This window comes from Mesoplodon densirostris, chromosome 3 (assembly GCF_025265405.1).
Source record: "Mesoplodon densirostris isolate mMesDen1 chromosome 3, mMesDen1 primary haplotype, whole genome shotgun sequence".
Classification (NCBI taxonomy): Eukaryota; Metazoa; Chordata; class Mammalia; order Artiodactyla; family Ziphiidae; genus Mesoplodon; species Mesoplodon densirostris.
In genome coordinates this window covers 148729302-149009827 of record NC_082663.1, presented here as the reverse complement: position 1 = coordinate 149009827, position 280526 = coordinate 148729302, and the positions used below count along the sequence as shown (strand labels likewise).

Sequence of the window (280526 nt, the reverse complement as noted above, 5' to 3'; positions counted from 1 at the left end):
CGTTGTCCTAACCACGTGATCAAGGTTAACATCACTGACGATGAGATAGAGCAACTTCCTGAGTCTCTTGACATCCTACACCAAGAAGGATGCAACATCACCCTCATGGGATTCTAGGCAAAAACGCACGAGCCCAGTCCAACCCTGAGCAGACATTGGACAGATCGGAACTGAGGGACCTTCTGCAAAATCCCTGGCCAGTGCTCTTCATAAATGTCAAGGTCATGGAAGACACGGAAAGACTGAGGAAGCGTTCCAGAGTGAAGGACGCCAGGGTGATATGACAATGAGATTCACTGAGTGATCCTGGGTGTGATCCTGGACACTCACGGTAAAACTTCAATAAGGTCTGTAAGTTCATTAGTAATATTGTACCCGTATTACTTTGCTGGTTTTCATCATCTTACTGGATTATATAGGATGTTAACATTAGGGGAAGCTGGGTGGAGGGTATGCAGGAATGCCACTTATATTTCTGCTGCTTTTCTGTAAATCTAAAATTATTCCGAAAGAAAACATTTTTTACATAAACAACCAAAGAGGCTTAAGGCACTAAAATGAAGGACAATGGGGAGGAAGAGGGAGAGGAAGCGGGGGGAGGAGCGGAGCCTGGCCTATATGGGCTCCCTGCAAGCAGCCCTGAGACAGGTTTCGGGTGCAAGCAGTTTATGTGGGAGGTGATCCCAGGAAACCCCAGGAGGGAGTGAGGGAGTGTGGGACGGATGGGAAGAAGCCCATCCAGGGTGCATTCGTGAGTAGGTGACTGTGGTGGGCAGATGGGGCTCAGTCCCACTGGGGACTTCTGCAGAGCATGAACTTCAGAGTTGCCTGGCTCTGGGAATGAGGGAGCTGGGGTACTTACACTCCTGTTCCTGCCGGCCATTGTTTGGGGGCTGCTGGAGGGAATGGCACGAACTCTGAGATACTTCTCACCTGCCATGGGTGTGAGCAGAGCAGGATCAGGCAGAGAGTCAGAGCTGGGATGCCTGCCAGCAGTGCAGGGAAATGGTGAGGGCCCAGGGGATCTGGACAGGCCAACAGCATTAGCTGAAGAGACTTTACAGCTGCACTGACCAATATGGCAGCCACCATCTACCTGGGCTTATTTCAGTTCATTAAAATGAAATAAAATTAAACATTCAGTTCCTCACTCACACGTGCCACCTGTGCTCCATAGGTGCTCCATAGCCACCTGTGGGTGACTGTGTTTGGTGGCACAGGTCTAGAACGTTCTATTGGACAGCACTGCATTGGAGGATTTTAAGCGAGAGAGTGGCATAATCCAACTGAGGCTCTAGGAAAATCCCTCTAGCTGCTGAAGGAAAACAGTCAGTTGGGGGTAAGGGTGGAAGCCAGCAGCCCAGGAAGGAGGCAGGGGCAAGCATGCAAGCTGGAGGTGACGGAGGCTCGGGCTGGTGCAGTAGCAGTAGGGGAAGTAGCTGTTTGGAAATGGCATCACCAGTGAGTCCTGACCATTTGGACCTAAGAGGTGAAGGGAGAGGAAGAAGAGGAGCTGAGATCTGGACTCTGCTGTGAGCAGCAGGGGGCGGTGGGAGGCCTGTCCCTCAGATGGGGACCCAGGAGGGAAAGCCAATTCTGGTGCAAATGCTGAGCTTTGTCTGGGCCCTCCAGGGCCTGAAGGGTCAGGGAGAAGTCCAGGGCAACATCCAGTTGGCAGCTGGACTCTAATGGTGGAGGCCTGGGTAAACACAGAAATCTGGGCCTTTGGGCCATTCTGGTCACAGGCCCAGCTGGCAACCACTGGGCCATGATCTAACTTGGCAGGCGGAAGCCAAGCCCCGTCCCCAGGCTCGAAGGCACAGCTTGCCTAAATGCTAACAAGTTTTGCCTCCAAATGGTGGCAGGGTATGCGTGTGTGTATGTGTGTGTTTAATTCTGGAATGAATTTAATTCTAATTCCGCCGACTTTGGGGATGGGAAACAGCTGTCTTAATGAGTTAAACAGTGGGTTTAAAATAGCAAGCATCTGTTCGCAGTCTGAGCTAGCACCTGCTGAAGCTGCTCGGAGGCTCTGGGGCTCACAGTTTGGGGGTCCTGTGGGGATGGTGCAGGACATGGGGTTAGCAGGTCCAAGAAGCAGGTTCAAAGCTGGCCCTGCCACCAGGCAAGTTACCTCCCCCTGGAACTTCTGCTGCTTCATCTGTAAAAACAGGTTCTGTTTACCCACCACACTGAGCCGTACTCTGTGCTAGAACCAGGTGCACAGCTGAGGATGGCTCAGGCTGGTCCTGCGGGGGTGACAGACCCTGAGCACATACCCCCAGAGCTCACACGCCTCCTGGCTGGGTGGACTGAATCTCTCCTTGTCTGTTTCCTCATCTGTAAATGGAGATAATAATACTACCCAACGCACAGAGTTGTTTAAAAGTTTAGATGAGGGACTTCCCTGGTGGGAAGTGGTTAAGAATCCGCCTGCCAATGCAGGGGACACAAGTTCGAGCCCTGGTCCGGGAAGATCCCACATGCCGTGGAGCAACTAAGCCTGTGCGCCACAACTACTGAGCTTGCGCTCTAGAGCCCACGAGCCACAACTACTGAGCCCGCGTGCTGCAACTACTGAAGCCTGCGCGCCTGGAGCCTGTGCTCTGCAACAAGAGAAGCCACCGCAATGAGAAGCCCGCACACCACAGAGAAGAGTAGCCCCCCACTCGCCGCAGCTAGAGAAACACTGCGCACAGCAACAAAGACCCAACATAGCCAAAAATAAATAAATAAATAAATAAATAGATTAATTTAAAAAAAGTTTAGATTAGTTAAGACACGTGAAGTCCATGCTTAGAACCAGGTCGGGCAGACAGTGAGGGCTATGTAAATATTTAATGAGTTTTTTAAGTAAATAAATGTATCATAGAATTCCAGAGAGGAATAAGAGCTAGGGAGAGGAAATCACAGGGTGATGGATGCCACAGAGGGGACTGGGTGGAGCTTATTTAGACAGGGAAGTCAGGGAGGGCTTCCCTGAGGAGATGACTCTTGAGCTGAGACCTGAAGGCTTCCCACATGTAAGTCAAGAGTGGAGCGTTCCAGGCAGAGGGAATGGCAGGTGCAAAGGCCCTGTGGCAGGACCATGTTTGGGTATTCTGCAAATAGCAAGGAGGCTGGCATGGGTGGAAGAGGAATAGGGCCAGAATTTGAACAAACCTGTAGGTTGCATTATGGAATTTAAGCTTTACCCTAAAGGCACTGGGGAGCCACTGTGGGTTTCAGCTCAGGAAAGAGTGAGATCTGATTTGCAGCCAGATTTATGGCTCTCATCTTGGTTTCTGCTTGCATTTTTTAAGCATCTATTGGACTCCTGGCCCTCATGCAGAATCAGAGTTGCTCATGGCCAAGCTGGGAAAGAGAAACACGTTGAAATGCCACACGCTTCTATCCCAGTTCGGCAGAGTGTGGCCCACGGGTGACTTTCTGGGCACAGACAGCCCAGGGTTCGAGTCCCAGCTCTGCCACTTCTCAGCCACATGGCCTGTCCTCAATCTCTCCTTCTTGTGACTGAGTTGTCTTCTGGATGGAACAAGACGATCCACGCCCGGCGCTTCGCATGTGCTGTCATCGTGTTTCCAAAGCTTAAACTAACTTCTTAAAAAGCGAAACGCACACCTACTATATGACCCAGCAATTCCACTCTTAGGGATCTGCTCAAGAAAAAGAGATCACACATCCATACAAAGACATGTACCTGCAAGTCCAGAGCAGCCCCAAACTGGAAACCACCAAAGTGTCCATCAACAGGTAAATGGATAAGCAAACCATGGTCCATAGGAACCATGGAATATTCCTCAGCTGTGGGGAGGAACGAAGCACTGAGAGAAACGACACGGAAGCCAGATGGAAGAATGCACACCACGTGATACCCAGAAAGTGCAAACGAATGTATAGTGACTGAAAGCAGATCAGCGGTTGCCTGAAAAGGATGGTGGGGCGGGGCGGTGAGGGGGAGTAGGGAGGAGTTACAAAGGGACCCAAGGGACATGGCGGGGGGGTGCTGTGCCTGCACGAAAACACATCCAACTCACACTTCAAATATTTGCATTTTACTGTATGCAAACTATACCTCAATAAAGCTATAAAAACAAATGAATGAAATAACCCCTCCCCCCAAAATGCCAAGCACTTAGCCCAGTGCCCAGGGTGCAGGAGGTACCAGCTGGGTTGGAAAGTTCGTGGGTGACCATAATGGGGGTGGGGGACAGGCATGGGGTTGGGGGAATTTAGGAAATCTTCCTGAGGCTGCAGTCTGGGGCCACAAGCTTGCCCCAGATACACTTCCTCCCCACCCTTGCCCTCCACACGCCTCCATCCGGGGAAAGGAGCCTCGCCAGCCTGCACTTCACCCAGGCCCAGAAAAGTAATTTCTTAACGTTCTGTTCTCCGCCAACAAGACACAAGATTAATTACGGCCATAAACACATTGGGCGCCGCCTAAATATTTCATAGGTCTGTGCGTGCGCGCACACACACACGCAGCTCTCTCGTTTTTTTAATATTTTGTTTTTAAAGGAGGCTGCGGGTGGACACATGGGGAGATTGCCCCCCTCCCCTCCCGTCCCTTCGCTTTCCTTCCCCTCCTGTTCTCTCCTGTCTTTTCTTCATTCCTTCCCCTGCCAGAAGGGTCTCAAGGAGATGGGGAGCTTTTGCCCTGGCTTCAATGGAGGAATGAGTTTCCTTGTCTGCCTCTTTGCAAGGTGGCAGATGTGCCAAGAGGATGTAAGGGGTGGCAGGGGGTCTGGGCATGACCTTACTCTCAGGGGAAAAACTGGAGGCCCCTATGTCATTATGGAAAGTGGCCAAGAGCCCCCTCCTCTTTCCCAAGGATCAACACTCGTTTATTCATTCGACAGATGTTTCCTGGGGCTGTGGAGTATGACGGTTTAAAACACAGACTTGTGACCAGAAGACCCGGTCCAATTCAGCCTCGACAATTTCTTGGCTGTGTGACCTTAGGTGACTGTCTTTACCTCTCTGAGCCTCAGTATCCCTGTTTGCAAGATGGGGATAATAATTGTACCCTATATCACAGGGCTGCTTCAAAGCTTAAATTAGACCTAAAATACTTATAATGTTCTCAATGTGGGGCTGCGTATACAGTAGGTGCTCAATAAGGTTAGCTATCATAAGGAGGGTATATTACTGTTTGTTGAGCTCTGGGCCCTGTCCTGGGAGCTGGAAATGGAGCAGCAAAGGAGACCAATGGTTACCACCCCCCATGTTCAGACCTTATTTCTTTTTTTTTTAGCCCTGCACTTTACATATGGAGGCTCAAAGCCATGAAAGGGTTTGGTCAGAGACTCAGTGTAGGATATGGCTGAAGGAACTCAGAGATGCCTCAATAATCTCAAGGTCTCTTCTTTTTGCTGATGCAGAAATTGAGACCCAGAGAGGGACAGGGAAGTCTCCCATTCCTCCAACTCTGTGCCCAGCCCCAGGTCTCAAGAGGGAGCCCAGAAAATTTCCTGTCACGTCCCTGCCTGTCTTTGGTGCTGCAGTGTTGGGAGCCGCCTGCCTGCAATTTACCAAATATGACAGTGTCTTGGCCCCAGTGGTCCAGCCTGAGCCAGTGGCATCTGCAGGGCTGTCACCTCCCACGCTGGGTCTGAGTGATGGAATGAGAGCGAGAAACTCAGGCTCTTACCGTGTGCCAGAGCCCAGCTGGCCAAGAACTTCTGCAGAATTGGGGGATGGCCGGAGACTCTCAACAACCCTACGGAAGGACGGATCATAACCCCATTAGACAGATATGGAAACTGAGGCTCCAGGATGGAAAGTAAGTCAACCTGTGTTACATAGAAGATACTTATCTGAGTCTCTCCTATTGCTGACCCTGGGTTTCAGGTTGCAGACAAGCAGTGGCCAAGACAGACTCAGGAGCAGCCCTCTCAGGGCTCAAGTCCAGAGGGGAGGATGGGCAATGAGCAATAAACACTATAAATAATTGTATGGTGTGTTGGATAATCAATGCTGTGGGGAAAACAACGAAGCAGGGAGAAGGTATAGTATGTTAGAGACGGAGGAGAGTGAAATGGTAAGAGGGGCTCACTGGGGAGATGACATCTGAGTAGACACCTGAGGGAGGTGAGGGAGGGAGCCATGCGGGGGGGATCTGAGCAACGGTATTCCAGGCCGAGGGCACAGCCCATGCAAAGGCCCTGGGGCAGGACTGTGCCCGGCGTGTTGGAGGAACAGCAAAGAAGCCCTTGTGGCTGCAGCACAGTGAGTGAGGGAGAGAGGGAGGAGGGGAGGGCAGGGAGGGGACGGGGCAGGTCGTGCAGGGCCTTGTGGGCTGCAAGGGAGGACTTGAGGTTTTACCCACGGGGAGGTGGGAGCCCTGGAGGGCTGTGGGCAGAGGAGGGGCGGGGCCTGACTCAGGTGCTCACAGGTGCCCTCTGGCTGCTGTGGGGAGGACAGACCATGAGAGGTGAGGATGGGAACTGGAGGACCCAGGCAGTTATAGTTATCAATAGTAAAAGGCCATGGGAGGAGAGGGGGGAGGTGAGATTTAGCCCAGGTGGTCTGGGAACGTATCTCTTCAGTGGTAAGCTTTGAGTTCTAACTGAGTGAGAAGATCTAGGTAAGAAAGGGCATTCCAGGCAGAGGCCACAGCCAGTGCAAAGGACCTGAGGCAAGAACAAACTTGGCCTGTGTGAAGAGCATAATGGAGACCGAGTGAGATGGGGAGAGGGACATGGGAGGAGAACACAGATTCTAGACAAGGCAGAGCCCTGTGGGCCCCAGTGAGGTGTTTCCGTTTTATTCTAAGGCAATGAGGATCCGTGCCTTTGAGCAGGGAAGGGACACAATAGGATAGATGATGTGGGAGGCCAAATAATATGCCCCCAAAGATGTCCTCATCCTAATGCAACCTGTGACTATGGTTCCTTACATAGTGTGGTAGGATGAATAGTGTCCCCACAAAATTCATGATCACCTGGAACCCCAGAATGTTACCTTATTTGGAAATCAGCTCCTTGCAGATGTCATTAGTTCAGGATCTGGAAATGAAATCATCCTGCGTCTAGGGTGAGCCCTAAATCCAATGACTGGTACCCATATAAAAAGAAGAGAGACTCAGCCACTAAAAAGAATGAAGTAATGCCATTTGCAACAACATGGATGGACCCAGAAATTATTATGCTAAGTGAAGTAAGTCAGACAGAGAAAGACAAATACCATATGATACTGCTTAAATGCAGAATCTTAAAAACAAAAATACAAATGAACTTATTTACAAAACAGAAACAGGCTCACAGACTTAGAGAAGGAACTTATGGTTACCAGGGGGAGGGTGGGCAGGAGAGATAGATTGGGAGTTTGGGATTGACATGTACACACTGCTATATTTAAAATAGATAACTGGGCTTCCCTGGTGGCACAGTGGTTGGGAGTCCGCCTGCCGATGCAGGGGACATGGGTTCGTGACCCGGTCCGGCTAAGTGGTTCCTGACCAAGGACTGGGTAAGCCAGGGGGCATCTCCTTTCCTCCCCCCCCCAACCCAGGGAAAGGTGCAACCTCTAGAAAGGCAGCAGGAAGTTGGCTCTGGTGTCCTGGAGCCCCAGCTGTCGCCTGTTCCCGTGGTGAGGGATTGACTTTTCTAGAACGTTGCCCCTCCTCCCAGTTTCCATCCGGAGCCAGCAGTGCTGCATAAATTCTGCTTTACGGCTGTTATTGACGAGGAACGGGGTGGCGGCGGGGGAACAACCCTAGCAAGGCCCAATTAATTTTCCTGTCTGGCATCTGTGCACCGGGCGAATTTCTGAGCTCCTGGAGGGAGGGGGGCAGAGCCAGCTGGGGACAGGCCAGGCTGAGGACAAGGTCATGGGCAGGTCAGGGCATTCTAGACCCTCATCCTAGGAGCACTGTTCAGAGAGTTCCAGATTCTGAGCCCCAGGCTCTTGTCTGGAAGGTAGGATAGGAGCTATCTCTAAATTCTGAGTAAACTCTGCAATTTTTAATTAGGATGAAAATGAGGGTTTCACCCAGGAGACCCTTGAGCAAAAACCCAAAGGAGGTGAGAGGGAGCCATGTAGGTTTCTGAAGGAACAGCTTGCCAGCAGAGAGAACAGCCCGTGCAAAGGTCCTGGGGCAGGACCATGCCTGGTGTGTTGGAGGAACAGTGAAGAGCCTGTGTGTCTGGAGCAGAGTGAGCGAGGGGGAGAGAGGGAGGAGGGGAGGGCAGGGAGGGGTCGTGGCAGGTCGTGGCAGGTCGTGCAGGGCCTTGTGGGCTGCAGGGGAGGACTTGAGGTTTTATCCCAGGGAGGTGGGAGCCCTGGAGGGCTGTGGGCAGAGGAGGGGCGGGGCCTGACTCAGGTGCTCACTGGGGCCCTCTGGCTCTCTGCGGAGAACAGTTGGGGATCCGCAGTGAAAAACAAAGCCCACTTATTAAATTCTCCCTGTCCTGGGCCCCAAGCTGTGATCACGAGGCCTCCTTGCTCTTTAAAAGGAAAATTAGTGCATGTGAGGAGGCATTAAAGCAAGTTCTCGATGAACTTCCTGTGAAGATAGAAATGGTCTATATCTGTCCTGTCCGATATGGGAGTCACCAACGGCATGTGGTTTCTGTGTCCAGTGCAACTGTGGGACTGCATTTTAAATTTATTTAATTAGTTTATTTTAAACAGTGTGGTAAAATACACATCACATAAAATTTACCATTTTAGCCATTTTTAAGTGCACAGCTTCAGTGGCATTAAGTACATTTATATCGTCATGTGACCACCCCCATTGTCCATCTCCAGAACTTTCTCATCTTCCCAAACTGAAACTCTGTCCCCATTAACTGACTTCCCCTCCCCTCCCCCAGCCCCTGGCCCCCACCATCTACTTCCTGTCTCTATGGATGTGACTCCTCTAGGACCTCCTGTGAGTGGAATCAGACAGTATTTGTCCTCTTGTCACTAGCTTATTTCTCTGAGCATCATGTTCTCAAGGATCATCCACGTTGTAGCAGGTGTCAGAACGTCCTTTCTTTTTAAGGTTGAATAATAATCCAGTGTATGGATGGACCACATTTTGTTTATCCATTTATCTGTTGATGGACACTGGGACTGCATCCACCTCTCAGCTATTGTGAATAATGCTGCTATCAAGATGGATGTACAAATATCTCTTTGAGACCCTGCTTTCAATTGAATTTTATTTTATTTTGATTAATTTAAATTTAAGTAGCCACAGGTAACTAGTGGCTACTGTATGGGACAGTGTGGTGCTAAAAAGATTCCAAAAGACTTTGAGAGAATGAATTTTCTCTTTATTTAGTGTCATTTAATGCCCTGTCTGAGCCAACAAATGACATCGTATAAGTCACCCCCACTTATTAGCATCCCATACTATAGCCTCTTGTTCAGAGTGGGACACAGCCCAACAGCTTTGGAACTAACAGAAGAGCCCATACCCAGTATGAGGTAGCCTAGGCCCACCGCCTCCTCCTCCCCAGGGGCAGGTGGCCTGGACCCCATACGCCTAGGAATGATGGGCACCATGTCCTTAGTTACCCCCCTCTGGCTTTTGCTACCCATCCAGCCGTGCCTGCAAGAGCCCCAATGCAGCCACATCCCACCCCATGGCCCTGGGCCTCATTAGAGTGGTGCCATGGAGGCTGGATGGGGAATATGGAGCTCACTGTATGTTACCTGAGCTGTAGAAGAGCCCTGAAGGAAATGTCTAAGTGGAAATGTATCAGTCAGCTATTGCTGTGTAACAAAGTACCCACAAACATAGCAGCTTCAAAGAACACATTTACTATCTCAGTTTCTGTGGGTCAGGAATCCAGGCATGACTTAGCTGGGTGGCCCACTTCAGGGTCTCTCACGAGGCTGTAGTTTTGGTGTCTCTGGGACAATAGTCTCATCAGAGGCTCAACTGGGGAAGGATCTGCTTCTAAGCTCCTGCAGGTCATTGGCAGGACTCATTTCCTTGTGGCTATAAGCCTGAGGTCCCCAGCTTCTTGCTGACTGTCAGTTGGATGTTGCTCTCAGCTTCTAGAGGCCACCCACAGTTCCTTGCCCCATGATCCCCTCCAGGGACTATTCTCAAAATGTCTGCTTGCCAGTAAAAGAAAAATGAGTGGCAAGGCTGCTAGCAAGAAAGAGTCTTAAATAAGGCAGCATAATCACAGAAGTGGCTTCCTATCACCTCTGCCATACCCTGTTGCTTAGAATCAGGTCACGAGCCCCACCCACATGCAAGGGGAGGGGGCCACACAAAGGTGTGGGCCTCAGGAAGCAGGAATCATGAGAACCACCTTAGGGTCTGTCTGCCACAGGAAGCAAAGGGAGGGAGACATTGCAATGGCTCTGGGCCCCGAGGGGTTTCTGAGAGAGAAAGAAGGAAAGGAGGAAGAGGAAGAAGCTGAGGGTAAGAGAGTTTGGGAATCAGGAGAAAGACATTAAATCCAAACATATGTTTGGTATCCCTTTTTTGTCCAGGCTTGTGTGCAGAAAAGACACAGCCCTGAGACCTCTTGGAGCAGCACTGATACTCCCAGCCTGGTGTCATATCTGCTATGATGGTCGAGAGGGATGCACAGGACACTGGGGGAGCCCTGATCCACTCTGTGTGTCACAAAAGTCTTCCTGGATGAGGCAGCCTCTGTGATGACCCCCAGGGATGAGACAGAGGCAATGGGTGAGTTGGGGGAGTTTATTCTGGGAGGAGGGACCAGCAAGAGCAAAGGTCTGGAAGCCTCAAAAAGAGCAGAGCACCATGGTCATGGGAGGGGGTGGATGGTGAGTCATCACTTTGCCTCTGAGGGAGGTAATGCCATACCCATTGTACAGATGGGGAGACTGAGGCTCAGAGAGGTGAAACCTCTCCAGGTCACATGGCTCGGAAGAGGAGCAGCCTCATTTGTCAAATGGACGTTTGAGGTCCTTCCGTGCTCTCACACCCTGACTTTGAGATCCTCTTTATAACCTTCAGATTGAAAACAACAACAACAAACAATAACAATAGTAGTAGCATTTGTTGAGCACTTTCTATTCACTAAGTATTGATACTCTTGTAAATGCTCTATATACATAAGGAGTCAGCCAGGGGTCAAATATGACCCAACACCTGTTTTGTAGATTTTTAAATGATTGGGGAAAAAAACCAAAGAATAATATTTTGAGACACATGAAAATGATGTGAAATTCAAATTTCAGTGTCCATAAATAAAGTTTTTTTTGGCACACGGCCATGCTCATTCATTTACGTATCATCTATGGGTGGGTTTTGCACAACAATGGTGGAGTGGATTATATGGTCCACAAAGCTGAAAACGTTGACTTTCTGGCCCTTTACAATAAAAGTTCGCTGGTTCCTTCTGTTGGTGTATTAACTCCCTGGAACAGCTCTATGAGTTAGATGCTATTGCCTTCCTCAGTTTATACAGATGGGGCAACTGAGGCACACAAAGTTAAGGGGCTTGGCTAAGGTCACAGTGGATAAGTGGCCAAGCAGGGATTTGAACCCAAGTCTGTTGGACTCCACGTACAGTGCTGTCAACTCCGCACCAGACCTGGTCATGCCCTCTGACCCCACCCTCAGCACTTGGGGTTGGGAGTGTCTGGATCCAGCTTTTCCTGCTCCCAGCCTGGGGAGGGGGTGGCAGTCAGCAAGTGCCCAGGGCAAGCTTCCTGATTCCATCCTGCCTTCTCCAGTTGGGACTATCCAGAAAGATGGCCATTTCGGAGCAAATCAATTAAACAAACTCCATGCTGGCTGCTGCCCTGTTTTTCTGACCTCAGCCAAGAGGCTCGTGTTCTGAGCCGGCCGACTTGGGTTCAAGCAAATACACTTGTGGGCAGAGCTGAGAAGGACCCGCAGCATCAGGGATCCTCACAAAGAACTCTAGCCCGGCCCCCTGGGGGCCTGTGATATTGGATTGTGTAATCCGATACCCCCGGGGGAGGTGCGGAGGCAGGGACTATATGAGCAAACACTGGGAGAGTGGGACCCTGGGAAAGGAGAGCCTGTTCTGTAAAAGATGAGCTTCTCAGTGTGACCGGGAGTACAGGGGGAGCAGTGGGAAGAGAAGGCTATAATTTGCTCATTTGACCTGTCAATCAAGTGATGAAGGTTGCTGTTTCTTTGTCGCATGCTATTTGAGAGATCTGATACCTGAAAAAAGTAGTGTCTTTTTTTATAATGCAGGCTCTTCCTGCTGGGCTCAAACCTGGAAGGATATGAGGTTAGACATCTTGCTGCAGACCTCTTGTTAGGCTCTCTATGCAGAGTCTGAGAACAGAGCAATGCAGAGAAAGCAGAGCACAGAGACAGAGAGAAATGAGCTCCTGGATTCAGCCACGCCTGAAGCTCATATCCACCTGGTCTTTCCACTTACGAACTGGGCATTTATGTATATGGCTAATGCATGGTAACTAATAATGCTCTCACCAAATATTTCCTGACCACACCTTCTGGATTATGGAAGATTAGGTTATTACTCAGCAAATTCCAACAGATCCCCAAACTCCGCAGGAGAAACATATTTCCCTGACCCACTGATGTCAGTCCCAACCATGAGACTTGCTTAGGCCAAAGCAATATGAGCAAAAGTGATAGCGTGTCAAATCTGAGCTGAGACCCTAAGAGGGACTGCATTTTTCTGCATGCCCTCTTGTGCTACTGCCTTTAGCCATGAGACAAATATATCTTGAGTTGCCACTAATCCAAGGACGATGAGAAACACATGGACCAGATCTGGACACTGAGTACTGAGCCCAGCTGACCTACAGATGTGCAATGAGAAATAAATGCTTGCTGCTGTATGCCAAAGAGATTCAGTGAATGTTTGTCACACAGCAATAGCTGGCTGTTACATGAGCACATCCATGAATGGTTGGACTGGGTGGGCCTATATGACTAGTTCTGGCATACAGACCAGGAAATGACCTGTGTCACTTTCAGGCCAGAGCATTTATTGCTAGTAAGAGAACCTCCAGAGTTCTCTTTCTCTCTGACACAGAGACCAACAATACTCTACACAGTGGCTGCTCCATCAGCCAGCATCTTTGAGTCAGGTGACATGAGGCAGGCCCCCAGCCCAAAAAACCACAGTGACTATACAATGTGAGTGAAAAATAAATCTTGTTTTTGGCCACACCACGCAGCATGTGGGATCTTAGTTCCCAGAACAGGGATCAAACCCACGCCCCCTGCATTAGAAGTGTGGAGTCTTAACCACTGGACTGCCAGAGAAGTGCCTAAAAATAAACCTTTGATGTCATTAACCTCTGAGACCTAGGAGCTGTTTGTTACTGCAGCAAAACCAAGCCTGATCTAATAAATAAGAATGGAAGTTTTTTGACAGTTTGGGCAGAAAGAGGTGATGCAGGTTCTGGATGAAAATGAAGACTGCTGACTCTAATAGGTAATGTTGATCAAGCCCTTCCTATGGTCCAGGTGCTATGCTCAGTACTTTTCCTGAGTGATTTCATTTAACCCACATCCCCACACTACCAGGTAAGAATTGATACTGACTCTGTTTTACAGACCAAGACACTAGGCTCAGGAGGGAACAACACTTGTTCAAGGTCGCTTACCAGGAAGTGGTGGAGCCAGAATTGGCCCCTAAACCTATCTGACTCAAGAGCCTGCCTGTTTCCAGGATCTGGCTTCCTCCGGGGTATGATGCTTCGAGCCTCTGCAGCTGTGTGGTTTATCATCCCATCAAGGAGACTTGAGGCCACAATAGAAACCACGTGTCCACAGGCCAGGAAGTTGCTCCAACTTCCACAAATCAACAAAACCCAGTACCTTTGCCAGGGCAACCCCTGGAGCCACTGCCCAATGCTTCCAGCTCCTTCCAAGATCTCACCACGGTCCTACCCCAAATACCTGGGACTCCCTCTCTGGTGAGACGCTAAATATGGCTGGTCCTCTTCTAACTGCATTGTAACCACGTGATACGTGACCAGCTGCAGAAGACTTGGATGCTTCCATGGCCCCGACCCTTAGGTGTGACGTGAGCAGCAGAGTTTCTCGGCTGGGGTCAAGGACTTTGGAAAACACCATCTTTCATTTCTTCCCTCCATAGCTTTCCTCACCTTCAAACACCCCCTGCCACATACTTACTTATTACTGTATCCCATGGACTCTGAGATGCCATCAAAAAGAAAACCCACCCTTGTTTTATATCCTGCTAAGGATGAAAACATCCCTGCCAATTAAATCATGGCACAGGGGAAGAAGACACATCCCAATGTCAGAGATGTTAAAACGGGAAAACTGAACATCTTAGAATCAGTGAAATGTGATGTGTTCGTTGTTTGGTGACTGTCTCTTCTGCTAGACCCAAGAGGCAGGATGTCATTTGTCATGGTTGTTGCTGAGTTTCCGGTGCCTAAAACAGGGCCTGGCACACAGGAGGTACTCGGTAAATATTGGTTGAGTGAACAAATGAATGAATGAATGATGAATGACCTGTTCGATCGGATGCTAAGAAGTTTTCAAGCACGCTCTCATTTTATCCTCAACATGAAGCCATCACCAACCCCCGCATTTAATGGAGAAAGGAAACCAAGGCCCCCAAAGGGATGATGACTTGCCAAAGCCATACAGTCAAGCCTGAGACTGACCTTCCCGCCCTGAGGCCTGGCTCTGGCCCACAGGCCCCTGCCCACTGATTCCCCATTGGGCCATCCAGGGCAGCTCGGGTCCAACTTCACCCTAACTTCCTTCACATCTTCCCTGCAACCTCTTTTATGAAAACCTAATCACGCCCCCCCGAAAGTCGACATGGAAATTACTGCCGAGCCCTTGACTTGAGGTAATTAAGAGCATTTTGGGATGCCTTGCTTGATTAAAAGCAGATCATCCATTCAGAATGAAAATTCAGGAGGCAAATTGCTTTTGTTGCTGCCACGATGCTATTTTAAACCCACACGCTCTGGAGCTAATAACGGCCCATCACTCGTCACTCGGGCTGTCGGCCTGCTCTAGACCCATTTGCATGGCTCTCCACTGCTGTTTACAGCCGTCACTCCACCCCCTCACCCCACCAATCCTGGCACCCAAGCCTGGAGGGACCCCTGTCAAGGCATCAAACCCAGTGGGATCTGGACAGCTCTGGATGTTGCCCCCAAACCTGCCCCCATCTCAGGGGCACCCCTCGGTTGGCCTGGTCCCTCCCTGTCCCCACTGCCCATCACAGGCCTTACCCTGTCTGCCTGAATCCCAGCCTCTGCCCCTCCCTGGTCTCCCCGCCTCCAATCCTAAGCCTTCCCATCCATCCTCCCCAAAAAGGCTCCTAAAATCTGATCTGGCTACTCACTCTCCATCTTCACCTGACTAAACTCCCTGGACCCTTCCAGACTCAGCTTAGAAGTCACCCTGACCTCCAGGCTGGCTCAGGGGCTTCCTCGGGCTCTTTCAGCTGCCTGCATGCCCCCCATCAGAGGTCTCATCACCCAGTGGTCACTACCCAGTCACGCGTCCATCTCTGGACTGTGAGCTCTAGGAGGACAGGGCAGGGTCTGTCTTGGTCACTGCTGTGTCCCCAGCACTCAGAACAGGTCAGGGCACTGAGGAGGGGGAGGTAGATACTGAATGAATGAATGCATGCATGCATTGGGGCAAGAGGTGCTAGGGACCCCGTGGACCTCGAGACATCAGGCCCTCAAACAGCCCCTGTCTCTGCCCTGAAGCTCACCATCCCGCAAACCTGGAGCCCTCACTCTCCTTGCTTTGTCCCTCCTTCCCCAACCAGGGACCAGACTGGATCCCCCCCTCAGAGTCTCAGCTGGAAGCCGATTGCTTCCCTGTTATTCCTCCATCAAAGGAAGGGCCAGCCCCTCAGTCCAGGTCACAGCGGTGGGAATTCCATCCACCCCCAGGGTAAGGGGAGGGGGGGTCCCCTTCTGCAGAGGCTAGTGGCAGGGGTGGGGAGTGAAGTTCCAGCCAAGGAGGGGTCAGAGATCCAATGGGACGTCCCTCCTGCAGTCTCATCTTGGGCCGGGAAGTGTTTGGTCTCATAGGTCATGATGTGTCCAGCTACCGGGAGGGTCATAGATACAACTTGACAATACTGCCATAAAATGCCGAGGACCAGCGGACAACATCTGTCAATGTTTTCAAACCATGGGCATGTGCTTTGGCCTAACCAAGTCACTTCTAAGAATTAATGATAATGGAAAGCAGGGACTTCCCTGGTGGTCCAGTAGTTAGGACTCCGTGCTTCCATCGCAGGGGGCACGGGTTTGATCCCTGGTCGGGGAACTAAGATCCTGCAAGCCGCACAGCCAAACAAAAAAAAAAATTAAAAAAATAATAATAGTACTGATGAACCTAGTGGCAGGGCAGGAATAAAGACGTCAACGAAGAGAACAGACCAGAGGGTGCAGGGGAAAGGGGAAGCTGGGATGAAGTGAGAGATTAGCACTGACATATATACACCACCAAATGCAAAATGAACGGCTAGTGGGAAGCAGCCGCATAGCACAGGGAGATCAGCTCGGTGCTTTGTGACCACCTAGACGGGTGGGATAGGGAGGGTGGGAGGGAGACGCGAGAGGGAGGGGATATGGGGATATATGTATACATATAGCTGATTCATTTTGTTATACAGCAGAAACTAACACACCATTGTAAAGCACTTATTCTCCTATAAAGATGTGAAAAAAAAAAATAATGGAAAGCAGTGGTTTTCATCTGGGGGCGATCCTGCACCCAGGGGACACTGTAATGCAGGAGACAGATGGGCCCCCAGGGCAAATGGTTTGAGTTCGTTCCTTGTGGACTGATACTCAGACGGGAATAACAGGACAACTGAGAGAGGAGGTTGGGCCCTGCCCAGATAGAAGATAAGAGACCACATATTCCTCATTCTTGGAGTCAGGAGACATCCCGACTACACGTGCACAGAAAGGCCCCTTGGAGGTCAAAAGGGGAGTGATGCTAAGTGACGGTAACTAATGCTCACTACCCATAGGCCTCTTTGGTAGAATCCATCTTGGCTAAGAGATGCACGCTCACACGTGGGAAAATCCTGAGATATACCAAATATGGACTTTGAACCAGGCAAATCAAAATGATTGGCCAAAGGAAACCTGGAAGAAATGCCCCATAAAAGTGATTCAAACTACCAAGAGGGTGCGACTCTCTCTCTGAGCCCGCCCATGTGTCTATCCACACGTACTATACATTTTTTCCTTTAATAAATACTCTACTTGTTTCACGACTTTCCGTCTTTGTGGGAATTCTTCTTCTGCAAAGCCATAGCGCCAGGGCCTTGTCACGGACCACTGGTCTAGTGGCTAGGATTCGGTGCTCTCACCGCCGTGACCTGATCTCAGTCACCGGCCAGAAACCAAAACCCTGCTTCAAGCTGCTGTAGGCCGAGGCTGCCCGAGATCAACTGGGCATTATCTGGATACATCTGTGGTTGTCACAACTGCGGGTGCTCCTGGCACCAAGTGGGTGGGGGCCAGGGAGCCGCCGAGAGACCCCTCTGCTGTCCTCCTCATGTCCCTGCAGCTCCCAGGGCAGCTGAGCCTCACGGGCTAGGTCCCTTCAGGATCCAGGAGGCCGTGGCTGAAGCTTAACTTCCCTATTGTGGCGCTGAAAAGGGAGCAGGTGTTGGCAGCTTTGCCGAGGAGGCCCTGATCGGCCGCCTTTGTGATCTGAGCTGGTAGAATCCTCGCTCGAACCGGCCTCCATTCAACCCGCTGAATTCCACAATCCGCCTGAAAATCTCCCATTCTGCCCGGCCGGCCTGGAACGCAGCGTCTTTGTTCATCTTTTCTTGGCCTCCTCTGCCCTTAATCACTTCTTCCCTGAGCTGAGAGGAGGGAAAAGGGAGGGTGAGAATAAATAGAGGGAAAAATAAAAGAGATTTGCCAAGTGTTCGTCGGAGGTTTGCATTGAAGGAGATTCTCGCCTGGCACTTTGAGATGTTGACAAAGACGGGCAGGGCCCTGGGCGGGCTTGCTTGGCCAGGGCAGCCGCATTGAGATATTCACAAAAACAAATTCATCGGGACTGTCTTTGTGATGGTCTGGCTGCCAGACGTCCATTAACCGGTGCCAGGGTGACTGCCTTCAGCCCTCCCTCCTCAGGCCCAGAGAAAGAAGGGAGGCTGGGGAAGGGGTTGGTATGATCCCAAAGTTGAAGTGGGGATTGGGAAGCAGAGACCACCTGGTAGCCAGGGGCCCCTCTCTCTTTGCCTTGCTGTGTGACCTTGAGGAATCCACTTGCTGTCTCTGTGCCTTGTCAGTAATCAGACCTTTAGGTTCCCTCCGTGGTGGAATGTAGGGTCTGGGAGTTGCTCAGAGGGTGGAAGGTGCTTGCCAAAAGTCACCCAGCCGTCAGGAGGCGAGCTCCTAGTACAGGGGTCCTCTTCAGAAGCTGAGAGGAGAGGAGAGCCCCAGAGGCTGGTCAGGGTATCCAGAGGGAGGACCCTAGCCACCATTCCAACATCATCCCAAGGCTAATCCCCAGATGGCCTCGGGAGCCTCCCCTCCCCATTCTGGGTCTTTTCTGTAATAATAATCCATCTTAGGTATGTTGTTTAATTCAGTTATTCAGATCAAAATATTGACTGAGCTCCTACTATGTGCTGGTTTGCGCGTGGGGCGCTGGGGACACAGCAGGTGCACTCAGCCCTCCCAGGGCTCACTGATGGTCACACGACCAGGCAGCTCCAGTCCCAGGGTGATGAGGGCTTTGATGGGGGACACAGAGGTGCTGTTGGATGCACCCAGAGTAACCTGAGTAATCAGAGACCGTTTCTTGGAGCAGGAGGTATCTGTCCTGCCAGGTCTTCTGAAGGCTGTAGGTGGCTGGACTCAAAGCCCACATTAGCCGCATCACAGGACACGTAGCCAAGCCTGGCTGAGGTTGTTTCTGTCTCTGAGGCTCTCCACCATCCCAGAGGGATGGGCGATCGCATTTATTCCCATTTCTCAGATGAGAAAACGGAGGCTGCTCAGTGGCGAGCATGGTCGGGCCAAGGTCACAGGCCGAGTAGGGCAGCGTTGGGATCAGAGCAGATCAGGTGACCAGCACCCACTGCCCCTCCACGCACACGACTTTTACACTGAGACGTGTCAAAATAAAAGAAGCGAGCCTTCAGTGATGTTACCAAGCAAAAGGGCTTGTATCCATGGAAAGGCTGTTTGGAGCTGCCTGATGTTTGAGTCTCCTTGGCTGGTGTAACCGATGACCACAAACTTAGTGAAACACTTAGTAAGGCCGCACAAATTTATTGCCTGACAGTTCTGGAAGTCAGATGTCCCGCATGGGTCTCACTGGGCTAAAATCAAGGCATGGGCAGAGCTGATCCTTCCGGAGGCTCCAGGGGAGAAGCTCTTTCCTGTCTTTTCCAGCTTCTAGAGGCGCTCGCATTTTTTGGTTCGTGGCCCCGTCCTCCATCTTCAAAATGCTTCACTCCAGCCTCTGCTTCTGTTGTCACGTCTCCTTCTCTGGCTCTAACACTCTGCCTCCCTTTTATAAAGACCCTTGGGATGATGCTGGGTCACTCAGATAATCCAGAATCATCCCCCATCTCAGGGTCCTTAACTTAATCCCATCTGCAGAGTCCCTTTTGCCACAGAAGGTATCATAGTCACAGGTTCCAGGGGTTAGGACGGGGATATGTTTGGGGAACCAGGATTCTGCCTACCACACCCACCCTCTGGGGGTCATGGCCCAGAGGGGTCAGAATAGAGGATCTGGGCAAAGTCTTGGCGTCAGGGGGATCTCAGTTCCCCCATCTGTCAACTAGGGATCAATCATAGGCCTTGAGGGACTTCCCTGGTGGTCTAGTGGGTAGGACTCTGCACTCCCAATGCAGGGGGCCTGGGTTCGATCCCTGGTTGGGGAACTGGATCCCAAATGCATGCCGCAACTAAGAGTCTGCATGATGCCACTAAGAAGTCCACATGCTGCAACTAAGAAGGCCGCATGCCACAACTAAGACCTGGCACAGACAAAATAAATTAAAAAAATTTTTTCCTTATTTAAAAAAAAAAATCACAGGCCTTGATTCTGAGGGTTGGAAAGTTTGGCTCAGGCATTTAACACCAAATATTCAGCAGCGGTCAAGACTAAGCATGGCCCCTGGACCCATGGGCATGATGGTGGATATTAAACATGGGGGAAAATCGGCAAAATATTGATGGAATGGAGCATGGTGGGGGGCTAAGGAAGGCTTCTCTATATAGAGAAGTAGGGGAGGGTGTTTCAGGAAGTGGAAATAGCAGCTGCAAAAGCCCTGAGGCAGGTTGGTGCCTGGTATCTGTGAGAATCAAAGAGGAGACAGGAGAGACTGGAGTGGGTTTCCTGGAAGATGTGGGGCTGCAGCATGGGCAAAAATCAGGAGTCTGACAAGCCTAGAGGGAGGGAATGGAGAAGGCCAAGGGCAGCTGGTGAACAGAATGGGAGGTACAGAGGTAGGCTCAGAAAGCTCCAGCATTCAGAGCCTTGACTTTGCCCTGGGAGCCCAAGGGAAACCCCAGGAGGGTTGTGAGAGGGAAGGGAACTGCCAGGGCCTGGCACCCAGCCTGGTGCTTAAGAGCCAGCCAGTACAGGAAAAAAAAAAAAAAATTAAAGAAAAAGAGCCAGCCACCCTGCCTGTGTTCGAATCCCAGCTCTGCCAGTCTCATGCTGTGTGACCTTGGGCACGTCACCTTCCCTCACTGGGCCTTGTCTCCCCATCTGTCAAATGGGGATAATGGTAATGCCAACATCACAGACCTGTGTGAGGATGAAACGAATAAATCGATGATAAGCTCTGGGCTTGGAGCACAAGAAGGCAGAGGCCAAAGACTCATTTACTTCGAGGAAAAACTCACCCCTAAAGATCCTGCAGCTGCTTTTGTCCCAGCCTCAGGTTTTTATTTTCTTTGATGACACATGTGCCCATGTCCCTGGGCAGGGAACCCCCGACCCCGCCCCCGCCCAGGATCCACTCACAATGGGGGCAGTCGGGGGGTGGGATGCAGAAGCCCCAAAGAGGGGGCAGAATTAATCACGGCACCGTTCGTGGGAGGCACCTCGGTCATTGCAAACGACTTAATAACAGGAAAAAAAAAATGTACTGCTGCCCTGGGAATTAGAGAGAGGCAATTCACATCAGACTTTTGTTTCTTACTTTGTTTAAGAAAAAGGGCACAATATAATCCTGTTGTTCTTGGGCCCTGGTCCTGGGTTCGAACCAGACAGAAGCACTCTAAGGAAAGGATGTCTCTTTAGGTGGGGTCCTCAAATCCACCCACCCACCCTCCAAGTCACAGAGGTTTTCTCTCTTTAAGGTACTTCCCAGGTCTTGTGTTCTGCCATCACGCACGGGTCGTCCCTCTAGTTTCCCCTCGGAGTCTGCCTTGTGCGCAGTAGGGACACAGAAATGCTGGTTCAATGGAACTGAGTTGCTGCAAGGGGCCAGGGAGAGGCTTGAGGTGGGGAGTCTGACTCCATGCTGTCACTTGGGTACTTCTTCCTTCAGTAAATATTTACTGAGCACCTATTGTGTGTCTGAGCCAGTGCGGGGCGCTGGGGACACAGAGGAGCCCAAAATAGATTTTTTTTTTAAGTTTACCCTTGTGGAAGGATTTGGGCAGGCTGAAAAACAGGGTGATGGGAGTTATTTGGGAGGTGCTCAAGGTGAGGGGACCTGACCCAGGGAGGGAGGGGGCATCCTGGAAGACTTCCTGGAGGAGGTGACTCTGAGCAAAAATCCTGAAGGATGAGATGGGAGGAGCTAAAAGAAGGGATATTGGGTGCAGCAAAGGCATGTGGGGTGGGGAAACTATGGCTCCTTCAGGCAATTGGAGGGTTCATGAGGGGTGCTGGGGGACCAGGGAGTAGGTGGGAGTGGGGGGCTACAGTCAAGGCACAGCCGTGGGGCAGAAAGGAGAGGACAGATGGAAGAGAGGCTTTGGAGGGAGAGCAGGCAGAACCTAGGGACTCACAGGCTGTGGTGGGAGTGAAAGTGAGGCAGGCAGGAGGCTGACATCTGGGTCTCCAACTTGGGGATGGGCGCATGGTGGGGCTACCTCAGAGGTAAGGACCCAAGAGGAGGGGCAGGTTTGCAGGGAAGACGCTGAGGCCAAATTGGCCCCTGAGGAGGGAGGCACTGGGGGACATCCAGGGAGAAGCCCAGGGTGGCAGCTGGTCCTGCAGGGAGGGGGCTGGACTAGTCTGAACGTCTGGCACCCATGCAGTGCTGCTGTTCCCCTTGCCTAGAACACGCTTCCCTGCAGCCTCCATCCAACTACTGCCTGGAAGCTACCTCCACCTGGAAGCCCTTCTGGGTTCCCACAATGCCCGTGCCTCCCCCTTAACAGCTGGGAGCGTGCTTTGCTGTCACTGCCTGGTCACAGTGAGCCCTGTAAAGGTGGAGCTGGGTCCATCTTAGTCCCGCTCTGTCCCCAGCACCCAGTCAGAACCCTCAACCTGTCTGTTACAGGAACAAGTGGGTCTGTCATTTTCGCCATTACGTGCCTGGCACCCAACGGTGCTTCTGGCACGTGGTCGGGCCCTTCGGGTAACTCCCCTGCCAATCATCCAATCCCATGAGGTTCTTTGAGGCCCAACACTCAAGGCATCTCAGAGGCAAATGAGACCCAGGCCACTTCTAGCTGCCAAGGCCGCAGAAGAAAGCAAAAACTAAAGAAATACCCAAAGCACTGGTTTATTTTAACAGAGAATATTAATCATGAGTAGATGCTTCTGCTGCATGCCACACACAATCCGGTGCATGTAATTACGCTCTTCACGAGGTCATGACATGATGTATTTTGAATGAATAATTCAAGGCACACCAGAGGCGGGACTTGCCTATCCACTGACAGGTATGAACTGAGCACCCACTACGTACCAGGTAGTATTCTAGGCACGGTGACAGGATGACCAAGACAGTCCCACTCCCAACCCTCACACAGTTCAGCGAGAGAGACAGATAAGAAATGCATTGGCAAATAGACAAACAAGAAAATTTCAGACTCTGATAAGGTCAGAGCCAAAATAAATAGAATGGTGGGGTCGAGAAACCCAGGGGTGCTATTTAAGCCAGGGAAATCAGGGAGGGCCTCTGGGAGGAGGTGATATTTGAGCCAAAAGAGTTGAAAGTTGAGATGGAGCCAGCCATGTGGATATCTGGGCAGAGGGCACAGCATATGCAAAGGCCCTGAGGCAGGCCCAGGCCTGACATGTTGGAGGAATATTCCATCCCTCCTGAGCATTTTTTACTGTCACACCCACAACCCCATATGGAAAGAATCTGAAAAGAAGACCTTTGAGGCGCTCTAGGAAGATCAAATGATCCTCACCTCCTACATGGCCCTGGCCACACACTGGCACCCCCTTCTTGACCAAACCCCTACCCTGAGCCCAAGGATGGCGCCCCTCCCATCTTCCAAGCATCTCCTGGCTGCACCCCCAAGCTGTCCCACCCTTGTCCTGGCTTCTGCTCCACACATCAAAGGCTCCAGCCAGAGCTACCTAGTGTTCCCTCCCAACACCCACAGCTGTCTCCACCATCTCCCACCTGCCGGGACTGGGGTGGGGGGTCTGGGAGAGAAGCCACATATCCGTGGTGTCCCCACTGAGTTTCTGGACACCTAGGGGGAGAAAGGTCATGACCACATCCACTAAATATGCAAGGAGAACTACGGAGATTGTCACCGTGTCTGGATTCCACCCCTGCTGGCCCTGTAGATGTCCCTGGGGATTCCTTTATTCACTCAACAAACACTGGCTTGGTGCCCCCTTTAAGATTAGTCTAGGACTTCCCTGGTGGCACAGTGGTTAAGAATCCACCTGCCAATGCAGGGGACACAGGTTTGAGCCCTGGTCTGGGAAGATCCCACATGCTGCAGAGCAACTAAGCCCGTGGGCCACAACTACTGAGCCCACGTGCTTCAACTACTGAAGTCCATGCGCCTAGAGCCCGTGCTCCTCAACAAGACAAGCCACTGCAATGAGAAGCCTGCGCACCGCAAGGAAGAGTAGCCCCCACTCACCACAACCAGAGAAAGCCCCCATGCAGCAACAAAAGTCCCAACGCAGCCAAAAAAAAAAAAAAAAAAAAAAAAGATTAGTCTAAACCAGGCTGAGCCCCAATCCAGCCTGGGATGCTAGATTCTACCCCACTCTGAGCCTCAATTTCCGTATCCATCCTTGGAAGAGGCTAGACTCCTCGCAGTCCTGACACTAAATCCTAAACCCAACCCTAATGTCCCACTGCAGGGCCTGGCCGACCCACACTGGTCTGGCTGGATCCATAGAGCAGGGCTCCTGACGCACCCTCACCCCTCAGAGCCCCCAGGACTGGAAGTTTCCTGGGGCCCAGGGCAGCGAGTGAGCAGGTGAGGGTTAAGGCCCTGGTAGTGGATGGGCCTCAAACCTCTCTGCTCTTGGAGGCCCTGCCGGGCGCTCCATCTTCTGCCCAGTGGGGGCCGCATTAGCTGCTCAAAACCTATTTGGGGGAAATTAGAGCAGAGGCCTCTGCGACAATCATGGGTCATTCTCGTCTCCGGTTCCCAGGCTCTCCTGCAGTGATGATAGCCCAGCAGCAGGTCTGGGCAGGGGGACACAGGAGGATTGGGGGGTCCCAGCCGGCCGGCTCCAGCCCAAGGCCTTCTCCAAGCCAGCCAGGGAAAGAAGAGTGCAACCACTGGGAGTTTTAAGGGAGTCACTTCTCTGCTCCACCACCTTTGATGGCTCCCAGCTGCCAACATTTCAGTCCAGACAGTCCAACTTGATAAATAACAAGTCTTGGCAGCACCAGGGGAGAAGCCCACTCTCCCAGCTCTCCCTATTACTTCCCACCAAGTTTGAGGGTTCCCTGAATATCCTCCAGCCTCTGTGGCTCAAGAGGCAAAGTGGGGCTTGGTTTGCATTTTATTCAGAAGTAGGGTGGACTTCAGGAATGGTTTGATCCAGCATTTGAACTTGTCATCAAGAATCGAAGTGGACTCTGTCTTCTGACATCTAGTCCCAATCTCTTCCCCAAATTCCTCAAGCTCTTCCACCCCCAGGTTTTTGCTCACACCTGGCTGGCCTGTTTCACCCCTCCTAACCAACCCCCCACCCATTCCACAGCCCAAATGTCATGCCCACAGGCAGCACAGCAGTGCAGTCCCTGGAAATGAAGGTCAGGAAGTCGGCTGCTACCCAAGCCAAGAATTCTCTGCCCTTCTCAAGGCCTCAGTTCCCCACCTGGGATAAGAGAGGCTTGAATTCAAGGATCCTTAGAATCTTTTTCAGCTCTGAGGTTCCGTGAGTCTGGGGCCCCCATAGGAGGTGCTCAACAGGGATTAGTCCTCTCAGTGGCTATTTTAGTCATGGTAATAAAAGCCAACATTAGTACATGCTTCCTATGGGTAAGGACCATGCTAGGTCCTTTGGTCTGTGATGAGGTGAGTTTGTTTGTTTGGTATTTTTTAAGGATTTTTTGATGTGGACCATTTTTAAAGTCTTTATTGAATTTGTTACAATATTACTTCTGTTTTATGTTTTCATTTTTTGGCCACGAGGCATGTGGGATCTTAGCTCCCCGACCAGAGATCAAACTCGCACCCCTGCATTGGAAGGCGAAGTCTTAACCACTGGACCACTAGGGAAGTCCCTGAGGTGAGGTTTTAATCCTCACCTCCTGTATGAAGTATGTGTTAGTGTTAGCTCCATTTTACAGGTAAGAAAATTGAGGCCCAGAGAGATCCAGCATCTTGCCAAAGGTCACACAGCTGGTAGGTGGTAGAACCAAAATTTGGTACCTGTGAATCTCATTCCAGACTCTACAAGCTTAGCTTCCATGCTACAGCACTGGATCTCCTGGCCAAGATTTCTGGGTTCAAATCTTCAATTCAGGCAACAAGAAGGTGGGTAGAAGGAGACCTTTTCACCCATGAATGCATCTCCAGGTTTGTAAGAGAGTCAATGGACTCGGTTTACCTCTTAGGAAGTCCCCCTTTCCACATTGCTGACAAAAGAAACTCCCTCTTTCTGAACCTGTGGAAAACTCAGGTTCAGAAAGGAGAAGCAATTCTCCTAGGGTCTCCCAGCCAGGCAGTGCTATGGTGTCTCATATCAGGCAGGATGGGCTTGTTGTGCGGTTACAGCAACCTTATGGAGCCAGCCTCCAAGATAGCCCCCCGAGCCTCACCTCCTGGTACTCGTGCCCTTGTGGAGTTTCTCACCCCCTGAGTCAGGGCTGACCCATGTGGTCAATGGAAGTTCTGAGGGCCAAGTCAATAAAGACTCTCCAACTTCCACTTTGCTCTCTCTGGGATCACTCACTATGGGAGAAGCCAGCTACCATGTTGTGAGGAGGCTCAAGCAGTGCTGTGGAGGGGAACTGAGGCCTCCCACCAACAGCCCCAAGAGGGGGCCAGCTTGGTAGTGGCTCCTCCAGCTCCAGTCGAGCTTTCAGATGATGCAGCCCCAGCCGACAGCTAGACTGCAACCTTGTGAGAGATTCTGAACCAGAACAGCCTGGCTAAGCTGTTCCCAAATTCCTGACCCACAAAACCATGAGCAGTAACAAATCATTATTTTTGAGCCACTAAATTTTCAAGGAATCTATACAACCATAGCAACTGGAGCAAATCCCAAAATCGTACTGGCCTTAAGACAACTAAGGCTTGGGGCTTCCCTGGTGGTCCAGTGGCTAAGACTCCATGCTCCCAATGCAGGGGACACAGGTCTGATCCCTGGTCAGGGAAATAGATCCTGCATGCCACAAGTAGGAGCCTGCATGATGCAAATAAAAAGAACCTGCATGCCTTGACTAAGACCTGGCACAGCCAAATAAATAAATAAATAAATAAATTTTTTTAATGTTAAAAAAAAAAAGACAGCTAAGGCTTATTTATCACTCACACTGTATTCCCAACACAGGTTAGCAGGGAGCCTGTGAGTCTACTGTATGCAGGCATCAAGGCGATGGGTGGAACAAGGTGGTCTCCAAGGTGGGGAGAGGACAGGGAATTGCACACTTGCTTTTAAAAGGATTCTACCTGGAAGTGATGCATATCAATTCTGTTCATGTTTTCTTGGCCGTAGCAACCTATGGAGCCACGGCTCACTTCAAAAGTCATGTGTAGGGCCTCCCTGGTGGCGCAAGTGGTTAAGAGTCCGCCTGCCGATGCAGGGGATACGGGTTCGTGCCCCGGTCTGGGAGGATCCCATATGCCGCGGAGCGACTGGGCCCGTGAGCCATGGCCGCTGGGCCTGCGCATCCGGAGCCTGTGCTCCGCAACGGGAGAGGCCACAACAGTGAGAGGCCCACATACCGCAAAAAGAAAAAAAAAAAAGTCATGTGTATTAGGTTGCTAGGGCTGCCACAATGAAGTACCACCAACAAAGTGACACAAACAACAGAAATTTATTATCTCACAGTTCTGGAGGCCAGAAGTTTGAGATCAAGGTGCTGGCAGGGCCATGCTCCCTCTGAAGGCTCTAGGGAAAGATCTGTTCCAGGCCTCCCTCCTGGCTTTTGGTGGTTTCTTGGCTTTTGGCTGCATAGCCCCCATCTTCACGTGGCATTTTCCCTGTGTGCGTGTGTCTCTGTATCTGAATGTACCCTTTTTATAAGGACATAATTTATAGGGAATTAAGGACCCACCCTACTCCGGGATGACCTCATCTTAATTAATTACATCTGCAGTGACCTTATTTCCAAATAAAATCACCTGCTGTGGTACTGGGGGTTAGGACTTCAACACATGAATTTGAGGGGACAGAATCCAATCTGTAACAGCAGGGAAGTGCAACTGTATCATGTCCCTGGCAGGAGAAGTGGAATCCGGCAAACAGTCTAGTAACCATGACACATCCATTTACTGAGCACCTACTGTGTGCTAAATCCTTTACCAGGCTCCCCACATATGCTTTCTTATCCATCTCTCAACAACCCTCCCAAAGAGATAGTCTCATCTCACTTTATCGTTGAGGAAACTGGTCTCAGAGATCACAAGACACTTGCCTAATGTCACACAGCAAATCAGAGGCAGTACCAGAGAGAAGTCTGTTCCACCAGCTCACCATCTTTCTTCCCACAGAGTTTGTGGGTTTCCTGGATTTCCTCCAGCCTCAGTAGCCTACAAGGTAAAGTGGGGCCATGCTTGGATTTAATGCGGAAGTAGAGTGGACTTCAGGGAGGGTTTGATCCAACATTTCAACAGGTCAGCCAGAATACAGGTTTATTCTCTCTTTCCTCTGCCACATCCATCTTAAATCTGGTTCCATTGGGGTTGAATGGAGGCTGTTGACAGTGACAGGTAGGGTTGGGGTGGGGAGCGGTAAGGGAGAGAGAGAGGGAGAAAGAGGGAGAGAGAGCAGATTCACGAACTAGGCTGCATTTGAAGCTACGCTGCTCTACTTGTTTTTGTCATACTTATCATCTATGCCCAATGTTAATTTATCATGCTCATGGTTTTACGTCTCTTACTCCCCCCGCCCACTGGACAGTCAGCTCATGAGGACAGAGATATTTGACTGTTTGGCTCTGTATTGTATCCTAAGTGCTCAGAACAGTGCCTGGCACATAACAGGTACTCAGTAAATATCCAGTGAATGAATTAAAAATGCAGGATCATGCTTAGACAAATCACACTTCTCTCCTGGGACTGAAGTTTGGGTCAGCCTCCCTGGAGGCATGAAGCCTATGGACAAGCAAACTGGGGGTTCTGTTAGGTAGGGTAACAGAGGGCTGGGTATATATTTCCCTGGCTTTCTCTCTGCAGGGTTGCTGTGTCCCGTTCCCAAAGGCTCAAGTCTGGGTAGGTGGCCCTTCCCATACAGCTCTCTCCAGGGTCCTCCCATTGCTCCCTCAGATCTGGGGGTGGTAGGGGCCCCTCACTGTCACTAGCCTAGGTGCTGCATCTTCCCTTAGGAATATCCCTTAACCTCACCACATTTCCAAAAATAGTACCTTTGGGCTTCCCTGGTCGGGCAGTGGTTGAAAGTCCGCTTGCCGATGCAGGGGACACGGGTTCATGCCCCGGTCCGGGAAGATCCCACATGCCGCGGAGCAGCTGGGCCCGTGAGCCATGGCCGCTGAGCCTGTGCGTCCTGAGCCTGTGCTCCGCAACGGGAGAGGCCACAACAGTGAGAGGACCGCGTACCGCAAAAAAAAAAAAAAAAAAAAAAAATACTACCTTTATTCAACTTGCTACAAATTACCCAAATTTGGGTGGGCCAGCTATGTCCTTCTGGGACCCTATATCTCTCCATCTTTCCACTTGCTGCCCCTACGCTCACCAAACTCCACCCTCCTCCACCCTGTCCAAGTCACAAAAGAGCCTAGTGAATGCAAGCAGAGATAAAAGGGAGTGTCTACACCAGCAGAAGCCCCACGTGCTCAGAATATACTCTGCCAGGTTTCATCCTATCTGCTTTTCCCATGTGGTGTCATTGAAGCCTCATGGACGTTATCAATCTCTTTTTACAGATGAGGAAACTGAGGCTCAGAGCGGTCAAAGTATGCTGCCCATGGAGGTGGTAAGTCCCAAAGCCAAGTTATGTGTAGAATTGTGTGTCCCACAGAAGATACCTTGGGATCCTAACACCTGGTACCTGGGAATGTGACCTATTTGGAAATAGGGTCTTTGCAAATATAATTGCATTAAGATGAGGTCATCAGATGACCCAGCAATCCCACTACTGGGCATAAACCCAGAGAAAACCATAACTCAAAATGAGACATGTGGGCTTCCCTGGTGGCACAGTGGTTAAGAACCTGTCTGCCAACACAGGGCACACGGGTTCGAGCCCTGGTTCAGGAAGATCCCAAATGCCGCAGAGCAATGAAGCCCATGCACCACAGCTACTGAGCCTGTGCTCTAGAGCCTGTGAGCCACAACTACTGAAGTCCATGCACCTAGAGCCCGTGTTCCACAACAACAGAAGCCACCACAATGAGAAGCCCGCACACCACAACGAAGAGTAGCCCCCACTCACCGCAGCTAGAGAAAGCCCGTGCACAGGAACAAAGACCCAATGCAGCCAAAAATAAATAAATAAATAAATAAATGTATGAAAAATAAAGAGAGAAATGTACCGCAAGTTTCATTGCAGCAGTATTTACAATAGCCAGGACATGGAAGCAACCTAAATGTCCACCAACAGAGGAATGGATAAAGAAGATATGGTACACATATACAATGGAATATTACTCAGTCATAAAAAGGAACAAAATTGCATCATTTGTAGAGACATGGATGGACCTAGAGACTGTCATACAGAGTGAAGTAAGTCAGAAAGAGAAAAACAAATATCATATATTAACACATATATGTAGAATCTGGAAAATTTGGTATAGACGATCTTATTTACAAAGCAGAAGTAGAGACAGATGTAGAGAACAAATGGATGTAAACCAACGGCAAAAGTGGGGGGTGGGATGAAGTGGGAGATTGGGATTGACATACATACACTGTTGATACTATGTATAAAATAGATAACTAATGAGAACCTACTGTATAGCACAGGGAACTCTACTCAATGCTCTGTGGTGGCTAAATGAGAAAGAAATCCAGATATATGTATACATATAGCTGATTCACTTTTCTGTACAGTATAAACTAACACAATATTGTAAAGCAACTATATTCTGATAAAAAATTTTTTTTAAACTTAAAAGTAAAAAAATAATTTAAAAAAGAAGAGACAGGAGACAAACAACAAAAAATAATGGAAAATTGTTCACTTTATTTGGGATTGAGGAAAGCCTTACTAAATATGAGGTAAAATCCGGAAACCATAAAAAAAAATACTGATGTTTCACTGTATAAATTCTAAAAAAATCTATATAGCAAAAACACCTTAAAGTCAAAATCCAAAAAAAAAAAAGATGAGGTCATTAGAGTGGTCAAATCCAAATATGACTAGTGTCCTTATAAGAAGAGGGAAATTTAGACCCAGATCCACACACAGAGTGGACAGCACCATGTGAGGACACAGACCCAGGGGGAAGGTGGCCATGTGAAGACAGATAGAGATGGGGAGATTTGCCAGCCCAGGCCAAAGAATGCCTGGGGCCACCAGAGGCTGGAAGAAGCAAGAAAGGATCCTCCTCAAAAAGATTCAGAGGGAGCATGGCCCTGCCGACACCTAGATTCTGGACTTCTAGCCTCCAGAAGTGCGAGAGAATAAATTTCTGCTTTTTCGTAATACTTTGCTACAACAGTCCCAGGAAACAAATACACCAGGCTTCTGCCTTTCACTTCTCTTCCTGACTGCCTGTTACTTAAGATTCTCCCAACTCCAACCCTCCCCATAGATGCCCAGAGCCAAGAAAATCAAATTTGTCTGTTCCTTATGTAAGGAACTTCCAGATTTCACCTTTTTCTCCTCTTGGCTTTATCTTGGCATGGTGTCTAATAGAGCAAGGTTGCAATGTCACCTTTCACCAGTAGAGGTCTCTCTCTCTTTCTCTCTCACACACGTACATGCACACACTTCTATCCTCCAGCTACACATGCATCCTTGCCCTGGTTTGCAGTGGGGTGAAACTGTGAAACTTGAACTGTGTATGTGATCCTCTAGAAGTGAGGGAGGGACTTCCCAGATGGTCCAGTGGTTAGGACTTGGTGTTTCCACTGCAGGGGGTGTGGGTTCGATCCTGGGGAACTAAGATCCCATGTGCGGTGTGGCCAAAAATTGAAAATGAGAAAAAGAAAAAGAAAAAAAAAACCCACAGATGTCAGGGAGACCTCAGCATTGAGATTTACAAGGGCATGGGCTCATGGAGCTGGGTCCTTCATGGTTGTTGAGTCTAAATGTGTGAGACACGGCAAAGGAAACTGTAAACAAAATGAAAAGACAACTTACAGACTGGGAGAAAATATTTGCAAATGATGTGACTGACAAGGGATTAATTTCCAAAATATACAAATAGCACATACAGCTCAATAACAAAAAAAAACCAACCCAATCAAAAAATGGGCAGAAGACCTAAATAGACATTTCTCCAAAGAAGACATACTGATGGCCAAGAGGCACATGAAGAGATGCTCAACATCACTAATTACTAGAGAAATGCAAATCAAAACTACAATGAGGTACCACCTCACACCGGTCAGAATGGCCATCGTTAAAAAGTCTACAAATAATAAATGCTGGAAGAGGTGTGGAGGAAATGGAACCCACTTACACTGTTGGTGGGAATGTAAACTGGTGCAGCCACTATGGAGAACAGTGTGGAGGTTCCTTAAACAACTAAAAATAGAGTTGCCATATGATCCAGCAATCCCACTCCTGGGCATATACCCAGATAAAACTCTAATTCGAAAAGATACAGGCACCACTATGTTCACAGCAGCACTGTTTACAATAGTGAAGACACGGAAGCAATCTAAATGTCCATTAACAGAAGAATGAATAAGAAGATGTATACATATACAATGGAACACTACTCAGCCATAAAAAGTAAATAATTAATGCCATTTGCAGCAAAATAGATGGACCTAGAGATTATCATACTAAGCGAAGTAAGTCAGAAAGAGAAAGACAAATACCATATCGTATCGCTTATATGTGGAATCTAAAATATGACACAAATCAACTTACCTACAAAACAAAAACAGACTCACAGACATAGAGAACAGACTTGTGTTTGCCAAGGAGGAGGGGAGGTGGGGGAGGGAAGGATTAGGAGTTTGGGATTAGCAGATGCAAACTATTATATATTGAAAGGATAAACAACAAGGTCCTACTATATAGCACAGGGAACTATATTCAATATCCTGGGATAAACCATAATGGGAAAGAATAAAACAAATTTGTGAGACAGGTTATATCAGCCTGATTTTAGAAATTGGAAGGCTGAGGGCCTGAGAGGGGCACTGCCACAGGCCTCCTGGCTTCCATATGTGATCTCACCTTATATCCTTAAGATCTTCTTTTTTTTGGGTCTAACATCTAGTCTTTCAGTAAATCCTGTCCCCTCTGCCTTCAAAACCCATGCAGAACCTCTCTCCTCCTCTGCCTCCACCTGGTTCACCCCATGATCAGCTGCCTGGACCAGGGTAGTTGCCTCCTCCCTGGTTCCTGGGCTCCCACCCTCGCCCCCCACTGTCTGTCCTTCCTGAAGCAGCCACCAGAGGGCGCCTACTCCAATGTCACCTCCTCACTGAAGCCCCCTATGGTTAATTTTAGGTATCAGTTTGACTGGGGTGGGGTGGGGGGGAGGCGGTGCCCAGACCTTTGGTTAAACGTTATTTCTGGGTGTGTCCGTGAGGATGTTTTCGGAAGAGAGAAGCATTTGAATCGGTAGACTGCGTCAGCAGATGGTCCTCCCCAGTGTGTGTGGGTGGACCTCATCCAATCCGTGGAGGGCCTGAATAGAACAAAAAGGTGGAAGAAGGGGGAATCCACTCTCTCTGCCTGACTGCATGAGCTGGACATCCATCTTCTCCTGCCCTCGGACTGGGTCTCCAGCTTATGGACAGCCAATCATATGACTTCTAGTTTCCAGAATCACGTGAGCCAAATCCTCATAGTAAATCTCTTTCTAGATGTATATACATCCTATTGGTTCTGTTTCTCTGGAGAAACCAACCTCTGAAACTGCCTTCTTTATTTATTAACTCACCAACTAATTCTTCCTCTTCCCCAACTAGAATTTAAATCACCCGGGGGCAGGCGTTTTCTCCATCTTGGTGGCTGGATGCCCAATACCTACAATGGTGCTTGGTATACAGTAAGTGCTCAATATATGCTGGCTGGATCGAATCACTGGCTCCAGGATCTGTACAGCCCTGCAGGGAGGCAGGTGAGGGACCCAGAGGCCCATGTGATGGTGGCAGAAACTAAACGGAGCGACTTTTCCCTGGACTATTACACTGTCAGCCACAGACCCAGAACTTGAACCCGGGTCTCTCTGCTGCCACAGCAGGCCTGGTCCCTCCGAGCTTTGGAATAACAAGGACACAGAGCTCAGAAGTGAAGATGGGGAAGAAGGCGGGTCCTGGTCATTCTCTGTAGAGGGCCATCCTGCACACTATGGGGTGTGGAGCAGCCTCCCTGGCCCCCACCCACTCAATGCCAGGAGCAGCCCCCAGTGTGACCGCCACCAATGTCCCCAGACACTGCCCAGTGTCCTCTGGGTGGGCAGAATCATCTCTGGTTGGAACCACTGCCTTGCAGAACTGGCTCCTTGCCCGCCTCCCCCACTGCTCTATATATGTTCCCGCAGCGCTTACAGGCGGGGTGGGAGACCACACATTCCAGGCTGGGCTCTGCCTGGCAGGCGGGAGGCCTTGCCCAGCTCGCCCAGTCCCATCCAGACCCAGGGAAATTGGATTAACTCGGAGAAGCTCGCCAAGACGATCCGTCATGCCATCTGAAGGACAGCGTATTGATCTCCAGGTGGCAAAAATATTACTTGATATCCCTTTTTGTTATTTAAAATGCTGCTTAAGCAATTCCGTAATGGAACGGCCCGGACTGGGTCCAGGAACTCCCTGGCCAGCCGGCAGCCTCTCCGGATTGGGTGGAGGATGAAAGAATGTGAACGCGGGCCCGTGCTCCCCCGGGGTAATTGATAACCCCCGGAGAACAGCTCCATTTTGCTGGCGACTTGTGCAGCTTTGATTTATTAAAGACATAACAATTATGAATATAGCTGATTTATAATCAACTTGTCCAGGGCCCTAATTGATTTCTGGGGTGAAATTTAGAATGGGAGATATTGACACTTTGAGTGGAGGGCCACCGGCCTTGGGGATGGGCCGTGATAGGGTGGCTGGCGGGTCCAGTAGGAGGATGGAACGGGGAGACGGTGGCCTGAGTCTGACTGCATTCTTTGCCACCTCTTGAAGTTTGGGGCTTCTGCTCAGCTTTGCCTGAGATATTCAAGCCCCGATGGACGCCACCATTTCCAAATGACCGAGGCGGGCCCTGGCTCCAGCAGAGGGACGTGTGCCATATTGCCCACAAATCTCTCAGCATGTTCTGTTTTTGGAGATTTCCTTAGTAGTATATATGGTGGCCATGAGAGCCTGGCACTGTGTATGTAAATGAATCTGCCCCACAATGTCCAGAACCTTCTCTTCCTCCAGAGCCCTATGCTAAGACTGCCACATTTGGCCAGTAAAAAGACAAGAGGCCCAGTGAAATCTGAGTTTCAGACCAACAGCAAGTGAATTTTAGCATAAGTATATCCCATGCCAGAGTTGGGATATATTTATACTAGAGAACTATTCGTGGTTCATCTGCAATTCCAGTTTAACTGGGAGTTTTGTATTTTATCTGACAAACCTATGGTGACATTCAAGACCCCAACTCTCAAGATCCCCACAGGGTCGAAAAGATACGCACACCCCAGTGTTCACAGCAGCTCTATTCGCAACAGCCAAGAAGTGGAAACAATCTAAATGTCCACCGACAGATGAATGGATAAAGAAGATGGGGTACATATATACAATGGAATATTACTCAGCCATAGAAAAGAATGAAATAATGCCATTTGCAGCAACATGGATGGATCTAGAGATTATCATACTAAGTGAAGTAAGCCAGAGAAAGACAAATACCATATGATGTCACTTCCATCATGTGGAATCTAAAAAAATGATATAAATGAACTTCTTTACCAAACAGAAATAGACTCACAGACATAGAAAACAAACTTATGGTTACCAAAGGGGAAAGGGTGGGGAAGGGATAAATTAGGAGCATGGGATTAACATATACACACTACTATATATAAAGTAGATAAACAACAAGGTCCTCCTGTATAGCACAGCAAACTATATTCAATATCCTATAATAAACAATAATGGAAAAGAATATGAAAAAGAATATATATATATATATAAATAAATCACTTTTTTGTACACCAGAAACTAACACAACATTGTAAATCAACTATACTTCAATTTAAAAAAAGGAAAAAAATATCCCCCAGGGGTCCATTCACCTGATGAGGAGATTGAGGTAAGAGGATATTCAGTGTCTGCCCAAGATTATGTGGTGGCTGACTTAAGAGTCAAACCCAACCCTGAGGTCTGAGCCTTGTAAAGCTTCCAAGATCCCACATTGCTTTCAGAGGGAAAGGACAACAGATTTTCTTTCTATGCAGTGATAGATTATCCTTGTAGCAGGTCTGCCTTGTTATTGCTGTGTGACCTTGAAAAGAGCTTGGTCTCTCTGGGCATCAGTCTCCAGCACAGGAAAATGGGCATGATCATGGGGTCTCCATCATAGGGTGCTGTGAAGGAGAAAGTGATTTGTGGGTGACCACACTGGATGAGCACCCGATACACAGGAGGGGTAACTTGGGTCTCACCATGTACTAATAAAGACAGAAAGAGACAGAGAGAGACAGAGAGACAAAGAGAGAGATAGCAATAGAGGGAGTCAGAGACAGAAAGTCAGAAAGAGTCAAGGCAGAGAGACAAAGAAAGACAGTGATAGAGAGAGGGGTCCACCCCATTTGGAGATGGGGTGGACCCAGAGGGTGGGAATTAATTCTGCAAATCAACAGGTTCTAGCAGTTTCTGTAAGGGGAGGAGAGAGCAAAGCAGGAGCCGGAGGGATGCAGGATCCAGAGCTCAGGGGCCAGCAGCTGCCTGTGCCCAGTCTCCGTGACAGCCCTGTTGAGCAGTTTTAAGTATCATTAAAGATAAAATAATTTTTCCCCCTCTGAGCTGTGTGACTGACACGGTGATGGCCGCACCGACAGGGAGAAGGTCAGGCTGGAATGTAATCGTTTTTTTCCAGAGGGATGCATAAACATGATGGCACAGCAGCTGGAAAAGGGACCTGAGACTGTCCCCAAACCCTCTAAGCTCTCAGCTGCAGGGCATGATGGGGCCACAGGGACAGTGAGGGCCAGGGGGACTTCCTGGAGGAGGTGTGCCTGCTGCTGGGATTGGAAAGAGGAAGCATCCCAGGGAGGGGAGACTGTAGAAGCAAAGGTGTGGAGGTTGGATATGTCTCTTCATACATCTTCCTACTCCCACCTGATCTCAGTGCATTAATCCCACCTTCAGACCTTCCAGGGCTCCCAGCTACCCACCCCACCTCAGGGTTCAAATCCTGGCTCTCCCTCTTATTTGCCATGTGATCTTGGGTGTATCACCTCCCCCTCCCAGCCTCAATCTCCTAATCTGTAAAACAGGATCATCATAGGACTTTCCCACCCCGCGGATACAGTGAGAACTCAAAGAAAGGAACAATGGTGTCAATGCTTTTGGCTGCAAGTAACAGGAAAAGCCATCTTAACTTAGTCCAACATTAGGAAACATTTTTCATCTTATACAATGAACCATTAAGGTATTTACTCAAAAGGTACCTCTTCCAAGAGCCTTCACTGATCAATCCCTGTGCTCGCTTTTCATACCCTCCTTTATTTTTCTCCCTAGTACTAATCATTTCCTGAGAATATGTATTTGTCCATTTTCTGCTCCCTCTTCCTCTAAATGTCAGCTCCCCATGTACAGGAATTTTTATCTGTTTTGTTCACACGTTCCCCATGGCACACAGAGGGTGCTCATTAAACGCTTGTTAAATAAATGGATGACTTCTTCATCCAAGGATGATTCAGTTATTCAAGAACAGAGTCCTGTGTCTTCCTCAGGATATCTACCATGTTGCTCCTCATGGTCCAAAATGCTTGCCAAAGCACCAACCATCACACCCTTGTTCTAGCAGCAGGAAGGAAGAAGGGTGGAAGGACAAAGGAGGCTTTCTCCAGTGGACTGTCTCCTATACAGAGCCTTCCAAGAAGCCCCTCTCCAAGTCTTATTGGCCAGGACTCAGTCACATGGCCACACCTAGATAGCTAGCTGCGAGGGAGTCTGGGAAATGGAGTCTTTAACAGAGTGCCATTCCACCTCTCCCAAAATCTAGCAACCTATGTGAGGAAGGACAGGAGGATGGATGTTAGGAGGCAGGGAACAATGGACATACCCCTGACCCTCTACCTCTGCCAATGCCAGTGACCACCTGTATTAGTTTTCTCTGGCTGTTGTAATTTAACCAGTTACCACAAACTTAATGAAACAGTGAAAGAACACAAATGTATTATCTTACGGTTCTGTAGGTCAGAAGTCCCACGTGGGTCTCACTGGGCTAAAATCAAGGTGTCGGCAGGGCTGGTTCCTGCTAGAAGGGAGAACCCATATCTTGCCTTTTCCAGCTTCAAGAGGCTGCCTGCATTCCTGGGCTCCTGGCCCCTTACTCCACCTTCACAGCCAGCAATGGCAGGTCAAGTCCTCCTCACACTGCCTCTCTCTGCTTCTCCCTTTCCTGCCTCCCTCTTCCATATTTAAGGATTACGTTGGGCCCACCTGGACCCTCTCTCGCTCTTAAAGTCTCTTAAAGAAAGACTAGCAACCTTCATGCCATCGACAACCTTAATTCCTCTTTGCCATGTAACAGGGATTTGCTGAGTTGTGGGAATTACGAATTTCACCCTCCTGGGCCTCCCCACTCCTCTTCACAGCCTCCACGAAGGAGAAAACACCACGGTACCCGTTGCCCAGATCAGAACATTGAGGCCCCCGGAGATTGAACAGCTTGCCCACGGTCCCCTTAAGGCTCCTAAATTCCAAAAACTGGAATTTGAACCCAGGCGTGTGTGATTGCAAAGCCCATGCCTCCTTCAACGATGCTGTTTGTAACCACAGCTGTGGTCTGTCATTGCTGTTATTATGGTTATCATTCGGTCAGTGCCTGCTATGCCTGCACCAGCCTACAGGGTTCACCCTGACCCTCTAGAGAAGGGAGTTACAAAGGTGAGCACAGAGGCACAGGGAGATTGAAGGGCACTCCAAGGTCACCCAGTGGGTGGCAAAGCCAGAACGTGAGCCCAAGTCCTCCTGGCTACAGACCACTGTCCTCCCCACCTCTGGGGAGAAAGCTACTGCCTAACAGAGGCCACAGAGGACCCAGCTAGGGTTTTCTGGCAGCACCAGGGGCTCACTAAGCCCTTTTTCTTTCTGGCAGAGGCTGGGGCAGCAGCCGTCAGTGGGGAAGCAAGCCAAGTGCTGAGTCTGCAATGTGACATGTCTCCGCAAAAGCCACCAGCCACGTGGCCACGGAGGCCCACAGCTCTGGGGATGATCAATCTCCCCCCATCCCTCTCGCTGGCTGCCACCCTCCTACCTCCACCCTGGCGTCCTCTGTCTCTCCCTCTCCCGGTCTCTGCCCAGCTTCCTGCATCCTGGGGGAGGCATCGTTCCAAGACCACCCAGGGAAGGAAGGGCAGCCCCCCATCATGGAAACGCTCAGAGGCAAGATTCACCAGTCGGAGAGAGAGCAGAGGGTAGGAGCACAAGTCATGGGGTCCGCGGACCAGGTCCCCACTTCAGCTCCTCCTCTAATGCTGGGCCAGCTAATTCATCTTGCTAGCCTCAGTTTCCTTGTCTGCAAAATGGGTTTGAGAAAAAGAATCTACACTGTAGGACTGACGTGAGGGTTATGTGAACTATGACAAGTACTCTGGATATTGACAGTAGATAAATCCTGTGTGAGGCCAGAGGAGATTTCAAGGTAGTCTGGGAAGGCTTCCTGGAAGGGGCAACATTTGATCTGGGCCTTAAAATATGAGGAGAATTTGGAGGGACTGGCAGAAGGGAGAGGGAAGATCTGGTGGGTGGAAGAAAGAGTTGGGACTTGGTAAGAGGGAGCCATAGAAAGTTCTCCAGCAGGATGGTGAGAGCATCGGTGCAGCTGTGATTTTTAGGGCGATGAGCCCAGCAGCAGGTCAGGGTGGGTCTAAAGACCTAACCTCCAAAGCAGAGCCCATCAGGCTTCCCTTACCCCCCCACTGGGGTGCCTGGGACTGGGCAGCGATTCAAGGACCTGAGGTGGAGGAAGGAGATAAACACGTGGGTGCTCATAAGGGGAAACCAAGGCACAGAGAGGGTTACTAACTTGCCCAGAGCCACAGGACAGGCAAGTTCCAGGGCTGGGATTTGAACCCAGTCAGTCTAGCTCCAGCCAAAGCAGTTCTGCAGTTGCTCCCAGGACCTCAGAATGTGACTGTATTTGGAGAAAGGGTCTTTAAACAGGTAATTAAGTTAAAATGAGGTCATTAGGGCAGCCCCTAATCCAATATGACTGGTGTCCTTATAAGAAGAGATTAGGACACAGACACACACAGAGGGAGAGCAGGTAAGGACACAGGGAGAAGACAGCCGTCTGCAAGCCAAGGAGAAGAAACCAATCCTGCCAACACCTTGTCTCAGACTTTTCTCCAGCCTCCAGAAGTGTGAGAAAATAAATTTCTGTTGTTGAAGTCCCCCAGTCTGTGGTACTTTGTTATGGCGGCCCCAGAAAACTCATACACTGCCCATGTCTCAATAGTTAGGGCTCTTTGGTCTGAAAATGACAAAACAAAACAAACACTTGATTTGGATTGGCTTAAGCAAAAAGCCAATATATATCAAAATATATAGCTTCAGGCACAATTTGATCCAGGTGCTCAAATCATGACAAGATCATCTGCTTTCCTCTCTATTAGTTCCATTCACACGGAGGTGCTTCCCACATGGTGACCAGATAGCTCCTAAGAAGACCACGTTCCTATAAGCTCAGCAACCCCTGAGGAAAAGAGCATCATTTGTCCCCCTAAATCCAGCTAATTGTTCAGGAGTTCACTCTGTTTTTGGGTTTTTTTGTTTTTCTTTTTTGTGATACGCGCGGGCCTCTCACTGTTGTGGCCTCTCCCGTTGCGGAGCACAGGCTCTGGACGCACAGGCTCAGTGGCCATGGCTCACCGGCCCAGCCGCTCCGCGGCATGTGGGATCTTCCCGGACCGGGGCACGAACTCGTGTCCCCTGCATCGGCAGGCAGACTCTCAACCACTGCACCACCAGGGAAGCCATAGGAGTTCACTCTGATTGAGCTAACTTGGGTCACAGTGGGTGGCCCTGAGCCAATCACTGAAGCCATAGGTTCAGAATCCTGATTGGCCAGCCCTGGGTGTTTTTTGATTGGGCTCCCCCAGAAAGAGACCCTGAGGCAAGGATGGGGGGATTACTGTGTAGGCCACTGTGACCCACTGGAGGCCTCTAGGACACTGTGTAGAGCATGCCTTGGAGTTTTCTCAACAGAAGCAAAAGGGAGCTGCAGTATTTATCCACCAACTTCCCATCTGTAAAGGCTGAGGGCTGCAATAACTCTCCTGTCTTCTGGCTTGGCCTGCCTGTGGCTAAGTGAGCTCCAACAGTCTTAAAAAAGTACTTTCAGAGAAATGGTTTCAGGTGTTCACAGGAAGTAGGCTTTGCATGAAGTGAGCCCAAGAGGATATCCATGGGGCTGCTGCACTGGGTGGCAGCCTCCCTCCATGGAGCCCTGCCTGAACTTCATGAATCAAAAGCAAGACGGGGGAGGGCCCCCCAGGAAAATCCAAGGTACTGTTCCAGAAGAAGAAAGGATGCAGAAGAGGCTAAAAAGCCAAAAATGGTCTAACTGAAGCCAGTTTTCCTTCATTCTTCCCATGAATCTCTATGTTCCCACTGACTGCACCTTTACATTTTCCTCAAATTTTCCAAGACCCTCGATCCCCTTGTCAGTCCAAAGGGACTCTCTCTCTCAAACATTAGAGGAGCAGGGGGCAGGATGGATGGGGCCATTCCCGCTGTTACTTCTGTGACTGCCACAAGGTGTCACTGTTGAACAACGGTCTTGCACAGCCTTGTCTGTTTTTCCCTTGCGTGTCCTAAGCCAGACAGATCCTTGCACGGACCCCAGTGGAACCCCAACTTGGGTCCCCAAGGTTAGAGCCGAATGGTTTACACTCATGAATCCGTTCAGGTCTCAATCACCAAGCTAGACACTTGGACAGGGGAAATGACACACCAGACACACCAGGACAGGGGAAATGAATGAAGCAGGACTTCCAGCCCCCATCACACTCTGTATTAGAACCAACCAGCTTCTTCCTCCAACCCCCCTCCCACTTCCTTTATAACTAAGTCCCCACTGGGACACCACTGAGTATCCTTTTATGCCTTTACATCTCCCTCGGGGCCACCTCAACTCATCAGAGTGAACCACAGAAGGGAAGGAAAAGGAACATCAATCCTGTCGCTCCCAAGAATTCCACCTCAGGAATTCCCTCGTGGTCCAGTGGTTAGGACTCAGTGCTTTCACTGCCATGCACCTGGGTTCGATCTCTGTTTGGGGAACTAAAATACTGCAAGCCAAGCTGCATGGCCAAAGTAAAAAAAAAAAAAAAAAGAGTTCCACCTCACTGCCACTGGCCCACTCTGCACATCGAGGAGTTTGGGGAGAGTTGTATCAGTCAGCTATTGCTGCATAACAAGTTGCCACAAATGCAGCAGATTAAACCAAAACTCCTTTATTATTTCACAGTTTCTGAGGATCAAGAGTCCAGGCACAGCTTAGCTGGTCCTGTACTCCAGGGTTTTCTGCAAGGCTTCAATCAAGGTGTCAGCTGAGGCCACAGTCATCTCCAGGTTTGACTGGAACCTGGAGCAGGGTCTGTTTCCAAGTTCAAGAGGCCTTGCACGCTTCTGCTCACTCTCCTAGAGCCCAGTTGCCATGCAAATAACCCCAGGCTGGTCTGCCAGAAGAGCATCCCTGCTCTTCATGGAAGAAGTCCATGGAAGAAAGCCCAGTTGTCCCATCCAACAGCCAGCTGACCCCCAAACGAGGGAACCCAGCCAAGATTTGCAGAGCTGCCTGCAACCCCAAGTTGAGTGCAGAGGCAGTGATGAGCCTGGTTGAGATTAGAAGAATCACCTGGCTAATCTGCAGACTCGTGAACCAAAATAAATACTTAGTGCTTTCAGCTATTAGATTGGGGGCTGGTTTCACAGATCCAATCTGCTACAGCATCATCATCACCATTCCCCCATGACGATGGGCATCCACTTAAATACGAATGAAACTAGGAGGAACCATTCAACTGACTCTCCCTAAATAAAGAAGTTCTACTTCACAGAGTTTAGCTGTCTTGACTCTACAAAGGAAATGTGGCTGGCAGCTTCTCCTGATTAAAAAATGTGAAGTTCCACCTCACCAGGCATCACAATACCCTCCTTTTCCGTCCACCTTCCCAGGAAGGCTCAGGAGGGAGGGGATGCTCTTCCAGGCTTGCAGGCTGGACCAGGGGCTCTCAGGACCCTTTGGCTGCCCTAAATGGGACCGCTCCCTGCCATCCTAGTCCTGGACGCTTGCTACAGAGATTCCCTAAGGATCTGTTGGTCTTTTCTTTCCAACACCCCAGACCCTCTCAAGACGAAGGAAGAGGGACTTCCTGGTGGTCCAGTAGTTGAGACTCCGTGCTTCCACTGCAGGGGGCACGGGTTCGATTCCTGGTCAGGGAACTGAGATTCTGCATGCCATGTGGTGCAGCCAAAAAAAATAAAGTCTATTATGTTAAAGAAGAAGAAAGAGAAGGAGAAGAAGAATCCACGCGAGGTGGAGGATGACAGAACTGGCTTCGGGAAGCCTCAGACCCCAGCACTGGCAGACAGGGAGCAACACAAGCAGTGTTCCAAACTTAGCTGTGACCTTGAACTTGTCACTGTCCAGGAACACCTGGTAAATAGTTGATATATCCTGACCACGCCCCTGACCCATCCCTAAGTCCCCTGGACCTCCTCCAAGATCTGGCCACTGACAGCACTGCTGAGACCTGGCCCCAGCATGTCCATTCTCATTGGTCAATGCCACAGCCATACCTGTAGTTAAATATAGTTAATATCACCCCAGAAAGCAAGAGTTCTCAGCTGAATAGCTCGGTGATCAAGAGCAGAAACTCTAGAATTAGACCCATGTATAAAGCTTAGAAAAAGTGAAAGAAGTAAATAAAGGATAGAATGATGGGGCTTCCCTGGTGGCACAGTGGTTGAGAATCTGCCTGCTAATGCAGGGGACACGGGTTCAAGCCCTGGCTTGGGAGGATCCCACATGCCGCGGAGCATCTAGGCCCGTGAGCCACAAATACTGAGCCTGCGCGTCTGGAGCCTGTGCTCCGCAACAAGAGAGGCCGCGATAGTGAGAGGCCCGCCCACCGCGATGAAGAGTGGCCCCCGCTTGCCACAACTAGAGAAAGCCCTCGCACAGAAACGAAGACCCAACACAGCAAAAATAAATTAATTAATTAATAAACGCCTACCCCCAACATCTAAAAAAAAAAAAAAAAAGAAGTGGGGAGTTAAGCCCCCCATAAAAAAAAAAAAAAAAAAAAAAAAGGATAGAATGATGATCCTTCCACACCACGAAGTCTTACGCAACTGTATAAAAGAATGAGGACTCCCATGGAAGGATCACCAAGATACCTTAAGATTAAAAAGCAAGAGTAGGGCTTCCCTGGTGGCGCAGTGGTTGAGAGTCTGCCTGCTGATGCAGGGGACACGGGTTCGTGCCCCGGTCCGGGAAGATCCCACAGGCTGCGGAGCGGCTGGGCCCGTGAGTCATGGCCACTGGGCCTGCGTGTCCGGAGCCTGTGCTCCGCAACGGGAGAGGCCACAACAGTGAGAGGCCCGCATACCACAAAAAAAAAAAAAAAAAAAAAAGCAAGAGTAATGGATACAGAGTTTCTGTTTGGGGTGATCAAAACAAAAACACATTTCGGTGGATGGATGGTGGTGGTGACTGCACAGCAATGTGAAGTATGTAAAGCCACTCAGCTGTGCACTTCACCATGGTTCAGATGGTCAATTTTACGTCAGGGATGTTTGGCCACAATTGAAAATCAGGCTGGGAGGGGCAGAGGTAAAGGTTTTGTCTCTCAAAACCTTTGTGACCCCATCCTGTGTCTGTCACCCTGCAGCCCCTCACGGTAGGTTTAGAAGCAGTGTGAGGAGCCAGGTTAGAGAAACTGAGACCCAGAGAGGGTGGGGAGTTGCCCAGAACCACACAGTAAGGAGGACGCATGGCCAGAACATAAGAAACTCCAACGGAACCCGAATGCATAAGACGGTCCCACACAATCTCTCTCCAGGGACTGGGTGATTTTGCTTAAGCTTCTAGGGGGGCGGCGGGGAGGCCAAATGAGAAGAAAGTTTTTTTTTTCCTTGTGGGAGCCGTGGGAATCCCTCCCTGGGGAGAGGTGCTGGCTGGTGAGGACGTCCCTGGTAAATCTCCGATCACAAGATTAGGTGATTTCATTATTGTCTGCGAAGCTCTCGGGAGGGTTGGCGCTTACAGATAATTACCCGTGATACAGGGCGCTGGAGTCATCAAGGAAGGCTGAGCCTGCTCGGAAGATGGGGCCAAGGTGTTGGGGCCAGGAAGGTGCTTGAAAACGGCCCCATCCGTCACCTTCGTGCAGAGGAAGGGGCTCAGGAGACAGAGAAGTGGGAGCCCGTCCAAGGTCACACAGCCAGACAGGGGCAACATACTCTGTCATAGCCACCCAAACCTGAGTCAGCTCCTATCCCCCCTCTGCCCACAGCCCTCCAGGGCTCCCACCTCCCTCGGGTTAAAGCCCAAGTCCTCCCCGTGGGCCACAAGGCCCTGCATGACCTGCCCTCACCTCCTCCCTCTGTACCCCGGCTCCCTCCAGCCCAGCCCCCCCGGCACCTAGCAAATGCTCAGAAAAAATGAAAGGACCCAATAAAGAATAAATGGGCAACTTGAGCACATCTGGGCTCTGAAAAGCACTTCTAGTCCACAGCCTCTGCTTGGACTCCTCTCTGGATGAGGAGCTCACTACGTCCCAAGGCTCCCACTTCATCTCTGAGCTGTTCTGGTCATTAGCAAGGTCCTCTGCAAAATCTGGGCTGAGTTTTGTGCCCTAGAGTGTGTGTGTGTGTGTGTGTGTGTGTGTGTGTGTGTGTTTTGAGGGATGGGGGAGTGACATGAGGTCATGAGCAGAAATTCTGGAATCTTTGCAGGATGGTCACTGTTTTGAATACTTGGAAAGCCTCCCCTAAAGCCCTGGGGGTGAGGTTGGTCCAGACTGACTCTCTCTCTCACACACACAGAATTTGTCTGTCTCTATTTCTCTCTCTCCTTTTCTCTTTTTTGTCTCTGTGTTTCCATCTCTGGGTCCCCATGCTGCTCAAAATCACACAGATACCGAAGCAGCTTCTCAGCCCCGAAAGAAAATTGCCAGCCACCCCAGCGGCAGAATAATTGAACCGGTGGGCGGCCAGGATTGAATCAAGTGTGAGGGGGTGAAGGGGGGAAGCTGGGGCAGGGGTGTGGCAGACGAGCTTAGCTCTGGGCAGTGGGAGTGCAGCCATGTGGGCTGGAGAGGGGCCATGAAATCTCACGAGCAAGCCTGGTCCCCACCAAAACCACTTCCCCCGCCCCAGACAATCTGAGCCCTGCAGACAGCACTAGGTCTGTGTCTAGGTACCCCCTCAACACACAGTCTGCTGAATCCTCAGAGCCACTTGGCAGGGCTGGGGTGGGGGGTTTCACCCAGGTCCACTGCCAGGGGCAGTCCACACCCATCAAGGCCAGGTTCATTACCGTTCATTCATTCATCCACATATTTTCTCATCCCCACCCAAGCACCTATCCTTCTATCCACCCACCCACCCACCCAGCCATCCTCCCATCCCCCAACCTAAATGCCCCACTCACCCACCCACCCATGCATCCATCCATTCCCCCACCCAACACCCAACGCACAGGTCAACCATTCAACAAGCACTTATTAAGCTCCTGTAGAGCTCCCCTTTCTGTGCTAGGTCCTGGAGACACCGGGATAAAAATGACAGCCAAGGCCCTTGCTCAACTGGGGAGATTAGCGTCTAGCTGGGAAGAGAAATGTGAACAGACAGTTGAACAAACCACTCCATCACGGAAATGGTGACAGTTCCTGAAGCCATGCCCAGGCTGCCCTGGGATATAGGATAGGGGTGTGGGGCTGGCGATGAGACTAATTAGGTTGGAGGGCCATGGAAAGGCTTCCAGGGGGAAGAATGTGACAGGCAGAGGGAACAGCATAAACAATGGAGAGGCCGATGTCCAGTGTCTGGTTCAAGGGCAGGGCACGTGAAGTTGACCCTGGACAGGAAGTAGGGACACTGGATGAGAAGTACGTTGGAGAGAAGTTGCTAACCGCAGATGAAGTGCTCTTGGGGCTTGTCCAGGGCAGATGGACAGGACTCAAAAATAGGGGACAGGAGGGACTCCCCTGGTGGCGCAGTGGTTAAGAATCCACCTGCCAGTGCAGGGGACACAGGTTTGAGCCCTGGTCCGGGAAGATCCCACATGCCATGGAGCAACGAAGCAGGTGCATCACAACTACTGAGCCTGCGCTCTAGAGCCCACGAGCCACAACTACTCAGCCCGAGTGCCACAACTACTGAAGCCCGTGCGCCTAGAGCCTGTGCTCAGCAACAAGAGAAGCCATCGCAATGAGAAGCCCGCGCACCGCAATGAAGAGTAGCCACCGCTCGCTGCAACTAGAGAAAGCCCGCATGCGGCAACAAAGACCCAACGCAGCCAAAAATAAATTAATTAATTAAAAAAAATAGGGGCGAGGAGGGACTCCCCTGGTGGTGCAGTGGTTAAGAATCCGCCTGCCAATGCAGGGGACATGGGTTTGAGCCCTGGTCCGGGAAGATCCCACATGCCATGGAGCAACTAAGCAGGTGCGCCACAACTACTGAGTCTATGCTCTAGAGCCTGTGAGCCACAACTACTGAAGTCCGCGTGCCTAGAACCTAGGCTCTGCAACAAGAGAAGCAACCGCAATGAGAAGCCCGCGCATTGCAACGAAGAGTAGCCCCCCGCTTGCTGCAACTAGGGAAAGCCTGCGTGCAGCCAGACCCAACACAGCCAAAAATAAATAAATATTTTTTTTTTTTTTTTAAAGAAAGAAACTTATAAAAAAAAATAGGGGACAGGAATGGGACTTCCCTGGCGGCCCAGTGGTTAAGACTCCGCGCTTCCACTGCAAGAGGTGCTGCTTCCATCCCTGGTCGGGGAACTAAGTAAGATCCCACATGCTGAGCGCTGTGGCCAAAACATTTTTTTTAATTAAAAAATAATAAAGATAAAAATAGGGGACGGGGACTTCCCTGGTGGCGCAGTGGTTAAGAATCCACCTGCCAATGCAGGGGACATGGGTTCGAGCCTGGTCTGGGAAGATCCCACATGCCGCAGAGCAACTAAGCCCGTGCGCCACAACTCCTGAGCCTGCGCTCTAGAGCCCACGAGCCACAACTACTGAAGCTCGCGCACCTAGAGCCCATGCTCCACAACAAGAAACCACTGCAGGCTTCCCTGGTGGCGCAGTGGTTGAGAGTCTGCCTGCCGATGCAGGGGACACGGGTTCGTGCCCCGGTCCGGGAAGATCCCACATGCCGCGGAGCGGCTGGGCCCATGAGCCATGGCTGCTGGGCCTGCGCGTCCGGAGCCTGTGCTCCGCAACGGGAGAGGCTGCAGCAGTGAGAGGCCTGCGTAACGCAAAAAAAAAAAAAAAAAAAAAAAGAAGCCACTGCAATGAGAAGCCCGCGCACCGCAATGAAGAGTAGCCCCCACTTGCCGCAACTAGAGAAAGCCTGTGTGCAGCAACCAAGACCCAATGCAGCCAAAAATAAATTTAAAAAAAAATAGGGGACAGGAAGCCAAAGGAGATGAGAAGGCACAGACAGAGAGGTGAGAGAGAAGCCAGGGGTGGTGGAATCCCAAAGTCACTTTTCCCAGATTGAGAACTTAAGGTCCAGGGAGTGGATCGTGGAGTCCCACCTCCCGCCCAGGCTCTACCAAAACCTTCTATGTCCCTTCCTGGTGTTGGACAGTCACAGAGGCCCTGAGGAACGTTGAGGGAGACCTTCAATAGCTGCTTTCTGATCCCAGCCCCACCAGTCCTCACTGGCCAAGCCACACGCCTAATCTAGCAACCTCCATGGTCTCATCTGTGAAATGGGTACATTTCAGCCACTGCACCAGGCCATGGGAAAGTGCTGAGGTCAAGATGACCCCAGCTAGAAGTTATTGTGTCCTCTACACCATGACTAGCATGGCCTCCTGGCTCCTGCATCATTCATTCATTCATTTATTCATTCAACAAATATATATATTTTTGAGTACCCAAACACTGTTCTGGGTGCTGAGGATACAGCTGTGAACAAAATAGACACGGTTCCTCTGTCCTCAAGGTGCTGATATTAAAGTAAAGTAAGACTTGGACTTCCCTGGTGGTCCAGTGGTTAAGACTCGTGCTTCCACTGCAGGGGGCACAGGTTTGATCCTTGGTCAGGGAATTAAGATCTCTCATGCCATGCAGCGCAGCCAAAAAAAAAAAAAAGAGTAAGACAGAGAATAACATACCAATGCCTAATTTAATTTCAGGAAGCAGTAAGAATTCTAAAGCAGGGAAAGGGGACAGAAATGGTCGTGGGGAGATGCCTTATCTCTGGAGTAGGGAGGGAAGGCTTCCCTGAGGAAGTGACATGTGAGCTGAAACTGTGTGGGGAAGTGTCAGTCTGGCCAAGAGTTTTGGCAAAAGCATTCCAGACAGCAGAAATAGCAAGTGCAAGGGCCCTGAGGAAGGACCAGGTTTGGCATTTTAAGAATCAGCTCCGTTTTTGTGGCTGGAGTGAAGGGAGGGAGAGAGAATGGGATCCATGAACCCTGATCAACCATCTCTGGCACTGCTTGCTTCTCCTCCATTGTGATCCATACTGTGTGCCATGCTATACATTTTTTATATTTATCTTGCCTGTTTTCTCTCTCTCCAACTGTTAGCTTTATAAAGATGGGGACTTCTTTCCTTCTGGGCTCCCTGTTCCCTGCTCTGCTTCCAGAGCCTAGAACAGTCCCAGACACTCAATGTGAGATTGTGGAAGAATGAATGAATGAAGAGGCATCATCCCCATTGGAAGGGCCAGATGGGAAGGCAATTAGAGGCTCCGTCCACTTCAAGAGGCCCCTTTAGGAGGTCAGAGCTGAGAGATGTGGGGTCAGAGCCTCCCTCGATTACTGAGATTCTAATTAACTCCGGGGCCGAGAGGGTCGCCCTGCTCAGAGGAATTATAGATAAGTTTGCATCCAAGTGTTTGAGCAGCGGCTCTAACGGGGCGGACAGCAGCTCTTCCTCTCCCCGGACCAGCCAGCTGGCCAAGGAGGCAGGCGCCGAAAGAGGTCATTTGCATAGTCAGGTAATTGGTTTTGCAAATAAATCTGGTTCTTGAAATTTGTAGATTAGCAATAATATGTCTCCAGATGAGAGAGAAAGGTCACGGATGAATAAAACAACAATTAAACTTTCAGGAGATTATTAAACTAAACAGAAACCTGGCACAGGGCGGCCAAGGGAATAGGGAGAAAGGCAGGGAAGGTGGAAGGGGTCTGGGGTGGGCAGCCTGCAGCCCGGGGCGGCTAACTGATGCCCTTGACTTCCTGCCTCGTGGGAGCACATTCTGTATGTCAGGCTCTGGGCACAGTGGGATATACCCAGGATAGTTATCAGGATCCCATGTCCCAGTAGAGAAAACTGAGGTCCAAGGCTGCACAAGGCAGGATTCGATCCCAAGACCAGCTTTGCACTGTCCCAGGTGGCAGTGAGCCTCATCTCACAGTGGAAAGAAAGAGAGAGGGTGGACCCCTCCTCTGCTGCCTCTTGGCTGTGTGACGAGGACCATCCCTTCCCCCCACCTGTGCTTCAGTCTTTCCACACCTCTAAAATTGGGGCTGAGAGCATTTTATGTGTGATTTTTAATTTGCAAATATTTTTGTACTTGTGTGGGCAATTAAATGTGGTACAGCAGCTAATGGACCGGGCACTGTGCCTGGAATGATGGGGGTGCCCCTCTGGTCATCCTGGGATCCTGGCTGCAAGCAACAGTAATGTGCTCCAGGAAACATAAGCAGAACTGAAATTTATAGATAACTCTCTGGGTGGAAGGGAAAGTTGGAGAAAGAGGGTCAGTCAGAGAGGAAACAGAAACTCGGCAGGTAACACAACCATATTTTGCCACCCACTAGCTTGTGACCTTGGGTGAATCACCTTTCCTCCTCGAGACCTCAGTTTCCAGAGCTCTAAAAGAGGGAATCATTGTGCCTGCTTTATTTATTCAATGTAGTCATTCAAAATATTTCCTGAGCCCTGAATGAGCACCAGGCACTGTCCTAGGCACCAGGAATGCAGCTGCAAGCAAAACAGGCAGAAATCTCTGCCTTGGTTGAGCTCAAAGACTAATGAGGGAGACAGGCAATAAGCAAATAAATCAGTAAAGTCTATAGGGCTTTATAGAGTGCTAAGTGCTAGAAAGGAAATTAGGGCAGGGAAGGCATTGGGAAGGAACAAGAATTGACGAGGGAGGGCAGGTTGCAATTTTAAACAGGATGTTCAAGGAAAGCCTCTGAGAAGGTGAGATCTAAGCAGAAATCTGAATGGGGGGCGAGGGAGGGAGAGACCTGAGGGAAGAACATTCCAAGCAGAGGGAACAGCACATGCAAAGGCCCTGGGGCAGGACTGTGCCTGGCATGTTGGAGGAACAGCGAGATCTGTGTGTCTGGAGCACAGTAAGCGAGGGGGACAGAGGGAGGAGGTGAGGGCAGGGAGGGAAAGGGGGCAGGTCCTGAAGGTCTCCTTGTCCAAAGGGCATCTCCCTGCTAGGGTTGCCTCAACAGTGACAAATGTTCACTCCTGCTTCCCAACCCATTTGGTGGCAGAGGTTATGGGCTGGTCCCCAAATTTCATGCTCTACTTTCTCCTTTAGAAACAGAACCTGCCCAGGTAAAGACTACATTTCCCAGCTGCCCTTGAAGCTCAATGTGACCATCTGATTATGTGATGGACAATAGGATGTGCACATAAATGATGCATGTAACTTCCAGGTCGTAACCTCAGAAGACAAGGATAGGCCCTCCTCTACCCCTTCTCCCCTTCCCCCTCTGCCCTCATCTAGAAGGTGGCTGTGATGGCAGGGGCTAGAGCAGCCATTATGTTCCAAAAGATGGAAGTTTGGCTGAGGAGGTAGAACATCAATAGAAGCCCGGATCCCTAGTGATTGTGGAGCCACCACTGCAACCTGGGCTGATGCCCAGACTGTGAGGACAGGCATCGTTTAAGCCATGGCTTCCTCTTTTAAGTCCTAGTCATGGTTCCATAGATCTCAAATAATCAAAAGCTTTGAGCACTGTCACTACCCACATTGCATTCCCCAGACTTCCTCTCTTCTCTGCTAACACTCCTCTGCTGCAAAATGCCCTTCACTCCCCCTCCTCCTCCCGATTTCCCTCTGACTCTGCTCTTGGCCTCCCTGCTCTTGCTACAACCAAGCTGTGCCATAACAAATGAGCCACCTTGTGGCCAGCCTGAAAACTGTCTTTCTTGGCTCTGGAAATCCTGCCCATCTGAGGCTGTCCACTGGCTCTCCAATAGACTTAGTTTTATTCCAAGATATTTTCATGGATGTCCATCTTCCCCCACATCCGCCTCACCTTCTATCTCCCTCTCTCTTCCAAATTATGGCAACTCCACCAGAGCTTTTGACCTCTAAGTCCCATGTGTATGGCAATTTTGTAAGGCAAAAGGAGACCAGAGAGGGTGAGTGACCTGGCTGGGTCACACAGCCTGGATATCCTGTCCAAAGGAAACAGAAGAGTGAACCTGGTTGAGAGAGGATGGACCACTGACCTTCTGGCCTGGGAAGAGAGGACAGTGGGAACCCACTGAGTTGTTCACCTAGGAAACGCCTGTATCAGAGCTGGCTAATCTCATTCCCCTATTTATTCCACAAACACTTATCGGGCAACTGCTGTGTGCCAGGTCCTATTTCAGATACCGGGACCAAAACACACTCATCCTCTCCCTCTCAGCACTCAGGTTAGTGTCAGAGCTGTGATGGAGGAGTCCAGAAGAGGCCCCTGAGCTGGGCTGGAGCCTCAGGCTTCCTGGAGGAGGTGATGTGTAAGCTGAGATCTGAAAGATGAAGAGGGGAAGGCAGGGTGACCCACATGAAGGAAACAGCGGAAACAAAGGCTCAGAGTCGGGGTGTGGTGGGTTTGAGTCCCTGGGAGCATCCAGGGCAGGGGGAGATGAAGTCAGGGAGGCAATGGGGGTGAAAGGCTGGGGACTTCAGGCCAAGGGCAATGGGGAGCCAAAGGATTTAGAACAGGGGAGGAGTGAAATCAGATTTGCCTTTGACGAAGGTCCCAGGAAGGAGGGCCAGGAGGGGCCAAGCACGGTGGCCGGTCCAGGCCGGAAGGGATGCAGGACCGGCTGCCCTTGCCCCACCACATCCCCCCCGCAGACTCGCTACGCCCGGACTCGAGTAGGAAGGAGAGCCGGGAGGGGGTACCTGGCAGCCAAAAGCCCAGCGGCTAATGAAACCCGTGCTGCGTGGGCTATTTTTAGCAGCGGCTCCTCTGGACGCCTAATCGCTCTGGCCGGCTCCAGCCAGGCTGCCATGGAAACGCACAGCGCCGCAGCGGGGATCTCGGTCCCAGATCCGGGACTGCGCTGCCCGCCCCCAGCCGCGGCCCAGGACGCTGTCGCTGCCACCGCCGGGAGGGGCGCTGCCTGCCCTCCCGCGCCGCCGCTGTGTGACCCGGGGACACCTCTGCCCGTCTCTGGGCCTTAGAGGGTGAGGGGGGTCAGCACGGGCTCTGGAGGCTGAGCCCCAGGTTCAAATCCCCGCTGAGCCAGCGGTGCGAGGCGCGACTTCAGACTTATCTTGGAACCTTGGCTTCTCATCTTTAAAACGGGTCCCCCCTCATATGACTACAGGGACTGGGATGCCTGGAGCTTGAAGCTCAGTGCCTGGCCCCAGTGCCTTCAGCAACGCATTGAGCACCTACAGTATGCCAAGCATTGCCCTAAGCTTTCCATGCATTCATTTTATGTATTTAATCCAGAGGCATTTTGTAGATTGCCTTTTGCAGATGGGGCCAGTTGCTACAGAGAGGTTAAGTGGTCTGCCTAAGGTTACACAGCATGCACAGGGTGGAGCCAGGATTTGAACCCAGGCCAGTTGGCTCTGGAATTCCAGTGCTAAACCACTCGTTGAAATGCACATATATTTAAACTGGAATGTGGAGGGGGTCGTGCTTATCCCCCAAGGAAGGCTTCATGAATGGTGGCTTCTCAAGCAGTGGGGGGACCTGGTTTTCACCACCAACCTTGCTGGATGGGAAGCCAGGGGTGAGAGGCTTCACTCCCCCAGGGGACAAATGGGGACACTGTGGCACAGGCGGGGGCAGCAGGTGGTTGGATGCTGAGCCCTGGAGCCCAGGTGTCTCCCACCCACCGGGAAGAGATTTTTTGGAGGATTGTGGGCATGTGGCCCAGGGCAGCCTGCCAGCGACTGACACCCAAAGCTATTTCGGGCCATGTAGCTCAGACAAGTTGTTGGGGACTGGCTGGGTGTCAGGAAGGAGGTGTCCAAGCTGGGGAGGGGAGAACAAAGCCCCGACCTGGGCCAGGACAGGGAGGCGAAGTGGGGGAGCAGGAGAGTGGACAAGAGCATGCCGCCTGGCCTCTCCATGCTTCAGTGTCCCCATCTGTAAAATAGGTGTTGCCCATCACAGTCCCCACCTCCTAGGGGTTGTCAGGATGATCAGAACATACAGTGCAGGGTCCCATCCATCTGTATTTAATATTTGGATGTCTTGTTCCATGTGGATCTTTTTTTACATTGGTTTAAATTCTTTTTTTTTTAAAGATTTATTTATTATTTATTTAATTTATTTTTGGCTGCATTGGGTCTTAGTTGCAGTACGCAGGACCTTCATTGAGGCATGTGGGATCTTTTGTTGTGGCGCACGGCCTTCTCTCTAACTGTGGCTTGTGGGTTTTCTCTTCTCTAGTTGTGGCGCACAGGCTCCAGGGCACGTGGGCTCTGTAGTTGTGGTACATGGGCCTAGGTGCTCCACAGCATGTGGGATCTTAGTTCCCTGACCAGGGATCGAACCCACGTCCCCTGCATTGTAAGGCGGATCCTTTACCACTGGACCACAGGGAAGTCCCAGTTTGGATTCTTTAAAATATGACTTAACCTTAAAAATGCATTCCAAGGGCTTCCCTGGTGGCACAGTGGTTGAGAGTCCGCCTGCCGATGCAGGGGACACGGGTTCGTGCCCCGGTCCGGGAAGATCCCACGTGCCGCAGAGCAGCTGGGCCTGTCAGCCATGGCTGCTGAGCCTGCGCATCTGGAGCCTGTGCTCCACAACGGGAGAGGCCACAGCAGTGACAGGCCCGCGTACCACACACACAAAAAAAAGCATTCCAATATACAGTAGGTGCAGACAAATACTATTTGACTCCACTTATACAAGGTACCTAGAATAGTCAAATTCACAGAGTCAGAAAGTACATTGGTAGGGCTTCCCTGGTGGCACAGTGGTTAAGAATCTGCCTGCCAATGCAGGGTACATGGGTTCAAGCCCTGGTCCGGGAAGATCCCACATGCCGCGGAACTACTGAACCCACGCACTACAACTACTGAGACTGCACTCTAGAGCCCATGAGCCACAACTACTGAAGCCCAAGTGCCTAGAGCCCATGCACCACAACGAAGAGTAGCCCCCACTCTCCGCAACTAGAGAAAGCCCGCACGCAGCAACGAAGACCCAACACAGCCAAAAATAAAAATAAATTAATTAGTTTTTTTAAAAAAATAAGATACATTGGTAGGTGTTGGGGAGAGGAGAATGGGAAGAGTTGAATGGGGACAGAGTTTCAGTTTAGAAAAGTGAAAAACTCGGGAGATGGATGATGGTGAGAGTTGCAGAGCAATGTGAATGTACTCAGTGCCACTGAACTGTACGGTTAAATATGGTTAAAATAATATGTTTTATATTATGTGATTTTTACCACAATAAAAAAACATTTTTAGGGCCTCCCTGGTGGCGCAGTGGTTGAGAGTCCGCCTGCCGATGCAGGGGATACGGGTTCGTGCCCCGATCTGGGAGGATTCCATATGCCGCGGAGCGGCTGGGCCCGTGGGCCGTGGCCGCTGGGCCTGCGCGTCCGGAGCCTGTGCTCCGCAGCGGGAGAGGCCACAACAGTGAGAGGCCCGCATACCGCAAAAAAAAAAAAAAAAAAAAAACATTTTTAAAAATATGACTTAAAATGGTATTTACCTCTTTGGCTGCATCTGTGGGCACCCCCTCAAGTTTTGCATCTGAGGTGAGTGAGGCGTTAATCTCCGTCCGGTGTTAATCTCCGTCCGGTGACAATCATGCACGTTGCTCAGAACTGTTCCGGGCATATGGTAAGCACCCAAGGACACTGGCGAAGAATGTGGCTAAAATTTACGGAGGGCCGAATGCTACAAATAGTGCGGAATGTCACATGATCCCAGTGTGGGTTATTAGTATTCACTATCGTTAGGTACCAGCCGGCTCTGTCCTTGGACCTTAGGCTTTGGTGGGCCCACCTGGAAGGTGATGTAACAGCCTGTATCAACCCAGATAGTAGTATCAGTCCTGATCCATGGGACTGAAGGAGGACAGAGGGAAGGAACCATCCTGATGCTTGCACACAGCTGCCCTGAGCTGGAATCCCCATGCTTCCCACCGCCCTGCCAGGCCCCGTGCCCGCCTTTCCGCCATGAGCGCCGCCTCCGTCCTCCTCCGAGCATGCATGCACCCTAGCAGGACGTTCAGGAGGGCTGGCTCAGCTGCCTAGAGCTGGGGCCAACAGCGGGTCACAAGCCCCCGTCCCCCGACCCTTCCCCGGTCACCCTGGCTGGCAGGAAGGGCTGGCGAGGGTAGGCCAAGGTTACCACGCCCCTCCCCCAGCCTGGCTATAATTAGCCCCAAGATGAATTAAACATGAGGCCGGCCCATCTTGGGCCACAGCATCGCTCTGACTCTCTAATTGTTCCCAGGGAGCAGGCAGAGGCCTGGGCTGCTGTGTGAGGCTGGGGGGTGGGGGGAGACACGTACCACCCACAAGCACCGGCTGTGGTCCACGGGGTGTGCGGCGTCAGCCGCAGTTGCGTGAGTGTGTCCTGAGTGCTCATCAGCCTGAGGGCAGCGGTGGCCCTTGGGTCTCAAGAAGGCTGGAGGCTCAGGAGACCCAGCTGAAGGGGTGAAGCTGTCAGGCCTGGATCATTAAAGCTGCCGCCTGGCATTGTTGCCTTCCTGGGGAGTCATTACTCCAGTTTCCTGCTAACACACCTGAGTTTCCAGCATTAAGACTTCTATCAACCACTCACGTCTTCATGAGCATGAAAAGCTCCCCAGGGCAGAGCTCTGGAAGGAGGGGAGGAGAGGCACCTGGATGCGAGCCTTATGAGATCGAGAGAACTCAGGCCCGCTCCTTCCTCTCTGGACCTCAGTCTTCCCATCTGCATAATGGACCTATGGTGGCCAGAGGACGCCTTGGGGTAGGGGAATGGGTGTCAGGCCCTCACTCTGGGGTTCGCCTCTCCTAGCCTCAGCCTTGCACCGGTTAAATTAATTCCCTAGACCCTGGACCCCAGGAAATAGTGAAATGTCCCCAAAGGCCAGCCAAAAAGCCATGGGCTCCTTTAAGTATTTCTACAGCAGGAAGGGAAGTGGGTGATGGGGACAAGACAGAAGGGGCAGGAGCCTCGGTGTCCCCAGTCTGAGGACACACACTCCCTCTCCCCCACTGTGCCCCATCTCTCTCTCTCTCTTTTTTTTTTTTTGTCCTCACCGCATGGCATGCCAGATCTTAGTTCCCCGACCAGGGATCGAACCCATGCCCCCTGCAGTGGAAGTGCAGAGTCTTAACCACTAGACTGCCAGGGAAGTCCCACTGTGCCCCCATCTCTCTGCCCCCCTCGCCTCCATCCTCTCATTGCAGCCTGCCCACCTGTGCCTGGGCCATGGCAACAGCTGTGAGCACTGAGTACGTACTGAGTGTTTACAAACCCTTCTTAGCTCGTCTTCTCCTCACAATAGCTCTTGGGGGGTGGGGTGTGAGCTATCAGCACCCCCATTTTTCAAGAGCTTTCTGACACTAGAATCTGTGCTCTGGGGCCCCACGGAATACCCCAGAATGGGTTCCCCCACCAGCACTGCCATGATCTTGCCCTTCCCACCTTCCATCCAGATTCATCTTCCATTTTGATGAGGGGCCCATCCCCAGCTCCACCACCAGGACCAGCCATATGACCTCAGCAAGGCCAGTTTGCCCCTTGGTGACTCCGTTTCCCGTCTGCACAGCGTGGGGCAGTGGACACAGGAAGCTGTTCATGACAGAGCATTGGAGTTTGTCCCCTCCCTGCTGTGTGACTCAGGTCACTGGCTCTCTCCCAGCCTCAGTTTCCTCCCCTGTAAAATGGGAGGATAATACTAGTGCTTGGAGGTGAGAGGAGAAACCAAAGAGCCCATGAGTGTCCCCCCGTGACGGATATCCTACCTGAGCTGGGCTATGCAGGATCCAAAGAGCCAGCTCTGGAGAGGCCCCCAAGCTGGGAGACACAGAGACCTTCCAGCCTGAGCAATCAGGCTGGGGAGGAGACTGTGGGGGGAGCCTGTGGTGGGGTGGGTGGGTGAAGCCTCAAGTTAGGGGTTCACAAAGAAAACCTCCTGCAGACATGTGCCCCTGAGTTTTGAAAACTGAGGCGGATTCACACATACGAAGGAGGGACATGAAGGAGGGGCGTTTCTGGTGGGAGGGAGAAGCCAAGGTAAATGTTTGGAGGCAGAAAGCAAAAAGTAACAAGATCTGGGCTCAACTGGAACCCAAAGTGGCTCACAGAACAGCCTGTCGGGCTTTGCAGGACAAGATCTCAAGTCAGAACCCACTCTGGGTTCTTCTGTGGGGTCCCAGAGCACAGATCCTAGTGTCAGAAAGCTCTTGAAAAATGGGGGTGCTGATAGCTTGCACCCCCCCAGAGATGTAGTGAGATGAGCTAAGAAGAGTGTGTAAACACTCAGCACATACTCATTGCTCACAGCTGTTGCCATGGTTCCAAACAGAACCACGTAGATCATTTTTTAAGTTATATATTTACTTCAGTGTATAGCTCCCCAAATTTATATACCATCTACTCTGCGCAGAAAATATGTATCTGGGTTTTCATGGTAGGATATAAAGTTGCATTTTTTTAAATAAATATATTTTGTTGGAAAAGAATGAGGAGGAGGTTTAGAGGAAAATGATGGAGAGAATGAGGGAAGCCTGGAGCCGGGAGCCACTCGGGTAATAGATTTCTCAGCCTGTTCCTGGGCCTAGTAATTAATCCTGAGGGGCTGATTAAGTTCGGGCTTCCGCTCCAGTCACTCAGTGACCTCCCTCCCTGCCTTCCCTCTCCCCGGGGGGAGGCCCAGCTTGGCCCACCCCCACCAGGGCCTCCCTCCTGCATCACTGCTAGGCCCCCAGATCCCTGAGCTTAATTATCTGGAATGAAGGTTTAATCAGAGGCCTTTACTGCAGGGAGGGGAGGCTGGGCAGGAGGAACGGCCTCCCAGGTGCAGCAGCGCCTGGAATAGGGTGAGGCGAGGGTGGCAGGGTGGAGCCAGTGCAGAGGTCAGAGCCTGTCAATATTTAACACTTTGTTCATTGCAGATATTTTTGCATTCATTGTGAGTTTTTTCAAATGTTGCATTAAAATAGTATTTATCCGAATGACTGAATTTGGCAGCGCCTCCAAAGGTTTTTTCTCCCCCAGTTTTACTGAGAAATAATTGACATACATCCATGTATAAGTTTAAGGCCATGATGGTTTGATTTACACATACTGTGAAAGGATTATTGCAATAGGTTCAGCTCACATCCATCTTCTCATATAGATACAATCAAAAGAAGAGAATAAAGGGGAAACATTTTTTCTCCTTGTGATGAGAACTCTTCTAGCATTTACTCTTTTTTAGGATTTACTCTTTTTTAGGATTTTAGGATTTACTTTTTTTTTTTTCCAACCGTGCCACACAGCTTATGGGATCTTAGTTCCCTGACCAGGAATCGAACCCAGGCTCCCTCCAGTGGAAGCACAGAGTCTTAAGCACTGGTCCTCTAGGGAAGTTCTAGCTTTTACTCTCTTTTATTTATTTATTTATTTATTTGCTGTACGCGGGCCTCTCACTGCTGTGGCCTCTCCCATTGCGGAGCACAGGCTCCGGACACACAGGCTCCGCGGCCATGGCTCGCGGGCCCAGCCGCTCCGCGGCATGTGGGATCCTCCCAGACCGGGGCACGAACCCGTGTCCCCTGCATCGGCAGGCGGACTCCCAACCACTGCGCCACCAGGGAGGCCCTAGCTTTTACTCTCTTAACAGCTTTCCTATATATCCTACAGCAGTGTTAGCTGCAGTCATCATGTACGTTACATCCCTGGTACTTATTTTTCTTATAACCGGAAGTTTGTATCTTCTGACCACCTTCCTCCAAGCCTCCTATATTTTGTGCGAAGGCCAGCGCCTTGCTCTCTTCACCCTAATCCCAATCGTGACTGTTGCATGGAGCCAGCAGCTCCTACCCATCCTGAGCTCAGGTGAGGCTCACTGCTGTGACAGAGTGGTCTACTAGTGCACCGATTTTACAGATGAGAAACTGAGGCCCAGAAGGGCAAGTCATTAGCCTCAGTTCACTCAGCTAAGGGTAGGCAGAGACATGATTCAAACCCCTGACTCCTGGGTGGGGTCATCGCCTGTCTGGGATCCAGAGACAGTGCGAGCAGCCTTCCCCTCAGAGCTTTCGCTCTTGCACAAACCCACCACGTTCCATCCGTCTAGGAGGAAAAGCCCATGTCCTCCCCACAAGGTCTTGCACAACCTGCCCCTATCCCCTCCCTGGCCTCCCCTCCTCCCTCTCCCCACCCCCTCACTCTGCTCCAGACACATGGGCCTCCTCACTGTTCCTCCAACACGCCAGGCACGACCCTGCCTCAGGGCCTTTGCACTGGATGTTCCCTCTGCCTGGAACTCTCTTCCCCCATCATCACTCACCTGGACCAGCGCAGTCGCCTCCACCTTTGGTCCCCTGGCTCCCAAACACACACCCCCCACAGCCTGCCCTCCAAGAAGAGGCCACCAGAGAGCGCCCGTGAGCGCCTGAGTCAGGCCCCGCCCCTCCTCTGCCCACAGCCCTCCCGGGCTCCCACATACCTCGTGGTAAAAGCCCAAGTTCTCCCCTCCGCCCACAAGGTCCTGCGCGACCTGCCCCCGAGGGCAATGAGATCCATGGAAGGCTGTGGCCTTCCAAAGTGGCCCAGCAGAGCCAGGCTTTGAACTCAGCTCCATCTGGCTCCAGTGCCTTCTGGGCTTCTCCCCTCAGCCAGCTGCCTCCCAACCTCTAATAAACTCCTGAGAAGTGCTGGGCAGACGTGGCGGTGAGGACACTCTTTATCTGTCCAGATCAGGCCAGCTCGGCGCAGCAGTCAATAATTAATTCTGAATTTCCCCCATTTATCAAAGCGGCAGGAGCCAGAGTGCCTGGAATCCCAATCCCGAGGCTCTGTGCCCCGTGGCCACCTGGAGCTGGACACAGTGGTGACAAAAACTGGGGCGGGGGACCCTGAGGGAGTCTGGGAGGGAGGGAGTCCTTGGCTCCCGCTCCCTTACTCTGGGTTATTAAATGCTGTGCGATCCATCAGTGATCAGACCAGACCTCACCCCAGCCTTCACGGTGCCCAGAGGCTAGTGGGGAAAATAATACATTGAATGAATAATAATATAAATAATTAATGCTACAAAGGAATAAAACAGGATACTGTGTGAATGCAAGACCGAGGGAACGTGGTTGTTTAGAGCCTCCCCAAGGAAGTGACACTGAACCTGCAAATCGGAGGATGAAAGATAAGGGGTGGGGAGAGCGTCCTCCAAATTTAGACACAGCACATGCAAAGGCCCTATGGCTGGAAAAAGTTTCTCCCACTTGGGGCCCGGCAAGGGGTTAAGTGGGTCTGGAGCTCAGAGCACAAGTGTGAGGTCAGTGCCAGGCCTAGAGCCATCATGGTGAGGCCAGCAGCCTTCAGTGGATAGCCAGGGGCCATCAGGGGAAGAGGCAGGAAGTTTCTCTGATGAGCTGGGGGATGGCAGTGAGGCTGCTTCCACCCAAGGTGAGTCAGACAGCCGCCTGGGCAGGCGACTCCAATTTTTTTTTTTTTTTTTTTTTTTTTTTTTGGCTGCATTGGGTCTTCGTTGCTGCACGTGTGCTTTCTCTAATTGCGGCGAGTGGGGGCTACTCTTCGTTGCGGTGTGCGGGCTTCTCATTGCGGTGGCTTCTCTTGTTGCAGAGCATGGGCTCTAGGCGCACAGGCTTCAGTAGTTGTGGCACGTGGGCTCCAGAGCGCAGGCTCAGTAGTTGTGGCGCACGGGTTTCGTTGCTCCGCGGCATGTGGGATCTTCCCAGACCAGGGCTCGAACCTGTGTGCCCTGAATTGGCAGGCAGATTCTTAACCACTGCACCACCAGGGAAGCTCGACTCTGATTTTTTTTCTTTTTTCTTAACAACAGTTTTCCCCTCGGAGGATTCTTTCAAACCCATTTGGGTGTGGGGATGAGCCAGGATTTCTCTACCAACAAACAGCCTAGGCCTTGCAAGCAGCTTCTGGCCCAGCCACCTTAAACACCTCCCTCCTTGGGTAGGTGGGGAAACTGAGGCCCAGAGAGGGACAAGGACCACCCAAGGTCGTTCAGAAGAGTGTGGGCCGAGCCCAGAGGAGGGGTTTCCAGGATCCAAGGAGCAGCGCCCCACCCTGCAGCTTCTGTCTCTTCTGCTGGACCTCAAGCTCCATGAGGGCCAACAGCTGGGTGTCCTCAGTGCCCTGCAAATTGGAGGTGCTTCATCAGTGATTATAGAATGCATGGACCCAGCAACTGTTGGAAACACCCAGAGGTCATGCTCAGAGCATCAGGGGGAAAGGACGTCCCTTTTGAGAGGGGATATGAGAGACAGATACAGGAGTATGGAGAGAGAGAGACAGAAATAAACTGCCAGAGACATGGAAGGAGACAGAGACAGAGATGGAGACAGACAGAGAGGCTCAGATAGAGAGAGTGGAGAGCAGAGATGAAGAGACACAGAGAGAAAGAGTGACAAGTGGGGGCAGATACATAGAGAAGAGATTGAATGAGACACAGAGACAGATGGAGACACAGGGGGTGGGGGAGGCATCAGGGTCAAGACCACCACTAACCTGTATAGGAGACTGTGTGAATTATGAAAAGATTTCCCTTCCTGAGGCCCTCTCACCCCAGCTGGATGTTTTTGTGCAGTGAACAACCTGCCCCACTGTCTACAGCAGCCGAAGCAAAGTCTGTCTTGGTATCTCCAGCAGCCAGCACAGGGCTGGGCACACAGAGCTCACTTGATAAATGCCCGTTGAACTAATGGGCAGAGTTAGAGAATGCCAGAATCTGGCCTGGAGTCACACAGAGAGAGAAAGAGAGAGGAGGGGGTGGTGGGCACAACAGAACTAAAGCAGAAAGTCCAGGTGCTTGCAGTTTCTGGCTGAGCTACAGATGCCTCCTCTGGGAACCACCTGGATTTACTTGCCACCCAGGAAAATTCCCCTTGAACTTCTGGGAGCACAAAGTGAGTGGGCAGCCAAGGCAGGAGGTGGCCCCTCCCCGGGACACCACGGGCCCCAGGGAGAGATGGTGGCTGCCAGGTCTCACCCGAAACTCCTTGCAGCCCGGACTTGCTCCTGGGGTGGAGCCAGGAGCCTGAGAGGCCCTGAGGGGACTGGACTTCCCCATTTTCACGGCGCAGAGATGGGAGGGGCCTAGCTTGGGGTCACCCAGAATAGGAGTCAAGGGAAAACCATTCCTGGCAGAGGGAATGGCTTGTGCAGAGTTCTGGAGGTGAACGAGAGGGAAGGGCGAAGGATGTGCTTAGGACTGAACTGTCTATGGAGAGTGAAGCCCAAGGCTAAGTGAGGGAGTTTGAACTTGGCGTTGTTTCCAAACACTTAGTCTTTTATTCCGTATCTACTCAAAGTCAGTCCCTCTGTACCGAATTTGTACGATACTACAGGATCACCCTGTAATCCCAGCCTAGGTGATCCTGGGGCCCCAGAGGCAACTCCTAAGACTGGGAGGACACACAGACCTCCCCGTCCTGTGGGTCAGGGATGAAGGGATGGAGGCTGCAGGACCCAGAGGCCGACGGGGAGAGAGCTGTTGAGCCCGCATAGAGGTGGGGTATTAGTGCCAGGATCTTGAAAATGTAGGGCTATTCCAGGTGAAAAGGCCCAAAAGGACATTCTGGGCAGAGAATACGAAAGTCTGGAGGTGTGTGATAATCAGACAAGTGCTGGAAGCAAGCCAGAGTGGCTAGTAATGCTGCTCTCTCCAAAAGGTTCAGGGTTGGACCAGAGAGAGAGAGAGAGAGATCTGGGGCAACAGAAGCCCAGAGGGAAATGGAAGCTCTTCTGGAGGATCAGAAATGACTGCATGAAGGGGGCACTGGAGCTGGGGCTTGGAAGGATGAATAGGAGTTTGCAAACAGAAAAGGTAGGGCCATGCAAACTGAGCAGAGGCTGTGGCCCAAATTCAAGGAACATGATGATGGAGTAGCAAGACAAAGAAGGACTTCAGGAGTAAGGTCACTCAGTGTCAGATTTCTCCAGATCCAAGCCTGGCAGCCTGCCATTCTAGGCCAAGAAACCCAAGGACAGTTCCGCTTGGCTCCTCCAAGCCCTGTTAGGCCTGCTCCAGCCACTATCATCTCTCCTCCTTGGGTCACAGGTACTGTCCACTTTGGTCCATGATGACACTTGGTGGTGGATGCCTTCCACAATGTGGCTCTGGGATCTCAGTCCAGGCTTGTGCCTCTCAGTGCCTCAGTTTCCCCATCTGGAAAATGGGAACGCTGGAAGCCACTTTTGCTGTTTGTATTCATCTTGGGACTGGGAGGCCTCCAAAAAACAATGTGAAGGGAGCAAAGAGATAACAGGAAGAAAGGAAGGGAGGAGGAAAGAAAGGGAGGGAGGAAGGAAAGAAAACAGAAGGGAAGGGGAAGGAAGGGAGGAAGGGAAAAACTTTGCACCCCTCCTCCAAGCCAATACCAAGGGACAGGTCCAACATTATTATTTCAGAACACACCGAAGCTGTTGAAGCTTAAGAAATGGGTGATGATTTGCGTGCGATTTGCATGTGATTTGCATACTGTTTGTTAAATGTCAAAAAGGCCTGAAAATGCTTTCTCCCACCCTCACCTCAGCCAAGATGCGGGAAACCCTCCCCCTTCCTCTATCAGGGACCTGCTCATGGGTTGGGGACCCCTCAGTTCAAGGGTTGCCAGGGCAGCAGACTAGAGGGGGCAGGGTGACCTTGGATGCCCCATCTGTAAAATGGGCCATAATCATCACCACCACCACTGAGCCTCACACTTCACAGACTATAGAGTAAGTGGAGGCCAGACAAGGACGTGGCACAGACCCTGGCATGTAGTGGGAGCCAAGGAATGGAGCTGGGGTGGCTATTAAAAGCCCCACTTTCCTGCTGGGCCCGGGGGGGCAGGTCCCCCAGTGTTTGCGTGACCCACCGAGGCCAAAACCAGGCAGGAGCAGGGGCCTGGGCTGCCTGGTCCCAGGAGGAGTGATGCCGGCCCCGGAGAGGCTCTTCCAAGGGGAAGTGAGAAAAGCCCCGCAGGCCTGGGGCCGTCCCCATCCCCTGATGGACAAACGCACATCTAAGCACTACTATCCCCATGGCCACGATTTATTATCCACCCGTCCCTGCTCTGGGCCCTGCGGGCAACACGACTCTTAATTAAAACATTATGTCTTCCCAGGCTCCCGAGCCTCTGCCCTGTGATGCCAGCACCCAGAGCGTGAATGAGGCCCTCGAGGGCCCGCGTGCCAGCATCCCCCCAACCCGAGGGGGTCTGCACGGCGGACCGGACGCCTCATGGCCGCAGATCAGAGATCCAACTGAGTCCCAACATTCTACTTTTTTTTTTGCCTGCGCCACGCAGAATCTTAATTCCCCAACCAAGGATCGAACTCCAGCAGTGGAAGTGCAGGGTCCTAACCTCCGGACCGCCATGGAATTCCCTACTCAGAGGGTCTTATACCCAGAAGTCCTACAACACACTGCCTGGAATAGCCCTGAGCACCCCCATGATTACCGTCCATGTCTCAGTGCTCTGCCAGGCACAGCCACCGCCCCCCACAAATCCCTGCCCACTTAACCAGAGCCCTTCAGACACAACCAGGAGACCCCGTACAGGGGGCAAAGCAGTGGGATTGAACAGGAAGGACACCGCCACGGGGGTGGACACGGGTGCAACGTGGGGAGGGGTTTGGGTTTTGGGGAGGGGTGCAGTGTGACACTGGAGCGCTGGGAGAGGGCTGGGGTCGTCCAGTCTCTACCTTTAGTCATTTGAGATTTCATGAGTGTCTGGCCACACACCCCCTGCCCCCATCCAAAGCTGTTCACAGTAGAGGAGGCTTGAGGGGGCCCAAAAGAGGACAAGGTGCTCACTGGCTGGGGAGGAGGGAATCTGAGAAGACTTCCTGGAGGAGGCTGGAATGCTGGGTGGACTGGAGCTGCAGAGAGGGGTGTGAAAGGTGCTTCAGGCTGGGGGCACAGCTTGGGTAGAGGCGTGGCAGAGAGAATGTATCAGGCAGGTGGGGGTGATGCCCCCCCCAAGCTCCTCTCCCCTCTGTGCTTTTCTTCATGTGACCTCCTCTGGCTGCCTCCCAAGATGGCATGTGGTTCCCACTGCAGACTGGGCACTTGAAGCCCCAAGGCGGGAGCCACCTCCTCAGGATCACACAGCACAGCTGGAAGGCTGGCTGGCCCAGAGTAGCAACATCCTAGGTCAGTGTCAGGGACTGGGGCTCCATCAGGAATGTCCCAGGCAGTGGGCAGCAGCTGGGCAGGCCAGTGTTTCACCATCTATGCTGGAAGCCCAGAACCTTGGAACAGCAGGAGGGAGGGGATAAGACAATTTCAATCCAGGACCCCTCGCAGGGTGAAACACCAGCTCTCTGGCCACTTTTCCTTCTTCCCTTTTCCCTAACAGCCCCATGGACAGAAAACACCTGCAGCCAGCTCCTCCTTTGAGATGGCCCTGGTGCCCTCCAGGAGGGGCAGGGATAGCCCTTAGCCTGTGGGGAGCTTGGCACTTGAAGCCACCTGGTGGCAGTCGCAGGAATTGCAGGCAAAGAGTGAAATTAAACCAAACCTGCCAACAAAAGCCCACTCTTTGATTGTTAAGGAAGAGGAGTAACAGAGCCCAGAGAGGAGGAGCAATCTGCCCAAGGGCACACAGCAATTCAGGGCAGCATTACTCAGGCCCCTGTGTTAGTTCAAAGGTGAGAAGGTAAGGCCAGTGACCCTGCCCCAGGGGCCAGAAGCATATGGGTGTAGAGAAGGGTGATGGTCATCAGAGATGACTCTCTTCTCCTCTCTGAGCCTCAGTTTACCCGTCTGTGGCCTCCACAATCTCTAAGGTCCCTTCTGTGTCCCAAATACTGGAGTGACTTACCCAGAGTGAGGTCAAGGCTCCTGGGAGATGTCCCCTGCCACCCCCAGCCTGCTTCTTCAGCCAGCACCTCTGGTTCCCTTGGTCATGACTCCACGTCCTCCAACACAGATTACCTGCAGGAGGGGGACAGAAAGATACAGGTTGCAGGCCCGTGCAGCCCTCACCTTGGCACTTAAGGCCTCCTGGTCCACTCGGTGTCCAGCCAATGCATCTTGCTGCGTCTGCCCAGACTCGCCTCCACCCACGAGACCCTCTCTCTTGCTTCCAGGAAACACTAGAGCCCCAAGAAAATGTTCTGAGCATCCCCTTCTTCACCTCCAGAGATCATACATTCAATGAACATTTATTGAGCACCTACTATGTGCCAGGCACTGAACTGGGAAACAGCAGTGAATAGGATGGACAACAATGCCCTCACAGAGCTTACAGTCTAGTGGGGGAGATGGGGCAAAAAAAAATGAGTAAAATATTAGTAAAAATAATCAAGGAAGTATAGGGAAAGATAAAGCAGGGGTAGGGTATGGTGTTGGTGGGATGCCATTTTAAACAGGTGGTCAGGGAAGATTACACTGAGGAGGTAGAATCTGAACAAAAGCCTGAAGGAGCTGAGGAAGGGAGGTGGAAAGCATTGCAGGAGGAGGGAACAGCAGTGCAAAGGCCCTGAGGTAGGACCATGCCTAGAGAGTAGGAGGAACAGCGAGCTGACTCTATCCTAGTTCAGCCTCCACCATCACTCACCATCACTAGACCTCCACCCTGGTTCCCCGATCCCCACCCCTAGCCCTCCCCACCCCCTCCACAGTCTGTCTTCCCTGTATCAGCCAGAGGGCACCTGTGAGTACCTGAGTCAGGTCCTGCCCCTCCTCTGCCCACAGCACTCCAGGGCTCTCACCTCCCTGAGGGTAAAAGCCCAAGTCTTCCCCACGGCCCACAAGGCCCTGCACGACCTTCCCTGTCCCCTCCCTGCCCTCCCCTCCTCCCTCCCTCCCCCTCGCTCACTCTGCTCCAGACACACAGGCCTCTTCACTGTTCCTCCAACACGCCAGGCATGGTTCTGCCCCAGGGCCTTTGCACACTTTGTTTCCTCTTCCTGGAATACCCTCCTGCCCACTCTTGTTCTCTTTGTTTAATCAGCTCCTTCACATTGTACTGTGAAATGTCACCTTCTCCGACAGACCTCCCTCCCCTGGCCACTGTTGATAGGGTAGCAACACCTCCATCACTCTCAACCTTCCTGCATCTTTCCACAGCACTTATTACAACCTGACATTCAAACATATGTTTATTTGGTTCCTTGTCTGTCTCTCTCACTGGACTGACTGTGGGCTCCGTGAAGGCAGGCCTGGTCTCTCTGGGTCCCTGCTGGGTTCCAGTGCTGCCCAGCACATGACCCGGCACACAGTAGGCATCCAATAAATGCATATTGTATATTGAATATTGACTGTGTAGACGTCTGTGGATCGTCCAGCTGCTAGGCTTTGTTTGGCCACTGCCAGGAACACCCTCTCCCAGCCCCAAGTGAGACCCTCCCTCGAGAGGGCCTGGAGAGGCAGGCCCTCCCACCACATCTTGAGCCTCCAGGACTGGCATCTGAGGCTCCTGCTCTCAAAATGTCACCCAGACTTGGTGGACCAAGCCTCTAGGGGCCCAGCAAGCATGACCCCCATAAACTCCAGGGTTACAGAGACAGCTCCAGTCCCTTCCCCACCCAGCACCTCCATCCCAGGCTCTGGGACCAGCCCCTGCCCATCTCCACCATCTCACTGCCAATCTCGCCAAGCACCAGCCTCCACCATTTCCCAAAGCTGCCCCAGGGCTCTACCTGTGCTGTTCCCACAGCCCAGCTGCCCTTCTCTGCAGACCCCTCCTTGGGTTGGGAGACCCACTCCTCTCGGGTCACCTTGGCCAGGGGACCTCTTTGGATACCCCAGACGGCCAGGTCAGAGTGTGGACAGCAAGGGTCAGGATGGGATTGTGTGGAAGGCAGGGGTAGTGGGGGAGATGGATGAACAGAAAAGGAAGAGAGAGACACACACAGAGAAAAACAGCAGAGACAGAAATGGACAGAGATGCAGAGAGAGAGCTATAGAGAGACAGAGACAGAAAGAAGGAAAGGAAAGGAGATAAACAGGGACAGTGTCACAGAGAGAGGGAGAGACAGGAGACAAAGAGAGATCGTGAGAAAGACCGGCGAGGCTGGAGAGAGGCAGACACAGCGAGAGAAAGGAAGAAAGCCTGCAGGGGGAATCGAGCCAGGCTCCTGGCCTTTCTCAGTGCCGGGCTCTCTCCAGTGAGTCCACAAGGACGAGAAGGATCCCCCGTCCACCCTTCCGCAACCATCCCACGCACTCCACCCTGACCCCAGCTAGGCCCTCCTGGCCTCCCCCCAGCCCTGACCCACTTCCCACCCCACCAGGGACGCCAGCCAGGCACTCCTGTGCCCTGCCGTCTTCCCCCCTGCCCCCGCATTCCCTATCCAGGACCCCAGCCAGGCCCTCCTGTGACCTCCAGGCCCCGCCCATCCTGACCCACCTCCCACCCCACCGGGGACGCCAGCCAAGCCCTCCTGTGCCCCGCCGTCTCCCCTCAGCCCTGACTCACCCCTCACCGGGGACCCCAGCCAGGGCTCCCTATCCCCCCGCCACCCAGGCCCCCGATCCCAGGTCGCCCCCCAGTCCCCGCCCCCGGCCACCTGGGGTCGCTGACGAGCAGCAGCACCGAGCCGTCCTGCAGGTGCACGTCGCGCACCGTCTGGTGGTCGTCCAGCCGCCGCGCGTTGTAGTAGAAGGTGCGCTTCCAGGAGCTCACGCCCTGGCCCACGAGCTGGGCGCGCAGGTCGCTGAGCGTGTCCCGCGGCCGCACCGTGAGCGGCAGCAGCAACGCCTCGTCCGCTAGGTGCACCTGGATGTGGTAGCGCTTCCAGCGCGACAGGCCCCGCCGCAGCCCCTCCATGGCCCCCGCCGGACACTCGGACCCGGCCCGGGCCCTCGGACCCGGCCCGGGCCCCGCGCGCCCTCCGCACCCGCCCAACCGGCCCGGCCGCCCGCTCCCGCCGCGCCCGCGCCCGCGCCCGCGCCCAGCCTGCCCGGGCACGCCCAGCTCGCAGACTGGAGGCTCCACGAGGGCGGGGCGCGGCGGGTGGACCCGCGGGCCCCTAGCCCCCACCCGCAGACGCCCCTTAGTTTACGTCGACCTGTATTAAGTGCCTACTTTGAGCCAGGCGGATGGAGGCGCCCCGGGTGACCCGGGACGAAACGCACGAAAAGGAGCTGCATCATAAAGATAAATATGTAAATGCACAGTGCATCCGATCATGGGAAGTGCCAGGGAGGGACCAGAAGAGGAAGAGAGCTCGAGACTGGCCGGCTATTTTAGGGATCAAGGTCAAGGGAGGCCTCTCTGCGGAGGTGGCATTTGAATGGAGATCTGAAGGAGGAATGAGCCAACCACGCAAAGAGTCATGATCAAGAGTACTTACTGCAGGCTGAGATGGGAACAGCCTGTGCAAAGGTCCTGGGGCAGGACGGAGCCTGCCTGTTGGAGGAACAGCGAGGAGGCCTGTGTAGCTGGAGCAGAGTGAGCGAGGGGGAAACAGGGAGGAGGGGGTTCAGGGAGGGGATGGGGCAGGTCATGCAGGACCTTGTGGGCCACGGGGAGGACCTGGGCTTTTATCCCGAGGGAGGTGGGATCCCTGGAAGGAAGTGTCTGAGGTTTGTATTTGTCACTCACATATTTGACTCTCATTTACTCCCTTATTTCCTTCAAGACATATTCAACCAGTACTTATTCTGTGTCCAGGCTGGGCTGGGCGATGCTGGACACCAGAGAAATCCCAGCCTAGGGCTCTGCCCTAAAGGATCACTCAGTTGAGGGTGAAGCACACAGAGCTGGACACAGACACTCCCAGTCCCATGTGGTCAGGGTTTGAGTAGTAGGAGAGACCCCAGGCTGGGAAAGGCCAGTAGGGGGGAGATGGCTTTCCAGATGAGTAGGCATTGGAGCCCTGGGGCTTTGACAGATGAGTAGGAGTTCAACACTCCCACCAAGGAGGTACCTGCCCATGATCACCAACTATATAGTTCACTGTGTGCCCAGTGGGGAGAAGCAAGAGTCAAGGCTTGTGGCCAGTGACAGTCAGGGGAGGCTTCCATGCTGTCCTCCCCTCCCCCTTGCAACCACTTTCTCAGGCCCCGCCAGCCTCTCCAGTCTTACTTATCTAAGCACCCTCTTCCTGAAAGCCTTCCTTGACTGCTGCCTGCCCCTCTCCACAGCCATACCTACCAGGACAGGACTGACCAGTTCTGGGTATCCAGAATGTTGACTTGACCTTAGAGACTCAGTCTGTACTTAGAAGCTAGTTACGATGGAGCCCAGTGGGAACTCCTCCTCCAGCAGTGGCCAAGAGTGGGGGAGGGAGGCTGAGGCCAGAACAGGGCAGTGGGCAGATCAAGGGCTATAATCCCGACCCTGACCCTTGGAAGTTCCTCAGGAAGGAACTTAACCTCCCTGGGCCTCGATATCACCATCTGTCCAATGGGGTTGTTATGAGGAGTAAGTTACTGCACATAAGTGCTTAGAAATGTTCCTGAAGCATAGTCGCTGGCTAATTGGCTACACTGAGAGTCAAGTGCAATTGAAAAGCAAATAAAAACAAAAATAGCAAACAGAAAAAAAAAAAAAAAACAAGGGCTAAGTGACAGATGGCCTTCTAGGTACATGATTTAAAAAAAATAATAAAAGCTTTCCTTAATTCTCACATGACACTATTATCTCCCATTTTACAGATGAGTAAAGTGAGGCTCAGAGAGAGTGACTTCCCTGAGGATACACAGTGAAAAATGGCAGAGCCAGGATTTGAAGCCTAGCCACCTGGTTTCAGTCATCATGCTATTGTCCACTTACTACACAGCTTCTTAGACAACCATCAGATTTCAGATGGAGATTTTAAAGGTAGCTAAGAGCAAAATTAATTTCAGACGGATCACCCACCAACCAAGCAAAAAAAAAAGAGAGAGAGAGAGAGAGAGAAAAGAAAGAGAGAGAGAAGAAAATGTGGAAGTTAAAAATAATAATAATCCCAGTGTGTTGAAGCATGACATGACACCTTTAATGATTTAAAAGATTAATAACTGACTACAGGACTTTCCTGGTGGCGCAGTAGTTAAGAATCCGCCTGCTAATGCAGAGGAGACGGGTTCGAGCCCTGGTCCGGGAAGATCCCACATGCCGTGGAGCAACTAAGCCTGTGCGCCACAACTACTGAGCCTGAGCTCTAGAGCTTGCAAGCCACAACTACTGAAGCCCGTGCGCCTACAGCCCGTGCTCTGCAACAAGAGAAGCCATGGCAATGAGAAGCCCGCACACCACAACAAAGAGTAGCCCCCGCTCACCACAACTAGAGAAAGCACACGCACAGCAACAAAGACCCAACACAGCCAAAAATAAATAAATAAAATAAATAATTTTTAAAAAAAGATTAATAACTGACTACAGGACATCCTTGGTGGCACAGTAGTTAAGAATCCGCCTGCCAATGCAGAGGAGACGGGTTCGAGCCCTGGTCCGGGAAGATCCCACATGCTACGGAGCCACAAAGCCCGTGCACCACAGCTACTGAGCCCGTGTGCCACAACTACTGAGTCTGTGTGCCTAGAGCCCATGCTCTGCAACAAGAGAAGCCACCACAATGAGAAGCCTGTGCACCGCAATGAAGAGTAGCCCCCGCTCGCCACAACCAGAGAAAGCCCGCACACAGCAACGAAGACCCAACGCAGCCAAAAATAAATAAATAAATAATTTTATTTTTAAAAAAAGATTAATAACTGACATACAAATGTAAAATTCCTATACACACACAAACACACACAAATACTAGAAGGTCAATCAACAAAGGAAAACTTTTCCAAGACATGATAGACAAAAGACTGATTTCCTTAATATGTAAAAATCTTCCAGGTATCAATAAGGGCCAACAATTCAATAGAAAAAGAGGCAAAGGACATGAACAGTTTCTGAAAAGGAAGTACAAATGTCTTCCAAGCATATGAAAGGGAGTTCATTCTCACGCATGGTAAGGTCAATATAAAATAAAACTACCATGAAGTACTTTTAAAAAATCTATCAGGTTGCTAAGGATGAAAAAGTTTGATAATTCACCATGTTGCTGGGGTTTGGGGAAAAGAGCAATATTATGCATTGGGGTTTAGAGTGTGAAATGGCGTAATCTCTCTGATAATAGCTATTGAAATGAGAAGTCGCTATATCCCTTCTGGGACTCTGCTCAGGTGCCCAAGGATGGATTACAGTACAACACACATGCTGAGCAATTTACATGTAATCCACAAGGAAACCTGAGGCTGATCTCACTGAACAAAGGAGGGAAACTGAGGCCCAGAGGAGGGACAGAATGAAGGCCCAGGCTGGTGTACGCTGTGTCAGGGAGAGTGGGCCAGCTGGCCCTACCTGTGGCACTGGGTCACCACGGTCCCAGCCACCTCCCTTGTCAGGCTAAGCTCCAGGTTTCAGGCAACACACCTGCTGGTGTTTAGAACAGGTCAGAGCAAGACCCAGAGACGCTCGGCTTTAACATATGGAGGCCAAGCCAGCCACGCTGAGCTCTGTGAGTGCTGGGTGCCAGTTCCAATTAATTCTGACTTTCTCATTAAGCCGTTAGGAAAAGCCAGGTGGCTCCAGGCAGTAGGCCCTCTGCCTGGGCCGCTGGATTAGAGGGATCATGGTTTCTGCCTCGAGACACTGTATTATCTGTCACGGGCGATTATGGAAGACCCAAGCGGGCAGTGACAAGCTCGGTGAATCCCTGAGTTCTGGAACCTGGGAAGCTCAGAATCATGGGATCTCCAAAATCATGGACTCCCAGAATCTTGGAGTGCCCGGCATTCTAGATCCTCAAAAGAGTCTCCCCTCCTCCCGAACATTTTAGAATCCTAGAGGGAATTCCCTGGTGGCCCAGTGGTTAGGACTCAGCACCTTTACTGTCGGAGCCCAGGTTCAATCCCTGATCAGGGAACTAAGATCCCCCAAGCCATACAGCGTGGCCAAAAAAAAAAAAAGAATCCTAGAGCAGGGGTCCTGAATGGCATTCAACACATCACTTCTGGCTGTCTTGCAGGGAAAAGAATGCATGGATGGTCAGAGGCAGAAGGCATATGTGTGGATGGGGGCCTGCACTCCACCAATACTGCAGGCAGATAGGAAGGGAGGGTTGGCGCTGTGCTAACTTGCCCCTATCTGTGACATACCCACTGAATTTGGCATTGCCAAATTCTCGAATCACAAATAGCCTCTTGTGACACAGGCTTCTTACCTAGACTTGTCCCCTTGGATCAGAGGTCTCTCAAACTGGAAGCCCAGGGGCTGAATGTGTTTTTGGTTTTTGTTCTTTTTTTCTGGGGCTGGAGGCCCACATAAATGTTTACAAGAAGAACTTGTGAATGAGTTTTTCCATATAAGGAGCTCCATTGGATACAGTGCAATATTACTCAGCCATTAAAAAAAAAAAGAATGAAATAATGACATTTGCAGCAACATGGATGCAACTAGAAATTATCATACTAAGTGAAGTCAGACAGAGAAAGACAAATATCATATGACATCACTTGTATGTGGAATCTAAAACATGCCACAAATGAACCTGTCTACGAAACAGAAACTGACTCACAGACATAGGGAACAGACTTGTGGTAGGCAAGCGGGTGGGGGGATGGGGGAGGGATGGATTGGGAGTTTGGGGTTAGCAGATGCAAACTATTATGTATAGAATGGATAGACACAAGGTCCTACTGTATAGCACAGGAAACTATGTTCAATATCCTGGGATAAACCATAATGGAAAAGAATATAAAGAAGAATGTATATATGCGTATAAGTGAGTCACTTTGCTGTACAGCAGAAATTAACACAACATTGTAAATCAACTATACATCAATTTTTAAAAAGACGCTCCATTGGGCCCCCAATCCAAGTGGCATCTGTGGACCCTCCCTGATAGGGATGTGAATTTCCTATAACCCTAAGTCCAACTCACTCCTTGAGTGAGTTTGCTCTCCCTAGACAGTGATAGTACTAACTTTATATCCTCCTTTTAAGATCAAGAAAGTGAGTCCCAGGAGCATCTGTTTGCCAAGTTCCCCCACCTCCCAGGGAGAAGCTGAAAAGGCTTTGGAAAAAGCGAATGGACATCCCATCAAGCTTTACAAATAGTTATCCCATGGGGTCCCTGCCACCAATCCTATGAGGTCTGTACTTTTTATCCCATTTCTCAGATGACAACACTGAGTCTTGGAGAGGGAAATCACTTTCCCAAAGCCACACCTGAAGGTAGAGCCCATGGAACATGGCAGGAGTGAGTTAATGGAAAGGCTCAGGGTGCCTCTCTATCTGGAGGTGGTGCAAAAAGGAAAATGTGGTGCTTGGGGGTGGCTTTGGGAAGGGTGTGGAGAGGAGATTGGATTTCCGTCTAAAGGCAATGAGGAGCCATGGGAGTGTTTGAAGCAAGGGAGTGGCATAATCTAATTTATATGTTAGAAATGTCCCTAACAGGACTTCCCTGGTGGTCCAGTGGTTAAGACTCCATGCTTCCAGTGCAGGGGGCACGGGTTTGATCCCTGGTCAGGGAAGTTCCACATGCTGTGCTGTGCGGCCAAAAAAAAGAAAAAAAAGAAAAAGAAATGTCCCTGACAGTGCTGAATCCAGTTCAGAAGATGGATACATTTTCTCAGCTAAGGATCTGAGAAGGGCTTTGTCGCAGGTCAAAATGCTCTCTTCCTAGCTACTGTTTCTTGGACCCATCTGTCCCCCTCCACTGGGTTTTCATAAGGAATTCATTGCTAGGATGTCTGACAAATGAGGATTCATGGTGGTCCCTGTTGATAAATTGTGTTATTCCAGTTTAGCTCTACTAGAAACAAAGGCTATTTGCCACTAACATTTTTAAAGTGGCATCCTTCATATATAAAGAGTTGTGAGAAATAAATAAGAATAGAGACATGCAAAGAACATGGATGCCACTTTGAACACACAAAAGACATAGATGGGAAATTGTAAAAAAACCAAAGCGAAACAAAAAAAAAGATGAAGACTTTTACATGAAAATGTGTTTAACCACTCTAGAATTCTCACTATAATAGTCAAAAAAGATATCTGATCATATTAGATTCTGTGAGGCTACAAGGCAATTGACATTCACCTCTGTTACTGTGTAAGTTAGTACTATCTTTCTGGAAGGTAAGATGGCAAAATTATCGAAAGCAAATTGATGGATAGTAACTAATTATCATGACTCACCATTGTTGGGTGACAAATGAACTTCATTTATTATGTTTTCCCCACTAGAACAGAAAGTCTGCTAAGGCAGGCATCCTTGTCCGTTTTGTTCACTGCTGAGTCCCTGGTGTTTGGGACAGCAACTGGCTTTGATTTATATACCCAGCATGATCTAATCTTCTCATTTTTCTGTACAGTGAAGTTTGAGAACCAGTGGACTAGACCAAAAGGGAAGTTTGTGTGGAGGCAGATATCTGAGTATCCACTTATTTGGGTCTTTAAGACAACCCCCAGATCCCTAGTGGTGAGTGGAGAGTTCTCAGGGGCTCCCACTGACCCATGGGTTAATGGATGTGTTTGTAGTTAAAAGGATCAAAAGAGATGATTTCTGATACTTACTAAGTCCTTAGGCTGTGTGCCAGGCAGTGTTTGAAGAGCTTTACAAACCTCAACTCACTTAATCACTTCACAGCAATGCTATGAGGCTGGTATTAACTTCAGGCCCATTTCACAGATGAGGAAACTGAGTCCACAGCATGAAAGCAGCACAAAGTAGGTGCTTGGGTTTAGCAGAACCTAAATCTTGTTCAGTCAGCTCCATGAACACCCATACTTGTTGCTCCAGGGAGCACTTCCTCTGGCATCCCAGTAGAGACTCTGGACACCAGTAAGTCTCCAAAAATGTTTTGGTTCTCAAATTTCTTGGGTGACTCCGTGCAGAGCTGCCAGGGAAGGTGAGAGGAGAAGAGAGTGTCAGGTTTCTGGGGGCATGGAGATACCAGACACACAGAGACTCCCACAGCCCCTCACACACACACACAAACACCACACACACCTTGAGACAAAACAAGACACACACAGAGACTGGCTAGATACATACCCCAAGACACACACACACACACACACACACAAGACCAATGCAAACACACTCCAAGACAAACACAGATACACACAGGAGACATGCACAGAGCCTTGGCGGGGGATGGCCAGGTTATGGGGGCTGTGGACACCCTCGATCCCTGCGGAAGCCCCTATTCCAGCCTCCACCTCCGTCTCCACTCTGGGGTCCAGGGTCTCCCGCTAAGGCGGCAGTGGAGCAATAGAGGAACTGCAGGCAGAGAGAAAGAGACTCGGGCTGCCGGAAGCGCCAGGCAGGGACGGCTGCGGTGCAGCGTGTGGCTCTCTGGCGTCACCCGGTGGGCACAGGGGGCATAGCAGTCCCCGCGGCTCAACACCTCTGCGGGTCTCTGGGTCCCAGGGTATCCATCGGCGTCAGCTTTCTCTCTCTCTGCGTCTGTGTGTCTCTATTTCTCTGTGTTTCAGTCTCTGTCTCTCTTCTGTGTGCGTTGCTGCCTCTTTCTCCTGTGTCTGTCTCTTTCTGTCTCTCTACAGCTCTGTTTCTTTTGTATCTCTCCATCTCTTTGTCTCCCTCTCTCTCCCACCCTTCCCCCCACCTCTTCGTCTATAACTGAGCTACCCCCCCATTAGCCACATCCCCTGTCCCCCCGTGGCATCTTGGCACTTCCTGCCATCCATGACTCAGTCCAGGTGGAGAGTGATGACTAGTGATGACTGACTGCTCCTACTTCCTATATTCTGGTCCTTGCGGCAGGGACCCCATGCCTGCAGGCTGCACGGGGTTCCCCTGTTGTTATCTTTGTCCAGATAACCTGGCCATGAGCTCACCTTCCACAGGGCTGGCGGCTGCTGGCTCCCCAGAGGCAGAAAGTGCTGGTTGCATGGGGGGTGGGGGGCAGGGACAGTGAATATTTGGACCCCCAAGCAAGGAAGGGCACAGGGAGAGACAGTGATGGACACCCTTGAACCCTGGGGAAACATGCCATGGCCTGTGGGCTGGTGGCCTGATCCCTCACCTGCCCAGGACTTGGGAGACCACTCTGACCCCAAGTCACCCACATTCCTGCTTGCTGAGTTCCTCCAAGGTGCTGCACCTGTTCTTTCCTGGGGGCTCCTGCACATTCTGTTCCCTCTCCTGGAATGCCCTTCCAGTCACTTCCTTCAGGAAGCCAGGCTCACTCCACCTCCTGCTTGAAACCCTCCCCTGGGCTCCAAAGAGCAGATCTGTCTCAGTCATGGTCACTGCTGTGTCCCTGGCACAGAACCTGACACACAGGAAATGCCTTTGGCTCTAAACGGCTAAGCTCTCTTGAGCCCAGCTCTCCCATCTTGCCTTGCTGGGGGTGTGGGCCTTGGCCTAATGGGCTGCTTGTCACTCTGCGCCCTGTTTTCCCAAGGACAGAGGGTGAGGGGACTTTTTCTGGGCCACCTGTGAAACCTGCCCTGCTGGGTCTCATTTCAGCCGAGTCTGTAAATATTTGATCCACCATGGCTGGCAGCATCCAGGCAGAGGAAGCTTCAGTGCGTTTTACGAGCCTCCCCACGGGGGGGCCAATGTGAGGTTTCTGTGGCTGAGTATGTGGGGCACCCGGCAGTCTCACGGCTGGTTGGCACGAGGTGGGTCTGACTGCAGGATTGGAAGCAGCTGCAAGGCACCATCAGTGGCTGCTGGCACTTAACCCCACAGCGTGCAGCTTTGCAGGGGCCCAAACAGCCCCTCGTATGAAAAACTGTTAATGCAACATTATAGATCACACCTGTGGTGGGAATGGGGGCCGGTCCGACCCCTTCCCCAAGTCTGCAAGGAGGCGGAAGGCCCCAGTTTAGACCTGGCTCTTCTAGGAGAATGAACTGCAACCACAATCATTGGCTAAGCACCCACTAGATGCTGGGTACCGTGCAAAGCACTTTAAATTTTATTTATTTATTTATTTGCTGGCCACGTCCTGCTGCGTGTGGGGTCTTAGTTCCCTGACCAGGGATCGAACCTGTGCCCCCTGCAGTGAAGTGAGGAGTCTTAGGCAGTGGACCACGAGGGAAGTCCCGCAAAGCACTTTAAATGCATCATCTCCTTGTGTCCTCAGAAATCCCCCTGACCATTTTACAATGAGAAAACTCAGGTGTTCAAAGTAACTGGCTCAAAGTCATCCAGGTGGCGAAGGTCTGAGCTGGGATTATTTACTCTCCAGCCTGGCTTGATCTCACATAAATCACCTGGCCCGCATGGGGGCCTCCCCGACAGGGCCGCGGTGAAGATCCCCTGGAAACCTCTTCTCAACAGTCAGCATCCCAGGAGTGACTGGAGGGAGGGCCTGAATCAGATCAGTAGATCAGAGTTGGGGACTGGGAACCTGCATTTTAAACAAGGACCTCCTGAGGAATTCCCTGGTGGTCCAGTGGTTAGAACTCAGCCCTTTCACTGCCAGGGCCCGGGTTCAATCCCTGGTCACGGAACTAAGATCCTGCAAGCCGTGTGGCACGGCCAAAAAAATTTTTTTTTTTTTGCAGTACGCGGGCCTCTCACTGCTGTGGCCTCTCCCGTTGCGGACACAGGCTCCAGACGTGCAGGCTCAGCGGCCATGGCTCACGGGCCCAGCCGCTCCACGGCATGTGGGATCTTCCCGGACTGGGGCACGAACCCGTGTCCCCTGCATCAGCAGGCGGACTCTCAACCACTGCGCCACCAGGGAAGCCCCCCCAAAATTTTTTTAATTAAAAATAAATAAGCAAGCACCTCCCTCCACCCCCAGGTAACTCTTGCTAGACGTGTTCCTTGGTCCTTCCTCAGGAACAGCAGCCTTACTACTGCACATGTCCCAACTTTTGCAGTGTTCCCTCTCAATCTCAGCACGGATCGTCTGCCACCTGGTGTTTACTGAAGACACTACAAGATTTGGTGTCCCCGTCAGACATTCTAAACTAGGGGAATTTTCTGCCAGGCCCCATAAGACCCAATAGGCCAGAGAAGGAATAAAGTGTTCTGAAAACTTGAAGATACAGAATTTTTGTGTTCTTTCTCTCTTTCTCCTTTCCGTAGATTCGATAAGCATTTACTATGTGTCTACCACATTCCAGGTGTATTAACCATGTCTTGATTTTCTGGTTTTTGATGCTTTGACATCTGGGGCCTCACTCACCCTGGAGGGACAGCCCCCCCAGGGCCAGCTAATTCCCAGAGACAGCAAACAAGTCCCCCTAGAGTACCTTTCACATGCAAACCAGCCAATCCAGAGCTCACACCCCAACTCCCTGCCTCCCACACTTGGGGGTGTCCCAATCCCAAGCTTGCTTATCCCCACGTCACCTGTTCCTTCCCATGGAAACCACAACAAAGGCCCTGGTCCAGGGACTTCCCTGGTGGTCCAGTGGTTAAGGCTCTGCTCTCCCAATGCAGGGGGACTGGGTTTGATCCCTGGTCGGGGAACTAGATCCTGCATGCTACAAGTAAGAGCTGGTGCAGCCAAATAAATGAATATATTTTTAAAAAGGTTCTGGTCTACATTTTCCCCTCCCTCTGACTCACCCTGGTGCTTCTCTGCGTGGCCCTGCCTGGCATGGATTGCTCTCCCCCTCCTCTTGGGGAATGTAACAAAAAAAAAAGTTTTCGGTAGTAGTCATCTCTTGATCTATTGTCCTCACTACCCCTGTGTAACAATAAAATCTGTTTTGAAACTCCAGGCACTGGAGAGACAGCTGAGAAGGAGGGAGAATGAATGCCTGCCCCAGTGACGCATACATTCCAGGGGAGGGTGAGGACAATATGTTATGAGGACAGGCTGGTGTGACAATGATGAGGTAGGAGGGGAGTGGTCAGGGGGACCTCCTGGAGGAGGAGGTAGGATCTGAGCCCCAACCTGCAAGATGAGAAAGAGCCATCAGCCATGGCCACACCCACACCACCCTGTGCTTAACTCACTGGACCCTGGTTCACTCATCGTCCTGGAAGTTCTGTGAAAGGGGAAGCAGCTTAGGTCCCCAAGTGCTTTGTGCAGTAGTACAATGTGGTCTCTGCTTTGTCTATATTTGCCCTCAGAGGCAAACACGGGGCGGCTGCGTCTGATGTGGATTTGAGGACATGCAGTAACAACCCAGCAACCTCCTGGGTGCCCACATTTCTGGGAGTGATTTGGGGGCCTTGGCACTGCTTTAACCTTCCCTGGGGCCGTTACCCAGCCTGGTTATGGGTCTGACAGTATCAGCGACATATTATGTCACCCTGGGGGTCCACTCTAAAGGTCAGGCGCAAGGGAACCCAGGAGAACTGCTCTGCCAAACGGCTCCCAGTCTCAGGTTTTATGGTAATGAAGTTAGTTCCCGTTTTGTCTCTGGCCAATCATCTTGCTTGGCCCATATTTGGTCCGACTCATGGCCCTTCCTGGTGGTGCTTGCATCTCTTAGCCAAGATGGATTCCAGCGAGAAGGATTCTGGGTGGTTGGCAGGGTATATTATGGGCTGGTGTCTCCTCCCTCCTTTTGGTCCCTCCCGAATACTCCCAGTTAGTTTTCAGAGGTGGCACCATGTTCCTTAGCTGGACCCCCTGTTGTGAGACAGTTCGGGCGAGTGGGTCTAGCCAAGGTAGGTGGTTTCGGCCAACAGCTCCCTAACAGTCAGAGGGAGATGTGACTCTGGAAAAGGGATCAGAAAGATGCGTTCTTCGGCCTGAAGATGGAGGAAGGGGCCAGGAGGCAAGGAATGTGGGTGGCTTCGAGAAGCTGGAAAAGGCAGGGAATCGGATTGCTCTCCTACAGCCTCCGTAAGGAACCAGCCCTGCAGACACCTTTAATTGGAGGACTTCTGGCCTCCAGAACCGTGAGATAAGAAGTTTGTGTGAATTTGTTATGGCAGCCAGAGGAAACACACACCCAATTCTCTTGCAGGTATTGTGAGAAACTCTCAAACCCTAAAATCAGTGCAGTACTCTGGGGAGAGGAGATCACTGTTCCTGAGAAACTGGCATCCCACTGACCCAATGAGGCCTCCAGCTCACAAGGCTGGACCTGACATGGTCACCCATCACATCTGCCTGGGGCGGAGGCATCATGCCCAGTTGAGAAATGAGAACTCTGCGGGCTCAGAGGGGGGTAAGTCACTTTCCCAAGGTCCCACAGCTGAAGGAAGAAGAGCTAGGATGCGAACCCACTGTTCACATCCTGTGAACCGTGTGACCGAAGTAGGGATGGTCTAACCTCTGGAGAATGGGGGTGGGGCAGCACTGGGAGAACTCAGCAGGGACCCCACCCCTCAACCTGCAAACCAGTTAAAAAGCACCACATCCCCACGAACTGACAACTTTGTGGCTGTACTTTAAAAAACTCGAAAGCCCTTTTTAGACCCTTGCATTTGAAATTATTTAACTAAGAGTTAACGCGTGCAATTTGAGACTGGCAATCACCATGCAGGCTTGGGAATTCCTGCATAGTGAGAAATTTTAACCTAGGAGCTGTTTTGAAATGTAATGAAATCTTTATGAATACAAAATTTAGCAGTTGATGAAGCTGACACATTTTTTGTAAATGTGGAGACATTTGATAAGGTGTTCATTCTGATGTTGCAGTTTTCTCTTTGTATTTTTGGAGCCAATCGTTTCTTAGCTCTTCCTCCCCAGGCCTCAAAACATCTTACAGGTCTCCGGGAAAGCACCAGCACCCTAGGCCCTCTTCCTGCAGGCCTCCCAGGGCCTGTCAACACGTATTGAGCACTTACTGTATGCCAGGAGCAATTCTGAGCTTTTTAATATATATCAGCTAATTTAATCTTTGCAAAGACCCTCTGTGGTAAATACTATCATATTTCCAGTTAAGGAAGCCAAAGCAGGGAGGAACTATTTTAACTCCCCATGGGCAGACAGGTAGGTTGGATTCCAAGCCATCTCCCGAGGCTACTCCAGTGGCTCTCACTCCTATGACACTGAACAGCCCCCACCTCAACCTTTAAAACATTTTAAAAAATTGTGGCAGGGCTTCCCTGGTGGCGCAGTGGTTGAGAGTCCACCTGCCGATGCAGGGGACACGGGTTTGCGCCCCGGTCCGGGAAGATCCCACATGCCGCGGAGCGGCTGGGCCCGTGAGCCATGGCCGCTGAGCCTGCGCGTCCGGAGCCTGTGCTCCACAACGGGAGAGGCCACAGCAGTGAGAGGCCCGCGTACCGCAAAAAAAAAAATAATAAAATAAAAATATACCCCCCCCAAAATTGTGCCAAAATACACGTAACATAAAAATTTGCCATCTTATACATGCACCCCTATGTTCGTTCACAGCAGCACAAGTCACAATAGCCAAGACATGGAAACTACCTAAATGCCCATCGACAGATGAATGGATAAAGAAGATGTGGTACATATATACAGAAAGGAGTATTACTCAGCCATAAAAAAGAATGAAATAATGCCATCTGCAGCAACAACATGGATGGCCCTAGAGACTATCACACTAAGTGAAGTAAGTCAGAAAAAGAAAGACAAATATATGATATTGCTTATATGTGGAATCTAAAATACGTCACACCTGAACCTATCTGCGAAACAGAAACAGACTCACAGACATAGAGAACAGACTTGTGGCTGCCAAGGGGAGGAGGGGTGGGTTGGGAGTTGGGGTTAGCAGATGGAAACTATTGTATATAGGATGGATAAACAAGGTCCTACTGTATAGTACAGGGACTATACTCAATATCCTGTGACAAACCATAATGGGAAAGAATATGAAAAGGAATATATATAACTGAGTCACTTTGCTGTACAGCAGAAATTAACACAGTATTGTAAGTCAACTATACTTCAATAACATTTTTTAGAAAATTTATCATCTTAACCATTTTTTTTTTTTTTTCTTTTTGCGGTATGCGGGCCTCTCACTGTTGTGGCCTCTCCCGTTGCGGAGCACAGGCTCCGGATGCGCAGGCCCAGCGGCCATGGCTCACGGGCCCAGCCACTCCGCGGCATATGGGATCCTCCCAGACCGGGGCACGAACCCGTATCCCCTGCATCGGCAGGCGGACTCTCAACCACTGCGCCACCAGGGAGGCCCCATCTTAACCATTTTTAAGTGCACTTCAGTGGCATTAAGCACATTCACATTGTCCTGCAACCATCTCCACCATCATCTCCAGAACTTCCTCTCCCCAAACTGAAACTGTCCCCATTGAACACTGACTCCCCATCCCCTCCCCCAGCCCCCACCATCAACCTGCTGTCTCTATGGATGTGACTCCTCTAGGGACCTCCTATGAATGGCATCAGTATTTGTCCTTGTGTCTGGCTTCTCTCACTGAGCACCATGTCAAGGTTCATCCCTGTTGTAGCAGGTGTCAGAATCTCCTTCCTTTTGAAGGCTAACATACCACTGTATGGTTGGACCACAATTTGTTTATCCATACTACTACACACCCATTAGGATGGCTATTATTTAAGAAAACAAACACACCCAGAAAACAAGTGTTGGTGAAGATGTAGAGACACTTGGAACCCTCGTGTACGGCTGGTGGGAATGTAAGATGGGGCAGCCGCTGTGGAAAACAGCCTGGTGGTTCCTCAAAAGTTAAACATAGAATTACCATATAAGCCAGGAATTTCACTCCCAGGTATACACCCAGGAGAACAGAAAACAGCTGTACAAAGACCTACAGGCACACTTGTCTTTATAGCAGCATGATTCATAGGAGCCAAAAGGTGGAAACCACCCAAGTATCCATTAGCAGATACTTTTTATAACAAGTCTTTTCTTCCACCTCCCTTTTCTCTCCTGAAATAAAAATCTGAACTAATATAACCTAATGACACACAGTTAAAAAAAAAAACAAAAAACAACCAGCAACCCAACCATATGATGCTCTATCAGATACAAGAAGAAATAAAAAGAAAATGATGTCTGGTAAGTGCTGTCTAATTTAGCCTGTCAACGTTGGGGCACAAGCCCTGGTTATATCACGTACAAGATGAAGTGCTCAGACGCATGGGTCTATTCAGACATTTCATCTCAGACAGAAGCAGCAGGGGAGGTGTTTAGACCCCGCAGGTCTGTTCACAGAAATGGTGAACAACTCTTGGTAAGGTTCTGGACTAACTGACAAGCCATTTTCCCTCAATTTATCCAGAAATTGCACTCCTGAAAAATCTGTATGTATGAAAACTGTAAACTGTGTCCCCCTCCAAATTCACATGTTGAGGTCCTGGCCCCCAGGACCTTGGAATGTGACTGTATTTGAAGACAAGGCCTGTACAGAGGTAATCAAGTTCAAATGAGGTCAGTAGGGTGGGCCCTAAATCCAGTCTGAAATTCAGACGCAGACACACACACAGGGAGAAGGCTGGGTGAAGGAGGTAGAGACAGGGTGATGGATTTACAAGTCAAGGGATGCCAAAGACTGCCAGCTGCCACCAGAGTTTGGGAGAGGACCTAAAACAGATCCTCCTCCCCTCCCCCCGCCCCCCAGCCTCAGAAGGAACCAGCCCTGCTGACACCTGACCTGGCCTCCAGAACTGGGAGAGGATAAATTTCCCTTGTTTATATCACCCAGTCTGTAGTGCCGAGTTACGGCAGCCTTGGCCAATCAATGTTGTCCTATGTATCCATGTAAAAGAGAGACCGGTGTTAGGCCCAGCTAATGAGGAAAGGGCTTGTCTCTCCCCACAGGCTGTCCGGTGGGACTGGCCCGCACTCTCCACGCTTCCCGGGGTCCCCTCAGGCCAGCTGGGCAGCAGTGCCCTGGTCAAGCCCTGGCTCTGCACTTCAGGACTTGCTCCTATCTTGTGACAAGATCTGACAACCGGTCTCACCCTCAACCCCAAGTCAAATCTGGCTTCTCTTGGCCGACTTGGAACACCTGGACCCCAATTTCTAGACTAGCTTGCGGGGTGGGGAGATGAAGCTCTCCATGCAGGAGAAAACATGCCACACTGGCCCCGACTGCACCATGGAGACGTCATCCTGTCAACCTGTCATTGGAAAATGACTCTAAAAGCCCCTGCGGTGAAGGAAGAGCATGAGGTGTTTATTTGGGCAATTCAAGCAGACAGGACTCGAGGGCCAGCGCCGGCCTGCCTTTGATGCTTGGGCTTCCTCAGCAAGCTGGGCAGGGTTTTCAGATTGCTCTTTTCAAACTAAACACCCCAGCAGGAACAGGGGACTCCGGGAGAACTGGCAATTGTTCTGGGGCCTGTGGGGTGGCTGTCCTAGTTGCGGAGGGGAGGGAGGGAATCAGGTTGCCAGCAGGCGGCACACGGGTTAACTCTTCACACGCCGATCCAGACCACGCAGGTCTAGGGCTGAGATTTGCGGGAAACCAGCATCCCTCTTGCCCCCAGGCCCTGCGCAGGTCCCAGGTCAGTCTTGTGGCCACCAGGCCACCTCATTCATGAGATGGGCTGGACCCCTCTTCTGCCCCAACAAGCCTGCAGTCACCCATTCCGTGTCCTGACATCAGCTCTGCGTGGGCAGCAATGATCCTTCCAGAGGAACAGAGATGGCCCCTCTGGCCAGACAGGGGTCTTTAATGAATATTGCTGCTGCTTATGATCACAAATGAGATTTCACCTATGAACCTGCATTTCCAGAAAAACGGGTGGATGGGATATAGCTGGGCTCACGCCAGGCAGCGGCTGCCCCATCCCCAGCCCTCAGCCAGGCCCCCAAACCGCACTCCAACACTGGCTAGACATCCCCAGGCACCCCGGCAGAAGAGGTGAAGTGCTGGTCCCAGGGGCCCCCGATGCACACACCCCTCCCCTCAGGGAGGAATTCCTAATTCCCATCCCAGCTCTGCCACCTACGAGCTCTCGGACTCTGGACAAATGATCTGACCCCGCAGCCATTTCCTCACCTGTAAGACGGGGAGGTGCACGGCCCCACTTCATTGGGAGCTGTGAGAATTCAGGAACACGAGCCGGCCTCTGCTACCCAAACAAAAGCGGTGCCGCCGAGGGCTGACACTGCTCTCTGCTCTATCATCACTGAGACACACACACGGCTGCGAACCATAAACTTTTATTAACGGAAAATGGAATGCCTCGTTAACAGAAACCTTGTTTTACAAATGGCAGAACAAGAACACATTTATTAAAAAAAAAGAAAAAAAAAGTGGGTTCACATTGTATTAAGCTACAACACGGTGGCAGGATTTGTTTCTGTTTCTTAAAAGACTCCACAAGTTCAAGGTAACTCTGGCTAAGAGACTCGACAGTACGTCTGCCTGCCTACCAGGACACGCGGGGTGGGTGGGCTCTAGTAGCGGCGGGTGAAGTGGGGGTATGGGTGGGGGGCGGGGGGCGGGCCTCTGCTGCCCCGGTCCTGGCCGGCCACTCCTCCACCCTCGAGGCCTCCGGAGGGCACCACGTGAGCATGGGCGTGCCCGCCATGTGCAAAGCCGCCTCGCCTAGGAACAAAGGCACACGTTTGGCCCCAGAAGCACCTGTGTTCTCACTGTGTCACGTTGCAGCATAGGGCTCTGTGGCCTTTAGAGCCCCTTGGCTTTTTCCAGGTGAGGAAAATCATAACCACGGGTTGCATTCCGGGGAAGAGCATTAGCTGCATAAGTTGCCAAGAGCTGCTTTGGGGGTTTGTTCTCAAAGCATTCGACCCCGAAAGTGGATCAAGCATGCAAAAAGGGAGAGGAAGTGAGAACTGGGAACAAATCAATTTTATCCGCGGACAGTACTTCTTACCCCGATATTCCACCCCGACTTGCCACATGCCCTGGCCCCGAGGGCCCAGACAGGCCCCTCTCACCACCTGGAAGAGAAGAAAGAGTCTGCAAACACTCCCTTCTTGGAAGCCCTGGAAAAGCTGGCCCTCTGGAGCATGCTGGGACTGTGGCTGTCCCTCCACAGGAGGCCCTCCCGACCCGCAGGCATGAGTGAACCCATACCTTGCCACCGCAAGTGCTCCCGGCCCGCCGTGCCCGCGTCCACTGTGCCCGGCCAGGCGCGCTCCTGATGCTCCTCCAGCCTCTGGCTGTGCTCCGCCCAGTCACGGCCACCCCTTTGCCAAAACGAAAGGCAGATACACAATGGTCCCACTGTGCCTCTAATGTGAGGCTGTGACATGGGGGCTCTGGGGGCTCATGCCCCACTGTCAAGGGTTTCTGAGAGAAGTGGGCAAAGAAGGGCAACAGACACTTCCCCAAAGATACACACTCGGCCAGTAAGCACACGAGTAGGTGTTCAGCACAGCTACCGTCACAACCACCTCACCCTCATTAGGACGGCTATTATCTAAAAGACAAGGATGAGTGTTGGTGAAGGTGTGCAGAAACAGGGATTCTCACACTGGGCTGGTGGGAATGTAAAAGGGTGCAGCCTCGTTGGAGAACAGTGTAGTGGCTCCTTAAAAGCTTAAACACAGAGCGACCTTATGACCCAGAGATTCCACTCCGAGGTGTCTAACCAAGAGACCGGTAAACATGCGTTTACACGAAAACTCGTACACCAATGTTCGTAGCAGCATGATTCCGTAACAGCCCCGAAGTGGAAACCACCAAGTGTCCATCAACTAATGAATGGATAAACAAAACGTGGTCCATCCACATACTGGAATATTAATCAGCCTTGAAAAGGAATGAAGCCCTGACACTACAACAAGGATGCACCTTGAGAACACAATGCTCAGTGAGCGAAGCCAGACATAAAAGGCAACACAACACACTGTGTGATTCCAACTCATGTGAAACATCCAGAACAGGCAAATCCACAGGGAAAGAAAGTGGGTTAGTGGTTGCCAGGGGGATGGGGAGTGACTGCTAATGGGGGTTTCTTTTGGGGGTGATGGAAATGCTCTGAAATGGATTGTGGTGATGGATGCACAACTCCATGAGTTAACTGAAAGCCATCAAATTGCACACTTTAAATGAGTGAACTGCACAGCATGTGAATTGTATCTCAAAAAAGCTGTTTAAAAACGGTTTCAGACAGAAACCCTGGGAGATGAAAATCCAAACACGGTACCCACGTGCAGGTGCCAACAGCCCCTGGAGGCCTACAGGAAAGCCTCCCGGCCCCAGGCTGGGTGTGGAAGGACGAGGGCACTGCCCGCCGGTGACCACCACTCGAGGCCCAGGACCAGGAAGCCAGCAGACCCCCCACACCTGTCTGCAAGGGTGAGTGCACCTCGCTGCGTGCAACGCCTGTCTCAGGTGACAGCCCCCCAGTCACATGGTGACGCTGCACAGCGCAGCCTGTTGTCAGTGCAGGAGCTCGCCCGTTTAAATTTAACGCAAATAGGACTAAACGACATGAAAGGACCCAGTGCTAAGTAGGTCGCTCAGGAAAGAACACTCTCATCTGTCACACTGGCACTCCAGTCTTTGATCAACACCCGAAAACCCACCCAGAGGTGCAGTAGAAACTTGTGGTAGCCGTGACACCGGTCTTACAAACACCTGAAGACAACTTCGGGGCTGGGGTGGGGTAAAGCTTCTCTACTACTGATGGGGACAAGCCTTAGACGGCTTCAGGGCTGCTGCCTTCAGCAGGCAGGGCTCACACAGGGCCAGGAGGGGCTGTTCCAGGCGACCTGGCAGGTACACACGCCCGGTTCACTTTCAGAGAAGCCAACCCGTCACCCGGCGAGGACAGTGATGCCCAGCCCCTCTGTGGCCTGCCCGCTAACCTGGGGGGAGGAGGCAGCCCCCGGCCCTCGCTCATCCTCTTGTCGGAACCGTAGCCACCCCAGCCATCTCGGGAATCGCGGCCATGGCGCTCTGGTGGTCCTCCGTGGCCGTGGCGGTCGTCTGAGTAGTGCTGGAAGGCACAAGAGGGACAGGGCGACTCCAGTCACATGGCTCCCAGACAAGCTCGCGGCAGGCCTACCTTCTGGGTCTCGGCAACCTGCAGACCCTGCCTCAGCGTGTTGGGGTGTGGCTCAGCACCCCAGCCACCCACGAGGACCTGCCCAGGCCCCTTCGGACACTTCCTGACCCCCTCCTTGAGAACCCAGAGCGCCGCTAAAGCTCCATCACTGGTGCCACATGAAGGGCCAGCAGCGGGCCCTCCCACCTAGGAGCATGGAGAGCCCCATGCTTCAGGGTCCACTGAGAAGAGTCACTCAGACCCGCCTTCCCTGAAGAGTCAGGGCACCTGCTCCTTGCTGGAGACAGGAGGGCCCTCCCCACACCCCTAGGGCAGGCCAGTGCCCTCAGAGCCCTCTCTGCTCATAGTACTGTGGAGGCCTGGAGGCAAGTACTGAAGGCAGGAACGGCTTAGTACCCCTGGCCAACAAAGTCAGTGCTCAGGAAGCCAGCACAGCTGGGGAGCAAGAGAGAATACAGCACTCTCTCAAAACCCACACCCCTGTTTTAAAAAGCCATGATTCTGATGCCATCCCCCACCTTTCTCGTGGAGGCCTCCTCTCTTCTCTGAGCTGACACCCTAGGCAGCTCTCACAGGGAACCTGCAGACTATCAGACACGGGGACCCATCCCAGTACCCGACACAGAGGAATGCCCCAAAACATGACCTAAATGACCCCCTACCAGGCCGCTAACCCCCCGCTGGGGCATCCCACAGTGCCTAGACGCGAAGGCACTCCAAACACATAGGCAACCAAGTATCTCTTCAATTAGTTTCTACTGAATAAAACGAAAAACAAGCCCTACCTATTTAAAAAACACAGACTCCAGACTCAAGACTTCCCTAGTGGCGGAGTGGTTAAGAATCTGCCTAACGCATGGGACACGGGTTCGGGCCCTGGTCCGGGAAGATCCCACATGCCGCGGAGCAACTAAGCCTGTGTGCCACAACTACTGAGCCTGCGTTCTAGAGCCTGCGAGCCACAGCTACTGAGCCCATGCACCATAACTACTGAAGCCCACACGCCTAGAGCCCATGCTCCACAACAAGAGAAGCCACCACAATGAGAAGCCTGTGCACCGCAATGAAGAGTAGCCCCCGCTACTTTGCAGCAATAAAAACGCAATGCAGACAAAAAATAAAATTAATTAATTAAATAAATAAATACAAAACGCAGACTCACTAATCATTTCTGTGCACATCTACTCACCGGCCAGAACTGACATCTCCACGCCCCGCCCACCCCACAGAAGCAGGCACGCCCCTGGCCTGCTATCTGGCTTTTACTCACCTGCCCATCTCGCTCTCCCATCACTGACCTTGAACCTTCCCTCCTGCAAAAAAGAAACGTCTCATTCCAAAGGCAGCTGATGGCTCTACACAACACTGCTGCAGACCACACAGAAGAGGTCCACAATTGGAGTATTTATCCCCTTTTACCACATGAGAACTGTAATTTACTGGCCTGAAAAAAAACTGCCTCGCAGCTTTCTCTGGGAGTAGGAGTGAAGTGGGATCCTAAGAAGGTGGGAACGAAGGTTTTACTGAACTAAAATCCCTTAGAGGGGTCTCAGAAGTAGAGACCCACACCATGAAGCTAATGCCTATAATTTTATCTGTGGCCTGATGACAAGTCAGATAATAAGAAAGCCTCGGCAGGTCCCTAACCTCTAGTCTGACCCAACACACGACTCACGCCACATCTGAAACCAATTCCAGCCATAATTAATTAAACGAGCGGCTTCTCAGCCTGTCTTTCCCTGCTTTTCCTTCCCAGAGCTGATTAGCGGAGAAACTGGCTCAAGGATATGCAGCTCAGGGAAGCATGATGAGAAACCTAAAGAGAGAATTCTTAAACTGGAAAAATCAAGGGCTGCTTTTCTAAAAAACGAAATACAGTCTTCATTAAAAAGGCACTGGCAAAAAAAATAACCCACCCAGACCCTCGAAACACAAAGCAGGCCTAACAGGACCTCTGCCACGTTCTGCAGTCAGCTCTCTTCATGTGGGCTGGCACGACCCCATGCCAGTCAGTGACCCCTGCAGATGGCTCAGGCGAGTCACAGCCTTTCTCTAAACTGCTTTCTCATCTGTGTGAACAAGGAGGCAGGGCCACACCCTCCTCAAAGCCCCGTGCTCCAGAGCAGCTTGTGCCGGTGGGAGGGACAGGGAGGAAGTGTGGCCGTGGAGACACCCCAGGGAGCTGTGAAACCCAGAGCCCGAGGCCACCCCCAAGAGAGCTGAGCACAGGGGAAGCCAAGGTTCAGGTCCTGCCCAGGGCCCGTCTGTCCTAAGAGGACAGTGCATGAAACGTGCTCCGAGGTGCCTTCCCCCTAGACAAAGCCAGGATGCCGTACATGACCACCGATCCCAACGTCCTGCTCAAGGTCTGTTTCTAAATGCCATGTGTGACGGGGTCAGAGGCACCCACTAAGAACCTCACGAGTGCACCAGACATTAAGAGAACAGATGGAGACGGATCCCTGCTGTAGAAGTGGGGCGGGGCACTGACCTGTCGGCCACGTGCTCCTGGTACTGGCCCCGGTCACGGTGGTCAAAGTCATGGAAACGGTGATCGGGCCGAGGGAAGTCTGGGCGGTATCTGTCCTCCATGGCCATGCGCTTTCCCTCTGGCCAATAGGCATCATCTCGCCTGTTTTTTTATTTTAAAAAGAATGCAAATTTCATTTATGAAAGAGAATGAGGGTAAAAAGAAAGAGGGCAGAAGTGGGGAGGGGAGCTCTCGCTCCAGACCCAGTATCATTTAAAATGTCCCGCAGGGCTAATCTCTAAACATTCAATCATTATCGCTTTGATTTGATAAATTAAAATCCCCCAAACTGCCAAAAGGCATACTGGCATTCTCATCTGACAATCCTGAAAAAAGAACTGCTGTGAGCTAATTGTGTCACAAGGCTGTTAATACCTTGATCCCCACATGAGCTCAGATGCAAGTGCAATGAAATCTTTGATTCTCCTGGAATGAGGTTCCGAGTCACCACGTTCTCACCTCCTCGTCTGCTATGCTAACCTGAACCTCCCTCTGAGCTTCTGCAGAAACGAAGGGAATTAGATCGGGTGATGGCAAACTACATACAACTCGGGATGGTAGCCAATTATCTTCTTCCTGATTTTTACCAGAAAATTAGGCTCACGGGTGGTGGGGTGATGGGTGACCGTCAATTAAGCCGCTCAGAGAAGCTGGAGAGCAATAAACCTACTTTCTGAGTAGGAAGGCAATCTCCTTTTCCACAGCACCCAACTCTGTGCCTCTCCCTCTAGGAGGACACAAGAGCCTGGCGGAGATGGCAGTGAATGTGGCATAACGCATGCTTGGTTGTCTCCTACCCACTAGACAGTGGTCATGCTCTACCAGGAACCACAGTGCGAATAACGGGACGGCCTAGGTGAAAGCATCACAAACCCTTCGGCAAGTGGCAACAATCAAGATTCTCTGGAGAATAACTCGGGTGGGGAAAAAACGCTGCACTGGCCACAGAGGTGGCAGCAAGGAGCCCTGCCCAAGCGTCCAGAGGCCCAGATTCTGTCTGAAACACCTCCGACTCCCTACGCTGAGGTGGACAGGAGCGGGGTGGCTCTCTCAATGTCAAGGTAAGCGCCCCGTCCCCCTGCCCCGGGCCAGGGGCCGTACCGCCCGACGTCGTAGGGCCTCCTGAGCACCGACCGCCGCTCCTGCTCGTAGCGCAGCTGCTCCTGCTGGTGCCGCAGCTCCTCGCGCTCCCGCTGGATGCGCTCCTGCTCCTTCCGGCGCTCCCGCTCCACGCGCTCGCGCTCCCGTTCCAGCCGCTCCCGTTCCAGCCGCTCCCGCTCTAATCGCTGCCGCTGGCGCTCGAGCTGCAGGCGCTCGCGCTGCAGCCGAGCCTTCTCCTTCCCCTCGTGGAGGGCGTCGAGGCGCTGCTCCCTCTCACGCTGCTCACGCTCTCTGGGGGAACACAGGAAGGCCGCCCTGACGTCCCGACGTGGTGGCACCCGGTCATCAAGACGTCGTCCTCCGAAGGAGCCTGGAACCTTCCAGCTCCCGATAGGAATTGGCTCACCCCGGGCCTGGCTGCCCCCCGCCAGCTACTAGGCGGCAGGCACTACCCGGCTCCCTAAGCTGCTCGATCGGCCAGAAACCCCAATCTCCACACTTCCCCTTTCTCCAAACAGCAAAGCTGGGGTGAGCTGGGAGGGAGGGGGTGATGACGAGCAGACACAGAGCCTCAGGTCCAGACCAGGAGGACTTGGCTCAAAGAGCACCAAAACAAAGCCATAGCTAAATAAAGGTCAGGAAAGTAAGAAAAGCAAAGGATAATTGCTACTCTGAAACTGCTGGGCACAGAGAAAACCCTGGAGTCACGGATGATAGTAGCTTTCCCTGAAGAGGGACAATCAACACTGTTTTTTTGTTACCCCTCCCCTCTACAAGGCTGTATTTTTAATGAGCACGTCATTTTGAAGAGACCTAAGAAGGTGTGGGGACAGGAGAAGGCCAGTCACCAGCGAAGGGGACAAGGTCTCATTTATCAGCCACTGCACACCGGGAGCTGAGCGGGGACTGAGGAACCCTGTCCTGCTCTCTTCACACCCTCCCATGGTGCCTGGGAAGGGTCCAAACCAAGGGCAAGCCAGCTGGAAGCAAAACATCTCCAAATAGATCAAGAAACTTTTACTTGCTAAACCCCATATGCAGAGGCTGAAATCACACTGTTTTGGAAAAGCAAACTGGAGAAGTTTCTACATGATGTGCTTCAGCTCAAGAAAGTTTCTCAAACACTGCAGCATCACAACTTCACTGGGTAATGTTTGAGGGAAAATGACGAGGGAGCTCTAGACAACCTGGTGTGAAATGGCAGAAAGCGAGAATGGAAATGACAGGCCTGCTTCAACAAACCATCTCCTCGGCAAAGGGGCACAGAATTGCTGTGGGACCGCTGCTGCCTGAAAACGCCACGAAACGCAGCCGTCTCAGGAGCGAAGATGTGAATCACAGCTCTAACAGGCCAGCCTTCCTGGGCTGCCATGTTGATCTAATTCACGTGGAAGGGTTTGGCAGCGAAAACTGAGGCCTCAACCCTGGAGAGCCTTCTACCTAAAGCCACACGCAGCGTGGGCCTGCTTGCTACCTGGTCCAGGGTGCAACTTCAGCCAGAGGAGATGCTGCTGAGCAGAAACGGGCTCTGATGAAATGTCACGGGACTACCATGGGCCAGTGTGAATGCCCCCGCCTTTCGGTCTCAGAGGAAACACACTAGGAGGCCAGTGAGCCACAGCCACACAGGCGACTCGCTTGGGAGGAAGAGCAATCCTCCCAAGAGGAGACCACGGACCCGCCGGCCTCACTCGGCCCCCACTCACCGCCGCCTCTCTGTCTCTCGGATTTCCCGTTCCCGCTGCCTCTGGCGCTCTCGTTCCCTTTGCTCTTTGATTTTGTCAAAGGACAAGATGTCTCTCTTCTCTTTGCTTTCCGATTTGCGATCCTGACTCTTTGAGCTCTGTTTACCAAAATTGGTTTATTAATGTTAGGAAAATGCTGACAACAGATGCACGACGCAAGTGGAGTATGCACATCTGGACTAGACTAAGATCCTTCAATCCCATGTGGTTTACAGGGAGGCCCCAGCACAGGCTGCCTCACACCGCCATCTGAGTTATGCTGCTAGAGTCTTGCTTTCAAAGGGCATTAATGGAAGAGAAGAGGTGGGGTGAAACCTCAGCAGTTTTTCTGCAGCAGCAGAGCCAAGGCTCTGCATTATCTAAAGCAAAACGAGGCTCCCCAGAGGCACGGGGCACGTGCACTCGATGCCCGCAGCAACCCCTTCGTTCACTGGGAAAGCTGTGGAAGCAGCTGTCTAGACAGACAGCTGGAGGAGGGGCTGCGTTTTTCACTTCTCAGCTATTGGCTCAGGCCTCAGGCAGGTGGCCTCAAAACAGAGCAAGCCAAAGGCAGTTGAATGTAAAACAGCACTGCCAGTAAGGTAGAAAGTACCAGTGGGCAACTTCTATGCTCTTCCATTTCTGGGAGGAGGCAGGAAACACTGACAGCCAATACCCATTTCTGAGGCTGTCAAAGGCTGGGACTCCCAAACGGGCCACAAGCAGACTCTCCCAGTAGCTCAGAACCCAGGGCCTCCTGCAGACCCGCCAACTCAGAATCTCCAGGGAAGGGGGGCCTGGGAGATATTATTAAAAAGCTCCTCAGCTTATTTTCTTAATTTGCTCACTAAGGGGCAAAAACATCAATGAAAGACAAAGCAATCCAAAAGAAAGATAGGCAAAGGAGGGGGACACAGAGGACACCCTCATTACAGGGACAGATCTGCAACCCGAAACATCGCCATTACCCTCAAGATGGGCAGAGTTGAGAGTATGATCACATACACTGCAGGCTGGAGTGAGGAAGGGCAAATGCCCTATGTTCCGAGGTACGGATGTGATCTTCTGGGGAGGCCAGCATGGCAATGGAGGTGCCGAATCCGACTCCAAGTTCACAGCCTAGCCTCGGCCACTTCCTAGCGGCCCAGCACACGCTACACACTCAGTGAACCTAAGTATCCTCCATAACCTTGCTGAAGGGCACTCTGATCGTATCTACCACAACGAACAACGTCCTGGCGGCTTTGGACCAGCACTGCCAAGAGGCGTGCACGCAAATGTTGCACTGCAGCCATTTTCAATAGGGGATGTGGAAACAGCCAAGTGTCCGTCACCAGGGGACTGGTTAAAAATGATCAAGGTGCATCCATAAGCTGAATGATACAAGCTTTACAAAGAAAAGTACACACACCACCACCTGGATGGATTTCAGGGACATCACGCTGAGGGAAAAGGCCCATCTCAAGGTCACGGTTGCATGATTCCATTTATACACTTCCTCACAACGACAACATGCTGGTGATGTAAGACAGGTTAGAGGTTTCCCAGCACTGGGGATGGGCTGGTGGGCTGGGTGTGACAATAAAGGGATACCAAGGAGGAGGTCTTTGTGCTGATGGACTAGTTCTGCATCTGGATTGTGGTGAAGGGACACAAATCTACACGGGTGACAAAATGTCCTAGCACTGTTCACACCCCCTATGCCACCCTCCTGGCTCTGCGACTGTGCTACACAGTTACACGAGATGGAACCACTGGATGAAACCAGGTGACGGGTTCCTGGGCCTCAATTTCCTGTGAATCTGTAATTATTTCACATTAAAAAAAAATTTTTTTTAAGTAGAAAAAGCAGAACTGTATGTCTCAATACACAAAGCTCTCCAAGACATCACATACAAAGAGGTGTACAGCGGCAAGTTATGGGAAGACGCTTTCCCCATGGTGTTTGAGTGCAGACACGTGTGCCACATGTGTAATGCCCTTTGAGAGGAGCCCATGCAGAGCACAGGCTTCTGCTTCGCTTATCTTGTATCTTTCTATACTACGTGTATGTTCTAATCAGGCCTGCGCTATTACTTACTTTTTTAACATCAGAGTTATTTGGGTGGTAAAATTATAGGCCTTTTTGGGTTTTCTTCTCTAGATTTCTCTGTATTTTATGATTTTCCTATAGCCCAGAGGAAAAACAGCATTAGGAACTGCTACTTTATGGAACCCAAATGTTCATTTCAAAATTAAGTCTCAAGACCACAAGTGTTCTTGGATGAATACTGTTAGCTCTGCACTCACTAACACAGCACTACTCTCCTCATTAGCCTTTTAGTTAGAACCTTCAGCTGGATGCAGAGGGTTTTGTTTTCCAGAGTAGAAGAAGCAAAATGGACAAGCAACTAGCTTGTCCAGCAGCATGGACCACAGAAGCAATGGAGCTCATTCTCTGATAACATGGGAGACAGTTTTAGGGTGGACTCTACTTTTCTTTTTGGTTAATTTAATAGGAGACTAGAAAAACTAAAGAAAATAAATAAAGTACTATTAGATTAACCAAAGAGTAGAACCTGCCTTCCAACTTGACAAGCCCTGGGTCTTGCCCATTCCATCCAATTTGTGAATCAATTCTCCTTCTAGAAAACAGTATAACCTATAACCTAACAGGACTGGCAAAGGGTCAACACATTTATGGGGAGCAAACACAGTTAAGTATTGTTTTGAAGTAAGTTTCAGAACCTAGTTCGTGCCTGTACGTATACTCTAAATAGTTAATACACCTTTTGAGTTCTTTTTCTTTTCCTTTTTTTTTTTTTTTTTTTTTGCGGTATGCAGGCCTCTCACTGCTGTGGCCTCCCCCACTGCGGAGCACAGGCTCCGGACGCGCAGGCCCAGCGGCCATGGCTCACGGGCCCAGCCGTTCCGCGGCATATGGGATCCTCCCAGACCGGGGCACGAACCCGTATCCCCTGCATCGGCAGGTGGACTCTCAACCACTGCGCCACCAGGGAGGCCCTTGAGTTCTTTTTCTTAACATTTCAAAGGTGAAACAACGTTGTTCTCATACCGCAAATCAGAGTGGTTGTTAAACCACCATCAGAACCAGCCCGACTTGAGGGCAGAAGCTATACTTACTCTCTCCTTTGACCTGCTTGTGGTTTTCACACTAATGACAGGCTCCCCTTTTGATTTATCCATCACGACTGTTCGTTCCATGCCTCTGCTTCCTTCAGGAGAAAACACAGCCACTTATGAAATCATGCTGACCGCCCCCCCTCCTGACCGCAGGCAGCAGCCCCGCCAACCGGGGGCTCTGGACGTGCCCTCCAATGACTACTGGTAAGCTCTGGAGCCTCGGCGCCCCATCTCTCTCCCCTCTGTGACGTGAAGTCAGTGACGCCCACATGGCAACAGCGGGTCTGAGGTGGACAGGGCACCCCAACAGGCCTTTGCTCGTCTGGAATGAAGTGGCGTGATCTGTTCACACCTTACAGCGTAAACGGGAATTAAACTGCATTCTGCAACGAGGGCACAAACACGTCCCACACTCGGGCCTCCTTCACCCCCATGCTAAACCCCAGTGCTGCAGGGATCATGCACTTCGACGTGCATTCCTCCCACACGTTCTGGAGAGCTCTGCAGAACCCAGGCCCCTGTGCTGAGTCAGACACGGCCTGCCAACTCAGAGGGCCCCGCCAGACAGGTGGGCTCCCCTCATTCATCTACCGCAGTAAAGGCTTCCAAACTGATTTTCCCCTCAATGAAACAATAAGCAGGCTCTAACCACCGGAACAATTACTGATTTAGGGAGATTTACAATACTGAAGAACATTTTAAAAATACAGTGCTCTTGAGACTGCTGGTAAATTACTCCAAACACTTGAGATGTAACTTATAATGTGCCGTACCAAATTCCAAGGTTCCAGATGGTTGGGTTGTTTCTGTTTTAAGGGGGGTGGAGGGCGTGTGTGTGTGGGGGATTGCACTGGTTTCACTTTTCCCCACAAAACTTTCTGTGGAGTCTCATGCAAACCTGAAGGTGCATTGCACAATAAACTTTTATAATGGGTATAGATGCTCTGAGGTTTTAGTTTTCTCTACATTTTTTTCTTCTTCTTCTTTTTTTTTTTTTTTTTTACTATATCTGGTTTTAACATAAATGCAAGAAAAACTCGATGACATACTTGCAGAACTGCATGGAATCAGTCACAGGAACCAGGACACCTCGCTCTTGCAAATCCCACCTTCTATTCTACCGGAGACTCAGGAAAAGCCAACACCCAGGTCACTGAGCCACCAATAAACACAGATCCCGACCAGAAAAACTACAGATTTCTGATGTTGCGGAGAAACCCCTTTTGGCCGTTTCATCACCGGAGGCTCTGTCCTCTAAGAGCTTCCTGCACACAGCACAGCAAAAGGCACTGAGCCTGCTGGGCCCTCACTCCATGCAACCCACCTGCCGCCCTCGCCACCTCTTCCCTTCTCGTGAACACTCCACAGACTCTCATCACCTGATCTGGTGACTCGGGACCGATTGGCTGCTCCTGGTTTCAGCTCATCTTCATCTTTTTCTTCCTTTTTAATGTTTTCAGGTTTTCTTTCCTCCTTCTTCTCCATCTTCTCTTCCTTCTTAATTACAGTTCTGTTTAGAAACATGGTGATCACACTTGAGGTCCTGAGATTCTCACAGGAGTAGCTCACACTCAGACTTCCACACAAAACAAACCCGCCCGCTGCCAGTTGAAGGGAAAAAATTATTCGAAAACTGTGGTAATGATAATACCCCCTTTAGATACAGCCCCTTCCCACTTAAGTTACCTACCACATCTAAAAACATGCCGGATGAAACTACAGGCTCGTGGGGTGTCTTCCCAAAATGCCAGATGTACCAGTGCGTAAACAGGCCCAGAAGCAGACATGAGAAACACTCCAATTATACAGGAAAGCTTGTTAAAAACTAACTTCAAATGTTTCATCTTGTATGTGTGGAATATTACTTTTAAATTTTATAGGGAAAAACACTTTTTCCAAAAAGCAGAGTATAAAACAGAATGGAGGTACAGTACAAGGAGGGGCAGTGCCTGCTGCAGGAAGCCCTGGACACCCCACCCGGACCACCCCCCCACCACACCTGGTAATTTCTGCACGCTTTGGGGGAGGCAAAATGGCATGTGAAGTGCCAGCAAATATGGAAACTGCTGGTGCCATTTCAACTGAAGGCAGTTTCATGCTAAGCAGTCAAACAAATCGTCGCTGCCATTCAAACGTGTCCCCACATTCCCTACTGCTGTTTGTCCCCGGCAGTTAAACTCCACACTTAAAAAATGCCCATTGCGTGCCAGGGTCCAGGATGGAAAAGCCAGGCCCTATGGGGTCCGCTAACAAGCACCACCTGCCCTCTCCTCCCACCACCCAGGCAGAGCTCGGGATGCCCAAGGAAACCTCTCCCAGATGCCCCTCAGCTCACACTTCCTCCCTCCTAAACTTCCACAGCATGAAGCTTTAAAACTGTATTTAGGGCTTCCCTGGTGGCGCAGTAGTTGACAGAGTCCGCCTGCCGATGCAGGGGACAGGGGTTCGTGCCCCGGTCTGGGAGGATCCCACATGCCGCGGAGCGGCTGGGCCCGTGAGCCATGGTCACTGAGCCTGCGCTCCACAACGGGAGAGGCCACAGCGGTGAGAGGCCCGCGTACCACAAAAAAAAAAAAAAAAAAAAAAAAAACAACTTTATTTTGAGAAATATTCAATTTCAAAATGAAATAAAATAATAACTGATGGTGTCTATCAGAACTGAAAACTGTAAATGTTTGTAACATACTGCTTTCCCTTTACAACAGAAGACACTCTAGATACAGCCACCCCTGTGACAGTCTCCATCCCTGTGACAGCCACCACCAGTGCCTTTACTGTCAATCATGTGGATCCACCTCTCCTGGCTTCACTTGCATATTCCCGTAACCATGACGCCCTACAGTGATGCTCTAGGTTTCTGAAGACTGACACAGCGGGATGGTCCTCGTGTGCTGCTCTACAATGCCTTTCACTGCATGCCCTGCCGGTTGGGCTGTGTGGACACAGGCACAGATCTGGGTCCTTTCGACTGCTGCACCACAGCCCACTGTTATTTCCCGGTTCTCTTCTGACAGATTAGAGACTGCTTCTGCTCACTACCTGACTGCAAATAAACCCTAGGAACCATCTCTGACGTGCCTTTTCCACTGTTCCGGGGCAGCACCCTCTCCCTCCCAGTAGCCTTACAAAATGTCTTGAAGGGAGACCCTTCCTACTTGTTCTGGACTCACACGGCACCTCCTAGACACAAATGGACTTCTTGATAACACTAATTAAGTTAAAAACCAATTTCTTTCTTTTTTTTTTTTTTGCTGTGCCACGCAGCTTATGGGATCTTAATTCCCCAACCAGGGTTTCAGCCTGGGCCCTCGGCAGTGAAAGCACAGAGTCCTAACCACTAGACTGCCAGGGAATTCCCTAAAAAGCAATTTCTAAAAAATATATATGTAGGAAAAAAAGACCAGAGGGATAGATACCAGAAGTGTCAGCCCTGGGTAGTGAGATCATGCTTGACATCTGTGTGTGCTTTCCAAATGGCAATTACATAAAAACTCATCCAAGACAAGCAACCTCTTTAGGAAAAGCTTCTCTATGTCACTTAGGCTGACTACCAAACCTAGAAATTCTTAAAAACGAAAGGTCAGGGACATCCCCAGTGGCGCAGTGGTTAAGAATCCCCCTGCCAATGCAGGGGACACAGGTTCGAGCCCTGGTCCAAGAAGATCCCACATGCCGGGAAACAAGTAAGCCCGTGCGCCACAACTACTGAGCCTTGAGCTCTAGAGCCTGTGAGCCATAACTACTGAGCCCACGTGCGACAACTACTGAAGCCCGCGCGCCTAGAGCCTGTGCTCCGCAATAAGAGAAGCCACCACGATGAGAAGCCCACGCACCACAACGAAGGGTAGCCCCCACTCGCCGCAACTGGAGAAAGCCACGCAGCAAGGAAGACCCAATGCAGCCAAAAAAAAAAAAACCACAAAAGGTCAAATGAGGGTGTTCACTGAAGAGAGTAAGATTAAAAACAAACTTTAAAATGCTCAGCCTCCTACACAAATCACTTGAAAGCAGTTTGGTTTCATTTTAAGCTCATCACCCAGTTAAGCAGCCCTGCGCTGGGGGTAGCCACCCCTTGCTCGCCTCAGGCCCGGCGCTGCTCCTTTCTGAGCTGTCTCTCCTTCCACACAGAGCACAGACCTCACAGCATCGTTCCAGGGCTGCGGAAACCACACACGCTAACTAGTTATTACATCCCCTCCCTTTCCCCATAAACATGTCTCACTTTTGTGATCAGAAAATCAACATATGAAATGCATCTCAAGGTGCTAACAATACCAAGAACTCCCAATAGCTCCCCATGTTCCCCCAGTACAGGTTTTTAGCACTACCAACAAGATGTGTCTCTTTGGAGAAGTTGCCGATAAAATTACGATCTCACCCCTAAATACAAAAAAGCTAATCTGACATGCATTTCTCCTGGGTTTACAAATTCCAATTTGGCTACAATGAAGATGGATAAGTACATCTTTAAAAACCAAGTTTAACTTATGAATGTAATGCCCATAGTCATGTTTATTTAACTATAAATTTTCTTACATTAAAAAAAAAAACCCAGAAAAATGGAATTACTGTGAGACTGACATTCTCAGCAAGATTCAATTTTTAGGGAGTGGACCTAGAAATGAAAACAACCTGTGCCGACAATACAAACTCAACATAAACTGTGCATTCTGAGAATAGCACCCTGTTAAGTCCGTCAACAAAGTCTACCTTCTCAAAAAAGATAAACCTACAATTTTGGTAAAAGTATCAATAAGGAATGCTTGCTTTGAAAGATCTGTCCCCGTTTTCATCTTGATTAAAGATGCAAATCACCTCCTTTATAACGATAGTCTCTCAGATCTGTGGTTTCCAAACTACGGTGCCAAGGTACACCAGGATGGGTGAACTCACAACTGTCCTGGGATATTTTAAATTTCTGAGGGAAACAAAGAAATACTATCTGCCAGACAACACGTGAACTACTAGCTTGTGGTCACTCGTTTCATTAGATCAGGCTACATTCCTTTGGATGAAACTGTCTTTGCAAAGCTGGGCTTCTGCAGTTGCTGTGATAAAATACAAGAAGTGCACAAAGATCAATGTGGACCAGGAAATGATTCCAAGGTTTGAGAGGTCATGCAAGGGCTCAGAATGTCAAGAATGAAGTAAAAACACAGCTGACCCTTGAAATGCATGGGGATAGGTGTGCCGACCCCCCCCAGTCGAAAATCCACATGTAACTTCATAATCGGCTCTCCCTATCCACGGTTCCACACCTGCAGGTTCAACCAACTCTGCACCTGTAGTACTGTAGTATTTACTCCTGAAAAAACTGCCTGTGTGAGCGGACCTGAGCAGTTCAAACCCGTGTTGTTCAAACGTCTTTCAGTCTGTGTTATTTTTTCAACAGATTACTAACTTGCTTGGACATAAATACTAAGTGGCAGCAAGATGCCAAAAACCACCCAAGATTTAAATAAGGAGCTGGTGACCCTGTGGCTGCCACCTGCCCTCCTCTGAAGAGAAAGGTTTTAATAAAGCACTTTACTTTTCAACTTTGATCTCCACAGAATGATGTCTGTCAACATTAGACAATTTTTCCTTCTTCACTTCACATTCTTTTCTGTCAGACAGCTTTTTCCCAGCAGGTTCGTTTTTGGCCTAAAATACAACACAGACAGAAACAGGTTAGGGACCAGGTCTTCTGGCCTGTGAGCTTTGTGAGTTACAGCAGCAAAAACAGCCTTACCTTCTCAACAGAGATCATTCTTCCATGAAGCTCAGTTCTGTGGAGATGGCTGATACACTTTGTGGCCTCATCGGACGTTGACATGGTGACAAACCCGTAGCACCGGGCCCCGGGACTGCGGGCATTGGTCACCACTTTGGCTCCAACAACCTTTGTGAGAAAAGGGTACTCTTATTTTCTCATGCAAATAACCACACTACGTATCAAGCACTGCTAGCAGTTAACTGATCATCAGAATCATTTCCACTTGTTTTTACTGCTCTGGAAATTGTTGTTCTTCGTAACAAGTTATTAAAGTGGTTCTAATAAATCCTGACCTATCAAAATACAATTGCTTCTAAGATTAGCTCTCACAGTGACAAAATACAAACAAGAAAAGCTAAAGACAGTTAGACTTCATTAACCACAACCTGTTAATTAATCAAAAGACCTTCCCACTCAGACCTTTTTCTCCAATTCCACTGTTCCCATGGAAAGCTACGAGGATGCTGACTCAGAAATGCACCCCAATTCATGCAGGCCCGGGCTGAGAACAGCTCTGACGTGATGCAGAGAGGGCTTCCGCTTCCAGCCAGGACAGAATACCAAGCAGTAACCCTCCTGCTGCCTGAAACTAAAAACCCGGAGGAAATGTGGGCAACAAGTGTTTTCAGACACCAGACAGCAGGCCGCATAGGATGGTGACCCCTGCAAGGGGGGAACACCTGAGGGGTGTCTCCTATGACTGCCCTGGCACACCACCTAGAAGTTCTAGCCGGCAACAGGGAGGGAGTGAGGGGCAGCATCCCTGAACAGACAGAGCTCAGAGTCAGAGGAGATGAAGGCAGCAAGCAATCAGAATACCACAGAGGAGAGGGCTGCCCACAACAGTGCACTTGTGTGAGGTGACCACCCAGGCTAGACAGACACCCACCAGTAACGGGCAGAGGGAACAATCCCCTGGGCTCACTCAGGACCATAAACGGTTCACTGTTACCGAAGTGACCCCACCAGCCAGAGTGGAAGAGCCTGTAATTCCCGGGGACGTGAGGCTGAGTACTCAGAAGGGTCCAGCCTCAGGAGTGGACAAAGCTGGCCAGAGCTAAAGGCCCTAGCCTGACTGGTGAAGCTTAACAAGCCTCAGAAGGAGCAAGTGACTGAACTGTGACCCAGCAAACGTGCAAAGACATTTATGGGGACACAGGAAGGACCAGCACCCAACAAGGTGAAAGTTATCACGTGGCAACAAAGACAACAAGGCTAGCTAGCCAAGGAGCAGGAAAACAGGGCTCTAGCACAGAAGAGGACAAAGTCAATAGAAATGACACAATGACAGAACTAGTGAACAAGGAGGGCCGTATCCTGTACGTTCCAGAAGGCAGAGCAACAACTGAGCATGTCAGGTAAGCACATGGAAGATGTTTAAAAATACCCAAACAGAGGCTTCCCTGGTGGCGCAGTGGTTGAGAGTCCACCTGCCGATGCAGGGGACACGGGTTCGTGCCCCGGTCCGGGAAGATACCACATGCCGCGGAGCGGCTGGGCCCGTGAGCCATGGCCGCTGAGCCTGCGCGTCCAGAGCCTGTGCTCCGCAATGGGAGAGGCCACAGCAGTGGGAGGCCCATGTACCGCAAATAAATAAATAAATAAATAAATAATAAAAAAATAAAAATACCCAAACCGAATTTCTGGAAAAGACTACACCAGATGGGCCTGAGAACAGACATGACAAAAGAAAAAATTAGGGAACTTGAAGATGTAGTAAGAAAAACCATTTGAAATGAAACCGAGAAAAAAGACAGAAAAAACAAAACGAACCAGAGCAACAACAATATGTCCTCATAGACACGCAGCACAGGAAAAAAACTTCGCCAACGAAACCAAAGCACAGCAGCAGCAAACTTAACCGGTGGTAAAGAGAAATCGGGAAGGCAGCCAGAGGAAGACAAGACGCACGGACACTAAGGAGCAAAGGTGAGAATGACAGCCGGCTGGTTGGAGAGGACGCAAGCAAGAAGGAGCAGAGTGGCTGTGCCACCTGGAGGAAGGCAGCCAACCCTGAATTCTATACCCAGCAAGACAAAGGCAAAACAACAGCTTTCTCAGGCATGCATATGCTGTTGAGAATTCACCGTCCACAATGCTGCACTACAAGACATGTTTAAGGAGGAAGGAAAATGATACCCAGGGGGAGCGTGGACAAACAAAAAGGAAAAAAAGAGCACCCCAAAATGGTAAATACACATGAGTAACTAAAAACCCACTTTTCTTTAAAAACAAAACAACTCACCAAAAAAAAGCCAATAATGCACTGTGTGCTTTATTAAATAGAAGTAAAACGTATGATAACGTCACAAAGGCTGGAGGAGAAAATGGCAGTGCACTGCTGTAAGGCTCTCATACTACTTAGGAACTGGTATAAAGTAACTGGGAGATAGACTGTGATGAACCAAATAACACCTCGAGACAAATGAACCTGGAAATACAACATACCAAAATTTATGAGATGCAGCAAAAGCAATCTAAGGGGAAAGTTCACAGAAATAAATGCCTACATCAAGAAACAAGAAAAATCTCCAATAAACAACCCAACTTTACACCTCAAGGAACTAAAATAGAAACTAGTTACATAGACTAGATATAGCTAATAAGGCACAAATCATAAAAAAAACTATGCAATGCAAAATCAAGCAGATAAACAGGGACTTCCCTGGCAGTCCAGTGGTTAAGACTTCCCCTTCCAGGGACTCCCCTGCTGGCTCGGTGGTTAAGAATTCACCTGCCAACGCCGGGGACACAGATTCGATTGCTGGTCTGAGAAGATTCCACAAGCCGCGGAGCAACTAAGCCCGCATGCCGCAACTACTGAAGCCTGCGCACCTAGAGCCTGTGCTCTGCAACAAGAGAAGCCACCACAGTAAGCCCACACACCACAATGAAGACTAGCCCCCACTTGCCACAACTAGAGAAAAGCCCACGCACAGCAACAAAGACCCAACACAGCCAAAAATAAATTAAAAAACATTAAAAAAATTTTAAATGTCTTAAAAAAAAGACTTCACCTTCCAATTCAGGGTGTGTGTGTTCGATCCCTGGTCAGGGAGCTAAGATCCCACACGCCTTGCAGCCAAAAAACCAAAACATAAAACAGAAACAATACAGTAACAAATTCAGGGAAGACTAAAAATGGTCCTTATCAAAAAAAAAAAAAAAAAAAAAAAGAACAGCAAACAGGTACAAGGAATCTAAGAAGAAACAGGACAGATACAAAACACAGAGCAAGAGCACAGGTTTATACTCTACCATACCAATGCTTCCGTTAAGTGTAAACGTTCCCGGAGGACATTCAAAGATGTGAGGGTTGGGATATACAAAAAGCCTGAGACACAGGAGCCATGGCTTCTGGCTGTGACCTCCTCTGAATTCAGTGGGTCAACGTGAACAAGTGCTCTCCTCTCTCTGGACCTCAGTGTACCCGACTGTGAGATGGTGAGGGGGATACATGCTCCCTAGGATCCCTGCAGACCTTGACATTTGCACTTCTGCCTGAAGAAAGCCCCGATCTGTCCAAAGCACCCCATACAGGGCCAGAGCCTCTGCTGAGATGGATACAGATGTCAGTTCGCATATCAGAGATGAAGCTTTGCCTTCTTCCCTCTCCTCAACGAGAGGGCTGAGCTAATCATGGGGCCATTTGACTTTTCCATCAAACATTATCCTTATAAGGGCATCACTTCCGATGACAGATAAAACCTAAGTGAGAGCAGATACCACAAAAAGCTCCCATGTTCCTGTCTGTGCCCTTTCCCTGCTTCCTGTCCTCTGCTATCAAGCTCCTCACAGAAGCCTTTGTCTGCTCATCCACTTCCGGAGCCTTGTCCCGCTGCGGGGCCTTCCTAGGTCCTGTTGCTCTGGTCCAGCTCCGAGGGCCAGGCAAACTAATCACGCAGCCCTTGGCCTAAATGTCACTTCCTCAGTGACGACTGCTGAACCTACTTCCCAAATCTAAATTAGGCCTTCCTACCACACACTGATGGCACACTGTAATCTTCAATATACTTATAATAACACATTGTTATGTATTTATTTCTTAAACCATCTTCCACCAATGTAAGATCTATGATGTCAATGCCCTTGTATCTGTTTGCTTTGGCTTTACAATCAGTGCCTGATTCTAAATAAGTGAGCGAATAGGTTTGGGCTTAATAGCGTTCTACACCCTTTGGAATGCTTCTTCTGGGTCCTGTCTGCTTCATTCCCTAACCCCTTCACTAACACTTATTTGGGGAACAAGGACCTGAGCAAAGGAATGACCTGGGCAGCCAGGATGACAAAGATGCCAAACCTCTGCCTGGAATCCCTGCAACTTGCTGCCGCTGAGCGGTACCTCGCCTACTTCTCTCCCAAGGGTCACTCCCCACAGGCCCCCAGCAGACCAGGGCAGTCATTAAGGCTTCTGATAAGACTATTTCACTACCTAATTCCAAGACAACAGAATCATTCTTAAATGTTCCTTGGAAGGCTTCTGAACTGTATTACTTTCCTCCTGCTCCCGTGACCAATATATCAGTAGATATATTAGTAAAAAAATTTTTTTTAATTAACTTTATTTTTGGCCACGCGGCTTGTGGGATCTTAGTTTCCCAACCAGGGATCAAACCCACGCCCCCAGCAGTGAAAGCCGTGGAGTCCTAACCACTGGACCACCAGAGAAGTCCCCAGTTGATTTATTTTTAAGCCACTGTCCTGTTCCAATTCTCAAACTATATACTTTAGATGATAGAAGATACATGGAGACCAACTCTTCACTTACCGTTAAGGGAAAACACCTCATCATGCCAGCTTCAAGTTTTCTATTGGCTAAAAGATAGTTTGTTCAAGAAAACTTGGAAGCACAGCAGGGACATGTAGACTGTAGCTTTTACATACCTTCTCTGAGCAGCATTCTATAAGCTGTCTACTCTGCCTGTCATCCACTCTCAACCAGGAAACAAGGCTTACTACCCACCACTGGCTGGGTCCCCCACCTTGGAGTTTTTGTTCTTATTTGTTTTCCCCCCACCCAGAAATAAGAACCAATACAATTAACAGCAGCAAGTATGAAGTTTCTAAACTCTTAGATTTATTATATTTTAATGCCAAATCAAGGCACGGTGACAGGAGGTCAAGGGGAGTGTACCTTTCCATATTTGCTGAAAAGGTTCTTCAGATCTGTCGCTCGAGTTGTGGAAGACAGTCCACTGACCCACAGATTCCTTCCAGAACTACTGCTGATTCGACCTAAAGCATGAGGGAGATGATTATGCTTTACCTCAAGGCATAACAGTAAGCTCGACCACTCCTCCTAAGATGTAGCCCTCTCTTAAACCCTAAATAATTCCAGTCTCAACTCCTCTGAGTCAAGAATTTAATTACCGCCAACAAACTGGACAGAAAACGAAAAATGTGGATCACAGAAACTGAGTTTTCTTACTCAAGGAATAATCACGTCTCGTCAGTTACAAACTGAAATGGTTTCAATGATCAGCTCTCAACCAAGATAGCACTTTCTAAAATTCTATTATTCCACAGGTGAACCTGTCCTGTAATAGAACTTTCACTATTCCATAAGCAATAATCACAACAAAGACATAAAATACAGAAGCTCATCAACCTTTAAAACTAGTCTCTCAAGATACCATTAGATGATTAATTCCAGTAATCCAAAATAAAACCAACTACTGTAACCAAATTGTGGATACTTGCAGGCCCCTCCCTCCCAAAACAAGGGATCCGTAGATGGCTCCCTGCCATGTAAATTAAATCATACCTTTTTCATCTTTAATGATTGGCTTTATATCTTTTTCTTCCTTAAAAGAGCTAGAGACAAAAGTTAATGTTACTCGTACAGGAATAAAATAAAAGACAACTAAATCAAAGTATGATATGTGCTAAAACTGAATACCTACCAGAAAATTAGTCTGAAATAAAATTTTAACAGCACCTTTACAAGCTTATACTGGAAATCTGACCCCCCAAATACAATGGCAGATTCTTAAAAGTCAATTCGATTTAGCTGAAGATAACACTTAACGATTTAAGAGCACAACCAGAGTAGGTTGAGAAAAACAAAAGGAATTGAAATCACCCATTAAAAATACACAAAGAGAAATAAAACTTTAGAAGTAAACTACAATTGCATCAGTCTGGCTGGCCAATTGCAGAAACAACAGCTTATGTGTGTCATTAAATGACCAATGAAAAGGAGATAGCGTCTGGTCTAAAACTGAGAAAAAACAAACCTCATTTTCTGATCAGCGCCCTCACTGGCTGAGGACTCTTTAGGAGCCGGAGGGACTTCATTACAAGCTTCAAAAGCAAACTTCTTCACGTCTTCTTTGCTATCCCTGGGGTCTGGGCTTGAGGCTTCCGGGGGCGCTTCCGAGGCCTCCTCGCTACAGGCTTCCGTGTGCTCTGAGGCTTTACTACTCTGCTCAACTGGCTTCTCTAGCCCTACAGGCTCACAGTCCGTCCTCTCGCCATCGCCTGTCTGCTCCACGGGCTCCCTTTTCACTACCGCTAACAGGGTGTCTGCCTTGCTCGACTGAGCTTGTGCTGTTGACTCGCTGGCCAAATCTAAATCACCCTCTTCCGGATGGGCGCTGTCAAAAAGGTCCTCTTCCTCCGCAAGCTTTCTGTCTGGCCCCACGCTACTTGTTTCCTGTGCAAATGGCTGCTCCAGCTCGGAACCTTCTTCTTTTACTGGCTCAGATTTACAAGTTTCCCCCAAAATGTCGAGTATTTTCTCATTTTCTACGGATTTAACAGGAATAGAATGGCACAAGGTTTAATTACCAGGGAAATAAAGCAATCACAAATGTGGAACTGGCACGGCTGCCACACTAACACGAAGAGAACTGCTAGCTACACAGAGATTGGAAAACCCGCGGGTACACAAAGTTACACTGGTTACACTACCTGCGCTCCAACCGCCTGCGAGAGCAAGCCTCTACGCTACATGGAAGAGAAAAGGCCCCACAGGTTTAAACACCTACAACCGTGTGGCTGCTTCTCGACAGTCTTCATGCTTCTGTTCAAGTCTGGGTCTTCGACTTATTTTTCCAATGTCCAAGGTGCTCAATCAAACGCTATCACCATTCAAGGACAGCTCAATTTCCAAATTTCTTTGAAATTCTTTGAACGGAACAGTCCAACAGGAAAACCAGAAACTTCCGCCGGCAGGAGATAAACGCAGTCCAGAAGGGGAACATGTTGGAAATTTTCATGAAGAAACTGTTTCCTCTTCTGGAATCCAGTCACTTCTCAGGCTATAAGTGCCCTGACCACCGCTTTATCCTGCCTTAACTGCATTAATCAAAATGACTGCAGCAAATATCACAAGATCTGTTTCATGTGTAGAAACACATGGAAGAATCATGGGGTTGAGGGGAATTACTTAAATGCCACTGTACGTGGTTAGAGAGATGAAAGTAATCACTACATCTCACCAAATGTATTTGACCTCCAGAAACCAGAACGGTACTTCCACAGATCTGGTGATATGAATGGGTTTCCAATCTCTGATCCTTGTACGATCTGGATTGTCCACCATTAAAATAATTTACAACACCATAAACAACTTAAAATATATAGACAGCTTAAAAAATACAGTGGGAAAACTTTCAAACCATAACTGTTGTGTCTCTCTTATCAGTACCTGGCTCCAATAGAGGTTCTTCAATATCCTATTGAAAAGGAAAGACAAAGAAAATCCACAAAGCACTTTAAAAATTGGACAGATTCCCCTAGCAGATACAACTTTCAATCAAGTATGAATAAATGCTTGTTCCAAACAAGTTTCTCCACTCAAAACAAAGTATGCCATTCTACAATAATTCAATGACAAGCTCACTGTGTTGGTTTCTCCCCAGCAAAAGCAGACAGGTAGCAGTAATATTAGCCCGTCCCATTCCCCCCTTGGAGTTGGGCTCTGCAGCTGGCAACGACTCCCACGGTCCAGGCAGAGGTCACACACATGGCCGCTGCTTTACACATCACACCGGATTTGAAAAAAAAAAATATTTCTCCCAAAGCAGAACTGTTCTTTATAACTGAAATGTGTCAACAAAAGACCTTCTCCACGCTGCTGAAAACCTCTCCCTAACTCCCCCAGGACGGAAGACAAAGGCTCCTGGACTCTGGCAGCCAGACCCACCTGTCTCTGCATCCCCACCCCCACCCTGTGCTCTCCATCCCTACAACGCACCACCCCCTCCTGCCCCAGAGTCTTCTTCCCCTTCACCTGGCTACCTCGACTGGCCTGTCAGACCTCAACTGGAACACATAGGACTTCCTCTGGGAAGCCCTCTCACGGTTTTGTAACTCAATCACCCAAACTTCTACTTTCTAGTTACACTCACTGGTCATCAACACCACGCCCACTAGGCTGCAAACCCTGACACTGACAATTTGGCTCAACCTCTTATCCCCAGCACCCAGCTCAGGACTGATGCTCAATGAATTGTTCACACACCCACACTCTTTTCCACTATGGAAAATTAACCACTCGCGTCAGCTTTCCAGCCACAGAACCAGGTAGTAACCTACCGGAGGCACTTTGAAGTCCAACGATGAAGCATCCAAAGTGTTCTCGAAGCCCTCTCCATCTACCTGAAAGACAAAATGCAAAACTGCTTTGTGGAGACAGAATTATGAATGCCAGGGCCTACACCTCACCAGTTTCCAGGCCACCTACACGTCTATTTCCTGCACAATGCCTACCGCCATCTGCAAGCCCACTGCTGAATCACAGCGGCCCCCCTTACCCACAAGGGATATGCTCCCAAAGCCCCAATGGATGTCTAAAACTTCAGCCAGCACCAGACCCCATATACACTGTGCTTTTTCCTACACTGGCAGGCAGGTAACATATATAGCGTGGATAACTGGACAAAGGGATAATTTCCGTCCCGGCAGGATGGCGCAAGGTTTCATCACGCTACTCAGAACAGTATGCGACTGAAAACTTAGGAATTGTTTACTTCATTTAATATTTTTAGACCCGGTTGACTGTGGGTAACTAAAACCTCAGAAAGCAAATCCATGGGTAAGGGTTGGGGGGGGGCTACAGTATTCAGTTTATCACCTGCCTCCTGGCCCCCAGGCCCACTCCAGGACTAGGTGGCACCAGCAACTCTGACAGAGGCTCACAGAGGGCTGGCGCTCTGTCCACACTGGCCAAATGAATGAACGAGCAAATTCATTTCCCAGGCAGTTTCCACACACTGGTGGTCAGCATACACCACCCAGCCGCAGAATTTCCAAAGCTGAACTCAAAAGGAAAATGAACTTTGTACTCCTCCGATTTCACTTGGTAGCAATGCTTTTCAAATAACAATAGGGGGGGCTTCCCTGGTGGCACAGTTGTTGAGAGTCCGCCTGCCAATGCAGGGGACACAGGTTCGTGCCCCAGTCTGGGAAGATCCCACATGCCGTGGAGCAGCTGGGCCCGTGAGCCATGGCCGCTGAGCCTGCGCGTCCAGAGCCTGTGCTCCGCAACATGAGAGGCCACAGCGGTGAGGCCCGTGTACCGCAAAAAAAATAAAATAAAATAAAATAACAATAGGGAATTCCTTGGCAGTCCAGTGGTTAGGACTCCACACTTTCAGTGCCAAGGGAATGGGTTTGATCCCTGGTCAGGGAACTAAGATCCTGCAAACCACGCAGCTTGGCCAAAAAAAAAAAAAAAGATAAAATAATAATAACTGGGCACTTTCTTCTAGGGTACTTTGTATAAAACATTTAACTTGACTGTCTTCTCTTTTTATTATCTACTATACCAAAAAAACTGGTATCTTAGAGGTTATTAAGTTAGAAAACCTTTTAACTTTTTAAATGAAATATAAAAATACTCCTCCCCTGGGCTTCCCTGGTGGCGCAGCGGTTGAGAGTCCGCCTGCCAATCCAGGGGACACAGGTTTGTGCCCCGGTCCGGGAAGATCCCACATGCCGCGGAGCGGCTGGGCCCGTGAGCCATGGCCCCTGAGCCTGTGCGTCCAGAGCCTGTGCTCTGCAACGGGAGAGGCCACAGCAGTGAGAGGCCCGCGTACCGCAAAAAAAAAAAAAATACTCCTCCCCACATACTTTTTTCTTTTTCTAGGTTTGGATGTTTCCATTAACCAAGAAGTTAGAAGCCAAGTCCATGCTATGGAAATAATTCACACACAACAGAATCTCACTGAGAGGACAAATCAAAGCTCACTGCCTAGCCTAGGCCAAGCTGTGGTGGTAATGTGAAATTTGTGACTTTTGACCTTTAAGGTTTAAAGTTCAGTCCTACAAGGGCACTTTTTCTTCCAATTTAAAGCTAGAATGCCTTAAATAAAACCAAACTAAGATGGCTGGGCACGCCAAGGTGGTGAGATTAAACTGGCAATCAGTTCTAGGAGGGCTACCAGAGAGCTCTATGGCAACAGATGACAAGTGAGAAGCTGGGAACGCGACACCGGCAACAGAATTAAAGCCCTCCCTTATACACAAGAAGTTAATAGTGGATTCCTTTAATTGGAGGGGTTCTTCTGGGGGGACAAATACTTTTCTTCACTGTATTTCACATCTTTTAATATAACTGTCTAAATTTATACACGGAAAACATCTTTAAAGTATCAACAGGATTATCTGGATGGCGAGATTATGAACTGTTTTTTTCTTACCTTTCTATAGTTTTTAAACCTTTTGTCTTTTTAAGAAAAATACTTTTTATCAACAGTGTCAACCTTTCATTTTATAACTTATGCTAAGAAAAGTGTCTCCTACCCAATTATAAAAATATCCTCCAACAATACAGAAAAGTTATCCGCTAATTAACATCTGACCTATGTGGAGTTTAAATGGATATAATTTACCCCAAGGTTTAGACACCGAGTTAAGTGTTTGTTTATGGTGACTGGTGATTTAGCTGCGTGCTCTGGCTCTGACAAAGAGCACATAAGCAGCGAGGAGCCCCAGGGCTGCAGCACGCTGTACTGCATCTGCGTTACCTACAGAGTGTCCTGTGAACTGAGCTGGGAGCTCCCTCAGCTGCACGGCCACGTAGTCTTTGCTCTCGCACAGGGACTCGAGAATGCTGTCAGCGCCATCCTCCCCGAAGTCTGGAGCACTGCTATTCTCGACTTCGGTTTCTTCTAACACATTAACGTCCATCATGTCAATATTCTGCAAACTCTCCAAACTTGCTTCCATGTCCTCCTGTAATGAGGAACGAAAGGTGTCAGCGACCAGGTGGACCAGAATGTGGAGCTCCTGCCACCATCTCGGCTGTGATGCCACATACCTGCCCGTCTCTGGAATCTTCTTCCAGGCCATTGTCTTCTGTGCCTTCCTCCTCCATCTTTTGTCCTAATTACAGAATAATTGTTCAATCAGACAACATTCAGGTTCTGGCCTCATAATTAGTTTATGCAGGATGACACAGCTCAATCTTGGTGAGAACATGTTACAGGGAAGCTAAATGTGCCTGTTCTTCTATCATGTATAGTTCTGTCTCAACTGGAACATAAAAATCTAGGATTTCTGTAATACTATCAAAGTATTTTGACTTTGCACAAAATATCCAAAAGCTTCAAAAGATTTCAAAACCACTCCAAACTAAGACTAACATCCCTAAAGAAAAATGAGCAAAGGATAAACATAGGCATTTCCCAATGAGTAAATTAAAAAATATAATGTCCATATAGCACCCAAAGAACTGCAACCTAAGAGAGCGAGCCCAACGACGGACCTGCTGGTTCCCCTTCACTCCACCCACTGTAAGCAGGCCCCCTGCCTTCCTTCATTCTTCAGCCCAGGAATTTTTTTTTTTGGCTCAAGGCAAAAAGGCAAAGGCTACCATAAAGTCGATTTTCACCCTGAGTTCTGTGAACGCAAAGGGACTACTAAGTTATGTCAGGTATTCTCAATGGGGCTGGAAGGGAAGGAGAGTGGAAACTTCTAGACTCAGAAAGGAAGTAAAATCTTTGGGCTCCCTATGTAACAATAGCCTTAAAAATATACATGCCTTTATCCTGGAATTCCCCTTAGGATGTGCACCAAAATGTCTGACAAGGAATTCAAAACAAAGGTTACTTATTCTATGGAGTGCATACAGACTAAATATCCCAAAGGGAAGCAAACTACGGCATGTTATGCTCAAATGTGGGATGCCAGTATGGGGAGTCAGCGCAGGCGTGGGCTGTAATGCGGCGATGTTTGGAGACATTTTGGTGTTATGACTGGCAGTGCTACTGGCATGTAGTGGACAGTGGCCAGGGATGCTGTGCAGCACACGGTAACACACAGGACAGCACCCTACCACGAAGCACTCAGTTCAAATTGCCAACAGTGCCGAGTCTGCAAAGCCCTGTGGCATACCACACACTTTGCAACTTAAAAAAGAAAAAATTATGCCTTTAAAGACTATTTAATGATATGGAAAAATGTCCACAAAGTTACCACATAGATCTACTCATTAAAATGCACGTGGATATTTTATACATGCAAGTGTGAAGATGCAGTGGTAGAACATACAGATGGATATGGCTAAGGCAATCCATCAACCATGGTTAAAACACTGAGCAATAAGAGCTACTTTCATTTTCACTTCTATAATTTTTTAAAAAGAGAAAATTAAACGCAAGAAATCTCAATTTTTACTTTAATGAAGTTTAGTTGATTTATTGATTTTGCTGTACAGCAAAGTGATTCAGTTATACATATACCTTCTTTTTCATATTCTTTTCCATTATGGTTTATCACAGGACATTGCATACAGTTCCCTGGGCTATACGGTAGGACCTGTTGTTGATCCATCCTGTATATAATACACTGCATCTGTTAACCCCAAACCCCCATTCCATCCCTCCCCTAACCTCCCCCCGCCACAACCACAAGTCTGTTCTCTCTGTGAGTCTGAAGAAACCTCAATCTTTGATTAAAGATGCCAACTGCAATGTCTACACTTAAGTTATCTCATTTGCCATTATCATCAGTGATTACTCAAAAAACGTAGTTTTAGGACACACTGGGCACTGTGCTCTTCGCATTATTTAATACTCCCCACAATGCCAGCAGGTTTATTATCTGCATTTGATGCAAGAGTTTCGCTCTGCTCCAAAGCTCTGACTCAAAAACTCAGCTGTACCACCTCGCATTATATCTAAACCCTGAATATCCTTTTAAAATACGCTGTTTAAAAAGGTTTGATAATTGCACCCAATTCCTAGGCCTCAAATAGTAGCCCGCAGTACCCACAAAGAATGTAAATAGAAGAGAGGCAGCCCAAAAAGCCTCACCAAAAAGCACCCTAAGTGGGAGTGACAATGAGACAAATGCTGGGCAGACAGGCTACACCCAAACCCCAAGGGCCTGCTCTTGGCTGACTAAAAGCTGAAGGGTGGAGGGGAACGGGACAGGAGACAGGCACAGACACCAGAAAATCAAATTTTAACCCCAGATGTAACCTAATTCAAAATTTTAATCTTTCAAAACGCACCCAGGGGGCTTCCCTGGTGGCGCAGTGGTTGAGAGTCCGCCTGCCGATGCAGGGGACACAGGTTCGTGCCCCGGTCCGGGAAGATCCCACATGCCGCGGAGCGGCTGGGCCCGTGAGCCATGGCCGCTGAGCCTGCGCATCCGGAGCCTGTGCTCCGTAACCGGAGAGGCCACAACAGTGAGAGGCCCAAGCACCACAGAAAACAAACAAACAAACAAACAAAAAACGCACCCAGTTTCCAGCAATTTTGCACATTTAGATGAGCAGGGGAAAGGACCCTTGTTCCTACTTACAATGAAACTTACAAAGTTCAGCTACTTTTCACTTTTGAAAGGCAGTGGTTACTCATGAATTCCCAGATTTAGTCCAACTTTGTGGCAGACTCTGGAAACCAACTGGTTGATTCCTATTAATCTCGAGGACCTAATTTCAACCAGGCCACCATGAGGACCTAGCACTTCATATAACTAACCATGTGCCCACACGCCTCCAAAGGACACACCAGCTCTACAATTTGCAGGAGCTATCCTCTGCCCCAGGACTTCACCCACCTGTTTCTTCCTTGAAGGGGAAGGGACCAGTGCCTTATAAATCCCAATTCCCAACAACAGCTACCTGTTCTGGTCCAAACACTCTCTTTACACCAATGGAAGTAACGATTATCGAGGCTTTCCTGACAAAATGCTAACTCCAAGTAGCTCTGATTTGACTTATGCTTCAACCCAGGCATTCAGACGTATATTTGAAGCATTAAGCTAGGTTTAGTTTTTCTAATGATTCAAAGATTGCCGTTAGAAGCCAAGAACGTTTTGATTAGTAGGGCTTGAACCTCACGGTTTTAAATGAGCATCTACACAAAAAAAGTTCTAAACGATTATTAAGTCGTATCAACTATTCTAAACCAAACTTTCAGATCACTGGTTACTTGACAGCAAAGTACAAAGAGGTATTTGTATGTTTCCTGCTACAGACCCATCCCTCACCATCTGTATGTTTGGACCGTCAGTGCTTATAGCTGAAATATGGACAGTTTCACAAGCAGTAAATACACACCAATGTTTTAGACTTCAATTCCTTATGTAACCTAACTCAAAAATTTAACCTTTCAAAACACGTGCACAAGATTTAAACAGTTAGATGAGTTCTGGAAAAGTTGTTCTGCTAGAAAAAGCTGTTAAAAACATAAACTGGGGGCTTCCCTGGTGGCGCAGTGGTTGAGAATCTGCCTGCCAATGCAGGGGACAGGGGTTCGAGCCCTAGTCTGGGAGGATCCCACGTGCCGCGGAGCAGCTAGCCCCGTGAGCCACAAATACTGAGCCTGCGCGTCTGGAGCCTGTGCTCCGCAGCGGGAGGCCGCTATGGTGAGAGGCCCGTGCACCGCGATGAGGAGTGGCCCCCACTTGCCGCAACTAGAGAAAGCCCTCACACAGAAACGAAGAGCCAACACAGCCATAAATAAATAAATAAATAAAAACTAAAAAAAAAAAAAAAAAAACATAAACTGAAGTTGTTGAAAATGCTACAAGGTCATTTCTTTTTACTTTCTAAGCAGCTGTCTCCCACTGCCTGAATTGAGCACTTCTTTAGATGAATGGGACACATACAGCTGTGAGAATTTTTGTGCAGCACCCTTCAAGAAAACAAGCCTTGGGCTTCCCTGGTGGCGCAGTGGTTGAGAGTCCACCTGCCGATGCAGGGGACACGGGTTCGTTCCCCGGTCTGGGAAGATCCCACATGCCGCGGAGCGGCTGGGTCCGTGTGCCATGGCCGCTGAGCCTGCGCATCCGGAGCCTGTGCTCCACAACGAGAGGCCACAGCAGTGAGAAGCCCGCGTACCGCAAAAAAAAAAAAAAAAAAAAAAAAAGAAAAGAAGCCTGTCATGTGGGAGTTTCATATTACACTGTCCTTATCACAGTAAAATCTGACAATGAGAGCGACAGCTAATGAGGTTCCGAAGTTTTATGGAAGTAAATCCTCCCCAAAATAAGTGCTATCAGCCATAAAAAATGAAGCACTGATGTATGTTACACCATGGATAAACCTTAAAAACATTTTGCTCAGTGAAAGATGTCAGACACAAAAAGCCACATGTTATATGATTCTATTTATATGAAATGTCCAGAATAGGCAAATCCTTAGAGAAAGAACCTCAATTAGATATTGCCAGGGGGAGCAGGGGGGGACATGGGAACTGACCGCTAATGGGCATGGGGGATTCCTCTTGGGGTGATGAAAATATTCTAGAATTAGAGAGTGGTGATGGTTGCATAGCCTTATAAATATACTGAAAAGCACAGTATAATACACTTTAAATAATATGTGAATTTTAAAGTATGTGAATTATATCTTCATTAAAAAAAAAAAAATCAGTGTTAAAATGGGCTGGGTGCAAATACTCCAACAATCTATTCTGGACCCCAGAGAAGTTGGGTTCTGTTGGATCTCTGGTTGGCGTCATTTTCCTTGGTTTAAGGCGTAGTTTTTTGAACTAGGAAGGAAGCCAAGCAGGTGCATTTGGTTGCTCAGACCAGTTGGGGCAGCTTCCAGAGTGCCCTACTCTAGTTCTTTTTTAGTCCCAACGACGAGAGCCGCGAGGTTTTCAGTACGTATTTTAATTTTACCTGGCACCTACAAATCTCTTCACACCCCCCCCCAGCACGGTGACATCGTTACACATTAGGTGGTGGAAAAGCAAGCCTAACTGTTAGATGGAGAAGAATGAGGGCCGCTCTCCCCACCTGGAGGGCAGGAAGAATGCTAAAACAACCAGTTCTCTACGGAAGCCCTCTCAAGGCAGAGGCCTCAAGCAGCAACAAGTTCAAGTGGATACCTTTAACGCATTTCTTTGTCGTCCTCTTGCTTGTGGCTTCCAACGCGATGCCAATTTCATCAGGATCTTGCCCTTCTTCCTTAACCGCCTATTGGGAAGAGACAAGTTTTACAACGTGGCTAAGAGCTGCAGGACAGACACTGTTCTTCCTAGGTAACAACTTCCCAGCGAACAAGCACAAACCTTTTCTTGCAAAGAGCAACTCTGGTTCTGGTTATCTGGGCTGCCAGCCCCAAAGACACAGGAAGAACCCAGCGTCACTCGGTTCTCTCTGCAGAAGCCCCCCACCCAAAAGACAAAAGAGATGTGTGAGCTGGGGCTCCACAGAGTCTGTGACGAGTCCCGAAATGGTCCCTAAGCTCCAAACTACCTCCACTTTAAGTCAACGATGTAACAAACAGGAGAGGCTGCACTTGGTCTGGGCAGAGAGGGCTGCGTGCTGTTCCGCAGGCCACCTTTGACCTCGGAGAAGGAAGAACACTGAACAAACTGGGTAGAGGGCAGGTTGGTGGTTCCAGGCGACAGTGCCTTTCGCGTGCTTGGGGACTCCGCGCTCAACTCACAAGGGCCCTACCCTCAAGAGCCTGTTCCCATCAGGGAGGTGACACCTCCCCCAACTCCCGGTACCCAACTCTGTGTTAAGCGCTGCGAGGTGGGACAAGAAACAGAGGATGGTGCGACACAGGGAGTCAGGGAGGTGGAACAACACTTAGGAAGGGTGGGCAGGGTGGCGACATTTCAGACAGACCCAAAATGACAACAAAGCGCCAGCCAGATGGAGACCTGGGAGACGAGCAGCCAGGTGGAAGGCACGCTAAGAGCAAAGGTCCTGGGGCAAGAACAAGCACAGCCCCACCCTTCCTGGGAAACATCAAAGGCTCTTCAATCATCCGCTCCGCAGGGGACGAAACTGAGGCGCGGGGAGGGGACGGCACTTGTCCAAGGTCACACAGCCCCGGGAAGAGTCCAGGGGCCACCCTGCGGCTAAAACGGGCTTTCAGCACACCGGAGGCGACCGACGGGAGGGAAAGGAGGAGGCAAAGCACAGCGAGGGGCGGTGACGGGCCAAGGTCACACAGCCGGGGCCCCCGGGGCCTGACAGCTCGGGCCGGGATCGGCCACGAGAGAAGCGGACCGGGGGCGCCCCGCCCCGAGGAGTCGCGGTGACAGGCCCGCGCGGGGGCGTGCCTCGGCCTCAGGCGCCACCCCGGGGCCCCGGGCCGCCTCACCTTCTTGAGCCGCTCCATCAGAACGCTCTTGTTGCCGCCCGTGTCCAGGTTCCGCTTCTTCAGCTCCGCCCGCAAATCGATCACCCGCAAGTCGCTGAGCCGCCGCGTTCCGACCTCTGAGGCGCCCGAGACGACAGCGGCTGTGCCAGAACCCGAGTCGCCGGACCCTGCCAGAGTCTCCGCCATCCCGGGTTTCCCGTCTCTGCCACCTATTCCACACACCGCCGGCGGCTGTAGCTGCTCTGAGCACAAAATGGCGCCGCCTGAGAGGAAAACGCACTCCCTTCCTCCCGCCCCGTTTTCCGGCCGCGCATGCGCGCTGCCCGGATCAGGGCTCTTAGCAGCAAGCGAGCTCGCGCGCCAACCAACCGCACGTGTCCAGCCACAACGCGCAGGCGCCGTAATCGCAGTACGCATGTGTCCCGGCAGTTCGCGGCGGGAGGCCGGCGAGACGACACGCGCCTGCGCGTATCCCCCCTCCCCACACACACACACACACCGCCCCCTCCCGCCCAAGGCTCTCACCACGCATGGGCAGACGCAACCGGGAGCGTCGAACCCACGCCGGGTACGCCTGCGCAGAAGCGAGGCGCGCCGGGGCGGCTGGAGCGGTTCCTTCGCAAGCGGCGCCATTTTGTGCTGGGAGCCGAGGTAAATCCGGCCCGGTTTTCTGTGAAGTGGGCGGCGGAGCCAGGGTCCCTAGAATGGCGGAGACTTTGTCAGGCCTAGGTGATTCGGGTGCGGCGGGCGCAGCGGCTCTGAGCTCCGCCTCGTCGGAGACCGGGACGCGGCGCCTCAGCGATTTGCGGGTGATCGATCTGCGGGCGGAGCTGAGGAAACGGAACCTGGATTCGAGCGGCAACAAGAGCGTTTTGATGGAGCGGCTTAAAAAGGTAGAGCCGGGGCTCTGGGGGTGGGCAGGAGGTGGGTCGGGGGACCCTCGCGGCCGCGACGGGGGTCTTCTGGCGTCGGGGTCCGCCCCCGGCCCCGTTTGCGGCCTGGGCCGGGCCTGGCGCTCCGGGCTTCTCCCGGCTCCTCCCAGGCCCCGGCGGGAGCTGCGAGCCCCGCCGGGCCCAGGTTCAAAGCCCAGCGCCGCATCGGGGCGAGAACAAGAAAAAGAAAATCTCGACGCGAACGGGGGAGGTTGGGGGTGACGGGTGACATCGGCCGAGCGCTTGTGTTATCCGCATCAGCTCCTGCTTTTCAAGGGCTTTTTTCGGCTGGTTGCATTCCAGCCTCTGAAAGTGGACGCGGAACCCTGAAATCCTCGCTTCCTCTGCGGCGTTAGGGGACTCGGCCAAGGTCACTCGGCCGGGGTGAGGAGGGCGGGATTTGAACCGAGGCCGGCCGATTTTCTGAGCCCGTGTCGGCCGCGGGGGCGTCCTCTGGGAAGAGAGATGTTTCTTGATCCGTTAGGGCCCAGAAGCCTTGAATAGGGGACTAATTTTTAAAGTAACCATATCGAGGGAATACTCAAAGGGGGGAGGGATGGGGAAACGGCTTAGGGATTTGCCAGTACGGGCTTGGGGATTTAGCCTGGAGGGAAAAGTGCTATTTGTAATAACCACCAGACTTGGGGAGGATCTAAAGGCTCCGTCAGATCTGCGTGATCTTGAGCGTGGAACACATTTAATCCCTTCTGGGTCTGTTTCTCCTTGTGTCCAGTAGAAGAAAATAATAGTGTTTTCGCGTTAGGATTAAGTAAAATGGCATGAAACGGGCTTGGCGTGTTGCCCAGCGCATGTAAACACTCGAGGTGCGATCGCTGTCACGTTTCACTTTTTTCTCTGTGCCACCGTTTGGTATTTGCAAACAGGAGGTATTAGCCCCCTACCTCGAGGGTTCTGCGAAAAGCAGGGAGTTAAGTAATAAGTAAGCGTTTGTGCCCTTCTGCTTCCCCTGTGCTTGCCTTGTTCCGGTGGCTTCTTTCTTTTTTGCCGCCTAGCGACTCTTGTCTGGGGACTTCTCCTGTGTAATCGCCAACCCTTGTTACCTATCCCCCACCCCCCCGAGACAGTGCGGTTTGTCATTCATTCCACCCTCCGGCCTCCCAAACAACAGAGGATCAGAGTTTTACTTATTAATTGCTGTTTAGAGGAAGTAAGGATTATTTCCTATTATCTGGATGAGGAAGCTCAGGCTTGAGAGTAGTGAGTTATTTGCTCCGAGTCAGTTGGGCCTTTCTAACTTGAGTCTATTTTCTTTCACTATGGTTACTAACTTCCTTTACCGAGACGGGGCAGGCGGTTCATCCACCGAGATGTTACCTGGAGAAGATGCCAGGAGGGTGAGGGTTGGCACCCGGGGACAGATGATCCATGTTGTTAGTAGCTGCAAGGCCTCCTATCAACAAAGTCAAATTGGAGGGCTTTAGCCTTTATTCCCCCAGATAGTCCACAAGCCTGCGATGCTGATAGGATGGCATTGAACCTTCCCGTCAGGCGGGGGTTGAGACTGGTGTGATCTTCCATCACTAACGTCTCTGAGGGGACAAACCCATCCCTTCTTCCTTCTTTTCAGTTTCTTAGCGATGTGTTCAAAATACATAAATACCATTAGCACATATACCCATCTGCTACCCTGCCCAAGCAAGTCTGGAAGTACTGATGTTCTTCTCTTGTACTTCCGTTATCTAGTTGTTGTTGTTGTTGGGTTTTTTTTTAGGAAGGGCAAAGGAGGGAAAGGTGGAGGCAAAACACAAAGTGTAATTTGGCAAGTCCTGTAAGGATGACTCGTAGCCTACAGTCCCCACTAGGGCTGACCCTGTGAACACTACACTTAGAGGAGACACACTGAGGGGCAAACTGATACACCTTCTGTCTGGGGTAGTTTTTGTATTCTCCTGATGGTGTTCCAGAATCTTCTGTCTCCAGGAAGAGAGTGAAAGACTTTATGTTTGTGCATTCCTTGATGCCAGGGCATAACTCCAATTCTTCCTTCTGGTTCTGGCTTCAGAGAGAAGGGAGAGGTTTCTTTGTTCCTGGTACAGGTTAGATGTGGAGCCTCCACGCTGCATTCTGAATTTAGACTTTTCTAAGCTAGGAAACTCCTCAGAATCTTTGAGACTTCTGAAACTGTTTACAAATAAAACAGCATTTGAAATGGGTTTAAACAGAGTTTGAGAGTCCAGTAAAGACAGGGTTTTCAGTAAAACCTAAACGTGAAGCCCAGTGTCTATGGATATCAGCATTGATACGCTCAGTCCTGTTTGTTTTGTTGTTGTTGTTTCTGTTGTTGTTCTTTTTTCTTCTGAGTGCCTCCTTGGTGCTGGCACAGTGCAGAGCATAAGTGGGGGCTGCCCAAGTGAAGGGCAGGCTCTTGGGATGGGGAGGCGGGACTTGCCAGGAGATCCTTATAATTCTGTATCGATGAAGCAGGCCCCCTAGTGGTTGACGGCAAGACCTCTGGAGTCAGTCAGAGATGATTGTGAAGGGATGAGGTAGTACGTGTCACATCCCAAACCGTGCCACACACAGCAGGAACTCAGGCAGTGAGTGTTAGTCTTCTGTACAGACGGTGCCTAGTACAGGCATGGCGTGGAGAGGGGATCAGGGAGGGTCGAACAGCCCATTGTTGAGTGAAGTCATAGGTAACTGGAGAGTGCGCCTTTCCCTTTTTTGAGTTCTTTTGGGCCCAGGAATAGGATCAATCAGATTGTGGTGATAATGTTAAAAATAACCCTAACGTTTGGTGAGTGCTTGCTTTACATGGATAATACGAATTCTCATGACAGCTTTCCAGGGTAAGAACTTTTATTAGCCCCTTGTTCCAGAGTAAAAAACAAACTCACAGGGATTAAGTAAGCCTGCCTGAGACCACACAGCTAAGATCTGGTAGAATCCATCTAAATCCAGAGCCCTTGCTTGCTCCAACGTAGAAAAAGAAAGAACGAATGAACAGGTGGGGAGAGGCCCTTTCCAGATCAGCACCCTGAAGCTTCTGTGAAAGTCAAATCTGTATGCTGCCTTTTGGGGTGAACTTTTTTTTATCTTTTCTCTAGGCAATTGAAGATGAGGGGGGTAATCCTGATGAAATTGAAATTACCTCTGAAGGAAATAAGAAGACATCAAAGAGATCCAGCAAAGGTATGGAGGATTTTATAAGCATTGCTAATGTTAGGAACGTTTTTCAGAACTGACTTCTTTTGCTAATGTGCTTGTGGACTGCCCTGTGAATCAGAAGGACCTTGAATGAAGGTTTGCATTTTCTTTCAAGATCCCTCCACTGTATTTTTGTTTCCATGGTTCTTGGGAATTCAGAGGATGGAAGAGGTACTTACACCTCTACTTATTTTCCTCTGTAGGTTTCTCAGCAGCCGTTGCTTATCCAGACTCTTAACCTTCTTTAAGTAGAGAGTGTTTAGAATTACTTGAGTCTCCTATTGACCTGACTTGTGGAAAATAACTTCCCTTTTAAATACTGCCTGGGCAAAACAGAGTTGTCACTTTTACAGGCATTGCTTTCGAAAACTGCATACCGCATAAAAGCCAGATTCCACGTGGCATTAATGACCTTCACCGTCTGCCCCAAATCTTCTCTTCCCCGCTTCCTCCCCCACCACCTTCCTCTGTTACATATACCTTAATCAGGTCCCAAACATGTGGTTTACTTTCTTGGCTCTCTGGGCCTTAGCTTATATGTTCCACCCACTCCTCTTCCCCATTTGTCTGCATTCAAGTCCTAGTTCATCAAGAGACAACTTCTCATCCCACCAACAGCAGGTCTTCTCTCCTTAGGTCCTCTGTGCTGCCATGGCCTGAGTTTTAATGCTTACGTCTCATTCTGCCTTGTGTCACAGTCAGGTTGTTGAGGACAGGGGCTGCGTCTTCCTTGTCTTTCTTCCTGCTTAGTATTTATTCATTGAGTTACTAATGGAATTCAGTGACATTCAACTACTGTTTTAAGAAAGAATTAGCTAAAACTGCGCATTTGGGCTGTCCTGAAAGTTCTCTTGGTAATTGGAGGTTTTATTGCTCAGGCCCCAAAACAAAACAAAATATTTTTACCTGGTCAGTGGTGAAGAATTGGGTGTGAAATGTCTAAGAGGCAGGCACCAATATCAGCCATGCTCTGGGCTATATAAGCTCTGGGAGAACAGCAGTCAATGACCTCACTTTGGAATGAAGTCACCTCTGCGGTCCACAGTTCATCGAGCATTTTTGGTTTTGCCCAAGTCAGTGTTTTTGCCAAGGCAAAGAGTGCTGAAAAATCAACAGAGAAAGACAATTATAGACTGGGAAAAAGTAGAGCCTGTGGATATCCTTTTTGCTTTCTTTTTCTTTTTAACAGAAAAAAATGCTTGTGTTAAGGTCTTTGGAAATACAAATGTGCATTAAGTAAAGTGTTGAAATTCCTTTCCATTCAGGAGGCAACCCGTTATTAGAAGTGTGGGCATATTTTCCCAGACTTATCTGTGTGTCTGCAGTCATCTAAAAATGCAGAAAGATGTGCACACACCTGTGTGCCTTTGTCTTTCCTTTAAAAAAAAATCGGTTCTACTACACACCGTATTCTCTAATTTGTTTTTTTTTCACTTAGCATGTTGAGGACATTTTTCGATAGTGCTGAAGATAAAAAGAACTCATTCTTTTAACAGCTGAGTAGTCGTCCTTCATATGATTGTACCACAGTTGAGCTCGTCAGTCTTATTACTAGACGGTTGGGGTTTGTTCCAGTTTTCAGCACAGCCATGAACCAGAGCTATCTCTGCTGAAGGATATGTTTTTGTTAACTTATTGGAAGTAGAATTCCGGGGTCAAAAGATATGTGCATTTTATTTTAAAAATAGCTACTAACAAATAGCTCTCCAAAAGGCTGTACTGGTTAATATCTGGCCACATGGGAGTGGGAGAGGGTGCCAATTTCTTTAAATTCTTACTTAATGCTGAATATTATGGTTTTTTTTAATGTTGTCTTATATATAGAAGAAAAGTATTTCATTGTATTTATCTGAATTTCTCCCCAGGTAAAGTTTCCATTTACATTTCTTCACAGATTAGACAGTTTCTAATAATTGGCCATCTGTATTTTCTGAATTGCCTTTTCATGCCCTTTGCCCGTTTTTCTGCTGGGTTGTTGGTCTTATTGACTCTTGCGGGCTCTCTCTCTCTGTAAAATGTCACAATTGTTTTTTCCCTGTCTCTCATTTGACTTAACTAGTTTGTGGTGTTTTGGTCTTTAAAGTTTCAATCTTTAACACAGGCAATGCAGTCAACTTATTCTATACGGGTTCTAGATTTTATGTTGTATTTTAAAAGGCCGTCCTTTGCTTTAAAATTATTATTTTTTAAATCATTCCGCATCTTGGAGTGGTATTTATGGCTTTATTTTGAGTTCATTTAGAGTTTATTTTTGCATATGATGTGAGATAATGAGGGATCAAAATATGGAACATTCCTATCAGACTCCTTGTGCCCTTGCCCAGTCATAGTCCCTGCCTGTCCCTCGAAGGGGGGGAAAATATGTGATTACTTTGACCATAGATTAGTTTTGCCTGTTCTAGAGCTTCAAGTGAAATAGACCCATTTAATACAAATTTTTTTATTTTGTTGGCAGCACCGCACGGCTTGTGGGATCTTAGTTCCCTGACCAGGGATTGAACCCGGGCCCTCAGCAGTGAGACCATGGAGTCCTAACCACTGGACTGCCAGGGAATTCCCAATACAAACTCTTTTGTGTCTGGTTTCTTATGCTTGGTGTGGTTCTATTCTGGAGTTTTACAGTACATATTGATATTTAATAGGGCAAGTCTATAAGTTCTGAATTATTTACAACTATCTTACTAGATTTTATCATGATTTTAACTGAAAATAATTTTTTCATCTGCCCTGTTTGAACAAACTAAAAATGGTTTGAAATCTGATTATTTTAATCAGAATCCTAGAAAGCATACCTCGGGTAATCTCAGCATCCCTCCAAAGTAGTTTCACACCAGTACTTTGTTTAGCAGAATCTTTTAAAATAATTATCAGCAAAATAATTTAACTAGAAAAGCAAGGTCAGCATGTTTGCTTTTTAAGCTATTGCCTGATTCTGTGTTGCTGGGTTGTTTTTGTTTCTTTTGATATAATTTCTTTCTTTTTTTTAGAATAACCATCAAATGCATTTTAATAATTGGCAAAATTTTGAACAGATACTTCACAAGAGAATATAAATACATGGCCAGTGACCACATCAAAAAATGCTTATCATTAGCTATCAAAGAAAATAAAATTAAAATGACTAGAAATGCTAGAAAACAACTATTAAAATAGCAAAGATATAGAAAAACAAACTCCCATACACTGCAGTAGTATGTAAAATGATGCTATTTGGGGAAAAAAATTGGCACATACTTACAAAATTGAAACTTCAACTAAAATACAATCTAATTATTCCACTCCTGTGTCTTTAGCCAAAATAAATGAAAGCATAGATCCACACAAAAATTTGAAAATGAATGTGCAACGTATCTTTTTTTTAGGAGACGTAATTTCATACTTAGAAAAGATGCAAGAATAATACAAGGAATTCTCAATATACCTCATCCAGATTCCCCAAATGTTAGCATTTTATTATATTTGTTTTATCCTTTTCTTTCTCAGGACAGGGAAGGAGGGGGGAGAGAGAAAGAAAGAAAAAGAGAGATAAAATAAATGTAATATATATATGTATTTTTTTTCCCCCTGAACTGTTTGAGAATAATTTGCATGTATGTGCCCCTTTGCCCCTAGAGACCGCAGTATTTTCTAAAAGCAGGGACATTACATAATCGTACATAGTTACCAAAATCAAGAAATTAATGTTAATATAATACTGTAATCTAAGCTTAGACCTTATTTAGATTTAGCCATTTGTTCCAATAATGTTCTTCATAACTCAAAAGAAGAAAAAATCTAGGGTCTTTTCATTGCCTTCAGTTGTCACCTCTTTCTGGTTTCCTTTAATCTGCAACAGTTCCTAAGACTTTCTTTGTATTTGTGACATTACCATTTTTTGAAGAGCACAGACCACTTATTTTGAGGCCTGTTTTTCAATTTGGGTTTTTTTGGTTTGGTTTGGTTTGGTTTTTTTCCCCTCGTGATTAGGTTCAAATCATACACTTTTGTCACAAATACCACCGGAAGTGTTATTTTTCTCATTTAACCTCCCTAGAGGCAGGCACATCCTGACCATTTGTGTAAGTGACTTGAGGTGGTATTGGTTGGGTTTCTCCACTGGAAAGTTAACTATTTTACTCTTTGTAATTGTATCTATGGGGAACATACTTTGTGACTTATAAATATCTGTTTCACCCTCCACTAGTGTCAGCATTCACTGAGTCTCGTCCAGTGGTGATTTTCTAAATTTATCATTCCATCTCTGGTAGTTGGTTTTCTGCCATAAGAGGTAGCTTGCCCTTTTCCCCCACTTATCAGTGTGAACTTAGAGATTCCTATTTTATTCAGTAGGTGATAAGTAAGCCTTTATGATTATTATTTATTTTGATGTTCAGATTGTCCCAATGAGAGTCCTTCAGGCTGGCTCCTGTGTCTTTTTGACATGATCACTTCATTCTTTGAACACTTACTTTCTGGCACAAGACAGTGTTCCAGTGTCTGTTGCTTTCCCTGTCCCGCACTGGGAATCAGGCATTTCTTCCAGGTACCTTCCTTCCTTTTTGTGGAGCGTGCTGTTGTACTCTTTGCTACTGGAATGTCAACTCCTTGACCAGTGCTGGGTCTGTAAGGTCTTTTGGTCTCAGTGTGCCTCATGAAATTAAATAATGGTAAAGCAATCTGAAATAAGCCAATGACAGCTTAAGAAATGAGAAAAAAAATATGGGAATTCCTTGGTGGTCCAGTGGTTAGGACTCTGTGCTCTCGCTGCCAAGGGCTGGGGTTTGATCCCTGGTCAGGGGACTAAGATCCCGCAAGCTGAACAGCGTGGCCACAAAAAAATAAATAAAGCTCTGGCTAATAGGAACAGTGCACCTGAAAAACTCACTAGCTAGTTATAATTGTTCATCACTTGATTCTCTTGCGTTTTTGAGGTGGCAATGATAGATCATCCACAAGTCAAAGACTTAAGCAAGTTATTGCCAGAAGCCATTAAAAATAGATATACTATTCTTAAATAGTAAGTAAAGCTAAAAGGAAATATTCTAGTAGCGTGACGTGACTAATTCTGAGAAGGTTTTCCTAGATGTGATGACTTGATATCATAAAGTTCTCAATTCCCCCCAAAGTAACCTAAAAGAAACTTTGAGATTTGTCTGTTCTAAAATTAATCAAAAAGAAAATACACAAGAATAACTAAAATTGAAAAACAGTGTTGCATACTTGCTCTTATTTTAACGGTAAGATATTGAAACAGAGTGGGGAGTTTAAGGATTTGTTCATTATAAAGGAAGCACTAAGGATTTTTCAGTAAACAGTGTTGGAACAGTTGGCTATCTGGTGGTAGGGAAAAGCTCTATTAACCTTCTTCTATGCAAAATAGAAATTCCAACTAGAATATTATTTTTGTAATATAGTGATAAGGAAGGCCTGAAATGAGACTTAAAAAAAAGAAACTATGAAGAAAAATAAATTTGGCTACTTGAAAATTCTAAGTCTCTCTTAATAAAAGATACCATAAGTAAGATACAACAACTGGGAGAAAATATTACAGCATGTAAGCATCCAGAAAGCATTAAATATTCCTACAAATTAATAAAATAGACAATCCAGTTGACAAAGAACAACAGAGATTATGAATAGGCAGTTCACAGATGAAAGAAAGAACAAACAAGGCCTATATACAAGAAAAAAAATTCCCTTTTGGTAACTGAAGGAAAGCAAATAAAAATAATGAGATATCATTTTTGCTTGTTACACTGGTAAAAATTTACACAATTCTCAATATCCCACATTGGCAAGGGTGTGAGGAAATGGGTAGTTATTGGAGATGGTAAATTAATAAAGCTGCTTTGGAAGGTTAACTAAACTAAAGAACTCCATAATATGGAATAAAAGATGGAAGTGAATCAATATATAGCACAAGAAACTATTCCAAGGCCTTTATTGAGTAACAAAAGCAAGTAACAGGATGTATATACAATATGATTCCATTACATAACAAGTTTATTTCCATTTGAATGATATATATGTGTAAATCCCCAAGAAAATGTTTTGAAGGACCACCAAGCTGGTAACAATGGTTACCTCTTAGAAGTGCAATGGGAAGAAGGGAGACTAGCTTTTTTCATGTATTTATGAGGGTGGATCTTTTATTAATAAGTGGTGTGAATTTATTTATTTTATTTATTTTTGGCTGCGTTGGGTCTTCATTGCTGCACACGGGCTTTCTCTAGTTGCGTCGAGCAGGGGCTACTCTTTGTTGTGGTGCGCAGCCTTCACATTGCAGTGGCTTCTCTTGTTTCAGAGCGCAGGCTATAGGTACGCGGGCTTCAGTAGTTGTAGCACGCAGCCTCAGTAGTTGTGGCGCACGGGCTTAGCTGCTCCGCGGCATGTGGGATCTTCCCGGACCAGGGCTCGAACCCATGTCCCCTGCATTGGCAGGCGGATTCTTAACCACTGTGCCACCAAGGACATCCCAGTGGTGTGAATCTTTTAATGAGTGTATTTGTGTAATTGTGTGGATGTATTTATGTAATCAAGCAAATTTTTAAAAATATTGACCTTTCCACATGCAGCAGGCCACACGGGATACTGGGGGGATATCCCAGCAGAAGTCCAGGGAGGTGGTCTAACAGGTGAGTTGGACGTAATTGCCAAAGCAGAAGCTTAGCAGGGAGAAGAAACTGGAATCCCAGGTGAGGGGGCCGGGAGCAGGTTATGGAGACAAGCGCTGAGCGAGGCCTGTAGTTTGGAGACTGCGAACATTGGAGGCGTTTTACTCTGCGGAAGAAGGCTTTGAGGGGTACCTTTCCCCTTAGTACCAAAAAGAGTCGCTTTAGTTTTTGCCAGAGTAATATTTTTCATTCACATTAATTTTGGATTCGTTTAGACACACTGTTTTTCATCTTTGGAAAGTAGGGTATCTTACCCCAAACCTACTTACCCCCAAAGTAGGCGATTGTTGATAAGCATCCCAGTAGGGGTGTGCTTTCTGTATTGAAGACTAAACGTTCTTAGAACTGTATATTCTTTTGACGTTTCTGGTCAGGTCATTTAGCTGGGAGAGTTCTCCTGTGGAAGGGATTTGAGCTGCAGTGTACCTGTGCTTACTGCTCAGGAGAACAGTGGATTGTGAGATCTGAGTCTGCCTGATGAAAACCTGCTGCCTTTCTTGTGAAAGGGAGAAAGACAGGATAAAGGGTGTCAAGTTTGTGGTAGTCTACTTAGATTTTTTCCTAGTAGTAATTCAATGGAATTGGACAAAAACCAACGTGCATGTTCTAGAATGGTAACCAGCTTTATCAAATACAGTAAGTCTGTGGAAACGTTGCTGGTGTATCTTCCTGGCATATTTACAAAGACCACTGGGTTGAGTTCCAGACATTTTTGAAGCTCAAGACATGTTTTGCCATAGGAATATTATAAAATGGTATTGGGGTTCCCAGTCAGCCGCCAAGGCTACTTGCACGTAATGTATTGCATTCTAGTATTAGTGTCACAATTCCCTGTGTTCCTAAATAAGATATTCCTGAGAACATAAGTGAAATTAGAATGTGGAAGAATCAAGTAACACACGTTATAAGAAAATTCTCACCCTTGAGAGAGGTTTTTTTAACGTCTCAATGATGGTATAAATGATTAGGGTTGAGCTCCCCGCACACACAGATTCTATATGCACTTACGAGATTAATCATTAAATATAGGCAAATTCATGTCTAGTTCTTTTATATTACTTGAAAAACACTTAGTAGTCTTAAGAAATTGATCTTAGCTTTGGGGAAATAGTCGTCGCAGGAAGTGAGTCCTCCTGAGGTTGTGCAGCTAAGGACAGGTGGCTGATTAGCACCTCTTTCCATAGACCAACATTTCAGATCAGTTGGGGGGAAAGATTAGTAAATGGTGTTGGGGAATCAGTTTCCAGATGGAACAGGCATTTGTAAAATAGTCTTACTCAGCAGGAAACTGAAAGAATCAAATGTTAAAAAATGAAATCAGAAAAGAACTAAATATAGGTGAATATTTGTGTGGTCTTGGTGTGGAGATGGGCTTCTAAACATGAAGGTAAAAACCATTTACACATAAAAACCGATTAATAGCTTTGGCTGCATGAAAGTAAAATTTACCCAGAACCCAAAAACAAAACTAAAAGATTGGTGAAGAGCTGGGAGAAAATGTGTTGTGTATATGACATGCAAATTAAAAATGAGGAGAAATGGAACAGAGGTTTTTTAATTGGGGAAAGGGTATAAATGAGAAATTTTTACAAATGTGCGAATGATTGACCAAAAAATGCAACCTAAGCAGTGATCAGATAAATTCAGGTTAAAACAAGCATTCCTTTTTTGCCTAGCACATTGGCGTGGGTAAAGAAATAGCTGATTTTAACAAAGATTCAGAAAAATTGGTACTTTGATTCACTGTTGATGGAACTATGGATTGTAATCACGATAATATGTGGGGTGTTTCTTTTTAATAAAAGACTTTAAAATGTTCATACTCTTTGTCCCAACTATGCCATTTATAGAAATATGTCCTAATACGACAGTTACCTGGATGCAAAAAAAGAATTACCAGAATGTTCATTTTATAAGCATTTTCTTAAATCTCCATCCATAGGTATTACTTACGTCAATGACGGTGTCTCCATATAATGCTATGAAATTATAGAAAGATGTTCACAATACATTAAGTGAAAAGATTTTTTTTTTTTTTTTTTTTTTTTTTTTTGCGGTATGCGGGCCTCTCACTGTTGTGGCCTCCCCCATTGCGGAGCACAGGCTCCGGACGCGCAGGCTCCGGACGCGCAGGCTCAGCGGCCATGGCTCACGGGCCCAGCCGCTCCGCGGCATATGGGATCCTCCCAGACCGGGGCACGAACCCGTATCCCCTGCATCGGCAGGCGGACTCTCAACCACTTGCGCCACCAGGGAGGCCCAAGTGAAAAGATTTTAAAATGGCAGTACAGTGCCATTTTTAAAAGCGAAGTACACGTATATACATAGCACAGTATGGGAGGATATCTATCAATATATGCCACTGTATGATAGCTTGAGGGCTAACTCTATATGGTAAAATTGTGAAAGGCTTTTACTTTCTTTTTGCTTTTTTATGTTTTCCTTTTATGTCATTGTCTCTGTGGGAAAACATGTTCCACGTTCCTTAACTAAAAAGCAGCACAGGGACTTCCCTGGTGGTCCAGTGGCTAAGACTCCATGCTCCCAATGCAGGCGTCCCGGGTTCGATCCCTGTTCAGGAAACTAGATCCCACATGCTGCCACTAAGAGTTCTCCTGCCGCAGCTAAAGATCCCGCATGCCGCAATGAAGGTCCTACACGCAGCAACGAAGATCCCGCGTGCTGCAACTGAGACCCAACACAGCCATGTAAATAGATAGATAGATTTTTTTTTTAAAAGCAGCACTTTTTCTCTCCCCACCTCTTTTTTTTTTTTCTTTTTGCCACAGCACGCAGCTTGCGGGGTCTTAGTTCCCCAACCAGGGATTGAACCCAGGCTGTGGGCAGTGAAAGTGCGGAATCCTAACCACTGGACCGCTAGGGAAGTCTCCAAAGCAGCACATTTGTGTAAGATACTCTTCTCCCCATAACCAAAGCCACTTAACAGGAAGGGCAGGCCTGGAAAAGGTCTAGTCTACCTCCACCTTATTAAGAATCCATTTCAGGCTCCTCATACTTCCACAGCCAGTTGATAAGAACAGAACCACTTCTACTTGGGGGTAGTAGAGGGGCTGCCTTATGCAGAATGGCCTTCCCATTCCTGGATTATGGTGTTCCTAAATGGAGAAGTGCCACGGGTGTTTTAGGTTGTCTTATTTCTGTAGTGCTTAGGGCCTATAAAAGTGAAAGTTGTCACGTCTGGAAAGTGCATATCGATGATGTCATGCTGTAAAATTATTCCTCCAGGGCGCAAACCAGAAGAAGAGGGTGTGGAAGATAACGGGCTAGAGGAAAATTCTGGGGATGGACAGGTATGTGCAGCCTTGTCAGTGAATCAGCTCCGTGCGTGGACCCATGACAGTCATCTGATGGTGGTATTTTGTTTGTCACAGGAGGATGTTGAGACCACTTTGGAGAACTTGCAGGACATCGACATGATGGATATCAGTGTGTTGGATGAAGCAGAAATCGATAATGGAAGTGTTGCAGATTGTGTGGACGATGACGATGCTGATAATCTCCCGGAGTCCCTGTCTGATAGTAGAGAGCTAGTCGAGGGAGAAATGAAGGAGCTTCCTGAGCCGCTTCAAGAACATGCTGTAGGTAACTCGGCAGTGTCTCTGCAGTGTACCCTAAACGTAATAATTCCTCAAATAGCTTAATAGATGATAAGTTTTATATCTGGAGTTAGGTTCTTTTAATGCCAGTTGAGTAGAATGGTGGCTAATCCATTCACATGTAAAAATCAGATGAGTCTGAAAAACACTTTGCTTCATTGAAAAATGGTGTCTTGTGAGGAACGTGAGTATATGCTCTCCATTTGTATCATGCGGTGTTAAGCCTTTTGAGGATACTATTGTAGATCTTCCTGTTTATTATAGGAGATTGGTCTGTGGTATAACACCTGGGATGCCTTGAAAATACCAAAACAGAGGTTGAAAGTTGGTCTTTTGCTGTCAACCAATTGGTACTCGCCTAGTCAGTCTTTAACACTAACTTTGATGTTGTTTTTAAAGCCTTAGTTTTTTTTCTTGTTAGATGCAATTATGGTGGGCATTATTTATTGAACTTTGTCTGCCAGTCATTAGGGATTATTTCCTTTAATCCTTTCAACAACAGTGTGATATATAGATGCTGTTATGCCCATTTTCCAGTTGGGGAAATTGGGGAGTAAAAAGGTAAAGAAATATCTCCAGACAATATATAGGTCATATGAGAATAAGAATTAAGACCAGGCTAATTCCAGAGTCCATGTACTTAACTCATACACCACATTATCTCAGTGCCGTTAAGTTTACTGGATTGTGTCGTTTCCGTGAGGATGAACGTTTCTCAGGTAGCCAGACAAGGTAATGAAAAATAGAAGCCATGAGGCATCTTTGTAGGAATTCCTAGGGCTTGGTCCTAGGAGGCACCTTGTTTTCGTAGTCCTCCTCAGATCTTTTGTGGAGTGTCTCCCGAGTACTCCAGTACTCCCGAGGGGAGGAAGCCCTGTTCTCTGTTGGTCCACCCATGCCTTCCTTGGAATGTGTTTGCATTTTCTTTTGGAACTGATCCTCAGTACCCTTAGAGGTAGCAGGTTGTCATCTTTGAAGGGGGGGGTGGTTTTGAGAAACGATTGAGTCATTTTGACACAGATAGGGTATGCAATTGTTTCATCTTTTGATGAGTCTCATTCACTGGCTTCCTAAAAAGGAGTACCAGAAACACGAGAGCAGTGAAACCCTTCCTTATTGGCTGCTTTTCCTTAAGGCTGTTTTATTCCCTGTGATTAGAAGATAATGTATTCAGTAACAAAAGCTTGGAAACGCCTAAATGTCTAACAGTAATTGTTAAATAACCATGGTTTAGTGGAAGCAGTTGTTTAAGAGTTAACAGCATTGACTAGAGGTCTGCCACTTAACTTGCTGTGTGACCTTGGCTAATTTACTTAATCTTTCTGGGCCTCATTTGCAAAAATAGTAGGTTTGAGGAGAACTAAATAGATGAATGCCTATCGCTAATTTACAGCAAAAGTCATCAAGCTGGCCAAAGATTTATTGGAACACAGCCACACCTATTTGTGACAATTGTCTGTGGCTGATTTCTGGATACAACAGCAGAGTAGAATAGTCATGACAGACCGTCTGGCCTACAAAGCCTAAAATATTCACTATCTGGCCCTTGACCCCGGCTTAGAGCAGCGCCTATTGTATAGCAAGTGGCAGTAGGGTTATTGCTACTGTTACTATAACGTTTATTATTCCTTCCGGTAATACATTCACTACTTCTATATACCATCTCAATGAACTAAGCTTATTTATATGAACTAGAATAATCTCCAAGATGGCAGCAAAAGTAAGGCAGGGAACAGAATAGTGTGCTACTAATGGAGACAGAGAAAGGAGAGACGGTCTTTCACGTGCCCATGCTCTTGTGAGCATGTGTAGAATGTCTTGAGATGGCTGTGTCAGGGGAAGGGAAGGAGTGGTGCAAGGTGGTTTCCTAGTCAAGTAAAGGTAATAACAATACATGCTAATTATAAAATATTTTGAAACTATCTCTGCCCCCCAAAAATAAACCAACATTCAGGGCTTTATAACAAACAATCTAAATTATGTTAGGTCACACAACAATGATCTTATGAACCCCGTTTCTATATTTGGGGAATCCCTTGCCTTATGGACAGAGCCCACCTCATAGAGTAGAAGCTCAACATACCAGTTATTCTTCCCCTGCAGGTGGGGCAGTGTTGGGTCACCTGGGATTTGCCAGTCCTATGCTCCTGTCCCTACACTGAGTTTGGAAGTTGATGATGCTGAGTGGCAGGGTTCCCGGAGAAGCCCTTCCCATGTGGGCAGTAGCCACCCTAGCAGCAGCAGTCCCAGTGGCAGGAGCATCCAGGCTTGGGAAGCTGTGGTGGCCATGGAAATCCAAGAACCCACTCTGCAGCATGATTCTAGATGGTGTTCCTGGAAGAACAGCCCCAAACCTGGTGGTCCAGTCTACCAGGAGAGCCCATGTAGTGCCCAGTTATGCTTTTTTTTTGCTTAACTTAAACTTTTGTTTTTCCTTGTTTGGCTTGCATCTTGAAACCCAAACTGATACCATTTTAGTGGGTCTCCTAGTCTGCAGGTATATGTTTATGTACATTTCTTTTATTTGAGGTGGAATCACAATATAATGCTTTTTTGATTCCTGCACTGTGTTTAGAATTTTATTTTAAGTGACTTTTCATGGCTGAATCTTTTCACTGTACGGATGTACCATTATGTTACTTTATTATTGATGTAATAAATTTTATTATCCATTTATTTTACAGGTAGAGGACAAAGAAACTATAAACAATTTAGATACTTCATCATCTGACTTCACTATATTACAGGTAAATTGTTGTATGTCTCAATAATTTTAGAATCAAACATTAGACCACAGTCTCTGGAAACCACTTCCAGTATTGTATGGCAGTCCCAACTAAAAGTCATTGCAAAGTTTATTTCCTTTGTTGGCTTCTGTAGAGGGGGTTTTGCTTTCCACTTTCCCCTAATATGACATGCCTATTGAAAAGGGCTCATCGTCTTGGCTTCCGTTCCAAGCACTGTGGCATCCCTGCAGCTGAGAGGAGGGTGTGTTTGCAGGGTTCTTGTTAATTTGATTGGTGGGAGAACGGCAGCCTTTCGGGTCTGTTCTGGATGGCATCCTCTGCAGAAAGACTATTAGATGAGACATGAGACAGCAAGGGGGACACCCCCTCCTCGGGAGAGACGAATGGGGCATGGATGAGGATGCAAGGGGGTGACCAGAGCGCTGACCTCACAGCTGGGAAGAAACATGGATTCTCAGGGGTTCTGGTTCTGCCTTTGGGAAGTTTTTCTCAGAAAGTACACAGATTTCTTTTGATAACTATGTCATCTTGGCTGTTTGACTACCATCTGTGTAGAAGTTAAATCTTACATGAGAACAAATGAGATGTGGCCTAACTTTCAGGTATGCTTTGCATAAATGTGGATCTTGAGTTTCCTTTTTCTTTTTCTGCCAGCCTGTAGATGTAAACTGTTGGAATAAAGCTGGGTAGCTAATTTTCAGTAGAAAGTTTGGTGAGGAAATGAAAATACTTAGGCCAGTCATAAGTAAGCTGACTTGCCATTCAGCTTATACCAGTCCTTGTTTTTTGTTTGCTTTAATAATGTCACCTGTACTGCTTAATTGGAAATCACCTTTTAGACAAGATCTTCATTTGCTTCTGCCAGGCAGGGGCAAGGTTTGTTATTAGCGAGCCAGAACCCCGGCCTTGAGGGTGCAAATCTCAAGGAAACTTGGTGAAACCCAATTCACCTTTAGGGCTGATGTCTCTCTCCAGCAGCAAAGTGACACAACCTGTTTCTGACTCAGAAGGGAAAGGAGGAGTGGGTCTTGTCATTTTCTTGAGTGTCTCTGTAGGTCAAAGGCTCCTGTATATATTATCCTAACCAGATGCTTATATATAGCCCCTCTCAGAGACAAATAGAAACATATGCGTTTCTCTCTAGGGAAAGTCAGGAGAGAATTGTTCTGCCTAAAATGATTGTTTCCTTCAGTGTAGAATCTTTAATTCCCAGCATGAAATGAAAAATAATTGATTACCAATAAATGAAACTATTATGAAAGTGAACAGTTTCCTAGGGCTCTCCAGAATGGCAGGTCAGTGCTCAGTGGAAGTTGCAAACCATTCACGTCCTTGTAACTTATATGCTAAGCACCTGTGCTGTGTCAGATGCATGAGAAGAAAGGTTGGTCTCCATCCTTCCTGTGTAAGCAGAGTGATGAGTTGAGGCCTGGACTGATAAACAGACTCTCAGTCACATAGCCTTTGCTTAAATCTTGGCTTTGCTGTGTGTCCTTGAGGAAGTTTGTCAGCCACTCTGTGCCTGTCTCCTAATCTGTGAAAAGAAGGATGATACTAATAGTACCAACCTGCTAGGGCTGTGTGATGATTGGTTAATATATATATAGTAAGGTGCTTGAATTTGTGCCTGGAACCTAGACAGTGCTTATCAGTGTTGGCTGGAATTCCAAAATATTGTAGTTTGTGCAGAGGGAATATAGGGGTCAGGGACCACATATTGAGAGAAAGTCCCTTCCTTTAGTTGGGCAGCCTCTCTATGACAAGGTAGCCCCTAAGCTAAATGCCAAGGGATGTGTAGGACTTGGTCAGGGGTGGGGTGAGGTGCAGATGGCCCTGCTGGAGAGGGAGGTGGGAATGGGGGTGGTAAAACCAACGCTACTGTCGGCAAGGAATAAACAATGGTGTGACTTGACAGGGCTTCCTGGGAAGGGTTGGAGGGATATTTAGGAATTAGGGCTGCCTGGTGGGTTGTTGGTTAGAAGAGATAAAGAAGCAGGTATGTGTAACACTGGAGAGGGCTCAGTTGACCAGGTGGGCAGGGATGGTATGACCGTGCAAAGAGCAGAGGTCAAGCCACCTGTGCCTTCTTTCCCTCGATCTTTTCAATTTTTGGAAACTAATGCTATATTAATTAAGTGATGATATGTGTCAGGCATTCTACTAGGCACTAAAGATAGAAAAAATGAAAACACTGCCCTCCAGGGCAGTGTTTAAGACAATTTAGAGGGACAGACAAGCATGTGATGGGTTCATCACCATTAAAAGTGATATAATGTTGCCAGGCGCTGGGAAGTGCAGCAAAGCAAACAACACAGTAATAAACCAGGCCCCTTGAGAGCATCCTGGGCTGTGGGGCTTGGGGCCAAGGTGAATGAGGTGGGATGCCAGCTGTGTGGGCTCTTACCCAGAACGAGCAGGTTCTCCACCTGTTGCATTTTTGAGGTCCCTTGTCTGTGTTTTTAAAATTCCCTTCTTAGTTATTACAGTTTTTGGTGTAAATAAATTCTAGGTTTCATCCATCTGGCACAATCTTATTTATATTTTTTGTTGTAGGAAATTGAAGAACCATCCTTGGAGCCAGGTACTGTTAAATGAAAAATTTAGCAGCGGGGTTTGGAATCATTCTAGTTTTCCACCTTCTCTAATTTGAATTCTTTAATTTTAAAAAGTTACCTTACTGTAGTATACATTGTTCTAAAGGTTTGCGATCCAGAACATACCAGGATCATAGAGATTGGAAACCCAGCCATATCACCAGATCTGTGAAAGTGGCTAACTTCTCATTTCGCAAAATGTATTGGTGAGATGAAACTATCTCACGCCTTTTTAAATGTACACGGCACTTAAACGTATGTAGAGAGAGTTTGCATGCCTCTCGAGAGCAAATACCTCTGTACCCCACAGAACAGATCTTGTGATATTGGGCAGTATCTTAACTTTGTGGTTTTTAATTCAGGCAGTGCAGGCAGTGGTAGGGAGATACGGTTTAAAACATTGAGACGTAACTGGATTCCAGAAGAGGAAAGAGTTTCTTCATGAGAATTCCAAACAAATAACTGTTCACTTTCTGGACTGCAAATATCTCAGAGCACCGATGGAAGAGATTCTGGTTTTCATGTTGGACTGTTCTGTTAAAAGAAATTCAAAGAAATTTGGAAATTGAGCTGTTCAGTGAATGGTGATACATTCAGTTAAGCAACTTGGACTTTGGAAGCTAAATTTGGAAGAGTCATATATAAACGACGACAGAATGAAGACTGTCAAGAATCAGCCAGAAGGTTATGGGGGTTAAATCTCTGGGATGCTTTTCTCTTCCATGTAGCGTAGAGGCTTGCTCTCGCAGGCGGTTGGAGCGCAGGTAGTGTAACCAGTGTAACTTTGTGTACCCGCGGGTTTTCCAATCTCTGTGTAGCTAGCAGTTCTCTTCGTGTTAGTGTGGCAGCCGTGCCAGTTCCACATTTGTGATTGCTTTATTTCCCTGGTAATTAAACCTTGTGCCATTCTATTCCTGTTAAATCCGTAGAAAATGAGAAAATACTCGACATTTTGGGGGAAACTTGTAAATCTGAGCCAGTAAAAGAAGAAGGTTCCGAGCTGGAGCAGCCATTTGCACAGGAAACAAGTAGCGTGGGGCCAGACAGAAAGCTTGCGGAGGAAGAGGACCTTTTTGACAGCGCCCATCCGGAAGAGGGTGATTTAGATTTGGCCAGCGAGTCAACAGCACAAGCTCAGTCGAGCAAGGCAGACACCCTGTTAGCGGTAGTGAAAAGGGAGCCCGTGGAGCAGACAGGCGATGGCGAGAGGACGGACTGTGAGCCTGTAGGGCTAGAGAAGCCAGTTGAGCAGAGTAGTAAAGCCTCAGAGCACACGGAAGCCTGTAGCGAGGAGGCCTCGGAAGCGCCCCCGGAAGCCTCAAGCCCAGACCCCAGGGATAGCAAAGAAGACGTGAAGAAGTTTGCTTTTGAAGCTTGTAATGAAGTCCCTCCGGCTCCTAAAGAGTCCTCAGCCAGTGAGGGCGCTGATCAGAAAATGAGGTTTGTTTTTTCTCAGTTTTAGACCAGACGCTATCTCCTTTTCATTGGTCATTTAATGACACACATAAGCTGTTGTTTCTGCAATTGGCCAGCCAGACTGATGCAATTGTAGTTTACTTCTAAAGAATGTTTTATTTCTCTTTGTTTATTTTAAGCTGATTACATAATCTTTTTTCTTTTCTCAACCTATCATGGTTGTTTTCTTTAATTCTTCCTAATTATCTTTAGCCCAGCAGAATTAATTAACTCCTGTGGGTCTGAAATCTTATGGTTAGGTCAGATTTCCAATACACGTTTGTCGGGGTATCATTTTTTTCAGAACTAAATTTCGGGTAGGTATGCAACCTCAGCACGTATTTTATAATTTTGAGTTTGTTTCCTGTCTGCTTCTTCCTTCTGGAGTGACATTGTCTTTTGTCTCTAGTTCTGTCGAAGATGACTTGGATACCAAAAGGATTTCCAAAGAGGAAAAGGGTAGGTCAGCGTGGCATCGTCCCCAAGAGCATGTTTGGTCCCCGTGGTGGTGGGTGTGTGGTTCTGGGCTGTCCACACCCATTTCTGCCTCACATGTGCCTGTGAGCCCATCTTGAAGCCTTTTCTCCACTCTGTCGCCTGCTCCTCACTGCAGGTTCTGGGTTGCAGGGCAGAGTTGACAGATTGATTTGATGCTCATGCTTGATTTTGCTAGGGGGCTTTGAGCTCCTCCATCCTGACTGACCCTCTGATTTGCAACCTCCTTAGCCACGGTGACACTTGCAGATGGAGAAAATGCTTCGAGTTTCAGATACCTTGGGGCAGTGAGGGGCGGTTTCCCTGGTATTGCAGATTTATCAACACCAGAGCCCTTTACTGATTCACTGATTGAGGAGTAGTTTTGCTGGTCCAGATTCCTCCTTAATCAGTGTTCTAATAAAAACAAAAACCAGGGGTAGGTTGTGCTCTGTGGTTCTACACTGATAGCACCTGCCTTACATTCCAAAGTCGCCTCACTGGATTGGGTGATGCCATTTGGTAGCTAAGGGATTCTTGCACGGGCTGAGCAGCCCCTGACTCACCATGGTAAGTGGCGTTGCCAGTGGTCCTGTCTGCCTAGTGCGCAGCTCCAGAGTTTGTGTAAGGACAGTGGGCGGGGCCCCACACCCCAGCTGGCTTTGCGTACTGCTGGCATCTGGGACAAGAAGGGAAAGTGTCTGGTTTGGAATGATTTTAAGCTTTTTTTAAGACTCAGGATATTGTTGGTGTCGTGTTTTTGACCCGAACTTTTTTTGTGATAGGTCGTGGCAGTTGTGGTAGGAATTTCTGGGTTAGTGGACTCTCTTCTACCACCAGAGCTACAGATTTGAAAAATCTTTTCAGCAAGTATGGGAAGGTAAGACCGGGGATGATACTTTTAAGCCCATGCAGTATGGCTTCTACGCGCAGATTATTGTCCCCACGCAGTGAGGACTTGGAGTGACCGTGCCGCTCTTTGACTTCACATTTGCTCACATTGCTCATGGCGGGTCCACCCCCCCACAGAGAGAGATGCAAGCCCCAGTGGGAGTTCCCAGAGCCCACGTCCACTTTGTATTTCTCACCTTTCCCCAGCCCCCAGGCCACCACACGACTTGATAGCCTCCTGAATCCATTTCTCTGGCTTTAGGCCTTAAATCCAGGGAGGGCTGTGGAGGGTGGAGCAGAGGGCAGGGTGGGAAGGTGCTGGTAGCATTTTTGTGAGATGGTGGTGATTACAGAACACAGTGAAGCTGTAGATATGGTTACGAACGAGATCTGTGGAGCCAGGCCAGTGTGGGCAACTATGGGCCCCAGCTCTGCCGCTCAGAGTTGTGTGGCCGGGGCATGTCGCCTCTCCCGTGTGAACCTCATCTCATCACCTGGGAGCCCTCAAAGTTGCTGCCTCCTTACGATGGCGTGTGTAACTGGAGCAGAGCTGCTGGTGCCCTACCTCTGCCCACCTGCTTTCACCCCCAGCTGGGTAGCTCTGGCCCCCTCTTCTCTGCCACCCCTGCCTGTCTCCCTCCGTCCTCAGCCCAGCAAGGGTGGCTGTGACGCCCAGGTGGGCCACCTCCCCGCCTGGGTGCCAACTGCAGTCCCCCCTGTGTTGCCTTTAGTCCCTCCTCTTTCTCCCCCTCCCCCCCTCTCCCCCTTCCTCCCTATGCTTCCTGGACTCACCTCCAGGTAAACTGCTGCACGTGTGCCTCCTTGTCTCTCAGTCAGCCTTGGCCAAATGAGACTTAGCACAGGCTCGTGTTCGTAGTAAGGGTTCAGCAATGATAACAGAGAAAACCAATGTCATTTACCTTGGTTGTTGACGTGCAGGAACTAACAAGGAAAACTAAACTTGACACGTTTCTCAAAATGACTCACAACTTCCTGGGCCTCAGTAATACAAGGTGGGACCCTTTTCTTGATTCTGCTGTGGCCCTCCAAGCAGATGGCTGCTCTCAGCAGAGAAGTGTCAGCCTGGAGCCTGCAGTGTCTTGGGTTCATTGCTGGCTCGAATAAGGGACCAGACCACTCTGAAACCTTCCTTTGGGGGTAAGACTCTATGTAGTACAGTGAGGATGAATACCAGCCATGGCCACTGGTTCCAGTGGGACCTCTCCTGAGCCGTGGTGCCTTCTGCCATGAAAGGGTGTCCCTAACTTCAGCTTACTGAGGTTGTTGGGAGAGTTAAATAGCATATAAGGATGTATCTGTAGTGCCTGAAACATTTCCTTGAATTTTGTTTGGTTAGTGGTCGGATGGGCTCTGCATTACAGAGCGCTCTTTATGAACCTGTCCTGTCGCTCTCCTTCTGTAGATGTGTCTTCCTACTTCACTGGCCACGTAGATGACTGCATATTCAGAAACATTTCTTTACAAATTTTACATAGTGTTAACAGCATGCTGGCCGGACTCTGCCTTCTGCTTCACTTTCTTTCTCCTCCACACTGTCATCCTGGTGCCCTAGAGGAGCAGGCAGGATGGAGCAGGAGCATCCAGATAGTAGCATTACCCTCCCCAGCCTTTACCTGCTACTTTTCGTCCACCTGTTCTCAGTGTCTCTGGTCGGGGGTGGCGGGGAGCAGCATGAACCACAGTATTGGGGTCTGTGGGGGGGCTTCGTGTCCAAGCCATATTTGTGTGCTTTCCTTCAAGGTGGTGGGCGCCAAGGTTGTGACCAATGCCCGGAGTCCTGGAGCTCGCTGCTACGGCTTCGTTACAATGTCCACAGCAGAAGAGGCCACAAAATGCATTAACCACCTGCACAAAACAGAGCTCCACGGGAAGATGATCTCAGTGGAAAAAGTAAGGGGCTGTTTTTTTCCCGGGATGTGACCATGTTAGGAAATAAGGTAATACTTCCACCTGATTCTCTTTTTCAGGCAAAAAATGAACCTGCTGGGAAGAAAACTTCTGACAAAAGAGAAGGGGAGGGGAAAAAAGAGAAGTCTAGCAATGCTGACAGGTATTATTCTTCCCGAGGGGATTGTGGCCAAGGTGACCCTTTTCTTCATTTCACGTCCTTCACGTTTTCCACGGATGGGGAAGGCTGTGAGGCCCTCGCCCCCTTTACTTTTTTGCATTTGTTGAGGACGGTTTCACCACCAGTCCTGGGAGATGACTCCAGTCCCTCTGCAGGCTCCTTGTTCTCCATCCTGTTGATGCCTTAGAGGCAGCTTCCTCATCACTTGGTGCTCATTGCAAGAGTCCTGTCATCGTCGCTGGCTTTTTTCCCTCAATATCTCTTCTCACCCACTTGTGTCTGGGGTGTTATTTTTAGATCTGCAAACCTTAAGAGAGAAGAGAAGCCCGACAGAAAAGATGATGCTAAAAAGGGTGAAGATGGAAGTGGAGAGAAGAGCAAAGATCAGGATGATCAGAAACCTGGCCCTTCAGAACGATCTCGAACCACAAAATCAGGTAGCTGACCGATGGGTATGGGAGATTTTACCTTGTGTTCTGTTCCTAGCTGGTGTGGTTAGTGAACTACACTTGTTTTCTATGGAGTTGAGTGTTCCTCATTTGGAGGTGCTGCTTCTTATCTTGCTCCTTTCTTCCTGTAGGAAGTCGAGGAACTGAGCGGACTGTGGTGATGGATAAATCTAAAGGTGTACCTGTTATCAGTGTCAAAACGTCAGGATCCAAAGACAGAGTGAGTGTTCCTTTCCCACCTAGGGTATTTATTTCCTCTGACATTCCTATGTGTGTTTTAGGGGATTCTTCAGCTTGAGAAAAGTTGTCAACCTTTTCAAAATGTAGGGTTTTTTGAATTTTAAAAATGGGAAAGCTTAAAAGCTTTGCTTCATAGTTTGTATGATAAGAATTGTTGCTTTTTCGTCTTTTATAACTCATTTTCAAATTCAATTATGGGAGTGGTTGGCTTTGTTTGCCTGAATCAGGGTACAGTAGTCCATTTTCTTTGTCAGCCTGGAATTTTCAGCAGCTCTCCATCGTGCATTGCTAAACCCCCGTGTGACCCAGCCAGCCTTCCGGCCCACCTTTACAGCCAGTCCATACTCTGACTCCTTGCAGGTGCTCCACAGAACACGGAATCCACAAAGTGCCAGTCTTAGGTTCTTACCACATCACTCTGCCTGCCACTGGGGTCATGTAGCTGTTGATATTCATACGTTCAACTTTTGACAGGCTTACAACTTTGATGGATGTGGGTCCGGGTCTCCAAGGCTACCCACATTCTGAGATCCGCTGGGGGGCCCCCTGGACTCGGCACATAGTTGTAGTCACACTCAAGATTGGCTTCAGTGATGCAGAGAGGATACACAGCTAGGAAGGCGGGGAAAGACAGGTGGGGGGAGTCTGGAGGGCACCCTGCCGGCTCCTTTGTGTTCTCTTTCCCATGATGGCTCCCGCAACAGAGACAGTGCAGCCGTTGAGGGTGATACTTCTGCCCAGGGAGGCCCGTTGGAGCCTCAGCTCCCAGGGTTTTTTTTTTTTTTTTTTGCAGTATGCGGGCCTCTCACTGTTGCGGCCTCCCCCGTTGCGGAGCACAGGCTCCGGACGCGCAGGCCCAGTGGCCATGGCTCACGGGCCCAGCCGCTCCGCGGCATATGGGATCCTCCCAGACCGGGGCACGAACCCGCATCCCCTGCATCGGCAGGCGGACTCTCAACCACTTGCGCCACCAGGGAGGCCCTGCTCCCAGGGTTTTTACTGGGGCTGGTCATGTGGGCCCCTCTCCAGGCAAGTACCAAAGGAGAGCAGGTTTTCAGCAGAAACCATCGTTTGCATGGTCTGGGCACAGTGAACCACCTTTGCCAGTTAACTCTTGACTAGGGACACTCTGATCGCCAAGTTCTCTAACACTAGCCTCAGGCCTGCCATGTTAACCTGTGCTGCCCAGAAGATAAACCGTTTAAGCTTTTGAATGTTGTGGACCAGTTGCAAGCTGACATTTCTATTATGGCATTTCAGTCTGCCTGTGTTTGTGCAAATATTCTACTGTGTTAGAGCGTTTTCCCCTTACTTTATAATAAATGATGTAGAACGGCAAATTGGAAGTGTGAATTTGAGGGCTGAGGCAGGTAGATCTCAAAAAATAATGTAGTCGGCCAAATAAGGAATCCTCAAACATACCAGAAGCAGCCTCAATTGGGCATCGCCGCATGTTTAATATTAAAGAATGTTTGGGATGCAAAAGACAAAGTGAAAAAAAATACTTTTTTATCTTACAAAAAGTTTCTGGTAAGATACTCGTTTCCATTTTGACTAGTGAAAGTACTCGATGTACTTACTCATATTTTAGCATTAAATGGTAATGATAGTCTGTGACTCTGAATTACGATAAGCAAACATGAAGTTCCTTAGGAGAGAAGGCTTTGTTATCTAATTGTTTCGTTAAATGTTAATCTTCACTTCTGATCTTGGATGCTTGGACCTGGACACACCTGGTTCTTCCTGTTGTTGTTTCTACCTTAACTTTTCAATGTTTCTTGGTGAACCAGGTTTCCAAGAGCCAGGATCGAAAATCGGCCAGCAGGGAGAAGCGGTCTGTTGTGTCCTTTGATAAAGTCAAAGAGTCGAGGAAGTCACGAGACTCAGAGTCCCGCAGGTGAGTTGGGTGTTGGGCTGGTTTGGGTGTTGCCATTGACTGGTGATAACTCTGTCCTGGGAGGATATTTTCCAAGTCCCCTGTGGGTGGAATATTGCTTTAAACCTCTGCTCCTTTGGCTTTTAGTTCACAGACTTCCTGTGCACTGGCTTTCTTCTGTGACTTTTTTCAAACTGTTTTCTCGGGCAGATATTTTGAAGATTCTGGGAGGTAGCAATGGCAGGGAGATGGAATGCTTTCCTGGGACAGTGGTGCTAGTTAACAGAACATAGCAAATTTGCTCTAGAAGCTGTGAATAGGGAAAAACAGTGGGACAGACCCAATGAGAGAGCTGAGAGGTCCTCATCCTTAAATAAGCCCAAGACAAGGTCCTCATAATTTTAAAAAACTAAACAGAAATGTTGTCAATCACGTCGAGTGACAGTTAATATTTCCTATCAAGAAAAAATTTTAACTGTAGTTTAAAAAATAAGAACCATTAGTAAAAAGGCTAGCAGAATGAGACTGAGAAAGGGGGCAGGAGCACCGTTTTTTGTAGTACGTATACCGTACAGAACTTTGTACTGAAAAGGTAAAGGCAGTGGGCAAAGACAAAGTGCGGTTTTGGTGAGGTAATTAGCAAATGAGTAGAATTGACCCATGTGCATGTGGGAATTTAACATGATAAAATTGACATTTCCCACTAGTGAGAAAAGGACGGGCTCGCCCCAGAATGGCTTCAGGTCACCTGGCTGTGCCTTCGGACAGTCCTTTGGATCTCTGGCTTACATCACTACAAATTGTCAACATAAACTGCTGGCTGAATATAAACATAAAAATTAGTTATCCGTGTAATGCAAAAGTAAATATATTTATGAGTTTGAGCTTTTGAAAGGACTGAAAATTTATAAAGGAGAGGTAGACTAAATTAAAATTTCTGTACAATGAAAGACCAAAGAGAAAGTGCAAAGATGTGTGACAGATGGTAGTAAAGGTGTTTTGAAATAGATAAAAAAGGGCCTCCCTGGTGGCGCAGTGGTTAAGAGTCCGCCTGCCGATGCAGGGGATACGGGTTCGTGCCCCAGTCTGGGAGGATCCCATATGCCGCGGAGCGGCTGGGCCCGTGAGCCATGGCCGCTGGGCCTGCGCATCCGGAGCCTGTGCTCCGCAACGGGGGAGGCCACAACAGTGAGAGGCCCGCATACCGCAAAAAGAAAAAAAAAAAAAAAAAAAAAAATGAAATAGATAAAAAATAACCCGATAGAAGATGGACAGAAGGGGCTGTGTACGTATGGTCATGAAACATGAAAAGTCGTTCAGCCTCACCAGGCATCAGGGACATGCAGGTGAAAACAGCAGTGAGACTGGTTTTCCATCCGTTAATTTGATCTGAATTACAGTTGGAGGGAGACGGATGCTTGTAGTGGTGGGAGTGACCTGTCCGGGGGGCACAGCAGCCTGGAGAGCAGTCCTGAGGTAGCATGGGCTTCTGAATCCTGGTGTTCCAGACCTAGCAATGCCACTTCCCCCAACTTGCCCGAGAGGAACCTGTGCTAAGAAAATGGGGCGGGGTGGCCGTTTCCCTGAGGCTGGGAACAACCAGAAGGCCCACGTCTGCGAGTGGTCGTGTAAACTGTGGCCTCTCACTCCATGGGCTCCTTCCCAAGCATGCCGTACATCTGTGGAGGTGGGGACACACAGGGTCCAGGACATGGTGCCTGAAAGCAAGGAAGCTGCAGCCATTTTTTTCTAAGACGCAGACACAAAGTAAGGCAAGATTAGACATTTCTGCTGGTATGATTATGTGTCTAAATACAGAGCAGAGGATGGACAGGAGACAACCTGGCAGCTGTACACGGAGACTGGAGGGAAGCGCACTGGGCACCACCATATCACCTGCAAAAGCAGGGCTGTCAGTGCCCTCAGCCTTGGCGGGGTCCTGCACAGCCTGGCTGTGTCCACCACCCAGCGGCTGCTGGCCCTTGCTTGTTGCTAAATGTATCTGCATCTCTGGGCCCCCCACCCCGGGGCGGAGCTGTGGCTCCATCCATAGCTCCCCCTGCTGGGAGAGGCCCTCGGTACTGGGCGCTGCTGCGGCTCCTGGGCCCTTGCAGCCTCTGCTCTTTGCCTCCAGGGTGCGTGAGCGCAGTGAGCGAGAGCAGTGCATGCAGGCGCAGCTGGAGCGGGAGGAGCGCAAGCGGCTGCTCATCGCCCGCGAGAGGCTGGCTTTCCACAGACATCGCCTGGAGCGGGAGCGGCTGGAGCGGGAGCGGCTGGAGCGCGAGCGCATGCGCGTGGAGCACGAGCGCAGGCGCGAGCAGGAGCGCATCCACCACGAGCGCGAGGAGCTGCGGCGCCAACAGGAGCTGCGCTACGAGCAGGAGCGGCGGCCCGCCGTGCGGAGGCCCTACGACGACGGGCGGTAAGCCATGCCACTGCTAGCCGCCGCCCCTGAGGTGGCCCCTGGCGTTTAGAATTGTGCCGTGGTCCCCAGAGTCCTGTTAACACAACGATTTTTACTTAAAAGGAAGCAGAAGTACTTGTTACAGTCAAATTTGGTATTCTGTACTTCATCTGGGAACCTGAGATAGTTTGAGATCGGTGGAGAAATGGTTGGATAAAGTGGTGCTTATTAAATCATTAGGTTCAGGGCCTCCCTGGTGGCGCAAGTGGTTAAGAGTCCGCCTGCCGATGCAGGGGATGCGGGTTCGTGCCCCGGTCTGGGAGGATCCCATATGCCGCGGAGCGGCTGGGCCCGTGAGCCATGGCCGCTGGGCCTGCGCGTCCGGAGCCTGTGCTCCGCAACGGGAGAGGCCACAGCAGTGAGAGGCCCACATACCGCAAAAAGAAAAAAAAAAAAAAAAAAAAAAAAAAATCATTAGGTTCAGGTCCCAGTACAGACCACCACCCCCTCCCCCAGGAAGGAGTTCAGACACCCAGAGCAGCACATAACACATGGGGCTGGGCACGTGGCCAGCACCTCCTTCTGGGCACCTTCCAGGTTTTGTAATCATTGCAGTAATTTGTGTTGGTTCATTCTGTTAATGAGATTGGTTTTAATTCCCCAGACATGCTGATGTGCCATACGAATACTAAAACGCTAACCACCAGTGAAAGGCCTGTTTCAGATCTTGCTGTCACAAGTCTGGGGTGATAATCCTAGCATTGATCCTATCAGAGCTTTTCCACATGCATGGTGTCTTGGGGGAGACTGCCTGGTGGTGTGTGTTTGTTCCTTTGTTTTAATCTTCTTTCTACTGGCATGGGTTAGAGAGGTCCCTGTGTAATGTAACACTGAGACTTCTGTAAAGGGCCTTTAAGGTGTCTTAGGACTTTTTATGCATTTTACAAGATACTGAGGGGAGAGTCTGTTATGGTCAGAAATGTTTTTGAACCAGTACATTTCAAGTGCTACTGAAAGTCATCCCCACCTGGTGTCTGCTGGGTCAAGTCTGCATGGGGATAGAAGGACAGCAGTGTACTAATTGTCCTGGTAGACTGGCCGACCCTCATGGCCGTGAGAGGTTCCCAGAGGGGATCTGCTGACACCCACTTCACTGATCCCCTCCTATAGGGAGACCTGAGCTTTTCTGTGGGGGACAAGGGGCATGTGGGGTAAGAGAGAACGGAGCCCTTCAGTCACATCCCACGTCACCCCTCCAGGCGCTCTCAGCTCATGTGGACTCTCATGATAAACTTCCTTCTTGTTCTGTGAAGTGATGGGGCAGTGGGAGGGTCAAGTTTACCAGCTTCCACAAAGGTAATCTATTTGGAGGGGGAAATGCACGTCCTCTGTCTTGCTTCCTCTCCTAGGCGAGATGATGCTTACTGGCCGGAAGCTAAGCGGGCCGCCCTGGATGAGCGTTACCATTCTGACTTCAACCGCCAGGACCGCTTCCACGACTTTGACCACAGGGACCGGGGCCGCTACCCTGACCACTCGGTTGACAGGTCAGCCACTGACCCTGCCTGCTTGATGCATGTTTTCTTTGTCCTGGTTCATTCTTTTCTTTTCTTTTTTTTAATGTGGACCATTTTTTAAATCTTTATTGAATTTGTTACAATATTGCTTCTGTTTTATGTTTTTGTTTTTCGGCCCTGAGCCATGGGATCTTTCTTAGCCCCCCAACCAAGGATCAAACCCTAGGCCCCTTCATTGGAAGGCAAAGTCTTAACCACTGGACCGCCAGGGAAGTCCCTGTCCTGGTTCATTCTTAATGACAAAGAGCTCGAGTGGCCCTTCTAGGCTCTAGGCTTCTAGGTAACCAGCCCACTTGAACCAGCAGAGTGTGTGTGAATTACCTGGGTTCAAGTGGAAATGTTTTCCATTCGGGGACTTAACCAACTTATCTTTCTCCTTATGCTTTCATTTAAATTGCTTTTTTCAGGAGAGAAGGTTCAAGGTCAATCATGGGAGAAAGAGAAGGACAGGTAAGTCAGAAGCTGTGATTGTAGCCACAGTTTTCCCTGTACAGTTGGTTCTCTTCCCTTTGCCTGCCTTTTTCCTCCTCCACCTGAGTTAGAGGAAGAACGAGTAAGGGAGTGCGGCACCTGCAACGTTTTGTGGGATGACCGTGTGAATAGCTTGTGCTTTGTGCTGGCCCAAAATTCAAACAAGTAATCTGAAGCCTTGTTTGGCTTTGACCCTAAGGTTCTATACACCTTAGTGACTACACCGGTACTAAAGTGCTGGAGAGCCTTGCATGAGTCTGGCAGGCTCTGTTGGGAAATGCCTTGTGACCCACAGCGCTGACTAGACGCGATGCCTCGTGTTACGGAGCCCGAGTGCACCTGGAGTGTCAATGGTCGCAGGGTTAACCCGCCCCTGCTGAGCCTCGGGAAGCAACTGAGTCAGGCCCACGCGTTTTCTCTTGGCAGGATGAACACATTAGAAAACAAGCTCAGTTTTCCCCTTTTTTCCTGTCTTACATTTAGATTGAGAACTTCCCCCAAAGAGCCTTGACTTTTTAGTGGGTTTCCTTGGAGAATCAGAGGGATGAGGGAAAGTTGTGGTCAGGGCATCATTCTGGCAGAATCGCTGCCCCGTGGGTCGGTCTTCTCCCTGACTGTAGCACCAATGTTCAGTCGTATCCTCCCTCCATGCCTGAGAACATGGCTCGGAATGGCTAAGCTCCTTAACTGCATCTGAGGAGTTCGCTGCCACCTCAGGAGCAATTCCATGACCCTCACGAGATTCCTGTTTCTCTGCTCCCAGGCATAAATCTCCCATGCAGCTAAATGTACCCCTAGTGTCATGGGTTTCCTTTGGTGGAGACATTGAGCACAGTGGTTAAATGTCCAGGCTCCGGAATCAGGACCAGGGTCACATCGCGGTGCCACCACTTCTGCTGAGCCTGTTTCTCCAGCTGTGAAAGGAGGGGAGGGAGGGTGGGGTGGAGTGGAGGGTTAAATGAGATGACATACGTGTCTGCGGCAAGTGTTTGCCCAGTCCTGCTGTGTTGCTCTTGATCGTGGATAGCTATTCTCATCTGATTCGATAGTGCTCTCCTGACTGAAAGGAGTGTTTGTGTTCTCACGTCCATAATCACAAGTAAGACACAACTGCTGCCCCGAACGGCAAATGGTGACATCTGACACAGAAAGGGAAAACCAGCACAGGCCTCAGGGCCTTGTTGAACTGGTCTGTGGGTGGGTGGGTTGTTAGAACGTTGGTTAAATTTTAAAACACCAGGGAGAGATGGGAATGGGCTTTAAAGAACTAGGTCTTGCTGAGATGAACTTCCATCCTTTAAATGCTTCTCTGTCTGATTAGGCTTCAGAAGGCTATTGATAAAAGGTCATTCTTAAATGTTTGTCCAAAATTAAATGAAGCTGTGAAAAGCATGAGCTATAATTTTTTTAAAGTCAGTGCACCTTGAAGGTTGTTCATAGAACTACTTCCGGAATCCCGTTTGAGAGCCCTTGTTACATTTGCCAGCACTGACTTTCCTGGACACCTTGGCTTGTGATTTTGCCCCTTGAAGGAACAATGTTCTGTTTTGTCCATCTTGTAAGATTGACCCCCTTTTGTTGTGTTTAGGGCGGTGTGGGCACACATTTGGGGAAGAGCGGCCGGGGGGAGCAGGCAGTGGTGCCGCCCGTGCACCGAGGGCCACGAAGTCAGGGCTCCCATGTGGAGCCACCGTGTACCTGCCCTGGCCCAGGAGATTCCCGTGGATGCAGACGGGGACAGGGCCGCTGGGGCGGGACCCCAAGGGGCTTCGTTACCAGGACGCCTTTCTCCTTCCTTCTCAGTTAGACCATAGTCCTGGGCAAAAGCCCCAAAGCCACAGATAAGGTTTGTGGAACAGCAAGAGAACAGGGCTGTGGAGCCAGAGCCACCTCGCCAGCTCTGTGAAAGTCAGCCTGGGCCTTCTTGCAGCCGGCAGGGACAGGCTCGGGGTGAAGGGAAAGGGGCTAGAATATGAGGTGTCCTCTTTCATCCTCCTGGGGTCCTTGCCGGCCAAGCAGTTCACGTGGCCATGCCACTGAGTAAGCCGCTGGGCTGCCAAGGAGTCGTGTCTGGACAAAGCAGGACAGGATGCCAGGCCCCGGACTGAATCATGTCAAAGGATCCCTGGTGGCTCTTCTGCTCTGGTGGCTCCCTGATTATATTCTGAGCACAGGCACCTGGCGCAGCGTGGTCCATTACTGGTGTGGGGCAGTTGCTCAGCCCCAGCACGCTTCAGTCCATTGGTGCCTGAATCTCTGCCTTCTGATGAGGGAGAACTTAATTTGGTCTTGGGCTCCATGAGCACTGCTCCTCCCCAGACCTTGAGCAGACTTCGGGGGTGCAGCTGTGTTGTGCCAGCTGAAAGGTCCTGTGTGGCCCCAGACAGTGTACAGAACGCCTGCCGGCATTGTCTCGGGCCTGCAAAGGCTCCTGTCTGAGTTATCGTCCTTGTCATTATTAACTTGTTGCTCCAAAGGCCCTGGGATCCAGGGTTGTACTGAGGCCTTCTTTCATTTTGACCCTTTAACATCCAGCATTACCCCGAACGCCACGGAGGACCAGAGCGCCACGGACGGGATTCCCGTGATGGGTGGGGTGGATACAGCTCTGACAAGAGGATGAGCGAGGGCCGGGGGCTGCCTCCTCCCCCCAGGTTTGTGTCTCACATCCCATGGTGCCCACCGGGGCCTCTCACCCAGCTGGCAGGATTGGTGTGTCCGGCCGAGGACCCCTGGTCTTGGGCATAAGCTGAGTGCGGGCCCAGCGCACTCGCCACGGCCCGGGCTGCCTCTGAGCTCTCTGAGCAGCATCAGATCGAGTGCCACTTCCGTTCCCCCGCAGCCCCCGTTGCTCAAAGGGCTGGGGTCACAAAGTGCTAAACACACCCAAACCCAGTGCCACTTGCTCTCCTGGAGGGCAGAGGTGGGGGCAATCCAAATCAGAGATGTTTTTTTCCAAGGGGCAGACGTGAGTGGGGGGACCACAGCCGAAGAATGGAGGATGACCGTGCGTGGCAGGGCGCTGCTGACGGAGGCATGATGGACAGGGACCATAGGAGGTGGCAAGGTGAGGACTGGCCCTTGGCCAAGGCGCGTTTGTCTCGTTGGAGAAGCATCCGGGCAGCTGGGGTTGCCCCTGCTGTACGTCGGGCACTGCTTATGAGGGCGGGAGCAGCTTTCTCTGCTCTCCTAGCATGTGGCCTTGCTCCTGATGGCCTGGGTGGGTGAGTGGGTGAGGTCTGGCACAGGTGGGGTGCCACGGGTGCTGTAGCTCCTCTTCACTGTGACTCAGCAAGGAGAGTGGGTGTGTGCAATCTGTGTGTTCACACATCCTCCACAGACGGACCTGTGGCTCAAGAAAGGGACTGGAGTTGTCTGAGCCCTGTGTCCTCTAAACTCGACGTCCTGTGCCTGGAGGCGCTGTGTGAAAAGTGTTCCTTGTTTTCCAGGCGGTGAGAGAAGTATGTCTGGTCACTCCGGGCCAGGTCACATGATGAACCGGGGAGGCATGTCGGGGTAAGGCGCATTGTCATCGGTCTCGTGTTTGCTTGTGGGCTCGCCTTGGTGAAGGTGCTGTGTGTTTGGGCGGGTGTCACTGCTGCTAAAAGGAAGGAGGCCCCAGAGAGCACAGGCACAGGGCAGAGCCCACTGAGTGAAAAATAAAAATAATTTGCCTTTGTTTCAGGCGTGGCAGCTTTGCCCCCGGGGGGGCCTCTCGGGGCCACGTGATCCCTCGCGGCGGCTTCGGGGGCCAGAACCGGGGGAGCCGACCCAACGACGCCCGCTTCACTCGCCGCTACTAAGTGCTTGGGCTCCTGTGTTATGTCATGTGGCAACAAGAATATGTTCTGTTAAGAGTTCCCTTAAACTGTGTACAATAATTTTTTTTTTATCTGCTGCCATATTGTAGCTCAATACAATGTGAATTTGTTTTTTTTGGTTTTTTGTAATAAATGTGTTTCTGTTCACATACCCTTTATTTAAAGTGTTGTGTCTTTTTATTTTCACGTCTTTAAGTAAAATGAAATTATACTCATAAGTGCTAAGCCACAGCTCTTCTTTCAGGAAAGGAGGATGGAAAGGGGCAGCTTTCGGGAACCGTTGGGTTTTCCAGAAGCACTTTGCCAGCAGCACACACCTTCCAGCCTGCGTGAGCCCTGACCTGGAGTTCATAGGACCGTCTGGGTCGTGTGTCTCAGCTATCTGTCCGTCCTCGGGGGCCTTGTGACATACCTCAGATGTTTGTTCCAATCGCCCACATTTTGCCTCCATGTATGACACCCTTGCTGAACGGGCTGTTCTGTGGGTTTTGTGTGGTAAAATATACGTTAAATGAAATTGACCATTTTAACTATTTAAGGGTAGAGTTCAGTGGCATTATGTACATTCTCAGTGTCATACAACCATCCCCACCGTCCATCTCTGGAACTTTTCTTTCTTCCCAAACTAAAACTCTGTCCCCATCAAACACTCAGTCCCCAGCCCCTGGCCCCCACCACCTACTTTCTGTCTCTGAATCTGACTCCTCTAGGGACCTCGTGAGTGGGATTGCATCCTAGTGGGGAGGAGAGGTGACCACGTGTGCCGTGAGAGGAGCAGCAGAGCTGCTGGACACCAGGTGATGAAGTCCACCTCGGGGAGTAGCAAGGGCCGGAGTGGAAGGAGAGCTGCCAGGACAGAGGAGTCGGGGTCGGGGTGCGGGGGTCTCACCCCACATAAGGTGCAGGTGTGTTCAGGGTTGAAGTGCTGCCTGGACTCCAGGGGTGGCCGGATGGGACAGTGCCACCTCCCCAGTTCAGCTGTGTTCCTTGTCTCTAGGGGCCCTGGGTCTGTATGGATGGGGCTGGGGGCAGGCCCCCCTATTAGGGGAATAGTGCTCAGAGGCCTGCCTCTTGGCTCCATCTCACACTCGAGTAGGGTCTGGCCCTGTCTGAAGGCTGAGATGTACGAAAAACCAAGGCTGACCGGGCCCCTGTCCCCACAGGGCCCACAGACAAGGGAAGACAGACACAGGACCAGGCCTTTCCACCTGTTGGCTGAATACACCTCCTCCACCAGGCCAGGCACATCCCCCTCCTAATCCCTGTAAATTTATACTGCACGTGGCAAGAGGGACCTGCAGACAGGATTAAATTAACCTTCACATGGGAGAGTATCTGGGGTTACCCAGGTGGGTCCAGTTACCAGAAGGGCCCTTGTAAGGGAAATAGGGAGGGAGAAGGGCAAGATGGGGACACGACAGCAGAAGACCGCACTGCTGGCTGTGAGGACAGAGGAAAGGACGCCAGTCAAGGATCACAGTGGCCTCTCGAAGCTGGGAAAGGCAGGAAATGGATTCTTCCCAGCGTCCAGAAGGAACCGGCCATGCCCACACCTGGATTTCAGCCCACTGAGACCCACGTTGGACGTCCAACCACGAGGTGATTCTGTCCTGCGAAGACACCTGGCAGCACCTGGGGACATTTGCGGTTGTCATACGTGGTGGGTAAGGAGGGGCCGCTGGCATTTTGGGGGTTGGAGGCAGGGATGCTGCTCAACACCCCGTCCCTGGGGTGGCCCCAACAATTTATCCTTCCCCATATCAGCGATGCCAAGCTGTGGAAATCTGCCCCAAGGTGTTGGGCGCTGTCATGGGGCACCCACGGGGCACTGAGGAAGCCCAGAGAGGGCACTCAAGGAAGGGGACAGGGGAGGCTTCCCAAATGAGGGGGCATCTCAGCTGGGGGCAGGATGAACAGGAGTCAGCCAGGAAGAAGGATGGCCTAGTTAGGGGCTGCAAAGTTGTGGGCAAAAGCTGGCGGGAAATCCAGCTGTGTTCTGGTAACTGAGGGCTGCTGGGCTGGCATGTCCAAGAAGGACTGAGGGGAGGCAGGGCCCCTGAGGAGTCTGGGCTCACAGGGAGGGCAGGGGGAGCTGCAGGTGTTTGAACGGGGAAGTGATGTCATCAGACATGGTCTCGGGAACAGATGGAGGGGGCGGGCCCGGAGGTCAGGTCAGCAGGGAAGTGATGAATGGCAACAAATACAAGTCGATGGAGAGGAACAGGGGTCTGACTGGATGAGGGGACACAGAGGCAAGAGCAGCACTGGTCTCCAGGCTGTCAGCTTGGTCTGTGTGGACAGTGGGAAAGCCATGGGGTGAAGGAGAGCCCATGGCCAAACCTGGGCCAGTGACTGTGGCCACCACAGGCTGGGTTCAGTCCTAGAAAACACATGCACGCACGCGCGCACGCGCGTCTAGAGCCAATGGGAGAGAACCAGGAATGCTGAGCATGTCCCCAGGGCAGCTCCTCAACCTCCTACAAAGACTGGCATCCTTTCCTGTGTGCTTTTCTGGGCCAGAATTGGCAGCTAATAGAGGGGGAGACCTGCCAAGGCTCCTCCTCCCCGTAAAATGGTCGTGAGGCTTCAGGGAGCCTCGTGGAGCACATGGCACCACCCCAGCTCCCTGCGCCCTGAGCACAAACCCCTCCTATATTCAAAGCCGGGAGTGAGTCTGGGGGGTGATATGGTTGGAAGTCTGCACTCCAGGGAGGGTCTCTTGGCAGAGAGAGGGAACCTGGCAGTGAAAGTTTCTCCATGGGTAAAAAATGGGCCCAGGAGGCTGCTGCAAGGACTCTGTGGAGGGAGAGTCAGGCTGGGACAGCTCACAGGGCTTGTCCTTGAACTCAGGATGTGCCCTCAGCCTCCAAAATGGCCAGCACCAGCTCCCTCCTGGGCGGCAGAGGGTCAGGGATGGCCCCAGGCCCCACCCATCCCACCCTCATCGTAGACCCGCTCCCACCTCCACAGGGGCCCAGGTGGCTTTCAGGTGACACACAGGACATGAGAGACCCCACCTGGAGACCATTCCTGGAGACCAGGGTGGCACAGATCACTCAGGGCTCTCCCTCTCCGAGCACCCTGCCTTCCCCACTCCTCCCTGGCCAGATGGACGGATGGACGCGTGCTGGCTTCTGCTCCCAGGCGAGCCTGGGAAATGCCCCGGCCTCTGGTCTCTGCTTCCCTCATCTGTAACAGTGCTGTCCCCTCCTGAGTCATGCCCCTGGGTGAGTTCTATCCCCTAAACCAACTGACATGAACTCCAGAACTCTTGGGAACAGAGGATCCTGTGCCAGCTCAGGGCACCATTACCCAGGCCTCCTCCCTGTTCCCAGGGTAGCTTCCTGGGCCAGTCATTGGCTCCCACCCAAGCCCACCTCCTACCCTGTCTGGGGCAGAGGTTTCCCCCTGCCGTCACCATGGTGGGATGCTCTGTGTGACTGGGTGCTAGGGACCTCACAGGGAGCATCTCAAGGGCTCACCCTCCCCAGAGCTCCAGCTGGACGGGGAGACATTTAGGTCACCAGGCAGCTGACACAGCGGGTGTCAGAGAAGGCCTCCCAGGGGAGCAGGGAACATCTGGAAGACAGGGCCCTTGTGGGCCAGGGAGACCCCCTACACGGCCATGATCGCCAGGTCTGTGCTCCCCAGGAATCCCCAGGTTGTGGGGAGAGGGTGGAATGAGAGTGGAAACCAGGTGAGGGCAGGAGGGTGAGGACTAGACTAGGGAGGCAGATCAGTGAGCCGAGCAGGACAGAGAATCAGTGGCTCTGGGGGCTCCCAGCTGTGTAGACCAGCCCTTACCCCCAGATTGCCCCACCCTGTGCTCAGCCCTCCAAGAATTGAGAAGACCCCAGTCCCAGACGGGCCCTGAGGCCCGGGGCAATGGTCTGCTCCCACTCACCATATGAGGTCGAGGGCCCACCAGTGGGCAGGGCCCAGATACAAAGGGGTGAACCTTGGCCTTCAGTCAAGGTCAGGCCCTGAAGAGCCCCCAGGAGCCAGAAGCCCACGCCCCGGGGGCCAGCACACGGATCGGGGAACACTTCCAAGTCCTTTATTGGGCCGGCAAGGCCGGGAGCTGCCCTAGGAGTGGGGTCCCAGTCTGGCGTCCATGGCGCCCCGGCCCCTGTTCCCGTCTGGGGCAGGCAGCTTCCTCTTGACAGGCTACTTGGTTCGCTCCTTCAGGTATTCCCAGCCCTCCTTGGAGTACTCCCAGGCCTTGGAGGGGGCCACGGACAGAGCGGACATCACCGTGATGATGCCTGTGGGGAAGGAGGGCCCAGCGCTTTCAGCGGAGAGTTTGAGAGGCACCACTTCCGGCTCTGTCAATTCCACGCAGGGAAACAGGTGGAGGCCACATATTGCTCCCACCTCCCTGGAATCTCCACTCCCTTTTCTCTTTCAGATCCGTTGGGGGTAGCAGGGAGGGGCGGGGCGGGGTGGGTGGGTGGGGGGCAGCAGGTGCACACAGAGCAGGAAGGAGAGTGATGGAAAGGCATGGCCAGGAAGGGAGGTGGGAAGTATCTGGGGCCACTCTCCTGCAAGCAGACGGACCAAGGCCTACCTGAATTCCAGGACTCGCGGATGTGAAAGTTAAACTTTGGAGGGGCTGGGAGCTGGGAAGAGAGGGGAAGAAGGGGCTGGTGAAAGGGGAAGGCCTGGCAGCCCACGCCTCCCTCACAGGCAGGGAGAGCAGCACACGCCCCAGCGTGGAGAAAGCCAAGCAGGGCTGGAGGGACTGGGGATCAAAGGCCACCCCAGAGCTGACGACCCTGCTCCCGCCGAGCCGTAGCCTCAATTCAAGCTCGGAGTACCTGGGGTATCTTCAGGCCTGTCTGCTCGCACACGTACTGGCTGAACTGGTACACGGCGGTGGGGACCACCTCCTCAGCTTTCTGAAGGACCGCCTGGCTCTTGTCGCTGGGCCCCAGCAGCTCCTGGTCGTACACCAGATAAACAGCGCCCCCAGCCACACTGCCCTTGATGAGGAACCTGCAGGCAGAGAAAGGAACCACAGCAGCTCAGCAGATTCTGCTGGCCACCTCCCGGGTCTAGGCCCGCGGGTATGGGGGGTGAGGGTTAGACCCCTAGGGGGAGGGGCGTGCCCACAGTCCAAAGAGTGACACACCTGAAGCCAGGCAGCTAATGCGGGAAGCACAGGGCATTTTGGGAGCCCAGAAGCGTGCCTGACCCACAGCACTTAATTTAAGGCGTGCAGGGATACTCAGCTCCACTTAACTGGTAAACTGAAGCCTGGAGAGGAACAGTGTCAGTCAAGATCCCGCAGAGGGCAGGGAACAGTGAAGACTTAAGACTCCTAACCACCTTCTACCTTCCAGCCCCGAGGGATGCTCCGCGAGGAACCCGCGGGGGTTTTCTAAGTGTCCCTGGTCATTTCCTGTCATACGCAGCTCTGGGTGCGCATTAACCTCCCAACAAAGGCGGCAGCTGAGGCTCGGAGGGGTCTCGGGTACAGAGTGGGAAAGGCACGGACTCGCCAGGAAGCGGGAGGGGGGCGAGAAGCTCCACCCTGTCTGGACAGACACGGGAGACCTGACACTACGGGCGGCGAAAAGCTGATCGGGAGCAAACCAGATGGAGGGTGCTCGCAGAAGGGAACATTCTCGGGGGCTTGGGGCCCTCCTGGTGGCCCCACGAACCTCATCAGCGACCACACTCGGGGTACCATGACCGCTCCGCTCCCCTCCGCGCGCAAGGACACTCGGCTCGCCCGCCACTTCCGGTCGCGGCGTCGCAGAGGCCTCTGGGAGGCGTAGTCTCTTGTCAGCCGCAAAGGCCTCCGGGAGTCGGAGTCTCGGCACCGAGACAACAGAAAGAGGTTGCGGTCCCACTGCAAAACAACTGTGCGAAGCTTAGTCCTCAGGGCTCGGCCGCCGCAAAGCTGTCTGGGAAAAGTAGTCGGCAAGGCACGTGAGGCGCCGGACGGCTCGTCTAGCCGCCAAGCCTCCTGGGAAATGCAGTCGGGCGCGGCACGGCCCTCGTGACGTGAGGGAAAGAGGAATCGGGTGACATGAGTGGGGCCTGAGGGGGGACCCACAAGATGTCGGAGCCCGGGAGATCCACCCGCGCCGGCGCAGGGGGCTAAGGGCCCAGGCACAGGAAGAGAGTGCCTGGAAGCCGGTTGTCACGGCAACGCGAGGGCTGATTTGTACGAGAAAGGCGGGCCTTTAGTCACGTGATCAGGCCAGTGGTTGAGGCCAGAGGAGAGCTAGGCGGGAGGCTGTTGCCCGGCAACGCCTGGGAGCGGAGTCCCCACAGTATAGCCTCTCCCCCCGAGGAGGTGGGCTCGGAGTCACGTGACTCAGACCCTACGGGAGGGGGCGCGGTCGGAGCCTGGCGGACGCAGCGGTGAAGTGAGGGCAGAGGGGCGCGCGCGTGGCTCCCAGGCCTGGACCCCAGCCCCGCTGGACAGCGGGAGAAACTGAGACCTGAGTGGGTGAGTTCGCGGTTGGGAGAGTGCAGTGAGTCGCACGCCCCCTTTGTCCAGAGGGGAAACTGAGGCCCGGCGAGGTCAGGGGGCCGGTGGGTTCTGCAAGGATCGGGTTTCCTCCTTTCCTCCCCCATCGGAGCCTGGCTGTTTCATCCATCCATTCATCTATCCGCCCACTCACCCACCCAGCTTGCCAGCCAACCCCTGCGGGGGAACTATGGTCAGGGCCAGTTTGAGGAGAGTGTTGAGCTGTGGGACTTCCGGGCTTTCCCTGGAAGTGGGGAGAGGTGGGAGAGTGTTCCCTGCTGAGTGGACGCTGGCGTGACTGGGTTAGGGCGAGGAGTTCACTTTTCTGAGAACTGATAGATTCATGGATAGGAAGTGGGGAAGATGAGGATGGACAGAGAGCCGAGGCCAGACCTGCTGGGTCTCGTGGGCTGAGGTGAGGAGGGTGTGGTCTTCATCTGGGGCAGTGGTGAGCCCTGGGAGGGTTTGGAGCAGGAAGAGACATCCCAGATGGTTTTGGACAAAGATCCCTATGGCCTTTCCTCTTTGCCCCATGCAGTTCAGCGGATAGAAACCCTAAGATGTGATGGGCTTGTGCCCTTTTCAGGGGAGATCCATTACCCCCTTAACTTTAATTACCTGGCCTGTTTATATCTTTCACCTTCTCCCTGGAACAAGTAAATCGGCTCCCCCAGCTGAAGTCACATCTTAACCCTGATGACACGGGTACCTCCATCTCCAAGCCAGTCCTGAGTGTCCGATTCCTCCTGGGTGTCTCCAGACAGAGTTCTTTCTGGGCTCCCCCACCTCTCACCTCCCACATTCCTCATATCACTCTGGGTCAGTCTATCTGTTGAGTACCTACTGCATGTCTGGCAGTTCAGGGCACGGAAGATCCAAAAGGGAGCAAAACAGAAGCAGGTTTCCATTTCCTTTCTGCCCTCATGGAGCTGAGTCTAAGGGGAGAGAGGGATCCTGAACAGGTAACAAATCATCAAGATGATTTCAGGGGATGACAGGTGCTGAGAAGGAGAAAAGTTCTACAGGTAAGAGAGAGGGGGCGACCAGGAACAGAGGTGCTTTAGAGAAGGAGGCCAGGGAAGTGCCCTCTGAGGAGGTGATTTTTGCGGCCAAGACTTGAAACAGCAAGCCATTGGGTTGTATTTGGGAAGAGCATTCCTCGTAGAGGGAAGAGCCAATGCAAGGGCCCTGAGGCATGATGGTGACTGGCTGGTTCCAATGAACAGTGAAGAGGCTGGTGTGGCAAACAGTGAAGAGGGGCTGGTCCAAGCAGACCCTTTTTGGTCACCAAGGCTTTTGTTCTAAGTGAAACAGGCAGGGTTTTCAGTAGGAGAAGATTGCTGCAGTGGTTCAGGTGAGCTAGATGATGACCTGGACCAGGTGGTGGCTATGGAGATGGAGAAGGGGGGGCAGGGCCAGGGGCCTCACCACTGGCTCTTCGAACAAAGACGCCGTTGGGGAAATGGGTGTGACTGGGGTGCGACTGTGGGCCAGGCCTGCGCCGGCCACCCTCTCTCCCGCTGCAGGCCCAGGGAGGGCCATGAAGGTGCTGCTCCTCGTGGGGCTGGGAGCCCTGTTCTTTGCCTATTATTGGGATGACAACTTTGACCCAGGTGAGTGCCTGGGGGTGGGGGTGGGAGGAACGTTCTGGCTGTCCTGTCTATCCCCCAAGCTGACCACCTCTACTCGCTGCCAGCCAGCCTCCAGGGAGCCCGTGTGCTGCTGACTGGAGCCAGTGTGGGCGTCGGGGAGGAGCTGGCATATCACTACGCGCGCCTGGGCTCCCACCTGGTGCTCACTGCCCACACCGAGGCTCTCCTGCAGAAGGTGAGACACTTCATCTCAAGTTTAATTGGTGGGGTGGGGTGGGGCGGGGAACAGGGCCTGGGTTTGAATCCCTGCAAACATTCAGGCTTCCTGTGTGGCCTTGGGTAAGTCACTTAATCTCTCTGAGGCTTAGTTTCCTCATTTGTAAATCAGAGACAATAAAAGGACCTTTTCCTGGGTTGTGATGTGGGGTTGAATCAGTAAGACAGTTGTAAAGCAAGGACTGTTCCTCACTAAATAGGAGTATTGATAGTAACCAAAGGCTGTGTGGATAGCTAGGGTTCTCAAGTTCAAAAGCGGGTTGGGTAGACATTTCTTAGCAACAGCCCAGTGTTATTTCAAGGAAATGTGCAGCTCCTGGGGATAAACCTTCAAAAATTTCCAGAGGCCAGAAATCTCAAGATTTATTTGAAATCTGCGTTTTAAATGTTGATGGTTGAACAAGCAAAATGTCCCCTATTCTGGCCCATGGGCTGGCCAGTTTGCTACCCCAGCGGTAAAGCTTCAGGCATGATGTTGAATGGAACCTGAGGCTCATAGCAGGGGAGGGGGCTTCAGGCTGGGGCCCCTTTAGGGCCGGCAGGTGGAGGGGGGCCAGCTGGGGTGGAGGGGCCCACGGGCAGCTCTGGCCCCCCCAGGTGGTAGGGAACTGCCGGAAGCTGGGCGCTCCCAAGGTCTTCTACATCGCTGCGGACATGGCCTCCCCTGAGGTGCCCGAGCGCGTGGTGCAGTTTGCGCTGGACAAGCTGGGTGAGGGGCGGGGCCTGGAGTCTGGGACCTTGGCCTAGGCCTTAGGGGCACGACCCAAATTGGGGCGGGGGTGTGGTAGTAACGGCCGTCTGAGGGCGGAGATTTATGGGTCCGGGGGCAAGGCTAGGGGTGGAGCCTCATGGCATCCAGTGGGTGGAACTCTGGACCGGGCCTCATTAGATCAGGGATGAAGCCTGGTTAGGGAGTAGGGCGGGGTCTCTTTGATCTTAGTTGGGGCGCTACCTGAGTTAGAGCTCATTGTGTCAATGCTCTGGCCGGAGCATCGCTAGTTCAGGGGGCAGGGCTATGGGTGGTGTCTCATAGGGCGCGGGGGGCGGAGCCTTAAGGACAGCTCCGGGCTGATGGGCCTCTCCGGGCCAGGAGGGCTGGACTACCTGGTGCTGAACCACCTCGGCGCCGCCCCAGCAGGCACGCGGGCCCGCAGCGCCCAGGCGACTCGCTGGCTCATGCAGGTGCTCCGCCCCTCCGCGGCCCCGGTTCCGCCCTCCCGCCAGACTCCACCCTCTCACCATTCCCCTCTCGGGCCCTGCCCTTCCCAGCTCCAGACCCCAACTTTCCTGGTTCTAGGCTCCGCCCCCTTGACCTTGGCTCCGCCCCGGGCTGGTGTTCCCCCCTCGTCCATTCGGAACTCCGCCCCAGTCCTAGAGCCCCGCCCCTACATACCAAGGCCCCGCCCCCAGGCTCTAGGCTCCGCCCCTTCCCCTTCTGGCCTTCGGTTCCTCCTCCGCCCGGTGACTCGCAGTCGCCACCTCCAGGTGAACTTACTGAGTTACGTGCAACTGACTTCGTTGGCGCTGCCGAGTCTGACTGACAGCAAGGGCTCCCTGGTGGTGGTGTCCTCGTTGCTAGGTGCGTGTACGCGGGGCGGGGAGTGGGGAAGCCAGGAGGCCGATGGGGGCGAGCCTGGAGCGGGCAGGAAGGCTTCCTGGAGGAGGAGCAGCGGCGTGTGGCCGCTCAGCCGCTGCCCTCCCGCGCCCCCAGGCCGCGTGCCCACGTCCTTCTCCAGCCCCTACTCGGCGGCCAAGTTCGCACTGGATAGCTTCTTCGGCTCTCTCCGGCGAGAGCTGGACGTGCAGGACGTGAACGTCGCCATCACCATGTGCGTCCTGGGCCTCCGGGATCGCGCCTCGGCCACCGAGGGAGTCAGGTGAGGCCCAGGACGCGAGCCGGGGCCAGGCTGAGCGGGGAGGGGGTGTGTGGGGCCGCTCAGCCGTAGCCACAGTCCCCACCGCACCCTCCTGTCCCCAGGGGCGTCACGAGGGCCAAGGTGGCCCCAGGGCCCAAGGCAGCCCTGGCCGTGATTCGTGGCAGCGCCACGCGTGCCTCCAGCGTCTTCTACCCGTGGCGCTTCCATCTGCTCTGCCTGCTTCGCGGCTGGATGCCACAGCCAAGGGCCTGGTTCATCCGCCAGGAGCTCAACATCACGACCCCCGCTGCTGCCTGAGCCCCTGGGCTTAATGCCCCTTCGTCTTCCCAGAAGAAGACCCTCCAGCCAATCGTCCTGGAGCCTGGACAGACACCTCTGAGCGGGTGGCCAAGGGCCAAAAGAAAGTCATCAAGACAGAAAAGTAAACCTGAGAAAAACTACCAGCACCTGAAAACAGTCAGAACTCGGGGCGAGCCCGGCATCTTGTCAGGGACTTGGAAGGCAATTAATTACCTCAGTCTTCTCAGCTGTCATTGATGATATGATTGCTGCTTCCATTTTGCAGATGAACAAACAGGCTCAGAGAGGCTATGTGACTTGCCTCAGGGCCCTAGCCACATCAAGCAGGTCACAACACCACTGAGCCACCCTTGGAACCCTCTCTACTTGTGACCTGAAACCACTGCGTCCCTGATTTATTCTTTCCACTCACTCAGCCTTGGAGCATCCCCCAACCATTTTCCCGAGCAGGGGAGCCCTCGAAGCTGTCGAGTTGATGGTGGGGTCTGAGGAGGGGGAAGAGGAAAAGAATGTGTTCTGGACTGGATCCAGCCTCCCATTTGATAATAAAAATCTTTCTTCCCTTGCACATCTGTTGTTCAGACTCCTTGGTCCTTCCAGTTTGCTGGTGGCAGGAGGTGAAGAGGGATGTGTGTATTGGTGCCAGAACTCTCACCTTCATTTCACAGGTGGAGAAGCGGAGGCTGAGAGACAGATGGACGTCATCCAGGAAGTCAGGGATGGGAGGAAGTGTAACCGATTGTGGGCCAAAGGCTATATTTGCAGCACGAAGAACATGGTTTGTGCACCAATAATGATAACCTGCATCAGGCGCTACGCACTTGACATTCATGACATCTTCACAACTAGAGGTTAGTGCTACCATTGTTACCATTTTATGGATGGGGAAACTTAGACGGGAAGTGAGAGGCAGGAGCTGGGATTCTGACACCAGACTGTCCCTCTTTAAGGCAACGTGTGGGCTGCATCTGCACATCACTGGTATTTAGATTAATGGATTAAAAATTGACACTTTCCTTAAAATGGTAAACCAGCAGTGCTCGCATAAAGAAAAAGCAACTGTAAAGATAAAAACTAAATGAAAGCAATGTTATAAAAACAAAACAATGTTTTGAAGAATGAAACAATGTTATAAACAACTAGCTGCGGGTGGAATAGGGAGGGTGGGAGGGAGATGCAAGAGGGAGGGGGTATGGGGATATAAGTATAGCTGATTCACTTTGTTATACAGCAGAAACTAACACAACAATGTAAAGCAACTATACTCTAATAAAGATGTTTAAAAAATAAATAAATCTAGCTCCTGTTGGCTGTCCAAGCCTCCAGGATTAGCAGGTGTTCCAAGGGCTAACCCCAAACAGACCAGCCTCAAATCGATACTGTCTCTTGGAAATAAATAGGATTGAAAGATAAAAAACAGAAAAAAAAAAATAGTTTTTTGTTCCCACCACGCCTCCTATCCCTGCACCTAAAATTACATCAAGTTATATCAGATGCCACCAGGGGGCACTATATCACAACGCTTTCCTTAGCTCTAGCCCAGAGGTTGGCTTCATATATAGTAAAACCAATTTCTCCGTTTGTGGAAATTTTATTTTGTGCCAGTTATCATATCTTGCTCATACAGTTTGGAATAGGTACTATTGTTGTCATCATTCTATAAATGGAGAAATTCGAGTAGTGGGAGCTGAAGTCTCTGGCGCTGGGACAGCCAGCTGGCGGCAGAGGTTGGATTCCACCTCTCAACCCACCCGCAGAGGGAGACACCGCAGCCACAGCCACGCCCACCCGGTCCGACTACTGGTTTGGGCCCGTGAGGGTAAGCGCGCATGCTCAGGGGGCCCACAGGGACGCCTCCCGCCGCCAGGGGGAGCCCGCGACATTCCTGCCTCTCTGGCCCGCGCCGCCCGCGGGTCGGTAGAAATCCCAGAGTTCTGCGCGTTTGAGGCCTTTCCGCCGCGGCAGCCATTGAGGAGCGGCAGGTTAGTGAAGCCTAGCGTACCATCCGCTGCCATCCGGACCCTTGGGGCCCCAGTGCATCTCGGGGGTATGGTTGGGTGCAGCGAGCAAACCCGGGGGAGCTGAGGCGCGGGGTTCCGGGCGGCGGGGACCGATCCGGGACTCACCTCCACCCCCCTCTACCCATCCCTGTCTGCAGCCATGGCTCTGCGCTACCCCATGGCCGTGGGCCTCAACAAGGGCCACAAGGTGACCAAGAACGTGAGCAAGCCGAGGCACAGCCGCCGCCGTGGGGTGAGTGCCGGGACCGCAGTCGGGGTTTCGAGTCCCGAGAGCAGTGGGGAGCCCTGGTGTCTTAAACGGAGGAAAGGGGGTGTCGGGCTTGCCCAGAGCAGAGAGTGAAGATGCCGGTTACGCGCCTACGCGGCGAACGCCCGCCGGGGCTAAGTATCGGGACCCACCCGGCCCGTGGATTCAGAGGCTGGGGCAGGAGCGAATTGGGAGATTTTGACGCATGAGCAGGAGTTTGCCGAGTAGAAGGGTTTCTGGATCGGAGTTAGAATGTGGAGGGAAAGCGGATTCCGTGTGTGTCAGGTTGAGGAATCGTAGACTCATGGGGGTTTATATATTTCTTCATTAAGCGGCCCCGACTCCACGGTGCCCAGCTTGTGTCCAGGGCGAGAGGGTTCTGGGCCCGGGGAACAGCCCGTGCAAGGGCCGGGTGTGACGTGCCACTTTAATGTTGATAAGATTGGGGACTGGGGAGGATTTGGGCTTCCCTTGTTAGCAGACATACAACAACACTCCACCCGGAGACCCTGAGCGGCCGGGCGCCCCCTCGGAGCCCCGCCCTGACGCCTCCCTTCTCCCGCAGCGCCTCACCAAGCACACCAAGTTCGTGCGGGACATGATCCGGGAGGTGTGCGGCTTTGCCCCTTATGAGCGGCGCGCCATGGAGCTGCTCAAGGTCTCCAAGGACAAGCGGGCCCTCAAGTTCATCAAGAAAAGGGTAGGTAGGATCCCTGTGTTAGGGTCGGGTGGGACTGGGGCTTAGGCTCACGGCCCTCCTTGCCCGGCAGGTGGGGACACACATCCGTGCCAAGAGAAAGAGAGAGGAGCTGAGCAATGTCCTGGCCGCCATGAGGAAGGCGGCAGCCAAGAAGGACTGAGCCCTTCCCCTCTGTGCACAATAAAACTTTTCCAGAAACTTGGGGTCTCTGTGCTGCCGGTGGGAAAGGGGGGGCCCATCTGCTGGGGCACACGTGTCCCTGGGCACCTTGGTTGCGGGCAGGGTGGTGAGCACAGAAAGAAGCCACAGCCAACCAAGCAGTACTGTAAACGGCTTTTAATCATAATTAAATAGTCAGTGATTAAGCCATGATTGAGATCGGGCTCCAGGCCTCTCCGGAGCTTCCTGTGGCTCAGTTGCCTGGAGCCTCTCCCCCGAGCGCGGTTCCAGCCCCAGCGGTGCCTGCAGTGCCCAGAGCCGGCGTCACCGCTCCACAGCCAGGGCCTCGGCCTGCTCCTCAGGAAAGGCGATGTTGAAGATCTCGCGGTAGTGCTCCACGAAGTGCACCTCCAGGCCCTCGGTGATGAAGGCCGCCAGGTCGTAGAAATCCTTCTTGTTCTCGGTTGGCAGGATGATGCATGTCACTCCGGCACGCTTGGCCTGGAATGGGGGGGGGGGGTCAGCAGGTCAGTGTGGGAGGGAGGAGAGGGCTGGGCATGGAGCCAGGTTTCCAGTGCCCACCCTGCCTCACCCAGATGAGGAAACTGAGGCCCAAGGTAACATCACCAGCCTCTGTTCCAGCAGCTTGGCAGCAGGAACCCAGGCCTCTTCTGGTGTGCTGTCGCCCCAGAGGCTCTCCCCACCCCCAAAGGTGTCTGGAAATACAGGAATTATGAGGTCCATGGTTTCTGGGGTTAACCAGTACCCGCTGCTTTACATTTAGAGGTCTGGCACCTAAAAATGCACAGGAACTGAAGACTTGCCACGCGCCCAGGGCCTCTGAGCTGCTGTCCCTCAGCCTGACTCTGCCCCTTGGTGGACAAGGGTCACCATGTGTTGCTCTAGGGACAGCACGCAGTGACTCACTGAACCTCCCACTTTGCAAGAGAGGAAAGCAAGGTGCAGAGAGCCTCCCACACACCTTGCCTGGGTGTCCCTATCACGGGAGCCCCTCCCTGTGGGCAGCTGGGGCTGCGGTCCCTTTGAGGTAGACAGGGAGAGGCCTGGGGGCTCAGGTGAGAGAGACTGGGGCACTGCCAGGAGCTTGGGGGGACCCCCATCCACCACAGTCAAACCTACAGCACACCCAGTGAGACACTGGGCCCTCTGTCCACCTGCAGTGCCCAAGCCTTGCTCCTCCAGCCTCTCCTGCACCCACAGGTCTCAGTGCTAGGCCACGTGGGCAGCGAGGAAGCAGGAGACCCTACTCTGGTCCCTGAGGAGCTGAGATGAGGGCTGAGAAGGCTGAGAACCACTGTGGAGGGAGGGGTAGCTGGGCAGTCAGCTCAGCAGGGGTTCCAGGCCAGGCAGATCCAGATCCCATACCCGCTGAGCCTCACTTTCCCCTTCTGAAAAATGGGCCTGTCATTCTTCTCGCCTGGGGGTGTTAGCCCTGACGTGAACGATGGCTGTGCGCTATCACGCAGGACACTCACCGCAATGGTCTTCTCCTTGATGCCTCCCACAGGCAGGACCTTGCCTGTGAGGGAGACCTCGCCTGTCATGGCCAGGTTCTGCCGTACCGGCCGGTCCAGAGCCAGGGAGAGCAGGGCCGTGACAATGGTGCAGCCAGCACTCGGGCCATCCTTGGGGGTGGCACCCTGGGGGGAGACAGGCTGGTGGGCAGGTGCTGCCAGGTGGTGGGCGTGGGGCGTGGGCACGGGTCCAGCCTCACCTCAGGCACATGCAGGTGGATGTGCGAGGTCACCAGGTACTCGTTGGTGGGGTCGTACCGCATCAGGAAGGCCCTGGCGAAGGTGTAGGCGATGCGGGCGCTCTCCTTCATCACCTCCCCCAGCTGGCCTGTAACCTCCAGGCTCCCGTCCTTGTCCCCCTTGCTGTCACGCGGCCGCCTCAGGGACGTCTCAACAAATAGCGTGGAGCCTCCTGGGGAACCGAGGGCAGAGCCCATGAGCCCAGGATGCCTCAGACTCCTGGACGGCGGCTCCCACCACGTCCTCACCCTCGTCCCCAGTGATGGGACGCCCCTCACCGTCCCTTCCCTGGCTCATCCCAGCCTAGAGCCTTCTCATCCCTCACACCTCAGTGCCCGCACTCTCCCCGCAGTCACCTCCTCGGGGCAGCAGATCCATCTGCGGGGACGGGGTTACGTGAAAACCTGAAGATATCTGTGCTGGGCCTCCACGTTCTACCTGCCCGCGGCGCAGAGCCTGCCGGGGCCAAGCTCGCGTCCTCCCGTGCAGTTCCTCAGCACAGCCCAAATCAATCAGCAGAGGCTCTGCCTCCCCTGTGCCCCGCCCCCAGGACCGCACCCAACCCTGCCTGCTACACAGACCTCGAGCCGCTCCCCCTCCGCCCTTGTAGCTCCCAGGCCCAGCATCCCCAGTGCGGGTGGGCTGAGCCACGTCGCCTGGACAGGAAGCCCCTGGGACCCTTCTCCCCCACTGGGTGGTGGCCCCCCAGGCGACAGGGTCTCGTGCTGTGAAGGGCTGTCTTTCAGGCAAACCTGAAAACCACGAGCCCAAAGAAAGCTCACGGCACTGCTGCCACCTCGCGGTCCCATCGTCCCTGATGAGCCCTGGTCCCCTGGCCTCACTGCACCCCGCCACCAGTGGAGAGGACGCCCACCTCTACTGAGGGACAGACGACCACAGGGACGTGCAGAGCCCCCGGCGCTGTCTTGCTCTAGCGCAGGCCACTCACCCATGGCAGTCCAGGCCAGGCCCATGGCCACGCCAGGAGGTGTCACGTCGTACATGCGCTCCACCGTGAACACCGGCTTCCCCACGAAGTCATGCAGGTTCTCCGGCGTTACCTCCACAAACTCAGCCTCGCCGCTGACGATCTTGTAGGCGGACTTTCGTAACACCTGTGTGGACGCAGAGGCTGGGGGATGGCCGGGCCACAGAACCAGCCCCCCACCCCCTGCCCCCAACTCTCCTCCACCTGCCTTTAATTTTTTACAGTTGTGATAAAGTACATGTGACCTAAAACCATCTTAACCATTTTTAAGTGTACAGCTCAGTGGCAGGAAGTGCATTTGCACTGGTGTCCAACCATCCCCTCTAGAACTTTTACCTTCCCAAATTGAAACTGTCCTGATTAAACACCGCCTCCCCAGCCCCACCATCTACTTCCTGTCTGTGGCTGTGACTCCCCTAGGCACCTGCTGTGAGTGCACTCAGCACGTGTTCCTCTGCCGCCGGCCAGGCAGGCTCACCTTCTCCACCTGCTTCTGCAGGTTGCGGACGCCGCTCTCCCGGCAGTAATGCTTGATGAGGAGGGCGAGCACGTCTGATGACAGTGTGGCCTTGCTCTCGTCCAGGCCACACTGGGCGCGGGCCTGAGGCACCAGGTACTGCTACCAGGGAGGAGGAGAGCCGCCATCAGCACCCCCAGGGCCTCTCCCGTGGCCCCTGCCCACCCTTCCAGAGACCCCTGGCCGGGTAAACAAGGTCACCGAGGTAGACCCTGGGCCTGCCCCGGGGAGCCCCTCTCCCCGGGGATAGCTGGGGGCCATTCAGCAGAGGGTGTGAGGGGCGGCTGCTCCTGGACCACACCTAAGCCGAGACCTGAAGGGAGGAGAGCCAGCAGGGCCAGGAGGGGGTGGCAGTGTCCAGGGAGAGAGCCCGGCAGGTGCCAGGATGCTGAACGGTGGGCCTAGGAACTGCAGATGCCCAGCCTGCCGCCTCCACGTGCTCCCAAGGCTCATCTTAGCTGCCTCTTCCTCCAGGAAGGCCTCCTTGAACCCCCCGACTTCCTCCTCATACAGAGACCGGTTATGTGACCGCTGCACAGAGCAGGTGGGGATGGGGAGCAGGTCAGAGGCTCCAGGGTCACTCCGGGCCCAGCACCACCCCTGCCGCACAGCGATCGGTGGAGTCTGAGCAGTCCTGAGCACTGACTGCGGGGCAGAAGCGTCCCAAAGCCCTCGTGTGCCTCCTGCTGTCCCTTCAGGGGTTTGAAGGAACCCCTCCACCCACACCCCCAAGCCTGCCCCTCCTCTGCCTGGTCGAGTGTCCAGGCTGCTGGGGTACAGGGGAAGTGACAGGGAGTCCCAGTACCCCTTCGACCACCCCAGCCAAGAACTCCTCTTCCTCGCCTCCCACCCCCCAGGGGATGCAAAAGACTGCAAGCCTGCACCTGTCACAGGGCTGCGAAGGGCTCAAGGGAACAAGATGCACTAAAGCCCTCTCTGGAAAGAAAACACTGTATCAGGAATTCGAGCCCTCTGGAAAGGAAACCCGGCTCTCCCCTGACTGACTGCAGGCTAGTAAAGCACCGCACACACCCGGGCACCAGGAAAAGGGAAGGATCCCACCAGCCCAGGAAGAGCTTTCTTACAAATAGAAATGCAGAAAGAGGCCCGCATCCCGGGGGACCCTGGGCCCAGGAAAGCCCAGGTAGGCAGTCCCATAACCCGGGGAAGCACGGCTGGTGGGTAGATGGACAGCAGCCTCACTCGCACCCACAGCCGTTACTGACCCGGCACGACACCGGCCATGGTGCGTGACCACGGGGCAGCGGGGCAACTCAAGAGGTAACTTACTGTCAGAGCTGAACTCACAACCCCAAGATAGTGCTGGGCCCTGAAGGCCAGGGTGGGGTTGTGTTACCTTCAGCACTGTGCTCACGGAGTGTCTTTCCTTGCTCTTGTTCTACTGCCTGTGATTATAACAAGAAATACAACTTGGGTCTTTGGCCCCAATTCCCTGCACAAGCGATTCTAAGAGGCTTGGAATTTCCCGAGTGACAGGGAGGAGAGGCGCATCCTTTCTTATTCACAAGAAGCCCCTTTTCAAGAAGTGATCATTAGCATAGCTGGATGGGGGCTGGTGGCCAGAGGAACCAACCAAGGGACTGGAGGCACAGAACTTTCAGCCCCACCCTCAGCCCCCAGGGAGGGGAGCTAATCACCAGTGACCAATGATGCAATCAATCATCCAGTCAACCGTGCCTAGTAATGGGCCCTTCCCCACACCTGCCCCAGGAGTCTGTTTTGGCTGCTCCCTAGTTGTATCCTTTATAAATAAACTGGTAACAGTAAGTGAAACTCTTGTCTTCCTGAGTTCTGTAGGCTGTTCCAGCAAATTATCAAACCGAGGAGGGGGCCGTGGGAACCCCCGATTTATACCCAGTCAGTCTAAAGTAAGAGCGGCCAGGGACTTGGGGGCTGACATCCAAAGTGGGGGTAGTGCTTTGTTCTGAGCCCTGAACCTGGGGTCTGATGCTGTTTCCGGGTGGGTAGTGTCAGAACTGCACTGAATCGTAAGACCCTCGGCTGACAACTGGTTGGGGTGGGGAGCCCCCGAACCCCCGCCTTGGTGTTGTCCGTGTCTTGTAATCACACCACACGGGCAGATCCTGTCCATCTGTCTGTCTCCTCCTGGCTCGGGAGCCCCCGAACAGGATCTGCGGGTTGCACCCCTAGCTCCGGTTAAGGGCCTGGCACCTAGTGGGCACTCGGATATTTCCTGAGCCCAAGTGGCCGCGGGGTGCCCCTCCCCAGGGCCGGGCCAGCGGGGCCACCTTACCTCTGCGATGGCGAGCTTCTCCTGGGCCACGTAGCCCGACACGTTGATCATCTCCATCCGGTCCCGCAGCGGCTCTGGGATGGTCTCAGTGATGTTGGCCGTGCAGATGAACAGCACCTGGGGGAGGCGGCAGTGAGGTGCGGTAGGATGGGGCGTCTGGACTCTCCCCATTGGCCCAGCCCCCGGATGGGACACGCACCTTGGACAAGTCCACAGGCACGTCCAGGTAGTGGTCCAGGAAGTTTGCATTCTGCTCAGGGTCCAGCAGCTCGAGCAGTGCTGACGAGGGGTCCCCCTGGTAGCCCCGGCCAATCTTGTCCACCTGAAGGGGCAGCAGGGGGCGGCGGGTGTTAGCCCCTTATCCTCCCCCAGCACCCGCTTGCCAGACACCCCAGCGGGAGACCAGACCACTGGGGGTTGGGGCTAGGGAAGCCCGGAGCAGGAGGGCTGGCCTGACCGTGTGGCCATGGGCAGGGGCCAGGTCCTCCAGGGCAGGAGGGGGCCGGTGTCATGAGACAGCCGGCTGCAACAAGGCCGCCCACAGTGACTCAGGCACCATGGAAACCACAGGGGGCCAGTTTCACCTTGAACACAGACTCCGTCTGGTCAGGGCCGCCTGGAGCTGTGGGCCAGGAAGGCCCAGGGGCCACGTCCAATCTCAGGGAAGGGTATGAGCCCAGCCAGGGCCCAGCCCTCAGGCCACACCCACCTCGTCTATCAGAACCAGGGGGTTCTCCGTCTTGGTCTTCTTCAGGCACTGGATGATCTTGCCGGGCATGGCGCCCACGTACGTCCGCCTGAGGAACAGGGCACAGCGGGGCGGTCGGTGCCCCGGCACCTGGGCTAGCCACACTGGCGCCCAAGGCCCAGCTCCCCTGGAGCTGCGGGATCACCACATGCCTTCCAAGGCCGCCCAGAGGAGACACAGGGAGACGCACACAGCGTGGCCCTGGCGGAAGATAAATGCTTCCGCACTGTGCAGGCGGGCAGAGCACTGGGCCACCCTGACGGCGTCATGGTCCCAAGTGCTGGGCTGTCAACGTGCTCCCCCAGCTCAGGCTCAGGGCGGGGGTCAGATTCACAGCCAAGTCTCACTCAGACTCTTCCCGCTAGCCAGCACCTCCTATCCAGACGGCAAAACCCAGCCGGCATTGCCCGATCCAACAGGAGAGGGGCAGGGAGCAGCCAGGGCCTGCGGCAGGAACACCCCCCACGCCTGGGTCCTTGGCCCTCAGGGTCACCAGGCCCAGGGCCCGGCCCCAGCTGGCATGTCCTTTCAGGAGTGTTTCCTGAGAGCCTACTCGTCTGCCCAGTTCGGCTGCAGGTGCCTGCCTGGCATTCTTAGGAAACCAGACATGAGTGCAGTGCTGTGAGCTAAGGCCCAGCTGGGCAGACAGACCACAAACCAGGCAGAGGAGAAAATCACAAGGTACGAAAGATTTCGTATCTGCGACAAAGAAGAAAAGAAGGCATGGGGGATCTGGAACGCCACTTTGAGGGTGAGGCTGTATTTTAAGGAAGAGATAAAGAACATCTTAGGGAAAGGCTACAAGCAGAGGAGGTGAGGGGGAGCCACATGGGTGTCTGGGGGAGGGGCATTCCAGGCAGAGGGCACAACCCGTGCAAACGCCCTGGGGCACCACCGTGCCTGGTGTGTTGGAGGAACAGTGAGGAGGCCCATATGTCTGGAGCAGAGTGGGCGAGGGGGTGACAGGGAGGAGGGGAGGACAGGGAGGGGACGGGGCAGGTTGTGCAGGGCCCACGGGGAGGACTTGGGCTTTAACCCGAGGGAGGTGGGAGCCCTGGAGGGCTGTGGGCAGAGGAGAATTTGGCTGTCAACCAGTATAACAGCAGTCAATTCCCTGTCCCTAGACCAACAGCAGCACAGAACGCTCACCTGCTCGCACCCTGCTGGGTGCCCTTTCCCCGATGGCTCACCACCAGCGTCACAGACCTCCTGTGCTTATTTAGAAACTCCAGCACATGGTGCTGGTCTACAGCTCCCTGTCCTTCCTGAACCAGGGCCCGGCTCTGCCTCTGCCTCCCTCTCTGCCCCCAACCCCTCCACCTCCATCCTGCTGCACCTCCCAGCTCAGAACGCAGCTCCCAGGCACGCCTGCACCATTCCAGCCTGCAGGCCTCCCAGTGACCCCGCCCCCAAGGCTGTGCCGGCCTCGTCCCCTCCTGACCCTCACCCAGGCCCCACCATGCTCCGGCTCCCTTCTCCAAACCCCTGGAGCTCACACCGGGCTCCGGGCTGGGGAGGTCTCGAGACTGGCCACCGTCCAGGGGACTCGAGAGAGCCAGGAGTGGAGGGGGGCTGCAGCAGACTGGGGTGCTTGCACCCTGCCCAGCGGGCGGCCCGGCTCTGGAGCATTGCTGCCAGGAGGGCCTGTGAACCCTGGTGCCCAGAACTGTCCGTGCTTTTAGAAAAGCCAGAAAAGTAACTTTTAAACACAGATTTAAACCTTCTTTGGACACTACAGGATGGAAATGCATGGCCAACTCGGAACAGACACTCGTGTACCCACTGCACTTGTGTCTCACCGAGGCTTTTCAAAAAACCACCCTCTGCGGAAGCCAGCGTGGCGGGAAGCCCCGGAACCAAACCCTTAATGTCCCACAGAAGGACACCACGCACGGGCCAGGTGGCTGTCAGAGCCTGCGCACAGGGGATGCCAGCCCCGCTCTGGGCCTGACAAGGGAGGCAAGAACCAAGACAGGTGCTGAGGCCTCACTGGGGAGACCATCTCACCTCCCACTCTAGTCCCCAGTCCCCGGGCCTGCGGCCAGTGTTGCCGGGGTGCGGGGTGCTGAGCTGGTGGGATGGAACCTGGAACCGGGGGGCCGTCTGCGGACAGCCTGGCCGAGAGGCCTTTCCAGTGGTTGAGAGGCCGAGATTTTGATCCAATTTGATCCGAGGTTTTTAAGCACCTGGACTGAGCCAGACCTGACGTCAGATGGACACGCTGACTTTTCAGTTACCTATTCCAGCGTGAGCAGAGTTTGCTGCCCGCCACCATCACGCTACAGAGTAGGAACAGACCCAGGAGAAGGAAGGCTGATGGGAGGCAGGGTGAGCCCCGAGGGGGAGGGGCTGGGCCAACCTGTGCCCCTTGATTTCGGCCACGTCCGTCATGCCCCCAACGCTGAAACGGAAGTACTCGCGGTTCAGGGCCCGGGCGATGGAGCGGGCGATGCTGGTCTTGCCCACACCTGGGGGACCGTAGAAGCAGAGGATCTTGCCCTGGGTCGACGCCCGAAGCTGGCTGACAGCAATGAATTCCTGCGGGCAGAGGTAGGAGGACCCCGTGAGACAGCGCTGCCCTTTCCACAGGGCAAGGGCCCCCGCCGGGCCTGAGCCTCCCCACCGTCCAGGCATCTGGGGCTGCGAGAAGGGACAGGGCCTGACCCAGAGGGGCCGAGCTGACTGGACTATCATTTGACACAGGAGGGACAGCCTGTGGCACCAACAGGCCGAGCAGGCGGCAAGGGGACGCGGGTGACGGACTCTGGGTGACCCCAATGCCAGGCCCACCCAGCAGCTCCCCACCTGGATCACAGCGTCCTCTCTCCCCACCGGCCCACCCGCTCTCAGCCAGACGCCTCTGGCCCTCGTCTCCTCCTATCGCGAGCACAATTTTATCCCCCTGGGGAACCCGTGAGCCCCCCTGGAGCGGGCAGGTGGGCCTGGGCGGCCCCTAACACCTCCAAGCCACTCCAACCCCGGTCCCTCTGGCTGGGCCCCTCCATCCCTCACCTTCCTCGGCCCCTGCTGACCCCACACCAGCCTTGGCCCAGCCAAGCGCCCCCCAGACCCCCAGGTTCTCCAGGGAGCTCCCCTGGGTTTCCCCCACCGCACAGGGGGAGTCCTGGCTCCCAGGCCCCAAGGCCCCCGCCACCCTCACAGATCCAGACACGACGGCCGCTGCCTCTCAGAGCTCGGCCGGTGCCCCGCACACAAGCTGGGGGTGCGGACATGGCCCCCCGGGGAAGGCGGGCGGCCGAGCCTCACCAGGATGCGCTTTTTGACATCCTCCATCCCATAGTGGTCCTCCTCCAGCACCGCCTGGGCCCGGGACAGGTCCAGGTTCTCGTCGCTGTACTTGCCCCATGGGATGGACGTCAGCCAGTCCAGGTAGTTGCGGGTGACGCTGCCACAGAACAGACAAGAGCCGGTGAGCAGGCCCAGTGAGCTGCCTGAACCCCGCTCCGTACATCCACAGCACTGGGACCCACGCACCCGATGTGAGAACTACACCAAGTGTCAGCTGGGGCCCGAACTGCCCTGAGAAGCCAGCCCAGCCTGGCCTGCCCCACTCCCAGCATGGTGCAGCCACGCCTCGCCTACCGTGCTAGGTGGACACCACGTGTTTTACACCTTGAAGGTTTGTGGTAACCGTGCCTTGTCAGGTGACGGCCGTCTTAGCAATAAAGTACTTTTTAATAAAGGCATATACGTTGTCTTTTTTTATACATAACGCAACTGCACACTTAAAAGACTACAGTAGAGCGTAAACTAACTTTTACAGGAATAGGGAAACCAAGAAAATTCATGCGACTCGCTTTTTTGCTATGAAACCAACCCATGGTGTCCCCGAGGTCTGCCTGTATGGGTGTAGTTCCTGGCACAAGGGCTACACTTGCTTTCCAGACCAGAGACTCTGCGAGCATGGGGCTGGCTCAGGGTCCCACAGCACAGGAGGGGCCAGCGAGTAGGATGGGGGAGGGACAACCTGATGAAGGCAAGTGGGGAAACTGAGGCCTGGAGCGTGACCCCAAGCCGAGGGCTGTGCACCCAGGGACAGAGGCGCCCCTCACAAAGGGCCTGATAAGGAGGAGGCAGGGAGGTCAGAGAAAGAGGCGAGGCGGACAACAGAAGCAGAGGCTGGAGTGACGTGCTCGGAAGATGGAGGAAGGGCCGGGAGCCATGGAACATTTCCGAGAAACTGAAAAGGCTGGAGACAGAGTTTCCCCAGAGCCTCCAGAAGGAGCCCGTCCTGCCCACCACACCAGACGTGAGGGCCACTGCCTCCAGACCACGACACGAGTCTGTAATGTTCTAAGGGACTAAGCGTGTGGTCATCCTGACGTTGGTGTGGGAAGCGCACTCACTGCCCCGGGAGAGGAGCTGGGGGCGTCTCTGGTGGGGAGGCCTGCGGCGTCCAGGGCAACCAGCGTCTCCCAGGGTCCTCGTGCAAAGAGACCAACCTTCCCTAGACACCCTGAGCCAGAGAGGGGCCTGACCCAGCAGCCCGGGAGGGTCTGGTGCTGCAGGCCCGCTCAGATCCTCCCTATGAGCTAGTGGGATGGAAGCTGGAACTGGGGGGCCTCCCCGGAGCAACGCCCAGGCCTGGGCTGCGGGCAGAGCCAGAAGCATCCCACGGGGTCCCGATCCCTAGCCAGTGTGCACAGGACAACACTCGCCGGGCAAGGCCAGGGCCCCAGGAAGACGCTTGTTTCCTGGCTGACTCTCAAAGCCGCCAGAGGGAGGCCAGGGGAGGGGGTGACCTTGGGGCAATGGCCCTGGGGACTCCTGGTCCTGACTGGTGGCACTGGCTTAGAGCCAGATGTCCCTGGCTTCAAATCCCTGTCCCCAAATCCCTGTCCCCATCTGCCAGCCCAGAGGCAGGGGCACTGATGTAACTTCTCCAAGCCTCGACTCCCTCATCTGTGAAACAGGGGCAACAGAGACACGGCCCGCACAGGGGCGATACGAGAGGATGGACACCCACCGTGACCAGCACATGCATGAGGGGCCCACCCTCCTGGCTTCCCAGGGACCCCAGTCAGATGCCCAGCCTCCCCCGGCGCTCACTTGAACTCGGAGGAGTGGTTGTCCAGCAGGCCCAGCTTGCTCAGCTCCTCGTCCACCACGTCCATGACATGCTTGGGCACCACGAGCTCCTTCAGCCGCTCGCGGAACTTCTCCTCGATGGCATCCTTGTCGTCCTTCTCCAGGCCCAGCTCCTTCTTGATGATCTTCAGCTGCTCCTGCAGCAGGTACTTGCGGTGCGTCTGCTTGATCTTCTCCTCCACCTGCAGGGCCCAGAAGCCACTGTCAGAGCAGAGGGGACGCAGCCCAGGGCGGGCCTGCTGCTTCCTCAGGACATGGGAGAGAAACCCAGGGCACCCAGGCTCCGATTTCCCCCACGTTCCACCCTAAGTCCTCCTGGTCACAGGCCTCGCGAGAAGTAACACCGAATTCCAGGGGAGGAAGGGATCCGCCCTTCAATCCTGGTTACGACCAGGAAAAGCTGGGCCTGATGACAGTGTGTCCGCCACGTTAATCAAAGGGGTGCCATGCTCCCTCTAACAGCTGGAACAGCAGGACGCGGGCTCAGGGCCCTAGGTCAGCATCGGCGCCCGCCCAGTGACCTGCTGTCCTGTGCCCTTGCATGTGACAGCTGCCTAGTGGCTTCTCCAATTAAAGATATGATACAAGAGATTTTCCTGGTGGCACAGTGGTTAAAAACTCTGCGCTCCCAATGCAGAGGGCCCGGGTTTGATCCCTGGTCAGGAAACTAGATCCCACATGCATGCCGCAACTATGAGTTCGCATGCCACAACTAAGGAGCCGGTAAGCCAAGCTGCAACTAAGGAGCCCGCGTGCCACAACTAAGGAGCTGGCGAGCCGCAACTAACGAGGCTAAGAGCCACAACTAAGGAGGCTGCCTGCTGCAACTAAGGCCTGGAGCAACCAAATAAATAAATAAATAATTTTAAATAAATAAATAAATAAATAAAATATGATACGAATTTTTTTCCTAACATAAAAACTAAGTGAGGGCTTCCCTGGTGGCACAGTGATTAAGAATCTGCCTGCCAATGCAGGAGACACAGGTTCGAGCCCTGGTCTGGGAAGATCCCACATGCCACGGAGCAACTAAGCCCACGCGCCACAACTACTGAGCCTGCGCTCTAGAGCCTGCGAGACACAACTACTGAAGCCCGCGTTCTGCAACAAAAGAAGCCACCACAATGAGAAGCCCATGCACCACCACGAAGAGTAGCCCCCGCTCGCTGCAACTAGAGAAAAGCCCAGGTGCAACAACGAAGACCCAACGCAGCCAAAAATAAATAAATACATTCATTAAAAAAAAAAAAAAACCTAAGTGCTATAACAGCCTCTATGGGAAAAGAATCTAAAAAACAGTGGCTATATGCATACATATAACTGATTCACTTTGATGTACAGCAGAAACTAACACAACATTGTAAATCAACTATACTCCAATAAAAATTAAAAAAAAAAAAAAACCAACTAAGTGATAAAAGTGAGTTAAATCTGGAAAATGTTAAGTAATCGACAATCCAGGCAGTCCATGGGTTTGCCCAGTTGGGAAGGTGGGCCTGCAACAGCTGAGTCTGGGGAAACAGCTTTCGACCTCTCCCAGGATGGCTCCTAATTTCTAGCATTTCCCCCCGGGCTCCCTCAATGGTCAGGAGGGTCCCAGGACCTCTCACTCTGCACTCAGCTGCTGGCACCAGTTTGACATTTTTGCACAGGTTCCCAGCCCCGACGGGGAGCGGGGCCTCGTAGCAGAGACCCTCCTGGGCGCTGGGGCCCCGCCGCTCACCTCCCGGCCCAGGCGCTGCTGCAGCTTGCTCAGCTCAAACTCCTTCTTGAGGAGGGACAGGGCCTTGTACAGCCGCTTGGGAATCTGCCAAGAAAGGGAAGACGTGAGAGGATGGCCATCTGTGTGGAGGGGCAGCAGGGAGGGAGCGCGAACCGGGGCAGGTGGACAGGCCACGCCTCCCCAAATCCGAGAGAGGCGCACGCTCTGCCCCAGCAAGCCCAGTGCTCCAGCCACACTCCACAGGTCTGCAGGCCATGTGGACCAGGACACTGGCAGAGGTGCTGCTCGTAACGACGAGACTGGCAGCAACCCAAACACACCACCCACTGAATGACGGGCGCTGCCCAGTGGGACACCACACAGCCGCTACCAAGAACGAGGGGCCAGACGTGGACAGAAGGACGCGGGCTAACGTGAACCCACCCCAACACCGGAGCCCAGGACAGCAGCCAGGTGGGGAGGCCGCACTCACGTTGGTCTCCTCCAGGACGTCCTGCAGCTCGTGGGACTCGGCCCCAGTTAGTGCGGCGCCCATGTCGCTCAGGTAGATGGGGTTGTCCACCACCCTGTGGCCGGCCTGCATCATCTGCAGCACAGACTCTCTGGAAGGGACGGAGATGCTGCCACGGGGCACCGGGACCACCATGGTCCTCACTGGACCGTGGCCCATCCTGGAGCGGGACTAATGCCCCAACGCCCAGACATAAGTCACCCTGGCAGCCATCCAGCAGCCCTCCTGAGATGCCCTCCCCCGACCTGGCTGATGACAAGAGAGCTGGGGCCGGGTAGGCTGCGCCCCCTCCAACCTCCTGCCCGCCCCGGGGCCTCCCTGCTGGGATGGAAGCAGCTCCCCCCTCAGAGGCTAGGCAGTCCCCAAGCCCAGCCAGGATCTCAATGAGGACAAGCAGCCAGACAGGCCCAGCTTGGCCTCGTCAGGAGACAGGAGACCAACCTGTAGAGCGGGTTCAAGGCGATGATGTCCCGGATGGTCTTCACGATCTCCGCCGTCAGGGCCTGGCAAGCAGGGAGGCCACGTGGGTCACTGGGACCAGAGGGGGCTGTGGCCCCGGAGCCCCTCCCACCCAGCCCAGCCAAGGACGGCCCCAGAGGCCCAGGAGCGGAGCCCCAGTTCACAAGTCACAGGGCCTCAGGACCCAAGAGCAAAAACTAAACCAACCCTGTCTCCGTGGACCACTCTGAACCTCGACCTTAGAACGAGCCATCCTGGGTGGGGAGAAGGGGCTCGAGGTCTGCCCCCCCAGAACCTCGCCCCAGCCGGCTCTGCTATGGATGCCACAGGTATTGCTGTCCTTCTTGCCTTCACTGCCGCCACAGTGAAGCCAGTGACACTCCCGGCAGGATCACTGGACACAGTTTATGGCATAAATCCTGCACCTCATTTCCAGAGGCCACAGGTCCCGGCACCTGGCACTCTGCTCAGGGCACTGATGGCAAGAAGCAAGCAGCCACCACTGCTGGGCTTTTTCAGTGTGATCCACCGGTCTCTGGTTAATGGGTTTGTCCCTGATCTGCCTGGGATGACCTTTGTAGAAGGAACCAGAACAGGCCAGCTGGAGGGCCTGCACGGCATGCGTCAAGAGGGACAGGTGCGCTCCGAGAGCTCCCCACTCCCCTCCCCTCCCCTCCCCCCAGACGAGAGCCTTCAAGGAAACACTAAGGCTGGGCTGCCCAGGACAGCAGCCACCAGGTGCTGCTCACATTTAAGTGAGTTGAAATGAGATACAATTAGACGTTCTGTTCCACAATCGCAGCAGCCACAGGTCAAGTGCTCAACAGTCACAGAGGCCGAATGGTACAGTCACAGAATGCATCCAGCACGTGGGAAGTTCTCCCTGGCAGAGCTGCTCTGGAGGGCCCCACGGAGCTAACGGCCGGCCCCGGGCCCCTTCCAGCGCCCGCAGCAGACATCACCAATGGATTGTGGCACTCCTTCCCACCAAGCTCAGAACCCACCCCAGGCTCAGACCAAAGCTGTCAGCTATGCCAAGCTGGTGTTCCCCTTGGGGAGGCCAAGGACACCCGGTGCGGGTGCACCCAAGGAGCCTTCCACCTGCCTTGCCTTTCTTCTTCATCTCTCCCCGTTGGAGGCAGGTCACCCTGCCCATAACCTACATGAGAAGGACGGTGGAAGGACATTTCCCGACACCCTCTCGAAAGCTGGCTCGCCATGCTATGGAGAAGAAGGCAGGCCAGCCTAGGCTTGGGGTCAAGGTGGCCAGAGGCTCTTTCCCATCTTGGAAGCACGGGTCACAGAACCAGCTACATGTGCCTTGCCCACTCCCCCAGCCCTGGGCCTGGGAGGTGGAGCCAGGACCCGGTTCCTTCACAGCAGCCAAGGCTGCAGCGCACTTCCGACCTTCCCGACGCCAGCTCCTCCCAGGCCTCCTGGAGGAAGAGGCGCTCTGCCCCCCATGCGCACTCACCTTCACCTCCTCTGTGACCTGGAAGTCCTCGTGGGCGACGTTCTCCACCTCCACCATGAGCACCTCACCAGCGGGGCTGGGCTCCGGCTCCACCACCACCTGCAGCTGCCGCCTGGCGCCGCCATCCTCCTCCACGTCCTTCTTGCCCCGCTTCGGCTTCCTGCGCAGCTTCTGCCTGTTCTCGCCCTCGGGCTCCTCCGGCTCCACCTCCAGCTGCCTGTTGATGTGAACCCTGAAGACGGGGAGGAGGAGGTGAAGCCACCGAGGCTGGGGGGAAGCGGGGCGTCCTGCCGGCCACAACGCTCTGCGGTGCTGATGACACAAGGGCTCGCTGGGCCCAGGCCCCTGCAGCCACCAGGGCCGGTGGGGAGAGGGGAGCTGCTGTCTCAGAACCCAAGACCAGCAGGCCCTCTGCCCCTGGACTCCAGCCGAGCCGCCCATTGCTTCCCACACCAGCATCCGCTGTCCTCCAGGCACGAGGACGCCAGTGGCAGCCCGCGCTCTGGGGCCCATCAGGGACTCCGCCTGCCCTTCCCCCGGCCTCCAGCTCACCACACAGTGGCTCCTGCACAAGATTCAGCTCCAGGTTCAAGGGCGCCTCCACTGAGGTCCTCCCCAACCACTCCACATGAAGTCCAGCCCCACGTGCGCACACACCCACCCCACCCCCCATCCATCGTCATTTTCACCCCAAAGCACCCGCCACCGTCAGATTTAGCTGGTGACCTGTTTTCCCCATGCGAGGGGCGGGCTCCCCAAGTTGGGCCCCTCGCCGGCTACTCCGCTCACACCCGAGGGCCTGGCAGACACCAGGCGCCGGGTGTTTGGTGACGTGTTGGCTCTTTTCTGCCACACGGGGTACCTAACAACAGTACCGCCCTTAGAGAGCAGGCCTGAGTGCTACCGGGGACGCGGACTCAGTGGCGGGCGGACACCAGCAAGATGCACAGAGAAAAGGAGGTCGGGACTCGGTGAACGCCGAGGCGGCCTGGCCTCAGCACTCAGCAGGACTCGTTCTCCAAGGCACCCTGCAGGTTAGCAGAGCCGTGAGTAGCCGCACCGTCTTTATTGATTTTGGTTGTATCTTATTCTGTTCTTTCTGAGCCATGAATCCTCTCAGGAGACAAAGGAGCAGCCTCTTCCCTAAAACAGACTCTAACGCAAGCAGGTGAAGACAGGCATGGGGGCTCGGCGCAGCAGGGACGCCACCAGGACAGTCCTCGGAAGCGCTGCCGGCCGGGACCGCTTCCCCGGTGTGCTCTTGGGGAGCTGCCGGCTGACACAGAAAAAGGCTCCCTGAGAGGAAAGGATGAAGGGCTCTCGAGTCAACAAACACCAGCGGGCATCTGCAGTAAGCAGCTTTCCCGAACACTACGACCTGAACGGCTGGTGAGTCTGAAACGTCTCCCACATGTCTGTGATCACAGGACACCTTTGACAAGCATCTCATCTTGGGAGACCAATGTTCCTTGGAACACGTGAGAAGAAACGAACACGTTCATTTCTTCCAGCTTCAACCCAGCTGATCATGTAGGTTTTTCTTAATTAGCCGTAACAATACAGCGGGTTAGACTGGGCTTGCAAATGCCTTATGAAGCCCTTCGGCAGAGGAGGTAGAGGTAGACTGGCTGAGTAAAAAAAACGCAACCTGGACTTCTCTGGGGGTCCAGTGGTTAAGACTCCGTGCTTCCACTGCCACGGGCACGGGTTCGATCCCTGGTCCGGGAACTAAGATACCGCAAGCTGCAAGGTGCAGCCAGGAAAAACAAAAAACAAAAAACCCAACCTGCCAAGCTGAATGGAGACGCAGATGCCAGCACCAGGGGGAAGGCGTGCTGACACCCAGACATGAACCATGAGGCAACGTGCTATCTTCTGTTTCGTGGTGCTTTTTGGACTAATGGGCGTGAGAAATGCCTTCTCACTGACCATCCAGACTGCCGCTTAAGCAGAGCGGCTCTGAGAAGCTGGGGGGGGTCCACCTCCAGCTTTGGCCTGGTCACTGTGGTGACCGAGAAGGGCAGGTCGGTGCTGGAACCTGGGGCGCCCCAGGCCACTCTTCCCACCCCGCCCCATGAACTCCGGCTCCCGCACCTTCTGTGTCCCATGACGATCATGCGCAGCTTGTCCCCAAGGTCCTGCATCTCGTGGATCTGGACAAATGTTCCCGTATGGTAGATCTCATCCAGGCTCTCAACCACGTCAGACTCGTTGCTGAGGGAGAAGGGACACAAAGGAACATGGGCACACATGCTCTGGCTCTCTTGAAAAGAGAGAGAAGAGAAACACCCCTCCTGGCCTTGACCTCCTTGCTCCTACAGGTGCTCTGGGCTGCCCCTGAGGGTCACCGCATACAGGCAGGCGGGGCCAGATGGAATCTGGATTCCACTCCACACCTCCTCTTATGGAGCCTGAGTAGAACACACCTTCCGACTTGGAAGTGGAACTCATTCCTACCTGGAGTCGAGGTGGATGTGCCCGGAGCCCCCGCATCTGCCCGCCTAGCTCTGCTCTGAAGCAGCCTCACCCTGGCCTAACACCAGGGGTCCCCGAGGTTAGCTTCCCCCCACCTGGACCACGCATGAAGCCCAGGGCCTGGGGCAGAGTCTTCAGCCCAGACTGAAAAGGGATGCTCAGCTCTCAGCCTCATCCCCCAGAGGTCTGACTTGGTTTCTTTCAGGTCAGGAGCCAGAGGTCCAGGCTACTCTATGGAGCAGGCTCTGCGGTGAGCTACAATCCAGGGCAGCTTCAACAAAGGAGTGAAGGAAAAATTACACTTACTTGTCATCTTTCTTTAGAAAGACACCGGCATACGGCTGGGCGAGGCGGACTTTCCTTCTTAGCAGCTCAACCAACTTCTTATTTTTAACCTAGCATGACAATGACCCCAAGGTGAAACGCAGGGTAGGCTTTTTAGCTGACGCTTTGACAGCAGCTCTAGCGTTTTCTGTCATACTCTCTAGGGGTGTGCTAATCTGATCCAGGACTAACCAACACGGTCCAGGAACCTCTGAACCAAAAAAAAAAAAAAAAAAAAAAAAAGGACAGGCAGTATTGAAGAGCTGCATTCCTTAGTTTTTCCCTCTTCCTAAAGAAAACTAAAAGGAGACAAACGGCCAGTACCAAGAAACTGATTTCACATCCAATTTTAAGAGCTGTTTGTGTGGCGAAATGCCTTGGCTTGAAAATCTCAACTCTCTGCTTTTCTTTACGGGAGGACAAAAGTAAATGTGCGTAATTCAAATGTGACACACCCCACAGGCTGGTAATTTCCTGCAATTTTCATGGAAAGTATATCCCAATCACATCTATATCCTATTCATTGATCATCAACCCCCCCCCCCCCCCCCCCCGTCACAGCACATTCTCCTGTCATTCCATTGGCAGGTAGAGGGCTAATGATGTTTCCTAGGAAACAGCTGATAGGGAGGAGCACAGGTGTCCTTAGGGCTCAAATGATTTCCTTCAAGCCTGTGTTAATTCCTAGACCAGACTCTAACTAAACTTAATGGCCCTCAAACTTTGGCACAAGTCAGAATTCGCTGGAGGGCTTCTTAAAACAGATGGCTGGGCCCCACCCCTGGAGTTTCTGATTTGGGAGGGCTGAAGCAGGCCTGAGAGTCTGCACTTCAAGCAGACTCCCAGGTGATGGCTGCTGGTCTAGGAACCCGGCTTTGAGAAGCAGCGTTTTAACTCACTCCATGACCACACGGTATGCGAATTCCTGTCACTCTAAATGCATTCTCCCCAGAACAAAGGTCCATGACATCCGTCAGGAGGGTTACATGACCCACCCCAAATTAAGAGCCACTGGTCTATACTCAAGAGGTCACTAATAAGGAGAGACGCCACTGGGGCACGTTAGCCGCATGCAGCGTCAACTACCAAATCAAGGGTAATCAGAGCTTGGCTAACAGGTTCAGAAACACTTATTGGGTCCCCTGGGAGCTCCCACTTTCTCCTTGGCTAACAGCTGACCATTGCATCTTAGCACCTGTCCCTCCCTCTGGTGGCACCCCTTTTTCGTTATTTATAAAGTAAGAGCAACAGGAATACCACAAGCGAGTTCCACATGCCAGTCTCACACTACCCGCAGCATCTCACGTACCCCTCCTGGCTAGCCCTAGGTGGACACATAGAATCTCTTGGAAGAATCCTGTCTCTACTTAAGCACTGGGGACAGGGGGCATCTGCCACTCTGAGGGGACCATACCTGCTGAACATCCTGGCCCCAGGGGCCTGGGAGGGTAGAGAGGACAGCTGGGGTTGGGGGGGTCAAGTATGGAGAAAAGACCCCCAGGGCTTGTTTCTGACGTGTCAAAAGCACACCACATGGGTAACAGCAGCCGCTCCTTATGAAGGCGTATCGAGCACCAGGCACGGTTCTGCAGCCTTTACACATGACCTCATTTACCTCCCATCACAGCTCTAAGAAATGAGGTACTATTACTACGCCCATTTCACAGATGAGACAATGGAGGCCCAGAGGAACAGCTTGCCCAAGGTTACGGAGCGAGGGGTGGAGGGACCAGGATATGAACCCACAGGGTCCGGCCCTGGGACCTGCCAGTAACCACTACAGAACATCAGGGAAGGCCCTTGGAAGGGCAGCTCGGACGCAAACAGTCACAGTGCTGGAGAGGAGGTGGAGGGGGCTCCTTCTGCCCCTCCCCCGGCTGAATGCTGTCCCTCTGTACCGTCCTTTCCCTTTCCAAGGGATCGCTGAGATTTATTCAGGAGAGACTGGAGAGGGAGGGCAGAGGCTGGAGGGTGAATGAAGAGCTGACTCATTGTATAACCTTGCTTAGACAGTTAAGAGATAACGCTTCTCCTCCACGGACTCATTTCCACATCATTAAAAAACTCAAGTTCCTTGCACTCCTGCTGCTTTCTATTACATCACCCTGGTCCATGTGCACCACCCCGCACCCCGTGGCTCTTAGTCTGAAAAGATCTTTACTGTCTCTTGCACCAGAACATAAGTTCCTTAGGCAGAGGGGCTGTGTCTGACTTGTTCTGCTGAATCCTCAGCCGGCTACACGGGAACAAGAACACCCTACTGAATAAATGAATGAATAACCCCCTGGGAACACCCTTAGGCCATGTTCCTCCTAAGACTCCTGGACAATCCCTAGCTCTATCATCCCCTGTAGTACTTACAGCCTTCCAGTCCATAATTTACGAATCCCGCTGGAACCTAAGCTCCAAAGGCAGGAAAGTGTGTCCGTTTTGTTCAGGGCTGTATCCCTAACACTTAGAACCGTACCTAGCACATGACCTCAAGAAACATTTAAGGAAGGAATGAATCCGGATCCCAAAGGGGCTCTTAACCAGAAGGCAGACCGCCCTGGGGGAGACTGTCACAAAACATTTACCAAGACCAGCAGAAAAGTAACCGAGTGGCAAGACTGTTCTGAGCTTTCCCGGGACCGAATTTCTATGACTAGGACTGTTAAGTGGACAATCCTAAGCTCGTTGGATCCAACTCTCCTGAAGGGATCTGAAAGGGGGCGGAAACTGCCTCAAGTTCACTAGTAGTGAGAAAACTAGGACTCGAACTTTTTCAAGTTGTGAGGCATGAGGGTGCTGAGCGATCCCTCGGCCCAAGCCGCAGCTTGCAGACGTGGGGGAAAGGAGGCCAAGGCGGGGGCTCTCATTACCTCGACAATCTTGATAAAGCGCGGGAACACTGGGTTGCGCGTAACGGCGATGAGCGGCAGGTGCGGGAATACGTCCGGGATCATCATGGGCGTCAGCGCCGTTATGACAGGGCCTTCCCCGCCGCCCGCGCTGCCCCCCACGCCCGAGGCCCCGTCCTCCGCGCCGCCCTCGGAGGCATCCTCGCCGCCCGAGAATGCGCCGCCGCCGCTGCGGCTGTTAGCATCCCGAAGTCCCCGCCAGTGGCCCGCGGCGGCGGGGCCTTGGCCCCCCAGCGCCCAGGGAGGAGAGGCGTCGCAGGCCCGCCGGCCTCTGGGCAACCAAGCTCCGGCCGCAGTCGGGACCCGCCCCCCGGCGGCGGCCAGCAGCGGCCGCCGAAGCGCCCAACACCTCGCAGCTCCCCACAGGCGCACGTAGCCTGCACCCGCCGCCATAGCCCAGCCATCCTGGCGGCGCGCGGGACTTGCGTCATTTCCGCGGGCCCGGCTGGGGCGTACGTGACGGCCGCCACGTGCCTGCGTGCCCGCGGGAGGGGTGGCCGGAAACGGAAGGCTGCAGGGGCGGGACTTGGAAGTGTGGAGGCGGGGCCTACACGAAGTAGAGCTAGAAGCGTTCCAGCTCCCTCGTCGCAGCCACCTTTTCCGATAGGCTCTTTCGGATCGCGGGGAGGGCTGTGGGCATGCATGACGGCCCCTAGAAAGAGAGCAGCTGTGCCTGCAAGCGCAGCTTTGGGAACGTGTGGGCAGCCCGGTCCAAACACTTGGGCTTAGGAATTTGAGTGACACGCGCAAGCTCAAGCTCTGGCGCGCGCCACGGTTGGTGGATTCGGGCTTCCCGGGAGACGCTAAGCCCGTGCTCAAACTGTAGACAGCCCAAGGGCGGCAGTGTGCGCATGCCTAGGCGCTGACGGCTTGTTGGGATGGGCGGATTCAGGCTTCTTGGGGAACAAGGTGCGCTTGCCCAGGCTCCGCGGCAGACTGCGCATGCCCAGGCTGTGAAGTGACTTCCCGTGACAGTTGAGGAACTGTGTGTTAGCGGGTAGTATGAGATGCTGCTGTTAATGCTGGTGGCAGCGACTACCTTGCGGCTCTGCCCGCTGGCCAGAACTCAGCCGCTCTGCCGGTGGGGCCGCCCTCCCGGGTCTGGGGCGCTGCCAGGGGTCTGGGAGGGGGCAGGCTCATCCCTGCGCGGAATCCAGGAAAGATGCTCCGCTCGCCAACCTTATTGAGGCTTCCCAGTTTACTCCTCTAGGAAGCGAACTTGATACCCACCCTTTCACCCGAGCGCCTCCAGCTCATCACCATGTCCTCCCATTGCCACTTCAAGACTTTGGCCCAATTCCGATGCCTTCAAGCGACCTCCACCGCCATCACCCTAGGCTGTGCCATCCTGTCCATCCTGGCAGCCAGAGGGGTTGTTTATAAACGAATCTGGTCTTGTCATTACCCTTCCCTGTGGCACCCGGAATAAAACCCAATCTCCTCGCGCCGTATCTGGCGCAGCGTTCCTCAGCGGCGCTGCTGACATTTAGGGCCTGATCATTCTCTGGGGTGGGACCGTCCTGTACATTGTAGGATACTGAGCAGCATCCTTGGCCTCCACCCACTCGTTGCCAGTAGTACCTCCTTCCCCAGAGTTGACCATCAATCACATGTCTCTAGACATTACCAAGGGTCCCCTAGGGATGTGACAACCACTGATGTGGCCCCTGCCCGCCCCTGAATCACTGCTCCCAGCCACCGGTCCTTTGAACTTGCCAAACTCGCGAACGGGGGAGACTTGGTGCCTGCGTCTCCCTCTGCCTGGAACGCTTTGCTTCCAGATTTTCTCCATGACTTCTTCCTGATTATTCAGATGCTGACAAACAGTACACTTCCTCATCTAAAGACCCTCTCCCTATAGCTGCTTCTTCCTATCAATCACTAAATTCTGTTACTCGTCGCAAATTTTTTCTTGTCTGTTGCTGTCACTAGGCTATTAGCTCCATGAGGGTATAGAGTGTTTTCTGTTATTCACTGCTTGCCCAGAACATTTTTGGATTTCAGTAAATGTTAGATTAGTAAATACTGTACATGCGGTGCCGTGGGCACGGGACAGATGCTAAAGCCCAGTTCCCACCCTCAGGGAACTCCTGCCTGGAATGAGCTGTCACATTCAGCAGGGCCCTGTTTGCTGAAGAAATAGAGAATGCATTTCTGGTGCATGGCCCCATTTGATCTTTACAACGAGTTTCACGGGGAAGTGGTTCCTTAACCTTATTGTATAGACATGAAAACAGACCCAGCAAAATTAACGATACACTTACCTTTTATAGGGAGTGGGGAGTAGGACTTTCCATCAAGATTTACTAGCAGGATGTGTCTCAAAGTCTGCAAAGATTGGTCACATCCAATTCTCCCGTTTCCCCACGCTGGTTCTCAGAGAGTGGTCCTGGACCAGCAGCATCAGCATCACCTGGGAATTTGTTAGAACTGCAGTTCCCTGGATCTGCTGAACCAAAGACTCAGCAGTGTGGCCCAGCAATCTACAGTTTATCAGGCACCCCCCCACCAGGTGCTTCTGACTCACATCCAAGATTGAGAACCTGCTGTAAACTGGAGCAACATTCTCCCAGCCACCAACACCTCCCCACCCCACAGACAAAAAACAAAATCTGGCAGTAGGCATTCCTCATTTGCCTAATCTGGAGTCTGCAAATGAGCCTTAATGAGCTCTCAGGAGCCACATCTCCATTTTTGTATATACATATGTCTGTTTCTAGGAGAGGAGGGTCCACTGTTTCATCAGATTTTCCAAGGGCTCCCATAACCCTAAAAGCTTCAAGAACAGGTACTGCACCGTTAACCCAGAGGCAGCCTGGTAGGAGTCATGCCGACTGTTTCATAAACATTGACAGATGTTTTCTTATCTCTTACCACTAGTATTCGTACGGTGAGGACAGGAAAGGTGTTTCACGTCAGAGAGCAAATTCCAGGGGTATGTGGCTCCACAGTTAACATTCATTCTTCACTTTTATCTAATCGCTGGATCAGAACTAATATTTCCTAGTATTTCTTGGATGCCAGCGCTGTTTCTGGCATAGAACATTACTTCATCTAATCCTTACCATTGCCTTTTGAAATAGGCATTAACCTTTTGCATGTCACTAAAAAGCTAAATGAGAGAAGTCAAGTAGCCTGAAGAAAAACAAGAGCTGCAGCTAGGTTTAGAACTCAGATCACCTGAGTTTTTATCCAGCGTTCTATCCGATAGGACTTTTTAAATGCAGAGTGACATAGGAAGCAAACTTACTTTGTTTACAGGACACAGTGCAGCAGGAAACTTCCTTTCACCTGTATGTGCCTAAAAGGCATGAAGAAAAAAATATTTTGTCAGCTCAAATGTTTTTCCTATTGACATTGTGTTATTCCAGAAGTGGTGTCAGCATTGCTAAATAATCAAGTGACTGGTTTCTAACTTCTTTTTTTTGGCCTCTGGCTTCTCAAATAATAAGTAATCTGTAAATAAGTAACATATACATAGAGGGGATGTGATATGAATCATTATCCTGTGAGTCTTTTTAAACTTTTTATTTTGACATAATTATAGATTCACAGCATGCTGCAAAACAGTGCCGAGATGTCCCTGGTCCCTCTCACCCAGCTTCCCCCATTGGTGACCTCCGACAGAGCCAGAGGATAATATCAAAAGAGGAAAATGTGCTTCCCTGGTGGTACAGTGGTTAAGAATCTGCCTGCCAAGGCAGTCTGGTCCAGGAAGATCCCCCATGCTGTGAAGCAACAAGCCCATGTGCCACAACTACTGAGCCTGTGCTCTAGAGCCCACGAGCCACAGCTACTGAGCCCGAGTGCCACAACTACTGAAGCCAGTGCGCCTGGAGCCAGTGCTCCACAAGAAAAGCCATGGCAATGAGAAGCTCATGCACTGCAATGAAGAGTAGCCCCTGCTCACCACAACTAGAGAAAGCCTGCACTCAGGAACAAAGACCCAATGCAGCCAAAAATAAAATTAATTAATTAATTATTTTTAAAAAATAGGAAAATGACACAGATGCCGTCCACCTGCCTAATTCAGATTTCACCTTTACATCTTCAGTGTTGCACGTTAGGAAACTGTTTTCATCAGGCGTTTATTAGCATTGATAGGATTAAGATTTTGTGACTCTCTCTCTCTAGGACCACCTGTATTTTTCATCTGGGACAACTCGCTTGATGAAGCATCCTTGCAAGAAAAACATAGCCCTGTATCTAGGGTAAGATATCGCTACTTTTTAAATTATTATTAAAACATTACATTTGCCCTCATTCTTCTATTCCACAAACATTAAAAGAGACGGCTCTGTCTTGTGTTGCTAGATGCTGGCCTACAGGGAGTCCACAGTTGGGGTAGAGTTAGGGAGAGACAGGTGAAGAGACACACAAGTAGCTAAAATAATTACGTGTAGCTTGTCACAGATGCTTGACCTAAGGCAGTTATGAATGGTGCCATTCACAGTAGCAACAAAAAGTTTATTTTTAAATATCTATTTATTTATTTTTTGGCTGTGTCAGGTCTTAGTTGTGGCACACGGGCTCTTCGTTGTGGTGTGCAGGCTTCTCTATAGTTGTGGCACATGGGCTCTCTAGTTGTGGCATGCGGGCTCTCAAGTTGTGGCACATGGGCTTAGTTTCTCCACAGCAGGTGGGATCTTAGTTCTCCGACCAGGGATTGAACCAGTGTCCCCTGCACTGCAAGACGGATTCTTAACCACTGGACCACCAAGTAAGTCCCCAAAACTTTAAAATACATAGGAATTAACTCAGTAACTCCTGTCTGCCTCAAACCATAAAATTCTTCTGGAGGGGGCAAGAGAAGGAGATCTGGATAAGGAAGCAATATACCATGTTCATGGATGGCCTTTTGCTTCTTAAAAGTTCGCTGCATAAGGGAACATACTGTTTCTTTTTTACATACACATTCCTGGTCTGAAAGCCTTTACTTTAGTGGGATCAGAGTAAAATAAAGGACAAAACTGAAGTTCGCCCTGAGCAAAACAAGCTGTACACTTAATGTACATTGTACACTTAATGTACACTTAATGTACATCACTTAATGTACATTTTATATAATTTTATTTTTGACATGGTCACACTTTTCAAATAATGTTATTTCAAGAAGTCAAATATCCAGGCTATAGAGGATTACTCACAAAAATAAGTAGATGATCAGGGCTTCCCTGGTGGCGCAGTGGTTGAGAATCTGCCTGCTAATGCAGGGGACACGGGTTCGAGCCCTGGTCTGGGAGGATCCCACATGCCACGGAGCAACTGGGCCCGTGAGCCACAACTACTGAGCCTGCGCATCTGGAGCCTGTGCTCTGCAACAAGAGAGGCCGCGACAGTGAGATGCCCGCGCACCGCGACGAAGAGTGGCCCCCACTCGCCACAACTGGAGAAAGCCCTCACAAAGAAACGAAGACCCAACACAGCAAAAATAAATAAATTAATTAATCAACTCCTACCCCCAACATCAAAAAAAAATTTAAATAAATAGATGATAGATAGATAGATAGAGGCAAAATGGTTCCTTGTTAAGAAAAGAATTTCATTTGAATAGAACATTTTTAGAATGCCTCCCGTTGTCTTTTTTCTTTTCTTGTGTGAAATTGTCCTAATTGAACCCTTTTATTGTTTATTTCAGAAGACAACTTTTTCTCACGAAGAATAGCTTTGAGAGTAGTCTCCTTCCATTTTCCATCCCTACGTCAATGCAGGTAGTTATTTTGCTGAACGATCCAAGGGATGCTTGAAATAAGTAATACTTAGGGTTAGATATAGTTCAGAAAACACCACGCTAGTCTGTTTTTGTTAGTTTGGGGGCTTATTTTACGATGTACCTCTTAAAGACATTGAGAGCAATTTCTAAGCCAAAAGAAGGCTTGATTCTATTCTGCCCTTACTACCGAAACAAGTGCTTTTTTTTCCCCTGAAAAAAGAACCAGAATTCTTGCAAGAGCTCCTTATAATTGGTTGTGTGATAGATTACATACACTGATTTCAGGGCCTCCCCAAATTGTCCTCAACCAAAACAGAAAAACCTGTACTCTCTCAGGAACTATCTTGAGAAATTTGACAGTTAGTACCTATGCTCCAGAAGGTTCCGCCATCTGCTAAAATACAAGTTTCTCTCATAAGTGACAAATTTATCAGTTATGCTTATCATTCATCATCTATGCTGTAGCCTTTATCCTCAGAGAAGATTTTTTAAAAATATTTATTTATGTAGGCCGTGCTGGGTCGTAGTTGCAGCACTTGGGATCTTCATTGCGGCATGCAGATTTCTTAGTTGTGGCATGCAGGATCTAGTTCCCCGACCAGGGATCGAACCCAGGCCCCCTGCATTGGGAGCATGGAGTCTTCACCAGTGGACCACCAGGGAAGTGCCTATCCTCAGAGAAGGTTTTGACACAGGAGAAGGAGATGGAGTGAATTTAGCTATCCGAGGGCACCAAACACCAATTTTGACCTCCCAGTTTTGCTTTCAGCTAATCCCCAAGATACATAGTTCCCAATATCTAGGACCCAACTCTTGCTGGAATGAATGTTCCATGGATGCGTGTCTAGAAGTACTGCTTTCTGAATCGATGTCCAAAGAGATGTACATACTGATATCGTATATGTCATTGCTCTTAGGTTGGCATACCAGAAGTAACATCAGCACATTTTGCTGGTTCAGTATTGCTGTTAGTAGTGAATCGAAAAGTCTATGTTTATGATTATGAAGCCAATTCCTGGAATGCATCTACAGGTATGCGTATTTTGTATTTTTTAATCTTGTTTGCATTTGACCAACATCAGAGAAAAGGCTCTGAAGTACAGACGATGCAGCTACTTGGATGTCAGCCCCTGGACATTTTTTAAAAATATTTATTTATTTATTTGGCTGCGTCAGGTCTTAGTTGCAGCCCACGAGATCTTTGTTGCCGCGTGTGGGATCTTCGCTGAGGCGAGTGGGATCTTTAGTTGCTGGCATGCAGGATCTTTTAATTGCGGCATGCGAACTCTTAGTTGCAGCATGTGGGCTCCTAGTTGTGGCATGTGGGATCTAGTTCCCTGACCAGGGATCGAACCTGGGCCCCCTGCATTGGGAGCGTGGAGTCTTAGCCACTGGACCACCAGGGAAGTCCCAGCCCCTGGACATTACATTGTCTGTTTTTTTTTTTTCTGCTGCACCAAATGGCTTGCAGGATCTTAATTCCCCAGGCAGGGATTGAACCTGGGCCCCAGCAGTGAAAGCGTTGAGTCCTAACCACTGGACCACCAGGGAATTCCCTACATTGTCCTTTAAAATTCAATAAAAATTGGCCTGAACCCCCATCCCACAGGTTGGGGACTGAGTGTTTCCATCGAGGATCGTGGTAAACACAGCATGAATGGGCCACAGAGAATGGATAACCCAAATAAAGCTGGGCTGCCTGGGGGCCAGTCTTTTTTTTTTAATATGCATTTATTTATTTGGCTGAGCCAGGTTTTAGTTTGACATTCGGGATCTTTTAGTTGCGGCACATGGACTCTTAGTTGCAGCATGCGGGATCTAGTTCTCTGACCAGGGATCAAACCCAGGCCCCCTGCATTGGGAGCGCAGAGTCTTAACTGCTGGACCACCAGGGAAGTCCCTGGGGACCAGTCTCATAACCATCTCATCAACTGGTCATATCCAACCCAAACATGCGTCTGCTTCCAAAACATCAGTTGACCTACTCTTTACAGATCTTCCCACCCACAGCTACACTGCCTAAAATCCCTCCCTCCTCACCACCTTCCCCTCTCTTCCTCCAAAATTCACCCATGTTGGTGGGCTTTTCCTTCACGCCCCAATCTTCTCCCAGTGCCCCTCCTGATCTTCCAGTTCAATTCTTTTCTCTCTCACAATTCAAGGCTCTTTTCCCTTTCTGGGGGGGGAGGGGCATACAATCCACATACAATTCACCATTTTAACCATTTTTAAGTGTACAGTTCAATGGCATTTAGTACATTCACAATGTTGTGCACAAGTCACCACTGTTGAGTACCAGCACATTTTCATCCCCCCAAAAAGAAACCCCGTCCTCGTTCACAGTCACTCCCCCTCCCCCTCCCCCAGCCCCTGGCAACCACTCACCCACTCCCCATCTTTGTGGATTTGCCTGTTCTGGATGTTTCATATAAATGGAATCACACATGTGGCCTTTTTCATCTGGGTTCTCTCACTGAGCATCACGTTTCTGAGGTTCATCCATGTCATAGTGTGTATTAGGAGGTCATTCCTTCTTAGGGCTGAGTAATACTCCATTGTACGGATTGACCACTTCTGTGTATCCATTCATCATCTGGTGGACATTGAGGTCATCTCCCCCTTTTGGCCATGGTGAATAGTGCTGCTGTGAACATTTGTGTACAATTTTTTGTGTGGATACATATTTTCAATTCTCTTGGTTAGATACCTAGGAGCGGAATTGCTGGGTCAGATGGAAACTCTATATTTAACTTATGAAGGAACCATCAGGGCTCCTTGTAACATAAGTCAGTCTACTCTCTGTCCTTCCTCTTCTCTCCATCAATTTGTTTAATAGCATCCCAACAGCTAACTCCCCATCCTCCTCCCCAGCCCTGCACCCACAATTCTAATTTGTCTCTATGAATGTGTCTCCTCTAGGGACCTCAAATGAGTGGGATCATACAGTATTGGGATAATACTTCACTGAGCATAATGTCCTCAAGGTTCATCCATGTTGTAACATGTGTCAGAATTTCCTTCCTTTTTGGGACTTCCCTGGTGGCACAGTGGTTAAGAATCCACCTGCCAATGCAGGGGACATGGGTTCGATCCCTGGTCCGGGAAGATCCCACATGCCGTGGAGCAACTAAGCCCATGTGCCACAACTACTGAGCCTGAGCTCTAGAGCCCGTGCTCTGCAACAAGAGAAACCACTGCGATGAGAAGCCCACGCACCACAACGAAGAGTAGCCCCTGCTCGCCACAGCTAGAGAAAGCCCGCACACAGCAACCAACACAGCCGAAAATAAATAAAATAAAATAAATGAATTTATATATAAAAAAGAATTTCCTTCCTTTTTAATGCTGAATAGTATTCTATTGTATGCATGGACCACATTTTCTTATCCATTTATCTGTCAATGGACACTCGGCTGCTTCCGAGCTATTGTGAATAATGCCAGTTTGAACATGTGTATACAGATGTCTCCTTGAGTCCCTGTTGTTAATTTTTGGTGGGTGTGTACCCAGAAGTGGAATTGCTGGATCATATTTTCCATTTTGTGAGGAACCTCCACACTGTTTTCCACAGTGCCCGAACCATTTTACATACCCACAACCAGTGCACAAAGGTTCCAATTTTTTTACATCACCCGCCAGATGACACTTGGCAATGTCTGAAGACATTTTTGGTTGTCAAGACTAGAGGAGAGGGACTTCCCTGGAGGTCCAGTGGGTAAGATTCCAAGCTCCCAATGCAGAGGGCCCAGGTTCGATCCCTGGTCGGGGAACTAGAGCCCACACGCATGCCACAACTAAAAGAGTTCACATGCTGCAACTAAGAGTTTGCATGCCACAGCTAAGATCCCTCATGCCGCAACTAAGACCTGGCATAGCCTAAATAAATAAATTCTATTTGGAAAAAAAAAGACTCCGTGCTTTCACTGCAGGGGCCACTGCAGGGTTCAATCCCTGGTCAGGAACTAAGATCCTACATGCCATAAATAAAAAAAAATTGTTAAATTAAAAAAAAAAGGATGCTTTGTGATCTAAAGCTTAAGAAAACCTTTAAAAAAAAGACTGGTGTAGAGTTCCACTGGTTAAATAAATCATTATATAACTAAGTTAATTAGTTAAATAAGTCAGTAGAAGCAGGGATGCTGCAAAACATCCTACAGTGCCCAGGAGCCCCTTCAACTGAGAACAATCTGGCCCCAGGTGTCAGTGTGGAGGGTGAGAAGCCCTGCTCTAACCTTCTCTCTGAACATTCAGGGAACTCAGAGAGCATTTCAATTCCCTTTTCCTTTCAGGTGTAGAACACCCTGTTTCACATATTTCTGGTGACAACTGTTGTTACAGTGGAAATTCCTTTTGCATGGTGAGTACCATGTGTTGTATCTCATTTTTTACTCTGCTGTGAGCTAATTATGAATGGAAATAAAGACAGTGTAGGGACTTCCCTGGCGGTCCAGCGGTTAGGACTCCAGGCTTCCACTGCAGGGGGCACAGGTTTGATCCCTGGTCAGGGAACTAAGATCCCGCATGCCATGCAGCTCAGCAAAAAAAAAAAAAAAAAAAGACAGTGTAAGCCTTGAGGGCTGGGACAGTGATGGACTCAGGACTCAGGCCATGTTTCTCCCAGGGTTCAGAAGAGGACTGAGAGCCCATGGGAGGGCTCTGGAGCTCCTCAGAGCATCTGGCTGACACACTGTGAATATATCCATCTATCTTCTTTTTTTTTAACCTGTGATTTTGACATCATTATAGATGTACAGGAAGTTGAAAAAATAATACAGAGTCCCATGTATCCCTCACCCAGTTTCCCCCAGTGGTTACATCTTACATAACTATAGTGATACAAACAGGAAATTGACATGGATACAACTGCCTAAAGTCAGAGAACCGCTGTTGCCATCAAAACACTGAACTGGGGCTTCCCTGGTGGCACAGTGGTTGAGAGTCTGCCTGCCGATGCAGGGGACACGGGTTCGTGCCCCGGTCCGGGAGGATCTCACATGCCACGGAGCAGCTGGGCCCGTGAGCCATGGCCGCTGAGCCTGCACGTCCGGAGCCTGTGGTCCGCAACGGGAGAGGCCACAACAGTGAGAGGCCCGTGTACCGCAAAAAAAAAAAAAAAACACTGAACTGTTTCCTGGCCCCAAAACTCTCCATACCTCTGTGCCCTGTCCTAACCCCTGGCAACCACTAACATGTTCTCCATCTCTGTAATTTTATCATCTCAAGAATGTTGTATAAATAGAATCATTCAATATGAAACCTTTGGGGACTAGCTTTTCTCAGCCAAATTCTCAGGAGACTCATCCGATTTGTCACGTATATGTCTAGTCTGTTCTTTTCGACAGTGGTGGGTGTACCAGAATTGGGTTGTTTCCACTTTTTGGCTGGTGCAAATAAAGCCACTATAAATGTTCACGTACAGGTGTTTGTGTGGACATAAGTTTTCATTTCTCTGGGATAAATGCCCAGGCATGTAATCACTGGCATCTGTCCTCCCTGCTTTTTAAATTGAGATGTAACTGACATACCACACTGTGTAAATTTAAGGTATACAATGTGTTGATTTGCTACATTTACATGTTGCAGTATGATTACCATCCTGTCATGTCACAGAATTATCATTGCTTTTCTGTTGTGGAAACAAGATCTAGTTTCTTAGGAACTTTGAAGTTTCTAATACGGTATTATTGTCTGTGGTCAGTATGCTCTGCATTAGACCTCCAGAACTGATTTATCTGTTTAAAGAACATCTCCCCAGCCAGCACCCCCCCACCTTCTATCTCCTTTTAAAGAGACTGTTTTATGTGTGTGTTCTTCCAGGATATAAGTAACTCAGTTTTTGCTTATTTGCATGGAGATCAGATATCTCAGGCCAATATCTATTTCTCAAATACCCGGGGATACAGATTTCAGAAATATTCCCAGGAAAGACAGGTATGTTCAATTTGGCAAGAAAATGAACAAACAAACAGAAAAATGTGTCCTGTGGGATAGGAGTAATTTAGCTGTCCGTGGCGAGCAAGGACTTTTCTCTCTCGAAGAGTCCAGCCGGATGGGAGGGTAGGGAAGAATTTCAGGTCAGAGCAGCTGGCTAGGGAGATTAGGAAGTTAGGAAAGGAGACAGCACGGTTCATGGAAAAAGCTGGTGCCATAGTAAAGGCTGCACATGGATTACAACATCAGGTACCACCAGCATCCCCATTTTACAGATGAGAGAACTGGACTGGGTTGAACCTGTGTCCCCCCAAAATTCATGTCCACCCTGAAACCTCAGAATGTCACCTTCCTTGGAAATAGGATTTTTGTACATGTAATTATTTAAGATGAGGTTATCCTGGATTAGGGCTTAGTAAACTTAATTGCTACCCAAAGACCATACCTCCAAATACCATCATTTTGGGGGTGCTATGGTCTGAATGTTTGTGTCCCCCCAAAATTCATATGTTGAAATCCTAATGCCTGATGTGATGTATTAGGAGATGGGGGTCTTTGGGAGGTGCTTAGGTCATGAGGGTGGTGCCCTTATGAATGAGAGTAGTGCCCTTATAAAGGAAGGCACTGTTGTTATAAGCCTCCCAGTCTATGGTATTTTGTTATAGCAGCCCTAACAGACTAAGACATGGGGTTAGGGTTTCAACCTATGAATTGGGGGAAGACACTGTATATAATAGAAATACTCCCCACCCCAACACACACACACACAACCAAATAACAGAGGCTTAAATAAGATGGTGGTCTTTCTCTCTTACCTGAAAGGTGTCTGGAGGGAGCCAGCTGGGTTGCCATGGCAATCTGTCCCACTGTCCCTAGGTTGGGGTCCTTGGCCTCATGCTCCAACTTGCCTGCTCGTGGGCACTTTGCTGACCAGCTAAAGATCAGGAATGAGGAACCTAGGCAGGCACCTCACAGTGTGGGCCACACCACTTCCTCTATCAGCCCAGGCAAAGCCAACTTCATTCAAAGTTCTGCCCTACATGCTACATTTTTACAGAGGGGAAATAGATCACAGTATTGTTAAAAAAAAAAAAAACTTTCCTTCCTTTTAGCTTGCTGGATAATCTAGAGTTAAATTTAGAATTAAGCACATGTTTATGACTTACTTATATTTTGTTTGCTTTGTAGGCAGAACTAGTCGGGTCCTTGGGTGGGATCTTCTACTTTTACTCCCTCTCACAGGTTGGGCTGCTTCTCGTTGACCAACGGAAGGTAAGTACCTTTTGGACTGGGAAGAACCACTTCAGTGACCCTTACCCCAAGCCAGGTTTTTGTCAAAACTCACACACTTAGATTTTCATATCTGAAATCCATCTAGCTTTTCATTCACCTGTCCATCCATGTATCCATCCACCCACTCACTGACCCACCTACTCATCCATCCACATATCCATCCATCAATCTATCCATTCTTCCATTTATCTATTTATCCAACCACCCACCCATCCTTCCATCTACCTACCTACTCATCCATCCATCCATTAACCTACTTATTCATTAATCCATCCACCCATCCATCCACCAACCCACCTACCCACCCATCTACTCATCCATCCACCCATCCATCCATCTATTCATCCTTCCATTTATCTATTTATCCATCCACCTATCTACCCACCTACTCATCCGTCCATCAACCTACTTATCCATCCATCGACCCAACCATTAACCTGCTTATCCCTCCATCCACACATCCATCCACACATCCATCCATTCATCCATCTACTCAACCATCCATCCACCCAGCTACCTATTCATCCATATACCCTTCCACCCACCCACACACCCACCATCCCTCTCTCCCCCCATTCATTAGCTCATTCAGGCATGCACTCAGCAATATTTAAGCAGGGTCTAGGAGGTGCTGGGCACTAGGGATAAAATACAAGGTGTGGTGCATGTGTCACTGGGGGCACCCAAGACCATTTTAAATGCCTCATGTCAACCCTTTTGTTAATTATTTTCACGTGGATTCAGAAAATCGGGACATGAAAACCGTGACTTCACAGGTGTCATTTAGGATAAGACTAAGTTAAGAAGAGGAATCAGTCCATGCAAAGTGCATTTGAAGAAAAAATATTAAGTCAGGCAAAGATTAAAGTACAGTCAGTACCCTCGTGTTGCAAAATTTGTAAGCAAGGTGTGCCACTCTGAAGTTTGCGGGAGACCCACAATCAGGAAGCTCCCAGAGGCTGGGCTGCTACCTGGTGGCTGAAAGCCCCGCCCTCTAATCACACGGTGGGCCCAGCCCCCCCATCCAGAGTCCCCTCATGAGCACGCAGTGCCAGGGCACCTGGTGAATGAGACACTCCCAGACTCTGGAAATCCCAAGAATGTAGAGGTGGCTGAGGAGTCTGGCTCTGGTTACAACCTGTGCATGGTTTCCCAGGCCTGACCACAGGCAGTCACAAGGCTTTACCTGGAGGGCATGGGGGCAGAGGTTGGGGGAGCTGCCCTCTCCACTCCACACCTGGGGCACGATGCACGGGCAGGCTCTGAAGGTGTTGCGGTCAAGGACTCCTGCGTCTGGTCAGGCAGGCTCTGCGCATCTCTGCATTCCCAGCCCAGGCTTGGTCTTCAGACCTCTGACTCCTGAGGGAGGGAGGAGGGGGAAGCCTGGAGCCACTTCCTGGTCTCTGACTCCGTACTTTTCCGTTCCTGGCCCTTCCACCTCCCGAGGCCGAGGCCCTGCGTGGTTTTTTTTTTTTTTTTTTGCTTGTTTGTTTGTTTGTTTTTGTTTTTTGGCCACACCATGTGGCATGCGAGATCTTATTTCCCCAACCAGATCAGGGATCAAACCATGCACCCTGCAGTAGAAGCACAGATTCCTAACCACTGGACCGTCAGGGAAGCCCCTGCAGGCGCCTTTTGATTGGGGCTCCCCACACAGGGAAATGAACCCCACCCCTGCGCTGACCCAGGGGACCCTCCGCGGTTCCGTTGGGGAGGGACAGACAGGGGCTCTTGGCGTTTTCTCTGGCCTGGGCTCTTACCCCACCGCAGTGAGCAGTTAAAAGCAGAATGCACTCTAATGTTTAGCTTGTTGTCTTAATTGGCTACTCCGACCCCTGGCAGCTCACCTGAGATGCCTCTCAGGCTCCAGGGACCGGCAGGCAGCCAATCCATCGCTGAGCAGGCGTGGGCTGGGGGCTGCGGACTCACATTCAGGTCCCTTAGCGGTAGTGAGGATGGGTGGGTCTGGCCCCTGAGGCCGCAGTGGTGGCGGGGCGAGTCAAGGTCAGCAGCCCGGTTGCACAGTCCACCCTCGCCCTGAACACTAAGCTTCTCTCCTCGCCCCAGGAGGCACTTAGAAAGCAGCCCAGGGAACTCCCTGGTGGTCCAGTGGTTAGGACTCGGCACTTTCACAGCAGGGGCCACGTGTTCGACCCATGGTCGGGGAACTAGGATCCTGCAAACCAAGTACACCTGCTGCAAACTCGGAGGTACTCGGCAAGCCATCCTGCGGAAAATCTCTCCCTCTGCCACGGTGCATCTTCTGGAAAATGGATGCCGGTATCTTGGTGGAACTCACTTATGAACCAGTGTCAGTGTTGGGTTTTTTTTAATATATAAATTTACTTATTTATTTATTTATTTATGGCTACGTTGGGTCTTCGTTGCCGCACGCAGGTTTTCTCTAGTTGAGGAGAGCGGAGCTACTCTTCGTTGCAGTGTGCGGGCTTCTCATTGCAGTGGCTTCTCTTGTTGCGGAGCACGGGCTCTAGGCGCGCAGGCTTCAGTAGTTGTGGCTCGCAGGCTCTAGAATGCAGGCTCAGTAGTTGTGGTGCATGGGCTTAGTTGCTCCGCGGCATGTGGGATCTTCCCAGACCAGGGCTCGAACCCGTGTCCCCTGCATTGGCAGGCAGATTCTTAACTGCTGTGCCACCAGGGAAGCCCCAGTGTTGGTGGGTTTTTTTGTTTTTGTTTTTTTTTTTGGCTGCACTGGGTCTTCGTTGCTTCACGTGGGCTTTCTCTAGTAGCAGCGAGCGGGGACTACTCTTCGTTGCAGTGCACGGGCTTCTCATTGCGGTGGCTTCTCTTGTTGCAGAGCACAGGCTCTAGGCGCATGGGCTTCAGTAGTTGTGGCATGGGGGCTCAGTAGTTGTGGTACACGGGCTTAGTTGCTCTGCAGCATGTAGGATCTTCCCGGACCAGGGCTCGAACCCGCATCCCCTGCATTGGCAGGTGGGTTCCTAACCACTGCACCACCAGGGAGGCCCCAGTGTTGGGTTTTTTTAATTCCATCCTTGTGTAGTGCTGTCAGAGGTCTTCTGTAAAGAACAGATGATAGAAAAGAATCTGAAAAAGAATTTATATATAACTGAATCACTTTGCTATACACCAGAAACTATTGCAACATTGTAAATCAACTATACTTTAATTTTAAAAAAAAAGAGCAGATGAGAGAGAACTTTGAGAACCACAGAGAGTAATTTAGACTTTACTTAAGAACCAGCCCTTAGAGGGTCACAAGACACAAAAGGCTGTTAGGAAAAGAATTGGTGGGGGGGGCGGTGGGTGCGGGTGCCGAATTCCCTGGCGGTCCAGTGGTTAGGACTCTGTGCTTTCACTGCCAGGGCTGGGTTTGATTGCTGATCGTGGAATTAAGATCCCGTAAGCCACAGGGCATGGTCAAAAAAAAAAAAAAGAAAAGAATCTGGGGACCAGCCCTGGGAAATCAGCTTGAATAATAATCCAGGTACAGGGCTTCCCTGGTGGCGCAGTGGTTGAGAGTCCGCCCGCTGATGCAGGGGACACGGGTTCGTGCCCCGGTCCGGGGGGATCCCATGTGCCGTGGAGCGGCTGGGCCCGTCAACCATGGCTGCTGAGCCTGTGCGTCCAGAGCCTGTGCTCCGCAACGGGAGAGGCCACAGCAGTGAGAGGCCCGCGTACCGCAAAAAAAAAAAAAAAAATCCAGGTACAAGGGCACCAACATGGGCGTGGCAGAGCAGAAGGAGAGAAAGAACTGGGCTCTCAGCACCGCGGGGGTGTCCTTTGTCGTGAGAGCCCATCCCGGGTGCTGTGGGGTGTAAAGCAGCCACCCTGCCCCCACTTATTCGATACCAGGAGCCCCACAAGTCATGACATACACAGATGAGCCCAGACTCTGTCCAGTGTCCCCTGGGGGCAGAATCACCCCAAGCTGAGAACCACCGGACTAGGTAATAAGGTCTGAAGAAAGTTCCAGTGACAAAGCACATGGACTCACACAGTTCTATTGCAGTCATTTCTTTTCTTGCTCAAGATTCAATACTCTTCTCTCAGGCCATGTTCGGCTACTCAGACCACCCCCTGAACCGCAGTTTCGGGCTGCCTTTTGACTACAACGGGACCCTTGACATCCTTATTGCCCCGGGCCAGAAAGGCATCCTGATCTTCTGGTTTGAGAAGAGCCTGCTGGTTTCCCGAAACGCAGGTGAGCGAGGCCCAGGCTCAGGGTGGGCAAGCACAAGCGGTCATTTTTTCTCTCCCCTGACCTGAGTGGATGATGACAAGCCCATTGTCACTTTGCCATCCTCACTTCGATCCCCCAACCCCCATTTTCCTCCTCCTGGGATATTTAGGCCCTGTAGGCAGGTTCTGAAAGTCACTGGATGCCTAGGGCAGAGGGGCCGAGTCCAGGAACTGCAGATCTTGTTTTGAAGCCTAGACACATGAGCCCCAGCCTACCAGCCCAAGTAAGGAGAAGAGCAAAAGGCAGCCCCCCAGGAGGAGGTGCTGTCAGGGACCTCTGGGCACAATAGTGGCTGCCAGAGCACCCACAATTGCAGCACACCCCCTAGTACCAGTCAGCCACCTGAACACAGCTGTTTCCTTCCAATGCAAGAAAAGGGCTTAAGGCTGGCCTGGCCATGGGGTGGGGGGTGCATTCCAGAAAGAAAGTTCTGCCTGATTACATGCTACCTGTATAGTAAAAGGCATCCTGCAGTTCACCTGGTATCCAGTCCATTCCTCAGAGCTCTCACATCAAGAAGATTGCGGAGGGGGGGCGGGGGTCGGATTTTCTTAAACCTAATGTATTCTATGTGATGTTTTACAGCATTGCATCTCATGGCTGCATTTTCTTTGATTCTTTATCATCTGAGTCATAAACCGACGGGCCAGGTGGGCAGCAGGGGATCCCCTTCCTAATACGTGCACACGTCTCACGATTTGCCCTGTCATCTCCTAGGTCAGCTGGTCAACCCTGTCCAGGTGCGAGAAGGACAACACATCTTGTATTCTTCCATCTTTGAAGCCAACATCACCATCCACAGCGTTGCTGCCAGTGCGTGCCCGACCTATGGGTAGCTTTCTAGAAGTGCTTTAGACCTGACTTATTCACCTCTGACCCCCTAGATCCAGCCTGGCCAAAACAGAAACAAAACACAGTCATTACACATTCTGGAACTCAGAGCAGAAACTTCTGTGCCCTTTCACAATGAAATGGAATGTCAGTTGGATATCGTTTGCTGGGGCTGCTCTAACAAAGCACCCCAAACTGGGCAAATTAGAACAACAGACATTTATTGTCTCCCAGTTCTGGAGGCCAGAAGTCTGAGACGAAGGTGTCGGCAGCGCCAGTTCCTTCGGAGGCCTCTCCCCTCGGCTTGCAGACGGCCGTCTTCCCCTTGTGCCTTCCCATCATCTTCCCTCTGTGTATGCCTGTGTCCAAATTTCCCCTTTTTACAGGGACGCCAGTCCTATTGGATTAGGGCTGACCCGAATGACCTCACCTTAACCGTACCACCTGTGTAAAGACCCTGGCTCCAAATCAGGCCACATCCTGGGGAGGTCCTGAGGGTTAGGGCTTCAACATATCTTGTTTGGAGGGGACACAATTCAGCCCATGACAGATGGCACCCCCAGGAGTTCTTTGCCAGTGAATTGTTGTCCTGCTGCTGTCCTGCTGCTGGTTCAGTCTGGTAAAATGAAACCCACCAGTGTAATTTTGCTCCTCACACGCTTCTCACTATTTGAGGCAAATAGTGCAGCAAACTGTGGAGTCATGTGACCTTTCTTTTCTTTTCTTTTCTTTTTTTTTTTTTTGGCCACGCAGCACGGCATGTGGGATCTTCCCTGTCCAGGGATCGAACCCATACCCCCTGCAGTGGAAGCACAGAGTCTTAACCACTGGACCACCAGCGAAGTCCCCATGTAATTTTTAAAAATATTTTTTTTATTTGGTTGCACCAGGTCTCAGTTGTGGCAGGCATGCTCCTTAGTTGTGGCTCACAGGCTCCTTAGTTGTGGCATGTGAACTCTCAGCTGCAGCATGCGTGTGGGGTCTAGTTCCCTGACCAGGGATCGAACCCAGGCCCCCTGCATTGGAAGCACAGGGTCTTACCCACTGTGACACCAGGGAAGTCCCACCCGTGTAACTTTTAAGATCCCATATTTCCCTGTTTGCCCATCACTGAGTTACCTCCTACTGTCTATGTCCATTTATCTGTTAAACGTTAATTTATCATGATAGAAAGTAATGATGTAAAAGTAATTTATAATTATGCCAGTGATGCATGGTCCTTTAAAAGTTTTTTTTTAAACATTACAACTATAATTAAAGTCCTTTTGACCAGCTTTTTGAATCCAGGCCCCTCTTTGGCTTCCTAAAGGTCATCACAGTTAGGAATCTGGAAAGTATCTTTTTAGCCAGTTGAAAGCCTCACAACATATATTAAATATGGACCTGCAGAAAATGTACAGCGCCATCTGTGTAGCTTGTTGTGGTTGCTTTTTTTTTTTTTCCTTTTTTCCCCATTTTTTCTTTTCATTTATTGAAATAGAGTCGATATACACTATTATATTGGTTTCAGGTGTACTACATAGTGATTTGACACTTGCCTACATTATGAAGTGTTGAGTCACAAGGATGTGATATACAGTATAAGGAATATGGTGAATATTATTGTAATAACTTGGTAGGGGGATAGATGTTGTGGTTGCTTTTTATGAAAATGGTATCGTATTTATCATGTGAGTCATTCTACTGTTTGCCTTTTCCATCACCCATCATTTTCTTTTTTATTGTGGTAACAACACTTAACATGAGATCTACCCTCTGAACACATTTTTAAGTGCACAGTACAGTTTTAAGTATAGGCACAATGTTGTCCAGCCAATCTCTAGAATGTATTCATCGTGTGTAACTGAAACTCTGCCCCAGTAAACACGAACTCCCCGTCCCCCTCCCCCAGCCCCTGGCCCCCACCATCCTACTTCCTGTCTCTATGGACGTGACTCCACTAGGGACCTCCTGTGAATGGGACCACACAGTATTTGTCCTTTCCAATTTCCGCACATCCTCACCCATACTTGGCTTTTTCTGTCTTTTTCACTAGGGCCGTCCTAGTGGCTGTGAAGTGGTATCTCATTGTGGCCTCGATTTGCATTTCCTTACTGACTAATGACGTTGAGGGTCTCTTCACGTGCTTATTGGCCATTTGTATATCTTTTCTGGAGAAATGTCCATTTAGATCTTTTGCTTATTTTTTGCTTATTTTTTAATTGGGCTGTTTGTCTTTTATTACTGAATTATTATATGTTCTGGATACAAGTCCCTTATCAGAGATGGGATGAGAATATGTATCAGAGATATATTCTCTCCCATTCTATGGGCTGTTTTCCCCCTCCTCTTTTTTTTTTTTAAGCCATGAGTACACATCACTTCCCATGTCTAGAATCTTTAATGGTTCCTTATTTTCTTTTTTTATATTTTTAAACTTTTATTTTTTTATTGAAGTATAGCTGATTTACAATGTTTCAGGTGTACAGCAAAGGGATTCAGTTTCATATCTCTATATATAACTGAATATATATATTCTTTTTCAGATTATTTTCCATTATAGGTTATTATAATATATTGAGTTTAGTTCCCTGTACTATACAATAGGTCCTTGTTGATTATCTATTTTATATATAGTAGTGTGTATCTGTTAATCCCAAATTCCTAATTTATCCCTCCCCCCTTTCCCCTTTGGTAACCATAAGTTTGTTCTCTATGTCTGTGAGTCTATTTCTATTTTGTAAATAAGTTCATTAGTATCATTTTTTTAGATTCCACATGTAAATGGTATCATATGACATTTGTCTTTCTCTGACTTACTTCACTTAATATGATAATCTCTAGGTCCATCCATGTTGCTGTGAATGGCATTATTTCATTCTTTTTTCATGGCTGAGTAATATTCCATTTTATATACGTATATGACATCTTCTTTGTTCATTCATCTGTTGATGGATATTTAGGTTGCTTCCATGTCTTGACTGCTGTAAATAGTGAACATTGGGGTGCATGTATCTTTTTGAATTAGCGTTTTCACCTTTTCTGGATATATGCCCAGGAGTGGGATTGCTGAATTGGTTCCTTATTTTCTAAAGAATAGGGTCCAAACTTGCAAGGATTGCATTCAGGTTTGTGTATCTGGAATCTCATCCCATAGCTTACCGCTGCCCTGAGGGATCCCTTTTCTCCATCTAACCGCTGGCTCTCAGCCTGGGGACACTGAGCAGTGTCTGGAGACATGTATAGTCATCACGACTCAGGGGGCTCCTGGTATCTTCTGGGTGGAGGCTGGGGATGCTGCTCCACACCCCACTGTGGCCACGACGGCCCCACCACGAAGAACCATCCTGCCCCAGGTGTCAATAGAGCCCCAAACCTTGCTTCTTCTGAAAACTTCCTTTTTTATTTTATTTATTTTTGATTGATTGATTGATTCATTGAATGATTGACCATTTTGGCTGTGTTGGCTCTTTGTTGCGGCACGCGGGATCTTTCGTTGAGGCACGCAGGATCTTGTGTTGTGGCGCGCAGGCTCCAGAGCGCGTGGGCTCTGTGGTTTGTGGCACTCAGACTCTCTAGTTGAGGCGCGTGAGCTCTGTAGCTGTGGCACGCAGGCTTAGTTGCCCCGCGGCCTGTGGGATCTTAGTTTCCTGACCAGGGATCGAACCCACATCCCACCCGTTGGAAGGCAGATTCTTTACCACTGGACCACCAGGGAAGTCCCTGTCTTTTTTAAACAGAATAAAAATGTACATTGGATCTTGCCATCCCCTCTCATAAAACCTTTTAATGATGTCTTGCATTCCTTGGAACTCTGTAACTGCCAAAGACTGGAAACAACCTCAGTGTCCATCAGTGGTGCATTGGTTAAATAAGTTGTGGTTCATCCAGGCACCAGAATGCCAACGGGCCAAGTACACTCATGTACATGGAAGGAAAGAAAACTATATTTCAACCATACTTCAATTTAAAAATAAATAAATAAATAAACTGAACTTGTACTATCAAAAAAAAGAGAGAAAAAAATATAAAGCAGCTTGAAGGGTCCCAGAATATAATCCCCACATATATAAAACTACCGGAAAGGATGTTTACTAAAATACTAACAGTCGTTACCTACAACAGGGGTCAGCAAACCATGGCCTGTGGGCCAATTCCAGCCCACCACTTGTTTTTTTTTTAAATAAAGTTTTATTGGCACATAGTTCTGCCTATCCATTTACAAGTTATATCCATAAGCTGCTTTTGCAAGGTCCAATACTTGTAACAGACATCACATGACCAGCAAAGCAGAAAATCCTTATCATCTCGTCCTTTTTCTCCTTTTATTTATTTATTTGTTTGTTTGTTTTTTATTTATTTATTTTGGCTGTGTTGGGTCTTCATTGCTACACGTGGGCTTTGTCTAGTTGTAGCAAGTGGGGGCTACTCTTCGTTGCGGTGCATGGGCTTCTCATTGCGGTGGCTTCTCTTGTTGCAGAGCATGGGCTCTTGTTGCGGAGCATGGGCGGGCTTCAGTAGTTGTGGCGCACGGGCTCAGCAGTTGTGGTGGATGGGCTTAGTTGCTCCATGGTGGGGATCTTCCCGGACCAGTGCTCGATCCCATGTCCCCTGCACTGGCAGGCGGATTCTTAACCACTGCGCCACCAGGGAAGTCCCCATCTCGTCCTTTAAAGAAGAAATTTGCTGACCCCTGGTCTGTATGATGGAATTTGGGGTAATTTTCTAATTTTAATATTTAACATATTTTATATTTTTGTCCATGGAAACAACCCTTGTTTCAATTTTTGTTCTGTCTTGTTTGGTTTTCCCTAGATGAAAATGAACTGGCCATTTTAACTCGGGAGAATAATTTATACTATGGAAGCCTGGGAATCCTGTCAAGTTCTCTAATCAAAGTAGGTAAAGGGCCTCCCTGGTGGCGCAAGTGGTTGAGAGTCCGCCTGCTGATGCAGGGGATACGGGTTCGTGCCCCGGTCTGGGAGGATCCCATATGCCGCGGAGCGGCTGGGCCCGTGAGCCATGGCCGCTGAGCCTGCGCGTCCGGAGCCTGCGCGTCTGGAGCCTGTGCTCCGCAACGGGGGAGGCCACAACAGTGAGAGGCCCGCATACCGCAAAAAAAAAAAAAAAAAAAAAAAAAAAAAAAAAAAAGTAGGTAAAATCCTGGTGCTACCTGGTTGGTAAAGAATAACAGTCTTCCTCTCAAATGTCTGATCCTTTTTCTTTTTCTTTTGTCTGATCCTTTTTCTGAAGAAATTGCTCTAGTTATTAAAATAGTAATAGTATTTTTAATAGCAATAGTGATAATATAACAGTAATTTTAATTAATTTTACACCTGAAGAGTAGGTGCCTCAACAAAGTGTACTTATGACTTTGCTTGGTTTTTTGGTTTCTTAGGGTTTGGGGTTTTTTTTTTTTTTTGGTCTACCTTCTTTAAATATGAATCATAAGAAAAAGGTTAAATCCTCAAAAAAGAATGAGAATGAGCTGATCTCAGAAGTCATTTTTCTCTTAGTTTGCAGACCAAAACATCTGGTCCGAAGAGGCGGTCCTGATGTTCACTGACGTGGGGATGCTTGAAATACTGACCCCACTTCCTGACTCAGCCTTTCCAGCTTCTGATTTCCAGAAGTGCCCCATGAACATCCAGGCGATTCTCATGGATCCCCAACTCCAAGTTGATGTCTGCAAAGTATGTGGTCATGATACTATGGATTAATTTCCAGAAAGATGTTAGAGTGTCCATTTCCAAAGGGCCTTTGAGTCCATGGTGATCAGTGAAATGAAAAATAAAAGAAAGGCAACTGTGCCACGTACAGTTTATCGATAAAACACACTTTGTCTAAAACATCCTTTTATGAGATGATGGTGCTAATAGATGGGAACAGGTTTTTTTCTTATTTTCTTTACTTGCCACAGTAAAATGTCATTCCCCAGCCCTGAGCATTTTCCTGTGGGTCTTTGAAATCACATGTCTGGCATGTCTGGGAATTGCTGGTTTTATGAAAAGTGCAGGAAAATGAAAGAAAGAGAGAATGAGAGAGAGAGAGGAAGCAACAGCAAGGCTTTTATGCAACTATTTGGCCTCTGAAACTGTTCTGAGAAAGATGGCGTTAGCAAATAGTGTTTCCCCATCAAAAAAGACAAAGTGACTATGTAGCATATCAAGATCCTATGGATGAAAGCTGAAATAGTTGTGAGTCACAAAAATAACACAGTATTGGATAAGAAGCTAAAGTATAAAATAAATATACACGAGTCCATAACGATGTAAATAAATGACTGAATAAATAAACGGATGGGAGACACCTCTCCATCACAGAAGAGTTCCAAATAACGTAAGTACATACTCTCCCCTCCAGGAGGTGGCATTGAATGACCCCTGCCTGAGTGTGGACTGGCCTTAGAGATTTCCTTTTAAAGAATAGAGTCTGGGGCTTCCCTGCTGGCGCAGTGGTTGAGAATCCGACTGCCAATTCAGGGGACACGGGTTCGAGCCCTGGTCTGGGAAGATCCCACATGGCGCAGAGCAACTGGGCTCGTGAGCCACAATTACTGAGCCTGCGCGTCTGGAGCCTGTGCTCCGCAACAAGAGAGGCCGCGATAGTGAGAGGCCCATGCACCGCGATGAAGAGTGGCCCCTGCTTGCCGCAACTAGAGAAAGCCCTCGCACAGAAACGAAGACCCAACGCAGCCAAAAATAAATTAAAAAAAAAAAAAAGAATAGAGTCTGGACGAGGTAAATAGCCTGGCAGACGCCACCTTCACCAGGAGACCAGGATGCACATGGGCAGTCCTTGCCAGGACAGGACATTTCGGTTAACCTTGTCATTCCTTGCCAACCCCAGACCTGGAATTAGAAGCAACTTATTGGTTCCCCTCCTAGCACAGCAGGCAACCAACCCACTGTCTTAAAAATGGGATAAATAGGGCTTATGTGGTGGGGCAGTAGTTAAGAATCCGCCTGCCAATGCAGGGGACACGGGTTTGAGCCCTGGTCTGGGAAGATCCCACATGCCGTGGAGCAACTAAGCCCGTGCGCTGCAACTAATGAGCCTGCGCTCTAGAGCCTGCGAGCCACAACTACTGAAGCCCACATGCCTAGAGCCCGTGCTCTGCAACAAGAGAAGCCACCACAATGAGAAGCCCACGCACCGCAACAAAGAGTAGCCCCTGCTCTCTGCAACTAGAGAAAGCCCGTGCGCAGCAAAAAAAAAAAAAAAAAAGATATATAAAAGGCAAGATGCAAGCATTTCTCCTCCTCTCCTTCACACCCTTCTACTGGGTCAGCACAGGGAAAGGGTCTCTTTATAAAATTATTCTGGTGACTATATGAAAACAAAATGATAAGGTATCGCCCTGTGGCAACCCCAGCGTCGGAAAAGAGAGACAGCGGGCCATTACGTGCCACCTACGGAATAGCATTCACCTGCTGGGTCTTGCCAATTCGATCCCACCGTAATCTGATGGATCCAGCCACCCATCTGCCAAAAAGGCAGAGCACATAGGAACATGTGTCCATCTGCCCCAGGAAAATCCAGACAGTGGGAAATCTACAGGTCCCATGGTCTGGGTTCTTCAAAGATGCCTAGAAAGGAAAATGAAGGTGATTGAGGGGAAGCTGTGGATTGAAAGAGACTTAAAAAGACAAAATGTTCGCAAACAGAAAAATTATATCATCTAGGGATGCACGCTTGGCAATAATTCTAGGAAGAAACGCAAGGAGGCAATTACTGCAGAAGTCAGGCGGGGAGTGGAGGGGCCAGGGTACTTCTGGAGAGAAGCAGGGCTGGGTCCGGGGGTGGGGGAAACCTTGAGGGTCTTCTGCGAGTGCAGGGTCTAGCAGGGAAGACAGTGGCTTGAGTGACAGCTCAGGCTGCTGCCCCCGAGAGACTGGAAGGTTCCATCCTGGGGAGCCCCCTCCTGCTACTGACCACTTGCCCTGTAGTTTGGGGAACAGAGGCTTGATCTGATTGAATGAATGACAGATGGATTTTTTTTTTTTTTTTTTGCATTTCTAACTAGGTGGAACTTCTGCAGGCAGATTTTGAAAATAAAATGTATACCATTGATATGAACAGTGAGTTGGAGTTGACGGCCCTCATGATACCCCGGCCCAGCACATCACCAGTCCCACTAGTAAGCATGGATTATCTGATTTTTTTGTGTGTGTGTGTGTGTGGTACGCGGGCCTCTCACTGTTGTGGCCTCTCCCGTTGCGGAGCACAGGCTCAGGACATGCAGGCTCGGCGGCCATGGATCACGGGCCCAGCCGCTCCGTGGCATGTGGGATATTTCCGGACCGGGGCACGAACCCGTGTCGTCTGCATCGGCAGGCGGACTCTCAACCACTGCACCACCAGGGAAGCCCTGCTTTATCTGTTTGACAAGTGTTTCTGATACCTGGCATCCCTAGCATCCCTGGCCTCACATCCTGTGCCCACAATTCCCAGGATCTAGAAATTCCCTGCCATCCTCCCGGAAGACACACTCACTCAGGAAGCCCCCTAGAAACTCCTCTTCCTCCTCATCAGTGTCCACATGCCTGGCCGTGGCTGTCCATCTGCCAGCCCAGCCTCCTCTCCCACCACCTCTGTGCCGGCTCTCCACCCTTCTTCGGAGCTGCCCCAGAACCTTTCCAAAAATGCCTTTTCCTCCCTCTCAGCTCAGCCAGCGCCGGCTTCCCTCCTGGAGGGGATGCCTGAAAAACAGTGGGCGTTCCTGGACCTGAAACACACGTGTCCAAGCCTGGACTCTTGGGTGCAAACAATCAAGCTGAAAACGGGGGTTGGGGGGTGGGCCAGTGTAAGGATTCAAGGGGATGTCTAGCCAGCTGGGACCAGGGCCCGCGAGGGGGCGCCAGGCTGGCTCTGGCTCTTGCCTTGTGCCCTCTCATCTCCCCCCCTTCCACCACCCCTGCAGGACGGGCCCCTCCGCGCACCAGGGACAGTTCTGCGTCTTGCAGGCTGCAACCCCAGGCTTTCTGCACAACGGGACTCAGAGCCACAGTTAGGGGGTGTGGATGACACGGGGTGGCGGGGGGCGAGTGCATTTGGGGACAGAGCCGGCAGCTGCGTTTGCAGAGCAAGCTGGGTCTTCAGTTTGAAGGGGGACCGGGGTCACCTGTGGGTGCGCCCCCAGCTGCTCCCCGCCGCGCCTGCTAGCGCCTTACAGAGCGTGCCTCTCCCATCCCGCCCCCAGGTGATGGTGAGCAACCCCCATTCCCTGGGGCTGCAGGCTGTCATCTACGAGGACGGCTACACCTACGACGGGAACACCAAGCACAGACTGGTGAGCTCGCCCTCCCCCTCCCCCTCCCCCCCCAAACCGGGATCAAAGGAGAGGGGCTCGGCCTTGACAGACTGGGCCAGCCAAGTCCAGCCGCCTCAGGGTGTCCCTCGTCGGACCTCCTTCCTGCTTCCCTTCCTTACACACACCCAGATAAGGTGCTGTGGAATGTTGAGGGGACACAGCCCCCGCCCCTCCCCCACCCCAGGCAGGCAGCAGTCCCCCAGAGAGTGAGGGCAGCAGGTGTCACACAGAAGGGTCAAGGAGGATGTGGCGGGGAGCCTGACCCACCCGGGAAGGGCGTGACACCTGAGTTAGCTTGGGAAACCCAGGCATCAGGAGACAAGCCAGGGCCACCGGGAGGGTCTTGGCCAAATATGGGTCTGGGGGATCCATAGGGCAGAGCCAGGCCTCACAGTCACACCAGGGAGTTGGGACTTGACCCCAGACCACAACAGACTCTTTGGATCAGACCATGTCACATCACAGCTAAGTAGGAGGGGAAACTAAGTCACGCCCCACTCTGGGTCCCCCGGACAAAGGCAGGGAGCTTGGAGAAGGGGGGTCATTCCCATGAGCTTCCAGAAGCCTTTCACGGGCTTAGAACCAGAGGCAGGCTGGATGGCTCCCGGGTTCCTCCTCCCAACACCCCCATCCTGCCCTCCGTCTCTCCTGAACCCTGACTGCGGGACCACCCTGGGCTGCTCCACTCTTGTAGCTGCATTTTCTCGTTTGCTTCTGCAGAACATTTCACTGAAGCAGCAGCAGCACTGGGGCAGGGCTGACCCCACCTTCCCCTCCAGGTATGTCATCACCCGGGTGGCAGTGGTGGGTGGCCCCAGGGTGTCCCCTTAGCAGGAGCCAAGGAATCAGGGCCGAGATCCAGACTCCCCCACTCCAAGGACAGTAAGGCGAGAACGATTAAACTCCTACAGAGAGACAAATACCATATGATATCACTTATTTGTGGAATCTAAACTGTGACACGAATGGACTTATTTATGAAATAGAAACAGACTCAGATATAGAGAACAGACTTGTGGTTGCAAAGGGGAAGGGGGAGGTGGGGGAGGGATGGGTTGGGAGTTTGGGGTTAGCAGGTGCAAACTATTATATATAGGATAGGTAAACAACAAGGCCCTACTGTATAGCACAAGAACTAGATTCAATATCCTGTGATAAACCATAATGGAAAAGAATCTGAAAAAGAATATATATACAGGGCTTCCCTGGTGGTGCAGTGGTTAAGAATACGCCTGCCAATGCAGGGGACACGGGTTCAAGCCCTGGTCTGGGAGGATACCACATGCCGTGGAGCAACAAGGCCCGTGTGCCACAACTACTGAGCCTGCGCGTCTGGAGCCTGTACTCCTCAACAAGAGAGGCCGCGACAGTGAGAGGCCCGCGCACCGCGACGAAGAGTGGCCCCCGCTTGCCACAACTAGAGAAAGCCCTCGCACAGAAACGAAGACCCAACACAGACAAAAATAAAAAAAAATTTAAAAATTAAAAAAATTTTTAAAAAGAACAATGAGAAAACATTATATGCAGCTAGGTGATAACAAAACGGGCTCAGATGCTCTTTTCAATAAGTAATTATATATAAATTAACAAAACTGACTCAAGAAGAGGTAGAAACTAGAGGGAGGGTGGTGCCACCATGTGTGAGCAGATGTTCTTGGTCAATATTCTGGACAGACTGGATGAACAGATGAATGAATGAATGGAGAAATGGATGGATGGATGGATGGATGGATGGATGGATGGATGGATGGATGGATGGATGGGTGGATGGATGGATGGAAAGATGGGTGGATGGATAGATAAATGAATGAGTGGGTTGTCGATGCTTTTTACTGCAATAACACACACTCCCATTGCCTTGCAGCATAAAGAGACCCTCAATATCAACCATCACTCTGGACATAGCCAACAAAGAAATTTCATGCTTGGACCTTAAGCCACTGGTATGACCAAAACTTTTGCTGTCCCATACTCTTTGTCCTTAGTGTTAAGACTGATGACAGCAGGCCTTGGCTGGCTTGTCCCCTAGCGGCTGGCTAAGCTCACACTCAGGATCTGGAAACGGAGGTGATTCTGCCCTGGTTGCCAAGGTCACTGCCCCTTCCCCATCGTCTTCCCCCAGGGCTGTGCCTCAGGACACACCAACCTCGGAGCAGGTGTACTAGCTGGGGGTTATCAGATGGCGGGACCTTAGCGGTGCCCCACAGATCAGGCAGGCTCTTAGGACTTGACTCTGTGAGTCCCAGGCACCTGGACACCGCATTGCGACCCAGGCGCAGGGTTTCTGGTCCCGGCTGCGTCAAGTGCGCCCCCTCGTGGGCTTTCATGGTGCCCTCGCTGACCGGAGTCAGCGTCCCCATCCCCGCCTTGTCTCTCCCCCCCACATCCCCCCGCCGCTGCAGACAGCCCTCATTTCAGTCGGTTGTGACCTGGAGAAGAAGATCGTCATTCAGAAGTGAGTATGTCGATATGGGGTGGGGAGGGGAGAAGTGGGGGGTGGCGAGGTGGGGAGTGGGGACTGGATGATATGGTCACCATTGCTTCATAAATGCTAAAGTCGGGTGACACTACTCTGTCTGCTTTTGCATACGTTTAACATTTCCATAACGAACAGCTCAATAATTAATCCTAACAGATTAAGTTAGAGTCTACAGTGGGTGGCTGCCCTCTCCACCACCACCCCCACCGACTTGGTGAAATTTACATGTTCTCCCTGCTCCCTCATCCTTTGCTCATTCCCTTTCTCCCTTTTAGTCCCTGAGTTCCTCATTTTGATGAAAATTGCTCAGAGAGGGCTTCCCTGGTGGTGCAGTGGTTAGGAATCTGCCTGCCAATGCAGGGGACACACGTTCAAGCCCTGGTCCGGGAAGATCCCACATGCCGCGGAGCAACTCAGCCCATGCGCCATAACTACTGAGCCTGCGCTCTAGAGCCTGCAAGCCACAACTACGGAGCCCGCCTGCCACAACTACTGAGCCCACGCGCCTCAAACCTGTGCCCCGCAACAAGAGAAGCCACCGCAGTGAGAAGCCCACGCACCGCAAGGAGGAGCAGCCCCCGCTCGCCGCAACTAGAGAAAGCCCGTGCACAGCAACGAAGATCCAATGCAGCCAAAAATAAATAAATGAAATAAGTAAATTTATAAAACTGCTCAGAGATTTGGGGTTTAATCGCCTGCTGAAAATCTGAGGAACTTTGCCTCCAGGATCCATAGTTACTGCAGAGAACGCAGCCATGAGAGACCAAGAAAAAGAAAGGAAGAACCCCTGAAGACTGGCCAAACTGCCCTACGTTTTCCCCTTCGGGCAGTGGTGTGCCAGCAAATGAGCGACAGCCAGTTCTGGGGGGGGGGGCCCAGATTTGTAGCATTTGCCAATTCCCGTGGTGTAAATGCTCCCATGGAGCCTACAGATCACTACCAAAGTGAGTCTCTACTGGCTCATGAAACTCCTGAGGATATAACAGCTGTCTCTCGGAGCTAGTAAGAGCCAGCCTCAGCGCTCCACTGCATGGGACAATAATAAAGTCAAGTGACGGTTTTACCAGATTTTCCCCCCAAAAGGGAAACGCTTTATTGAGTCAATAAATGATGTTAGGGCCTCCCTGGTGGCGCAAGTGGTTGGGAGTCCGCCTGCCGATGCAGGGGATACGGGTTCGTGCCCCGGTCTGGGAGGGTCCCATATGCCGCGGAGCGGCTGGGCCCGTGGGCCATGGCCGCTGAGCCTGCGCGTCCGGAGCCTGCGCGTCCGGAGCCTGTGCTCCGCAACGGGGGAGGCCACGGCAGTGAGAGGCCCGCATACCGCAAAAAAAAAAAATAAATAAAAAAATAAAAAAATAAATGATGTTAGCAGTATTTAGAACATATGTGCAGGAAAGTCTTTAAAACAATCTATTCAAAGCTGCTGCCATAAAGAGAGTGGGAAAGGTATTTGCCACACGTGTAACTAAAAAGGGACTTGTATCCAGAATTTATAAAGAATTCCTACGAATCAGAAAAAAAAAGGATAGAAACAAATGGGCAAAAGGCTTAAGCACGCACTCCCCAAAAAGGGGGGGGGAAGGCTCATAAACACAAAAAGGTGTTGAAAAAGTGGTCAATTTCATAGGAAAATGAAAATGAACGCTACGATAGAGACCGATACTCGGCACGAGCATGGCAGAATTGACAAAGCCTGGAAAGTAGTACTATAAGGATGGGAACCCCTCTGGCAGCCTCAGGAACTCCCAGACATTGCCGGTGGGCGTGTACATTTTTCGGCTGCTTTGGAAAGCACTTCTTTCCACCAGCAATTCCACTCATGCACATCTGCACTGATCTAGGTTCCAGAATGTTCTCAGCAGCATTACTCTGGAAGCTGGAAGCAAGCCAACTGAAATGTCCATCGACAGAAGGATGGGTAAACCAAGTGCAGGGTTTTGGTACAACAGAATGTCACAGCAGTGAAAACGAAAGGGGCAGAATTGCCTGGATGAATCGTACAAACGTGGGCATGGAATCAAAAGAATACACAGCATGATTCTAGTCTTAAAAAAAAAAAATCCAAAATCAGGGGAACTCCCTGGCAGTCCAGTGGTTAGGACTCTGCACTTCCACTGCAAGGGGCACAGGTTCCATCCCTGGTTGGGCAACTAAGATCCCACAAGCTGGGTGGCACAGAAAAAACAAATCCAAAATCGGGCAAAAACAAACTACAGTCAGCCCTTGTATCTGCAGGTTCTGCATCCCCGGATTCAACCAGCCAAGGGTGGATCGTGTTTAAGTTCGTGGCTGGTTGAATCTGTGGCTGTGGACCCCGAGCATACAGAGGCCCCACTATGGGACTTGAGCATCCTCGGATTTTGTTATCTACGGCAGATCCTGGACCAATCCCCTGCAGATACCAAGGGAGGACTGCATGTTGCTTAAGAATACATGCACACATGGTAACAGTACAAAGAAAAACAGGGAAAGGATTGTCTCAAACGTCAGGACACCCAGCTCCCACATCTCCATGTGTAACATCAGTCTCCAATACAAGGAATTAGGGCTCCTTGGCGAAATGGCTGATTCTAGGCCAGGCAGGGAAGATTCAAGATGAGCCTGGAGCATCTTGGAGAACCAGAAAGTAAGAAAGGGCTCAAAATTCAACCAATGGGGAGATAACATATGTCAAAGGGAACAATTCACAATTCTTTGGTCCCGCATGGGTTCAGGCAGCTTCTTACTATCTTTTGTTGCTCGCAGTGAAATCTCAGCCTGTTACAATGGCGTCCTCGACCCCGTGGCCCTTCAGGACAACTATAGCTACGTCATTGAGAGGTGAGCCCCCCCCCACAAACACATGACCATTAGGTATGCATGAGCCAAAGGCGAATCAAGAATCATTATTTAAATTTTTATTTATGTATTTGGCTGCACCGCGCCAGCATGAGAAATCTTAGTTCCCCCACCAGGGATTGAAACCCCCTGCAGTGGAAGCTCAGAGTCTTAACCACTGGACCTCCAGGGAAGTCCCAAGAATCATTTTTAAACCGTATTGGAAAGAAAACAAATTTTTTTTGAAGACAGGAAAAAAAGAATCATTTTAAAATCGATACCGTGCCAATTGATATCCAGCCCACAAGGAATCCGAGGGAGCGAGCAGACAGGTAGGGAAGGTGGCTGGGCCTTTGGGGAATCAGTGTGATGGGGCAGGGCCCCTGGCCCAGGTCTGCCCAGGCTCTGCCACCTTCTGGGCCAGCCTTCAGACCCCTCCCCAGCCTGCCACCAGCTCCTGGAGCCCGGTCCCCTGTTCATCCCAGCTAGCGGAGTTGGCCAGACACTGTCCAGCCAAGGCAGGAGGGGGTGGCCGGCCAAGGTGACCCCCTCTGCAGGGCGGCACAGAGAGCCCCTCCCACACTGGTGCACACCACCAACCCCCTGGCATGGGAAGACACTCGTGGGTCTTCTACGACGTGACCCTCCCCCCTGCAACAGAAGCCAAGAGTCCGTCCCCCACCCAGACCCACGGCCGAGACGGAAACCGGTGCTGCTGGACTTGCCAGCCAGTGAGGCTGCAGCCAGAGCGCCTGGGGGCGTGAGAGTGTGTGAGTCAGGGTCTCCAGAGAGAGAGAAGCCACAGGATGTATGTGTGAGACACAGAGGCACAGAGGCACAGAGAGACAGAGACAGAGTGACAGAGACAGAGATTTAGTTTAAGGACTTGGTTCCCGGACTGTAGAGGTCTGGTGAGTGCACAGTCTGATGGGGGAGGCTGGGGGCTGGCAGCTCAGGGAAGAGTTGCAGTTCTAGGTCAAGGCCATCTGCAGGCCGACTTCTTTCTTGCTGGGGGAGGCCCATGTTTGTTCTACTCAGGCCTCCAGCTGCACCCACATTAGGGAGAGCACTACTTTACTGATTTCAGTAGTAACCTCTGCCCCAAAGAAGAGCCTCACAGAAACACCCAGAATCTCATCTGACCACAGTCGAGGTGCTGGGGCCCAGCTAAGTGGACCCGGAATGTCAACCACCGCAGGGGTCCCAAGGTCATTTCGACCATGACTCTGACTCCCCCGCTCAGACACGCCTCCATGATCGTGACCCCATGTGCAGGGAAGAAGCGGAGCTGTGGGTGGGTGGACGTCCGGGCGCCTGGTGGGAGCTCGCCCGTGTCTGTGTCCTGCTCTCCCACAGGGAAGCCTACGACCCCAACTTCCGGGGTCAGAAGGCCACGGAGGACCTGGAGGTGCCTTACCACTACGAGAAGCTGGGCTGCCCCATTCTCGTCTACTACGACACCCCATGGAAGCCGGTGGTGGAGCTGTGAGGACCCACCCCCCAGTCCCCCTCCCCGCCAGCCCCCCGCCGCCCTCACCATCATCACAGGCCCCCAGAGCCCTCTCCACCCCTTTGCTCTGGCCGCATCCTCTCCCTGCCTTTTCCCTCCGTAGCTCTCAGCTCACACGTCCCCTCCCCTTCCCCGTCTTAGCTCGGCGGCCTTAACAAAACACCACAGACTCGGGGACTTACACAGCAGACACTGACCTTCTCACAGTCCTAGAGGCCGAAAGTCCAAGTTCAAGGTGTGGGCTGCTTCCCCCAGGCCTCTCTCCTTGGCCGCAGAGGCTGCCACTTCCCGTGGCATCAGGGCCCACCCTTATGACCTCACTCAACTTTGATTGCCTCGTTAAAGGCCCCACCTCCAAATCCAGTCGCACTGGGTGTTAGGGCTTCACATAGGCATTTGGGGGACACATTTCAGGCCATGCCACTGGCTCTGCCCCCTTCCGTGGATTCTGTCTTCCTTCATTCCGTCCCCATCCCCACGCCGCCCCCGCACACCACTGCACTAAATAGCTGTTGACGGACTGAACGGTGGCAGAAACCACTCACACGTGGCAACACTTAGGTTCATTAGAACGTCACGTGTTAGCTCCTCGTGGCCTCAGTCCCACACCCAGGTGAGACTGTGGTCTGGGCACGCCCCTAACTCAGAGCTGCCACGTGGTGGGGTGCCTGCCGGCCTGGGGTGAGGAACAAGGGAAGGGTCCCATCAGAGGAGGGGTGTAAGCCCCAACCTGGCAGGAGACAAACGTGCATCCAAAAATAAGTTTTGTTTTTCTCTTTTCTGGCCCCCACGTCTTGCGGGGAACTTAGTTCCCCGTCCAGGGATGGAAGCCGGGTACGCGGCAGTGGAAGCCCGGACCCCTAACCACTGGACCACCAGGGAATCCCCCCCCAAATAAGGATTTAGAACAACCTTAATTCACCGCCCTAAATGTATACCTCTGGAATGTTTGCAGGTGTCAAAAAATAAGCAACCCCCAGTCCCTGACCCCGACCTCATCAGCGTCCTGTCCAAATAAGCAACCCCGACCCCGTCAGCGTCCTGTCCCCACCTGCCACTGCATATCCGTGTTGTCTGTCCCAGAAGTGTCAGCCTGGTGGGGGGAGAGGGTGGCCCTGCCCTGCTCTGCCACCTCCCACCACCCCCAGATGGTCTCACAACATGTCAGGGCCCCCAGCCCCACCCCACCGACGGCCCCCCAGCAGCCCTGCCTGTGTATGGTGTGTCCCAGGTGGAGGGAAGGAAAGTTCCAGGAGGTGGTCGAGGCCGAGTACGTCCTGCTGGAGGTGAACGGGCTGTTCACGTACACGTACTCCCTGACGGCAGACATGGCCCTCTGCAGCTCCCAGCCGCAGAACTGGACCACCATCGCCAAGACGGCCGGCGACAAAGGGCCCTTCGCCTGGGACCGAGAGGTAGGGCCTGCGTTCTGATTATTCCCAAAACAGGTCGCAGAAGGCGACGACTGGTCAGGCCCACTGTGTGTTGGGGGCCGACTCAGTCTGTTCAGGCTGCTGTAAGATCACCATGGACCCTGCGGCTTGTAACAGCAGCATTGGTTTCTCACGGTTCTGAGGGCTGAGTCCAAGATCAAGGCGCCAGCAGATTTGGTGTCTGGCTCCTGGGTGGTGCCTTCTGTGTCCTCACATGGCAGAAGGAGGAGGGAGCACTCCTGGGTCCCTTTATAAGGGCACCAAGCTCCTTCAGGAGGGCTCCACCCCCAAGACCTAATCAGCTCCCAAAGGCCCCGCCTCCTAATACATCACCTTCTGGAGTAGGTTTCAACATATGAATGGGGCGGGGGGCGTTGCAGACATTCAGTCTCTAGATGGGGCGGCAGGGGATGGAAACGTAAGACGCACAAACTCTTTGGGAATCTCTCCCAAGGGAATCGGAGACGATGATCGGAGGTGTAGGGACGAAGGCGCTCATGGAGCAGACTGCTGATGATGTGCAAAATTCTGGAACCATCCAAATGCCCGTTATTTAAGGGCCTTGATTATGTTTACGGTCCGTTCTGCTCAACGAGCGTTTCTATCACAAACGTTGGTTGGTACACGATTGACAAGGTTATGGCGTCAGCGAAAGGAAGACATCGCATTGTTCCTCTGGGGGTGGGGGGGCTTCTGGCGCATACGAAGTAGTTTCCATCCACCCTCAGCCTCTCAACGCCAAGGGCAAGAACACGGCGCAATGAGGCCAGGTCACCAGCAGGGGCGCGCGCGCTCTTCGCGCCCAAAGCCGGTTCCGGCGAGAACTCCTGGCTCCTTAATTTTGTATTTGCTTTCTTAAAAGCCCGCAGCCTCACCCGTTTCTTACACCCCATTCCATCGAGTGAGTTTGGTCATATATTTTGGTTGGTGACGTTGGTTTTATTTTTTAACCGAGGTGAAATTCACATAACCGATAATGAACGATTTTAAAGCGTGCAACTCCTACAACTCGGGTATGCGTTTTGTGCATTCGCAATATTACCCAAACACCACCACCCTGACCGTTTCTTTAAAAAGAAGAAGCCACACACAGAGCTTTGCTTATTTATTATTTTCTGACTGTGCCGGTGTTTGTATTTGCATTCTTTTTATTAGCCCTCTCGTTCAAAGTGGCATGCATGCATTTAAGAGATTGTCCCATTACTTTTTTTTCCCCATCAGCCCTGGTGGCCGATTTTGTAGAATCCTGAGGGCTCTTCTATCAAGACAGAGCCACAGTGCCTGCATGTCCAGCACAGTCATTGGATGGGCTGGCTGTTAAACAGCCACTGAACTGCTAAAACACTAAAAACCATGAGGTGGAGCTAGCTGTGGCAAATAAATGGTCTTTAGGCAAAGCAGCTGTCTCCATTTTATTTCACATAGTTTGTATGCGGTCCAGCTTTTTTTCTTTTACTCCCAAAGAATTTTTTTTTTTTTTTTTTTTTTTTTTTTTTTTTTTGCGGTATGGACCCAGCTGCTCTGCGGCATGTGGGATCTTCCCGGACCGGGGCACGAACCCATGTCCCCTACACTGGCAGGCGGACTCTCAACCACTGAGCCACCAGGGAAAGCCCCTTCCCTGCATTTTTAAGAGCTCTTTATAGACCCATGAGATTAAGCTTTTATTTGCAATGTAATTTGCTAATAGTTCCCCCAGTTTGCCTCTTTTGTCTTTCGGTTTTTGCTTACTTTGCCATGCAAAATGAGTTCCTTCTATTCTCTTTCTTTATATTTGGCTGCACCACGGGGCATGCGGGATCTTAGTTCCCCGACCAGGAATCAGCCCCATGCCCCTTGCAGTGGAAGCGCGGAGTCTTAACCACTGGACCGCCAGGGAAGTCCCGAGTTCCTTATTTCTCATAACGTTGGACTCACTGCTATTTTGACACTTTTGCTTTGGGAATCTCCATCTCTTCTCTTGTTTACAAGCCTAGCCCCACCCTCCCTTCTGAGTCCACAGGCAAATAGTGCAGAAGATCAAAGTGTAGGCGAGACCCTTTAGTATGTGTTTAGCTCAGGGAGCCAGCATGATGCCACGGTGAAGGGCAAACAGTGGAGTTCAAGGGCATATCCCCCTTTATGTGACACCCCGGGATCTGAAGGCAGGGTGGAGAAGCCACAGCTGCCACCTGGGCACCCACAACTGCTTCCCGAGAAGCCCTGGTGGCTCTGTCTCCCTTCCCCCGTCAGGTTCCCCAGGTGTGTTAGTTAGCGAGGGCTTTGTAACAAAAGGACCACAAACCAGATGGGTTAAACACCAGAAATTTATCCTCTCCCAGCTCTGGAGGCCAATAGTCCCAGATCGAGGTGTCGGTAGGGCTGGTTCCTTCTGAGTCCATGAGGGAGAATCTGTCCCAGGCCTCTGGCCTGGTTTCTGGTGATTTGCTGGCCATCTTTGCATTCCTTGGCTTGTAGATGCATCGCCCCAATCGCTTGCTTCATCTTCCCATGGCCTTGTCCCTGGGCGTGTCGTCTCTGGGTCTAAATTTCCCCTTATTCTAAGGACACCAGCCATACTGGATCAGGCCCACTCTAGTGACCTCATGTTCACTTGATTCCCTGTAAAGGCCCCATCTCCAAATAAGGTCACCACCTGAGGTCCTGGGGGTTAGGACTCTGACATATGACTTGTGGGAGGGACTCAACTCAGCCCATAACACCAAGAGCACATGCCATCAGCAGCATCTGATTCATACCAAGACTCACAGCTGCAAGGGACCCTGGTGAGCAGAGCTGTTATGCCTGCAGCCCCCAAAGCTGGGGCAGGCACAGGAGAAGGAAGGTGGGAAGAAGGCTCCACAGTCACCAATCGGCGGGCCTGCCCAGCGGGCACTTGGTCCTGGACTCACACCCCTGGGTGCTGGTGGGTGGTGGCACCGGTGGGGCCGTGTGTGCGGCAGTAGCGCCTGTGGGCTGGCACGGTCCTTCCCGGCCCCCGGGGCCAGCAGGCATGTCTCTGTCCTCCTCCCCAGAATTATGTGAGCTGCCACGACCCTAACAACAATGCACCCTTGAGATGGCCCAAAGTCCCGTATCAGATCTTGGGAGGCCCGACAGAGAACAAGGTCGTTTTCGACCAAAGAAACGGCATCTACATCTTCTTCATTTCCATCGTGGATCCATACTACAGGTGAGTCGCCCTGTACCAAGGGCCCCTGGGGGAAGAGCTGGCTCTCTGGGGGCAGGTTGCACACATGAGGGGGACCCACTTTTCTCCCTCCTCTAGGATGACATTTGTTCACTTCCTAAATAAATCCTCATTCAAAGGCCATGCTGGGTGCCGGGGGAACAGCGATGACCAGCAGCCCTGTCCCCGCCCTCAGGGACCAGAGTCACCCTCATGCCATGTCTAACAGGTGGGGTGCAGGGGCCGGTGTAGACTGGCTCCCAAACACGGATCATTAGATATCCAGGGATTTTGCAAGCCGGTTGGCTTCCCGCTGGCAGCTGGAGTACTGACACCACGGAAAGGAAACTGACACTCATTACAGGCCAGCCCAACCCTGCCCCAGGAGCTGGCTGTTAATACTCGCCACCCACTGTGCTGGTTCAGATCATTAACGTCTCCCACTGGGAGGGGGAATATGGGCGGCATTATTCCCCGCTCCCCCATCACCTATCCCTTCCAGACGGACACAAAGTCCACCCCCAAAAGCGCGGGGAGACCCTGCCTTCCCTAAAGGCCCCAGACCCTGGACCAGCTCTGGGATGCCACTGGCAGAAGGCACCAGGCTGGGGATGCCCGGGGGAGAGAGGCGTCTGCCTGCAAGGCTCATCCCCTGCCCTCCCTGCACCTTGCCTCCATCAGAGCCCCCAGCGACTTCCCCCCCTTACCTAGGTGTCCTTCCCTCCATCCTGCCATCCCCACCTGCTCGCAGCCACCTGAGGGACGCTTGTGGCCCCCCTCACGCCCCCCACTCCGCGTCCACTGTGATGAGTGCTTTGTTGGTCTCTTCTGCCCGCCCCCCACACTGAGCCTGGGCATGGAGGCGGGGGGGGGAATCCCTTGTCTCCAGAGCAGGGGACCACAGGGGTCCTGGGGAAAAATACGATCTCTGCTAAAATACGTAAGACGTTACGGAAAAACCCAAACGAACTTTTTGGCCAACACAATACAGAGACGACCACAGATTTATAGAGGATAGAAGTTAAGTGGATATAAATGGAACTCAGTGCCCGGAGTCAATGCTCCAGGCCCAGCTCTTGTCCCCGTGAGTTTTAAAACGTTTGCCGAGGGAATTCCCTGGCGGTCCAGTGGTTAGGCTCTGCGCTTTCACTGCCGAGGACCTGGGTTCGACCCTCGGTCGGGGAACTAAGATACCGCAAGCTGAGCAGCATGGCCAAAAAATAAATAAAACCAGTTTGCTGGGGTGAAGGGTGAGGCCCCCAAAGGCGGTGCCCCACGGCCTCTCCCTGCCCGCCCCTCGCAGCTACTGTCACCTGGAGACCACCTTCAGCGTCTACGTCTACGGGGCCTTCCCACTGCCCATCTTCCCGCCTGAGATCACCATCGTCCTGCTCACGGGGGCCACCCTGCTGTCTGTATGGCTGGCCTACATGATCCCCAAGCTGCTGCACACTGAGCAGGGCCTCAGGGTCAAGGGCTTCTGGGTCAGTCTGCGCAGGAGATGCAGGAAGTCTTGTGCGTGTGTCTGGGCCAGGCGCTGAGCACGCCCGGGGGTTGGAGGTGGGGTGGCGGGGAGGGGGCAGAGTTGTCTTGAAATAAAGCGTTTGGTGAGAGAGCCGGTAGCAGTGGGTATCACTCATGTTTTGTGGGTTTTCTACACCCACCTGCCTCCCTCAACATTCTGGCACCACAGTCCCTTTGAACTACGGCACCTACGTGGGTTGTCAACAGTGAGAAGGTGGGCGGCCCAAGTCCTAGCGAACAGGAGCTTTTGGAGAAACGAGCCGGCACAGGCATGTGGTGAGATCATCAACCGGCAAGTCCCAGAGATGCATCGGACACTTGACGTGTTCTGTTAGAGAAACGTGAGACCCAAGGAAAAGGGCGGGGGCTGCAGAAGACGGGGACGGGGCTTGGGTCCACCTCTGTTGATAAGCCCTGACATATACACAGACCAACATGCTTACGTGTGTTTCGTGATGTCCATGAACAAAACTTGGAAGCACAGCACATATTTCACACGTACCTGTGTTATGCATACACATGTATACAGATGATGTGCACACATGCATGTGTATACGTATGTCCAGAGGTATGTATACATACATGTATATAACACGTAGGCACATAAGGCATACGCATACACGCGTGTGTAGATATTGTGCGTGTGTGTGCCTGGGTGTATACATGTACATGCATATTGCCTACGTGTGGATGTGTACATACATGCACATGTATATCTGCAATCTACACGTGTATTCATATGTCTATAATACACGTTCATGTACGTGTGTAGGCATGTGTGGGTGATGTGTATGTCACACAGGAGCACTTGTATAATGTGCACACACATGTGCGCATGTATATATGCATAAGCTCATCACGCACGTGTGGAGGTAACGTGCATGCACACACGTGTACATGCATGCACGCATGTGTACAGATACGTGTGTGCACATGTGAACACACATATAGGTGTGCATACAATGTACACATACGTGTATATGCACGTCTGATCAGTCTACCCATCCGTTGAGAGCTTCCCTCTCCCACACGTCATTCAAACCCCAGGTGGCACAGGACAGCTGTCTCTCTCTAGTGAAAACTTTCTCAATAACTTTTCTGATCACTCTTAGGTTAAAAGAACACATCCAACGGTCATTTAAACTGCGCAACACAGGGAATTCCCTGGAGGTCCCGTGGTAAGACTCTGTGCTTTCACTGCTGGGGCCTGGGTTCAATCCCTGGTCGGGAAGTACGATCCCGCAAGTGGCTCAGCCAGAAAAAAAAAAAAAAATTGCCCAGTACGGTCTCCACCCAGTCGTTAAAAACCTCCACTCCCACACCCACTGCAGTGGGCAGTCACCTCACCCCCACCTCCGGGGGCTGCCTGGTCCACCTTCCACGCCTCTCTGGAGGGGGACGGGTTAGGCTGTCAGGTGATACTCGTTTCACAGCCCTTGGCCCGCATTAATCTTAAAGAAAGCCAAGCCCATTCTGTCACATCCGCCTCATTTGCCAGGGCCTTCCCTTCTTGGGGGCACTTCATATTTGTCTCAAAAATACCCCTAACACAGCTGCAGGCACAGCAGGCTGAGAGGGAAGCGGGGGAAGGGAGCTCCTGGCTCCTCCAGGCCCGCATCCTGTTCACAACACAGACAAGCGGTGATCCCGGTACAGCCCAGACTGGCTGGCCACCTCTGTCTCCCTGAGCCCTGGAACCCGTAGGCTCAAGGCATGGTGCCAGCAGCCAAGACCCCCTGCCCACACGCAGCCACCTCCTGGATCCTAGCCAAGCGCCCTGGGTTCCCCAGCAGAGACCAGCAGGGAAGGTCCCCGAGACCCAGCCCAGGGCCTGGGGCAGGAGGGCCCTTCCTCTGGCAGGGGAGGGGAGCTCCATCTCTCCTTACCTCCTTAGGTGTCACTGGGAAACCCACTCACCCCCTTCACAGTCGCCTGGAGTATTTCAGGGCAGGGTGTGGCCAGCGGCTGCCCCCGGGCTCTCCAGAAGCAAAAGGCAGAGGAGAGCCTGGCCCAGGGTACAGCGGGGAGGGAGCTCCGTGGACTGGAGAGGGAAGGAGCTGAGGCAGGAGGGAACAGGTGTGAGCACTGAAGCTCCCAAACCACCGCAAGCCCGCCCCGTGCCTGCCCCCTGGGAAGCAGAACCCAGGTGTGGCTGGGCCCCAGGCAGAGATGCAGGGGCCTGGCTGGATGCCCATCCTGGGACAGGCACACCCACCCTGGCCTCTGGCCCCCAGCTGGGCTGCAGGTGCACTCTGCATGCCCGTCTGGGTCACCTGTGTGCCAGGTGGACACCGTCTCCCACATGCCTGCCCTGCCCCCACTCTCAGACCTCCACCCAGCACTTGCCTCTGCACCCCAGGCCCCCCAGCTCTCCGCGTGAACACGAGCGGGGGCGTCCCCATTCACCATCGGGGACACCGGCCCCTCCACCTGGGCCGAGGCCGAGCCCAGCCCGCAGGCCTCTCCCCAGGCCCCACCCCGCTTGCTGCTGTGTCTCCAGGCAACTTCCTGCCCATCTCTCGGCAGACCTGACTTTCCCCATCAAACATGGAGGTGAAATCCTTGCAGTGCACGAGTCCGGGCAGTGTCTCCCCACCTCCCAGCAGCGCCCCCATCCCTGCCGGGTGACTTGGATTTTCTGGGGCTAGGAGACGAGGGATTGTCCCGAACCCCAAGTCTAGGGCTCCCCGACTCTACTCTGGAAGCCCGGCACCCGGAAGGCACCGGGGTCCCGAGGGGCCTCACCACGTGGCCCGGGGCCCGCTGGACGACAGGGAGGGCGAGGGGACAGCCCACGGCCCCTGAATGCCCCTGACCGGACACTGCGCAAACAGCTCAAATTCGCTTTAATGGGGGGCGGCTCCCAGGTCCTGCCTGGGCCCCAAGGGGCTGGCGCTGGTGGGCACCGCAGCCTGCTTGCCCTTGATGCCCTGCCTCCCCTTCCTGGCAGTCGGGTTGCCGGCCTTCCTCTTGCCCGAGGGCTTGGCGGTGGGGGCCCCCCCCGGGCGGGGCGGCGGCTCCTCGTCCAGCACCTTGAAGTTGTAGAAGTAGTCCATGTCGGACACGGTATCTAGGACCTCGGGCACGCTGTAGTCCGAGGACTGCAGCTCGTCGGGCAGGTGCAGCGAGCGGATGTCGCTGGACGAGTCCCTGCCGCCCCCGCTGTCGGGCAGGGCGGGCCCAGGGGGCTTGCACGGGGCCCCAGCGGGCTCGGCGCCACCCGGCAGGCCGTCAAAGAGCTTCATCGTGTCCTCGAGCATCACCTTCTTGGGCGTCCTGAAGGCCCTGGCCACCTCAGGGGTCCTGGCCTCGCCTGCCCTCAGCGGGACCGCCTTGGGCTTGGTGGGGCCCGGTGGGTACAGCGGGCCGGGCCCGGCGCCAGGGGGCGGTTCCTTGAAGGCGAAGGTCAAGGGCTCACCGGGCCCATCCAGCCAGGTCAGGTGGCCCTTGAGAGGGCCATAGGCGCCAGGGGGCAGCGTGGCCTCGGCGGGCAGCGTGGTGAGCAGCAGGGGCAGCTTGCTCTCCTTTGGGGGCAGCGGGGGAGCCAGGCCTTGCTTGATCAAGGCGGGGGGCAGCTCCGCGAAGGCGGGGGGCCCTCTGTCCCCTACGAAGCCCAGGGCCTCGGCCCCGGCTCCCTTGGACTCGAAGCAGGGCATGCGGTACCAGGGCCCCGCGGGGGGCGGCTGGTAGTGGCGGAACAGTGGGGGCAGCGGGGGTGGCACCGGGGCCCTGAGGCAGTGCTGTGCCTCGGGGAAGTAGGTGCCTGGCGAGGCGGGGCCCCCAGCCGCCAGCTTGTACAGGGACGACTGGCCAAAGTCGGTGGTGGCCCACTCGATTCGGTAGACGCGGGGGTCAAAGAAGCAGCCGCAGGGCGCCATCTGGAAACCTGTGGCCAGGGAGGGCGGCCCTGAGAGGGGCAGTTCTGGGACCCGCCTGGGGTGGACGGGGTCCAAACTGTGGGGCACGTCTGGGGCATGGAGAACACGGACCAATTTTGGGGTCCATTTGGGGAACAGGGACATAGGCTTTGCCTTTGGGGCCCTCTCTAGAGGTCAGGGGCCCCAGGCCTTGCTTTGGGGGCCCATCTGGGGGGCTGGGGACACCGGCCTGCCTTTGGGAGACCTGTTTGGGGAACAAGAAACATAGGCTTGGCCTTCATGGCCCCATCTAGGGGATGAGGGACACAGACCTTGGTCCAGGGGTCTCTTTGGGGGACAGGGATTCGGGCCTTGCCTTCGGAGGAGGGAGCCATCTAGGGTCAAGGGTGGGAGCAAGATGCCCCTGCCCACTCCCCGGTCATCAAAGGTTGGTGGGAGGCCGGTACCTGCTGGAGGAGCTGGAAACACCTCTTTCTCCAGGTTTGGGGGGTGATAGACGTTGGAGGAACCTGTGGACAAAAACAGGCAGCTGGGTGGGGTCCTGAGGCTGGCGGGCAGAGCCCTGGTCCCTGCCCCGATGGGCGCCCCCAAGCCTCGTACCCGCAGTGGGAAGAGGCTCTGTGCAGGCGGAAGCAGGCTGGCTGCCGGGCCCTTTGGTGGCGTCCAGGCTCCAGGGACTGAAGGCTTCTTGGGGAGCGGCGGGTGCGTAGAAGGGTTTGGGGTGCTGCATGGGGAGGCGGGGGCCTGGCCAGGAGGGCAGCAGTTGGGAGCACAGGCAGCCCACCCAGAGAGGAGGCTCACTGTCCTGTGTAGTTCTGTTTCTACGGTTACTCCAGGCACAGGCTGTGGCCCGCCCACTGGTCAGGGTTCCGAGTAAGTGGGGGGGGAGGGGCGGGGCAGGCAGGGGCAGATGGGAAACCAAGGCAGCCAGAGATGGGCGTCACAGAGAGCATGGTGGACACTGGGCCCGGTCTGCCGCCTTCCGCCTCCCACCTCTGCCAGCAATGCCTGCCTGACAGCTCCAAGGCCCCTTCCTTCAGGCAGCCCGCCCTGATCCACATCCACACAGGCCAAGGCCCCATCTCATGAGCTATGGTGGCTTGTTTGTGGTCAAGGCCTTTGGGCACCAGCAGTGGCCAGTATGGGGCTGGTGAATGAGTGAGGAAGGAGGGAGCTGCGGGGATGGGGATGGTGGGGGAAAGCTGGGGCGGGGTGGGGGGCGGGCAGCATGAGACAGCCTCAGGGTCACAAAAGGGCCTGGGTTTTAAAAGAATAAAATTTATTGCCTTCTCATTTATCGGGGAGCCCGCTGGGTGCTCAGACACCCCCGCCCGCCCCTGCAGCTACTTGTAGGCGTTGGCCTTGTGCTTGGGCAGGAAGACGAAATTGGGTGGCACCGGTCCCAGCAGCATCTCGCTGTGAGGAGGGCGGGAGCAGGGTCAGGCCTGGGGCAGGGTGGCCCCCGGCCCAGCTGGCCCCACACCCGCTGGCTCCCTGTTGCACTATCTCCCAGGGCCTCGGCGGTTCCCGGGCACCTGATGCGGATCCAGTCGGCCGCCTTCTGGCTGGCCATGAGCGTCTCCAGGTAGTCGCGGCCCAGGTAGTAGGGCGGCCGCTCGTTGATCCTCTGCGGGAGCCGCTCCAGCAGGCCAACGGGCACGTACCTACAGACGGGGGGCAGGCGGCGGTAACGGGGTTGGGCCGGGCCTCCCCAAGACACCCCGCCCCACCACCCCGATCCCACCTGCACAGGAAGGAGAGCCACTCAAGGAGGAAGCGGCGTGTCTTCTCCACGCCCTGCGTGTCCGAGCCCCAGTGCTCCAGGCCGTAGTGTGCGAAGTCCCGCAGGATGTCCAGGCGCTCAGACGACGAGATGTCCCAATGCCGCTGCTCCTTGATCTCCGTGAACAGCCACGGCTTGAGCAGGGCGCCGCTGCAGGCGGGCGGTGGTCAGCAGGCAGGTGGCGGAACCCCAGCCCCCAAACCCATGGTCCCCAACCTCCCGGCCATGCTCACACAACCTGCAAAGCCCAAGAGTTCCAAGCCACAGCCCTGAGCCCACAGCTACAGAAAGTTCCAGTACCCTTCACCCCGGCCCCATAAGCAGCCACCTCTGACATCTCCCTGCCCGGGGAATAACAGAGCAGGGGGTGGGCAGGCGGGCTGGGGGCACCGGCGTTGGGCACAAACTCAGACGCGCCCTCACCTTCCCCGAGCTGCAGGCTGGGCGCTCAGGGGCAGCCCTGGCTGGTTCTTTGTATCCCCGCCCCGGGCACACTTACCGGGCGATCATGATCCCAGCGACGCCAGTCTGCATGGCGCGGTTGGCGTCCTCGTATGACAAGATGTCCCCGTTTCCTGAGGGACAGAGACTGGGGCCTCAGGGAGCTGCGTGCAGGGGGATGCCGGGGCTTCGGGAGTTCTTGTCAGCCCAGCAGCATTCCCCATCGGGGCACGAGGGGGCCCTGGTGAGGGGTGGGCCCCGGTGCGTGGCCTCTGGTGGCAGGGGACCCACCGAAAAGGGGCATGGGGCTGGCTGCTGTCACGCACTGCTCGATGTAGTGCCAGTCGGCCAGCTTGGTGTAGCGCTGCTCTCGCGAGCGGCCGTGGAGCTGGAGGAGAGGCAGCCAGGTAGGGAGGGAGGGAGGGGCAGGGGGCGGAGAATCAGACAGAGACAGAGAGAGAGAAAGACCCAGAGAGCCCGGGAGAGACAGACTGAGAGAGAGAGACAGACAGACAGGCGGAGATAGAGATGGAGGGAGAGCCAAAGACCAGGAGGGAGGAGCAGGAAGGGAGGAATGGTTAGAAAGGGATGCGCCTCGGGGGTCCCAACACCCGCTGCGCCCCGAGACCCACCGTGACCAGCGCGGCCCCCCAGTCCCGCAGCTCAGGCAGCAGCCGGTGGGCCAGATTCGCGCGCTCGTGGACACCTGTTCGGAGCTTCACGGTCAGCGGCACGTCCAGCACCTGTGGGCGCGGGTGTGGTTGGTGGGGCCTGGGGTCAGGCCGCAGGGGATGGTCGTGGGGGAGGGTGTCTCGGGCTGTACCTGGTTCATGCCGCGGACGATCTGCTGGAACTTGGTTGAGCGGTTCATGAGGGCGCAGCCCCCGCCCTGGGAGAGACGGGCGGCTTGGGCTTAGGAACGTGTGACCCTGGCTGGGCCCGACACCCCCTGCTGTCCTCGCTGTACAGATGGGGAAAGCGAGGCCCACAGGCCCCCGCAGGTTCCCCAGGGACTCCGCCCACCCACATTCTGCCCTTCGTGGGGCGCCAGGGTTGAGCGGCTGGTACCTTTTTGTACACGAGGTCGATGGGGCAGCCGACGTTGATGTCCACGAAATCCACCTCGATGGTGCGGTTCAGCAGCTCGGCACACTTGGTCATGGTGTCGGGGAAGGAGCCCTCAAGCTGTGTCGGGTGGCCGGGCAGGGCGTGAGGGGACTTCCCTGCCTGGCCCTGTGCCAAGGCCAGCAGCTACTTGACGTGCATCAGGCTGGCACCTGGCCTGTGGCTGAGGCAGGGGGTCTGGGAGGTGAGCCAGGAGAGCCCGGACCTGAACCTGGCTCTGAAACATGGCAGCTGAGAGCCCCTCCTCCCTCCCTCCCTCCCTCCCTCGGGGCCGCACCGACCTGGACGCCGAAGACATCCTCGCAGGGGTGGCGTTTGAGCAGGGCCCACTCAGACGTCTGGCCCTGCAGCAGGTTGATGCATACAGCCATCTCCCCGCACGTCACATCTGCCCCAAAGCGCTTACAGACCCGCCGGAAGGGCAGGTTCCCACACTGGCGACAGCAGGGGACAGATTCACATGTGAGGGCACGGCAGGCAGGGACCCCAGACACCCGCCCAGGCCCCAAGCCCCCAGGGCGGGGAGCCAGTGGGTACTGCTGGGATGACCACGCTGCCAGCTCCCGGCCCACCTCACTGTGGGTCCTACCGTGGTGAGGGGGGCAAGGTACAGTTTGCCACTGATGTCCAGCTGGTGGGAAAGAAAATGCACAATGAACCTCCACCCTCCAACCTGGCTTTCAAGGCCTCTCAAGCCTCAAGCCTCCCCAGTCTTTGCCCCACACGCTTTGTCCTGCCCCAATCAGCCTGGCTCCCTTTCACCGCCGTGCCTCTGCACAGGCCAACCAACCCCTCCACCAGGAATGTTCTTTTCTCCATGTTCTCCTCCACTAGAGACTTCTACTCAACCGTCAAAACCCCAGTCCCAATGCCTTCTCCTCCAGGAAGCCTTTCCCAGTGCCCCCCTCTGCCATAGCCCAGACCCTCCAGAGCTGGGAGTGAGTGTCCAGCTCTATTTGCCCCCAACATTGCTAGTGTCCTCTGCAGGAAGCCCATGACACGTACCCGCTTCTTCTCACAGGGCTGCAACCTGACTACATCCTCATCTGTCAGGGGCCCGCAGGTCTTTAAAGGGCCCCTGGGAGGGGTAACGGTGCCCGGCCCCTGGGGGGCCTGCTGGGCATCACAGTTGTCCTGCCCTGGGGCACCCTCAGCCTCCATGACCTCGGGGACAGTGGCTTCAGGAGTGGGGCCTGGCAGCTGGCCCTTGCTCAGCTGGCGCAGGGCCTGCTCTGCACGCTTGAAGTGGATCTTGCGCTTTCGCAGTTGCTGCTGCAGGACCTTGTCCAGGCCATTGCGGATGGGCGGGGCCTGGACCAACCCCTCCTTCACCAGATTCTGGCCCTCGGGCCCCAGATGGGCCCCAGCAAAGCGGCAGGTCACACCATAGGGGCACCTGCCGAAGGTCTCAAAGAGCACACAGTGGGGGCCCAGGTCAGCTGGCTTGGTCTCCAGGTAGCGGCCCACATCGTGCAGGAAGCGGCAGCGGTCACCATAGAAACACTTAGCGGCGGATTCCTGCAGGGAAACAGGGAGGCAATGAGGGAGGACAGGGAGATGCTGAGGCAGCCAGGCAGCCTGGGCTTGAACCTCAGCTCTCTCTCCCCTCCTAACTGTGTGTCCTCAGACAAGTCAGTAACCTCACCAAACCAGTTTCTTCACCTGGAAGACGGGAACAATAACGATACTTACATCATAACGTCATGCAGGTTGAATGGGGGGCAGAGAGGCTCACACTTAAGGCCTCTGGGACTTTCTGGGGACAATGACACTCACCTGGACCAGGGAGGGGCAGAGCCTGTTCTTGTCATAGTGGGTGGGCTTCACATGGGGCCGGCATTTGTTCTGACCCCGGGCCCTCTTCTGAGCCTGTGGCTGCTCCTCAAGCTCAACAGCCTCCTCTGTCTGCCTGTCCTCTGTCTGCCCATCCTCCAGCCGGATCCGCTTGGCCTCAGGCTCAGCCAGGTCATTGCCAGCAGGGTCTCCAGCCTTGGTTTCCTGGCTGGGCTTCTCCTGCCCTTTGGCTTCCAGGAATTCGTGGAAGTGCTCCTTGGTGGTTAGGTATCTGCCAGCAGAGGGGCAGGGGAAAGCAGGGCTTGTGGAAGAAGTCCCTCCCCTGAGCTCAGATTCAATGAACGCTGGGGAAAGGGACTGAGAACACTTGTCCCTGATTACACGCTTCTACTGATGGGGTGCTCACTACTTAGAACTAGCCAGCCGCCAGCCTAGGAGCACCTCAAGGCCACAGGGAGGACCTATTTTGCTTATTTTCCTTATTATTATTTTTTGGCTGCGTCGGGTCTTAGTTGCTGCACGCGCGGTCTTCATTGTGGAGCGCAGGCTTCTCTCTAGTTGTGGCGTGCGGCTTTTCTCTCTCTCTAGTTGTGTCACACGGACTCCAGGGCGCATGGGCTCTGCAGTTTGCAGCACACGAGTTCAGTGGTTGTGGCACGCGGGCTTAGTTGACCCCCAGCAAGTGGGATCTTAGTTCCTCCACCAGGGATGGAGCCCGCGTCCCCTACATCGGAAGGCGGATTCTTTACCACTGGACCACCAGGGAAATCCCAGGGAGGACGTATTTTGTTCCTGGGTCCCCAGTGCTCAGACTGAGGAAGTACAGGTGTGAGGTGTGAACGTCCCCAACTATGTTAGGCTAAAGGAAACTACATGTTCCCGCATGCCTTGCAACGGGTCCACAACCGCCACATTTCCTAGCATGCCCTTCAGCCCTACAAGCCCCAGCATGCCCCCCGGCACTCACTTCAGACACAATTCCCTGCCTGTAACTGCGGCTGGCCTGAAGTGCACTTGGCTGTTCCCGCCATATGCTGGGACTACACTCCCCAGCATGCACTGCGGCCTCCGCCTCAAACCCCGCCCACCCCAGCATGGACCGCGGTATCTTTCGCACATGTGACAGTCGCCAACGTGCGTGACCCCGGGAGCTCGCTGGCCCTGCGAGCGGAGGAAGGGCCCAAACAGAAGAGCCTGCGAGCTTCCCACGCTGGGCCGCTGCCCCAGCTCCCGGCATGCGCCGTTCGGGCCGCGCTACGGGTGCCGGGAAGGCTCCGTGAGCTGCTCCCCCGACCCAGCGACTCACTGAAGTTTAATGGACGCTACTCCCCGTTCCGGCTCGATGGCTCCTGGGCCGCCACCACCACCACTCTCTGCTGGGGCTTCCACCGCTCCCTCCGCCATTGGCCCCCCTCACGCCCGCTTTGGAGTGTTGCGGCGAGGCCTTCCGGGTCGCGCGTGTGTCTTCCCCGGTCTACTGGTGAAATGCGCATGCGTGGGTCGCTCCAAGTGACGCCATTGTATGCGCGTCGACGCAGTTGGGCGGAGCCTAACAGTGGGTGGGGCCTCGGGTCCCGTAAATACCTCTGAGCCTTTTGCGGGAACCGGAAATGTTCAGTAATCCACTTGGGGCTCTGAGACTGGCTTCCCGCTGGCCACAATCGGCCCACAGGAGTGTTTTAATTTCCTGATGGGGTTTTTAATTGTTTAAATACTGCTACTTTTATTTAGGGCGTTCATTCAACAAATAACTCATCGAATGCCTGTGTGCTAGATGCTGTCCTAGATGCCAAGGATACAGTAGTGAATAAAACAGACCAAAAACTCCTTGCCTTTCAAAGCTGAGATAGGAGTGGTGAAGACAATGAACATAATACATAAGTAAGGTATACTGTATGTCGGACAGTAATGAAGCAGGGAAGGGGAAGTGGGAAAGCCGTTTTTGGTGGTTGCAGTTCTTAATAGAATGGTCAGGGAAAGCTTCTTCACTGAGAAGGTAACATTTGAGTATTTTCGAAAGAAGTGAAGGAGAGAAATAGGGATATCGGAGGAAAAAGTGTTCCACGTTGAGGGAACAGCCAGTGCAAAGGCCCTGAGGCAGGACCGTGCCTGATGTGTTGGAGAAACAGTGAGCCCTGTGTGATTGCTGCTGAGTGAGGGAGGAGGTGAGGGCAGGGAGGTGAAGGGAGTAGGTCTTGCAGGGCCTTGTGGGCCTTTGGGAGAACTTGGGATTTTACCCCGAGGGAAGTGGGAGGGCAAACAGCCAAGGACGGCAGAATCTAGTCCTCATTTTCCAGTCCCCACCATGCCCTGTTGCACCCTCCTAAAGCTCCCTGTTGCTGAAAGAGCCTTGATGTAGTACAGGGACCTCAGGGCTCTGGACTCAGCCTGCCAGTTTCGAATCCCAGAACTTCCACTTACCATCTGGGAACATTGTCCTTTTATTTTTTTTTCTAAAATATTTATTTATTTATTTTTGGCTGTGCCGGGTCTTAGTTGCAGCATGAGGGATCTTCGTTGCGGCATGCAGGATCTTTTAGTTGCAGCATGCCGGATCTTTTAGTTGTGGCATGGGCTTCTTAGTTGCAGCATGCAGACTTCTTAGTTGCAGCATGTATGAGGGATCTAGTTCCCCGACTAGGGATCGAACCTGGGCCCCCTGCATTGGGAGCTTGGAGTCTGGACCACCAGGGAAGTCCCGGGACATTGTCCTTTTTAAAAATTTATTTATTTATTCATTTTTAAAATTTATTTATTTTTGGCTGCGTTGGGTCTTCTTTGCTGCACGCGGGCTTTCTCTAGTTGCGGTGAGCGGGAGCTACCCTTCATTGCGGTGCACAGGCTTCTCATTGCGGTGGCTTTTCTTGTTGCGGAGCACGGGCTCTAGGCGCATGGGCTTCAGTAGTTGTGGCACGTGGGCTCAGTAGTTGTGGCTCGAGGGCGCTAGAGCACAGGCTCAGTAGTTGTGGCGCACGGGCTTAGTTGCTCCGCGGCATGTGGGATCTTCCCGGACCAGGCATCAAACCCATGTCCCCTGCATTGGCAGGCAGATTCCTAACCACTGCTCCACCAGGAGAGTCCAGAACCTTGTCCTTTAACTGCTCTGTGCCTCAGTCTCCTCATCAGAAAAATGGGGCAGATAGAAATATCTCTTTTAGAAAGTAAGGATTCAATAAATAACAATCAACAAATGTTAATGACTACTGTGGTTACTGTTACTTTATTACTATTATTTGCCTTGAATTACATGAACACAGTGCAGAATGGGAATAACCAATCCCTTAGCTCCCCCCTGCATTTCACTGCTAAACTTGACAGAGCTTTCCCTGAGCAGGAAGTGAGGCAGGGACTGTGTTCCTTGAGTGAAAGATGGAGAAACTGAGGCCTGAGGAGGGAAAGGATTTGCCTGAGCCCACAACAGGCTCAGCAACAGCTTTTCCGAGACCTGGGAGAAAATGGAATGGGGGCGGGGAGCAGCTTGTCTTCCATCTCTGGCCTCTGCCGCCCTCTATAGGACAATTCTGGGAATAAAACAGTGGAGTCGGGGACTCTGGAAGCAACCACAGCGGTGCTTGGGAGACTCAGCCCGCCTTACCCACCTCCAGGGACGATAGCTCGCTTCTTCATGAGGTGCCCGTCCCATTGCCTCCTGAGGTTCTACCATCGTCTCCCTGACATCATCCCAGGGGCACCCAGACCACTCTGAGGAGACAACTGTTCAGGTGGGGAAACTGAGGCCCACAGAGGGCAACCTCAGGAATGAGCCTCCCCTCTCTGAGCCTCAGCCTCCAAGGAGAACCCTCCTAGGGCTCCCTGGCACTGCCCTGTGATGACCTGCCTTCTCTGTGTAAGGCAATCCCGGAACGCTTCTTGTGGGGAGGGGGAGAAAAGGAGACTGTGGACTGGCCATTAATAACTATGGTATCAATATAAGTGACACACTATTAATTGCTTGCTTTTTTTTTTTTTTTTTTTTTTTGGCTGCACTGTGCGGCTTGCGGAATCTTAATTTCCCAACCAGGGATTGAACCTGAGGCCCTAGCAGTGAAAGCGCCAAGTCCTAACCACTGGACCGCCAGGGAATTCCTGTTCATTGTTATTATTTATTATGTTATTATAATGGTGCAATATTAATCATCTACCAGTAGCTAGGCAAGTTTTGAGCACTTAGTGTATGCCAGGCTCTGCTCTAAGGTCTTTTCATGTATTAACTCCGTTATTCCTCTCTCTGATCTTATATGGAGAGAACAGGTATTCATCCCAATGCTACCTGAATCCACGGGCTGCAGAGGTCCCTGGCCCAGGGGCTGCCCCACCGCCTAGCCAGAGACCTGGGCATCAGCCTCCCTGCCTGTCTCTCTCCCACAGCCTGTCAGTCCCCATGTCCTCCCTGCTTTCTCTCCAGGGTCTCCCTATAGTCTATCCCCTCTCCCACCAACACCCCTTCCAGGCCTCAATCTCCCATCCTGCCCCCAACAGCCCAGCCTCCCACAGCTCTTTCTAAAACACAGATCTGACCATGGCCCTCCCCTGCTCCCAATCCTTCCATGGCTCCCTACTGCCCCAGCCCTGTACCACAGCCCCAAGTTTCCTGCATAATCCAGCCCCTGCTGCCTTCCCCAGCTTCATCCCTCTTTACCTCCTCACTCCCTAAACTCAAGCACCGAGTTCATTCCAGACCTTCCATGAGCCGGTCTTACCTCCCAGCCTTTGCACATGCTGTTCCCTCTCCCAGGAACACTATTCCCTGCACCCAGTCACCTTGCTCATTCCACTCACTCTTCTGTTCTCAACTTCTCCTTCTCTGGAAAAGGGATGCGTTGAGGATCTTCCCCATTAAACTATGAGCCCAGGGCTGGTGGGAGTCAGGTCTGCTCCGGTCACTCTGTGTCGCCACCACACAGCACCGGGCCTGGCACACGGTAGGTGCTCAGTGAACACTTGCTGAGTGAATGCATCTTGTCATAGCTAGGGAAACTGAGGCACAGGGGGCAGGACCTGCTGGGTGGGGGTCCCACCTTCACTGAGGATTTGGCAGGAAGCTGAGGACTTCCCGGGTGTCAGCCTGGAGAGCGTGGGGACATTGAGAAAGAATTCCCCCGCCAACCCTGAACCAGGTGTGAGTTGTACCAATGCCTGACCTTGTCTGATCTGAGGAGGCAGGAGGGAGGCAGGTCGCACTGGGGCCCCGAGCAGGTGGAGAGACTGAGGCACCCAGGAGGGGGTGGGGCAGAGCCTTGGGAAGGTGCCACTGGCGCTCAGCCAGTCACTGGGGCTCCCCCTGCCTCTGTCCCTTTCTTTTATTCTTCCTGTTTCTGTCTCAGTTTTTTTGAGTCTCTTTCTGTATTTCTTTCTCTCTGTGTGTCTATCCCATATCTTTCTCTGCATTTCTCTTTTCCCCGTGTATTGTCTCTCTCCATCTTTCTCTCTCTCTGCATCTCTCTCTGTATCTGTCTCCATTTCTCTGCTACCCGCCCCCACCAGGCATCTCCCCCCTCTGTCTCTCTCTCCCTCCACGTCTCTGTCTCCCCTGCCCTCTCTCTGTCCCTCTCAACCAGGCGAGATAGGGGAGGAAGCACAGGGCAGGTGCGGCCTGGGCTCTTTGCCCGTTGCCGCCGGGGCCGCCCCGGATTTGTGGCTGTGCCTCCTTTATCTGGGGCTGCAGCTGCCCCTTATCTTCTGGCTTCAGGACGCGAGACCAGGATTAGGGCAGCCCGGGCCAAGGACGAGAGCAGGCAGGGCCAGGCTGGCGGGTGGCGAGAGCCGGGGTGCCGGGATGTATGTGGCGCCAGTGAGCCTCAGGGGCTGGGGCTGCCGCACGCATCTGAGTGTGTGCCTGTGTACTATGTGTGTCCGTGTGAGTGTGTGTGATGGTGTGTATGCATTTGCAGAGTATGATTAACTTTGGAGGACATCTGTGTGTGTCATTGTGTGTCTGCATGTCGATGTGCATATTTAGGAGTCTGTGAGCGTGTGTCTGTGTGTCTACTGTATGTGTGTGCGTGGATACACACATAGTGTCCACACATTTGTGGCTTTTGGGGGGGGGGTGTCTGTAAGCTTCCATAAGGTCTTCAGCCCGGGCCGCACCTCTCAGGTGTCCCCCAACCCTAAGGCCTACCCCACCCACCTCCCCACCCCTCTGCCCCCAGGCCTGATGGCTTTCCCGCCTTGCCAACATGGGCCCCCCAGGGACACGGCCCTCGATCTGTGACCTGCGGCTGCAAATGGGCCTGTGGGGACGGCTGCTGGCCTTGCTTTTCCCATCCTCTTCTGGAACCAGCCAGCTCCTTCCTGCCACCCACAAGGCCTCGTGGGCCCCATTCCAGCCAGTCGGGCTGGCTCCTTCCCTGGTCCCCGCAGCCCTTGCTCTGACCCCCAGCCAGGAGTGGGGGTCCAGCTGTGCTCCCTGTAGGGGCTGAGGCCTCTCTCGGCCCTCAGCATCATCCAGCTCTTGGTGAGGATAACTTTGTCAAATCAAGAGCCCCGAAACCTGGTTTCAGGGAGCCTCTTGGCTGATAATCAGCAGCCCTGTGCTGAGCCGGCCCAGTGACCCTGGACGATCTCCTCATGTCTCCATGGGAAGACAACACTCACGTCCCACAGCTGCGGGTCTGCACTGGGCACAGAACAAACATAGGAACCATTTCACAGATGGGGAAACTGAGGATCAGCAAGCTCAGCCACCAGCGCTGGGGGATGGAGTAACGCTTATTGTGGGGGGATGCTCTGGCTGGGGGGCAGCTGGAGGGACAGAGGACACAGAAGGTGCCGGGCCACTGCCACCCCTATGGGGCTGCTCCCTGGAGGGGTCCCTGAGGTGCAGCCCTGGGCCTGCAGGGCCTGGACCAGCTCCTGGCGCTAAGATGGAAACTTCTCCACCAGCCAAGTCCGTGTCTTGGCCAGCGGCTGCTGGCCTCCCAAAACCTCCACCTAGGCCTCCACCCATGAACAGAATACTCCCCCTGGGGAGCAGTGGCCATCAGGGGAGGGCAGGGGGCCAGCCCCCAGGGGACAGGGGTGGAGGAGCAGCTGGGGGCCATGGCTGAACGTTCTGGAGTCATCCAGCCCCAGATTTGAACCTCCGCCTTACTGTGTGACCTTGGGCCAGTGTCTTGGCCTCTCTGACCCTCGGTTTTCATGCCACGTGGGCTCCAAGCATGCTGGGGAAGGGGAGGCGTTGCCTGGAGCTACCTGGGGGTGGTGAGGAGGCAGTGAAGGAGCGGATCTAATTTCCCAGCAAACACCAGGGTGGGGGCGGGCAAGTGGCGGGGCCTGGGTTCTGGCTGCCCCTGCACTGTCCCACCCCTGCCTCAGCCTTGACCTTGGGGCCAGCAGGCTCAACTCAGCCCCAGGGGCCACAGGCCCTTGGGTGCCCCCTGCTCTTCGCTGAGCTTCTTCCCCAGCATCTGTGCACTGGGGAGACCACAGTCCCTGGCCACGGGCTGCACTTTCAGCGTGGGAGGTTCAAGGCTGAGTTCCACCCACCCTGCCCCACAGCAGCCCCAGTCTAGAACAAGGAAGGTTTAAAAATAAAGCATTGTAAATACCCGTGTTTCCTGAAAATGGAACCAGCCCCTGAATCCCCTCGGCCTCCCGGGCAGCTGGGACCAGACGGCTCCTTGACGGGGGTGGGGGCCAAAGGTGGGCATGCCCGTGTGTGCCCCAGTTCCCGCTACCATGTGAGTCAGCCAGTGTGACAGGGTGTCCGTCTGTCACCACCTGTCCAGGGGGTGACAAAGCCTGTGGTTGGCGACAGAGTGGCCGGGGTGCTCGGTTGTATGAGGTGACACACTGGTGTGTGAGGGCATCACACCTGTGTCTGGTGTGATCACGTGGGGCCGGCCCCGAGCGAGGCAGGGTCTCTGGGGGCCTGAGTGTGACGGGGAGCCTTCTCCGTGTGTGACTGGGTCAATGTGTGTGTCCCTGAGTGTGGAGGGGTCTCCTCCCAGGCCGGAGTATGACTGGGTCTCCCCATGGTGGAAGGCGGGCATGGGTCCTACTAGCCCCCCCGGGCCCCGTCCCTACGCCCCTGCCCCTGTCCACCCCGGAGGAAGAACCGAGTCTTTCAAGTCGCTGTTACCAGGGCAACCGTTTTATGAGGATCCACATGGTGGGCACATGTGTGTGTCCTGCACCTCATGTGTCTGCACGCATGGGGTCCCATGGCGCCCAGCCCAGCTGGGGAAGGGTGGGCAAGCAGAGGTGGCCAAAGGGCAGCTGGTGACAGCTTAATGATGGCTGGCCGGGGTGGGGGTGGGCTCCTGGTCTGGCTACGTGTATGCAGGGGGGCTATGCTTCCCGGACCAGCCCAGCATGTGCATGTGCGCCCGAGTGTGCATAGCAGCAGGGTCTCCTCGATTCCTGTGCGTGCATGGCTGTGGGGTGGGCACCCGGCGCTCGGGGTTGAGTGTGTCAGAGGGTTTTGTGTGAAAAGTGTGTGTGTGTGTAACGATCCGAGTGTACACGTGTGTAGGAGCAATCCTACCCTATTCCCTGGAGTCGCCCCTGGAGCTGCTCTGAGGGCCAGTGGGCTGCTAAGTGTGTGTCTGTGTCTCTACAGGGAACTGTGTGTGTGTGTGTGTGTGTGTGTAGGGATGGCGCTGTTCTCAGAAGGGTGTCCGGGTATGTGTGAGAACGAGGATGGTGCTGGGTGTGACCCTGCCTAGAACAAGGTTTGGGGGTCTGTGTGTGAATGGCCACCAGTGCCTCCACCCTCCCTTCAGGACAGGGTGTGTGTGTCACTGGTAGTGAGTCCCTTAGCGTCACCAGTAGTGACAGACGCTTGGGCATTGCTCACCTCCAGCGGGCACGGTTACTCATACTTAACTCATCTGATCCTTACTGCAGCCCTAGTAGGATCTACTGCTAATACCCCCTGTTACAGATGGGGAAAACGAGGCACGGAGAGGCACGCACAGACCCCTGTTCTTTCCCTCTTGGACCGTGACGGGGCAGCCGCAGCGCCGCCGCTTTGACACACGCTCACCCTCATGCCCCCACTCACCCACTCACAAACTCACAATCGGCCTACATCCTGCTCGCGCATCCAGCGCGACCCACACCCGCATGAGCCCGCTTACAGCGGGTGATGCTGCCTGAGTGTCCCCTGTCACCACGTACACTGCATAGTAGTGCAAGTTGCACAGGCCGCTGGCGGGGGTGTGTGTGTTTTGGGGTGGGGGTGGGGGTCTTAGGAAGACCTAATGCCCTTACAAACCCCCAGGCTGCTGGGATCAGAGGAATGCAGACGGCCTGAATCAGAGTGAGGAGGCCCCAAGAAATCAGGCGGCGGGAGTGAGAGCCAGAGCTCCCGGCCCCAGGAACGCGGGCGGCGGCGGGGACACTGCGGCAGGAGCCTAAGTGCTGCGGCCGAGGGCCGGGCTGCGCGGCGGGTGTTTCTCAGTAACTAGGCCGGGGCGGGGCGGGGCCATGGAGGGTCCAGCCCCGCCCACCCCGCCACAGTCCCGCCCACCCCGCCACAGTCCCGCCCCTGAGTCAGCTTGGGGGCCGCTAGGGGGCGCATTGGGAACGCGGAGCCGTCGGGGAGGGGGCGGGGTGGGTTTGGGCTCGCTGACGGGTCGGGGGCAGCCCTGGGCCTTGGTGCTCGGGAGAGCGCCGTCGGGTGCCAGGGGTGGGAAAGGTATCCCCCCGCAGGATCTGGCTCGGACGCCAGAATGGGGAGAAGTGCCACTTGATGAGGGGTGCTATGGACAGCGGGCGGCGTCGTCAGTCTCAGGGTATCACTTGCTGTTTTAGGGGAAAACTTTGGGTCTCAGTTCTCTGGAATGACTTTCTTAGGAAGGGGCCTTCTTTTGCTTTCTTGAAAGAGGACCTGGGGAGGACTAGGGGCCCACAGTCCTCAGTGGGGTGCGGGGAAATTGTGGGCCATGATTACCGCCGGCAAGGGGAGTGTTGTGGCTCTTAATTCCGCGAAGGGGAATCTGAGGAGGGGTCTTGAGAGGTCCCGGATTTACGGAAGATGCGCCGTCGGGGTTCTTGGAGCGGGGGTGGGAAACTTTTAATCTGGAGGGACTCTGTCCTGGGGATTCCCCCGAGGGGATTCCTTGGTGAGGGGACTTCTTGGGGCCTTGTTTCCGGAAGGGGAGCGGGCAGGACGGGGAGGGGAGGGGTCTGGCAGTAAGACCAGGTTCTCAGTGGAGTGGGGGGACGCTGAAGGTCGAGGGACTGGTGTCAGGGGCGCTGTGGCTCTTACCTCTGGGAAGAGGCCCTCGGAGGGGGGCATTCTGGGGCCCTGGCTTTTCTAAAGGATCGCCGCAGGGGTCTCTGGGGCCGGGGACAACGCTGTCTAGGGTTGTGCTGTGGCCCCGCACCCTTGTCACCTGCGCTCTTCAGGCACCCTCGGGCGGGGCGGGACGGGGCGGGGGCGGCTCCCTGTCCCGGGAAATCCGAGCCACCGCCCCTGGCCCCGCCCCCGGTCCCGCCCCCGGCCCCGCGCCGGCCGAGCTGTCCGCGGCGGGAGCGGCGGAGGCGGCGGGACAGTGCGCCGTGGAGCCGCTCCGAGCGCCCGGGCCCCTCGCGCCGCCGCCCCGGAGCCCCGCGCCGCAAGCCGAAGCCGCCCGCGCCGTCCGTGCGCCCCTGCACCCCGCGCCCTCCGAGCCTCCGGCCGTCTAGGGCACCCCCTCAGCCCCAGCCTCCGCCGGGCGGGGATGGCCGCAGCCCGCGGCTGAGCGAGCCCGGGGGAGCCCCATGGGCCGGCCCGCGCCGCGGCCGCCCCGCGGCCGCCCCCTCCGGCCCGGGCCCCCCCGGGCGCCGCGGGCCCAGGCGGCCCGGATGGCGGTCGCGGCGGCAGGGGCAGGGGCTGGGGCCGACGCGGGCGGCAGGCGCGGCCGCCACTGACGGCTAATCGGGCGCCCGGAGCAGGTAAGCAAGGGCAGACGGGGGGCCCGCGCGGTACCGGCGCGGGGGGAGGACCGGCCCCAGGGACAGAGATTGGGAGGGATTCCAGGGACTCCGGGTAGATCGGTAGTTTCCCGCCTCTAGCCAAGAACCAGCGTGTGTATGAGGGTATGGTCAAGGAGCGACAGGTCCGCGCGTGGCAGGGGCGCGGGGGGCGGGAGGGCGATCTTAAGCTTCTCTCCAAGCCAGGGTCTGGCCAGGGGAGGGGGGCGTTCCCTGTCCGACGAGGCGGGAGGGCTTCTGCCTTCTCGGGCGCCCTTGGGAGCGTCTGGAGCGGGGTGGAAGCGGGGGTAGCCGGAATCCCCTCCCCAGCCTCTAGGAGGGCGAGACCCGGACACCCCTTATGCCTTGTGGTCTACAAGGGGCCGCGGGGGGCATCCGGATCCCGCAGACCCTGGGCGGAGGGCTGCCGTCGCGGCCCAGCTGCACGCAGAAGTAAACATCTGTCAGTGGCGCGTTCCAGCCGCGTTCCCTGCGCGCCGCCGCCGCTGCCGCCGGGGACACGGTGTCCTCCGGTAAGGGCCTGGCTCTCTCAGCTCCTGGAGCCGCTTGTTTAGCCACAAGAGGGCGCGAAACCCTTTGCGGGGGGCGGGGGGGGGTCCTTAACGGCAAAGACCGGATTTGAAGGAGAGGAGGCTGTCTTCCTTCCTCGCTTTTTACACAAGGCATCTCTTGCTCGGGATGGTCTCAGAATTCTCCCAGAAGGTGCGGTTTGTCAGTTCGCAGTCTTTAGGCCGAGGGGGCTGCAGACAGTGGGCAGATGTGGGCTGGGACTGGAGAGAGAAGTGGCCTCTCCCAGGGGTGGATGTCACCATGGTTCCCTCCCCAGGAAGTACTAGCATCCATATAGCATGGGGCCACTGGCCTGGCTCAGCGGGCCTGTGGTTACCTGCAAGGCTGGGCCACCAGCCCAGATTTGGGGAGCAGGACCAGGGGCCTAGGTGGGGGGCATGGAAGGCCAGACCCCTGACTTTCCTCACTCCTTTCTGCCCCGCCCCTCCCCCCCGCCCTGCATCCTTTTCTCTCTGTTCCATGACACTCTTTGTCTTTAAGAGCCCCGGGCTGAGGAAGCCCCAATGGGGCGTGACTGGTCTAGGCGGATGTCAGTGGGGGGAGACTCCCAGCTTTGCCAGCTTCTCCCCACCCCCACACCCATCCCCTTGCCTTGGGCCCCTTGGACACCCCTCCCCACACCCTTCATTCTAGGACTGCTGAGGTTCGGGGTTCTGCAGCCACTCCCAGGCCTTGCAGCCCACTCCCAGCGACCTGCAAAGAGCTAGTTCCAGGGGCGCAGGGAAGAAAACAAAACATGCCCCCCTGCAGCTGGGCACAGTGTCTGAAATTCCACCATCACTGCTTGTCCCTCAGGTTATAGGCCTCAGTTTTCAGGGGGGTGAGAAGAGGATATAGCTTTCAAGAGCCTGGAACAGGAGAGGGAACCAAACAGTCTGCAGCCAGGCACAAGGACACAATCAAGACATTGTTTCCACCAATGTTTGTTGGACAGCGATGGTGTGCGTGACTCTGTTTGGTGTCAGGCTCCTGGGCCTCGTCCTTCCAGACTTGAATCCAGGGTGGAGCCCAGAGTGGGGAGCAAAGGCACTACCTCAGGGTAGGAGGGTCAGGGGAGACTTCCTGGAGGAGGGGCATTGCGGCTGGGGCTATGAAGGATGAGTAGGAGTTCTTTAAATGGGAAAGGCAAGGGCATTCCAGGTGGTGGGAACTGCATATGCAAAGATCTGGAGGCAGGAAATAGCATGGGTGGTTTTGGAAAATCCAGGGTGCCTGGGGTGACCATGGGAGGGAGAGACTTTTCTGAAAGGTTGACAGAGGGAGAACTGGGCTGGGGCCTTCAAGGACGGATTCCTGGAGATGGGGGCTGGAAACACAGAGAGAGGAACGGGTCTTTAATGCATCTGGCATCCCTGGGCCCAGCTGTCTTTGCTGAGAGGCTGTGGGATTCCTCTGCAGATGCAATTTTCCTGGTCCCCCAAGGTGGGGCAGAGGGGTCTGGGGCTCAAGGCCCTCGAGGGGAGATAGGGTCTTCCCTCTGCCGTGTGAGCATCAACTGAGCAGGCGCCATGGGAGGCTGGTTCTCCCTATTTCGCAGCTGAGAAAACTGAGGCTGAGCGAGCTGGAGGGATCTTTCCTTATGCTCCATGTAATTAATTCCCAAGCCCTAAGCTACTGTGTGCCAAGCTGTGTAGTAGGACGAAGCAGAGAACAAGACAGGCCCGGTGCCTGCTGCACTTGGCAGGGCAGGGGTGCGGGTTAGGGGGTGGACAGGAGGCTTTCAAACCAGCCAGCCAGCCTCCTGGACTTTCAGGGGAGGTAACGGCCACAAAGTAAGCCTGAATGGGGCCTGGGACACTTTGGCGTGGGTGTTCAGGAGCAGAAAGATCTTCCCTTCAAATCCAAGTGAACTCAGGCTTTGGCTGGTCCTGGAAGAAATCCAGCAGGTGGATCTCACATCCCAGTTGAGGAAACCGAGGCCCAGAGAGGGGCCGTGCTGAAAGAGCTCAGTATGTCAGGGACCCAAGGCAGAATTTGAACTTGGAGACACGGAAGAGGTGACTTAGGTCCCCTGGTTCCTAGGAAACCAGTGTGAGGGTTTGAGTTGCACTGGGGTCTGTGCCTTGGTTTCCCTTTCTGTCAGATGGTCAGCTTTGTGTGGTGTCCTCCTGGCCACTCCCGGAGGACCCACGTCCCTCGCACCACCCACCGGGCCCCATGCCAGCTGCTTAGCTGTGCCAGGCCTCATTAGGCTGATCCTGTTATTCTCCCCCAGGGAGGGCCCCCTGCCCGCCCCAGATGCCTGTGAGGCCGGTCCCAGACCGGCCTGGCTAAGCCAGACCGGTCTGGTATGGTTGAGGTGGGAATTTTACGGGCCAGCTGCAGAGGGCCGGGCCAGAAACGGCGGGTCTGAAAAGCTGGTGGCCCCAACACACACACACACACACACACACACACACACACACACACACACGCACACACACATGCGCGCGCTCCCCGGCCCAGTCTTCCCGAGAACACGCCCGAGTAGCGGCCGGTACAGGAAGAGGGCTCCAGGCACTGGTGGGGAATGGAGGGCTGACCCTGCGGGGCACAGGACACCCCCTTATCTTTCCTCACCTCCCTGTGCTGTCCCCTGGCCGTTTGCTCTGGTCACACCGGTCCCCTTGAAAAGCCATCATCCTGCCTCTGAGCCTTTGCTCGTGCGGTTCCCTCCACCTAGAACACTCTTCCTAGATCTTCACGTGGGCTTAGCACAAATGCTGCCTCCTCTGGGAAGCCCTCCTTGACCACTCAGCTTAAAAGCAGCACCAGTCACTATCGCTTCACCTTGTTTTATTTGGGGGCTGTTGTTGCACTGTCAACCTCTAAATACCTTGTTTCTTTTCTTTCTTTCTTTCTTTGGCTGCGTGGCTTGAGGTATCTTAGTTCCCCAACCAGGGATCGAACCCGGGGCCCCAGCAGTGGAAGCGCTGAGTCCTAACCAGTGGACCACCAGGGAATTCCCTAAATTACCTTCTTTTTTTCTTTTTTTGTTATTATCCATCTCCCTGATTGGATGGTGAGCTTGGCGAAGATGGGGGCCCAGGTTGGCCTTGGTCATCCTGAGCTCCCTGGCTGGCGCAGCACACAGTAGGCACTCAATAAATGTTGGGTGAATGTGTTGGGAGCAGAACCCAGCCTGGCACACTGGGCTTTCTGCCATGTGGGCCATCTGTTTACTTGCTAGTTCTGCTCTGCTGTGTGTCTTTGAGAAAACCTTTTACTTCCCTGGATCTCAGCCCCACTGGCCTCCCAAGCAGCAAGACCCTGCTTTTCCCTTTCCTCCCAGCAACACCCTCGTTACTGGGGTTGTGGAGACATTGAGAGAACAAGTTTAGAGTCAGACCCAGGTTCAACCGCAGCTCAGCCATTTAATTTCTGTGTGACCTTGAGTGAGTCACTCTACCTCTCCAAGCCTCAGTTTCCCTGTGTGGTAAATGGGGCTAATAATAATAATAATAACATCTTTTCCAGGGACTGCGGGGAGAATCAAACATGTGGAAAGCACTTAGCAGAGTGCTTGGTACTAAATAAACGGAATAGCCAACATTGCCAGGTGTTAGTGTTATTATTCTTGGTCTTGTTGTTGTTATTAGGGAGGCCATATGGTACAGTGGTCAAGAATGTGGAAGAGGGGGATTGAGGCTGGGGCTTTGAGGGATGAGTAGGAGTTTGCCCAACCTCCTGAGTTCAAAACCCAGCTTGGCCACTTACGCTCCGTTGGACCCTGAGGAAGTCACTTCAGTCTTTTGGACCTCAGTTTTTCTGTCTACAAAATGGTGATAAAACGGTCCACACCTTTCTATGAGGCACTACATGTAAAGTGCTTAGAACAGCACCAATGGTGGTGTTTGCTAGTGTTAGTATTAGCTATTTTTTTTTGCTACTATTATTAACACAAAGCAGCCAACACAGTCTTCCCCAGAAATCACCCTCTCTGTATGTCCACCCCTCAGCCTCACTTTGGCAAAGATAGACCCAGATCCCCTTAAGACAAGCTCAGGACCCGCGACTTGATTCTCAGAGTAGCAGGGAGCCAGTGATGGTTCTAGCGATTGGGCAGCAGGCAGCTCCTGGGCTGGGGGGAAAAAAGGAGATGCTGGGCTCCCACCTCTGGGCAGGCCTGGAAGGTTCTGCTGGGGGTGTCTGTGCCTGCACCCTCCCATGAGGCCACCCCACAGGCTGGCCCCTGGCCCCCGCAGATGTGACATCGGAACCAGCTGTGCTAGCCAGATGTTCCTGGTTTACCCCCAGATGTGCATTGCCGGCTTGTGCCTGCCCTGGCCTCCCGGTTCCCACCATGGGGTGAGGCTGGGCCCTGGGCCCTCCAAGGGAGGGGGCACATTTTTGTGGGCTGTGGAATTTGTTTCTTGTTTTGCAGAACCATTGAATCTTGTCTTGAGAGAGGCGCAAGTCCCGCCCCTCATGGGGCCTCAGTTTCCCCATCAGTGGAACCCTAGGGAACCACCAGGGGCCACCTGGGGGAAAGGAGATGAACAGGGCTGCCCTGGGAATGGGCCCAGCTGCCAGCCCCAGACCTATAACACTGATGGAGGAAATGGAATTAAGGGCGTGCAAGCATGTGTCTGATGCTCGGGGCCCACTGCTGCAGGACTTCGGCCAGGCCTGCAGGACTTCACTGAATGAAACGGCCCTCCAGATGAGCAAGGTGTCCTGTGCAGCCCCTTGTACAGATGGGGAACTGAGGCTTCAAGAGGGGGAGGAGCTTGCTCCCACGTTATTCAGCCACGAAGAGGCAGATCGGGGTGCGAATTCCGCTGTCTGCACCCCAGGTGCCACAGCATTCAGGCTGGCCCACATGTGCAGGCTGCCCCCACAGCTGCCCATGTGGCTTCCCAGCCTGGCTCGCTCTGCCTGTGGGCAGTGACGACAGCCCCACAAGCCACCCAGTCATTCCCACAGTTCTGGGCAGCCCGCCTCGGGCCCTTTCTGAAGTTGGGGAAACAGAGGTACGGGAGGACCAGAGACATGTCTGGGAGTGAAGTGCAGAGGAAGAACGGTGCTTGTGGAGGGAGGCACCACAGCTCCACCTGGCAACGGTGGATGGAATTACCAAAGCCCGCCCTTGCCTTCAGAGGACCCAGCCCAAGGTGCCCCTCCAGAAGCACCTCCACCGTCCAGCAAAGACAGACGTGGACCCAGACACTATTTTGGCAGAACTGGGCAAGAGGGAGGGAACTGCGGCTGGGAGGGGGCAAGATGGGGAGCAGGAATGGCTTCCTGGAGGAGGGGGTCTAAGAGCTGGGGCTTTGAAGGATAAGTAGGAGTTTGCCTGATGGGGCCAGTCCCCGATTCCAGGCCTCCCCAGACTAGAGAGATGAGTGGATGGAGGGGGGGTTCCCCTCCCCTCCTTCCTCTTCCTGGGAACAAGCATGAAGTAGTTTCCTCCCTGAGGTCAGGAGCTCTGCAGGACAAAGGCTGTTGACCCTGGGGACAGGTATGCCTGGTGGGTGTTCCCTGGGAAGCTCGATGGAAAGGTGGAGCCCTGGAACTTAGCCGGGACATCAAGATAATAAGCAGTGTTTCCTGGTACCATCAAGGAAGCTGCCAGAAACACCTACACACCCTCACCCTACTTCTCTGCTCTCTGAATAACTGGAGGTTTCTGCCTGGCTGTGTCTGTGGGCTACTCATCTGCCCTCTCTGAGCCTCAGTTTCTCCTCCTTCCCTGTCCCAGCCCTGGGCACTCTGTGGCCTCCAGCTAGGAGTGGAAGTCTATCCCAGATCCCTCTTGCTGCACTTCAGACTGGCCTGGCCCCCAGGAAGGGAGGTGTCCCCTTCCCTGGGCAGTGAGGATTCTCCAGGGTCTGGATATTGTTGGGTTGGGAGGGGACCCTGGGCCAGGCCCTGTCTGGGCAGATGGGTGGCACCTGAAGTGCCAGCAGGTGTGGGGCTGGGCCGGGTACCAGTGGCCCTTTCCCCTGGGTCGCTCTTCTCTTCTTCCCACTTGCAGCCTGTGTCTGTGCCGCTCACTCTCCCCCTGGAATCTTTGCAGCCGAGGGCCCACCAGCACTGGCAGCGTGTTCATGTGTGTGCCCCCCGGGTGTGTGTGCGCGTGGCTGGAATGCGGGATGCAGGTGATGATGGGCATGCCCGTGCACGCACAAGTTCAAGTTCAAGTGCTCACAGGAGGGCTTGGAGGAGGCATGTGTGTGGTGTGCCCATTCTCTGTGTCAGTGTGCAAGAGACAATGTATCTCTGAGTGTGAAGGTGCTTGAGTGTGTGAGTGTATCGAGGGTGTGCAGGAGCTTCCACGGGCACGAGAGAGTGTAAGGGGTGTGATTGGGGGAGCTCCTGAGTGCAAGTCAGAGGGCGTGTGTGCACGTGTGCAAATGCTAGAGTGAGTGGTAGCGCTCGAGGGTGATGTTTGTGCATGAAATGCCCACGTGTGAGAGTGAAACACACTAGCATGTGAGTGTGGTGATGTTCAGGTGTGTGTGTAATCCTGTTTGAGGGTGTGTGAGAGCACTGAGTGTGTAAGCGGGATAGCATCTGAGTGTGCAAGAACATGTCGGAATATGTGAGCAGGGTAGTGTCTGAGGGTGTGTATGCAACAGTGGGCACACGTGAGAGGGTGTGTGTGTGAGTGGGTCAGAGCATATGTGAGCATGGGAATGCTGGGTGTGAGGGTGAGCCCCCAAGTGTGCCGTGTGAGTGCCCGCCTCCCCTTGACACAAGCACACACATCGTGCACACCTGGTCCCCTCCCTGTGCCCTCTGCCACACCTGCTCCCTGTCAGGTCTGTGCCAGAGACAAACCAGTTGGGTGACCCCCATACAGAAAGGCCCATTGTTAACAGATGCTTATCAGCTATGTCTGCCGGGCCCCCTCCACCAGCGGCCCCCTGCTTTCCTGCCCCCCATCAAAGCTCTGGGGGATCTGCGGCTCCAAGTGCTCCTGTGGCTGGGCCATCTCAGGGCTGGAGACCCATCTACCCTCTCAGCCCCGTTTTAGGCCAGCACTGTGCAGGGGTCTTATTCCAGTCTAACAGGGAAACCGAGGCACGCCACTCCAAGACTTGGGTGTGAGGACAAGCAGGGTGCTGGGGGTCCAGAGAGGACTTTACCCACCTGAGGTCTTGAGCCTGGGTGGGTTTCCCTGCCTGTCTCCCCTTCCCAGGTTGGGTGTGGCCACTAGAGTTCTAATCTCAGCTCTGTGATCCTGGGCAAGTCACTTCACCACTCTGGGTCTCAGTTTCCCCATCTGTAAAATGGGGACAAGGACTCTTGTGAGGTTAAAATGACTTAATAATACGCATTAAGTTTGTAGAATGGGATCTGGCATAAAGTAGGGGCTCATTAAGAGTAAAGGCAGTGGGGGCTTCCCTGGTGGCGCAGTGGTTGGGAGTCCGCCTGCCGATGCAGGGGACGCGGGTTCGTGCCCCAATCCCGGAAGATCCCACATGCCGCGGAGCGGCTGGGCCCGCGAGCCATGGCCGCGGAGCCTGTGTGTCCGGAGCCTGTGCTCCGCAACGGGAGAGGCCACAGCAGTGAGAGGCCCGCGTACAGCAAAAAAAAAAAAAAAAAAAAAAAAAAAAGAGTAAAGGCAGTGGGTTTGAGCACCTGACAAAGGCAAGGGCTGACCTCAGCTTGCTGCACAACCTTGAGAATGAAATCTTCTCCCCGCATCCCACAGGCCGTTCATGACCTGTCCCCATCCCCTCCCTGCCCTCACCTCCTCCCGTGCTCACTCTGCTCCAGCCACACGGGGCTGCCTTGATGGTTCCTTCAACAAGCCAGGCATGGCTCTGTCCCAGGGTCTTTGCACTTGTGCTGTGTCCTCAGACCTCCAGGCTGGGCCAGGGTTTGTTTACATGCTCCCATGTCGGGGAGCTCACTGTCCATCACCACCACCAACAGTAATAATAATGGCAGTATCAAATACCACCAATAGTGTAAGGTCCTCGGACTAACTCCACAGCATCTGCTCCCCCCCATGTGGTGTGTGTCATGTCAAAGAACCAGGGTGTGAATCCCAGATCCTTTCCTAGCTGTGCCCTTGGCCGAGCCCCTCTCTCTGTTTTGTGCCTCAGTTTCCCCAGCTGTAAAATGGAGGTTATAATGCCTCCTTCGTGGTCTCAGAAGCTGATCTGGTACACAGCAGGCGCTTAATAGGTGTCCTTTGTTACTAACTGTCTGCCATAGTTCCAGTGCCGGTGCATCCATGGGGCGGGGGGGAGAGACGGTTCCAGCCTTACTGCTCTTAACCACGCTCCACCCCACCCCCTTGCGCCACCACATGCAAATCACATGCAAACTAGATGCAAACAGCACGCAAATAACTGCTCAGCTCAGCTCTGGCCAGCCTGCGCGGCCCGAAACACGCGCGTGGGGGCGCCCCGCATCCCGCGGCCGAGCCCAGGCGCTGACCGCCGTCCAGCCGGGCTTTCAGCTCTCCGTGTAAATGTTTACACCGGGCCGGCCGCCAGGCCCCGCGAGGGCCGACACCAGGCAGCCGGGCGGGGAAATGTAAACGCGGGCTGGAGGCCGCTCAGTGGCGGGGAGCTTCTCGGATAGGGTGGCGGTGTGGAGGTGCGCCTGGGTTATTAAACATCGACTGCGAGAATGACGCGACTAGGCAGCGACAACACTGAGTAATCGGTGCCCTAATGGGGGACGCTTAGGGCATTGTGGGGGCCCAGAGAGTGCCCCTGCGCCGGCCTGGGGCTGGGGGGTTGGAGCAGTCACGGAAGGCTTCCTGAGGGAGCCGCCGTCCAAGCTAAGACTGAAAATGGAATGGGAGTGGGAAGCAGTGGAGAAGAGAATGTTCTGGATGGAAGAACCCGCTTGTGCAAAGGCCTGGAGGTGGGTCGAGGGCAGCTGTAGTCCTTTGCTGCTCACTTCTGGGCATCAGTTTGTCTGGAGGGGAAACCTAGGCTCAGAGAAGGTCAGGAAGTCACTCCCAGGACATCAACATGTCTCAACCCCGGGGCTGCGGCCTCCCGGACTGTACTCGAAGAACCACCTCTCCTCGCCGCCATGGTCCCACAGTGCCCCCTGCTGGTGATGTCCTCACCTTCGTCCACTCTTCCCCAAATTCACTGGGCTCCAGCCACCCCAGCCTCCTGGCTGGATTGGCCATCTGGGGTCACCGCCCAGGACCTTTGCACTGGCTGTTTCCCCTGCCTAAGGTGCCGTTCTCTTCTGCCTGGCCAACTCCTACCTTTGTTCAGGTCTCAACTTTCCTCAATCCTCAGGAAAGCGCTCTGGGACCCCCACATGGGGGTGGTTCCCAGGTTACCCCTGGCACAGTGCCCACCCCGTCCTTGGCAGCATTCTTCCCAACCTTGTTCAGTGGTTCTTTGATGAATCACTTCTATGTTATGATTGATCATTAAGCAGGAGTGGTTCAAAATCAGGGGCCCCACTGTATCTCCGGTGCCTGGTCCAGCACCCCGTGCCCGTTCATTTGTTGCCTGACAGACAGACGGAGGCCGTGTGGCTGACCATCCCGTGCACGCAGGCTGAGGATGCAGCGCTGGAAGGCGGCGGCCTTGGCCTCGGTGCTCTGCAGCTCCGTGCTCTCCCTCTGGATGTGTTGGGAAGGCCTGCTCCTCAGCCACCGCCTCGGACCCGCGCTTGCCCCGCTGCGCCGGCCGCCTCGCACCCTGGACGCTCGAATCGCCCGCCTGGCCCAGTGTAAGACCTCCCCCCTGTCTTGGGTCAGATACCCCCAACGACGCAGCGGCCACAATGGTGGAATTTCACGCAGTGGAGCAGGGCCACAGAGGCTTATTTTAGATGGGGTGGAGGGAGGGTGCAAATCCCCACAACGGCCTGGCAGGGGCGTCAGAGGGGATGGCCACTGGGAACTGGGGTCTCTCGGCTCAGCTGTCACAAGGAATTAGGCTCTAGCCCTGAAGGGCCAGGGGACCAGATGGAGATTAGACCTGGGCATTTGGCCTGGGAGGCCACTGCAGCGCAGCGGGGGGTGGAGGGAGAGGGAGGCCGAACCCGAGGCCCTAGTGACCTGCCAGGGTGGACAGGGACCAAGGGGAGGGGGAGACAGAGAGACCCCTAGAAATAGGAAGAGTCCTAGAAACGGGGAGAGAAGCAGAAACAGAGAGGCACAGAAAGAGAGAAGGATGGGAGAGAAGACGTGGGAAGAAGCTGGGAGGTATAAAAATGGAAACGCCCACCCCGGCGGCCGTGGCCGCCACGGCCCAGCTCCCCACTCGCCCCTGGCGCCTGCGCTCTGCAGGTTCTGTGGGGCCAGGGCGGTGCGTGGGCCTCGACTTCTTGTGCGCTCATCCACACGTGCACCCGCGCGGGCGGGGTGCGGGCGTGGCCCCCCGTGGGTAGGGGTTGCGTGCACGTCCGCACCCGCCCCGCCGGCCTACACAATCCTTCTTTCTTGTCCTCACAATGGACAAGCGTGGCCTCAGGCACAGGCTCCACTTCCGCCCCTGCCGCTCCCCCCTACAGGCGGCAAAGTCCCTCCCAGGACACTGAGTCCCAGAGACCCGGGGGTGCCCCCCAAAGCTAGTGCCCCAGGCCCGGGGGGGGCAAAGCACCCGTGGTGGAATTTCAGGCACCGGGGAGGATTTCAGCCCATGGTTGGGTCCTGCCTGCCTGGCATCCTGTCCCCGGAACCAGCCCTACTGGGGGAAGGGAGTGGCTCCCGATCCCCCAAAGTCCCAATGTTCTAGGCCCTGGGGCTAATGCGCTGATGGTGGAATTTCAGGCTTGGGCCAGGGGGGTGCGGACCTCATCTCTTTTGTGTTCCAGACCCTGTGCACGTGGCCAGGCCTGCTGGAGGAAGGCAGGGACAGATAATATACTAGAAGATTATTCATTGTTTACTTGAAATTCACATTTAGCTGGGCATCTGGCATCTGTATCTTAACCGGCAATCCCCTGAATTAACTCTCTAGAGACACATCTTTGGGGTGGGCACACTAAATGGTGGAATTGTAGGCATCAGAAGTGAGCCAGGTTCAACCTAACCCCAGAGCAGGCAGTGCCGGCCACCCTGCTCCTGCCCCTGGGCATCAAGAACTCAAAAGATGCTGTTCGGTGGCCCCCCACCCCTTTCCACCCTCCCAGTCCCAGCCAAAGTGGGGACTCTGCAAGTCTCACTGAGCAAACAAGGAAACTGGGGCACACAACAGGGCCATCACCTGCCTGAAACGACAAGGCTGACAGTGGCAGAGCAAGGCACCAGAACCTGGGCTTGTCTGCTTTCTGAGACCCCCTGTGGGAACAGACACACGCCCAGGGTGACAGACAGCCCTCCCCCCCTCGGACCTCCCAGGAAGCTATTTCTTTTGACAGCCAGGTGCGCCAGCTTTGGGGGCAGGTGCGGGCTAAACTCAGGATTTCCTCTCTCAACTGCAAGTGTGACTGCCACCTGCTCAGGGGCTGGGAGCCCCCTGCCTGCAGACCCACTGTCAACACTGCCTGCCACTGCAACGTCTGCACTTATCTCCTGGGGCTGAGGAGTACTGGGTCAGGGGCAGCCACTTGGGAAATAAATGTAGACTGTGGGGTCCTGGGGATCTATGGCTCCGGGCACGAGCAGCTGTGGGAGAAGAGGGCTGGACTTGGGCCAAACCTGGGCACACGATGGAAGCAAAACTGCTGTTTGGGCTTCTCTCTCTCTGCCACTTGCACCTGCCTCGGGCACGTCTTTTCCCCTTTGGATGCCTAGTTTCCTCACCTGTAACACGGGGGTGGCCCAGCATAGGGGTGGGGGCAGCTGGGGCTGAGTAGGAACAGGGATTTGGATCATCACACCCCCTGCTGAGCCCTCCTTTTTCTTCAATGAGGTGAGAGCAGCTCAGTGAAAAGGGGCAAAATCCCCGGTGCTGCTCTGCATAGGGATGGGGTCCACAGAGAGTGCTGGGGGCAGGGGGTGTCCAGAAGAAGACAGACACTCGAGTCAGCTCAGCTCAAGGTGGGGCAGGCTGGAATGTGGTATAGTATGTGCCAGGTTCTGAGCAGTCCATCGTAGGTGCAGGGTCCAGAGAAGGGTGTCAGTAGCCCTGGGGACCCAGCGTGTGGGTGTGGATATGCACCCCCCCGACACCGCACAGAGAGGGTGCATGAGCGGGAATCCGGGAGCAAGATAAGTGGTCGGGAGAGGGTGCACTAGCACCTCCGAGTCTCCACAAGGCTCCTTTTTCTCAGGGAACAGCGAGGGTAGGGGGCTCCTTGCCACCCACCCACCCACTGACCCCACCCCATTTTCTCCATCCCCTCGCAGACCGTGCACTGCTGCAGGGCGCCCCGGACGCGGTGGAGCTTCGCGAACTGACGCCCTGGGCCGGGAGGTCCCCGGGTCCGCGCCGTCGGGCGGGGCCCCGGCGGCGGCGCGCGCGTGCGCGGTCGGGGACCCGGCCGTGCGGGCTGCGCGAGCTCGAGGTGCGCGTGAGCGAGCTGGGCCTGGGCTACGCGTCGGACGAGACGGTGCTGTTCCGCTACTGCGCAGGCGCGTGCGAGGCGGCCGCGCGCGTCTACGACCTGGGGCTGCGGCGCCTGCGCCAGCGGCGGCGAGTGCGGCGAGAGCGGGTGCGAGCGCAGCCCTGCTGCCGCCCGACGGCCTACGAGGACGAGGTGTCCTTCCTGGACACGCACAGTCGCTACCACACGGTCCACGAGCTGTCGGCGCGCGAGTGCGCTTGCGTGTGACCCTACCTCACCGGGCCTGGCGAAACGGCGGCCACGCCCCCCGCCCCGACGGCACCCACCGTCCCGCCTGGCAAGCCCTGCGACAGACTGCCCATGCGCAGAAAATGCCGTCGAGGGCTCAGGACTCTCGCGATAACTGTACCAAGATAAAGTGTGGAAAATCGAGCCCCTGTTGTGATTACGCGCTCGGGGGGTGCCCACATCTTGGGGGCGCATGAGGGCGTACGGGGAGGAGGCGCCATCTCCATTGGGAAAGGGGGACGGGTGCGGGTACCACCTGCAGGATGGTGGGAGGATCCCATTTGCTTAGGGGGAAAAGGAAAGTAGATGCAAAGAGGGTCTTGTTTCCGGGGTACAAAAAGGAAAGTGGGATGAATGGGGGGGATGTCGGCAGGGACCTTCTCTCCCACCTCTCTACAGGTCCCCGTGCCCCTTCCCTCCCCGCCTCCCCGCAGGGTGTCCTTCTAGGGAGGGAAGGTGTAACTACAGTGCAGATGAGAAGACTGAGGTCCAGGTGGACCAGGTCTCCCTCACCCAACAGGCCTCCTCGGGCCTGGTCAGCGCTCACCAGGGTGAACTCTGAGCCACTATCTCCTTTCACTAGCTAAAAATATAGTTCGCTGCCCATCTCCCTGCGGGGATAGGTCTGGGGCGGGCGCCAACCCCATCCAGCCCGAAACCGGCGCCTGCTGCGGCAGAGCCGGGTCCCCAGGGACCTAGGTCCTGGGACCATAAAAGCTCTGGCCGGAGCCCGAGGGAGAATTTACGACAAGCCCCTGTGGAGGATGGAAAAAGCGCGGTGCGGTGTTTAGATTTGCCTGTGGTGTCACCTTGATGCTTGGCAAGTCCAGGACTGCGCCGGGGTGTTGGGTTCCCAGCTGGCGGGGAGGGGTCGGCAGGTCGCACGGGCTGAGGAGAGGCAGGGAAGAGTGGGTGCTCCCAGCACGGAGCTGGCACCCAGGAGACCGGATGGCGTGGACCCCTCCCCTTCTTCCCCTCAGACTGGGGTGGGGGTCTCGATGGCGCAACTCCCCCTTCCCATACAGCTTTCCCTAAGGCATAGTCGTCTCTCCTCTTCCCTCCCCCCACCCCAGACCGGGGCTCTCAGAGAATAGCCCCTTCCCTCCTTTACTGTTGTGTCTCCTACACTGGCCCCCTCCCCCATTTTCACACACATCTGCGCTCCGGCCTTCCCAGACCCAACCCCCATCCTGAAGCTGGAGGACTCGAATCAGAAGCTGCCCCCAGGGAGTCTCACCCAGCCAGGCAGGAACACCCCCAGCTCCCTGCTCCCCAGCACCCGCCCTGCCCCCAGGCTGCAGCTGGAGACACTGGAGTCAGCTAACAGGCAGGACTTCCAGGGAGCTCCAAGAGCAGGGCTTGGAGGCCAGGTCCCAAACCGTGGGTGGCCTGCTTGGAAGGCAATTTCAGAGCAGGCAGGCTGGCTGGGGCCCCCACCCATCCCCGCAATCTTCTGACTCTGAGGTTTGGGGTGGTGGATTCCTACACTGTTTGGGCTGACTCAGCCCAGCCATGGCAGAGAAGCCAGAGTTCCCAGACGCTGGGGAAGCTGAGCCTCAGTTTCCCCATCCTAGAAGGCCCTGAGCCTCAGAGAGGGAAGTTGCTCAGCCCAGGACACACAGCAGGAAAATTGGCCTTGGAGCCCGGGTCTGTGGCCCCTGAAGCTTGGCTGCCTTGGTGTGTGTGTGTGCGCGCGCGCACCCACAGCCTCCTGGGACCTCGGCCTTCCCATCTCCCACCCAGATCCAACCACAGGGCAGTGGCCCAGCCCACTAGAGAATTGGAACGTAAACAGGGCTGCCCCCGCAGACCCCAAGGCTGGGGTTCTCAGCAGTGCACGCCACACACACACACATTCACTCTCACACTCGGCACAGAGACTGCCACCCACACAGGGCTTAGGATCACACGCAGACCCACGGTCCACATGCTTACATGCTCAGTGGTCAGGCACACTCAGAGAGGGGCGTCCTCAAGGTCACCTGCAAGAACACAGGGGCTGCCTGTTCAGTCACACACGGCCACGCCCACCCACACTCCAAGCCCCTTGTGGTCATCCCGTCACACTCGCTCTCACAGTCACATGTGCCGTGTCACACCCTCTCCCCTTGCCCTCCTCTGGGTGCAGTTCCTGCCCCCCCTCTATCCTTGCGCTGGGTGGAGAACGTCCCCTTCTCCCAGCCCTATCCCACGTGGACCCCCAGACAGCCCTGCCCCCAGTCCTACCCGCCCTGCGCCCCAGTCTCCCAGGCGGGCGCTGTAGGTTGTTGAGCAGCATTTCTGGCCCCCTCCCACTCGATGCTATCAGCCCACCCCCCAGGCTGTGACAACCACAGATGTCCCCAGACACTCCAAGCATCCCCTGGGAGCAGAATCGTCCCGGAGTGAGAACCGCTGGTCTGGAGTAAGGGAGGACACACCAGTTTTCCTCAGAGCATTCCCATCTGGAAAATGGGGTCAGTATTGCCAACCTGCATACCCCCGAGGTGGTTCATTGACAGAGCAGCAGTACTCACAAGCCAATCCACCAGAGCCATCACCAGCGGGCGGGGCACCCAGGCCAGTTCCCCAGGGGGTGAGTGTCTTGGTGGGTGCCCAGCAGCCACAGCCCCTGGTAGGTGACCGCCCCGTCCCCAGCAGGTGAAGCTCCTAGCAAGCGAGGTCCCACGGAAGCAACATTCCTGGCAGCAGAGGTGCCCGGTAGGGGAAGCCCCAGGTAAGGGAGAGCTCCAGCCACCAAGGTCCCCAGATGCCCAGCAGCCCAGGCCCCAGGCTGGCTGGCTCACGTGAACCAAGACGTGATACTGGTCACCATCTGGTAGTTGGGATCCTGCTGCAGCTGCCAGCAGGCCTTACAGAACATCAAGCCCCAGCTGAAGGACCTGGGCCGCAGCGTCTCCCGCCAGCGGAAGCAGCTCAGGTAGCGGGTGTGGTCCTTGTCCAGCGCCAGCAGATACTGGGCCAAGTCCTTGGGGCTCTGAAAGTCTTCGATGTGGATAAAGGCTTCGGGTGGCAGGAACTGTTTATAGTTCCTCCTGCTGGGGCCCAGCACCACTGGCACGGCCCAGGCCTGCTGGGCGTTCTTCCACAGCTTCTCCGTGATATATTTCAGGGTGCAAGGAGTTCTCAAAAGCCAGGTAAAACTTGTACTGGGACAGCCTCTCAGTCATGACCTCCTGGGGCAGTGGCAGGTGGGAGCGTCCATACACATCCATTTGGAGGTGAGGTTGCAGCTTCTGATCGTACTGCACCCTGACTGAGTCCGCCCTCCAGCTGGCCACCACCCAGGCCACCAGCTTGGTGTTGGCCGAGACGTTCACCAGTGTGTCCACAGGCTGGCCAGGCCATGGCTCGAGCTAGCTGTATGGCGTGAAGATATCTGAGTCCTGGCGGTAGGACACAGTGAGGATGAAGTAGCCATCCAGGGCCTTCAGTTTGGGGCAGTTGCTGGGCGATTCCATGCTGAACCAGACCCAGCGCTGGCTGGGGGGCCGCAGGGAAGGAGTGAGCTGTGCCTTGGGCCTGGAGCTGACCTTTCGGTGATGCACAAGGACTGCATCCGCCTGAGGGTACTCACTGCGGTTGACGGTCAGGTGGCAGTTGGCTGTGCCGGGCCACATCTCTGAGCAGCGGGACAGAAACACCGCGGTGTTGAATGGCCACGTCCACAGCAGGAGACGCAGAGGCAGGTGGGTGGAGGGCCCCTCAGTGGCCTGGGAGGGGGTCCCCAATTCGGGGACCCATGTGGGCTTGTCTCGGGACACACGCAGGTAGGAGAAGAAGCACGGAGCCAAAAGCAGCTGTAGCAACAGCCCGGGGAGACAGTGCCAGGAACATTTTATCTTGGCCCAGCCAGGTGGATCCATGGGTCAGAGAGGAGCTGGGAGGAGGGGACAGTGAACACAGCATTACTGCTAACAAAAATAATAGCACATGCCTAGAGGGCAGATGCAGGTTACCCAAGTTCATCTTTATGAGTCCTGAGGTAGGAGGCACTGTTCTTATCCCTATTTTACAGACGGGAAAACTGAGGCCAAGGACTCAATACAAGAAAATGGCAGAACTGGAATTCCAACGAAAAGCATCTAGCTTCAGAGTCCACTCATTCCTACCCACTAGGCCACATGCCCTCTGGACCTGGGATACGTCCCGATGGCTCTCGGGTCCCACCTTGACCTTGACCCTGCCCTTTCCCAGCTTTCCCAGAGTCTTTCCCAGCCTAGGGAGAAGACAGAGCTGGTTACAAGATGCTCCCCAGTGCCCTGGAGCTGAGGCTTGGAGCCAGGGCTCTGTCTGGGAGCGGTACAATGTGATTACGTTGAAAGGTTATCTGATGGCTCACCAGGTAGTGTAGGAGTTGGGGGAAAGGGCATTCCTGGTGGACGAAGCAGCCAACGTAAAGGTCCGGAGGTGACGGAGAGCCTGACAAGTTTATGGGGAGAGCACAGGAAGTGCTCAGGGAATAAGCATCCAAAGATGGCCCCCCTGGTCCTGCACTGGGGGATCCTGGGTGGCCTCTTGGCCTGACGGATGTCTTTCCACTCCCCGGTCCTTTCCGTCCCTGCAGGCAGTCACAAAGTCCTCCCAGACTCCAAAGCCCAACCACCAGAGCGGAATCTAGGACTTCGGTCCTGCCCCTCTCCACTTCCTGCGGCCCCGGAGCCACCTATTTTACAGATAAGAAAACGGAGGTTCTGAGCGATAGATATGTCTCTTGCCCAAATACACACAGCTAGAGCCCTTATGATCCAGAATCCAAACTCTCTCCTCTTAATGTAATTCCAAACTCCTCTCCCTCTTTGCAGGTGGAGCTCTCTGATCTACAGCCTGGCACTGTCCACTAGAACTTTCTGCTATCGTGGAAATGTTCTGTATCTGCACCATCGCGTGCACCCCTATGGCTCTTGAGTCCTTGAAATGCAGCTGTTGTGTTGGACAGAGTTTTTAATGATAAATTAAAATTTAAAAAGGTTCTCTCTTCTGTAAATCGAAGACAACTTCAAGATAAAAAATAAAGGCAAAGCCAAAAACAGCCTCTGATAGCCAATTCAATGACTGAAAAACTTGACAGTACATTTGGGACCTCCTGGAAGGGCAAATCTGCTCCAACGAGACATTTTTATGGAGTCTAATTACAGATCAAGGATCTACGACAAAAACTGAGTGTCCGAATTAGGTGTGCTGGGGGTGTAAAATACACCTTGGTTTCTAAGACTTCGGATGAGAACGAGACAGTAAAATTATCTCAATACTTCCTCTGTTCATTACACATTTAAATAATACTAGTTTGGATCTGTTGGGTTAAAGAAAGCATATTATTAAAATTAATTTCACCTGCGTCTTTTACATTTTTAAAGTCGGTGGCTACTAGAAAAATATTAATTACACATGTGGCTTGTGTTCTGTTTCTACTGGACAGCATGTGCTGCTCCAGAATTTCTAAGAAAGGGAAATGAGGGATAATGACTCATTATTTGAAATGCACTCACCCTCTGGCCAGAGGGATTGGTGCAAATACCCACAGACATGCCAACAAAACAAGGGCGTTTTGGATAAGCTACCTGTCCATCGATGTGGGACTGGTCGAATTAGGGTCCCTTCTGACAACGGAATACTATGCAGTTATGAAAAATGAATAAAGCCTGGTTTTGGTATTGCGGTATCTTTGTCTGAAAAAACTTAAAATAGAACTAACATATGATCCAGCAATCCCTCTCCTGGGCATATATCAGGAGAAAACCATAATCTGAAAAGATACACGCACCCCAGTGTTCATTGCAGTACTATTTACAATAGCCAAGACATGGAACCAACCTAAATATCCATTCACAGAGGAATGGATGAAGAAGATGTGGTACACATATACAATGGAATATTACTCAGCCATACAAAAGAATGAAATAATGTCATTTGCAGCAACATGGATGGACCCAGAAATTATCATACTAAGTGAAGTAAGTCAGAAAGCGAAAGACAAATATCATGTGATATCACTCATATGTGTAATCTAATTAAAAATGATACAGATGAACATATTTACAAAATAGAAATAGACTTACAGATACTGAAAACAAACTTCTGGTTACCAAAGGGGAAACATGGTGGGGAGGGATAAATCAGGAGCTTGGGATGAACATACACACACTACTATATATGAGATACATAACAAACAAAGACCTACTGTATAGCACAGGGAACTCTACTCAATATTCTGTGATAACCTATATGAGAGTAGAATCTGAAAAAGAATGAATATATGTATATGTATAACTGAATTACTTTGCTGTACACCTGAAACTAACACAACTTTGCAAATCAACTATACTCCAATAAAATTAACATAAAATTTAGGGCTTCCCTGGTGGCGCAGTGGTTGAGAGTCCGCCTGCCGATGCAGGGGACACGGGTTCGTGCCCCGGTCCAGGAGGATCCCACATGCCGTGGAGCGGCTGGGCCCGTGAGCCATGGCTGCTGAGCCTGTGCATCCGGAGCCTGTACTCCGCAGCGGGAGAGGCCGCAACGGTGAGAGGCCTGCGTACCGAAAAAAAAAAAAAATTAACATAAAATTTAAAAAAATGAATAAAGCCACTGTATTGGCACAGCTCTGCAGGGTGGATCCAGGTTTTCTGGAAGCTGAATTTCCATATTTTGGGAGCCTCTCTAAGAAACGGCAAACAAAATTGAGTCCAGACTTAGATACAGAAAGTAAACTTTATTTAGGGGTCCCTGAAGCTTAAGCTTCATCCACTTCATGGTAAATCCATGCCTGCCTGATACAAAACAGGTTCCAGAATTAAGTAGCTGGGTCTAAATCTGCACCATCCAATATGGGGGCCACTAGCCCCATGTGGCTAATGCAACAGAGGAACAGAAATTGTGAAAGTCAGTAAATTTCAAATGTAAATTTCAAAACTGAACAACATAAAACAAAACAATTTTTTTTATTAAACACTACCCCTTTCACTCCAGCCGTTGAAAATTTAGCATCCAAATAGAAACGGGCTTCAAGTGTAAAATACATGCCAGATCGCCAAGATTTCATATGAAAGAAAGAATGTAAAATATCCTATGTAAAATATCTCATTAGTAATTTTCTATGTCGATTACATATTGAGATAATGCTTTGGATGTATGGGGTGAAATAAGATATAGCATTAAAATTAATTTTACTGGTACCTTTCTATTCTTTTTAATGTGTTTGGTAAAAAGTTGAAAATTACATATGTGGCAGAAATCAGTTTGGCGGTTCCTCAGAAGGCTAAACACATAATTCCATATCACCCAGCAATTCCACTCCTAGATATCTACCCAAAGGAACTGAAAAGCAGGGAGTCTAAGAGATATTTGTATATCCATGCTCATAGAAACGTGATTCACAATAGCCAAAAGTTGGAAACAACCCAGATGTCCATCAAAGGATGAGTGTATAAACAAATGTGGTCCATCCATACAATGGAACATTATTCAGCCTTAAGAAGGAAAGAGATTCTGACACACGCTATACCATGGATGAACCTTGAGGACATGAGGCTCAGTGAAATAAGCCAGATGCAAAAGGACACATATTATATTATCCTGCTTCTATGAAATATCTAGAATAGGTAAATTCATAGTGACAGACAGTAGATTGGCGGTTACCAGGGGCTGGGAGGGTTGGAAGGAGAATGAGTTTTTGCTTACTGGATATAAAGTTTCTATTTGGGGTGATGAAAAATTTTTCGAAATACTGGCAGTGGTTGCACACCATTGGGAATATACTTAACGCTACTGAACTGCACCCTTAAAAATGGTTAAAATGTCAAATTTTGTTTCTCATATATTCTGCCACAGTTTAAAAAATAATGTGGGACTTCCCTGGCAGTCCAGTGGTTAAGACTCTGCGCCCCAGGCACAGGTTCAATCCCTGGTTGGGGAACTAAGCTTCTGCATGCTGCATGGCGTGGCCAAAAAATAAAATTAAAAAATAGGGCTTCCCTGGTGGTGCAGTGGTTGAGAGTCCGCCTGCCGATGCAGGGGACACAGGTTCGTGCCCCGGTCCGGGAAGATCCCACATGCCGCGGAGCGGCTGGGCCCGTGAGCCATGGCCGCTGAGCCTGCGCGTCCGGAGCATGTGCTCTGCAACGGGAGAGGCCACAACAGTGCGAGGCCCGCGTACCGCAAAAAAAAAAAAAAAATTAAAAAATTAAAAATAGGGCTTCCCTGGTGGTGCAGTGGTTAAGCATCCACCTGCCAATGCAGGGGACATGGGTTCGAGCCCTGGTCTGGGAAGATCCCACATGCCGCGGAGCAACTAAGCCCGTGCACCACAACTACTGAGCCTGCGCTCTAGAGCCCGCAAGCCACAACTACTGAACCTGTGCGCCACAACTACTGAAGCCCCCGCGCCTAGAGCCCATGCTCCAAAACAAAAGAAGTCACCGCAACGAGAAGCCCGCGCACCTCAACGAGGAGTAGCCCCCGCTCGCCGTAACTAGAGAAAGCCTGTGTGCAGCAACGAAGACCCAACAGAGCCAAAAATAAATAAATTAAATAAATAAAATTTTAAATAAAGAAATAAAAATAAAAAATAAAAAGACCCTGATGGCTGGCGGGCTCCTTCTACTGGGCAGAGCTGGCATAACCCCCCCGAATGCAGAGGGAGAAGCTGGCAGGTGGCCTTGTGTGATGAAAAGGGAGCGCTATTTGGAATTACACGTTCATGCCAAAGTTTCTGGAAAGAGACCCAAAAGACAGGCCTTTGGGGAGACAGCCCCAAGCAGGAGTGGGATGGAGGCTGAACTCTGACCACCAGCTACTTTGCGCCGCCAGGGATTTTGGCCGTGCACAGAAGGTTAATATGCGGAAATGTACTTAAGATGGATATAGTTTGTTTGTCCTGGGTTTATGGTGGCTCCTCCTAGGAGGCATGGAGGCCCTTGGCAGGGACCTTGAGAAGCGAGGATCCAGGAACGGGGCTGTGGGAGGCCGGGGGCTGTGGGAGGCCGGGGGCTGAGATCCCACCCAAGTGGAACTGGAGATATTTTTTTTCCTAGAAAGGAACTGAAAAACGCCATGATGGTGGGACACCGCAAAGATCAGAAAAACAAAACAAAGTTCCCCCTGCTCCCCTGCACCTCAGGTCCTCTTCCCACAGGACAGGGTGGGAAGGAGGAAGGGCTCTGTGTTGCTGATGGGGGCGGGGGGGGGGCGGGCCAGGAAGCAGCGGGGGTTCTAATCCAGAGCTTTGCCAGAGAGAGAGAGACAGACAGACAGGGAGAGAAATGCTGCTCCTCCTGGTTTGGCAAATCAGTCAGAACTTCCCACACCTGCTACACCTCTGGCGCACCTGGTACCCAGAAAGACCCCGGGGAGAGCAGCCTGAAGGCCCTTCCCAGGGGGCAACGATGCCTCCTGGGAGAGGGGACATTTTCCCCAGGAGGCCTTACCTGGATGGACACTGTGCAGGACGGCAAGCAGCTGACCAGGAACTTTAGGGCCGAGTCACAGCTTGTCACCCAGGGTGTGGATGAGGCAACACCAGGGAGGAGAAGGAGATGGACTTATTTATAGACGCAGCACAGCTCAGCCCAACACCACCACAACTGCCATCAGATGACACAGGGTGTCCTGTCCCATGAGCCGGGTCATCATCTAAAAGCAAAGGTGGGACTCTGCTAATCTCCACCATAAGACCTGATGAGGGAGGGGGTGGAGGAAGTTGGGGACTAGAGTCACCACCCTGGCCTCCCCTGTGGCCTCGAAGCACACATGGCTTTGGGTGTAAAGTTGACCCATCCATAAAGGGAAAAGGGCTGACCCAAACCACTGGTTCTCAAAGTGGTTTCCGTGGGGGCACCAGGGGTTCCATGGAGGATGGGGAGGGGCAGGTGACCAGAATTTCAAGCTTCTCACTTTCCTTTCCAGCAGATCCCACCCCCTTCTTCCGTGTCAGTCAGCAAACGTTTCTTATGTACCTGCTACATGTTGGGCCCCAGGGATATTGCATGAAGCAAGTGGGTGAGACAGATAACCCATAAGGAAACTTGTAAACAAACATAAATTATAAAATGCAAAAAAGGAGGCTGTGGCCTGGTCTGGACTTCCTGGATGTGTGAGCTGAGAGCTAAAGGCCCGTAAGAATTCTCTAAGTAAAAAGGAGGATGCAGGGCTTCCCTGGTGGCGCAGTGTTTGAGGGTCCGCCTGCCGATGCGGGGGACACGGGTTCGTGCCCCGGTCTGGGAGGATCCCACGTGCCGCCGAGTGGCTGGGCCCGTGAGCCATGGCCGCTGGGCCTGCGCGTCCGGAGCCTGTGCTCCACAGCAGGAGAGGCCGCGACAGTGAGGGGCCCGCGTACCGCAAAAAAAAAAAAAAAAAAAAAAAAAAGGAGGATGCAAGAGCCTTCCAGGCAGGGGGTTCTCTGGTGGCGCAGTGGTTGAGAGTCTGCCTGCCAACACAGGGGACACGGGTTCAAGCCCTGGTCCGGGAATATCCCACATGCCACAGAGCAACTAAGCCCGTGCACCACAACTGCTGAGCCTGCGCTCTAGAGCCCTCCAGCCACAACTACTGAAGCCTGCATGCCTAGAGCCCGAGATCCACAACGGGAGAAGCCACCACTATGAGAAGCCCCGCACTGCAACAAGGAGAGGCCCCCTCTCGCCGCAACTAGAGAAAGCTCGCGTGCAGCAATGGAGACCCAATGCAGCCAAAAATAAAATAAATAAAATAAATAAATTACAAAAAAAAATGTCTGCTTTAAAAAAAAAAAAGCTTTCCAGGCAGAAGGGACAGCCTGTGCAAAGGCCCTGAGGCAGTAAGGAATGGCAGCATTGGAGGAAATTCAGGAAGGCTGAGTATTCAGGAGCAGGAGATGAGGTCACCACGTTGAGCTGCGTCCGGCTGTGGTCATAATGGATATTTAACACAAAGGCGACAGGGAGCCATGGGAAGCTTCCAGCAGACCAGTCACCACCACATAGACTCCTGTTTTGAGATGCTGTTTCAGCCCGCAACGGGGGGACAGGGAAGACAGTAGGGCAGAGGCAGGGAGGCTGGGGAGGAGGGGGCTGCTTCGGGCAGGCCAAAGCCCGAGCTCCAGCTCCCAGGTACTACGATTCCCCTGTTCCCAGATGAGAAATCACTTCTGTGAGGCTGCTTCACACTGCCTGGATATCTATCATCTGAGTGTCCAGTTAGTTCCAGGCTGGCAGAGGTTCCAGGAGGCTGGGGTGCCCCAAGGCAGGGCATTTGTTTGTTTGTTTTTAAATGCACTGATTTTTTAATATAAATTTATTTATTTTTGGCTGCGTTGGGTCTTCGTTGCTGCACGTGGGCTTTTCTCTAGTTGCGGCAAGTGGGGGCTACTCTTTGTTGCAGTGTGTGGGCTTCTCATTGTGGTGGCTTCTCTTGTTGTGGAGCACAGGCTCTAGGCACACGGGCTTCAGTAGTTGTGGCAAGTGGACTCAGTAGTTGTGGCTCACGGGCTCTAGAGCGCAGGCTCAGTAGTTGTGGCATGCGGGCTTAGTTGCTCTGCAGCATGTGGGATCTTACCGGACCAGGGCTCGAACCCGTGTCCCCTGCATTGGCAGGAGGATTCCCAACCACTGTGCCACCAGGGAAGCCCAGGCCATTTGTAATAGGGAAGAACAAGTCTTTTTTTTTTGGCCGCACCACCAGCATGTGGGATCTTGGTTCCCTGACCAGGGATCAAACCCATGCCCCTGAAATGGAAGCACCTAGTCCTAACCACTGGACCATCAGGGAAGTCCCAGGAAGGACAAATCTGACTCTATATTAAGGCATAACCCTCCCAGACTTCAGACAATACTACAAAGCTACAGTAATCAGAACAGCGTGGTATTGGCACACAAACAGACATACCGATCAATGGAACAGAATAGAGAGCCCAGAAATAAAACCACACACCTACAGTCAATTAATCTTTGACAAAGGAGGCAAGAATATACAATGGGGAAAAGTCTCTTCAGCAAGTGGTGTTGGGAAAGCTGGATAGCCACATGTAAATTAATGAAGTTAGAACACACCCTGACACCATACACAAAAATAAACTCAAAATGGCTTAAAGACTTAAACATAAGACATGACACCATAAAATTCCTAGAAGAGAGCATAGGCAAAACATTCCCTGACATAAATTGTTCCACTGTTTTCTTAGGTCCGTCTACCAAGGCAAAAGAAATAAAAACAAAAATAAACAAATGGGACCTAATCAAACTTACAAGCTTTTGCACAGCAAAGGAAACCATAAACAAAAAGAAAAGACAACCTACAGACTGGGAGAAAATATCTGCAAATGATGCGACCAACAAGGGTTTAATCTCCAAAATACACAAACAGCTCATACAACTCAACAACAACAACAACAAAATAACCGAATCAGAAAATGGGCAGAAGACCTAAATAAACATTGCTCCAAAGAAGAAATACAGATGGCCAATAGGCACATGAAAAGATGCTCAACATCACTAATTACTAGAGAAATGCAAATCAAAACTACAGTGAGGTACCACCTCACGCCGGTCAGAATGGCCACCATTAAAATGTCTACAAATAACAAAACTTGGAGAGGGTGTGGAGAAAAGGGAACCCTCCTACACTGTTGGTGGGAATGTAAGTTGGTGCAGCCACTGTGGAAAAACAGTGTGGAGCTTCCTCAAAAAACTAAAAATAGAATTACCATATGATCCAGCAATCCCACTCCTGGGCATATATTTGGACAACTCCATTTTGAAAAGATACAAGCACCTCTATGTTCATAGCAGCACTATTCACAATAGCCAAGACATGGAAACCACCTAAATGCCCATTGGCAGATGAATGGATAAAGAAGAAGTGATAGCTACATAGCACAGGGAGATCAGCTCGGTGCTTTGTGACCACTTAGAGGTGTGGGATAGGGAGGATGGAAGGGAGATGCAAGAGGGAAGGGATATGGGGATATATGTATACATATAGCTGATTCACTTTGTCGTACAGCAGAAAGTAACACAACATTGTAAAGCAATTATACTCCAATAAAGATGTTTAAAAATTAATTAATTTAAAAAAGTGGTACCTATATACAATGGAATACTACTCAGCCATAAAAAAGAATGAAACAAAGCCATTTGCAGCAACATGGATGCAACTAAAGATTATCATACTAAGTGAAGTAAGTCAGAAAGAGAAAGACAAATACCATATGATTTCACTTGCATATGGAGTCTAAAATATGACACAAATGAACCTATCTATGAAACAGAAACAGACTCATGGGCATAGAGAACAAACCTGTGGTTGCCAAGGGGAGTGGGTTGGGAGAGGGATGGACTGGGAGGTTAGGGTTAGCAGATGTAAGCTTTTATATATAGACTGGGTAAACAACAAGGTCCTACCGTCTAGCACAGGGAACTATATTCAATACCCTATGATAAGCCATAATGGAAAAGAATATTAAAAAAAGAATGTACATATATATTTGTATCATTGATTCACTTTGCTGTACAGCAGAAATTAACACAACGCTGTAAATCAACTATACTTCAATTAAAAAAAATACTGATTAAAAAAAAATCTGACTCGGGATTTCCCTGGCGGTCCAGTGGTTAAGACTCTGCACTTCCAACGCAGGGGGTGCGGGTTCGATCCCTGGTTGGGGAACTAAGATCCCACATGCCACAGGGCGCAGCCAAAAAAAAACCAACAACAACCACCTTTGATCTGTACGATAAGATATGTGCCTTTTATAATATCTAAGTTAGGGCTTCCCTGGTGGCGCAGTGGTTGAGAGTCTGCCTGCCGATGCAGGAGACACCGGCTCGTTTCTCGGTCCGGGAAGATCCCACATGCCGCAGAGCGGCAAAAAAAAAAAATTAAGTTATAGCAATAAAGCATTAAAAAGAAAAATCTGACTCCATTTTATTTTTTTTATTTTTTTTGTGGTACGCGGGCCTCTCACTGTTGTGGCCTCTCCCATTGCGGAGCACAGGCTCCGGACGCGCAGGCTCAGGGGCCATGGCTCACGGGCCCAGCCGCTCGGCGGCATGTGGGATCTTCCCAGACCGGGGCACGGACCCGTGTCCCCTGCATCGGCAGGCGGACTCTCAACCACTGCGCCACCAGGGAAGCCCTCTGACTCCATTTTAGTTCTGACCTTTTACTTTAACTCTGTGCTCCTATTGTCTGTGCTTAGACATGCTGACTGCACCTTTTGTAAAAGGATGTTGCCTATAGCTTGAAATATACAGAATAGCCTGACCATGACCTGACCTGACACAGAATAACATTTGTTTTCTTGGAGGTTTACAGGAACATCGTGACCCGACCTTGACCTGACCTACATGGACAGATGCAAGAACAAAGGATCTGACACCATGCCCCTCCCTCAACTGGCCTTTAGTAGTGCTTTGCTGAAACCCTTCGAGGAGTTTGGGCTTTTTAAGGCACAAGCCACCGTCTCCTTGCATGGCCCTGAGATAAACATTTCTCTGCTCCAAACTCCGACGATGTTTCAGTACTGTTTGGCCTCACTGTGCGCTGGGCACGTGGACTTACATTGGGTGGGTAACACATTTACAGAGGAGCCTTACCCAAAGCTGCTCATGGCTCGCTCCTGACAGGCAGAATTATCTGGTGACTTATTAAAATATAACTCATGAAGGTCACTGTGTCCTCAGCCCAAGGCCAAACCTTGATAGGCAAGCCTTCAGCCTTCGCACAACGGCCCTGCTGATATGGAAACTGAGGTCCAGAGATGGTCTCTCAGAATCTCAAGGGCACAGCGGGGTCTCCAGCTACACAAGCTGCTCTGCCAGGAACACTCTTTGCTCGCCCCCACCCCCCACTCGGCCACCTTGTTAATCCCTAGTCATCCTGCAGAGCTCCTCCAGG

The 280526-nt window shown here is 52.0% G+C and overlaps 12 protein-coding genes across 22 annotated transcripts; 5 read left to right on the top strand and 7 right to left on the bottom strand.

Moving 5' to 3' along the window:
• Positions 1-53211: 53211 nt before the first annotated feature.
• TINCR (TINCR ubiquitin domain containing) lies at positions 53212-70145 on the bottom strand. Its single transcript, XM_060094498.1, has 2 exons — positions 69802-70145; positions 53212-53413 (listed from the first exon to the last, which is right to left on the bottom strand). Exons 1-2 carry the CDS (start codon positions 70143-70145, stop codon positions 53212-53214), a joined length of 546 nt encoding a protein of 181 aa, XP_059950481.1.
• A 17153-nt stretch (positions 70146-87298) lies between these two features.
• On the bottom strand, positions 87299-122163 carry SAFB2 (scaffold attachment factor B2). The gene is made up of 21 exons (XM_060094370.1): positions 121888-122163; positions 120659-120746; positions 115633-115697; positions 115344-115547; positions 112908-112970; positions 112018-112045; positions 110603-111113; positions 110131-110180; positions 109501-109601; positions 104343-104492; positions 104142-104254; positions 99991-100121; positions 98612-98703; positions 95471-95607; positions 93765-94055; positions 92625-92765; positions 91404-91446; positions 89934-90064; positions 88195-88307; positions 87992-88058; positions 87299-87702 (listed from the first exon to the last, which is right to left on the bottom strand). The coding sequence occupies exons 1-21, from the start codon at positions 122071-122073 to the stop codon at positions 87552-87554; spliced, it is 2856 nt and encodes a 951-aa protein (XP_059950353.1). The 5' UTR covers positions 122074-122163; the 3' UTR covers positions 87299-87551.
• Positions 122164-122460: 297 nt separating this feature from the next.
• SAFB (scaffold attachment factor B) lies at positions 122461-157503 on the top strand. 2 transcript variants are annotated; one of them, XM_060094368.1, is made up of 21 exons: positions 122461-122780; positions 125888-125972; positions 135887-135951; positions 136033-136243; positions 138946-139004; positions 141558-141585; positions 142528-143038; positions 143463-143512; positions 144313-144407; positions 146180-146329; positions 146407-146489; positions 146805-146944; positions 147088-147176; positions 148987-149093; positions 151207-151494; positions 152886-153023; positions 153461-153503; positions 156060-156178; positions 156491-156591; positions 156974-157040; positions 157210-157503. In XM_060094368.1, the coding sequence occupies exons 1-21, from the start codon at positions 122592-122594 to the stop codon at positions 157325-157327; spliced, it is 2736 nt and encodes a 911-aa protein (XP_059950351.1). In that variant the 5' UTR covers positions 122461-122591; the 3' UTR covers positions 157328-157503. The 2 variants fall into 2 exon arrangements, with proteins under 2 accessions (XP_059950351.1, XP_059950350.1); XM_060094367.1 differs by having other exon boundaries at positions 156485-156591.
• A 3883-nt stretch (positions 157504-161386) lies between these two features.
• On the bottom strand, positions 161387-163382 carry MICOS13 (mitochondrial contact site and cristae organizing system subunit 13). The gene is made up of 4 exons (XM_060094362.1): positions 163009-163382; positions 162163-162340; positions 161913-161964; positions 161387-161610 (listed from the first exon to the last, which is right to left on the bottom strand). The coding sequence occupies exons 1-4, from the start codon at positions 163035-163037 to the stop codon at positions 161513-161515; spliced, it is 357 nt and encodes a 118-aa protein (XP_059950345.1). The 5' UTR covers positions 163038-163382; the 3' UTR covers positions 161387-161512.
• On the top strand, positions 163177-168639 carry HSD11B1L (hydroxysteroid 11-beta dehydrogenase 1 like). Of its 8 annotated transcripts, none has more exons than XM_060094356.1 (8): positions 163177-163805; positions 165321-165439; positions 165523-165653; positions 166292-166403; positions 166785-166876; positions 167105-167273; positions 167406-167571; positions 168540-168639. In XM_060094356.1, the coding sequence occupies exons 2-8, from the start codon at positions 165367-165369 to the stop codon at positions 168556-168558; spliced, it is 762 nt and encodes a 253-aa protein (XP_059950339.1). In that variant the 5' UTR covers positions 163177-163805; positions 165321-165366; the 3' UTR covers positions 168559-168639. The 8 variants fall into 8 exon arrangements, with proteins under 8 accessions (XP_059950339.1, XP_059950337.1, XP_059950335.1 ...); XM_060094354.1 differs by lacking the exon at positions 168540-168639 and adding an exon at positions 167673-168439 and having other exon boundaries at positions 163180-163805; positions 165353-165439; XM_060094352.1 differs by lacking the exon at positions 168540-168639 and adding an exon at positions 167673-168439 and having other exon boundaries at positions 163180-164241.
• Positions 168640-169763: 1124 nt separating this feature from the next.
• On the top strand, positions 169764-171204 carry RPL36 (ribosomal protein L36). 2 transcript variants are annotated; one of them, XM_060094361.1, is made up of 4 exons: positions 169764-169853; positions 170030-170124; positions 170705-170839; positions 170910-171204. In XM_060094361.1, exons 2-4 carry the CDS (start codon positions 170032-170034, stop codon positions 170997-170999), a joined length of 318 nt encoding a protein of 105 aa, XP_059950344.1. In that variant the 5' UTR covers positions 169764-169853; positions 170030-170031; the 3' UTR covers positions 171000-171204. The 2 variants fall into 2 exon arrangements, with proteins under 2 accessions (XP_059950344.1, XP_059950343.1); XM_060094360.1 differs by having other exon boundaries at positions 169814-169918.
• Positions 171161-192680, bottom strand: LONP1 (lon peptidase 1, mitochondrial). The gene is given in 20 exon segments (XM_060094350.1): positions 171161-171499; positions 172495-172659; positions 172734-172945; positions 173723-173888; positions 174240-174380; positions 176554-176670; positions 176753-176875; positions 177263-177350; positions 179661-179839; positions 180569-180707; positions 182372-182592; positions 184134-184217; positions 184606-184735; positions 185086-185147; positions 186578-186809; positions 188672-188791; positions 189359-189447; positions 192238-192507; positions 192509-192592; positions 192594-192680. Coding segments are annotated over 20 exon segments (2886 nt in total). The 3' UTR covers positions 171161-171322.
• A 603-nt stretch (positions 192681-193283) lies between these two features.
• CATSPERD (cation channel sperm associated auxiliary subunit delta) lies at positions 193284-232507 on the top strand. Its single transcript, XM_060094497.1, has 22 exons — positions 193284-193357; positions 195157-195211; positions 196411-196487; positions 197915-197987; positions 198907-199021; positions 202279-202346; positions 203807-203920; positions 205109-205192; positions 209246-209396; positions 210153-210248; positions 215061-215143; positions 215762-215938; positions 218272-218385; positions 219448-219537; positions 220279-220337; positions 221423-221501; positions 221961-222013; positions 224783-224857; positions 226211-226339; positions 227596-227779; positions 230812-230969; positions 232270-232507. Exons 1-22 carry the CDS (start codon positions 193284-193286, stop codon positions 232505-232507), a joined length of 2346 nt encoding a protein of 781 aa, XP_059950480.1.
• A 2812-nt stretch (positions 232508-235319) lies between these two features.
• Positions 235320-237534, bottom strand: PRR22 (proline rich 22). Its single transcript, XM_060094347.1, has 3 exons — positions 236969-237534; positions 236815-236877; positions 235320-236376 (listed from the first exon to the last, which is right to left on the bottom strand). Exons 1-3 carry the CDS (start codon positions 237096-237098, stop codon positions 235337-235339), a joined length of 1233 nt encoding a protein of 410 aa, XP_059950330.1. The 5' UTR covers positions 237099-237534; the 3' UTR covers positions 235320-235336.
• Positions 237535-237626: 92 nt separating this feature from the next.
• DUS3L (dihydrouridine synthase 3 like) lies at positions 237627-242978 on the bottom strand. Of its 2 annotated transcripts, none has more exons than XM_060094345.1 (13): positions 242818-242978; positions 241494-241782; positions 240723-241235; positions 240307-240348; positions 239999-240151; positions 239661-239825; positions 239416-239481; positions 239225-239335; positions 238884-238980; positions 238651-238726; positions 238113-238301; positions 237904-238032; positions 237627-237784 (listed from the first exon to the last, which is right to left on the bottom strand). In XM_060094345.1, the coding sequence occupies exons 1-13, from the start codon at positions 242913-242915 to the stop codon at positions 237712-237714; spliced, it is 2001 nt and encodes a 666-aa protein (XP_059950328.1). In that variant the 5' UTR covers positions 242916-242978; the 3' UTR covers positions 237627-237711. The 2 variants fall into 2 exon arrangements, with proteins under 2 accessions (XP_059950328.1, XP_059950329.1); XM_060094346.1 differs by having other exon boundaries at positions 239661-239777.
• A 19499-nt stretch (positions 242979-262477) lies between these two features.
• On the top strand, positions 262478-265637 carry NRTN (neurturin). Its single transcript, XM_060092349.1, has 2 exons — positions 262478-262646; positions 265213-265637. Exons 1-2 carry the CDS (start codon positions 262478-262480, stop codon positions 265635-265637), a joined length of 594 nt encoding a protein of 197 aa, XP_059948332.1.
• A 2803-nt stretch (positions 265638-268440) lies between these two features.
• Positions 268441-269524, bottom strand: LOC132485759 (3-galactosyl-N-acetylglucosaminide 4-alpha-L-fucosyltransferase FUT3-like). The gene is given in 2 exon segments (XM_060092348.1): positions 268441-268764; positions 268766-269524. Coding segments are annotated over 2 exon segments (1083 nt in total).
• Positions 269525-280526: the final 11002 nt, after the last annotated feature.

Bases quoted from the DNA above. Each gene is read 5' to 3' on its own strand.
- TINCR (XM_060094498.1), bottom strand. From the start codon at position 70,145: ATGGAGGGGCTGCGGCGGGGCCTGTCGCGCTGGAAGCGCTACCACATC. The intron at 53,414-69,801 runs GTGAGGGGTGAG...TCACCCTCTAAG, and splicing joins AGCCCTGGCTGGGGTCCCCG to GCCCAGAGACGGGCAGAGGT.
- PRR22 (XM_060094347.1), bottom strand. From the start codon at position 237,098: ATGCAGCACCCCAAACCCTTCTACGCACCCGCCGCTCCCCAAGAAGCC. The intron at 236,878-236,968 runs GTACGAGGCTTG...TTTTGTCCACAG, and splicing joins AGAGCCTCTTCCCACTGCGG to GTTCCTCCAACGTCTATCAC. The intron at 236,377-236,814 runs GTACCGGCCTCC...CCCTGGCCACAG, and splicing joins GTTTCCAGCTCCTCCAGCAG to GTTTCCAGATGGCGCCCTGC.
- MICOS13 (XM_060094362.1), bottom strand. From the start codon at position 163,037: ATGGTACCCCGAGTGTGGTCGCTGATGAG. The intron at 162,341-163,008 runs GTTCGTGGGGCC...CTCTGCCTGCAG, and splicing joins CGAGTGTGGTCGCTGATGAG to GTTCCTCATCAAGGGCAGTG. The intron at 161,611-161,912 runs GTAGGCCTTGGT...CCTTCCCCACAG, and splicing joins CCGCGAGTCCTGGAATTCAG to GCATCATCACGGTGATGTCC.
- SAFB (XM_060094367.1), top strand. From the start codon at position 122,592: ATGGCGGAGACTTTGTCAGGCCTAGGTGATTCGGGTGCGGCGGGCGCA. The intron at 144,408-146,179 runs GTAAGACCGGGG...CTTTCCTTCAAG, and splicing joins TTTTCAGCAAGTATGGGAAG to GTGGTGGGCGCCAAGGTTGT. The intron at 153,024-153,460 runs GTCAGCCACTGA...TGCTTTTTTCAG, and splicing joins CCTGACCACTCGGTTGACAG to GAGAGAAGGTTCAAGGTCAA.
- DUS3L (XM_060094345.1), bottom strand. From the start codon at position 242,915: ATGGCGGAGGGAGCGGTGGAAGCCCCAGCAGAGAGTGGTGGTGGTGGC. The intron at 238,981-239,224 runs GTGGGTCTCGGG...CCTCTCCTCCAG, and splicing joins GGGGGGCCGCGCTGGTCACG to CTCCACGGCCGCTCGCGAGA. The intron at 238,727-238,883 runs GTGGGTCCCCTG...TCTGTCCCTCAG, and splicing joins CAGCCCCATGCCCCTTTTCG to GAAACGGGGACATCTTGTCA.
- NRTN (XM_060092349.1), top strand. From the start codon at position 262,478: ATGCAGCGCTGGAAGGCGGCGGCCTTGGCCTCGGTGCTCTGCAGCTCC. The intron at 262,647-265,212 runs GTAAGACCTCCC...ATCCCCTCGCAG, and splicing joins AATCGCCCGCCTGGCCCAGT to ACCGTGCACTGCTGCAGGGC.
- SAFB2 (XM_060094370.1), bottom strand. From the start codon at position 122,073: ATGGCGGAGACTCTGGCAGGGTCCGGCGACTCGGGTTCTGGCACAGCC. The intron at 104,493-109,500 runs GTACACTCCCCT...TTTCTCACAAAG, and splicing joins TTTTCAGCAAATATGGAAAG to GTTGTTGGAGCCAAAGTGGT. The intron at 104,255-104,342 runs GTAAGGCTGTTT...GTTGTATTTTAG, and splicing joins GAATGATCTCTGTTGAGAAG to GCCAAAAACGAACCTGCTGG.
- CATSPERD (XM_060094497.1), top strand. From the start codon at position 193,284: ATGCTGCTGTTAATGCTGGTGGCAGCGACTACCTTGCGGCTCTGCCCG. The intron at 197,988-198,906 runs GTAGTTATTTTG...CATTGCTCTTAG, and splicing joins CCATCCCTACGTCAATGCAG to GTTGGCATACCAGAAGTAAC. The intron at 199,022-202,278 runs GTATGCGTATTT...TTTTCCTTTCAG, and splicing joins TTCCTGGAATGCATCTACAG to GTGTAGAACACCCTGTTTCA.
- RPL36 (XM_060094361.1), top strand. From the start codon at position 170,032: ATGGCTCTGCGCTACCCCATGGCCGTGGGCCTCAACAAGGGCCACAAG. The intron at 170,125-170,704 runs GTGAGTGCCGGG...CTTCTCCCGCAG, and splicing joins GGCACAGCCGCCGCCGTGGG to CGCCTCACCAAGCACACCAA. The intron at 170,840-170,909 runs GTAGGTAGGATC...CTTGCCCGGCAG, and splicing joins TCAAGTTCATCAAGAAAAGG to GTGGGGACACACATCCGTGC.
- HSD11B1L (XM_060094354.1), top strand. From the start codon at position 165,367: ATGAAGGTGCTGCTCCTCGTGGGGCTGGGAGCCCTGTTCTTTGCCTAT. The intron at 166,404-166,784 runs GTGAGGGGCGGG...TCTCCGGGCCAG, and splicing joins GTTTGCGCTGGACAAGCTGG to GAGGGCTGGACTACCTGGTG. The intron at 166,877-167,104 runs GTGCTCCGCCCC...CCCCGCCCCCAG, and splicing joins CGACTCGCTGGCTCATGCAG to GCTCTAGGCTCCGCCCCTTC.